This window comes from Centruroides vittatus, unplaced genomic scaffold, assembly GCF_030686945.1.
Source record: "Centruroides vittatus isolate TY-2023 unplaced genomic scaffold, ASM3068694v2 contig_965, whole genome shotgun sequence".
Classification (NCBI taxonomy): Eukaryota; Metazoa; Arthropoda; class Arachnida; order Scorpiones; family Buthidae; genus Centruroides; species Centruroides vittatus.
Window position 1 is genome coordinate 1 of NW_027122641.1, and position 268,498 is coordinate 268,498.

Consider the following 268,498-nt stretch of genomic DNA (forward strand, 5'->3'; position numbering starts at 1 on the left):
AGAATACATTATCTGAAATTATTCTTTCAGTATGTAATGAATATTTTTATATAATAAAATTAAATTTTCTAGTGTTTGATTTTATATATTAATAGATAACTTTGCATAGAATGCTGACTTTGCATTTTATCCAAATTTTACATAATAACATTTATCCATACTTTGAGAAAAGCTTATTTTTCATATTAGGAAAAGAGACTAAATAAAGGAGAAATTTTTCAGAATAATTTTATTTCTCAATATTATACAAAAGATTGCATTACTTAACTCATTATGTTAATAATTTCAAGATAATATTTTATGGAATGGAAAATATAATTAAAACTCTAGAATAAACACTGCACATAGAACACTGTTAAATGTTTTATATTTTCATTAGAAAATAGTAGCTAAATTAAGAAAATTTCTGTATACTTCAAGTTTTCAAACTATCAAAAATTTGAAAACTTGAAATCTAGATCGGACTAGAGCCCTCTATAGGGCTCTAGGTAGGACGGAGTCGTACCTCCTTTTTCTCGGCGAACAGGTCGGTAAGACCCACCCCACTGTCAAGAATGGCTAAATTTTTATGATATCCCGACTCGTCGGGATTGGGTAATTAATTGTCAGGTCGAGTGGAGAAAGTGTGTGGGTTCGTCGATAAGTTTAAGGCGATATTCGAAATAACGGAACCATGATGAAAACAAACAACGGTTTATTCAGACGGATAAACAAATACAGAAAATCTAACGCGTCCAGTTCCTAACCGCGGGAGAGAGAGTTTACAAATTTAGGGGTCATACCTCTTCCTAGGGTATATCGGTTGTAATCGAAGTACTAATCGTCTCGGTTCTCCAGTCGTGGAGGTAAGCAGGAGGATCGGTCGGGGCGGCTCGTCGTCGGCGGGCTTCGGTGACTTAGGGTTTCGGCCCTCGATTCTCGGGACGGATCCTACGGGTCGGGCGCCTTATGCGGACCTTCAGCGACCCCGTTATCAGCCTTTTCCCCCCTTATATAGGCCTACTACAGGTCACGTTATCTTCGATCACCAATCGCGATAGTGGGTGAATCACCCACTATCGCGATTGGTGATCGAATCATCAGCGAATCGCTGATGATTCGATCTCCGTGACTCAGTTTGGATCCGGAGGGAAAGGAAGTGCGTTTCGACGGCGGAAGGCTGCACATCCTTAGAATTTCGACCGTTTCTCCAATTTCTCACGAGGGGATTTGAACAATAAAAAAAAAAAAAAAAAAATTTTGGGCCGGGTTAAACCCGGTCCTTACATTATGCTCATAATCTTTATTTGTAGTTTTACTTATTTTAAGCGGGTAAGCAGAATATTTTATGCATATGTTTACAGCCTTGCATTATTGCAAACTATTCTCAAGATGACTCTTTGTTTTGCATTGTTGTTTGCTTGCTTAACGCCAGAAAAATTTACTTTTGTTCATTTTTGACGTATAATCAAAGACTAGTGGATCCTATCAAACGCCTACTTCGGGTCTGCTCGCGACCTACTTCCTCTAGTCCAAGAATCTGTCACCAGATGCCACTTAGAGATCGCGAATAAGTTAAATCAATTATTATTAAAGTAAATTACTTTTAGAAACGAAATAATATTGTATTAATTTTTGAATAATTAAAGTATGATTGAACATGGTATTGAAAGGCTGTAAAAAATATCAAAATATTTTATGTAAAAAGCAGATTAAAATCGATGAAGTACTTACTAGCGCGACACCAAACACGGAATGAAGGAATCATTCTTGACGTCAATGTGACGTCGAGTTATTTGTGATGTCGGAGTTGTGTTGGATTTTATTCTTAACGGGATAGAATCGATGTTTAGGGCTGTTAACAACTCTTTACTGGATAAAAGTCAAAGAATCGGCCCAATGAGAGACAAAGAAGTAAAAAATGATCATTTGGCCAGAACTATGGCATCGAATGGAGACAACGATTTGTTTCATCAAGAACAGAGAAGGAACGATAGGGAGAAGATCAGGAAAAAATTAGCAGCTATGGATTCTGATAACGAAGACGTCAACATCTCGTACGAAACCAATGGCAAGAAAATGGCCGATGGAGTCAATTTACAGATCTGTTTTGTTAACGACACCTGTGATAAGGAAACAGAAACCACTAAAGTGTTCAGGAATTCACAAAATCTAAAACAGTATCCTGCCATGAGCCGATATGGAATACCCGTCGACACTCAAAACTTTAGTAATCTGTCCGGATGTCGCTCCGCTCAGTCGTATCCCTACTGGCAGAGGCCCTCGATCTTCTTCAATCGGCGCCTGAAGCTGTTAAAGAGCCAGATCGACAATAAAAAGGATAGGAAGACCTTAATGAAGGAAGATATTGTCCTCTATCATTCTAGGCTTCAGTCCGAAGTCAGGATAGCTCTGTCGCAGGCCAAAGATATGGCCCGAATGCAAATATTGGTCGAGAGACAGCAGAGAAGGATCTCGCCTCTCTCCAGCTTGGTCGGCTTCACTTTTCCGGAAGGTTGGTGCAAACTGGACGGAGAGATACTGAATAATATGAACCTTGCTCAGATTCAGGTCATCGTCAACGATCTTCATTCTCAGATAGAAAATCTGAACGACGAGTTAGTGAGACTTCTGTTGGAACGAGATGACCTGCACATGGAACAGGATTCTATGCTGGTCGACATAGAAGATCTGACTCAGCATTTGGGACTCAAAGGAACTAGAGAAAAATGATTATCTGCACACTAAAAATAATCTAACTCGAAAACTATTGTGTGTTCACCTTTGAAAATTTACTTAATATTTGCACAAATACTTTTGTTGTTATTGTTGTTTTTTGATATAAATAATGTGATTTATTGCAAGATATTTTAGATGAGTTATTTTTGATGCATTTAATTCTGCATTTGATAAGCATGAATATATATATAACTATATAACTCGTATACATTGACTTATAATAATTAGAAATTTATTTGCAATTTTTATCAGCCAACAGATTATTTATAAAACTTTGCTCAGATTAAGGGATCACTATATTAAAAAAAGTACATATATATATTGTGGATTATCTATTTAATGGCCAATGACTGTTGTATTTTAAATATTAAAAGAATTCTTCCAATTACTTAAAGAACAAATTAGGCTATATTTTAAATAGCCTGTTTACTTTCAATTTAGAGAATAGATGGTGGTAATTTATTTTTAAAAATTAAAAAAAATTATATATATATATATATATATTAATTTTTGTGAGTAGCAAAAGATTGTGAGTAGTATTTTCTTCGTATTAGATAAACTTTATTGTTTTAAGCCAAATTTAAATTTTATCTCAGAATTTCGAGCAAATGTACGGTGAGCTTCTATATCCACGTAACTGTGTGTTATTTAAAATAAATTAAAAATTGCTGTATCAAAGACATAGGTAAAGAAACGATCCTTAAAATTACGTTTTGTTTAATGTATATCTGGAAAATCTTTACCCGTCGTAATCCTTACGGAGCATGTTTTCTGATACGTCCGAATCTCGTTTCAATTGAAAATATCTGTCCAAAAAAAAGTCTAATCACCAATTAATGTATTTTAATGTTTAATGAGATGTATAAAAGTGCATTAAATATTTCATATTTAAAATTATGGTTGAATCTGTTTATATAAAATAGTGTTGTTTTGTTTATAAATGGTAAACAAGAAAATTAACATAAATCAATGCTAAGTGATTTATTTTAAATTAAAAATTATTCTATTATTATTTAATCATTGTATATCAAATGTTTTCTGTTTTATAAAATATCTGATGAAATAATAATCTCCAGTTACATTAATACAAATTTATGTAAATAAATGTGTATTAATGTATATGATTGAACTGTATAAGTTCTGTCTTCGTGAGAAGCTTCATTGTGAAATAAATAAACAGAAGATTAATACTTACAGGAAAACAACTTTAGAAGATTTTTGTGTGTGTTAATAATAATTTTAGAAATCTTTTAAGTAAAATTAATGCAAATATATTTCTTAGTCATCAGTGATCTTAATGGTATACTAATTTGTAGTTATTTAGGAATGGACTATTATTCAAGCATAACACTGCTCGTTAAGTATTGCATTATTATTATGTATGTTGAAATACTTTGTCCCTCATTCATTAATTTAAGACAAATACAATAAAATTTACATATTCAGATTCAAGTAAATATGGAAAATATATTAAAAGTCAGTTTATAACATTGTCAAATAAAATATTTATTTAATGCCGTCAAAGTATTTAACTACTCTGGAGGAGCTGAAAGTCATAATTCCTACAAAACTTTTACTATGAAATAATTTTTTTTTTTTTTATTAGAGATTGATAACTGTAAGAGGTATTTGATGAGTCTCCTGCATCTATGAAGAACAAATTGGAAGACCAACAAAAGTGGAAAGTACTGTACATGCTTAGGATATAGTTTGAATGTTTGCACACAATGTCACTTCAAAAGCAGTTGTAGAATTAGGAATTCCTTGTACCACTAAAGATCTGGAGTCCAGTCTTAACTACTTAAAATAATGCAGTTATGGTATCCAATTGAAAGAAGTCAACTCTTATAGTACACAAATGTCTTTTATTGTTATTTAGCTGTGGTTTATGGATAGAGTAATGAAACCCTTGGCTAATCTATATATATACTTAATATACAAGTATATGCTCATATATAAAACATTCCTTTGATATCAAAAATAAGTTGAATTAATAAATGTAATAAATGTCAGAATTTATTGTATGGTGTAAATTTGCTTGCTAAATTGTAAATTCAAATCCAAGGTGTAAAAACTCAAAAAATTAATTTTATAAAAAAAAACCCTGCTTTATATAAATTTGTCATAAACTCGTTTATAAAAAATACCTTTGGTAGTATAAAATTTAATATCATGCCAATATTTGATAATTTACACATTTTCTTATAAATACATTAAAGAAAAAAAATAATAATAAATAATATATATATATATTATAATATATACACACGGTAAAACCTGCCTAAATGGAAAAAATTCATAGGTACAATGATTTTCTGTTAAAAAAAACCTGCCAAACTGAAAAACTTATTTCGTACTGCATGGTTTACACAGATTTCAATGTGTGTTTGTGTATATATATAAAATATTTTTTAATAAAGGAAGAAAATGTCTTGCAAAAACATTTTTGTTAAAAATGTGTGTACACGTGTATGTGTATATGATTAATAAGTGTCTGATGTACCCAAGAGTATTTTGATCCCTGCCTGTGAGCACTAAGAGCTATCAAGCCCATTATGGGTTTTGGCTAGTTCCACAACAGGATAGCTGGATGGTGAGGGACAGAGCTCAACATATCCGGGACAGACAGCCCCTCAAAAAATTTCTAGAATTTTTGACTCCATCCTGATTCATTCCCAGGTCCCCCAGTGATGGGATGTCACTTTAACAAATCGGACATATGTACTCAAGACTTGTAAAGACCTTGTCCAAAGAATTTCATGACATTTACACTATATATATAACCTTTATTTCCCTGGAAAAACAGGTTGCATAACTGAGTATCATCCTATATCAATTTTTGATCTTAACACATCTTGACAATAAATAATAGTTCTTATAATGAATTATAATTTTTTTAATAAAAGTTTATAAATATTTGGTGGTTACAATTCACACACATCTACAAAATAATTTAATTGTGTGAAAAGTATATCCATGTAAATTAACAAAATATTTTTTTTTACTTATATGGCAAGTAATAGAGAAACATGCATAATCACAACATAATTTACATTGATTGAAAGTGCATGAGCTAATAAATATCAATCAAAAATAACGATTTTTTCAAAGGAAAAAGTAAGTTTGAAAAAATTTTCTATAATTTGCAATAACAATTATCTATCAGAATGAAAACTGAACCATCACAGTGACAAAGGTAATCATTTTCATTGTTTAATTAATGTGTGCACCGAAACATACTAATTAGACATTTGCTTTTTCATTGGGCTTCAATTTGAAAAAATTGTAGACCTATAAATTTACACTATTATCTGTCTATCGTTCCTTAATCTCAAGAATGGAGTTAGATGAAAGTTGAGACCAGATATGGTAAGCATAGGGGCAGGAGGCCCCGATTAACTATATACGAACTTCCAGTTTGCATTGGAAGTTACATTATTTCAATTCAAAAATTTTCCCCCGAAAGCAGTTAGATAAATGACTGGCACAACTTTGCTACGGGAAAAGTATGACACATTAATAAGTGGCAAGACACTACTAATTTGAGATGGAGAGCATATATTATAAATAAATTAAAAATTTCAGGCTGGCATTGTGACAATTTCACAATAAACAATTTTTCACTTGTAAGAACAATTGAAGTGGAAACTAAATCTTTCAAAACACAAATAGCTTTCATAACTTTTTTCCTTTGAGGAAATCTATTTTTGATTGATGTAAATTATGCATGTTTTACTCCATTACTTGCCATGTTAGTACCTTAACAGTACACTTGTTTCCAAAAATAAAATTATATATATATATAATTTTTTTTAATAAAAATGTTTTATAATCTGCAATAAAAACATTAAAACTATGATTACTTTTGATAATTACAAAAGTAATCATAGATAATTACAATTACAGCTTACTTTATATATTAAAAATTTATATTGAAATATTACATGTACGTGCAAGCAATAAAATTATCTTAATTTTAAGTAGTTTTATTAAATCATTGCAATGTCTTCACATTGGATCATTTTCCCAATTAAAATAATGTATCCTGATCAATGTGCACATGACTAACTTTATTATTAATAATATAGCTTTTTTTTAGACTTAAATGTGACTAGAGTTTGATTAAACTCAAAACTAGTTTACAAATTAGTGTATTTGTCTTTAAATACTTCAAATATTAATAGCTTTAATGATGATACATAGCACCTTTAACATTACTCTAATATTTTTGTAATTTAACTAACAGAGTGCGGCCTAGGATTTATTTCAGAACTTGGTTACAAATTTCTGCTCCTCGCATACCCCATACTCCCATGCCCATTTCATACCAGATTAACTGTAAAGTGTACAATTTTCATTAGTTTTAAAGATTACATACATGTTATAGCTATGTATTTTTCTGTATTAAGTAAAAATTACTCTTATCAACTCATTTTTCCTGAAATATAACAAGAGCTTGAACCCATATTATGCGTAAAAAGTATTATTAAAATATTAAGAATTTATATATAAAATTTTATGGACTAAATACCAGAAAATATATTATCTCGAAGATATATCAGTTTATTTTTATTATATTGATATAAAACTAAATAATTTATGTTTAAGGATAAAAGGAAAAAAATGGTTGAAACAGTCTTTTGGAAAAGATTTTATTTGCAGCAATTAATTCTATTCTTAATTTATACAACTGTAAAATAGGAAAGTTAGTTTATCATTCACATACTTAAAATGTATGTGCAAATGAGACTACACATTCCTGTAAGGTTAAAAATAAAATTAAATAAATCATACATTATTCCAGATTTAAAATTTCATTTTATATTTTAATAATAAGAGAAGATAAATTTTGACAACAAAGGTGATTTTTTTTCCTATTACAACTGTTAATTCACATTTGTGTTTTTTTTTTATTTATTTTTAACACCACTTTGCACACCATTTACTCTTAGTCTCCAAGAAGAAAGTATTGATTATTAATACTTGAATTTTTTTCAATGTAATAAATATATTTTTTTAAATTAACTGCCATCTTCTTGCAATATCAATTTAGTTATGCTGAATTAATTTATAAGTTATTTGTTTCAATTTATAATTTATATGTTTATCTTTCTTAGTGTTGACACCTGTAACCGTGATAAAATTTTTAACATCGGAATTCCACAAACTTTAAGTATTATGCAGATTTGGTAATTTTTTTTTGGATTTGTAAAACGTGGCTGGCAATCTGATTCTTGTCAATGCAACTGTGTTACAATTCAAACGTAGGACTTTTGTAATCCCTGGCTGGTGACACTGTGCATGTTTTCAGTATGTAGAAATTTTTTACACTTATGCTTAATATAAGACTTTTAGAAATAAATACACAAAAAATAAAGTCCCCCTGAACAAAGTCAAATATCTTGCAGGAGAATTATTTTAACTTATGAGTAATGGAACAAAACAAGTTGCACGATTACTGGTGCACATATCTACAACTAGGTACAAGCAAACGTCGCCATCCTTTCTTCTTTTATCACTTTGCGTAGAAAGATATATTGGAAGGGTTGACGTTCAAAAGAATAACACCACCATATTTAAAGTCTTTCATATAACAGTGGTTATACTCTGCAGTTCATTTCTTTTGCAGTCAATATTAATATTATGGAAATACATTAGTTTATGTCCATGTTGACATCTTCTTCACTAGAATGCGATGTTCCGTCATTGTCATCTGGACTAACTAAATCACTTCCAGGAGGCGCACCCAGAGCAGCTGGAATATTCCGGCGAGGTATCACATTTCGCTGTGTGTTATCGGAATCACGGCGCATGTAAAATAAGACGTAAGCTGCTTTCGACTAAAAAAGAAAATAAAAAGCTGCATTAGATAATTTAATTAAAACAAAAATGATTAACTTTTAATATTAAATTTAACAAATAATGCTTTCAATTTGATAAGATTACACATTTCTGAAATTGTTTTTTTTAAATGAAATTAATCAAAATTATTCATAAATCATTTTAAATAAACTAAACTTTGATTAAATTATTAAAAATATAATGAAAAATTTTATGGATAAAAAACTGTAAAACAGCTTAATTCTATATTTTATGAAGTGAATATAAAATTCCTTTTGTATTGAAAAATAAGAAGAAAATGAGAGTAGTTCAGGGTTACTTCATTAATTTCTATACTTGATGAAGAGTCCTAGCTATTTACATATATTTACATTATATAAATGCAATTATGTATATTTTTACTTGAATTCACAATTAAAAATGATTAAAATATTGTGTCCCAGCTCTCACGAACAATGTCCATAAAGAAAATTGTGCAAAAATTTACATAATAGTTCAAAATGAATTCAGTAAATGCAACTTGACTCAAATTTTATGTATAGTCAAAAATATCTTCTTCTTAGAAAAACCTTATCAATTCAATTTAAACAAACCTTGTAGTATAAAATCATATATAAATTAGGCATTTAAAAATAGAAAAGAATAGTAGAAATTGGAATATTACATCTAAAACACAAACCAATAACTTTCCTTTCAAGTAGATTTATTTCTCAAACAGGATATGACCTGGGAGTTGAGATTAACCTAAAAGATGCTGAGTTGATACATACTACCTATATAATACTACACTGTGACAATGCGTGAAGCGCCCCCTATGTTTCGGCACCATGGGACTGAAGGGTCAACATTGCGTTGGTAAAGATTGCAATGACTAATCACCAGGACTGACACCACTGTGTCTTCTAGGTACACACAGAAACCTAAGTGGTCACTAATTTCGATTTTTTCTGCACGAGTGGTCGCTTTGTAGGCATTTGGATCTGATACAAGGGATGGCACAGATTGAGGAAGTGCATCAAACACAATTCTAACAATAACAAATTTCGTTTATTAAGCTAGTTCTATAAAAAGGTTATTAAATTCACATTTAAACCTTAAAGCTTCTTCGTGAGATCTAAGTTGGAGAGATAGAGCTTACATGACATCGTGTGTTGTTATAAATACCTGAGGCTCTGCGTGCGGGTTTCAAGATGGCTGTGGAGGCTTGGAAATGTCTCTTTTGCCTTGGATGGTAGTAGTTAAAGTCTATTGGAGATAATAATCTGTATGTGCATTGAAGGTGTTCTAAGAGAAACACAGGATATTCTTGGAGGAACAAGTGACGACAATAAACCTTTCTGACTGGGCACTAAGTGATACACTCGTGGACTCTCGACAACCTTCTGTTCCTTGAGTTCTCCTTTTTATATTTCCAAGTCACATTGTCTTTTTTCACCAATAGTGAATTTTTAGTTTTAGTTCACAATGACACATTTTGAGTTCCCTGCGAAAGGAAACGACTCTGGGGAAAGAAATGCACTCATCCTCCAGTAATAAAAATGCTGCTTTTCATTTTTTTTCTGAGATTTAAATAAATGTATTTTCAAAGACGAAAGATGAATTTTCTTTCGAACATTGGAATATTACATCTAAAACACAAACCAATACCTTTCCTTTCCAGTAGATTTATTTCTCAAACAGGATATGACCTGGGAGTTGAGATTAACCTAAAAGATGCTGAGTTGATACATACTACCTATAATACTAAACAAATAAGGAATCTTTAAATCACTAAAGAGGGGTAACTGCTTAATAACAAAGAGGCAAAATCTCTCTCTTAAACTTGGAAGTTATTTTATGACACCTTTTAGATTTCTTCCATCCATCATAATTTCATCCCACACTTAAACATTATATAACAAATAAGATAACACATAATCTTTAAATTTATTTATTTTGTATATTTATATACAAATATTTATTCTTAAATAATTCCCTGTCCTGGGTGTGTTACATGATGGATTATTATTTGAATTAGACATATTCTATTGGTATGTGTTCCATTTTTGAATATGCACTAAAATGGACATTCTCTGATTTTAAATACACATGTTCTATTTCAGTACATTCAGTTTTGTTTTTGCATTATAACACACACTCTTCTACACTTTTGTATCCTAAAAAAGGCATATTAGAGGCTAAAAACAGCTGGAAAGAAAAGGTGTTGATTTGTGTTTTAGTAGTAGTGCAATATACAATAAGTAAAGATTGATTAAAGTACTATGAAAATGTAAAAATATAATTTGATTAAAACATTTTGCTTCAAGTCATGTCTTTCTTATTAAAGAATGAAAACAATGCAAAAATTTTTTATTTTCAAAATATGCAAAAATGGAAATACAATAGTTTTCAGCAGTGATCATTTATCTAAAGGAAGTGCACCCAGAGCAGGATTTGTTATAAGAAAATTAAGTTATTTACTTTGAAAACATTAATAATTATATTTTAATAATCATGAAAAATTTTTCAATTTCTAAAAGAAAATAAACTTGTATTATACAGAAATCTATTGTAAAAACAACAAAGTATGTTACAGTTAATCTATTTTACTAACTAACAAAAGACTTCCATCTAATTTCATAAACTTAATGTAGGAAGTTTTTTAAACAAAGAACAAGTAGTGAATGACTTAAAAAGACAATACTAAAATAAAATATCACCTAACATTTTCTAAGCCATAATTCAATGAGCAAAACAAAAGTTGGTAACTTATTGGAAAATTGTGCAATGGCAATTTTATAAAACTGGCAGTTGATGTGTCAATTTCCAAAATTATGCAATTTTTTGCCTATTTTGTGAAATGAGCAATTGCTTTCTGAATGAGATTTTTTAGTTAAACACAATTAACTTTTTTTCCTTCTCTCTGATTAATTTTACACTTTATAATAACCAATGATTTGTTAGCTGAGAAAATTGCAACTCAGAAAAAAGAAAAATTTTTTCCAATTTTTAAAAAGCATCAATAATTTTAACTAATTGGATGATGATGAGAATTCATTATTTATGAAAAGCTTTACCAAATTTTTCCTGAAACTATATAATAAAAAAAAAACAAAAATCCATTAATATGACAGGAAAACATACAATAGCATTGCATAAAATAGTAATTTTGTAATTATTCCATTACAATAGCTATAGGTATTCTTCTAAACAGGTCAAGTAATTCGAACAAGTTGTTCACTTATGTATTTATAAAGAAAAATTTATTATTTTATCAACAGAAAATAAAATATAAAAACTGTATAGTAAAAACCAGAATATCTAAAATTTGTAATTAAACTACAGTAAAATTATAAAATTTTCATCTACTGTTTTAATATAATTTAAAAACATTGCTTGTTTAAAGAAAAAAATACTACAATTATAGAATTAATGTTCAACTTAAAATTTGTTTTTCATACTAATCAAATACACAAAATAAAGAAGTAGGCTAGATATTTATCATTCATATTTGATGTGATTCAAAAAATTTCATTATTGTGGAATGAAATTGAAGGTCCAACCAAAGTGGTTTTAATAAAATTGTTGTTCTGACCAAATTATTTTATTTATTGCATCTGAAATAATACTTTTGTTCCTTACAATTATACCATTATTGTTATTATTTAAATTACAGTTGAAAAAATTATTTTCTAAACATTTAATTTCACTTAACATTCAAAATTATCAATGTGTTAAAATTCTGAATCAACAAATTAACTTCTTTTAAGTGAGCAACTATGACTGACTACACAAACACAAAAAAATTTCATTTCTCAACTGTAAAAATGAAAGTTTATTTTTATTCCATATCTTGAAAATTTAGCTAAGTATAATAATCTATAATAGTATTGGAAAGATTTTATGTAATAACTTATAAATCATTTATTTATTAAATAAATTCTTTAATAAATAAATTATTCCAATAAAAAAAGGTGTTTATGCTGCCTATTATTTGACATAATTTATTATTAATTTAAAAAAATTTTTCAGGAAACTTTTTAGCAATAAGATAATAATTGAAAAATATTTAATTTGATAGTTTTAAAAGCTTGTTTGAATGTTTCAAGAGTATGCAATTGTGACAGATGAATGAATGAAGGTGTTCAATCAAATTTTTTTGATTCTTTCACTGCCACCATTTTATCAAAAGATCTGTTGAAAATCATAAAAATTATTTCCCATAAACTTGCTTCCTCGTTGAGGATAATCCATCTAGTTAGTCGTATGTCACCTGGAACTTTTAGAAGTAATTCACGTATTGGACACCTGACCTTTAAAAGCGAGATCCTGACCTCATGGAAAAAACCCAAGAGGAAAAATAATAAGGGAGAATGATGAAAAATCCAGGCAGTCATCGTCTGGTCATCGTGAAACCAACCCTTGGAAAAACATCCCAGAACTTTTACCTATGCCCAAGTGCTACCTAGAAAACCATGTGCAGTGTTTTACACCGTGGACATTTTGTGGACTGTGTGTGTCTCGGTGGATTATAATTCATGGATACCATTTAAACCCCGCTAGACATCCAATCTCCTAACCAAGGTATTTATCAACTCGTGGGTCATTTGTAAACACACTCTTTCTCTCTCTCCCCCGTGTATTTAGAAATTTTGGTGAGACTGTTAGCTATGCATTGTCTGTATTCTCTGTTATTTTTATTAAATTTATCCTTGTTACTTAACCAGTATCCCGAGCGACTTACTTCCTCGTTTCTCCTTCCTCCACCTCCACCTCCCCAACGGATGTAACCGCTCGCGTGACGTAACAACTCTCCGTCGCAAATTCCAAGTCCTGAAAGACTCGGTGTTGTAACATCCTGACGAGGAGTCAAAGAGACTCCGACCCTCTGGTCACACAATATTTTTACAATAGAATAAATTTTTATGTTGATAAATTAATATAAAATAAAGGTTTTGTATTTTTGAATGTTACTCAATTACCTTAGTTACCTTTTATATCATTCTTTCATTAGCTTTTTAAAATTGTTAATGGAGGGTGAAAAATCGATAATTGATAAATTGATTATAAATTATACAAATTACAGTATGATATATACTCACTATGATGCTGAAAGGGAAGAAAGTATAAAATCATTATACTTTTTTCCCCACTAGAAATTATCAAAATTGCAGTTATTTTGAATCTGTATGTAGTCTTAGTCTGTGCTCTACACTTTAACATGTGTTTCCAATAGGTATTAGTTTAAACTTTTGCTTTTTTTGGTTTGTTTAAGATTACTTTCTGAAGTTGTGTAATATGCATTATATTTATTTTTAGTTATAGTAATGAAACTGGTTACTTTGGTACGGAGGGGCTATTGCTACATCTTAAGCAACCCTCTTGGATATGGTCTTGTTCTGCTAAACTAATTCTAAAATTTAGTAACTGTGTTGCAGTTTTAAGCAATACCAATTTCATGTAAATAAAAGTAACATGCAAACTGATGCATGAGAATAATATAATTACATTATTATTTAATGATTATCTGTAAAAAAGAGATTATATTGAACTTTAATTTGAAAATATATTATATTGCATGTTTAAATTTGCATTAAGAAATTTATTTAATTTCAATTATACACAGGAAATGAAATATTTGATTTATAGAAATTTTTATTTTATTTTCTTTCTCAACATTTAGAAAAGCAAATCTTCACATTTAGTTGTTATAATTTTTTGGGAGGATTTTTATTATTAACTAATATTCAAAAGATACAAAAATTGCTGATAATTATCATATATGGTTTCATAACAGATTTTATTCATCTCAGTTTAAATTATTAATAACAAAGTCAAAAAATTTAATACTTTTTTACACATTTAACATTTTGGTGCTGAAATAAACAATGGAAATGTTTTAAGATAATCATTATTTTTGAATTAGTAACTGCAATGAAAATCTGAAATATCTATTTCAGTTCTGCATTGCAGTAAGTATTAAGCAATACAATTTCGCACAGTTTACAATACAATTTCAATTTTTTTGTTTTTTTTAAAACACTACTCACTAATATTTTATTAACTCAAATAAACATCCACTAAACTAAACCTGATAATATAATACAAATACACCCCCTGCGTCTGCATGATAAGCGGGAATTGCGGGTTCGAGTCCCGCTTCAGGCCGATTCTTTTCTTCCAGTTTACTCTAAATTAATATCTAGAATTATATTTAATTACTGGTTGGTGCAAGAGATTGCACCACTAGTTGTAACCCGTTCTTAACGGTAGTAGGTGTGTATTTATTTCATTAACTGTTTTTAACAGAAACAATAAATCAGAATAAGTAATTTGCACCTTTCTCTATTAAAAAAAAAAACAGTTAAATTATTATCATCTGACCAAAATAAACAGATTTGGAAATTAAAATTTCAAAAATATGATCTTACTAAAAAATTTCATTAAGTTTTGGAAGATCATGTTCAAGGCATTGTGAATTTGTTCATTAAATTAAGATTCCTGTAATTAGACAGTCACCTATGTACCCATGAGTTACAAGAGCATCATTCTAATAAATTTTTAATAATTCTTTCTGTAAAAGTGTTTTTACTTTTAAATTTGTCATTTCAGTAGAATTTAATATTAATCACAATCTAAATATTTATGTGTAGCATGTTTTATACACACAAATCACACATACACAAATTAATATAATCTTAGTTAAATTTTTTAGAAATTAACAAAATTTTCAGTTTTCTCTTGCACAAGCAATGTAAATTAAAAATCTAAGTGTGAAACCCGTATTAGGCCTGTCCAGTGTTAAATTTTAATTATTTCGAAGCCCTCTCGGGAGATAACGATCGCGATCCACGATAACAATCAGGTTCGAAGGATGTACTATCTTCCGCCGTCAAACTCACTTCCCTCCTTCTCAGGATCCGACCTGAGTCACGGAACTCAAGTCATCATCCTCGATCGCGATTGGTGATCGGGGCGGAAGGGACTTAGAGTATAAATAGGGGGGAGATCTCTAAGAACGGGGAGCTGACGTCCGAAGAAGACGAACTGCCCGGCGACACCGTATCCGACTCGAAGGCCAAGTCGAGACGCCGAAGTCACCGCCGACAAGCCAATCCTGCCGCCCACCTGTCGCTCCGCCAGGAAAACGCCCGAGTCCGACAAACATCCTCGATCAAAATCGAGCACCGAGAGGTATGAATCCCCTAACAATTGTGAGCTCTCTCTCTCCCGCGATTAGGGACGGGATGCGTAGCGTTTCTGTAGTAGTTCCTATGTTCCAATAAACCATTATCTGTGTTGTCCTGTTATACGGATATTGCCTTCCTTTATCGACGACTCCACACACACTCCTCCACTCGACCTGACAAGTAACTGACCGATCCCGACAAGTCGGGATATCGCGCAAAATTAGCCATCCTTGACAGTGGGGCGGGTCTTGCCGACCTATTCGCCGAGAACAAGGAGGTCCGACTTCCGTCCTACCTCCCGGCGTTTCCCACATAAGCTGTATGATATTTATATGATGTTAAAGCACATTTATATATATAGTAAAATGATTTTAATTTTAAAAATCATATTAAATTGAAATCATATATGTATAAATGAATTTTTAATAATGTAACCAAAAGATATAAAAATTTATATCCATCTTATTAGAACTGATTTTTTTTTACACAATTATGTGAAAACTTAAAATAATTATAATTTTTAACTGTTTAATATTATCAACAATTTTTAAATTTTGTTTACAATTTTTTTTTTTATAATTTATGTTAAATGTTTATGTGAAGTTTGAAATGCATACTGAAAATATGGATGCAAACTGTAAATAAATAAAAAGTCAATAACCACTGGACTTGTCATTGTGTGTTTAATTTTCTCATTGTTTATATTGGTATAATTTATTAATAAAAACAATAAAAAAATTAAATTATGCATAGCCATTCATTATTGTTTAAAGATAATTGCTTAAATGACATAGTATATATTATAAAAAGTTTTTGCAGTCTTAGTACATTTTGGCAGAAGTAATGAATTATTTTAAATAAATTATAATCTACACATTTATGTAAGTAAAACCATATTCAATACTATCAAATTTCTTTCTTATAACATGCTAGAAAAAATAGTTCAGAAAATTAATGCATATAGCTCCATTAAAACTCAAAATTTATATCCAATAGAAGATACTATAATATGTATTACACTCTAAAACTTTAATTCAACTTGTGAAAAATATTTAATCTGTTATTGATTCAGTTTTATCATTTGTTATTGGGAGTAGCAAGTCTTTGGGCTTTAAATTATACAAGTAAATTTCCATTATGAGATTTTACATATGATTTCTTAAATATCAAACCAGAAATTTTAAATTGCTAATTTTGTAATCTTCCAAATAATAATGTCAATGAATTATAATTATGTTGGGTTTAGTGGGATATACTCAGTTGATACTGGTGGCTGTGTACTATGCCGGACCAGAGTCAAGGCATAGTAACCAAAGCAAAACTAAAATTAAATAAGTGTATCAGTGTCAGTGTCTGCATTCAGAAATTTCCTAACAATATAATCTGTATTTCTGTATTCAATACAGTGGCCTTTTGTAGTGTGATGTATGTATTTCTATTCAATTGTAATGTTTCCAGGCTTTTGTGTAGTGTGTGTGGTATCACACCTGTAGAGGAGAGAACAACAGGTATAATAAGCACCCTATCCATCCACAGATGCTTTATTTCCTGGGCAAGTTCTGTGTACTTGCTAATTTTTTCAGTGCATATGTTTTGTACATTGTGAGTGTTTGGAATGGATATGTCCGTAATGTCTGTGATTTTTCTGTGTTTGTCAATGAGTGTGATGTCTGATCTGTTGTGGTAAATTGTTTTTATCTGTGATTATGGCTCTGTTGTAGTATATTTTGTGCGTGTTGTTTTTCCAATACTGTCTGTGGAATGTATTTGTAGTATGGTGTGTGGATGTCTACTAATTTGTGTTTGTTTGCAAGCTCTTGATGCATTATATTTGCTACTTGATTATGTCTGTACCAAGAGCTTGCAACCAGAAGTGATGTGTTATATAATTTCTGGCATGATGTGACATTTTCTGCATGTGTCATTTGTGAGTGTTGTATCTCTGAGTATGTGTTTTCTGAAGTTTTCAGTACTTATGACCTGATTCTGTATGGCAATCATAAATACTTCTGTCTCTCCGAAAAGGTATTCCCGTGCTAACCAGCTGTTTGACGCAGTTTTGTCAACATTATTATTATTATTGTTATTGGAAAGACTAAATTGAAAGCAATTATATTTAAGTGAATAAATGAGCTAAGAATTACACATACAAAATCAATAAAATTTAAAAAAAAAACTTACCACTGTATTATCTTCAGTTGCTGAAGAGACAGTAGAATCATCAAAATAATACCAAAGGCCATCTTGTTTATTTTTTGCATAAGCAGTATCTAAATATTTATGAAAATTATTTTTAATAAATAATTCTAAACATTTATTTTTAAAAAATAGTCTAACATTAAAATGTCAAATAATGATTTAGAAGTATGAATATTTTAATTTTTATTAGTATTACTAATGAATAATTACTGAAATATTAGAAGTAATTTTAGTGAGTCAATAACTATCTGAAATGTGGCTATAACGTTTACTGAGACTACTGAAAGCTGCTCATATCACAAGACATGACCTGTCCTCATGCTTTGAAACAAGCTTCAACTTAATAGCTCATTCCTATTGTTAGTTTTGGTGATATTAACATGGCCATTTCACTATTTGATATCACAAGCCATTTGCTCTTTGTTTGCAACAAAGAAGAGCAAATGGCTAAGATCCAATTTTTGTCGACCAGGATCCAGGAGAAATTTGGCTTATTTGAGCGAAAATCAATTGAAGACTTTTAGTACAATGTTGAAGTAGTATACTACTGCAAAGCAGTTTATAAATGGATTGGCAAGCTCAAAAATAGTTATACAGGCATCAAGCATGAAAGAAGAATTGGATGCTCATCTATCTACTATTAGTGATCTCAAATTGTCTGTGATATGATTCTTCAGAAAAGGCATTCCTCTTGTAATTTCTCTGCATTTGCCACAAAAGCTTTTTAATTCAAAATAATTCTTAAAAAATTTAAAGACAAATTCGCCCAAAATAAGGATCACCATTTATTACTTTTGCGTTCTAGACTATACATTTCCGGCGACCGACCTTCCTTTCTAGGCTACTAACCAATCGACTAGTCCGATGGTTCTTTTTATTTTTTAAAAATAAAGAGAACCATTGGATGAAGAAATTACGAATTATGAGTATAAATATCGTACCAGGGGGAACCTGCTTAATCTACATTTTCCAGCGCTCATTTCTCTGTGGATAAAAGGCCGAAACACCCCCAAGAAGGTACAGATGGTAACAAGAAAGACGTTTGTATAACACCAGTTCCGATTTTAGAAAATCTTTGTGTTTTTAATTGGAAATTTTTGTGTTTTTTAATGACTTTTTTAACTTTTTGGCAGCTAGTAGCCTAGAAAGGAAGGTCGGTTGCCGGAAATGTATCGTCTAGAACGCAAAAGTAATAAATGGTGATCCCTATTTTGGGAGAATTTGTCTTTAAATTTTTTAAAAATAAAAAAAACCATCGAACGAAGAAATTACGAATCAAAATAATTCATTTACATAATATGCTTTACTTTTGTTTCTGAAGTTTTCAGTACTTATGACCTGATTCTGTATGGCAATCATAAATACTTCTGTCTCCCCGAAAAGGTATTCCCGTGCTAACCAGCTGTTTGACGCAGTTTTGTCAACATTATTATTATTATTGTTATTGGAAAGACTAAATTGAAAGCAATTATATTTAAGTGATGACACCATACCTAAGTAATGACACCATACAGAAATGCATATCAATAAGTTAAAACTAAACAGTTATACAAGAATATTTTGATGGCTCTCAAAAGTAATATATTTCACATACATTATAATTTTTTTAAGAATTTCACACATTCTTCATACATATTGCAATCTTTATCAATTTCTTTGGTGTTACATTCATAATATGGAAGCAGTTTCATAGCAATTGGTCGAATGGCCTAGGAATGTATAGCGAACAAACAAACATCCTCATATAATATGTATGTATGTATGTATGTATATATATACACACATACATTTTTATTAAATATTTAATATGTAAGTAATGTCATTTTATTACTGTAAATATTTAAAATACTTACAATGTCCTCCACCCATTCCACCGTAATGATTGGCTACTGCAATCAGATCATACACAGCAGGATTATGATGGGGATTAATGATATATTTTGCCATATTGAGACCACTGTAATAATAAATTATTATGAAAAATTTATTTAAACATTAAATTTTAATTTTAAAAGAACAAATCTTACCTAACAGGAAATTCTACAAGAGTATCAATTTTATCTCTCCAATAACGGTTATATGAGAAGCGTTTGAGATGAATTATTAATACCTGAGGCAATGACCACAAATCAAACTTTTTTGTAGCTTGTTGATGTTTTTTACATTCGGGGCAATACCATGGATCTTCAGCACCTAATTTTTCGGTTGTTGTAAATAATTCTAAGCATTCACTAAGTTGAATGACCTGCTTCTTTTGTGACCATCTTACATTTAATGATTCATGAATATCATGTTCCTATTAAATAAAAATAATGTGTTTGTATGAAATTAATCAATCATAATTAAGTTAAATTTATTTTTCATCCATTAGACATAACATAATAACTACTTCGATTTCTTTTATAAATGTATTATAAAAATCAGTTTATTTTAAAAGTAAGGAAATAATAATGATTAATGGATTTTATCCAGTCAATGACCTTTAGATCAATATATCAATACACAAAATTAGATTTGAGAAGTGAAGTCATTACAAATTCCAAAGGTGCAGAATATATCTGATTGCACAAGTGAGATTCAGGAGAAATTTGTGTTAGAAAAAAAATCATGGCAGTAACCACAAAAAGTGCAGTAGCATCTTGGTTAAGCCTATAGTCACTAATTGAAAAAACTAACCGAAATGTAGGAAAAGTGCAAGATTCTTGTGAAATTGAAATATTGTTTACTTTGTTTTTGATCAGTTCAGTTACTTGTTACCTCACTGCATAGTTAAATGCAGTAAGGTAACAAGTAACTGCTCATGGATTTGCATGATTTGCAGTATGGATGAGTTGGTCTCAGTTTGATTTTTATGAAAAACTGAAAGAGCACTTTAAAAAAAATGTGAAAAAAAAATCCATTTTTATTTCAAAACTCTTTGACACTATTTAATGGATGAAATTTCATATCAACTTGAATTAAAGTGAAATATTCAACTGTTCCCTCACACAGAAAATTGGCAAAGTAATAAACTGTCTTTACTATTTAGTTAAATAGAAGGTTTATCATTACTTTATAAACATTATTTTCCTTTATTTTTCATATTTTTTGTAGATTTTACTATAAAATAAAAAAACATTAATATCAAAATATATTTTAAAATATAAAAATATGGTCACATTTTCGAAAAAAAAAATTCAGTCCAAAAACTCTAAAAAGTTTATCTTTTTGCAAAAATTTGGTGTATTTCTTACATGATTTTTCAGAAAAAGCTACACACAATGTCATTGTAAATAAATTTTGCATTTTTAATGTCAAAATGTCCATTATTTCATGCTAAAAACAGATCATTCATGGCATTGGTGATGACTTCAATTTTACTTCTATTAATCAACATATTACATCAAATTTGTAATTGTTGAGTCTATCATGTGATGGTGACATGCTTAAATTAAAGCATTCTTCTAATTTAAAAAGTTTTAAATTTATCAATTTAGTGCTGTGTGGCAAATTATATTGTAGGCCTGTTTAATTAGTTGTATGATTTAATTTGAATTTTCTAAACTATATAGTAATAATTTTGTAGTATAACAGTCTCCTCCTCAAATTACTGAACAGAACTTTAACGCAACTTTTTTGAACATTTTTGGCCTTCACCAAGGCCTGCCTCAGGTTTTAAACTAAACTGGCTTCCAAACTGGAATGTTAGAACGATGATGTTCGAATATGTTTGAAAAATTGATTTTAAATTTTCGAATGTCAAATTCATACGGCTGATTGACTTTGCTCAAATCTTAGGTTAAAAAGGTTTTGTTTGTATTTAATTATATACAGTAGAGTCCCATACAAAGCACAAATAAAGCAAGGAACAACCCTCGAATTTTGTCAATCAGGGGTATACATTTTTTTTTTTTTTTTTCCAACTTATAGGCCAAGATTTAATAATCTTGGCCTATAAGTTTCACTTTCATAAATCGTGTGATAATGCAGGTTACGATAACACGATTTCCTATAATGCGTAATGAATTCCCCACGTTGTATGAGACTCTACCGTAGTATTAATCAGTTTGTAAATTGTTTTATTTTGTATGCAATGATTTTTGGGGAAATGTTGGATCCTGAAAATATTCTGCACTCCTGTACAATTCTATGAGAAACCAGTCAAAAACTAATCTATTGCTAACTTGGTTTATATAATCATTTTTATACATAACATTTATAAAAATAGAACAGTAATTTTTGATACTTTTAATTGTTAGGAAAAAAAACAACTAAAGTAATGATTAATACAGTGGTTAATACTACAAATGATAAATATGTTACTGGCAAAATTAAACAAACGAAAAAGATAAAATTTTATAATTTTGTGATAGTCTTACTTTTTGTATTACAGTTATAATACTTTCTCAAAATTTCAGATTTATTCATTCTAAAAAAAAGCAATATATTAAAATTCTTTGTATACTAGCTCAAATGAACAAAATTTGTTTTCAGGCCATCACTATTTTAGCTTTTCATATTATTCCTATTTTATACTATTTTAAAAAAACTATTATACTAAATTATAGAAATAAAAGTAAAATTAAATTTTTTTTTAATATTTTGCATAAAAATAAATCATGCAGCTAGAAAACCAGCATGTCTCAGAAGAAATAATACTTAAAATATTACATGTATCAATAATTTAAAATAAAAGGAAACTGAATAGTCAAAACAAAATTTTTTTTAACTTTCATGATTCAGAATTTTATCATGAGTCTTAAAGATAAGTTTCTATGTCTCGTGATCTACCTGATCTGATCAGACCAATAATCTGTTAAGATAATTTAAGAGAGAAAATAGAAATGTAAATGTAAATACAAGGGCAATCCAAAAAGTAAGTTATATTTTAAAATATAAAAAAACCCAAGTGAAAGGAAACATTTTTTATTATATACATTTGAAAGCAACACTCAAACTATTTTTCAACGTAGTAGCCATTCAAATTAAGGCACTTATCATAATGGTGCATCAGCTTATTAATTCTATCAAAATAGAATTTTGTCGCCAGAGACTTCAACCACACATTCATGTCTGCCTGCAGTTCCGTGTCATCATCAAAGTGCTGGGTTGTGACTCACAACCTCATACGTGTAAATAAATGGTAGTTGCTTGGTGGAAGATCTGGACTGTATGGCAGATGATCAAAGATCTTCCATCCAACAGCTGTCAAGTGTTGGATGGAAGTGGCTGTGTGTGGCGGATGTTGTCAGGAAAACAAAATCTGGGAACTCAATTTTCTCTGATGTTTGTTTGAATCACTCTTCTTAACTTTTTAGTTTCACAATATCTCTTAGAGTTTATTGTTGAACCATGTTCAAGGAAATCCACCAGAAGATTACCCTTCCTGTCCAAGAAAAACAGTTGTCATGATCTTTCTGACTGATGTTTGCAAACATTTACTGGGTTTAGTGGGAGAACTTGTATTCCCCGCTCCATAGACTGGTTTTTCGTCTCACAATTCACTTGTTTTATCCAAGTCTCATCCCCAGTTACGACACAATTGAGAAGTGAGTCACCATGTCTGTGATAGACTTCTAGAAATGTCAACAATGCTGCCATGCGCTGTTTTTTTTGTGGTCATCTGACAAGACTTTTGGTATTCTTCTGTCACAAAACTTATGGTAGCCTAGCTTGTACAACCTCATGCAACAAACTCTGAAATTTGTGGAAACTCAAACGAGAGCTCTGTAATTGCAAAGTGGCAGTTTTCACAAATCTTTCCATTGATTTTCGTCACCAGTTCATCAGTCAAAATGCTTAGTTGGCCACTCTGCTTTTCATTTTGGACATTAGTGCAGCCATTTTTAAATACACTGCACCACTGCCTCACTCTGCCTTCACTCATTATGTCATTTTTGTACACCTCAAAAAGTTGCCAATGAATTTCAATTGGTTTGTGGTTTTTTTTACCAACAACAACTTCACAACTCATGGAATTTTCAATTGCAGCACAAATTTTAAAAATTTACAGTGGACAAAGCAGAAGCAACACAAACCCCACACAAACACAGCTGAACGTATAATGAATGAGGGATTACTCTGACACCAAAACGGAGGCTCTAGCCCAACCCCATGCCTCTAGCGACCAAAATGTAAGTTACTTTCTGGATTGCCCACATATTTAGCAAAAATTTTAATTTAAAATTTTTTCTATCAAAAAATTACAATATAAACAATAAAATGAAATATCGTTTAATTTTAAAGAAATTTGTATATATTATAGAAATGTCGTAAACAAAAACTATTACAGTATTTTTATTATATATTTTTATTTTTTAGTTTCAATGGCAGAATCATTTTTTTATAATGAAAGTAACATCACAAAAGTATAGATCTCAATACATACCTTTGCTTCTTTTTCATCATAAAACTTCTCTTTAGCCTTAGGATGCCAATCAACAGCTATATATGTTTTATCTAAAAATAAAATGAATGAAAAAAAATATGCAAAAATTAATTAATTTCACAAATCTTTAATATATTAAATTTTATCATATAAAATTTAAATAACAAAAATGGGGACAATATGAATTCATTCACCTACATAAAATACTAAGTTATATTGTTATTCTGGGTGCCAACATGATTCTACCAATTTTGTTATACATATTATCAAAATTAGTCCAGTTATAATAGACTTCAAAAATATATAATTTTGAAGTTACATTACTAATTGAATTATGTTTAAACGTGTGAACTGCTTGCAAAACATGTAGATGGCGAAAAGGAACATAAATGTATGCACTGTAATGTAAATATACAAGTAAGGGATTCATTTTTAATGTACCATGGCCTAAACTAAACTATGACTTCCATTTAAATGTGTAATTAATAATTAAAATATAATTTTTACTACATTTCTATTCAATCACTGTGTGCCACTGAAAATCATCCAGTGTGCCATAGGTTGCCTACCCCTGCTATAAACTAATATTGTAAAATCTGCTTTGAAGCAGAGTTGACATTGCAGACAATAATGCTGAATCACAACAAGTCTAGCATAATGATATGGATGAATTATCAAAAACTATTTAAAATCAAAAAAATTTTTCATAGTAAATATGTTGAATTAAACATTCCATACAATTTATGAAAGGAAACATTTTTTTCTGAATGGATAGCTGCTAAACACATCTGTTTCAGAGGTACCTGATTTATAAACATGTAGCGTTAGGTATACAGTGTCAACTTAAAACAGATATCCAGAGGCATCTGGATACCTGTTTTAAGTTGATCTTTCCAAGCATTGGTCAGATTAGATTAAGTTACAGATTGCAGTGGATACAAATATACCTAATGTTTTGTCACCATAACATGCACCCATTCCACTACTATCTGCAACAAGAACAACATGTAGAGGATTCCAACACATCAATTGAGTAACAGGATTTAAATCTACAGCTTGATAAAACCATAATTAGTTCAGTATATTTTATAGATTGACAAGGTTATATTTTTCCCATACAGAGTATATAACCATCACAGTGTCCACCAGTGGATAGCGTGTGCTCTACAATGCAACAACATATACTCATTGCCATAAAAATTAGCACAGCAAGGAGTTCTATCGCTGCAAAATTTGGAATGCAGATAAGTCAAGCAGATATATAAATGATTAGAGTTATATTGTGATGGCTCATTGCATAAAGCCAGCAAAGAACATTAAAGTGTGCCCCCTTGGCCTATAAAAAAAGTGTACAAAGGCATCCTGTCTGTAGTTTAGTTGTTACAGAGGGTCGTTGTATCACTAGAGATGCCTTTATGTCGCAATCAAAGACCATATGAACAACTGAGTTTGAGAGGGAAAGGTTCATTGGGTTAAGAGAAGCCAGATGGTAATCTTGCTGAATAGCCCACCAACTAGGCCAGTGGTTCTTAACCTTCTTATACTCACGGCCCACCAAATATTTCATAACTTTTTGTGACCCCATTTTTTTTAATAATAATTTATATTTGTTAAATTATCTATAATAAATTGATTTTTTTATTATTGCTTTATTTCTTATATAATAAATGTAAATCATAACTTTATTATTTCATTATCTATTTAAATAACATTCAAACTTCACAATTAAACATGAAAACTCATTAATTTTTAACAAAAAATAAATTAAGAAACGTGTCAATAAATCGATTCAAAGTCCATGCTAAAACTAAACTAAAACTAAAACACCCACAACATGTAAAGATTTTGCATATCTTTTGCAAAAATATTTAAATTTTCAAAGCCTACTACTAAGCCTACTATTTTTCCTAATTATTTTTAAAAATTCCAAGCATTAATAGTTTCTTAGAATTGCTTTGGAATAAAAGAAGTAAATACTGTGGTGTAAGTAGCATATTTGCATTTATTTCTTCTGTACTAACAAAGTTGTATGTAGGAAGAAATAAAAATAAATAAATAAAACTAAAGAGGAAAACTTTATCTTTCTTATTTCATTTTTCAATACGATATTTGGTTATACATCGATTTTCTTTTTATTATATTCTGAAGAAAATTTTGCATAATTTGGCGGCCCCCTGGCAAACTTCTTATGGACTGCCAGGGGGCCGTGGCCCCCTGTTAAGAATCACTGAACTAGGCCATTCTGACAACACTGTGTGAAGGTGTTGGGACCAGTGGATGAGAGAGCATATGCATGAACAAGCACAGCCCAAGCTCAGGACACCCTTGGCAGACCACTCCTGGTCCTTCAACAAGAACACACACAGCCAACTGTATCATTGTTCACCATCCAGACGCTGGTGGCATAGACAGGCCCCTTTGTCTGTCCATACCATTTTGAGGTGACTGGGTGAGGAACATTTAGTATTATGGCAGCCATTACATATGCTGCTATTGACAGCCACCAACCCCAACAGTCAGCTCTGTTTGGGGTGCTGTCACTTAAAATGAGATTGGACTGCAATGAAATGGAACTGAATCATCTACAGCAACAAATCCAGATTCAGTTTGGCCACTGATGATGACCATATTCATGTCTAGAGGCCCCATGGTGAACACCTCAATCCTGCCTATGCTTTGGAGTGGTACACTGCCCCCACAACTGGTGTGGTGGTCTGGGGTGCCATCACATACAACAATTGGTCACCTCTAGTAGTGGCAAGACTTGCAACAGCAACTTTCCAACAGGAAAATGCTTGATTCCACAGGACTGCCTCTGCCATACTCCTCTGGCCTGTCCAGTACCCTGATTTGTCACCAATCAAACATGTCTGGAACCACTTGGGAAGTTGGACAGCCTAGGAGTTTGGCTGAACTAGAGGACTGCTTGCAGCAACTGTGAATGGAGATGCTGCAGGACACCATACAGTAGTTGTATGCCCTCATGCCTGCCCATATCATATCATATATTCACATTAGAGGTGGCCCAACAGGATACTAGAACCTCCTTTTATTTGTAAGTTTTCCTGCAATAAATGATTCTTTTGCTTTCATTTTGTAATCACTTACTTATATCACCATTACACTGTGTGAGTGTAATGGTGCTATTTGATTCCAACAACTCTTCCTTAGTGTGCTAATTTTGATGGCAATGAATACATATGACACCAAATGCATTTTACCCTAAATACCTGGTGCAGAATTTGGTATGATTAGCTTCTTGGTCGAGGATTCATTGATGACATTCTGAATAAGGATCAATAACTGAACATCCTAAACAAGATGGTGGATGAATGCCTTGATGAGTTACTTTACCACATATTCAACAGCTTTGGTACCACATGATGGCATGTCAGCTCATTCACTGACAGATGTGGGTCAGTGGAATTACAGAACAGTTTGACAACATGACACTAGACAGAACAACATGGTCCTGTTCCATGGCTATCACACTCCCCAGACTTGATCCCTTGTGAGGACACCTAAAAAGCATCAGTGTATGATGCATATGACAGGCCTGGGAACAGTGATACCAGAAATGCTATGTGCCAGCCATAATGTCTAGCAAGAAACAAAATTGCACACATTACAGATATTGCACCAAAATACTTACAATGTACATAATACATACACTGAAAAAAATTAATAGAACTTGCCCAAGAGATAAAGCATCTATGGAGAATGGATAAAGTATTTATTGTGCCCTGTAGTCCTTTCTTACAAAAATGTCATATCAATTACAAAATTCAAAAAGCATTAAGACTTAATGACAGTACAACCTATTATAGAAAGCAGTCATACTAAACACGTCATATGGCCATAAAATTCTTAAACACACACACACAGTACACATACAAAATAACAGATTTTTCTGTTACTATGCCTTGGTTAAACATAGCACCTAGACAATAGTATAAAGTAAGTAGGATACAATACACAATAACTAAGGTTTAATAAATATTCAAGGAATTATAGTATCAGTCTAACAATTAAAATATGCATTAATATTAACATAGTAACATGATCATTACATTTTTTACATATGAGTGTGGCAGAATTAATTAATAAATTAATATATACTTACTACTAAGTTGCAAAATACTTTCATCATCTTTAATTTTTTCAACTTCAACATTACCATAAGCATTTACACTACTTAAAGTAAAGAGTGGAGGGATATTTCCTTCTGACATGTGAATATTTTCTCGCTCATCAGCATCATCATCTTGTACATCACTGTCATATTCATCTATGTTTGCCATTTCAATTTCTATTTTATAAATTAAAAATATTTATAATGAAAATATTAATTTAGAAAAATTCATTTTACACAGTACAAGAATAAAGAAATAAATGCTCCAGTATTTGTACTATAATGTGATTTATAACTTATATCAACTTTTGTCATTCAGTGAGATAATAAATACTGTCAATTAAAAATACATCATCACTGACTATATTTAACTTTTAACCTGTCATATCAATAATATGAAAAATTTACCCAATTATGTTTTTATATGGATTTGTCTTATACAATTTTGATTTAACATAGTCATGTAAAAAGAGAATTAAATTTTTCCCAAATTTATTTTGATTTAACATGTTTCAATAAATGTGCCTTTTTAAAATTTCCATTTGATTTTAATTCTAAGAAAAAATATATTTACTTTCCTTTCTTGAAAACTGCTCTTTTTAAAGCAAAAATCCTTGGAATTTGCATTTAAGGCTGTTACACATACTCAAGTAAATTTTAAGATTTGTCTGTCTTTTGCAACCTATTTGAATGCATATAGTGATAATCAGTTCTATGACACATCGTGTAGCTACTGTTATTTGGGGTCAGTGAAGGGCTACATGTTATTTAATAAGTGTATCTAAGTTTTTTGGCACTTCAGTTTATTATTTCATATGACAGTATCTTTTTATGCAGATTTCTCAGAAACATATCTACCATACAAAAACAAAATTGGATTTATCTACATACTATATCTAGAATCAATGGAATAATCAATATCTATATAATTACAGATGACAGATTATAACTTTCATATTAAATTATAGCCATAGAAAAAAAATTATGCTAACTATCTGCTATCTGCTAACTAAAATTTGGATATTTTATACATAACAGCAAAAACAATAAATTATTTCTTTCTATATTTAGCCTTTTCTCATCATCAATATAAATTTTAATCAGTAAGACTTGTGAAACTTATAAGATTATTTAAATCATCATTATAATATATTACAAATCTTTTGTAGAAATTAAATTTCTCACCTCCATTTAGCCTATCTGGGTCATTAGGTTCATTCCACCATTCATCATCGGTATCCAATTCTTTCACATACCGACTATAATCAACATACAAACAGTACTGAAGTATTAAAAATTATTTTTTAAAATCAAATATATGATTTAAATACTATTTTAAAGTAATGTTTCCACTAAATTTTAATTTTAAAAAAATATATATGAAATTTATTTTTTTAAATATATTAATACAGGCAACAATTATTTGCATTTTTTGTAAATATTTGCTTTTTTAAGAAACTTAGATGGAATAAAAAAGTCCACATAAAAAAGTTATGGTTAGTAACAGTCAATGTTTTTTGTCACTATCATTTGTACATGAATAAACTATTTCTTCAGTGTGTAGGTATCATGTGAGAGTGTAATTGGTTCCTTCAAGTAAAAATTCTGAATACATCCCTCAATTTGCCGAGAATGCAAAATAAATAAACATTATTTATTTATTAATTATCAGGTATGTTTTTAAAAATCATAATTGAAAGTTACTTAATTTTATGATCTAACTTATCTTGCTTTATAAAATGATGATTAGTATAACTGAATATGATCTTAAATGAAAAATAATTATTTATTAACATAAATGCTTTTAGAATGGAATCCAAAAATGAAATAAATAAATATATATATATATATATATATATATATATATATATTTGTTATGTTTTAGAATTGATGAAATATACAATTTACCATCTGTGAAATCAGGCCATCTTAGCCATTGTCATCTTTTAGATGATATCACAAGAAACTTATCAGTTATCAGACAGAAGTGAAGGTTCCAGTGTAATTGTCATAATTCAACATTAGAAAAAAAATTAAGGAGAAGAGTACAGTGTGTGCTGCAGAAAGTAAAAAACGTTTTTTATATTGATTTATTTTAGTGAAACACTAAATCACATTAAAGTAGTATGTACAACTATTCACAATTTGAAACAAATAATTGTTAGTAGTTGTACATAATATTATAGTATATATACATTACATATTAATTAAAAACTTTTTGTTCAGTTTTAAACTGATAATTCATCTTACAATAAAAAATATATAATTCAAAATCATTTAGATACATAAGATATTACTTTAACTATGCTGTATTTTAAAATTATTTTAAATGATTTATTTTGAACATACATATTCTTTACATACACACAAACTTGGCATTAATGTATGCACTCAGAACCAGAGATTGTCTGCTTAGACAGGTGTCAACTTAAGTCAAATATCTGTTAAAAACTGCTATATATTTTATCCTATCTGATAGTTTTTTAAAATAATTAATGAAAATTTTACTTTGTAAAAAAATGAGTGAAAAGAACAAATAGAAATAGCTGAAGAATCACCTAAATTGAAGAACTATTTTAACCTGATAAGTTATTAACATAATTTGGCACCATTTTGTACTAAATTCAAAAGTTAGAAATCAATGATTAATTAATTCAGAGAAATATATATTGAAAGATCTAGCATGGAATAACATTCAAAATTGCAATTGCTGCAAGCTATACAGACATTAAGCCTAATAAAAGCTTCAAGCATTGATTTAAGAACTTATTTAAAAATTTAAGTTTTTTACAATAAAATTACATTTTAACATAAAATTGTTATATATAATCACATAATATACAAAATTTCAACTTACGACATTTTATTGATAATAGACTGAAACAGAATATTATACGTGCATCCATTACGTGGTACTGGAACTAAAAGTGGCTGTCCAAATAACTGGTGAGATGATGTACTGAAATTATTTGTTCCTGGCCTCAGTCTACTATAAAAGACGTATTATTATTATTATTATTATTATTACAAAAAATGAATTAAACTATATACATTTTGAATAATAAACTATATTTTAGAACTGAAAAAACCCGACTGCTCAATCATTGAAGTATTTTAACTTTCATAAACAGTTTTGAAAATATGCTTAAGTATATTTTTAAAACTTTCAAAAAAACCTCTGAAAAATTACCACTTTAGGCATGCAATTTGTATAATTTTTCTTTATTGTCATATGATCACATATGTTACATTGTGCTCTGATTTGATTTTTAGTGACCTGACATCATAGATGTCTTTCACAATTTCCAAAAAAAAGTAGTCATGATGTCATGGATGTTTGCAAGCTATGTGTAATGTAATGACATGGATGTCTGCCAATTTCTACAACCTTGAACATTTGGAGGTCTATAAAAAAGCCTAGACTGCTATGACCTTCAACAATTTAAATGTTTTTGTGGCTTTATTTTGTGCCCAAAAATGCAGAAAAGTCATTTTCTGGTACTTATGGGAAATACCTCAGCCCTCTTATTTCCAGCTGAACTTATTTCACATTAGCCCACATTATTCAAAATTTGAAGGGCTTCCCAAGAGAGGTCATCAAGAACATTGTTCTGTAAGCAAACCAATATTTCATAAACTAAACAATGTATGATACTGAAGTTTGGCATACATGTAGATAGGACACATTACAGGATTTTTCAGAATCATCATATTTGAGGAACAGCAATTAAATGCAGTGTAGTTATGCATGAAAAATCAGCAGAATATTGTCAAATTATGCATTTATGCTTATTTAAAAAACCTGCATGTGATCACAGATTAATCTATAATTTAAATAAAATAAAATATACTAAATATACTAAAATAAATAAAATACTTGGGGAATCAGTGTCAGTTTAGAAAAATTTCTAATAAATAGAATTGCATTATGTATTCTCATATTAAATATTTTGCAATTCAAAATAGGGTTAAAAGTAGCTTAAGCGACTAAATATTCCAAAAATTTGCCTAAAATTTTTACAGATGGATAGCATATAGCATAAGGATATCATGGAAGCATAAGTAAGTTACAGTGACCTCTCAGTTATACAACTCTAAGAGGACCAATAATAAAAGTCATAAAGTGAAAAAGTTCTACAAAAGAGAGATTGACTAACTTGAATGAAAAATGGTAAAAATATAACTGTAACTCTTTCAGTACTGATTACCACTGTTAAAAGTATTATTTCATTTAAATTCAAAATACAAAGTTAAATCTGGCAACATTGTTACCTACACAGTGCGGCAATTAAATTCCGGGACTGAAGCTATATCTCAGCAACCAGTAGCAACATCTGTTTAAATTTTATGTCATATGAAGTTTGGACATATATGAACATAACCTAAAACTTTTATTTAAATCGGTTGACATTTATCATTGTTTTTGATATTCTGTTTATCAGTTTATTTTGTTACATGTCGGAAAACAATAATGAAACAACGTGCTGTTATTAAATTTCAGGCTAAACTTGGCACAAGTGCCACAGAAACGTTCAAAATAATGCAAAAAGTGTATGGAAGTGAGTGTCTATCACGGTCAAAGACTTTTGAGTGGCACAAGCGATTTTTGGAAGGCAGACAATCACTGGAGGACGACAAACGTGTGGGAAGGCCAATAACAATTCGAACAGCAGATTCGATTCAAAAAGTGCAAGAATTTGTATCCAACGATTGCAATGCGACACTGAGAATGATGGAACAGGCATTAAACATTAACAAAGAGACAATACAACAAATTCTTAAAGAAGATTTGGGCAAAACAAAAGTCTGTGCTAAATTTGTTCCGCACACACTAACCCAAGAGCAAAAATTGATGAGACTAGAACATTCCAGAGAGATTGTACGAGCAGCAAATAACAGCTCAACCTTCCTCAAATCAATTGTTACTGGTGACGAGACCTGGTGTTTTCAATATGACCCACAAACAAAACGTCAAAGTGCCGAATAGAAGTCAAAATCATCACCTCAAGCCAAGAAAACACGAAAAGTTGCATCAAAAATCAAGACGATGTTCATTGTTTTCTTCGATAGCAAAGGCATCATCCACCGTGAGTTCGTCCCACAGGGTCAAACAGTTACTGTTGCTTTCTACTTGGGAGTTTTACAACGATTAATGAGAAGAATTCATCGAATTCGACCACAATATCGCAATTCTGATGACTGGTGTTTTTTACACGATAGTGCACCGAGTCACACATCATTGATTGTTCGTCAATTTTTGGCACGAAATCAAGTCTGTGTGTTGAATCATTCGCCGTATTCCCCCGATTTAGCACCATGTGACTTCTCTTTATTTCCAAAAATGAAAATGAAGTTGAAAGGATGCATTTTTAATGATATTGAAACCATCCAAAGAGAGTCTACGCGCATATTAGAGGCAATACCGAAAATTGAGCTTGAGCAGGCATTTGAATCACTATTGAATCGCTGTAAAAAGTGTATTGAAGCAGGAGGAGAGTATTTTGAATAATTTAATAAAAGGATTTGAATAAAATTGTTTTGTTTCATTTTTATAGATCCAGTCCCGGAATATAATTGCCGCACTGTGTATGTCACCCAGAAATTAATGTGCATATCCAAGTTTTGCTGCAAAAGTGACCTGCTGGGCCAAAGAACAGTACTGTATTTTTCTTTATTAAAATCTCCATAGGACAGAAACTGGAAGTATGTGGATTTTGGAAATTTTGTTGGCCTTCTGAAGGTTACTTTGACATAGAATACATGTCAAAAAAGGTCAATTTGTCAAAATTTGAAAAATATGCATGTAAATAATCATGGCCTGACACAAAATTCATACCAAAGTTATTAGTCAATACATACCTGGCAACAATTTTAGGGAAATGCAACAATAGCCTGGACATAAATAACAATGGTCGCTAAACAGTTATGACCTACCATTTGTTTTATCTAAATGTATAGCCAACCAGTAGCCACTATCTAAAATCAGATATTATGTCCAGTGTGTTAATCCTCTTTGCTTTCTTATCTTCCTGGCCACCTGTTTAACCTATGGCAAACTGATCCCACTCTGTTCTTGTGATTGATAATCATGACAGTAAAGTGAGGAAAAAATATATTAGTCTGAAACATTTGTAGGGGTATAGAACTGAGAGATTTTAGACATTGTCTCCCATAGGCTTCAGTCAGGACCAGTGAAAAACATCTCATAACTGAGAGTTGCTTAAATGAGAGGTGTGTAAGTGAGATGTCACTGTAATTTGATAAAAAATGTCTATGAAAAAAAATAGTTGCAAAAAATTGCCACTACTGAAAGAATTAATAAAATGTTTAATACTAATAAAAGTTTTTACAAATAGTTTTAAAAGAAATTATGTAAACAAATTTTATAACTAGAAAATAATCATATGATTAGTCATATACAAGCCCATTAATGCTGTATTTTTATAAACATTATACTAAATTTACCTTCTCTCTCTCATGTAAACTGGTAAAATAAGTATATTTGAATCATTTCTACCTGCAACAGGAAGCTCATATCTACAAAAATAAACAAATAATAATAAATGTAATTGAGTTTATAATAACAATTTTAATATTAAATTTCTGAATAAACTTTAAATAAAAAAAATGTAGTATGTTAAATTAACATGTTTATTACTATAAAAACTGATTTAATTCAATACTGCTGTATTAGCTCTCTCTCTTGCTCTCTCCACAAATATATATATAATACACATTTGCAAAAAATTTTAATAAAAAAATAAACAAGTTTTATAACAGAAATTAATTTTTTTCTATTCACATTCATACATTAGTGAATCATGATAGCTGTATATCATCATACAGAAAAAAGTGTTTTTGTACATTCTCATCAAACCTTATTTTCAAATTGTAATTTTTTTCTTCCCATATTTGCATTTCATTTACAAAAATTTTAATTTTTCCAACAAAATTTATATTATAAATAGTTTTAAAAATATCAAATGTCCTTGAATATATTAACAGGTTAGTCAGTTGGACTGTCTTAATGTAGTAAATATGTTAATTCTTTGCTTATTATGATCCTAATAGTAATATAATAATTATTAAATAACAAATTTTTGTACAACTTTATAAAATCTTTAAGAGCTTTTAAATTTTGAAAACTAATAATGAAATTTTTATAGTTCTAAAAAAATTATAGGTAAAGGTTCTAAATGTACAGGTAACAAACTGAGTAAAATTTAAATATATTGCTATTAAACTTATTATTAAAGTGAATATCAAAAATACCTACACATAAATTTCATCTCTATCTAGTATGTTACTTAGGTTTTCTTCTGATTGATATATTTTATGAAACCTGCAGTTGTACACATCAGCAACAAGTAACTAGAAAATTAATTAATTCATTAAACTAATCTACTTTATTAATAAAATATTTTAAATGTACTTATTCTAATTTTAATAATAAAAATAAAATTATAACACACAACTCATATAATGAGGTCATAAAGATTAAAATAAATATAAATTTTAAAATATAAATATCGAGTGACAAAAATTTTTCAATTCACATTTTTTTAATCAAATTTTTATAAATATCATAATTTAAAAAGTATAAATCTGATTATTGAAACTATATTTTAATACAGTGTATTTCAATGTTAACAGTTCTTTGAAAAAAATTGGAAAGTTGCTCTTTATGTAGTTACTATCTATTAGGATACACAGAAAACTATGATATTCTCAGCAATATCAAATCTAAAAAAACTATTGTCTTAGGCTTACATATATAGGCAACACAATATTAACTAAGCAATAATATGCAAATTTGCACTTCATAAGACTACATAAGCAGAGGGCTAATATTCTTGCCGGTATACATATGCTTGACAATTGCAAAATTTAGGTTGATTACTATTGCCATATATCCTATAACTTTAATTTGGCATCCTTGAATTATCTTTACAATACTGAAAAACAGTCTTTGAGATATATTTGAAAAAAGTAAAATAAAATTATTTGCAGCAGCAGCAAAAGAATGACTGAAGATCCTAGTTTAAAATTTTTCTTTGCAACCATGAACATCTACAGAGAAGGCAAATGGGGCATTTTCCCTCTCCTGGGATTGAGTAAAATATTCTACAAATCATGATCATACAAACAATTGAGATATACAAATATGCAACCTTACGCCCTCGACTACGAAATTCTTTGATGCAGGTACTCCTCACTTTACGACCGAGTTCCGTTCCAACGACTACGTCGTTAAGTGAATTGGTCAACAAGCGAGGAGCATGCGCCGGGAATATAGAATCGTTATAAAATTATACAAATTATGCAACAAACTTCAAATTTATTCATAAAAAGACATGCATATGTACATATTATCATTTGTCGGAATGAAACTGACTGAAATAGTGGATAGCAATCCTATTATAGTATGCTTAGTGCGCATGTCACCATTCACCACTGACTGACACTCAAGCTGAGAAAGGGGATTCCCCGAATTGCAGGTTGAAGCTCAATTGGTTGTAAGTGTGAGTGGTCGTAAAATGAGGAGTACCTGTACTGTATTCTACAATTCATTCGGTAGTTCAGAAAATAAATTTCATTTTTTATTCACAAAAAAATTTCTTATAATATATAATATTTTATTGAATTATATATTGATCATTTTGGTCCAATGCCATATTTCTAGTAGTGACATGATTCCATGCTCATAAAAGTTCTGATCTTTGCTTACAAAAAAACCGATTCAAGTGATTTTTGACATCTTCATTTGAAGTAAATGTTATACCATTTAAAAAATTTTGTAAAGACTGGAACAAGTAATAATCTGAGGGTGTCAGATCTGGCAAATATGGTGGGTGTGGTAGCACATCCCATCCACACTAACAGCTTCTGATGAGTTACCAAACTTGCGTGAGGTCTGGCATTATGGTGAAACACTACACCTTTTCTGTTGATCAATTCTGGCCTTTTCTGTTTGATGGTATCACTCAATTTGTCCAATTGATGGCAGTATACTTCTGAACCAATTGTGGAATTGTCTGGTAGAAGCTTGAAAAAAGCTTCTACCAGACAATTCCACAATTGGTTAAAACAATTTCCTTAAAATCCCACCAGAGAGCATCACTTTTTTTTTGACAAATATCAACTTTTGAAGTGCTTTGAGCAGGCTCATCTTTTCTACTCCATGATTGCTTGCATTCAACATTGTTATAAACAATCCATTTTTTGTCACCAGTTATGATTCATTTCAAAAATAAATCATTTTCTTGATGTTTGAGAAGCAAATCACAGATGTCAATGCGACAAAGCAAATCTCTTTCTTAAGAACATTTGAAACCCATATATCGAGCTTTGAAACAAAACAGTCGTTTCAAGTGATCATAAACAGTTAAATTCAACAAGTTTAATCTCTTAGCAATTTCTCGTGTTGTTATTTGGCAGTTTGCTTCAGTCAATACTTTTATTTTGTCTTCATCAGCTTCAACTGGCCTTCCAGAACATGATGCATCTTCAATATCAAAATTGCCTGAACAAAATTTTGCAAATCAGTTTTGGCACTATTGTTCTGGCAACATGTCTTCTCCATATGCATCACACAATTTTTTTCTTGCTTGAACAGCATTCTTACCTTTTCGGTAATAAAAATAGCAAAATATGCCAAAAATGCTGCTTTTGATTTTCCATATTTAATGGGACAAAAAAAAAATTGCAAAGAATCAAACAAAATTTTTTACAAGCCTTGAAATGTCAGCTGTCAAAATATATAATGACAATATGATTTAGAATAAAATTGACAGGTAAAAATACAACTAATCCCTCTAGTGTTAAAAAATGATATTACTTGCCGAACAATCCAATATTCATGAAAAAACCCCCCAAAAAAATTGAATAAAAATTTATTGATGTGATTATTTGTTTCCAAGCTTTGCCCCCGGTAAATTATCTGCAGATGCCCATGTTTGCAGCTAGGTACATACATATTCTAAGAGTTTGTTTATTCAGGTGAAATTCTTTGCTTAGTTCTGTTGCTTTAACTGCTTTGAAGAAGATTGTACAATAGAGAGTGATAAGGACTATATTGAAAAGTAGAATGCTATTTCCTAGTATGTCTATGTACTAATAAAGCTTAAAGTTCACAATTTGCCTATCTTAAAAAGTTATAAATCATTAGATAATCATTTTAAAAATAAATGTTAAAACATACATATTAATAATAAATTTACTGGAAATTCTATATCTTAAAGTCTACTTACACTATGTAATAAACTGAATATCTTAAATAGCTTTTATATTTACAAGGTCTGTCTGGAAAGTTTGCAAACTTTTGCAAATAGAAGTTGTTTGCATTTACCTAGACACTAGTCAGTTTTGTTGCCTTCAAAGTAGTCCTCTCCTGAGTCTATGTAGTGAATTCAGCATTTCTGCTATGAAAAAAATGCATCCTGAAACACTTCTTTTGGGATGATGTGCAGCTTTGATAGCAAGTTTTCCTTAATGGTGGCATCAATGGGTTCAAAATGGCAATGTTTGAGAGTGGATTTTAATTTGGGAAGAAAAAAAAGCCTGCTGGGGTGTTGTGTGGATGGAAGCATTGTCACGATGCTGTTCTCTCCAAGTAGTCAGTCTTTTCGTCCTCACTGCTTCATGAAGACATTTCATCACCTCCAGATGGTATTCCTTATTTACTGTCTTCCCTTCTGGAAGAAATCTGGAAATCTGTTGAATGACACCATCAGAACTGAACAAAACAGTGAACAAGACCTCCATATTCAACCAAACTTACCAAGCCTTTCTGAGTCGCAAGAAAGATTTTCCCACCCACTGTGATGACTGACATTTTGTTTCCACCTCATATCCATAGACCCACATCTCATTCTCAGTGATGATGTTTTAACATGAAATTTTTATCAGACTTAGCTTGTCCCAGAACTCTTCATTCAATTGCACTTACAGAAAGAAAATTGCAAAAAGAAATCAATACATGTTTACACAAATGAATATAACATAACAACAAAAGAAGATAGAACAAACTGCTTTCGGCAGATAGTGCAAAAAGCTTGCCAGTAGAGAGCTGTGCAAACTGCATTCAGATTCAATTATTGGTTAGTGTGTAATTTAAAAAGTTCACAAACTTTCCGAATAGACCTTGTATATTTATTTTTTTTAAAAACCCATATCATCACAGATTACACATTCATTTTTTGCTAATATTTATTTGTTATCATAATAATAAAAAAAAAGTTTCTTAATATATAATAAAGTGATTAGTATTTAATTTAAAACACTTAAAATTCAATCATTCAAATATCAGTTTTGGCTTCGAATATAAAACTTACCTTATCAGAACTAACATCCATAGTTTTTCCTATTGCATCACATAAATCTTGTACTATGCCCATTTTTGGTACTGTTAATTTCATCTGAAAAGTTAATTGTTTGTTACATGAAAAAGTACTGTATTAGTCTAAAGAAAACAACACTTACTTGTATTGGCCTCTTTGCATCATCTAAAGGAACATAAGAAACTTCTATTTGTCTTTCTTTTTTAATTGGCAGAGGTAATGAAAGATAACAAAATGGATCAAATGTAACAGATATTTTTGAGCATTCTGGACAGACTAAAGTTGATTTTAATAAACCATGAAAAGTATCTACTATTATGGAATTATTCCTCTTCAAATAATTTTCCCAAGCTTCCTTAGCTACTATCTATTTAAGAAAGGAAAAAAATGTACATATGTATATTTAATATATAACAACAGTATGGACTGTATTCAAATATAAATTTTAAGGAAATAAATTTAAAATTGCATTTTCCATAAAAACTAGCATGGTTATGAATTAAGTTAGATTAAGAAATGTATAAAATATATTGATTACATCACATGCATAATTCCAACAGCATATAGTTATAAACATCCCATTATATCTGATACATTATAATAAAGCTCTACACGAACTGTCATATAATATTGGGCTAAATAGTCCTGTTCCGGGCTGATTCTTTTCTTCTAGTTTATTCTAAAATTATTTAATTTAATACAAGATGGTGCCTTATGCCTCCCTCTAGAGACAAATTAATTAGTAATTCAAAATTATTATTGCCCTTATTTAGCTTGATATTATACTGTAGTTGGTGTAACTTTAGCACACAGTTAATGTTTCAGTTGGATGTTTATAATTAATAAAAGAAATATGTGCATTTTATGTTATTTGATTACTTAAATATCAATTTCAGATTTTTGAAAAAGATTCTAGTTAGAAATTAAAATTATGATTAGTCAATTTAATTTGATTTGGCAAAATTATGTAACCTTTTCATTTAACACATTCAGCATTACTTTTATAAGGAATGTAAATGCAAAAAAATAAATGCACAACAATATGTGATTTTACAAAAGATAAATCTTAAAATACAAACAGCACGTCTTTCCATATTCTAAAATTTATAGGAATTAAATACAGTCAAACCTCAGGTTTCAAACTTAATTCGTTCCTAAAAGTTGTTTGAAAACCAAAACAAATTTTCCCATAAGAAACAGTATAAAATAGATTAATCAATTTCCAACCTCCAAAACAAAACCTTTTTAGCTGTATTTCATGCATTAAAATACCTATAAAGGCAATATAATATAGATAATATAATATTATGTATAATATCTATTCTATGTATATATAATTTAAAAGTAAAATGTTTTGTCATTGCCTACTAAAACCAAAATTAACATTTTACAAAGAAGAGCTACAGAGACTTAACTCTGTCTGCATGAAATATAACCAATCAATCAAGACTAACAACAAGTACTTTATCCACAGTTTCCAAAATATTATGTTTCAATTGATTTATTTCAACTTTAATTTTATTTTTGGTGTAAAGGCCTGTTTTAATTATTATTTTATTATTTTTAAATTTAATTATTATTATCAGCTTTAATTAACTGGCTAACTACTATTAATACAATATACAGTACAACCTCTCTATGGCAACCACCCATGGTTCCTTCAAAAAGTGGTCTTTTAGACAGGTGGTGCTGTAATACCGTATTTCTGTATGTATTTTGTGCACTTTTCAGTCATTTCTACTAAGCAAAACTTGAGGTGAGCAAAAATAAGCAAATTTTTTCAACGACAGAGCTATATTGGCACTGTATTTTATTCTTATCAGATATCAGATCTTACAGGAGTCGTCGTGATTTTATAAGAGATTTAATACCAATATTTTCAAGATTAATACAATACTCACATTTTCTCAATTATGATGCACACTTTCTTTTTTCCGATTTAATTAATTCAACTTGGTTCTTTTCGTTTGCTCCTCAGTTATGTGTATTACATCATTGATATACAAGTGCATTGTATCTCCCCATCACTTTGGTTTTCGTTAGTTTAATTTTATTTTAACTTTAAAAATACTGTATTTTTTTAAATATTTAATATTTTCTTAAGTCCAATAAGGAAAATTATTAATTAATAATAAAACGATTTTATTATTTTTACTCATAATACAATTTCATTACTCCTGCAATTGTCATTGGACTATCACAGAATCGAAAAAAGAAGGTTGCCTGTAAAACTGATTTTTGCATTAATGCCTTTATTGTTTTTTGAATATTTTGTGTGCAAAAAATTACTAGGATATTATTTTTCCAAAAATATCATGGAAATAAGGTAGATTGATACAGAAACTATTTATCGCACATGTACTGTATAATAAATAAATAAAATAAATTTTATCAAACAATGAGATCAGCCAATTAATTATATTGTGTACAATATTTTATGCCCCTAAGAAAATACTGTAGTCTATAGTAAAATAAATTTTGTTTTCCCACAGTTAAACTTCACCGCTAATTGCCATTGTGATAAACCATTTTCACTTTCTCTGATAACTTTAACACGATCTTCTAACAACAGCACTTTGCATTTCTTTCGTTTCTTGGACAATTTCGAACAAACTGAAATTAATTTCCTTTGTTGCTAGACTAATTCGTTAACACCTGCACTGCACCTAATTTCACGAGCGGGAGAAGTGCCTGAGATGGGTTCGAGCAAGCATTTAGACCAGATATATTCGCGGAAGTGGTCGCTTATTATAGTTGTTTTGGACCAAAAACCGATTCCTGTGGTCGTGTTACACAGGTGGTCGTTTAATACTGGTAACTTATACGAAAACTCTATGTATAAACTATTCTGTGCCAGAAATTTTTGCTTGTTTTGACAGGTACCCGTCGAATGCAGGTGGTTGCCTAAGCAGTTTTCACCGTACAGTATATTATACTATATTAATAAATTTTTGTCATTTAATTTAATTTAAGCATATCTAAACACAAATTCTTAAAAGCCATTTATATTACGTGAATGTCAATTAATGAAGTTTTTATTAATTAATTTGATTTAAATTCAATTGTGAAATGTACCAAAAAATGAAAATAGCATTTTTTCTTCATGTGCATTGAAATGTAATTTAAATAGCAATATCATCGATGATTCTTATCATGAGGTGATGTGATCTTGGTTCCTTTAACATATGAATCAGTAGTCCTGTCATTGATTGATCGGGCTGTCAATTTTCTTTAACATATGTTTAGTTTAATTATGGCAATGCAACACATGAGTGATCTTCCAAGAGGGAATGCCTCCTGGGAGGTCTTTTATGGAAAAATGGCCCCTATTCAGATGTTACTAATGTGAAGAAAACCTGGAAAACTCCACATGGCCAGTCCGTTGGCAAGGCACGAACCCACAACCAACTACCAGTGTTCAATAGTTTTATCCACTTGGCCACTGTTGGGTCTTTAATGTAGGAAGTGTAGAAAGTTGACCATTGGTGGCCAGTTCTGCTGAGTAGCTTATTTGGCAACAGAGTTATCATATAGCAACCAGAGGCAAAAATGAGTTCAAAATTTTGTTTGTAAACCAAACTGTTTGAAAAGGGAGGCATTTGAAACCTGATGTGACTGTACTTAAACATGTTTAGATTAAGTTAGAAAATTTACAATAATATTTGAATTTAAATGCATGTTATATGACTTTTTTGCTATTAACAACTTAAAAATCTTATAAATTATTTTATTTATTAACAGAAATTTAATTTTTTGATCTTTATTTGATTTCGTTTTTACAATACATAAATATTGAGTAAATAAAATAATAACTTTTTAATTAATGAGTTGCAAAAGAAATTATATTAATTAATAAAACATGGATTTTTCATTTCACAAATAATTATGAGAGGGTGAATGAATCTAAAATAATTTTTATTCTTATATACAATCTAAAATTTCATACAAAATAAGCAGAAAAACTTAAATATTTTTTTTCATAAAGGATGTTCTGTTAACTATTAAAATATCAGATTGTTATTAAAATTATAATACCTCATCAGGTCTTCCATCAGCATCTCTTAATTCTATGTATGGTTTTTTTTTCACTCTATTCAAATCTTCATGTAATCCATCCAGAAGAAATGCCATTAATTCTTGACAGTCTTGTTGCTGATAGCCAGAAAACTGAGGTGCAAATCTTCCAACAATAGTCTATTAAAAACTTTTATTATTCTATATAATTTAATATTATTTTTAAATAATTGATTTAAAATGTTTTTATGAATAACATTTAATTAAGAGAAATACATTTTTTTAAATTTTGAGTTATCAAATATTGAAACTGCATTTAATTTCATCTCATTTATATATTAGTAAATTTCTTAACAAAATAGATTTATTTTAGTATATTCATATTACTCATAAATAAAATATATAAGAAGAAAAACATATATTGTAAATTAAAAGTTAGTTGACTAATGTAAATTTCAAGAAAAGAGGCTTAGAACACAAAAAATACCTAATAATTTGATCACAAACTGTATCAAGCTATTAATGTTTTCCAAATGGTAATACAAAACAGAATACAAAAAAATGTTGTAGAGTAAAGCAAAAATTACATAAATTTGGTTATTGTCACCAAGCAATATCTTAAAGTGGTAGTCATCTGTAAACTTGGTGTGGACAGTATGATCTGGTAATGCTTTATTAGAGATTGGTTAATAACAGTGACAACTTGTGGCTATCTAATATAGGACACTGCATAAAAACCCAACCTATGTACTGTACAGCTTGATATTTCTATATTTCTAATTCTTCTATGTGATCACATTGTTTATGACAGCACTGCCATTTCAATTATTTTATTGTATCGAGATGTAGCAGCTAAATTAGTGGGACTGTTTTCTGAATGGGAGATGGCACTGCTGTTTAGTGCTGTCACAGTAGGTCACACAGCAAGCAACTGCTCTAATAAAATCATTTTTATTTTATAGTTTTAATCAGTACTGGTTTTGATTAAAAAAAACAACCTTAATTTTAACCATATATAATCATTTATATGAGTACTATGTGATAAAAATCAACATATTATTTTGTATTGTTCATTGCTTTTTGTCCCTTAATTACATTAAATTTTTGTGATAACCAAACCAGTTATTTAAATTTTAGGGCTTATCACACCAGTGAATATGATATTCATAAAAAGTTTATTTAGTTTATTTTATATCTTAGTTCACAAAAGAATAAAGAAACTTTACAATGATTGAATATAAAATGTACACAATACACTCAAAATGCATTTCAGATTCTTTTGGAGTTCCTCCTCAATTGTTTTTATAAAGATAAAGTAAAATATACATAAAATTTACATTAAAAGGTTTAAATAACCACAAAGACATCACAATTAAAGAAACTCATATGGGCTGTATAATAGATTCCATCTTTTCCCTCTATTTTTCTTAATCCAGCTGTGGACAGCAATATACACAATTAACAATAATCAATAATAAACTACATTTAACATAAAGCAATAAAGGCAATGGGTGTAATACTCATAATTCAGAACCCTGAAGGATTGATGTAAAATTACATCAAAAAACAACTCTGGTATACATCTTTACAATCAGTTACTGGAGAAATAGCCGTACTTACATAATGGCTATTTCTCCAGTAATTGATTTGCGTACGAAATATGCTTATTCTTTGATTAAGATCTTCATTCACAAATAATCACATATAATTTAAGCCAAAGGACAAATCCTTTGATTTAAATTATATATGATTATTTGTGTAAAATTTGGGTTAAATTTATCATCCTTTCCTCTTTATTCTAATGTCAGTTATCTCAGTTAACCATGTTGAACTTTCCACCATTAAAACAATATGTGATTCTATGTTGACTGAGAAATGAACTGTCATTGGCCAATAGAAATGCATCTTGACAGCAACCGCCACAAAAGATAAAATTCATCCAACTTTTGCGGCATGAGAAAAGCAGCAGAAAATTGACTTCTGTGACAAAAAAGTGAAGTCATTCTGCCACTTTTGCTGTGTGCATCTACCCTTATGTTATTATTCATTATTATAAAAAGTCAGAATGCTTAATTTTGGAGTAGGGCAGTTTTTAGTTTTTAAACTTTTGAATGGCAATAATGAGTAAAATTTTAAGTCAGACTTCCATTCAAGATATGACAGATGACCACATCTCTCTCTCTCTTGCCACCCTCTTGACCTTTAACCACCAAACTTTAACAGCATCAATGCCGATATATAGAAATAACCTTGCCAAGTTTTAAAATAGATATACTGTAATGTAAAGTAGATACTGATATACAAACACAAAACTTTGTAAGGTTTATATATATGTTACCATCAAAACCCGTTTTTAGTTAGAACGCGTTTTAACTAGTTGAAACTAGTTTATACTGGATGTCTTTGTTAAAACCCGTTTTGTCTAGTTAAAACTAGTTTTAACTCAAATTCATTTTTGACTAGCAGTGAATTCTAGTTTTAACTATATAAAACGGGTTTTGTCTAGTTAATTTACTGCTATACATGCTTTGATTTTAGATAAAACTAATTTTAACTTTTAACATTAGTTAAAACTAATTTTAGCTACATAAATATGTTTGGAGGAAATAAAGTTATGTATAGTGATTCGGGGAAGATGCGTAACATTTCGCTTATGAAGGAAATTATAACGATAATTTGGGTTTTGGAGGCCTCTAACGAAAATATCATATTCTTGAGTATGTTTTTCAAATAAAACTTTGGAGTATATGAAAAATAATTGTATATTGTGTTTGCAATGACAACTTTTTCACTGTCTGGCATTTTAGGCATCTCACCCCAAGTATCTGGGCGAGATGCCAAATGCCATTAGGGTAAGATACAAATATAATTGCATGAAATTAATTTTCGAATATCTTAAACCAATTTTAATTTATTGCATATGTAGTACAAAGTACTTCATAGTAAGTATAACAGCGCAGTATAAGTATTGTTAAGTTTCCATCCATTCTAACGTGCTCTATAGCTAGCTGAACGCTTTTTTCAGTGCAAAAACCTTTTTGAGAAGTCCTTATATAATTTCTATGCATATCCTGCAATAAAACGAGAAAACAAATTTATTAAAAATAGGCATGTTACCCCAAGAAAAATGTGGCACCTTTCCCATTAGATGGGGTAAGATGCCTAGTGGAGTCACGTGTTCTAGCATGTCCGATCGGAATCGGTGGTAGCTGACAATGGAAACTTTAGAACCTTAACTACATCACACATTAATTGTTTTTCGTAATTTTTAATAAATTCTATTTTAAACAGTAACTTCTCACTAAAAATTCTATTTTAACTTTTAGTTTTAAAATGATTCTAGAAACATTTCACAACAAAAACTTCGTTCTTCTCTTGCTTTTATTCTTCTCAGATGTAGAAAATGAGGTAACGGTAGCCAACTACAGCTTTCCACACTCAATATTGGCCCAACGATTCATCATACAAATACATGACAATATCTGACATCACCATTTGAAAATATCAAAAAGTAGGCATCTTCCCCCGCTTACCATCTTACCCCAAATCACTCTATATGTTGCAGTCAAAACCAGTTGTTAGTTAGAACGGGTTTTAACTAGTTGAAACTAGTTTATACTGGATGTCTTTGTTATAACTAGAATTTACTGCTAGTCAAAAACAAATTTGAGTTAAAACTAGTTTTAACTAGTTAAAACGCATTCTAACTAAAAACAGGTTTTGACTGTAACATATACAGGGTGTCCCATAAGTCTGTAAATAGTTTAAAAATTCATAAAACTTGAAAAGAATTGATATACTTGAATGTGGTTTGCGTAAATGTTATTCTCATGAAAGAGGATTTTTTTGGATAGAGAAAAAGAAAATAGTTCAAATTTTTGTCAACAAGGGACACTGAATGCAAGAAAACCACTGGAATTGTACAAATCTGAGTCTTATAAAATGCAGGGTGTACGATTAACAGCCTATTTCTGAATTTTCCTGTTACTGGCACTGACATACAATTTTCATTATGATGAAGTTGATGTTGGTGGATAAAGCATTATTGGTGAAGTTGTTTTATCTCAGCCATGAATTGCCAGCTGAAACTTTATGAAGGTTTAGGACACAGAAAAGAATGAAGAAAGGTTCAGGTCCAATCATTCCTGCCAGATTGGTTTCCCTAGTATGACATTTCAAAGAAACGAAAAGTTTGTGTAATCGCCCACACAGTGGTGCACCACGTTTATCAGAGGTCTATCATCATATGAAAACTGTATGTCAGCGCCAGTAACAGGAAAATTCAGAAATGAGCTATTAATCGTACACCCTACATTTTATAAGACTCAGATTTGAATTCCAGTGATTTTCTTGCATTCAGCACCCCCTATCAACAAAAATTTGAACTATTTTCTTTTTCTGTACCGAAAAAAAACCTCCCTTTGAGAGAATAACTTTTATGCAAATCACATTCAAATATACCAATTCTTTCAACTTTTATGAATTTTTAAACTGTTTACAGACTTATGGGACACCTTGTATATAAAACACATGATTCTATGTTGATTGAAAACATATTATTATATATTTTTAAAATATAATAATAATAATTTTTGTCTTGTTTTAGTTGTTATGACTTGACTGGTCCGACAGAGTACACAGCAACTGGTTGACAACTAAGTATAACTCAGTAAACTCAACATAATAATATTTTGAGCTCATGGAGTATCACAACATTGAGAAATGGAGAAAAAAAAACCCTGGTTTCTTTCCCCATTTCTCAATGTTGATTTCAGAGGCATAGCTACCATGGAGCAGTTAGAGAAAACTGCTCCTGGCGCGCAAATCACGAGGGTGCCAATTAGAAAAGATGAAATAAAAACTTGTAAAAACATTTGTAAAACAATTTTTTGGATTTAATAATTAATCAATTAACTATTAGATTTGAATCTGTTTGACACTTATGTACACTTTTTAAGTGCTTATCGCCTGCATAATTTGTCTCGTCATCTGATAAAAATATTCTGAAATGATCAGAATTGTTACAATCTGCATATCCTTCCGACATTTGCCTAGTTTTGGATTTCAACTGCTTCAATTTAAAATGTGTTTTTATAGTCAGGTAAAAGAAATTACTTCTATAAGTGAAGTTGCTGAACTATTTTTATTTCACACCGCAGCCTGAAATAGGTTCTCTGACATTATTGCAGCATGACTCATTTTTTTAACTTTATGGGCAATGATGACAGCAGAACGAAATTTTTCAAAACTAAATGGGGATGCAAATGTTGATACTCCAAAATTTAATAACCCTACATTACATTCGATAAGAAACAGGAAAGAGTGATAAGATGGCATCAGAAAACATTTGGTAAATTTATATAAAAACATAATTTTGCAAAAATTTGTAGGTAGCAAGCTTTAAATATAACAACTTATAATCAGAATTTCTAAAATGGTGAAATTATATACTGATATTTTCTTTGCAAAATGAGACAACCTATTAATATAGTGGTAGACTATAAATAAGATCAATTTTATTATTATTATTAAATTCTCATACTAGAAATCATAAATACAATAATAAAAAGAATTATGTAAAAAATAAAAAATAGTTACTAAATTTGAAGTAGAAAAAAGCACAGCTAAGCAGCTAAGAAGCAGAATGTGAGATAAATGGTAGATATAATATGATTGAATACAATACATATAGTAAAAATCATCATAATTTTACAATCACTAACTTTGAAAAAACAGCTCATATATAACATAATAATAAACTTTGCAATCAAACTTAATTAGATAAATGAATTTTGTCTAACACAAAACCTTAGTAAAATAATTACTCAAAAATTTTGCATAACACATTTATCATAAGTTTTCACTTAACAATTAATTGCTTACCTTGAAATTACGTGGAAGAATGTAAGTATAGCGTCCTGACCACATAGTTTTAATCAGATCTCCATATGATTTGGCAATTTCTCCATGCATTCCTAAAGGATTTTCAGTATTCATTTCCTTCCAGTAATAATCTTGAAGAAAGTAGTCAGTAAGTGGTGGAGTGTTGCTCATACACTGCAGCAGATTAGTAGATCAATTTTATCAAATGAATTTTGTATATAAATAGTCAATTATTCAACTTTAGTTAATGCATTTATTTTGTAAATATTCAAGAAAACATCAATGCAGAATCAGAAAAATGTATGATTTGTAATTTTAAAAAAAAGCTTATCTATTTTTATTTAAAATATTTTTCTAACTCAGAATATAATGTTTCAAATTTACATTTTTGTTATTCAATTTTTTTTAAAATTCTTATTTACATCTTTTTTTTTTTTAAATTTCACAAAAATTAAATTTTACCTGATGGAATTTAATATATGATAAAAAGAAGTTTCATATCATAACAAGTATTTATTTTAAAACACAGTACATTAAAAAAACCAAATATGTTTGGTTTAAAAGATGATAGTATTAAAAATAATATAAGAAAGTTTTGTTAGTTTTTGTAATACAAATAAATAAATTAATGTAAAAATGAAATGTTTATATTACAATTCAAATTTCAGTATCTGAAATATAAATTGCAAATAAACATATCTTCATGTTTACAGTTTATTCCAACTGATAGAGGAAAAACTGCTAACAAATAGCATCATGTACTGTACAAGATAATTCAGATGAAGCATATCCCCAGGTATTTCATACCCAAAAGAATGTAATGTTTCTGACTTATCAAAATTTCATACTAATTTAATTTTTATTTTAAAAAATATTCCAAATTGTTTGTGTATAGAATTATTATAAAATGCAACGTGGATGAGAACACGAGACTGGGTTAGCATATGGAAGAGAATTGGGTAGCGTTCCTAATATAATATCAATTATCATATTTTAAAACATTTGAGATTTTAAAACTACTGTGTTAGGAAAAATTAGAAATTTGAAAGAACAATCTGTAAAACTCTAATAATCCAGCATTAATGACATTTTTTCCAAATACAGGTATCTCTTATATAACATGATAGTTATGTTCTGAAAAAGTGCCATGTTATACAAATCCATGCTTTATGAAACAAAGAACTAACGCAAAATATGGGGTTATGTTCCAGAAGTAAGCAAATTATACTATTCTCTTTTGTTATGAAGAGAAAAGAGAAATATGTTTATTAAAGCAATCAATTATTTCCAATCAATAACTAATTTACAATCACAATTAAAAGTACTATATTATGCATTAATATTAATTTTAGTTAAACGAGGGCATTTTTGTTTTACAAATTATTGTTTCATATTGTTGTTATCTCAGTGCTTTTGTTGATCTTCATCAGAAGTATCAGCAACATTTTCATATTTTTTATTTTTATCATAAAAATATGTTAATAGAAAATTTGTTCTAGCAGGTTGTGTTTGTTCAGTCAAGTACCAAATGACTTTTTTCCAGAATTTGCATTTGAATACCAAATTATTCAAGTACCTAAATACCACTGTATTCATTCATCATTTTTACGAATCAAATAATCATTCATTAAAAAGTCTAGTAACTTACTTAAAAACGTTTAATTTTCATATTTAGTAAAGTTTATTTAATGTACAAAAAGAAAACATGACAGTCTTATGGACTAAATTCTGAAAATACAATGACTCCTGGTTGATAGTAAAGTTAGGACAAAGAAGAAAATTGCACTATCACTTTTCATTAAAGTAAACCTGATGAAAAGCACAAAATAATTTGAAAATTTCAATATTCTAAAATCCATAGGCAAATTTGAGACAACTTGAATGCTTACATAAATAAAAACAATATCAAATAACAGAGTTTGCATTTAAAAATTGTAAAATTTTGTACAGAGAATTTCCAAAACTGTGTTAGAGTGAAACTGGAAACTATGTTGTATGAGGGATACCTGTATTTTAATACTTTCCTAACTCCCTCATAATTAAACCCACATTCTCAAATTGAGGGAAAGTGTTAATAAATTAGCCTGAAAATAAAAATAAAGTACAAAAAGCAAATAATTTTAATTTAAATGGTGGTATTTATTATCATTTTTCACTGTAATGATGATTTTGATTGTGTAACAAAAAAGTTAAATTTCCAACTAAGATTATTTCCAATTTATTAAGTGATAAATTCAATAAATTATTCTTCTGTAACAAATTACAAGATTTATTAATAAATAACAAATTAAGGAAACTGCTTTTTGTCTCTTAAAGTGATACTAATCTAAAACTGTAAAAGTATAATATGATAAATTATTGTTATATAATAAAATGTCTCAAATTTTTAATAATTGAGCAAGTCTAAAAAAGATAACTAAAAATTTTAGTCTGCAAAAAGTAATCCTTTAGAAATTGAAAACAGTAATTAATTACAAAGATAATCAATTAAAACAACTAAATAGATTAAATTATAAAAAATGTTTACTCATTATTTTGCTCATTTATGATCTCTTAACTTGTGCACACACAACCTTTAAAATGCATACAGCTACTTGGATAATAGCTGTGCACCTGATACCTGGGTTTACCCAAGTATAATAATGGGTTTACAATGGGGGTTTTACTGTATAATTATAGCAGCACGAATTGCTACTATAATTATACAGTAAAACCCCCATTAATGAACACACACAAATAGCAGACACCTTTACCTAATGGACATTTTTTATAATCCCAAGATCCATTTATTATATTGGGTTGTTCAGAAAGTAATTTCGTTTTTTCCATAGAAAAATAAATGCAATATTCTTATAATAAATAAATATTTTATTGAATTATATATTGACCATTTTGGTCAAATACCTGTTGTCATTGTTTCTGGTAGTAGCATGATTTCACATTCATAAAAGTTTTGATCGTTGATTACAAAAAACTGATCTAAGTGATTTTTGACATTGTCATTTCAAGTAAATGTCTTACAGTTAAAAAAAATTTGTATAGACCAGAACAAGTAATAATCTGTGTGCGCCCAATCTGGCGAATATGGTTGGTGTGATAACACATCCCATCTAAGCTATAACATTTACTGACGAGTTACCAAACTTGTGTGAAATTTGGCATTATCATGGTAAAACACTACACTTTGTTTGTTGATCAATTCTGGCCTTTTCTGTTTGACGATATTACTCAATTTGTTTACTCGATGGCAGTACACTTTCGAATCAATTGTTAAATTGTCTGGTAAAAGCTCAAAAACAAATTTCTTTAAAATTCCACCATAGAGAGCATCTCTCTTTAATAACATGTGGAACCCATATATTGAGCTTTGAAACGAAATCAATTCGTTTTAAGTAATAATAAACGGTTCAATTTAACAGATTTAATCTCTTAGTGATTTCACGTGTTGTTATATGGCAGATTGCTTCGATCAGTACCTTTATTTTGTTTTCATTGGCTTCAAATGACCATCCAGAATGTGGTGTATCTTCTACATTAAAATTGCCAGAACACAATTTTGTAAACCAGTTTTGGCACTGTCTTTCTCTCAACACATCTCCAAACATGTACCACAATTTTTTCTTGTTTGAACAGCATTTTGATTTTTTAGTTACAAAAAAAAATATGCCGAAAATGATGCTTTCGATTTTCCATATTTGATGGGTCATATAATAATGGGTTCCATATGGGTCATATGGTTGAAAAAAAAAAAAAAAAAAAAAAACAATTGTACAGGATCAAGCAAAATTTTTTACAAATAAGCCTTAAAATGTCAGCTGTCAAAGTATATAATGAAAATGTGGTTTAAAATGAAATTGGATGGTAAAAATACATCTAATTCCTCTAGTAATAAAAAAAAACGAAATTACTCTCCGAACAACCCAATATTTACCTCTAAATAGTGGACACTGTCATCTATAGCCAACCTTATGAAAACACAATGTCTTGCCTTTAACATTCTGAAACAATTAATTATGTACAAAATATTTTAAAACAAAAACAAAGAATCAATTCAAATACTCTTTCAGAGAATGAATTTTGATTAAAGGAGAGGAGATTGTAAAAAGCTAAATAATACCCTATCTGTTAGCTAAATTAGATTAGTTTTCTCTGTCAATCACCACTTATTGACATATATATTAATGCTATTAAACTTCTGTGCTATTGTTGGAATTCAGTTTATGGTACCAAGAAACAATAAACTTTTCCTGTTTACAGTCTATTTCTACACAGGTTGCATTACAAAGGTGATTTGCCAACCACTTTAAAGTATGGGAAGATATTTGGTATTCTTGCATTTATGCATATTCTTAATAGTTTTGTAGTGGTTTAGATGTAATTTTTAATATATCATTTATTGAAAAAAAGCAAAAATGTGTGAAAAATTACATCTACTAGATAACTACAAAGCATACAAATCACTATAGACATTTTTATTAGTTGCTTAGATCATAAATGACATTATAAATGCAAGAATTCAGATTACATTTCCCATCCCTTGAAGTGGCTAGCAAATTGCATTTAACTCAACATTCAAACTCTCACTGCCTAAACTGATCTTCATCTACCCTTCTGTTCATTTTCATTATTTCTGCTCACATCATTTTTGATGAATTAATAATTAATCAATGTTTATGTTTTGTTGTAATTTTTATGTTTTATTTAAAGTATCCTGTCCAATCTTTTTACAATTTAGAATTCAATTAAAATGAGATTTTTAAAGTTGAAAAGATGAATATATTGTATATATATTTTAATTATATATCCTACTTATACTTTTTAATATATTCACATTATTAATGAAAATTTGATGTTTTTGTAATCTATTATATTCTTCATTATGATCATATTAAAATATAGTATAGCTATGAGTATGTATCATCTAATAATGAACAACTCTACATAGCAGACAAACTTCTTGGTCCTGATATTGTCCACTATTCAGAAGTTATACTGTATTATTATAATTATAATTTAAAAATCATATCTGTGATTTGTACATTTTAAACAAATTTAAGTTTCATTCATAAAGAATTAAGTTATATTAGCAGCAATACTTAAAAATTCACATTCACACAATTTTAAATTTTAATTTTTTTAAAATCTTAAAAAATTTCATTATAGAAAGATATTTACCTGAAGTGCAGAATTCATGAAGCATGTATTACCAAGGTTGCTAAGACCACATAGTCCTGATTGAACTGTTGTAGCACTACCATTATGATATTCATAATTATAACTAGATCCTCCATAGCCTCCACCCATAGAAACATAACTACGTGTTGTCCTATTAAAAAAAAAAAAAATCAGATTACCTTTTTTTTAATATCAATTAAATATACCGTTAATATTATTCTTTATAAAAATGATAATTTAAAACACTACACAAATTTCACCAAAGCTTTAATTTTAAATTTTTTAATTATTTCTTTAATTCATAAATTAATTAAAGCAAAGATAAAATTGGAAAATATTTTAATTAGTTCAAATCCATGCTTGAGCTAATTTTATCTTAGCATCAAGAGTATCAAGCAAATGCTGGATGCTCAGATTAATTTTATCCAGTCTGGAGAAAGTGTAATGATGATACTAAAATATATTAAATTTAATTTTATGAGTAGATAATAACTTGTAATATATATGGATATGTAATGTGTACCAGTATATCCAGTGATGATAAAAAAATTCTTATTTACAGTTCAAATACTAAATGTAAATAAATACAGTAACTTCCCATAAAAATTAAGATAAGCAAACAGCAAACTAATTAGAATGGATACTTTCTTTTAATTAGATAAATTAAAAAGTGGAAACAGATTAACAAAAGTTCTACTTTTTAGCACACGATAAAAATACAGGTATCCCTCATATAATGTGGTAGTTACGTTCTGAAAAAGTGCAGTGTTATGCAATTCCATGCTATACAAAACAGGGTTACCTTCCAGAAGTTAACAAAACTATATTATTTTTCATTACAAAGAAAAATATGTTTATTAAAGCAATCAATAATTTATTTCCAATCAATAACTAACTAACAATCACAATTAAAAATAATGTATTACATGTTAATATTCATTTTAGTTAAATGAGGACGTTTACCTTTTTACAAAGTATTGTCGTCATCTGAGCTTTTTTGTTGATCATGATCAAAAATATCAGCAATGTCTTCAGTTTTTTTATTTTTACCATAAAAAATTGTGTGTATGTGACAAAATAAAAATATGTTATTAATTGAAAATTTGTTTTAGTGGATTGTATTTGTTCAATCAAGGAACAAGCAATTTTTCCCCCCAGAATTTGTGTTCAAATACCAAATTGTTCAAGTACTGAGATACTGTCATATTTTATTTGTCATTTTTACGAATGATTACTTACCTATGATTAAAAAAGTTAATAACACTTACTTTAAAAATGTTTAAATACTTTACTAAATATGAATATAAATCTATAAAAACAAAACACAGTGACAGTCTTAAAAGCTAAAATATGAAAGCAATGACATTGCCACCTGGTTGATAGGAAAGCTAGGACAAGGGGGGAAAAAATTATACCATCAGTTTTCATTAAACCTGATGAAAGGCACAAAGCAATTTGAAAATTTCAATATTCTAAAATCTGTGAGCAAATTTGAGACAACATGCATGATTACTTGAATAAACAAATATTGAATAAAGGAGATTGCACTTAAAAGTTGTGAAATTTTGTACAGAGGATTCCCCAAATTCAATTAATTTACTATGAAAATGATTTTGTTTTTCATATAAAAGTTGTATTCAAGATCCTAATCTATGACTCTTACATTATCTCTTACATTATCTAATAATTACTAATAATCTCTTACATTATTCAATGTTTTAACCAACTGTGTTACAATGATAATTGCTCTATCATTGTAAATGTCATTAAGTTTAAATAAATAATAAATTAAGTAGTCTAAATTAATTTCTTTTAGATTGATCACACAAAGCATTCTTCTTTAGTATAATATGGAAACAATAAAGCTGAATTACTGACTATGACTTCTTATTCAAAGACAAATCACTACATTTGGATTTGCCACATTGTAATTCATGCCTTGTAAGAAAAGCCTCCCTCTATTTGAATCTCATAACAACCAGCCCCACTGAGTCCTGAATGGAGATAGTATGGAATACTAAATGCTGGTCTATGCAGCTTAACTTCAGTAATCTGACAAAAACTAGCCAAAAGATTTTTAGAGATAGAGAGAATAATATCTTGTTTAATATATTATTATAAGCTTAACAAATTCATTTATAAATTTGGTTTACTCATTGAAACAGTTGGAATTTGGCATACTGTGGCTAGAACAACATATAGACAGAATTGACACTGCTTTTGATATAAAAATATAGATAGCCTTAATTTTTAATTTTTGTAAAAATAAATTGACATATTGGTGCTTTTACAGTACTTCCAAACAAAGTGATTTTTATTCACTTTAATTAATCTACTCTTGTTCCTATAGTGTTTAAATAAGAAAACATTTTGATCGTGACAAACATTTCACAGACTGCAATGAAAATATACATTAGATGATTATAAAAATGTAAACAATTTATTTTCTTAAAATTCTTGTCTTGTAGAATAGGTTATTTTAAATCACAATATTTTTCCTTAAAATATAAAAATTACAGTATATATAAGTGAGTGTAAAAAATAAAGTGGACTTTTAATATAACATTTATTATATTAATAGCACAAGAATTTACAAAAAAACACTTCAAAATAAGCATTTTCTGCAGCTACACAGTTTTGCCAACATTTGTATACTTATTGAAAGTCTTACAGCCTAGTCTGAATAACCTTGAGTGCATTTTCAGTGAACCTTTGATAAAGCTTTCATTTCAGTGAAGACATTGAGAAAGTTTACAGGAATAAGGTCAAGTAAGTAAAAAGGCTATAAAGAATAAGTTTCTGATGTTTTGTCAGATGATAACTAACTAGGAGAGCACAATGCACCACACAATAGTTATAATGGAAAACCCAGCTTTTTGCTTGTAGAGATGAGATTGTTTTCATCTTACTACATCACAGAAATTACTTAAAATGCCAATATAGAACTCTTTGTTAACAGGTTACTTTTGGGAATAAACTCAAAGCTAGGTCTTTCACATAAAAAAACTGCCGCAACAATTGCAATCAAGGAGTAATGCAAAATATATCAGTAAAAACATCCAAACATTCGAAAAAGTGCATAGCAGCATAAAGCACTTAATTTGAACGAAATCTTTTGTAAATATTTCTGCTATTAACATAATAAAACTTGAAAATTTTATTATCTCTTAAAGGTTCAATTTACTTTTGACCACCACATATATAAATACTTACATTGTACTTGTTTGATTACTGTAAGGTCTACTGTCACCTAATACTTGTGTAGATGAGTTATAGTTCACAGAACTGGTACTGTTAAATTATAAAACATAACTGTATAAGAATTTTGTATCAAAACTATTATACATTATTATTAATTATGTGTTAGCTTAAAAATATTTTGCATAGTATAGCCTAGCTTTTTTGTTTGAATTAAGTCTATTCTAAAATTATGCCATAATAATTTTTATAACAATTTAATATTTATCAAAAACTCTATAAAAATATCAGAGACTAAAATATTAATTTTTAGTTATTAAATCAATAATCAGGCATTTTATTAAGTGATAAAAAAAAATCAGAACTGTAAGTCAAGTATTTTAAATTTTCTTAAAACAAAATTAAATAATCAATAATTTTCCATTCAGTAGAAAAGTATAATTTTAATTACTACTTAGCATTTAAAAGTATACAATCAAAAATCATCTACCAATACTTAAAAGCTTATAAAATTTTACATTAAATTTAAAAATAAATGCTCTCCATTATGAACAATATATATTTTGTATAAGCCATAGCAAAATATATAAATTATAGTTTGTTGCAGAGGAAAAAGAAATCAGTGTAACTATTATCATTTGACAAAACATTGATTATTGCATAATAAACTTTTAACAATGTTAATTATGTTAATGTTAATAATGTACATTAAAAATATAATTAAATTTTCTGAATAAAAAAAATCAAAGGGGAAAAAATGGATAAGATTCTTTAAGACACTGATATAGAAGATATTATTACTAATCAGAACTATTAATCTATTTTCAAATATTTAAATCTATAAACAAATTGTAAATAAAAACACAGTGGATCTGTTTCTGAATACTTCTTGGTTTCAACCAGTATTGTAGATTTTGTATGCCAGACTATTCTGAACACCTCATATCAAATGGCTTTTTTATATCATTATTGATATTAGTGAATATGCCCATAATCTGAACATGCCTTATAAAAACTGTATCAAGTGCACTCTTCTACAAATACATGGCAATCAACAGGAGAGGGAGAGGTGGAACAAGAAAAAGTGTATGAATGTGTGTTTCTTGTATAATAGTCATTAGTGGCACACTCAGAATTTAGTCTGAGGAGAGCCAAGTTCAATGGTTAAAAAATTTCAAATGCAAATTCAATAAAATTCTCACCTTATGTGACTGCTAATTCATAGATAGTATAGAAATAGAAAACATGACATAATATAAATAAAAAATTAATTTTAAATTAGGAAAAGATTTTTGGAAAACTTCCTAGTATTTGGAAAATTCTCTTTTTCTTTGGAGAGTGCCAGGACCCTTTGGCCCCCTCTGGGTGTGCCACTGGTCATCATGCATGACCAACTACACTACACCTGAATATCGAGAAATGGTTCCATACAAAGAATTAAATTTAGAGATAAAGTTAAGATCATATAAAGACAAATCAAAAAAAGACAAGTTCCTCTGTAGCAGGGATCAGCTACCCGTGGCATGCAGGACAATTTTCAATGGCACTCTAATTGAATACAAATGTAGTAAAAGTTATATTTTAATTATTAATTACACATTTAAATGGAAGCCATAGTTCAGTGTAGGCCATGGTACGTTAAACATTAATCTCTTGCTTGTTTATTTATATAACAGTGCAAGCATTTACACTCCATGTTGCCATATACATGTTGTGCAAGCACTTGAATTATGTTCTTACATGTGAGTAAGAACATAATTCAATTAACCATGTAACTTCAAAATTATATATTTTTGAGGTCCATTATAACCAGACTAATTTTGATAATATGTATAACAAAATTAGTAGAATCATGTCAGCACCTAAAGTAACACTATAACTTAGGTTTGGCACAACACTGCTGAAAGGTTGCTGACCCCTGCCCTATTGTATGGTCTAGCTGCTGAGCAGGCTCATGCCAGATTCTCAACAGCAAGGGATTGTACCAATACCACCTAAAAAAGAAAGCCTGCCGGATAAAGTAAAATGTCACACTGATGTCACAAACTGGAGATGAAAACAAATTGTATCAGTCTGCATACTGTAGTGTTTCTTTGTTCCTTTTTGAAGTACAAAATTAACATGTTTCAACACATTCATATTTACTTATTAAGAATTTTTATAAACCAAATTACTATAATCAGAACAACAATGGCTTATAAAAATGTAAGAAAATTATATAATTTTTCTAACTTTTAGTTTAATCATCATTTAAAAAGTTTTATTTTGAATAATGTATATTATACAGTGCTATCTTGTACTTCAGTCGACTAACTTCAAATGCTTCAGAGTTTGAACAATGCTTCAAGGTTCGAAATGCACATGCAGTGAAAAAAAATGTGCTCTAAGCATAAACAAAATCTTTTGTGTCTAAATCATCTCTCTCTCTCATTGTGCTTGTATGTTTTCAGTGCTTTACTTTTTTTTTGCTTTATTTTTGGTGTGCTTAGTTCTATACTGTAATGGGTGTTATTCATTGATTTTTAACAATTTCTTCCTTCAATTTTTCAAGGTCACTAGCTTTTTGTATCCTTTAGTTCAAAATTCCCCAAATGGAACTTTTTAAAACCACATTTGGCATGTTCAAAGTTTAGGAGCATTTTCCCACACACATTACAATTTTTTTACTATTTGTACAGCATTATATACTTTTTGAAACTCATGAAGCATAATATGCCTGACATGCTTTTTTATCCAAAGACATTATAACTTCATTTTATTCAAATAAAATGTGAAGTAAACAGTTTAAAAATAAAATCTCACCTTATCTATATGTCAAATTTCACAACTGTTATAATTAAATCATACCTCTATGTTAAAATGCAGAAGTCAGTGGTGTGCAGCCAATAAATGCAGTTTTCATTTTATTATACAGTATTTAAGTATTTTATTTATGGTTTTCATGTTTTAATTTATTATTAGGGCATTTAACTGTGTTATTTTTACCTTAAATTATGCTGTTTCAAGTTTACCAAAATGGGTATTGTTTAGGGTCTGGGAATGGATTAATTCGTTTTCCATTATTTCTAATGAGAAAAATTGATTCAAACTTCAAACAACCTCCTAGAATGAATTAAATTTGAAGTATGAGGCACTACTGTACTTTTGTTTTATGCACTTAAGTCAATAGAGATAAAATATTTTAAAATTATATGATTATTAAAAGTATTATTATTTAACATTTAAAAAGTAATTATGTTCACTTAGTTATTAAAAGCATTTATATAAGTGGCAGGGGTCACACTGCCTGTCACAAAATTCATAATTTGCAAAAATTATGACTGAAGTGGTGAATATCCACAGAGCATTCTGGGGAAGTCACTTGGTGAGAAAGAGTATCATAAAACCTTCATCAATCTTGATCTGATACAATTTTTCTGTTTATAAACAAAAATAAAGATGCAGTTTTTATGACTAAGTTTCTCAAGCATTTTTTTAAAAATATTGTTAGTTATCCTTTCATTTCTGGTTAGTACCAAAAGTCACAGTAAGAAAACCTGGCAAATAATTTTCTATTTTGGCAAATGGATTGGATATTGCTATATAAAAGCTAGGGTGACCTGAGTTTATCAAGTTATGGAATTACAAAATGATTTTTTATTGGCGATTTTTGTTTTTTAATATGTAAGTATCCTAAAAAGCTAGAAAAGTCCCAAACCCTAAGTACAAACTTTTATTCCCTAACCAAATTTAAAAAAGAAATTCATAAATTTAGGATGAAAATGTCTAACTGATTTCTATATATTTGACATTGGCCACTCAAAATTATTATATTGATTATGAATTATTTGATTTGTTTAATTAAAAATTCAAATGCTAACATTAATTAAAATGGAACTTTTAACACTTTTGAAAATTGTTCAGTTGAAATAATATAGGTAATAATAATGGTAGAAAGTTCAAAGTGAATGTTTTGTCTTCAAAATAAATAAAATTTGGCACTCTACTTGAACATACTTTACCTAGTCCTCTATGTGTTACTCTGTGCTTTAACTTATAAAAAAAGTTAACACACAATAACTTGTTTTCAATGCTTGGTTTACATAAAGTGAAATAAAAATTTTGCTGCAATTCAAGTATCAAAAACTTTTTCATAAGTTAAAAGAAACACTAATACATTAAAGACTTATTTATGTGTCAGATACATATGAAATCTGAAGATTTCATATGTATCTGACACACAAATCAATTTTACATTTTACCTTATCTAGCACTAACTATTCAAATTAAAATTTTTATCTTAAATAATATAATTATTTATTCTTGTAAAATTACAGATGATTCTTAAAATTTCTGTATCTACAACTGTTCTCACACACACAATTTTTTTTATTTTTAATTATTAAAGGCAAAAAAATTGTTTGTTTTTAAGAATTTATTTAACAATAAAACAGATTTATTTTTCTGTTTTTGAACATGTTTACAGTTTCTCTGAAAATGTATACTTCTGAAATATTTCCAAACTTTCAAATGTCAAGTATGAATATTTTGAATTAAATAACTAAATCTATATAAAAGTTTTTTGACATGTTTTAAAGTTTTTTGATTCAGTTTATCATTAATTAATTTTCATGAATACATTTAATTTTTTCTGACTCCTTACACCCTCACACACATTTATTCCATTAAAGAAATAAAAGTTTAGTAAAAAGGCATACTTCTATTTAAAACAAATTTATTTTTTCAATACATTAAGAAATTTAAAATAATAAGTAATATGAGAATTTGATATCAACCCTAAAGCTTTGTTTATAATTTATAGAAAATGCCATACAAATGTTCACTTCCAGCTTGTTCTGAAAATTACACTAAAGAAATACAAATTATAAACTTCAGATTTTCCAAAGATGGAATTAAAAAATAAATGGATTCTAGCAGTTCCAAAGGAAAACTTTACCCTAGAATTCTTTGCAACAATAAATATTTTACAATTGTAATTGCAACTTAGCAGTTTGTATTATCATGTTAATAACACTAGAAATTAAAATGTTATTTAGTATTGTTGTGGAGGACAACATTCCTCTTCTCTTGTTTTGTGTTCTCCATCATAGTTCTCAGAGTGTCTCATAGTATGTGGCTGCAGTGATGGTCATGAAATGCAACAGAACTCCTCTATAAGTTCAAATGGAAAGTGTTTGATCAAATGCAGTATAACCCAGACTTTAGCACCAAGTGATTTCTAACTGTTCACTCATGAGTGGTTAGGAGTGTAGTGGCTCCAAACTAACGAGGAGTTGAAGGCCACCGTAAAGGGTTGGCTAAGTGACCAGGTGGTAACAATCTTTATTGAGGATATAGAAAACCTGTTGCCATGGTATGAAATGCCTAAATCAAAATGGCAATTATATAGAAAAGTAGATGAAAAGTGTACCTAACTTTTGTAAATAAAACAGTTTTAAACTTCACTGTTTGTTTTTCCCCTGCATATTGAAGAATAAAATGTAAATTTTAAAAATATGTATATCTTTAATGAAATTGTATTATTCACTGGTTTTGTCTTTTATAAAATTCAGGTGTTTTTAAAGAATCTGTGCTGGGACAAAATTTAGATATAAGTTATGTGAAGAAAATAAATTTGTCTTCAGTAATAAAATATGAAAATTTTTAAAATTATGTTTAAAGTTATGATGTAATATTTTGCAGAAAAAGTAACTATTATTGTTAAATAGTGGAAAAAAATGTTCAATCTTATTTTGTATGTTTCTTAAACAAAAAATTTATGAAAATATTATAAAATATTTTCATAAATTTTTTGTTATAAAAACTATTAAAATTTTAATATTTATTTTATCATCTCCTTGTAAAGTGCTTCTAATCATCAGAAAAGTTTTATTTTGCTTAATTAAAATTATTTTTGTTTATATCTAATATTTTAGAATATTGACTGCCAATTATGAATTATCTCATAGTAAGCAATCAAATAACAGGCACCATGTATGACAGGGTTGTCCAACCTTTCTTCCTAATGGACCAAATTAGGAATTTAGGTATATTCAGTGGGCCACAAAGGTACTGTACCTTATATAAATATATGCTTTTAAAAAGTTCAAAATGTGAATATCAAATTTTAATAACAAATATATATAATTACAAAAACTACTGTATTATTGACAGTAAAAAAAATTTATACTCACACAAAATAAAAATACATAAATTCAATGCAATTTTTGACATTGCCTTCCCTTTATAATATTTTCAATATCTGCTTTTATGGTACTAGTCTTAATTCTAAAAATGTTAATTAAATGGGAATCTATTTCTCAGCAGTTTAATCTATTTCTAATCTCAATCTATTTCTTTCAGCAGTTTAATTCTTTTCATGCATGAAAACCATCAATTCACAACAATATGTACTATCCCCACATGCATAACTGTTCTCTAGATAAAACAGTTTTCTTACACCAATTTCATCATTATGACATCAAAGGGATCAAAGGGTATCCAGTGTAATGAGAATAATTTTTACAACATACTTTACCAAGATAAATGAAAATATACCTAAAAAGTTTAGGGTGCGGCCTACGGATTGGACATTCCTGATCTATGAGATAACTGATATAATGTTGTCTGTCGTGTTTTGCCAGATACGACTATTCCCATAGTAAGTAGTTATTATAACTGATTAGTGGGCATCAGAAATGAGAACAACATATCTGTTGGGCATTATAGAACAAACTATACAAAGTTTAAAATGTAATACAAGTTTTCTGTTTTGATTGTCAGATACAAGTATTTTTGTAGTAAATATACTGTCAAAGTGGCTACTTTGTGCATGGAATATGAATGACAAATTAATTTGGTGTCATAAAAGAAACTTTTTATTGAAAATTATTATTAATAGAATTTTATTATTACTGCAGTATTATTTGAAATTAAAGATCATTTACAATTCAATTCATTTAAAATAATAAGATTCACCTTTTTACTTGTCTTGGCCAGGTACCATCGTCATTTCTTTGTTCAATTATGATCACCTAAAACAAAATTTATTTGATTTTTTAAAAAATTGTTATATGTAAAATAAAATTTTAATAAAATCAAAGTGTTAGGCATTTATTTTAATTTTTACATATATATACTCATAGTCTTGCATATTTATACACAGTAAATGCAAAACAGCTTTAGTTACAGAAATTCCTTTGGGAAAATATCTCATATTAAACTTTCAATATATATTTTTGATTTTTAATACTCATTATATTCTATGTTTACCAGAATTTCAGGTTATGTAAACCAATTAACAATTATTGCATGTCTGCTATTTCATCAGCATTTAAGTTATGACTTTAAAAAACAATGTAACACGAATTTTTTTAAAAGATTGTAAACATCCGCTGATAGAAAAACTATTGAGTAGTTTTGGATCAGATGTCACCCTGATCGTCAGCAGTCAGATGGGAAAGTTGACACATAGGTGTCAGAAAATGCGCTGTCATCGTCAACATGGACAATCACGTGACCCCTTTCCCACGACAATTGAATAAAAGCACAAGCCCCTAGAAGTTAAGGGCGATCCAAAGGAAGTTATACTTGTCAGTGATACATTCGTCTCCTGCTCAGCGAAAGGAGAAAACTCCAGTAGAAGACAGATCACGGCTTCAAACTTCCATACAGCTTGCCATATTGACTAGGACTACCGATTCCTACAAACCTATCAAAGCATACCATCCATTTCCTCATAGAGGTATTTTCATTAGTGAATTGTGAACTCTCTCTCCCCAGCAACAGAAATAGGCTTAGCTAAGAGCTGCCCTTTTGTATATATTTAGTATTTAATCACATTTAACCAAGTTTAGCCTTGTAGACCTCCTGTATGTTAACTTTAGATGTTAATAGATGCTTTGTTTATTTGTTAAACCTGTCTCCTGTCTATTCAAGGACACCTACCAACTTGCCCAATCCTCTTGCCACTCGATAAAAAGCCGTTCGAAATGACAACGTGAGAGAGTTTTATGACTTGACGTGCAAGTGGCAATTAGGGTATTGACCCTGTGCCCTCATATTCTCACATATCAAATACATCTTCAAGATTCTAGACATCATCAATTATTTTTCTAGACTTCCACAAATCAAGCATATTTGAAAAAAATTGAAATTTTTGGCTTTGCAAAGTAAGAAGTATGAAATTTAATTATAATATTGTCACAGCATTAAATAAGTATAACATAATTATCTCTGAATGATCACTTTAAATTCATGGCTCTTCTGTTTTCTATGAAGTAGATGAACAGACAGTTATAAATTATCAGTTAACCTCTACATGCAAGTTTGATGAACTCAATCAAGACATAATATTATATACTACCTGTGGAAAAAAGTTTGGAATCACTAGTCACATTTTCTGATATTAACAAGTCTCTCATGTCATTACTGCAATTTTGTGTATGTTTTATTTTGTCACAGGAATCAACTGATAACAAAACTATGTTGCAATATGCAAACACTAAACAAACAAATAGCAATTAAGTGCAAAATCAAAAATTTACTTACAACAAAAATAGCAAACTCATTTTAGAAAAAGGTTTGAAATCATACAAGGCTGTGGAAATAAGAATAGAATCTTCTGTTAAGGTTTAGCAGAAGATTCTAATCATAATATAATAAATGAGCAAAACTTATACAATTTATCTAACATCTAATGCAAAACTGTTTTATGTGCTATCATTGGTTCCTTATATTAGCACTTGAAATGGCTCCAATGGCTGAACTGTCTGATGAAATGAAAAATCATATCATTGCATTGTTGAAGAATGGATATTCTCAATGTTGTGTTTACAGCCCACTTTAAGTGAGACATGGAAGAAATATACAACAATGAAAACTAAAAACTTGATTCAAAAGTGAGTGTCCACAGTTAACCTTGAAGAAATTGAATGATGCTTCATCTAAGATCAGCAAAACGTAAGTGACAGAAATTACATCCATTCCATGTTAAGTGACAGAAATTACATCCTATCAGAAAATTAAGATAAAGCAAAGGTTAACCAAAATGCACCAACAAAAATAACTGTTATGGACTAAAGAATGAAAATTACTGATCTTTAGAAAAATGGAGTTGTGTCATCTTCAGCAATGAGCCAAAGAGCATCATCACCTATGAAGATGATGGTTGTTCATTCATGTGGTGAAGGAAAGGTAAGGAGAATCAAGACAAGTATTTGGAGTGCAAAGCTACATTGCATCAGTCTGTCATTATATAGCCATATATCACAGAACAAGGACCTGGAAAACTGTGTTCTTAATGTCACTGTGAATATAGAAGTCTATACAGAGATGCTAGAAGAATTCCTTAACCCAACAATTATTGAAGACTTGTTAAGAGGTGAGCACATCATCTTCCAAGATGAGAGTTAGTTGCAGAAGTCTTCATTTGAAGAAATTTGGAAAGAATGGAGAGGTCACACAAAAGATTAGATTTAAATTTAATAGAAAATGTATAGTGTTTACTGAGTGCATTGTGAATTCTTAGCATCCATCAAACAAGGAAAGCTAAAAAACATTATTAATTATGCCTGAAATAATAGTGCAGAAACCTGTAAAAAACTCTTCTTTTAGGCATTGATTCCACAACTGCAATTAAAGCCAAAGGAGGCCATGCAAATTATAAATACTGATTTCATGTTCGTGATTCCATACTTATTTCCATCGCCTTGTATGATTCCAAAATTTTTTCCAAGATGAGTTTGTTATTTTTGTCTAAAGAAAAGTTTATTTTTGCATTTCATTGCTATTTATTTGTTTGGAATCTGCATATTGAAACATAGTTTTGTTATCAGTTGATTTCTGTAATAAAGCATACACAAACTTACAGTAATGACATGAGAGAAAGAGTCATTAACTCTAGAAAATAGTGGTGATTCCAAAAATTTTTTCCATGGATAGCATTTACATATAAAATGTAACAAAATAAGCTGATCATTATGATTCATATAGTTAACAAGATTTAAATTTTAAAATTCTTTAACAATTTCTGATCATCACACAAACACTGGCATTGTTTTAAAAATACTCTCAAATCAAATTTTATTAACTAAAAAATATTATTCCAAGCATTATGTTTCATTTATTATTACTGTGGTGGGGAAAAACAATGTGATATTATAACTTTATCCATTTATTTGTAAATTAAAAAAAATTACAATTTCAACTAAAAATTGAAAAATATCAAAAGAAGCAAATATAATTAATATATTTTCTTTACTTAATTTTATTTAAAAGTTTTTAAGTTTTTATTTATGAATTGCTATTGGTATCTTAATACTAAAAACAAAGGAAATGTAAAAACTTTGTAATCTACTTAAATGCATTGTAATTAATAAAAAGAATGAATTAATTAAAACATTTCCTTAAATTTTTAAACAAAAATTTAAATACCTGTCCTTGATAAAGTCCAGCATCTTGTACAGTACTTTCTTTGTTATTTAAATGTTCATAGGTATTTACACTGTATTTGTTCCATAATCTTGTTTCTTTGTCTGCTGGTATCTTAAATATTTTCCTCATTTCTTGTTCAATATGTTCTATAAAAAATTTCAAAAGTTATGTAACATTATATCCAAATATCACATACAAAGTTATATTTTAAAATCAAATTTAACATTTTAAATTAATGTATTTGTAGTGTATAAGATGTGCTTCTTCCTAAAAATATGTTTCAAAACCAGAATAAGCCAAAGATTGAAATTTCAGTTAGAATTTTGATTGGGCAGAATTTGTTATTTTTATGTTTTTACTCTTATATAAGATTTCAAGTGAAATTTGTTATAAATTTGAAATATAGATAACCTTAACTAATTAAAGACAACAACGAATACACTTCTTATAGTGAAATAGAACACTTAAGTATCTAATTTCATTTTAAACAACTTGCACACAGTATTTCCAGATCCAGATACCACTCCCAAATTACACAGACTTCAATGGAAACTTTCCCTAATTTCTTTTCTTAATTGAATAATTCTCCCAATGCATAAGAGTGCAAACTTTCTCAAACAGTGGCACCACTTAAAACAGTAATCTATCTATTCTTCAAGCAAACAACACTCAACAGCTTGAATTTGCATAGTTTCATAATGACAGTTTTCAAGATACACATCTAACAGTTTTTCAAGTGCAATAGTATTAGTGATATTCTAGTTTAAGAATTCTATTACAGAGATTATTTATTACATTGTCATTTTTAAATCATTGTTATAGCATTCCCTCCTTGTTGGCATTATTTTTTTTCAGCTGGCAGCAGCCAAAAATCTTGTGCTGCTGCTCTGTTGCCATTTTACTTTGCATATGCAATGATGCCAAGTTTGAAAGCAATAGTAAAGCAAACTAAACATTGCTTTACTATTGCTTTCAAACTTGGCATCATTGCATATGCAAAGTAAAATGGCAACAGAGCAGCAGCACAAGATTTTTGGCTGCTGCCAGCTGAAAAAAAATAATGCCGACAAGGAGGAAATGCTATAACAATGATTTAAAAATGACAATGTAATAAATAATCTCTGTAAAGGAATTGTATGATGATCAGAACATGAAGATTTGAAAATGACGTACAGTCAAACCTGTTTTTATGCGGGGGATAGGGACCGCATTAAAAAAAATCTCACGAAACTTCACGAATGGCTGTAAATAATAGTTTTCGCAACACAATTAAAAAAATAATTTTTTTATGCGGTCAACAGGGACCGCATAAAAAAAGTCTCACATAGAAAATAACTCAAAACCGTACGAAATAGAATTTATTGACAACAGATGTCAGCACTTGACTGCATCGTCTGGTCTATAGTCTGTTTTACATATTTTTGTCCAGGTGGTGTTTTGTTGACTTAAGAAGTAAATTATTTCCTTTTTCGCATATTCATGCAATAATATTACTATAATAAGTGCATTTATGCTATAATAAGTTTATTTAGCTATAATAAGTCAACGTAAGACATGACGAATCGCACGAGACTAGTCGCCAACTATACCGCACAAATAAAAAATCGCACAAAAAAAACCCGCACAATGATTTAAAAATGACAATGTAATAAATAATCTCTGTAAAGGAATTGTATGATGATCAGAACATGAAGATTTGAAAATGACGTATATTAAAGAACAAAATTTGGTATTTCACTATCCACAAAAGTGATTGATCACCAGTCAAAATAAATGGCAACAAAGGTATTGTTAAATTTACTGATTCAGCATCTTGGCATTATAGGTTAATAAAAAGAAATAACCTATGTATGTGCACAAAAAAGTATCACAAAAGATAAATAAACAAAGCTTACTGGAATTATTTATCTGATAAATAACAACCTTCTTTTATGTTCCAGCAATATTCTATTTCGTAAAAAACGTTTTCAACTGCCTTCAGCAGCCATCTTCAGTTAACCAGTACAAAAGAACATAGAATTCTAAAATACGCACGTGGAGTTCTAAACGTATGAAAATTAAATGAAATTTGAATGCGCTCATGCCGATCGTCGATAACGCGCATACACACTAAAAACGGCGTTTTTTTAATGTTCTGTCTATTTAACACATTGCTAGTCATTTTTGGTTATGAAAGAAAGATTTCCAAGCTATCGCCAAAGTGTCCGCATCTCTATGGTTAATGCAGTTTGTGGTTAAATGGGCCCTGTATATTTCCATTTTCTCAATATGTTTAACAGCTTGTTTTGATCTTGTGGCTCTCACGATCGAGGCTTTATCCCAAAATACCGTTATTCCTTGCTCTTTCACAAATGCTGCCAGTACCGTAGTGTCGACATTCTTGCTCACTGATTGCTTGTGCTCATATATTCTCTGCTTTAGGCTCCTTATCGTAGCGCCGACATACACCAGATCAGTGTTAAAACGATTATCTCTAATTGGGATGGAATATACCCCCGTTCTGTCGATGTGCTTTTCTTTTCTCTTATCATTCCTCAAGATACTACACACCGTCGGGTTACGCCTGTATATTACTCGCAAGTTCCTATGCTTCGATACCTTCTTAACCACCTTACTTAGAAACGGTATAAAATCCAGAACTACGTTTTTTCTTTGCCTCGTTTGGGGTTGTTGTTGGTCCTGTTTACGTTTATGACTTCTCATAATCAGGTCGTCGATTATTTTCTTCTGGTACCCATGTTGCAGCGCTACGTTTCTTAAGTATTCTAACTCATTGTAAGTGTCACAGACATCTGTGCAATGTGTGTGCGCACATTTTATCAAGGATCGAAACGCTGCCAATTTAAACTGCGGAGGGTCTATGGAATTGCTGGGTATAAAAAACGGCTAGTAAACAGGTTTTCGATATATGCTTGTCTTGATTTCCCCTTCTTTACATGTTATCGTTAAATCCAGGAAGTTAACGTTAACTCCACTTTCTTGATCCAATTGCAAGGTCAATCCATAGGGGTTGTTGTTGATTCTGTTGATGGATTGACCTTGCAATTGGATCAATAACCTTACAATAAAGGTTGCATGAATGGAAGAGGAATGAAATTCTGAACAGAAGAAGTATGGTTTAGGTATTCTGCAGAATGTCAAACCACCTTTACTATTATGGGATCAGTTTCATTGTCATAGAACTGAGGCTATTAAGAATAAACTTAGTTGAAAACTCAGTTGGCAGTAATTCCAAGAGATTTAACTAGCCAGCTATAACTTTTAAACATCTCTATTAGTAAGCCATTTCAACAATTCATAAAGAAGTGGAATAACTGAATGCAGTCTTCAGATTTTAAAGTAATAGCAACTAGAAAAAGAAAAACTTACGATTTCATAAGTGTATGAATAAGCAAACCTGGGATGCAATAAAACCAGAGATTATTATTAACTTATACCATTTAAAAAGTGTGATATTAGTAATGTTAATGCTCTTGACGGAACTGAAACGGATTTATTGTGCGAAGAAAGTGATGATTCAGATTCAAATATAGAACAGATTTTAGAAAATAATTTGTCTAGAGGATAAAGATTAAAGTATTGTTGTAATCATACTTTTTCCTTGATACATAACTGTTTTACACAAGAAAAATTCTCTAAATTTGTTTTCAATCTATATATATATATTACATATAAATTATTATTAATGACATGAAATTTAATTTTGAATAATGGAGGATCTTTTAGAAAAAATTTCGGTACCTTTGGGTTAAGAGGACACCAGTCGGAAATTTCAATTTTTCCGAATAATGCAAATTTTAATTTTTCAAATTTAAAACAATTGTTAAATCAAACAATAAATTAACAATTTACAAAAGGGTTAGTTTTAATATGTAACAAATTTTAAAAACTGCTTACTTCTTACAATTACAGATAACAGCTAATGTTAGCTATAGTGCCAAAATGGCGGCTCGTCTCTGATTTCAGCAAACAGAAGAAACAGTGGGGACACACGTTCTAACCTAACCTAACCTATTCTAATAAATTACCATAATTATTATCAACCAAATTATTAGAATAGGTTAAATTAGGTTAGGTTAGAACGTGCATCCCCACTGTTTCTTCTGTTTGATGGAATCGGAGATGTGATATCAATAATCATCTTTCTTGCTGTTTTTTAATTTTTACAACTTAAATAGTAATTTTTCTTCTTTTTAGAGTTAAATTTATTAGTCTATTGTTATTTAGATAATTTCATTCAAAAACGTGATTTTGATCGCAATTTCCAACTGGCGTCCTCTTAACCCATAAGTACCAAAAATTCTTCTGAAAATAGCTGCATTTTATATTCCAGGAAATGAAACAATTTGAATTCACAGAATCCAAAACAGCCACAACTTGAGAATTTATTTAAATAAATAATTTGCAAGATGTGATTGTTTTGGATTCTTTCCATTCAAATTAATTAAATGTTAGTACTTCACTGTTCAGAGTACATGGCAGCAGGGCTTTCTATACTATGATATATGTTATGTGAAAATTTGGTAAAATCTTCCATTGGTCTGTTTTATAATATACTGATAGTCAAGATTTCGTAGAGTTATAATAAACAGGCTTTATTGGACACATGAGAAGCAATTACATATTAAAAAGGTATCATAAAATATATATGAATAAACAGTGCAGACGGGGCCATTGAAAGTGGAAAGCTGGAAATTTTTTCCTGGACCCAGAGAAAATTAGGAGGCCAGTGTGGTTCCTACTACTATAAAATTAATGTTATTTTTACTAACAGAAAATAAAATCTTTCAGACTGCCTTTTATTAATAAAGAAACATTCTATGCATTTCATTTGTTTAGAAAAAGAAGGGGCCTGCTAAGAGGAAAAACTACTCCAAGCCCCATATAAGTTTCTAATGACCCTGAGCACAAATCACACATGTCCTCATCTCAAGTGGACAAGCCAAGAAATAATTGGCAACCAGGTTTCAGATATCACACCACTTTAAAACAGTACCATGCTTACAGTATTTGTTTTTATACTGTATGTCCTATTAGAGAGTATTTAGAAATTTTCAAGTAAAGATGTTCCATCTTTTTCAGCTAGGCCTTCTACCATATTTCTAGGAAGAAGTGAAAGTAATGTAACTAGTATACTATATTTACTGATTGTTTGATAGAACAATAAAATTGATATAAAAATGGGAATCAACATGTAAGTAGAGTAAAATTGTGTGATAATGAATTTTAACATTTCTAAGTGTTCTACAAGTTTCATAGAGTTCCTAAGACATGAAAAAGTGAAGACAATCAATTATTATTAGCACCCCCTGAATAATCTAGTTATTTCAAATAAGGGAGTAGTCGTGATAAGGAACATGACATAGCAATCCCAAGGTTGCTCTCTTAAGTGGGCTCAACTGTATTAATTAAAATTATTATACAGTCTATTTATCTACAAAATTAAAATTTACATTTAAAATCAATGACTTACCTATAGTGTCAACTTTACTAAACTTTTTAGTAACACAGTTATCAGTATCATTGTTTTGGCATAATTTAAATTCAACTAAATATACTTCAACCTAAGAAATAAAAACAAAAATATCATCAATACAAGTTCTTAAATATTTTTATTTTTAAACAATTAAAAATTTCAATTACAAAAAATCTCTCTCTCTCTCTCTATATATATATATATATATATATATATATATATATAGAAATAAATTTTAAAAGCTGAAAGGAGAAAAATAAAATCAAGACACTAAAAAGAAATCCTTTTTTAAATTACTTAATATTTTCCAGTTTTATGAATTTATTTTCCATTATTATTTGTTAAAAAACAAACATAAATTAAAATATAAAATAATAAATTAAATTAATTTTTTTAGTTAAAATAAAATACTTCTTAAATTATGTATAACATCTCATTTATGAATTTTTGAAACCAAAAATGTTTTTTCTCAAAAACATTGAAAATTCTTTTGTCATTTTCTTAATCATCAGTAAAATAAAGATATTTGGTGGGAGAATGAAATAAAAATAAATCATATCCAATAAGTTTATATATATATACACACACACACACAGTTTCTCAACGAGATCCTAGTTGTTTTTTTAACCCGGAAAATTCTTCTCATCCCAGAAAATACTGCAAATTTCTTAAAAATTCACTTTTTTCTTATTTTGTGTTAAAGTTGAGGAAATTTTGCAAATAGAAAGTATAATTAACTCATAAACTGTCAGAATACATTTATATTTATTCATTTTAAACGTACTTATTAGTTTTTTTAACTTTTCCTTGTTACGGCATGTCAATAATCAATATTTAGCTTATTTGTGGCAGGACTCTGAAAATTCTTTACTTGTCAGAACCTGGAATAATTGTGCTTATGCTGTCTTAATTTTTAACCATGCCCAGTAGCTTCAGTAACTGCATAATGCCAGGTTGTGCAAATTGGACAAGGATACAAATGAGTATGAAGTCTGCAAGTATGAAGTTTTTCTTCATAAACCTGATTATTAAAGCCAAATGAATTGACGAATTATCGGGCTATAAGATTGATGCCGCTATTAAAGGAGCAGAGGTAGACAAATCAAGAATACTAGAGAGCAAAAGAAGTATTACAATCTTGAAAATGAAGTAGAAATCTTCCAGGATACAGGTAAAAAAACACATAACATCTGTCTTCTCTTAAATGCATTAAAGACAATCCCACCTGCATGAATTGAATCAGAAAGGGCATTCTTGGTAGCAGGCTTTTCACTAATTAAATGAGAATCAGATCAAGTGATTGGAGTATTGACCATCTTTGCTTTTTAAAATCTTAATACAAAATATTACTGTAAATTTTTATATGTTTTATTTAAAAAACAAAAATTACCTTTTAGTTAGAAGTTTGATCTAAGTTCGTTTGTTTTTAATTTTCAACTCAATTTAAAGCATTTTTTTTTTTTGTTATTGTTGTTGTTGTATGCAGTTTCCAGCAAACTTTAATAAATTTTTTCTATTTGTGAAAATTTCTATGTAATTCAAAGGTAATTTTTAATATATATCTTACACAGCATTATTAATATGATTTTGGAGGTTGCAGGACATTAAATTACTTTAAAAAATGAAAAATAATTATATCATTTGATTTCAAGATATTCTGTATATCTTAAAAATAATTAATTCTATCCCAGGATTTCCTGGGATACAGTTCACTTTTATCCCAGAATCCCAGAACAAGCAAAAGGCCGGGAAATGAGAAACCCTAATATATACACATTATTAACAAACAAAAAAACTATTCTATTAAGAAATAAGAATAATACAAACTAATTAAATAATGTTACATGATTTTCAATGTCATATTTTATTTTAAAATTTCTCTTAAAGTTTTTAAATACTTAGTTATTCTTCTTTATGTGCAAATTACTTTCAACTATAAATAATTTTCTTTGCTTGAAAAATATCAGTTTTTAATATACATCTTAGAGGTCCATTAAGAATTAATAAAAAATATTGTAAAAAATGAACATTTTTTCTTATAATAAAACATACAGATCAATACAACTAAATTTTTTGTTTATCAAAGTATATTTAGTGCAATGATGGTTGATTAATGAGTGCTAATGTACTTATTAATCAAAAAATCATCAATAAATAATAAGTAAATTAAAAAATAATTTTATATATAATTATGTTACTGATGGTTATTTGGTTATTCTAGAGAATTTAACTGAAAGCTCATATAACATCATGTAATTCTGTAAAAAAATTTTCCTTATATAAAATAATAAAGTCAATTATGTTCTCCTTTTGAGGCCCATTGCTAATTTCTGAAAACAAATAAAATACGACAAACATTGAAAATGTTTAAATTTTTAGGACCTTTTAATTAAAAAAGTATTGAATAAATTTAGCTGTATACATATATCTACACACACAAATTTTTAAACAAAATAAAATACTAATTTAATAGAAGTTTCAACATTTATAAATTATAAATATTTTTACTACATTAATTATTACTACAGAGAATGATTTTTGTTCAGTAATTTTCTTATTTCATACTTTAAAATAATTTTTCTTGTAATATTTAAAAATTTATTTTTATGCAAATAAAAAAAAATAAAATATTAATAAAAAAAAGTAAACGTTTATCATTACTAATACATTATTACCTTGCAGTGTTTTACAAACATCCCATATTCAACTACTTTCCTTGCAATAGGTTCTTGTCCATCACAGATACCATACCAAGAAACTAGTAATTCCCAAGCTTCTTTAGGTACTAAGATATAATCTAATTCATCAATTAAGTGATCTTTAATTTCTGGTGAATTCTCTTCTGTTAAAAATGTATATTTTAAAATTAATTTTCAATAGAAATAAAATTTAAAATATAACTAAATATGAATATAGCATATCATATCAAATATGTAGTTATTTGTTAGATATTATATAAATATAAAATATCACATATATATGCAACACAGAGACATAGTATATATGAGAATCATTATGGACTTCATGGCAACTATTTTTTTTCCTGTGAAGAATTCAACAATATTATAATTCTCTAGAATTATGATGTTGATAATATAATATACATTTGAAAGCTTATTGAATGTGCTTCTGAATGTCTACATGGGGCATATGCAATGGTTGCTCATTATCATGCAATCAGTCAGTCAGTCAGTCAGTATGTTGCTGATGCTATTCAAAGATGAAAATGAATAAATTGGAACATGCTCCATATTCACCAGACCTCATGCAACTTTAATTTGATTCCCAAAATAAAGAAGCTTTTGTGTGGCAAACACTTTGCAAACAAAAAGAACATCTGAATGTGTTTTGCTGAGAGGTAGCATACATTAGTGACTCAGATGCAGCCAGTTGTGTTTACCACTTTCTCCACGTTGATAATCTACTGTGAACAATCTCGGAAACTATCTTGAATGATTTGTATTGTGCATTACTGTGTTCAGTTTTGTTTATTGTGTACAATGTATATCCTTATTAAACAATTATTAAATCCAAATAAGTGTTTTTCAGTTTCTCCCAACCAGACTAATAGAGCAATGATGTTCAGAAGCACATCTAACAGCCTTTCAAATATATATTTGTATTAATTAACTGTTGTAAATAATTTTCATGTTTGTTAATTATAGATAAATTTAATAAACTATAAAACATATTTCTTGGAAATAATTATGTTTTATTATTAAAATTAATGTCCTAGTCTTAGTTTTGATCTAGCAAATTCAAATTTTATTCATTTATGAGTTACATTCCCAATATTAATGACAACATTGCATTAAACAGTAAAATTAACTTCAGAGAACTAGTTTGCAATTCATAAAAATACATTTGTTGAGTAAGAAATTTTTACTTCTTTTATAGAAAATTCTAATTATAAAAATTGTGTATATGATTGTAAATGACAATTCATCAACATTAAATTATTTAGTCGCATACTGATTATCTATAATCAGAAATCATGATCATTATCTATATAAAGATATTATGTATACATATCTTAAACAATAACTGTCAGATGGCAATAAAGTGGCCATCTTTTATTATTACTACTAGTTATGCAACTTATAATCATATAATCTAACAATAATACTATCATATTTCAATGAGGAAAAAATAATATAATATGCATTATTACAGAATTGGTATAGAAATAATAGTAATGGAAACTAGCCTTTTACAGAAGACTTCATCATTTTCACTTCTACACAAAAATATTAGAATTTGTTAAAAACACAGATATAGATCCAAGTAATTTATTCACAAAATTTTATTATATCTCAATAATCAATTCAACACTTGAATCTAAACAATTTTTTAAATAGTGATAACAATTTCAATAGAGCTACAGATCAAACAAAAAAAAATTGTTGATCATCAACAAAACAAAAATGTATGATCTAACATGTCATTTTTATTCTGTTACTCAAATCTTTCAAATTTGATTTTACCATTGTTATTAATGATAAATGCTCTCTATGTTTAAAAACATTAGATTTTTAAATTATGTGAAAAATTTTAGAACTAAACTGATTTTTGAAACAAGTCAAAAAGTTTCACGTTTAATTTACTTATTGTATTGTTCACATCCCTGAATAGGTTGTTTGCATTCTAATAAAAAGGTATCTGCTAGAAGAAGTGTTTCAGTTGTGAGATAATTATTATTTACAATTCCAGCTTCTGGAATGTTTTAATTTATTTTAAAAAATCTACAATGGCATTTCTTTTCAAACAAAGCAATAACATTTCCATATACAATTTTTATTTATTTCATGCTGATGCAATTCATCTAACATTAACAAACAACATACTTGTGTGCTCATTATGAAGTATCGCAATATCTGTAAAATAACACAATTAACAATTGCCAACATAACTGTATAAAAAATAATCTTAAATTGATTGAAACTGAACATAAATCCTAGTCTGTGAAATAATAAAAAATGAGCAAATATTTATTGTGATATCGTCACAATGATGGGCTGAATTTTTAATCATATTTTCAATTTATTTAATTTAAAATATATGCTCTCCTTCTCAAATTAGTAGTCTCTTACCCCTGTATATCACACTTTTCCTAATAACAATAATCATGCCAGTCATTTATGTAACTCTGTTTTGGAAAAAAATTTCTGAACTGAAATAATGTCACTTCCATTCCAAAGCAGAAGTTCATATATAGTTAATCAGTGCCTCCTGCCTCTAAGCTTTCCATATCTGGTTTTCACTTTCATCTATCTAGCATTGTTTGGGATTAAGAAAGGACAGACAAACAGACGACAGTGGGAATTTATAGGTCTACAATTTTTTCAAAGTGCAGCCCAACCATCAGTCTAGAATTTTAGTAGTAACTAGATTTTATATAGAACTTCAGAAAACAAATAAGTTGTTTAAAGATATTTTTATTTAATAAATTTTTTTAAAAATCCAGCAACAGGTTGCATAACTTTCCCAGCTATTTGAGATCTTATTTAGAAAATACAGTCAAGTCCGCATAAGTCGACACCCCAAGGGGAAGTGAAAATGTGTCAAGTTATCCGATATGATGACTAAAGTAAAGTTGAAAAAAACTGCAATACTACAATTAGGAAAATACAGCAGTGAAATGTACAGTACCTCTCTGATCATCTATCACTGGCACTAAAGTTGGTTTCTACTCCAAGTACCCTAGCAATTTCCATTGCCTTTTGTTTCAGTTCATCGAATCTTCCTGTTTTCGGTCTGGGAACAGGAAGATTCGATGAACGAATTTGCTTTAGCCAATATACAAGAGCATCTTTGACATTTTTGTACAGCAACTTTTCTGGCATTTTCAAGACATCTGCAACAAAAATCCAAGAAAAAGTTTATTGATTTCCTCCTTTTTCATCAAGATTCCCACCAATGTTGTTTTTGGAAGGGTTTTTTGTTTTGCAAATTCGGCTTGCGGAGTTTTCTTACATTCAAATTCAGACACAAGTTCGTATTTTTCATTCAGCGTAAGTGTTGTTAGTTTTTGGACACTCATTTTTAACAGAAATGTAAAACACATGCTACAAATAACACTTGACATGAGAAAATGCAAAATCGGATTCTGCTGTGATGTTGATATAGATTGTATATTTTCTTTTTGTTTATCTGTTTTTATTTTATATATAAAAATACATAAAATGTTTAGGCATACAGTATAAATATTAATAAATAAGTTGACTCCCCTCCTGAAAAAAAAATGAGTTCATACCACACTGTATGGTGTGAACTCATTTTTTTCAGGAGGGGAGTCAACTTATCAGACATCTAAATGAGTATGGGACAACAAAAGTATGTCAATTTATCCAGTGGTGATGAGTTAAATGGCGTCAAGTAAACCAGAATTTTTTAACATTAATGCCCATGTAAGTCATCTGGGACCACAGAAAACTGACTACTTAACCAATGGTGTCGAGTTATACTTATGCGGACTCAACCGTATATTGTAATTATAATTATAAGTTAATAAAACTGGGTGTGGCATCATCTGTTATGAGATTTTGTTATAAAAACTTTTTATATTTTTAGTTACTATAAAATGGCAAAAAGCTTAATTTTGACAATAGAGATGAGTTTTATAAAAATGAATAAATGCTAATAATGAGTAAAATCATTAAGTCTGACCTACTAAAGATACACATGACCACACTTATCTCCCCTTCCCCTCAACCTTTAACCACCAAAATTTAATAACACCAATGACCCTCATATACAAGCTGACTTGCCAAATTTTGTTACTTAATTTTTATCCCATCCTGAGACATTAAATGAAATAGATGCCAACACAGAATTTTTTGTCATTTTTTTTTTACTTTTTTGGATTCAGGAAGTTTCAAAACATGGAGATTTGCAAAAAACTGTGGATCGAATTTGACACTATTCCAATACTTTCCCTTGTTACATATATATAACAGCCAGAAAAGTAAAAAAACAGTGAGAAAATATCTGTAAAGCCAATGATAAATTTTTATTATTTTTATTTTGTAAATTAAACCACATACAACATTTTTTCAAATTATAATGTAACAACAAGTATTGATTTTGTTTTGATTAAAATGATTCTTTGCTATTAGAAAAAAATCAATAATTTGCTTAATTTTGAAAAAAATTAATTATTTTAACAAGTTACAGACTTATCAATAGCATACTGGTAAGAACTGCTATAAACACTGTCTTTTGATGTAAACTCTCTTCTGATGTTAATTTAACAGCAATTTTTACCATTAACGTTTTTAATTAAACCAGTTTACTCTCTCCCAATTATTATATAAATTTATTAAAAAGAAAAAAGTTAAAATTGTATGCAGTTTATAAATTCCTATACATATTTTTTGTTTTATGTTCAACAGATGGGGGAAAGTTTCCCATTAAGTGACAAACAGATTGACAGTTGGGACAAAGTTTCAAGTTATTTTGTTTTTCTACAAAATTTTTGATCAGAAATGTAATTACAATTAATTGTAATTTGTATAGTATTTAAAAAGATCATCATCATAAAAAAATATCAATAAATTAAAATAAATTCTTTCTAAAAACTGAAAACAATTACACAAACTAAGTATCAATCTTAAAGCTATAAAAATGTTTATGCAAATGCAATAAAAGTTGTCTGTAAAGAGTATTAATGATACTATAATATGTCATATACAGAGCTATCTTTAAAAAATATCAGGATAAATAAATTTCATTTATAAAGTACAAAGTTATTAATTTTTATTTATTTACAACATAAAAACTAATATTTTAATATTAATACTAACCTCTAAATAGGGAACTATTATCTATTGGTCCAGGATGAATTGTATTTTCTCCTATATTACTTGTATCCCAGCTATCATAACCTACGTACTTTCTCCATTGTTTGAACCATTTGTTATCAACTAAATACCTAAATATAGAAATTAGTTTGAAAATGAATACAACTTGTAACTAAACTAAATTTAATTATAATTGTAAACAAATTATTTTAAAATAAAGTATCTTAATTTCAAAATTTACTTTAAATAAATAAAATTATAATCAAACTTTAAATGTTTCAGTGTTTTGCATAAGCACAATTCAACAATAAATAAAAAATAAAAGAATGAAAATAATTTTTGGAAAATGATTTGTTTTTAAGAAAGAATTAACCTTTGCATTTGAGTAACTGACAAAATATTAACTGATAAACTGAAATTAGTTTCATTGCAAGAATATTAATTAAAGAAAATAGTTTAATAGCAGAATAAAGCAATTTAACAGGTTATTTTTACATCAAATTTGGACAAAGCAAATATTTGATATACATTTCCATGTGATAAAAAAATTATTTGTATTAATATTTGTAATAAACAATTCTATAAATTTAAATAATAATAATCAATAACTTGCCTCCAAAATAAAGCATCTGTGGAGAATGGATAAAGGTACTTATTGTGCTAGTACAGTAGAGCGTCGCTAAGTGGAGCGTCGCTAAGTGGAATGGCCGGAAAGTGGAACGATTTTCAGTCGGACTGTGTCGTGCTGAATCGAATGTTTTTGATACTAAATTTACTTCTAAAGTATAATTTTCATGTTTTTTATATTCTTTAATATATTTATTTTGTTTGTACAAAATGCAGAAATAATTTTTAACGATACGATAGCCTCGATGATTATTATAAAAATTTTCGTTAGGCTTAAAATCGACGAAAATTCAACACGAAGCGACACGCAACGGAGAAAAATTCAACAGGAAGCGATACGCAACGGAGAAAAATTTGAACATCGAACAGGTTAATGTATTTTTTCGTACAAAGTCGGAAACTGGAACAAATCATTAACTGGAAGGACCCCAGTCCCCAATTGGTTCCACTTATCGACGCTCTACTGTAATCCTTTCTTGCACAGATGTCATACCATATATATTAACAAAAGTCTTGAAACATTAGGACTTTACAAAAGCACATACATCATACTACAGAAGGCTGTCATACTAAACATGCTTAAGAATTTCCTGTGTGACAAATACATACATGAACAGCATATAAACAAAACATTTTTTTTTCTATAGTTATGCTCTGACTTTGATCCAGCTTTGACTAGGCACCAGTATATAAGTCATGTAGAAAACATACAGCAAAACACAATAATAATAATGAATTATTCTATTGATTTTAATAAATCAATAGAATAATTCATTATTATTATATATAAATATATAAATAAATAACCTATATATAAATAACCTGATAAATTTGATGATAATTATTAACAATCTTTTTCATATCTCTAAGTAATATTTACTATATTTATTTAAAGTAGCATTAAACATTATAATTTATTCCTGATTTTTTCAGTTTTTAGGACTTGCTATTCAAAATTCAGAAAAGCTTTCTGTCAGAATTATGTAAACTGAATACCTAAATATTAAATTTAATAAACTAGAATGTACAAATTATTACAACTACTTAAGAGTCAAACATGGATTATGCAATACATCATCAGTCTGTTAAAAACAATATAAGTTTAGGTTTGCATTTCAATAAACTAAAAATAGATGTAAAGAAAAATTTTGCCTCAATTAGAGAGTGTCGACAGTGTGGGTAGCCATGTGTGGGCTACCCACATGGCTACCCACACTGTCGACACTCTCCAAAAACTTCATTTTGAAGCATTAGAGCAGAGTATCAGAGTATTCTCCCTATAGTCCTGATCTCACCCCATTAGACTATCAACTGTTTTATCCCCTAAAAGAAGTGCTACAGGGGCAAAGATTAGCATCGGATGACGACATTAAGACAGTGGTGCATTCATGGTTCGCAGATCAGCTGAAAACATTTTTTTTAAATGGAAAGAATATGAAAACTGTTGGACAGATGGACAAAATGTATTGAAAAGCAGGGCGATTATGACGAGAAATGATATATTTGACTTGCTGAAGGTTGATTACAATAAATTCTACAGCCAAAGTGTGGATAAACTTCGACTTACCCTTGTACAATTATGTCATCGAATTCAGACAATCCTAGTCTAGCTTGTTATTGAATTAGTGACAAGCAAATTACTTAGCTTATTAATCAATAAATAAACTATCTTGCAGATGCTCATATCAAGAGAGAATTAACAATGGATTGGAAATTGGTTTTAAAAAAATTGATATGAAAACAATTTTCAACATGGTTTTACAATGTCTCCATAACATTCCCTGTCAAATACTTGACTGTTTAATTATCTATATAAAGCTTAATTGTTATCATAAAACCATACCTAGGTCATCCACAGATTAAACATTTGTAATATTGGTATCATATGTAAACTTGGAAAGTTGAGGTGCTCAGCTTTTCATTATTTGCACAGGGGACTTTTAAAGTATCACAGGATGATTTTTTATTAAATTTACAAACAGTTGGAGGTAAATTATTTTTCCCCTTTTTTACCATTGAGCAATTTTTGATACCTCTTCTCTTTTATTGTACTTAAATTGGGTATTTTATGTATTTTTCCGTAGAAATCTAAAATCAAATTTTTAAGTAATTATTTTTTTATATGTATTTTGATATTTAAATACTTTTCTCTGATATAAAATAATAAAAACAATTCCAACACAAAAGGTGAGGAAGAATTGTGAGCTGCCAGAATTGTGGCAGCTTACCAGTTTAAAAACTGCCAAACATACCAAAGTCAAAACTGAAATAGTTAGTAAATAATTTTGAAGACAAAAGGAATTACAAGTGACAACAGTATTTTGAGATTTAATAGTATTGTGATGTTACTGTAAATTTGGATAAAAAGGATCTCTATTTACAGGTAAAGCAGCAGATTAAATATGCAAAATATATTTCCAACAGGGAAAGAAACAAGAAAAAGTATTTTTTTTTGGCATCATTAAATTGTGCAAAAAAACAATGCAAGCAAGAAGAATGAGTTTTCATGTGAACTGGCTACAACTTTAATATGGTCAGAGATTGTTCATAACAAGATAAATGATCCTGCCTTAAAAAAACTTTTCTAGAAAACTGTAACAAGCACTCAATTCCTGACAAAAGTACAGTAAGGAAAAGCTATGTGCAGCCTGTACCTGAAGCAACTTTCAAAAAAATAAAAAAAATAGTAGGAAAACAACAACCCAGGTTCTTTTTTAATATTTTGGATAAAATAATGAATATGCTAAAAAGATATGTGCCAAACATTCCCACTGGTTACTTAATAGCATAAATTGTACTGATTCTGCTGTTAAGATTTTATACATTAGAAAAGACAAATTCCAAAATTGTTATGCAGAACTTCAATGATACATATGCAAAATTGTGGAACTTTGCTATTCTGTATGAAAAGTTTGATTACTAATAACAGACCAGGCACCGTACATGCTAAGTGCATGTTCACATATTATGATGATGTATCCATAGCACTTGTCTTGGACATTGTCTTAACAGATTATACAAAGCAATTATTCTTGGGCTAACAATTTCATTTCAGAAATGAAAAAGGCTTTGATTAAATGTCTTGTATATACAGGGTGCATAGGAAAATCCCTTTAACCGGAAAATTCTTGCGAACGGAGAGAGCTACAGCTATGCAAGTGAGGTAACGGTATAGTAAAGTGACTATGCCCGACCTAATGCAAACGACAGCAGCACCCCTAGTGGCGAAATTTGGAAGATAGGCAGTGCAAATCAAAAACGAAAACAGATAGAACAAACTTCCCAATTAGAAAGTTTTAGAGCATCAATTAAATCAATTAGTACAAAACGACATGTGATTCACACGGATAAGATAAATTGTCGCCTGTATACCCAAAAGTGTCCGAAAGCGATGCACGCCATTTTGTGTGACGTTTGAAAGGAATAGTCATAGATGTGAAGAAATACGCACAATTTATTGCATAAAATACGTACTTATGTCAATACAGTTTGATAACATCACACAAAAAACAATGGAAAGGCAAACTGTCACACAGTGATAACAAGTTAATGTTGAGTATGTTAAAAATTTGTTATCACTGTGTGACAGTTTGCCTTTCCATTGGTTTTTGTGTGATGTTATCAAACTGTATTGACATAAGTACGTATTTTATGCAATAAATTGTGCGTATTTCTTCACATCTATGACTATTCCTTTCAAACGTCACACAAAATGGCGTGCATCACTTTCGGACACTTTTGGGTATACAGGCGACAATTTATCTTATCCGTGTGAATCACATGTCGTTTTGTACTAATTGATTTAATTGATGCTCTAAAACTTTCTAATTGGGAAGTTTGCTCTATCTGTTTTCGTTTTTGATTTGCACTGCCTATCTTCCAAATTTCGCCACTAGGGGTGCTGCTGTCGTTTGCATTAGGTCGGGCATAGTCACTTTACTATACCGTTACCTCACTTGCATAGCTGTAGCTCTCTCCGTTCGCAAGAATTTTCCAGTTAAAGGGACTTTCCTATGCACCCTGTATATAATTTGTTAAGATATATAATTATATAGGTGCTTAACTTTTAAACAGTTTCATTTGTTAGTTTGAAAGATATTCTTAATTGTTCTTCACATATTTAAGTTTTTTCCTCTGTTTAAAAAGTAAAAACATTTCATCATACTAAAAATCTTACTTTTTTATTATTGAAAAAAAAAATCCAAATTTATTATATCCTGAACCATCATTGTAAAATCTATACTCATTGTTTTTAAATGTTGGTATTGATATTTTTTTAGAAGAGTTTCTCAGTATAACTGTTATATATGTAATAACTAATCTGTATAGATACATAACTTTTACAATAATGTTTCAATAAATTTTGTTTGTTTTTTGTCATTTATAGACATAAAAAATTATTTTTAATATTTCAGTCAGTTATTTGAAATAATTAATTTAATACTTAATTAAGTAATAAATAAGAAAAGATTATATTAAATAATAAAAATCTTTTATATACTTTATAAGCAAGTTACACAATATTTTATTTATATTTTTCTCACAAATCATCTAATCATGTTTTTACCATTGATTTTTTGTCACCTTGTTTTGCAGAACTGATATTTTAACACAAATTTCATATTTCAACATCAATTTTGTTTGTCGTCATATTTTTGTTGAGAAAAAGCACTACTTATTTCATTTAACATCAATCATTTCAATCATTTTATTTTAATCACTGTTAATATAAGGTACTTTGTTTTATTACAAAGTATCTTATATTAACAAAATTTGAATGCTATAATAATTAATACGGTAAATACCCGCTAACTCAAATTCAGGGCTTAAAGCAGTCATGGCAATAAAAAAAAGTGAGAAAAGAGAGTTCAGACTGAAAAAAAGCTAAAAAAGCTAATAGTGTTAAAATGAACGAAAACAGGCGTTATTAAAAAAACACACAAACACACACATATTTTGTATCAATAACGTTGCATATGATATTAGATTGATTATTAAGTGGACTGATAAGATTAAATATAAAAATAGTTAGGCTAAGTTTATACTCCAGAAAATTGACCAGTAAGACTGCATTAAGCTAGAACAGGCCCGCATTAAGTTTTCATGTGCCCCGTACAGAATTCCCACCGTTACACAGCAGAGCAAATGGAATAGTAACATAACTACCAGAATGTGTTTCCATATAACATGCCAAATTTCAAATGCCATTTATTTCAAGGTACATTTTTTGATTTCTTCATAAAAAAAATGTAATTAAAGAAGAAAAAAAACAACTTCTGGCAGAATCAGGGGATTGCATGTTCATTATATAGCAGGGGTGGGCAAGCAAAAGTGGGAGCCGAAATGTAGGTTTTGCAAAATGCATGGGAGCCGCGGTTCTGTACTTTTCTATTCTGTACTGCAGTTCTTTACCTGGATTTTATTATATAATATAGAACAAGTATTGAATTTTTTTAATAAACATATTTTCACAAAATTGTGGAAATAAAACTGTAAAAATAATAATAAAAAGCAGAAATTAACACTTTCAGCAAGAGCCACATAAAATTCAAAAAGAGCCGCATGCGGCTCTCGGAGTCTCATTTGCCCATGTCTGTTATATAGCAATACCACTAGTAATTGTGACCCAATCATTTATTTGGTAATTTTATCAATATTTTTTAAATGATTAAAAATAAAATTACAGCATTCATTACTGGTAATACTAGTCTCCAAATCTATTCCCCTGAATACAATAAAACAATTTGTTAGTCATTCGACCCACAACTGACAGAGAAGAGAGTTTATGAAAACAATGTAATTAAACATTTAGCAGTTTGTTGTCCTTCACAGTGGGGAACCAGCAGAGTCTATTACTTTCACAGGAGAAAATATACAAAGCTTTCTACTACCCTCAAGTTGAAAAATAATACAATCCCATGAAATTTAACAAATCTGACATTAATAAGTAAAATGATGAAATTATTTACAGAGAGTTGATATTTGATAAGTTTCGTTTTTTGCTCTTATAGATCAAATTACAGAAATTATAAATAAAAATCTCATTTTTAAAAAATTAAAATCATAAAATTTCGCTTACAAAAGATCGAGATGGAACGCACGCTTTTCATTTTTATAATCACTTTGTTTTATTAGACACAGATATTATTCCTATATAGATTTATTAATTATAATAAACATACATTATGTATAAAATTACATTAAAATAACACTGTAATTAATGTCTGAAATGAAAAAGTAATTGAATCGAGTCTAGCCTCCATATTAATTAACGTGTTGTTATGGGGGCCTAGTAGAAGCTGTAATTTTCTGGGGAGGGGCACCAAGTTAACTGCGTGGGGGCCGGGCTGTAATTTTCTGGGGAGGGGCACCAGGTTAACTGGGGGGGTGTACCCACCCATGCCCTTTCCTGGCTACGCCCATGTTAATGCGCCACAGTAATTAATTGATTACGTTGCATCAAATTAAATAATTTATAAAAATTGAAATAATAAATACGTTTATAAAATAATTGGCTATATCTGTTCGCAATGATAACGTAAAACACACTGTACTTATGGTTTAGCATTTCCGATATTTAATTTATTTTTGAATTTTAAAATATAAGAAAAACAATTTTTTAAATAAAGTTGTACACATCTATATCTGCAACTTTAGAGAATACAAAGATATAAGAATCCATCAAAAAAGTTAATTAATAATAATTAAAATCAAGAAAAAATATGTTTCTTTCGAGGTAAGGAAACTTGTAAAAAGTCAGGTACGCGATCACATGATGCCCGTCTCCCCACTTTGCGTAACCAAATGGTCGAAGTTGAAATAAAACCCCAGCAGAAGTAAAAACAAACATCGGCGCATGTATAGGACAATAAACTTGAACGGGAGCGAAGATGAGACACGACACCATGTAATTTATGCTAATTACTTTCTAATATTAAAATATTAAAATCTTCAATAAATTATAATTAAATTAATTTTTTGACTGAGTTCGACTAGAAGCATATCGAAAAGCTAGATTAAAGTGAAAATAGCGGTTTTTCGACGCTAAATATTTACAAATTAATTTTTTAATTTGGTGCCAGATTGATTGCAGCTGTTCGAATGCGCACGTGCATGAAGAGTTTTATAGTTTGTCGAAATGGAAAATGAAGGACACAATTAGAATGCAGAAAACCATGGTGCATGCCAAATATATAAGCACCCACTTAAAACCAAACTTTTGTCTTTGTCTAAAGATTGTCTCTACAGAAGTTATTAATATTTAAGATATTAGTTTAAAATCTTGTATTTCCTGGCACGAGATTCACTCGATCTTTAATTTTACAGAGTGCTAGAAAGATACAAGCTTTGAAACGAGTGTCCTACAACGTTTTCTTTAATAATAACAGTAGAAATCAAATTTATTATCGAACAACAATTATTTTTTCGGTTTTTCTACGGTAGTCAAAAACGAGTAAATGTCATCATTTAAGCTAAAGAATAGCAGGCAGTTGGGAAGAAGTTTGCTTAGCAACTTACTTCAGAAAGTATTGGGTTCTATACGATTTTCCGTTGCTAAAACATGAGTTTCTACTGTTAGTATTAAATAAAATCTATTTCTTTCTTTTGTCCACTGCACTTAAATAAATACAAATGCTAAAAATAATGCTGTATAAAAATCACTCTTAACGCCAAACTAGAAGTGTACTTATGTCTTAATGCAGCGTGATTATATCGAAGCGCCGCGGAGATCGGTATTTCACAAGGATACAAGCAAGGAGAACCCACGTGCAAATTCCTACAGCATGTGCAGAGTATCAAGCTTTGGGAAGCTCCTCGTTTTGTTAGTCTATATAAATGTAGTACACTACATGTGTATACGACAGTGCCTTATCATGTCGCGCACGGTCCATAAGGCATACGGGGATGTGCCGGTCACTATTTCGCTCCTGAGCACATTTACGAAAAAAAAAATTCACATGGGAAGTGAAAAAAGCTAAAAAAGTGAGTTTTTCTCAGAGAAAGCTAAAAAAGAGAGGAGCTATGAAAAAAAGCTAAAAAAGAGAGTCACTTTAAGCCCTGGAAATTAATAAGGGTGAAAGTTGTCTGAGTTTATGAAAGTGTAGGTTAGTGTGATATTTTCTCTCACAATATGGAAAATGAGAATATGGATACAATACAGTAATTTCTTATGATCAGCTCTGTACAGAAGTTTAATTGAGGTGAGATTATACTGCTGAATTTATTATTATAGGAAATGAATTCAAACAAATTAATGACAGCACAATATACAACAATGTGCAGTCTTTAGTAACTTACCAACTACAGTAATATAATGCACAGTATTGCAAAGACTTCCAGATATGAAAAGTACTTGTTAATTATAATTTTTCTGTTGTCAAGAAATTTTTAAATTACTGTTTCACTTAATTCAGACAAATTTTTTTGAAGTCTAAGTTAGCAGGGTTTACTGTACTATTTTCTTTAATATTTGATGGGTGATCGGTTAATGAACATAATCCATTCCAAGACTGTGTTCTCTATCCGAATTGTTCGTTAACCAATTATCAATTTACCTTGGATTTTTATGGGAATTTGATTAATCCGTTCTGGAGACCCCCAAAAATAAAAAATTATATACTTTCTTACTACATTTATTTATATGTAATAATAAGAATACATGTATACACAGTCTTGCATTTTTATCAGTCATGTTTTTTCTGTTTGTGGATGTTAAAGAATCTTTCCAATGTCTATTGCTTTTCTCGCTTCTTCAGGATTTTTCAGAAGTAATTAATAGCATTGTCGTTGAAGAAATCCCTAACCTCAATCTGGTTTGGATACCATTCTAAAACCGTTGTTCTGACATCCTCCACTTCTTCAAAAGATCTTTAGTAACAGATGTCGGCATTAATCCTCTTTTTCAGAAGAAAACATATCCCGCCGAGTTTCTTGGTGTTCTCGGCATTCTTCTGTTGTCAAATCAGTTTCAGATTCCATTACGAGCTCTTTGATGTTCTTTATTTCTCAAATGAGATTTTTGTTACTCCTTTAGCTGCTTGAATCTTCTTGATTATACTGTATCTTTCTTAGATAAGATTGAACTGCGGCCTACTGTAAACCTGTTCAAGCCATACTGCCCAGCAACACCAGACATCTTCTGCCCACTCTCTACCTTTGGTATTATACCCTCACTTTTTGAAAATAAAAACTGATGCAAAACTTAACGAGTGCCTGCCCAACAGTCACGTGAATACTATAGAAGAATTGTTTCTATCAGAAAAATAAAAGGCTGGAATTACAAGGGAGAGTTTCAAAGTTTGGAGGAATACTATCCGATCAGTATATACCAGGTTGAGTGTCGATGTGCCTCAACGTCTCCCATGCTCCGAAAAGTTTCGAATTGTTGCCTGAAGACAAGGGAAGACCAATTAGTATTCACCATTTTATGTCACTTCTTGTGTTTGTTCTGTGAGGTGTTCATTATCAGAATATATGTTCGTTGTCCGTACATAAAAATCTTTCACAAAAGTGTTGGTTATCCAATTTGTTCGTAGTCCGATGTCCGATGTCATTAACTGATCACCCACTGTATTCAAGATCCAACATCTGATCCATTATTGAAAAATTTAGTTGAAAATTTTTATTTATCTAGAATTTTTAGCTTAATGTGAAGCAATTGATTTTCAGAACATCTAAAACAGCATTTTAAAAGTATAATAAATCATAAATGTTCACTTAATGTTAAAATTAAATTGTAATTGTTTGTTAATATCTTCATAAAAATAATTTTATTATTTCTGCAATTGTTCATCTATCTTTAAACACTACTCTATGTAATAATAATAAGCATGTTGTTAATAATAATATTTATGCAAGCATTCAAATTTATAAAGTAAAATTTACCTTGTAAGTAATAATTATTCTACAATAGCATCATTCTTAAAAAATTTTAAAGTAAGTTTTCAATAATATATTCATTTAAGTATCAAGATAATCTGCAAGTTATCTGTATTTAAAAGGCAATTTGAAAGTGAATGCAAATTATGCAATAAAGTGAAATTTTTACAAATTTTAAATTGTAATTACAAATTATAAACCAAATGACAGCCTTAATTAAATCAGGCTATTTTATGCTAGTACCAACCTCTATTACCAAATTACTTAATTCCTAATTATTAATTGTAGCATAAAATAGCCCAATTAATTAAAGCTGTTGTTTGGTTTATTATTAATATTCCTGGGCTTTGGGATGCTTGTGTATGTTTGTGTATATACATAATTACAAATTATGAATGTACATGAAATTTTATAAATTAAGATTAATTTATAAAATCAAATGCAGAAATAGCAATGTTTATATTAGAGAAATAGGTAGGAAACTAGAAAATTGAGCAGAACATATTAGGCTGCATTTATGCAGATGCAAGAAATGCAAGAGAGGAGAGGGAAAAACGAAGCAAATCAAGGTCATGCACCTACAGGAGTATTCTCCTTTTTTTCTCTCTAATTGTGTTCATGCAAAAGCAAGAAAGAAAAATTCAATAAATTTTACAACGTGTCCATCATTGCCATTTTATTATTGTTGTTATATGGAAGCAAGGCTGCCAAACTACTGGAAATGCACCAACTCAGGATAAAAGGAAAAATACGAAAGTTCAATAGATTGAACTTTTGATGATGAGGACAACAAGTGCATTTCTCACATGTAATGCACGAGATGCCATCTCCCTCGTCTGCATAAACTGCATCACAAGTGTGAATTCTGATCCCAAAAATTCTCTTTAACTTGTTTTCTCTCTTTTCACATCTGCATAAACACAGCCTTAGAAATTTAATATACTGTATATAAATACTATAATTTTCCACTTATAGAACAACCTTTTTAAACCAATGTAAGTATGAAAAATGTAATTCCTTTAAAGATTATATTTAATTTATAAATTAATGAGAATAATTAGAAATTAAGTTATGCAAATAATGGAGTAATAATAGATCCAATGTGGATAAATAATAAAATAAGATAATCACTCCACAAAGGGAAGCACAGACATCAATAGTTTAGTAATAGTTTGAACTGGCTGGGTATGAAGAACAAAATGGAATATTTTAAAGAATTCTTTAGGAATAATTTAAATTTTATAAAACTTCAAAAAATAAAAAATAAAAGAAATAAATAACCTAAGTATCATTCTGAAATTTCAGATAAAATACTGTAAAATTTAAAAAGGAAAGAAATATCAATGTAGGACTATGTACAGAAGTTAATACAATTTGAATTCTTTCCAAGAAAATGTTTTAGATTAACGGATTTTAAAAATAAAATATTCATAATTTTTTTATAATGTGTTTTGCTTTTACAGAGGATTTATTGTTAAAAACCTGTATCTTTTTCATCAATACTGATCAAGAGGACAAAAATACAAATTCCCAAAATCTATTTTATATATATTGAGAAAGTAAAAATATTCCATAAAAATTGCTTTCATATTAAAAACTATGTTTGAATTAGTCTGTAGATTGGTATCCTTGAATACAGCTCTGAAATTTTAATTAGTATCTATAGAATAATTTTTATGAAAAAAATCTATCACGTTTAATTTGTTTCAGTTTCCCTCTTTTTAAACCTTAGTGAATTTAATCATATATAAGAAGAATTTTTACATTAAAATAAAAATAATTATTATTGTAGTCAAACCTCAGGTTTCAAATGATTCAGTTTATGAACAAAATTTTGAATGCCATATTTGCCCAGTTGCCATACAATACCTTGGTTGCCAAACAAGCTACTCGGCTCTTGCCGAGTAGCTTGTTTGGCAACCAAGATAGACAGTCAACTCCATACATTTCTTGCATTAAAGAAAGTCAATGGCCCAACCAATCAATGAAGGAAGTACTGATTCAGAAGTTAGTGGCACCAAGATCACCTTGTGTCATTAGACATAATATGAACTATCAATGACATTGTTATTCAAATTTAGATTTCAATGTGCATATAATTATGATATTACTTCTTAATATAGAATCGGCTTTGGAACATACTACAACTGTTTTTCAGTAAGCATCACAGTTAAGTTTAAATCAATTAATAAAAACTGCATTAATTGAAATTTGGATAATATAAATCAGTGTTCTTCAACCTTTTCAGACCTACGAACCAACAAATATAGGAATAATATTTTGCTGACTGATAGAAGGCTCAAGATATATTTTCTTAGGCTTAAACTGCTTAGACTTAAACACATGACTGTCGTAATGTTATTTAAACAATTGCAATAATAAAAACAAATAAAAACTGTTTATATTAATTACAAGTTTAAAATCTTATTATTTTGTTATTACGAAACTTTTCGCAGACCAGCACCAATCCGTAGACCCAAGGTTGAACAACACTGATATAGATGACATCCACAAATCCGTGTTTAAAGGTGCTTAACTCTAATTAAATAACAATAATTTATTAATACAATATTATATTAATAAATTTTTGTTATATATTAAATACTAGGTAGCCAGTTAATTAAAACTAAAAGTAATAAAATAATAATTAAAACTCTGGTTTTTACACCAAAACTGAAATCAAAATCAAAATTAATTAATTAATTAATTGAAATTAAAATCAAATCAACTGAAACAATATTTTGAAAAGTGTGGATAAAGTACACACTTTATCCACACTTTATTGATCTTTATTGATTTGGTTATACGAGGGCTATTTTTTAAATAAGGTCCGTTTGTGAATGAAAGTGAAAATAATGCGCAATCACGGCAGTATGCATACGATTCTGCTCCGAGCAAGCTTGGCGCGCGTTTTGACGCCATTTGCAGCTATATCGTCTGTCTGTATGCTGAGCTGTAGAAGTTTAAAATGTTTAAGAAAATTGAGTCTCCCGCCGACTGTGAGATACAATCTGTTATTCGATTCTTGAATTCAAGAAACTTGGCAGCAGTGGAAATTCACCGTCAGATTTGTGAAGTTTACGTGATAATGCTATGAGTGACAGTAAAGTTCAAAAATGGGTAAGAATGTTCAAAGATGGGCGAGTTAATGTGCATGATGAACCACGCCCTGACCGACCTTCTCTGATTTCCGAAGATTTGATTCGTGATGTGGATAACAAAATTCGAGAGGACCGACAATTCATGATTTCAACGTTATCAATTGAATTTCCACAGATTTCAAGATCAGTTTTGTATACCATTGTTTCGGAGAAACTGAATTATCAAAAATTGTTTTCTCAGTGCGTTCCAAGACTGCTTTCTGATGATCACAAAACAAAAAGATTAAACAGTGCTTTATCGTTTTGACTCTATACGATCATCCACACAGTCCAGACCTTGCACCCAGTGATTTTCACTTGTTTCGATACTTAAAGGAGTTCCTTGGTGGTCAACATTTCAACGACGAAGAAGTAGGTGGATTGGGCTTCTTGACAGGCGGCAGATTTCTTTGAAGTTGGAGTTCAAAAAATTGTTGAGCGGTATGACAAATGTTTAAACAAAATGGAAATTATGTAGAAAAGTAGATAAAAGTATGTAGAATATGGAAAAAAATATATTTTAACGATATTTACAGTATTTTTCTTCTTATTAAAAAACAGACCTTATTTAAAAAATAGCCTTCGTATTTCATCCAGGCAGAGTGGAGTCTCTATAGCATTTTTTTGTAAAGTGTTAAGTTAGTTCCAGTTTTGGTTGGTAGTGACAGAACATTTTGTTTTTAATATATATATAAAATGGATATAGATAATATTATATTATATATATAATTATATTGTACTTTGAAATGAAGCTAAAAAGTTAAAAAAAAAAAAAAGCTTTGTTTTAAGGGTCAGGAACAGATTTATTTTATATAGTCTCTTATGAGAAAATGTTTCAGTTTGAGAACAAATCAGTTTTTAAACAACTTTTAGGAATGAATTAAGTTCAAAAACCAAGATTCGACTGTAGTTACATTCAAACCTCAGGTTTTTGTTATATGATCAAGTTTGTCTTTTATCATTTTGTCTTGCAAGAGACAAAATGATAAAAAGGTAAATCATTTTGTAATATGTTATTGTTTTAAACTTTCTTTTATGAATTACAGTACAATGATGCCCAATACTTCATACTTCATTCCAGGAGGCTGCCCAACTCTAAATTGCTCAAAGTCCAAATCAAAAACTTGAAATTGCTTCTTGTGATGCCAAAAACTTACTAATACTAATACTGTCTATTATTTTTTATTTGAAATATTATTACAAGTACTTTCAACAAATGAAGATGACAATCTGTAATTTGTCAAAAGCACTTATATTATTATTTCAAGTAAAAAATAATAATGCCGATAAACAGTATTAGTCCAAATCAATTTTTCCCATTAGAAATAATAGAAAGTGAATTAATGCATTCCCAGAACCTAAATAATACCATTTAAATGAACTTAAAACAGCAAATACATATAATTTAAGGCAAAATAACAATTAAATACCCTAATAATAAATTAAAACATGAAGACAATAGATATGTAAATACAGGTACTCCTCACTTTACGACTGAGTTCCATTCCGACGACTACATTGTTAAGTGAATTGGTCGATAAGCGAGGAGCTTGCGCCGGGAATATAGGATCGTTGTAAAATTATGCAAATTATGCAACAAACTTCAAATTTATTCATAAAAAGATTATTATAGTACGCTATTAGCCTATTATAATACTATAAGACAATTATAGTACGTGCAAGCCTATTATAGTATGCTTAGTGCGCATGTCACCATTCGCCACTGAGCGAACTCAAGCTGAGAACGGGGATTCCCCGAATTGCAGGTCGAAACTCGATTGGTTGTAAGTGCGAGCAGTCGTTAAGCAGATAGGTCGTAAAGTGAGGAGTACCTGTACTGTATAATAAAATAAAAAAATTGCATTTATTTATTGAGGACTTCAGCATCTTATACATGGCTACCAGATCCACCACACACATACCACTTTCATGTTTTGAGATTAGTTTCTTTTTCAACTCAATCATTGATATTACAACCTTCTTCTTAGACTTTGTTGCTTCCACACACTTCTCCAATGCCATGGTTCATAAGTAAAAATGATATTGAGTTGAACACAGTATTTGCATATTTTTAACTGGCTATCCTTACTTAATAGATGTGTGATTCAATTATAACAGTTGTGAAATTTAACACATTATTGCTAATGTGAGATTATATTCTTTGTTTAGAAGCTTATTTTAAAAACTTTTACTTCACATTGTGTTTGAATAAAATCAAGTTGAAATGTCTTCAGATAAAAAGGATATCAGGCATTTTATACTTTACAAGTTTCAGAAAGTATATAGCATCATACAAATACAGTAGTGAACCGAAAATCGGAATCAATTGGGGACTGGGGTTGTTCAGATTAGGGATTTGTTCCGATTACGGTTTATGTACGAAAAAATATATTAACCTGTCCGATGTTCAAATTTTTGTCCGTTGCGTGTCGCTTCATGTTGAATTTTCGTCGATTTTAAGCCTAATGAAAATTTTTATAATAATAATCGAGGCTATCGTATCGTTAAAAATTATTTCTGCATTTTGTACAAACAAAATAAATATATTGAAGAATATAAAAACATGAAAATTATACTTTAGAAGTAAATTTAGTATCAAAAACATTCGATTCAGCACGACACAGTCCAACTGAAAATCGTTCCGATTACCAGCGATTCCGATTACCAGGGTTCCGATTTACGAGTCTCTACTGTAGTATAAAAAGTTTTTTATGTGAATGGGAAGATACTCCTAAACTTCAAACATGAAATGTGATTTAAAAAGTTCTGTTTGGGATATTTTGAACTACAAAAAACAAAATATAAAAAAATAATGAAATAATGATAATATAAGAATGAATTTAATATTTTGATCTTGTTATGTTTAACTGTGAATAAAAATATGACAAACTTATTGAACCTCAGCACAAGGGATATTAGATGATGATTTCTAAAAGTAGGCAGAGGGGCTGTTGGACAGAACAAAAAAAAAAACATCCCCTTAACCATACTGTAATTTCAACCCTAAGATATTCTGAAAGATACTTATCAAATCTTTAGCAAACAAATAATGATTTTAATTTTTAAAATCTTTCCTGATAATATCAGTAAATTACACAAAGTAAATACAGAACAAATGTCAGATTGGGAATGAATGGAATGATTAAACTGAAAAGGGATTATTTTGAAAAGGTTTGAAATCCAAAATCTGAAAAGTATTGTAAATACAAAAGGAAGAGATAACCAATGATAAAACATTTCTTGATCAAGTGTTGTTCTTTTTCTCTAAAAATTCTACAATAAACAAAAATTTCAAGCCTCAAGATTAAAATCAAGTAGGAAGTGATAAGTTATCTGAAAACGACAACTTTTAAATGATCTTAGCACAATTTATTTGATGTCAAAGAACAAATTCTTGACATTAGGCTGGAATATTACTCACAATAAAATAAATAAATTCCATAATTGTAACACAATATCACTGTAAACAACAGGGATAAATTTGTGGAGATTCTTCTCATCATTCATCTTCACCAAAGTTTTTGATGAAGTGCTACAACAGCTAAAAACAGATGTTGGTACATTGCCATTAAGCACAACTGAATATGAAAGGATTTTTCATAAAATGAATTTCTCACAGAATTGCAAAATTAGTTACTTGTTGAAAATGTTAATACATGCATGTTAATAGCATTAAATAGGCCAGAACTTAAAAAATGGAATATAATATCAAATGCAAAAGCATGGATAGATCAACAAATCATTTGACAACTGACTAGAACAGGGGTGGCCAATATACGGCCCATGATTAATTTTTCAAAATTAGCTACTTAACTTCCAATAATTGGTGGAATAGATTCACGATACTTCATGTTTTAAAAAAATTCCATTGTAGAGATTTACAACTTTTACATTCGTCTGTTATAAATTTACACTATTTGAAGAACGAAAGACGACTCACTGAACAACCCACACTCACTGAAACTCATCCACCATTCCGCCATGTCACTGTTTATGCTGACATATGACGCACAGCATCGCCTGCCAGTCCACCTTTTTTTTCTTCTTTTTTTTTGCTCGTACGTTTCTTCACATTTTAAAATGACATTGCACATGCGTCAGGAACTTCTGTTATTTAACACGATTTAATTTTAATATTTTTTCTGGCCCATGAAAGAATTTTTCTTTCCAATCTGGCCCGGAGGCAAAAACTTGGCCACCCCTGGACTAGAAGTTTGGTCTATCAAAAAACAATTAATACATATAAAATTAATATTATTTACTTCAGCATTACACTCAAACGTGTTTTTGTGTGGTCTTTTTTTTTGTGCGATTTGTTTTGTGCAATTTTTTTTGTGCGGTATACCAATTTGATTGAAATTCATATACTGCACAAAAACAGGTTTGAGTGTATTAGATAATTTTCTGGTTTTGTAAACTGTTCTTAAAAATATTGAAATAACACAAAAAATCACATATACTTTAACGATTTTTATTTTAAACTGATCATATTACAAGTGTCCAAAAAAAGTAGAACCTCCTTTGCCTGAAAATAATTTCAATATTGTCTCATCTATATACTAACTTTTTAAAACATTTCTGATGTTTCATTTTAGTCTTTCCAAAATACAACTACTAGTTATCTTCTGAACATTTAATTCTAAAAAAAAAAAATAATAAGAGAAAAGATGAAAAGTATCATTTTTAAACAAATATAGAAGACGGATAATTAAAAGTAACCTGGCAACCCTCGCGGTTGAATTTATAATGCTGTTACTTGAGGGTGAATGCCGCACTCACCCTACATATTTTTGTATTCTTAGTGATTTGTCATGAGAAATTTTAGCAAACAAAAATCATTATTTGTTCGCTAAAGATTTGAGTCAGTAAGTTTTGTTATGAATAATACACATTTTAGATGTTTATTTTACTATACTCCAGTTAAAATACATTAAAAGTAATTTTGATATAGAAACAAAAAATTGATATCTAATCCGTTTGATCAGATCGATAAAAAACAAAAATACGATATCTGAAATTATTGTTAAACTTCAATAGAAATTATAATTAAAGTTCTGAATTTTACAATGCAATTTTAAAAATCTAGACTAATGTTTAGTCTAGATTTTTAAAATTGCATTGTAAAATTCAGAACTTTAATTATAATTTCTATTGAAGTTTAACAATTAAAGTTCTGAATTTTACAATGCAATTTTAAAAATCTAGACTAAACAAGTCTAGATTTTTAAAATTGCATTGTTTGCAGATTGTTATTATATGGTATCTGCAGATCAGTGCACTCTTGGATGTTTTCCCATTCTTCTTTTTTGGGCAATATGCACACTTCTCTTGATACTGATGTTGCCTGTGGAGGATCTGGTTTCTTTCTCAACACTTCCAGAATTTTCATACAGAGATCCTCACTCTCATTGTCTGCAAGGAAGGTGCCTACATTTTCTTTCTCAGACTCATCATCAAGCCATTTCAGAAACATTTCATCACATTTTATGATAGTACATATATACAATATCTCTTTGCAATTAGAATCATACTACTACAAATGCAAAAACAAAAAAAAAAAACACAAGATTACTCATGGGTGAGACTTGTGCTAACTTGTCCAACACAACTGAAATAAAGGTGGCACTGAAAGTATTAGCGATAACTATTACTTCCAATTCCGTTATCATCTCAAAGGAGATACTTGAGTAGAAAGACAGACAAAGTTTGGCCACAAAACTTCCAAGAAACCTGACTTACAAGCATTTTAAAACGAAAGGTGATCACAGAGCTCACCCTCAAGCAATGGCAGGTTAAAATTTTTTATTACTACTTTAGAAATATAGAGAAAATGTAACAAATTAAAAAACAACATCAACATGGATAAAGCAAGTCTAAGAAGGCTTGATATACATTATAAGAGATTGAAAATGTCATTCCATTGTTATCTGTTTAATGAAATTCAAATGAATCTCTGATAAAAGCTTTTAGTAATATAGAGACAATTATCTAAAATATAAATAGCAATGCTCCATAAATTCCACTGCTTCAAAATTTTTAAAATTCATTCATCAATACCTACAATTAAAAAGTAAAAATTATACGAATCAAGTACTAAAATCATCAAATAAGCTATTTAAAAAAAAATTGTTTATTAGAAAAGAAGAAAGTATTTTGTTCATCTCTTCTATTTATAACTCACTTCTTGTAATTAAAACATTTAAGAAATAAATAAAATTTTATTTTTATTCAAATTAACACTTAACTTCTATCAATCTCAGCATATTTAAAATGTTTGATATTGATTTTAAAATTTAAAAAAAAATTTATTAAATTCCTATCTTTGTTACATAGCTAAATTTAAGTGTAACAAAATCATTTGAAAATCTAACAAATAATGCTGATCTAATAACATTTATTACAACATTTCAGTATATTATAACAGTAGATAAACATTTCATAATTAAATAACAGCTACAGTTTAGCCTAATATTACACCAATCTTTAATTAACTGAAAACATATGAAAAACCATTGCAATTGTACAATTGAAATGTGAGAAATGATGAAAAATCCTGAATATTCAACTGTCTTCAAGATATGTACATAATATACATTGAAATAAATTTAGGAATTAATCGAGAGAAATTTATAATGATAATTTTATGTATTTAGTACAGAAAAAAATAGTTCATTCATCATTTCAACAAAATCTGAAATAACAAATCACAATAATTCTCTCATTAGAGGATATTTCCTTCAAAATACAATTAAAGGATAAAATATTAAACTTAAAAACAGCAACAATCATTTAAAGTAGTTTATTTACTTCAATCGATTGAAAATCATGCTTCCAAATGACGTCACCATATTCGAGATATTAAAGAATTATTATTTTGATTTTATATTTTAAATAATATCTTTTAATAAATTCGTTATTTTAATAATAATGTACAGATGTATTTTAAATTTCATTTATTACTAGCAGTCATTATATATATATACATCTTAGCATCTACTGTACTTTACTTCTTATTAATAACCGGCTTAGGCTTAAAATCTAGGCTTAGCATGTATCAATTAACATGTTTTAATTTATTGAAATTTAGATGTTTTTAACTATTTATTATGAATAATTAACCATTTATAACATACCACGTATCTGCTTTTCTCAATGGCTTTTTTATAAGCGTACATATTTCATTTTTTTGAGTTTCCAAATCGGGAGGATTCCTGACGCCTTCCGCCATGTTTGTCTTCTACAATTCTTTTTCTTTTTTTTATTTATTTATGTGTGTAACACGTAACGTTACGAATTACGTTGAAAGTGACGTCAGATGTGAGATTTCCTTATACGTAAATTAAGTGAATGAAATTAGGAACGATTTCTTAATATATTTTATTTTATAAGAAAATTTTAAAATACGTAACATTAATAATAATTGTTTATATGAAAAAATTATTTTTTTTCGTTTTTAGAAAAATTTTTATAATTATATTCGAAATTATCAATTTTTTTTATTACATGTGAATTTATTCTATTATGTATTTATCGTATACACATAAATGCGTAACGTTTTAATTGTGTATATAATTGTTACGTCATACTTTAGTAACCTGAGTTTTGCAGTGCCAACAAATCTTCAATGTCATTCGGATTAAGAGCCAAGTTCTATTTCTATCGCTTTTTCGAACGATTAAATAAATGCTATCTACCAATCAGTGTTTAAGAAATGCCTTCAACGGAGTTTTAATGCACTCTTTTAAATTATTGTAGAATATAATTAAATTTTTAATTGTTTTATTAAAAACAGTACAATAGTTTTCACAAACTTAATATTTGAATGCACTATAACTTTACTTATTTTTAATACTTATTATGAAATAAGTATAAGTTGCTACATGAAATAAATTACTTATTTTGAAATAAATTGCTATGGAATATAACCAATTTTCACAAATTTCATTAAAACAGTACAATTCTTTGCACAGAATTAATATATTTATCTTATTGTATGTATAATTTTTTAAAGATTTATTATTAAATATAATAATAACTAAAAAATATAATAATTTTAAAAATTATTTCGTTAAAAGCAATGTCAATTTTTTCATAGGGTTTAATATTCAGATTTAAATGTAGGCATACAGCAACTAAGTAACTATTTTTTATAGGTTTATTGTGAAGAAAACTACTGTAGAATATATCCAATTTTTGATTGTTTTATTAAAATAAAAAGTATTTAATAAAAATTTTTCATTGATTTAATATTCACATTTTAATGTACAATCACTTCAATCTTTCATAAGTTTATTGTAAAATAAAGAAAATATACAGGTTAATATATAATTTATATATCTGTTATTTTAAATTAAGAATTTTTTAAGTAATAATTTATTTTTAAAATATATATTTTTTCAATTTAATAAAAGAGAGTAGTTGTTTTAAATAATAAGATAACGTTAATGATGTTCTACAATATACAGTATTTTTAAACTAATGATAATATTTTAAAAGGCCTTTAGGCCATTTCTTTAAAATGTAAATAAAAACTTTCATATATGTTGTAAAAATAATACTAATAGTAGTTGTACCTAATAATGATGTTCTGTATTATATATTGTTATAATTTAATATATAAATTATATATATATATATATTAAATTATTTGTATAGCTATATATTTTATATATACAGAAATAATTTTAATTATAAGATTATAATAGATTTTTTAAAATTTTTTTCTTTTATAAGTTTTGATTGGAATCATTCAAATCTTTTCGTCCAAACTTCATGTGTGAAAATATCTGGGTCTTTGAATCTATCTTGTTAATTAAAAGTGTTCTGGATGGGTAAAAGTGCCAACATAAGCTGTTTTTTCTTCTTTTAAATCGCTGACGTACAGAATTGTGTATGGACACTACATCATTGTTTTCTCATGTTAACCTTAAAAAAGCTTAAATCAGAATATAAGATTATTCAGCTTATTCAAGAATATTTATAATCTACTGTAGAAGCAAATATTTTCAACGCTTACGATATCGTTAAGAATTAATAAATTTTACATAAACAAGAAAAAAAAATTCCATTAATACAGAAAAGAATTTTATTTACAGTATATGTGTCTGTAATGATTAATTTTCGCCTACGTTGTGTAACAAAATTAATCACTGCTAATGATAAATTAGTATTATAGCTTATGCGATCCGTGAATTATATTTCTTTGCTATCATTAGAGATCAAGAATCTACTTATGACCGGGTTTGAGAAAGAAGGATTTGACAAAGAGTAAATATACATTTCTCTCCAAATAAGACGAAAAAGACTAAGAAAAAAAATTACATTTTTATACATTAAAAGTAGTTTAATGCATAAAACTATTTAAAGACTGATTAAAGTTTGTTACTTTTCAATCTAAACAGCTTTAAGAATGATTTTGTTAATTGAATTGAATAGTCAATGTCTGAATTTATATTCTCAATTTTATTTTACTTGTATATAGTACACAATACATAAGAATTTTGTTGTAAAAACCCCATTTTCTTAATTAAATAAAATTAGCTTGATCAATAAAAAGTCGGCTAATCTCTGTAGAAGTAAAAAGCGACAATTCTGATTCGAAATCCGAATACCGATCTAAAGTATAAATAAAACAAAAAACAAATATCAAACATTTTAAAAATATTTTCTTATCAACTTATGCCAAAATAAATTAACTACAATTCAAAATCGAAACAAAAAATAAAAAAAACACTGAATAAGAAGAACATAAACTTCTAGACCGGTGTTTCTCAACGTGGGGCGCACGCCCCATTGGGGACAATTTGAATATTTTGGAAGGCAATGCGCAAATAATTAATGTTTGTTACATTTTTTTTTTTTGTTAAAAAAATCGCGTTTGTCGAAAATATTTTTCGATATGGCAACGCTGAGTTGCTGAGAAAAAGATGCCAACACTAGTGCAAATGTCAACAAGACGTGTTGAGTAGAGTCGATAGATATACTGGTCCTTGCGCTGCCAATAGCTGTAATACTACTATTCTGGCTTAATAAATACTTCTGTCACTTCGAACGGTTCGATCGCGCGTAGTCCGAAGTTTGGCTGGAGCGTAGGGAGACTCAGTTGTAAACATTCGAAATTCTTTTAATATATGAAATTTTGTCGTTTTTAAATCAGATATTTCTTTTCTCTTTTTTAAAGGAATGCTTATAAATACTATTGTAATCATGTTTTCAACTTTATTTATTCTTAAACGTCGTTAATATTTATATTTTTATTAACTGTCACTTTCACGATTTTAGATTTTAAATTCATTAGACTGTTTGTTGCTTACAATTTGTGTTCATTTTTAAATATTTTTGGGAGTTTTTGTGAAGGACAAGAAAACGTAATCAAAAAAATTTATACTTAAACCTGAATATACATTATTATGGGATGTCTTCGGGATTTCCGATAACGCTCTGAATCAGGAAGAAAAGGAAATGATGAGAATTATATACATTTAATTATGGAAATGTATAGAAATGTTAAATTGTGAGGTTAGCCGATTGGGTAGAAAGATGTCACGACAATCGAGCAGTCAAACGTTCGTGTGGGAGTGGAAAGACCCACTACGACAGGTTTTCCATCTTAAAACCGTTTAATAAAAATAGAAGTTTCTTACAACTTTCTTCTAAACTTGCAAAAAAATCAACTCTGGGAGCGAATAAAAAGTTTTTTCTCTTCTTTTGGTTGAGTGTTCAACGTTCGGTCTGAAGTTCTCTCGGTCCCTCGACGACGTCTACGTTTCGGTAGACGGCCCCTGGGCGTGCGGCACAGTTTCGAATCGAAGATTCGGGAGAAGGGTGAATCTGATAGAAACACGATATCTCTAGGAGCGATGGTTAGTTCGGGCGTCGACTAGTTGGTCGTTGTTGGCCCACACGGTGGCGAATTCTGATGGTGAGCACCATCAACCGGAAAACAAGAACCAAGAACGTCCTTGAAACGCGCCGTTTTATTAGTTTTTCCGCCAAAGTCGCCTCCCCATTGGTCTCATCGTTACCTGGTGACAATTCGAAACCCGGTGGAGGACGCGGGAGAGGTCAACGCAGAGCCGTAACTAGGGTATGGCCAATGTGGCCCCCGCCATAGACGCCAATTTAATAAAGGCACCAGCAAGAAGGTTTCGGAATAATAAGTATTCGAAATTAATAACACAAAAAAACTTTTATATTTATATTTATATAGTATTTATGATCTGTAATTTCTACGAACATATATTTCAAAAATAAACCGCCATTTTTATTGTTATTGAAATATATAAATTCTTTCTTTCTTTATCCTCGCGTTTTTCTATGTTTATATGGGGTCGGCGTTTCCTTCTCTAATGCGTTTCTTCCATTTTTCCCTATCGAGGGCTTCTCTCTTCAGTCCCCTCTGGTTCAAGTCTTCTTTCCAACGCATCTTTGGTCTTCTTCTTTTATTAACAATAAAATTGTTAATAAAAGGAAAGAGGAAAAGAAAATATTTCAATTTGTTAACAATTATAACAAATTGAAATATATAAATATGTATATGATATTTTATCAACAATAGTTTACTTCCGAGAACCTCTTTGCAGTAAATACGACCGCACGTATTTATCTATATTGTTACGATAGGTTCGGTGTTTACATTGCATGTGCATTGCACTATTAATGACCAAGACCAAAAGGCCAAGTATCGTATTTAAGTCCAAAATCCAAAACGAATTTATTTCTTTACTAGCATCTAAAGTTCGAAACAAAATTATAAATAATATAAAGAGAGCAAAATATTTTAGCATAATAATTGATAGTACTTCTAATATATCTCATAAAGAACAAGTATGCCAGATTATCAGATATGTCAAAATTGAAAATGAAATGGTAACTATCGAAGAGAGATTTGTTGATTTTGTACTATCAAAATGTAAAACAGGACAAAGACTTGCAATTGAAGTTTTACATAAGTTAAAAAATGATGGTTTAGATTTTAAAAACATAAGAGGACAAGGATACGATAACGGAGCAAACATGGCTGGAATATATTGATATAATGGCATGCAAGCGCATATAGCACGATTAAACGATCTTGCCAAATTTGTTCCTTGTGCCGTGCATTCGCCTAATTTCATTGGAGTGCACGCAGTAAACATTATCATGGAGATGGTTTCATTTTTTTGGATAATCCAGAAATTGTTTAATTTTTTGCTTCTTCTAACCGAAGATGGGAAAAATTACAACATTACTAAAGACACTTAAAGGACATAGCGACACGAGATGGTGCTCTAAATCACGTTCAGTAGATGGAAATTGTATAGATTAATCCCCATGGAATTTCGGGACTTTTAGTATATATCTGAACTCAGGGAGCCGAGACGAGTTCAACGGTACCCTCGTAGAATGCATTGTTAAAGGCAAGAAATCGTAAATATGACAACTTTCTTATTTTTCGTCTCCGGTCCAAAAGTAGGGTATCGTTGAACTCGTCTCGGTTCCCTGAGTTTAGATATATACTCAAAGTCCCGAAATTCCATGGGGAGTTCTATACAACAGCCGCAAGTCATTTAAAATATCAAATTAACGAAGTTATTCGCATTTTTCACCGGATGTTCGCCCTCTGGTGTTTAAAAGCAAAACTATTCTATCTGGGTCGTTTGATTCATTCTTGTGTATCAGGTAGTCGGTTATATTTATGAGCTTCTCTGAATTCTGAAAGAGTGGATTAGACTGTTAAAGAAATATCGGAATATTGTTCATTTGGAGATGGTGTCGCTACAGCTAGAATTATTATTGGACATATTGAATCATACAATTTTATTTTTATGTTAATTATGTGGGAAAATATTTTAGCCAAAATAAATGTTGTAAATAACCAGTTACAGAATAAATCACAAGACATTTTTCGCTCTCTTGAATTATTAAATGGACTAGTATCTTTTTTCAACATTTTAAAAATAATCGGTATGATATTATTATGTTGGAATGCAAACAAAAATGTAAAGAGTTGGGAATTGATTCAATACCTAAGATGAAGCGAAAACGCAAAAGAAAACCGTTACCTGGAGAAACAGAAGGAACTATACTTTCAAGTCAGAATGAATTAAAACATTTGTTTTATGAAGTTGTTGACAATATTATATCCCAACTAGGTGACCGATTTAAAAATATGCGTTCAATATCATAGATTTTTAATTTTTTAAATGGGAAAAATTTGGTTACCATGCCATTAGTAGATTTTTAAAAGCTGCAGCCGACTGTTGAATTGTATATAGTGCAATTGGATGCTTTCAAAGTCAAGCAAAAATAATATTTAAAAATTTGATATCTTTACACCATTTACATATATTACAGGGAATGGTCAAGTGGAATCTCTGTGAGTCTTATCCAGTGGTGATATTCGAAATATTTAACAAAGGGTTCGGCTAGAAATAAATACAATATCTTTTCTTGCAATATATCCAGGGCCGGATTTACCAATCCAGGGGCCCTGGGCACAAATTCGGTGGGGTCCCCCCTTTAAGAGTAGGCAAATTTGATGATTTAAAAAATTTACACAAAATACTGTACTTTCAATTAGATTTGAACTAGGAAGTTGTAAATTTCATTTAAAAATAAGGTTATTGTAAACATACATATATTTTATTGTGTAAAACTAATTATTTTAATTTAACTGAAAAATACCTATGTGAAATTTTTTCCCGAAATTTTCCGATGTTTCCTAGGTTATTTTCCGGGTTTGGTTTTCTCTGCCTGTTGCCCTCATGATTAAGCCACACTAGGCTGTCGCGGTAATAGAAAAAAAATTATGTTTAAACATAATTTTTTTTTTAGTTTTGTGGGGGCCCCTATTTTGTGGGGGCCCCTATTTTGTGAGGGCCCTGGGCACAGGCCCCAAATTCGGCCGGATGGCCGAGACAATCAACAAAGACAATCTGCAAAAACCCAAAGTTATTTGTATGGTCATAATATTGATTTAATCAACAAAATTAATCCTTGGAACTTTGTTAATAACAATATACACGTTATTTAATATCTAGGTCTATTGTAATACCTACATTCATTTTGTATTGAATAAAAAAGCAAAAATGTATTTTGTTACTTGTGAAGCATTAGTATTATTCTTTTTAAACTTTAGTTTTGTATAAGAAACATATTTATAACAAAAAAAAAAAAAATTTCTTCTTTACTCGGGAAATATCACGGAAAAACATTTATTTTTTATTGTTTCATGTTTATTTGCCTATTTTTTTATTTTTCATATTTTTTTCATGTTTATTTGCCTGAAGAGTAGCCATGAGGTAAAGTAACGATTTAATTGCTTATAGAATACTTTTTCTCTAATTAGTTTTCTCCTAGGAGTGAATTGCGGCGTGTTATGTAGAATAAGTTTACAGGCGTAATTAAATTAATTAATTTGATTTTGAATAGCACCATATTAACAATCGTACAAGTTTATTAACCGTTGTTTGAGTTTTGCGGCGCATTCGTTTCTCTAAGATTGCGTTTCTGACATAAACAGCAACATGTTACAGAGCGGTAGTGAATCAAGTTTCTCGATGGTGACGTCATGTGCACAACGATTAAAAGAGAAACCTACTGCGCACGCAAAATGAGCACCCCCTGGGTGTACTAGACCAGACTAGACGTTCGCGGTGCCACAGTTTATAACTTCGTTAAATTTCTTCTGATTTTAATTTGTAAGTAAAATTTTATTATTTTTATTAATCATGAATTGCAAAAAGGCAAATGAAAAGCAACAGAAAACTAAAAAAAAAAAAAATGACTAGAATCACAATGGAACTGAAAAAAAAGATTGTTGAGAAATATGAAGGTGGTATGGGTGTTCGAGATTTAACTGTTGCATACCGTATTCCGAGAACGACGATATCGACAATCGTGAAAAATGAAGACATTATTAAATCTGCTAACGTTGCGAGAAGAGTTTAATCACTTTCTAAACAGATTATTAATATTAGGGAGAGTTTGATTCGATTTGATTTTGATTTAATGATTTAAATAATATAATACAATATACTGTAATAACTTTAAAAATGTATAATAAAATTTATTTTTTTATTAATGTGCTCAAACAGTGTTTAAATTATTTCACACCCCATTAATATATCATATCAAGAGGGTTTTTTTTACATGAGAACGGATTAATTATTTTTACATTACTTCTTATGGGAAAGGTTGGTTTGGTATACGTCCTATTCGGTATAAGTCCAAACATCAGGAACGGATTAACGTCGTATACCGAGGTTCCACTGTAATTATTATTTTTGTTTTGTTACCAGTAACATACCAATAAAGGGTTAAATATTTATTTAATTTTGACATTTAAAAGTGATATTATTAACTTCATAACATTGTTGATAAGCAGCAGTATATATGTTGGAGTCATTTGCCTGTGTAACTAACAAGTGAGTGAAATCCATGATAGTCAAAAAAAAGGTTATTTATAAAGATATATTTTAAATTATTTACCGTATATATAGTTGAAAAATATATTGAATGTCATTAGATAATTTTTTTTAGAATAGCATTTTTTTTTTTAATAAAAATTAAAAAGAAGCCATTTTTATTCTTGGCCATAGGCGTCCAAAATCCTAGTTACGGCTCTGATAATTAGTGATGATATGGAGGCTAAAAGAACGACATGTTAATGATATTTTAAACCTATATAAATAAAGGACAAGTGTAGTAGGCCATCAATAAATTTTCATTCATATTCTACTTTTGATAATGCAGAATCTTATATAAATTACCAAACTATGTAGAGCCAATGTGAGTGTCATAAGAAACGCAATTTCTCATGTCAAAAATACAAAACTATTTTATCCCAAATACTATTTCTTACTATACTAAATTAAGTAAAATTGTATAGCACACTTTATGTAGTGTTAAAGTTAATAAATTATTAAAAAAAAAAAAAAAAACAGTTTGATCTTTATCTGGATTAAATTTCTATGGCTATTTAAATGTATCAGAGGATAAGCTATGGTTTTCCTAATTATGTTGTCATACATATGTAATAAAACAAAAGAGTAAAAAGTAAATTTATTTACTTATTTTACTATTACCTATTTATTAGCGAGGTTAAGACCGAAGTTTTAAACGCGAAAACGTGTACGTCGGACGCTCAGCGCCGCTTTCCTGTAAGCATAGAAGTTTGACAATAGTGTTTGGAAAGTCAGTGGAATCATGCTCGACATTCCAAACGCCATTGTCAAACTTCTAGGCTTACAGGAAAGCGGCGCTGAACGTCCGACGTACACGTTTTCGCGTTTAAAACTTCGGCCTCAACCTCGCTATTAAACAGATATATTACATAAGGACATTATGTACGAAACTTTCATTCACAATATGTAGCAATATAACAGTTTTTAACATTATAAAAGAGTTTCTTGTCTTGAAAATTGTTGAAACTATCTCAACAATTGTATTTGATTTATAAAAGAAATTAATAAGATAATGATTTTAAATTACAGATGAAGATGTAGATAAATCGAAAATAGTTATATATTCGATTTAATTTCTCCAGGTTTTAAATAGAGATCCGTTTAAAACTGTTAAAATTAATATTTCAAATACTATAGTAGAGATAACAGAGACTTGTCACAATTCTACTGGTAGCATTAAAATGACAGAAGATTGCATTTCGATAATAGAAATGTCATTTTTATGTTACCAGTAGCAGTGTGATAAATCTTTGTTATTTCTACTATAGTATTTGAAATATTAATTTTAACAGTTTTAAACGGATCTCTATTTAAAACCTGGATAAATTAAATCGAATATATAACTATTTTCGATTTATCTACATCTTCATCTGTAATTTAAAATCATTATCTTATTAATTTCTTTTATAAATCAAATACAATTTTTCTTTCTTTATACATGATATAAAATTAAAAATGTAATTACGAATAGGAGTTTTTGACAGAACAGTAGAAAAAGTTATAAAAGTGCTTGTAAACGGGAAAACTACCTACTAACCAAATACAGATAACCCCGTATAACACGGTGCTTTTATATCACAGATTCACTTTAACAGGGTTCGAGAATTGGGTAAAACCCTCGTAATTTCAAATTAGATACAATTGTATACAACCCTGGTACAACATTTCATGTTTTTAAGTGCGAAGGTTACCTCATTGGACAATTTTCATTCGAGCGCGTACATACTATCAGATTTTCCTGCATAATTTTCGTGAACTATTAGTACTTTAAGTACAGTATGTAAATTTTCTTTTCCCGCCTTCTGTCGATACACTTGTCTTGTCTGTTGGGTTCATCTAGAGCAGTGTTCCCAACCGTTCGTAAATAAATGTCGCTACATTGTAAAACAAAAGTCGCTGATTTCGCCACAGATATTTTGAAAAGTCGCTACTTTGTCACTACTCAAAAAACAACAAATTTCCAAATCGTAGGAAGGCTTTTTTACAAAACAAATTTATTGATACAATACAAGAAAAGTTGTACACATAATAGTTGTGTTAAAAACAATTAACAATAAATAACTGAATTGTCAACAACATGAACAATAATATAATTATAACTAGCGGGTGGGCCCGGCGTCGCTCGGGCAAAAGTAACGATACCGAAGATTAAGAATATTACCTTACCCGTTTTCACAGAATGCAAGCATTGGGTCCCTTTGTTTCCAGACTAATTAAAGAATTTTTAGATGGGTCTAAAAATATGTTCGATTTCCCACAAAAACGAAAAAAACTGCACTTGCGTCTTGCACATCGCTTTCTCTTAACAATTCCATTGTTACGTAACACTTCCATTGTTGATGGAAGTGTTAAGCCTTAATCCAGTCTTTCTCCCCCGTGGGGAAGAATTTTGAAAAATCGCTTCTTAGTGTGCATTCTCGTGACGTACCCTAACTGTGTACCAAATTTCAACTTTCAACTCCTAACCGTTTCGGCTCTGCGCTGATTTTTATTATCATTAACTCGTATCGATTATATATATAGATACTGTACAATACATATATAACAAAAATAGAAAAACGAAAAAAATAATAGGTTTTAAAATATACCTCAATCCGTATCGCACCACGACTGTTTGTCAGCCTGTTATTTTATTTTATAACGTCTAATTATTAAAACTTATTATTAAAATTAATTTAATTTTTTGTATTCATTTTAATGTCAATTTTCATAATTTCAGTAATTGATTTTAAATTGCATATTTTATTGACATTAAAAATGTTTTTATTCAAAAAATCTAAATTTTTATTAGAAAAAAAATGGTTTGCAATTGAAAGATATTTAAACGCTTCACTTATTCATTTTTGTAAAACTTTAGACATTTCAAAATAAATAATTCCTTGTCAATATTACTAAAATCATTTATCAGTGCTCTTGTGGTTACCCCAACATTAATTTTTTCGATAGCAATAGATTATGTAGATTATATACATTAGAAGTTTTAATATCATCATCATAAGCCGACAATACTTTTGTTTCGATAGAATTAGAAGCTAATAATTTAATAAAACGAACACTTTCTATGTAAAGATAAAATATTAAAGACGAGTGAAAATGTGTGGAAAGACCCCGTCCGTCGTCTCTGTCAAGACCGATCAATTGTTATGGAAATAGAGATTCGTCGGAAAATCATTGGCACTAATTGTGATATTCGGCTTAACAATGTTCAAAAATACGTAAAATTAGAAACATCGTAGTCTGTACTTACCGATAAAATCGACGCGAACGAAACAAAACTGAGAAAAAACACTCGAAACGAGAAAATTTTGACCGCACGAACTAAAAATCCAACCGTTCGCATTAACAATCAACGACCGCTCGCAACAATAAAACTCTGACAATTTGTAAGTACACAGAGTTTTATTGTTGCGTTGCCACGAAAGTTAATATTAAGAGTTTGGCCAAATTGCGTGATTTTCCCTGCATATACTCGTACATTGATGTTAACGTCAATATGTACGCAAAAACCTAATATTCTCGTATAAAGATGAATAGAAATTTCGATCTTATCATGTCCCTTACAACCGGAAAAACAATAAACTTCAAGTATAGAAACCCCAATTTTGTCTATCTTTGTAATTTAGTTATGACGTTTTAAACAATTTACGCTTTGGTGCGAACACTGGTATGGCTCAGCTACTCACTATTTTTCAGCATTTTGTATTTATTTTTACTTTTTCTGTACTAAGCTACAATAAAATAAGGAGACGTTCACGTAGAAAATAGAAATGAAAGGCCAAATGAACGCCAGACGTTAACAAAAATAGTTGTGTTCATTAAACGGTGTAGGCCAACTCACTGAGTCACGTAAGGGTTTTACCTGGTAAAAATCACGACTGTGGCTGAAAAACTTTTTTGAAAATTTTGGGGATTCAGTTGTTTGCAAACTTTTTCGACAGTCGACCCCTTTAAGATTCTTTAAGCTACGTAATTAGAATAGGACAAGCAAGCGAACAAGACGCTTATTGGGCGGCAATAAGAAAATTCCGTTTGTCTTTTCCATTGGATTCAAAACATGGTTAGGCGGCCGGATGGCCAAGCGGTAAAGATGGCAGCCTACCGCTCTGGGGGACCCGGGATCGAATCCGAACGGGTCGAATAATCCCCAGGAATTTTTCGGGGGGTGGTCCCGTTCGGATATGTCGGGCCCCGTCCCTCACCACCCGGTCGCCCCATTGTGGGCCTGGCCGAACCCATAATGGGCCTACTAAAAGAGGCCCTCTTAGTGCCCACAGGGCGGAAAGAGTTAAAAAAAAAAAAAAAAAAAAAAAAACATGGTTAGGCGCCTTAACATATTTGCGAGATCGCTGATTCGCGGCCGGATGAGTGAGTTTTTCTTCAAATTAATGCCAATTTTACGTAAAGTAATTGCTAATTTCACGGGCTTATATATTTTGTATTAAAAATAAGCATTTTGTCTTCCTTGAAAACACAATTGTTATCTGCTAAAAAGATCAGACTACAGTCAAACCAGTTTTTATGCGGGGGATAGGGACCGCATAAAAGAAAATGCATAAAAAAAATCGCGCGAAACTTCACGAGTGGCTATAAAAAATAGTTTTCGCAACACAATTTAAAAAATATTTTTTTATGCGGTGAATAGGGACCGCATAAAAAAAGTCTCACGTAGAAAATAACTCGAAACCGTACGAAATAACTAGGAATTGCTTTTTTAACTCCTTGGGCCTTTTTCTGCAACACCTAATGGGGGAAATATCCTCTAAGAATTTTAATTTTTATATTAATTAATTATTTCCACTTAAATACGAATCTAACATTAAAAAGTTAAAAATAATCGTTAAATAATGATTTTATTTGATAAATATAGCTGCAGGAAGTGTTATTTCATTTAACAAAGCGTGAAATTTCACACCTGCAGTCTAAAGCTGGAGGGGAGCTAACTTACCGCATCTGTTCAAATATAACATAATATTTATGGTTTTTATGCTATTAAAATAAGAGGGGACCGAAATAAACGTATGAGAAAAAAATTTTACTGAATAAAAAATGAAAAAACCTGCTGATGTCATAGAAAACAACCAATAGAGTTTTTAAAAATTTTACAGGAGTCAATTATGTTCGAATTTGATTGAAATTTTCATATACCGCACAAAACAAATCGCACAGAAAAAGACCGCACAAAAACAGGTTTGACTGTATTTATATCGGAAGAAGGCATTAAACTCATTGGATATAGGTAATATAAATTTAAAAAATAATAAAGCTTTAACAAGTGGATTCTGATTTGAATAAAAATAAACTGGCATGGTTTGTTTTTTCGTCAAATTCTGTGACTCGAAAAACTTCAGCAACACATCCCTATGTAATGATGAAGATCTGTTTTCTTCTCTCCATCCCCCGGCGACAAAAACATAGAATGAAGAAATAGAGTCATCGTTTGTTCTCGAACCCACCCTCTGGCGTTGTGTCGTCTCCACATTGTTGTTGTCCCTACTTAGTGAGTTATTAGTATATAAATCTTGTCTCTAGTTTCCTGAGACAACTTAAAGAAATTTGAGTTCGACTACAGTCAAATTGGATTCCTCTAAGATAAAATTATGACGGTGTATAATTACACTTTCAGAGATTTCTTTACAATTGCAAATATCTATAAATATTACTTTTTTGTATTTGTTTTGTAAAAATCTCGATTAAATGTGTTTTTAATCTATTATACGTAGTACACACGGCTGATATGTGTTCTTTTGAAACTTCGTCGTCCTATAAAATAACTGTAATTAATCTCAAATTTTGCAAACCAGTTACTATTTTAGACTTTGATGTTGAAAAGAGTTTGCAAGGATAGCAGTAAACACTTTTGCTTCTTTTTGAAAATATCAGCCAATCTCTCTTTTCCATAATTTTATTTGATTTCTTTCGGTAAAAATGATCATAAGAAAGTGCTTTATAATACACTTCATCTCTGTCTTTATACACTGATTTGAAATTCTGTATATTCCTAATACTTTTTGGTATGATTTTAAGAATGTGATCAATAATAGCATCTGTTAATTTTGTTAACCATAAAGCTATATCATATATTAATTCGAAGTCTATATCGAAGCGTCTTTCTGGACTATCTATACCTTCTGCGTTTTCGCAATCCCTTTTTTCAGTAGCATTTTAAAGACCTCGGGAGGTCCTTTGGGGCCCTAAGCGGCCTCCGCTGAGGCATATATCACAAATGCTACCACAAAAAACGCAAAAAAATGATGACACAGAATTTCTGTACCCCTTTTATAACCTCGGGACTAAGATTTTATTCGGAAGTTAGCATTTAAAAAAAAATTCCCGGGCAGATTTATTTCTGTTACAAAATGTTACCTTTACAGATTTCTAACTTTGCACATTGTAGAAAATCTAAAAATACAGTTTTGTATATCGTAATAATATTAGTCGTTGCCAGAGAGCGCTATAAAATAGAGAAAAATCTGTTAATTTAAATTTCTCAAAAAATAAATAAATGAAATTTCAAAAGGCGCTACTTTTGGCTGATTTGTCTGCGGTCGCCGTTACGTTGCAACGTTCTTCTAAAGTCCTGGTCACACTATGCGTTTTCCAGCCGCGCGGACGACTGCAACCGCGACGGCTGTTCATGTTAACTAGTAATCCCCCTCGAAAACCGGCGCGACTGCAACCGCAACTAGAAACAAAAAGTTTGTTCTACTCGCGCCGATTGCAAACGCGCATCCAATCAGCAAACGCCTTTGAGCCACGTCATACGGTGACATTGAAAATAGTTCGTCCTCACGGTGGATACAGAATTTATACTTTTACAGAATCGAGATTGATTGAGCTTATTCGGGCTCACGAATACCTGTGGGATTTTAATTGTTCGTTTTATCGAAGATTTTATCTTTTTGTGTATTCTCGCCAGCTATATCAAAATAATTGCCCTTTATTTTAATTTTATTCATTCCAGAAAAGGAACTGCTTACCATTTTAGTAAGAAAAGTGGCTAAAATTCCGTAAATACTATGAAGTAGAACGTAAAATGTCGGTAAACTCACGGAAGTAGTCAAAAACAAGCTACTGTAATTTTATTGGTTTTTTGTAGGGTCACGTGTTTCCGAGTTGCAACGACGAACAATGTGTGACCAAATAGCTTATACGACGTCATATAAACTATTTGGTGTGACCACGAGAAGACGCCCGCGACTCGCGCTTGTTGCAGTTGCAGTCGCCTGCGCGGCTGGAAATCGCAGTGTGACCAGGACTTAAAAGTCGCTATTGTGGCGACAAGTCGCCACGGTTGGGAACACTGATCTGGAGATTTCAGCCACCTAGGCTATTTTCTCTGAATTCTGTCGAGTGGTCCTTCTCGAAACTTGTTTCAGTGTTGCCAGATCTCGACCTCTCGTAGACCAGGCGAGATTTTTCTCGTTTGTCAAATTGGAATTACCAAACTAAAACATCAATTATCTCCATATCAGATGTAAATTAATACCTGTGATAAAGCCTAAAAATCCTAGGGCACTTTAGTTATTAAGATTTTAAAAAATCTTAATAACAATGAATTAAAAATTGTTCTATTATTATTTTACGATAATAGTACAGTATAGAATCGTTCTTATATATATATATATATTATCCGAGCATGAATGAGCTCGATGATGGTCGTTTTCTCAATTTAGAGCAGCGTTCCCAAAGTGGTTCCTACGGACCCCCAGGTATCTTTGGTACCACTTTGGGGACGCGTGGACAACGTCAGGGGGTCCGCGAAAAGTTTAATATAAAATAATTGTGACCCATTTTCATTATTAGGAAAGACCCAGTGGCGTTCTTTCTCTAGGAACATCTGCACCGCCAAATGAATAAGGAAGAGAAAAGCTACAGCTTTCATGGAGATCTTTGCACTTTTCAACTGCTTATATTTCGGTAACCCCTTTATAGAAAATCCTGAAATTTTGCACGCTACTAAAGAAAACAAGTATCTTTCGAACGAGATATTCACATTTACTACAGACGTTTAAAAGACGGAGAAATCGGCTATTTTGCTTTTTGTATATGTAGTCAGTCAGTGAATTTTCCACTTGGCGCTGTGTGACTGCGATACTGCAGAACGGCCTTTTTGCTTCGGAATTGACTAATTCGGCGCTATAAAAGCGAAGAAGCAGTTTTGTTGGTGAATTTCCGATATTTTCCAATTCATTGCAAAACTATCGTACTCATTTTAATTACTTTATCGCCCGTTTCTATATTAAAAATATTCACGTTATTGTAAACCTAAACGATGACAGGAATGGAAATAAATATTGATAAAAGTAGAAACGTTTTAATGAATCTAAAAGTGTGCAATTTTAATATTTTGATAAACATCCAATTTTAAAAATTAAATTTCATATTAACATTTATTAAATATGAAATTTTATATACACTTCAGACAATTCGATTTACAAATTTAATTGTTGAAGTAAATGTAATTCTGGTTCGGACCTATACTGACTACAATGCCGGCCGTCGAACAAATAGCACTAGCACTGTACAGGTACTGTACATATGCATAGTCAAACTTCTATATTATGAATTTCTCTATTAAACAATTTTTTCGTACTAGGTTAGCACCTGACAAACTGCTTGGAGTTTTCTTCACATGTCTAACATCGAAGTAGAGCAAGTTTCCCATAGAAAGTCTCCCAAGTTGCACCAACCTTTGCAATCACTCTGTGCCTGTATTCAGAAACAGTCTGAAAAAAGTCAGACTTAAATGTCACAAGATCGTGGACACTAATTCAAAAATGCATCTTAACATTCTTTGCCTAAAGTCTGATTTCATTTAGGATAGTTTATGTTAAGCTACCTACTACCCATGTTTTAATATCATGGTAAAGTACCGGTACATACAGCTGGTATTTATTTACTATTTTATTATTATTTCCTGTAAGCAATAAGAGGGTCTTTAATCAAGTTCATCATGGTTTTGACTAGATCCACAACAGGACAATGGATGGTGAGGGACAGGGGCTCAACATGTCTAGAATCGACAACCCCCAAAAAATTCCTGGGGTTTTTTTGGGGTCAAACAAATGGGAACAAGTAGTCTTTTTCAACTTGTTTGAATTTGTTCCTATGTCTCCTAGAGTGGTAGCTGATATCTTAACTACCTTGGCTATCTGGCTGTCAGTATTTCAACATTATGATCAATCGAATAATTAAAAATTTTTGCATATTTAATTTTCATTTGCTTATAACTAATTAATATTAATAGAGTTTGACAATAAATTATGAAGCTTGTAATAGTTTCTCTAAATATAATAAAAATCATCAATAATATAAAACTTTTGGGCAGATAGCTGGAAGGTTAAGGTGCACAGATGCCAGAGTTTGTGGAAGATCCAGGTTCAAGTCTAGGCAAATTCAGAAATTCTTGATTTAATGTTGTTCCTCATCACTAGATGCTCCATTGTGTACCAGGATAAGCAAGATAAAGGTTTATCTTAATGTTTGCAGAACTAGGCTTACCATAATATTTTTCTCAAACTGGGATAATTTTGAGAAAATACTCACAACAGAAAATAAATCCTACTAGGATAAGTACCTATGATTGAAAAGGCTATATAAAAAGTTGTTAACAAAAAACAAGGAGTTAAAAGCAATTTTTAGTAACTCAACTGAATATATTTTATTATTAAGAACTTATTAATATTTATCACAAGAGTGTACTTTCTTTAAAAATTCTTTGTCACTTAAATCGGTACCTCTAAAATATGACAATATATTTAAGGAAGTTCCTATTATTACTAGGTTTGCCTTATGTTTTGCACATTTCAAGTGATTTTTAATGTCCAAACACCCACCACAAGTTACTGAAAATTCTAAAAAGCACAGTTCATATTTCACTTCATCAATACTATCATAGACTTTTTCAAAAATGGATAATCCCCTTTCAATTATCAGTAAACACATGGTGTTTTGGAATTTTGGAGATTACATTAATTTAATGTACAATACAAAATAATTGCATATGCCAACTAGCAATTTGAACTTGACTAACAAGTAAGACAGGACATGCCCAAAAATGACGTGGCCAGTGTAAGTGTTGTTAACTCTAATTGAAACAAAATATCTAAAAAATGAAATAAAAATATCCAGATCTCATAGGCTACATGCTATTATAAATTCTGTAAAAAAATACCTGGATGAAAAAATAAAACATCTAAATTCATTAGGCCATATGCTATAAATTGTGGAGGAAAACATCTAGACAACATACTTTAAAAGTACAGTATTTACATCTAGATACAAAATATTTAGATTGGCAACAGTGAGTGTAACAGAAGAGATTATTTAGTTACCAAATTGCCATTTTACCCAAGGCTACACTATTTTTACTTCTTGTATATTCGGCACTTTTAAAATTTAACCCAATAACCGGGACAAAATGACAAACTGACCGGGACTACATCATCAAACCAGAACAATCCCAGTCAAAATGGGATGTCTGGTAAGCCTACGCAGAACAGAGAATGTTTAGAAAGCCTAATTTCAAAATTTGCATTTGTTTGTGTACACAAATCTTAATTATAATTCATTGTAATATATAAATACAGGGTAGTTGTAAACTATTGAGTGCATTTCAGAAAAGAACACATACATAGTGATCTCTGTTTTATTTCAGATGTTAGAGCAGCTGTAAAAGTTTGTGCTGATCTTGACTGAATGTAGTTCGGCATTGTGGAAAATTAGGAAACATTCTTTTCCAAGCATACAGTGACAAGCACTACATACCTTGATGTGTTGTACGGTTATGCATGCAATACCACAAATTGAATATTGACAACAGAATGAATGTCTACTTCTGGCAAGGTGGAGCACCTCTACACTGGGATTTAATTGTTTGAGACTACCTACAGGAAGAATTTCCTAAATGGTGAATTGGCTGCAGAAGACCAATTTCCTGGCCACCTTGATTCCCCAACATTATTACACTAGATTTCCTTATTTGGAGGTTTGTCAAAGACAGGGTGTATGCACATTGAAGAACAGAAAAGATGAATTGGTGAAGTCAGTGGAGGAATAACTGATGAAATGCTCTGTAACACATGGTGCAAAATTGAATGCCACCAAGACATTTTATGTTCTACATATGGAGCTCATATGGAATATATTTAAAGTGTAAAATATTTTATTTAATGGTCTATTAAATAAAACAATACACATGTTAATACTTTACTGTGTTCTTTTTTTTTATTCCCTGAAATGTGCTCAATAATTTATAACTACCCTGTATAATTTCAATTCTAATTTTTTCATTAGTTATTATTATTAGTTTGAAATCTTCAATTATTCAAATTATAAATCCGAAGGTGGTTTCACAATAAATAAATGGCATTCTGTATATAATTTCTATGAAAAAAAATTTAAAGTATTAACTTTGAATATTTAGTATGTTAATTTTAATTAAATATTTTAATATTGTATAATTAACTTGGAAAATTAATATCATACAAATTTTTTACTAGAAGATATTTTAATATTTTAAATATATAACAAAATTGTACAGCTCTACTTTTATATCAAAAATTACAATATTTGAAGATGACAGAAAACATTTGATATTTTTACATTCCAATTTTCATTTAGAAATTATAAATATTCAGTATTAAAAAAATTCATTAAGGAAAAGCTTACTAATCAATCTGATTACATACAGTAATATTTCATTTAACAATGATTCTTTGTTTCACACCAACCATAAAGGAATCCCCTATTTAATTTTTACATAAAAATTAAAAATATTCAAGAAGCCATCATTTTCATTTCATATCCCATAGCTTTCAAATACATTTGTTTTACAAAATTAATTATTTTGCTAATGGATTTTTTGTCTTATAAATTCAATTATAAATGTGTGTACATAAAAGAGAGTTTATTGTACAATATGCATTCTACTGACATGTTATGCATATTATTTACAACCTACACTTTCACATCATCATATTGTATTGCTCTATTTTCACTAACATCTAAATTATTAAAGCATTATGACAATATCAGATAACATATTAAAATTTGTTAATTGCTATTATGATGGATTTATATAAATAAATTACACAGAATAAAATGGATTATATATACTGAAATATCATTTTAATGATCACTAAATGTAAAAAAATTTTGGAATTTGTTTTATCATCTCTCTTTATATAAACAGGTATAACAAATGCCAGTTTACTATATAAAAATTTACCCTCCTACAAAAATAGTAGTGCAATGAAATTCACAAGGATAAAATTATTGATTTCATTGCCACCATTTATTACTTTTATCATTTTTCTTCTCAAAGGACCAATTAGTTTTTTCAGACACTATATATTGTTATAACTACACTGTCACTTTTTCTTTATATTTTCAATTCAAAATTGATATTAGCATTTCTTTAATAATTATTTTCAAATAAAAATAATAATCGTATGTAAAATAATACTGATAATAATAATAATAATTCATCACTGATTAGTTTTAAACAAAAAATTGTCGCAATGCCTATAAATTTATTTTTCTCTAAATATGTAGTGTAAATGACAATTTAATTTAACAAAAAAATCACCATAACAAGTTTAGTTTCATTACATGAACTGTATGAAATTATTGTACTTGTTGCATTATCATTGAAATGATACATTTACATAAATGCATTACAAGAAAACAACCATCTAAGTTCTTGAACACTTGTAAAATCACATATTTCACTTTAGAAAATTAATAGAACTGAAAATAACGAATTCATAATGAATTTCATAAAATTAAAAATATGGATTTATAATCTTCTGAAAGTGATCATCACAAGAAACAAGATTCAAACATAGAAGTTCATACTTAGTTCAAAACATTTCTGACAATAAAACAATCATTATTAACTTGTTTTAGAATAAAGAATATAATACTCTCATACTAAAACTAGGTAATAATGAACAATATAATTAAAAAATATAGACTGTTGGTGTGAATCTGTTTCTTATTGTAGTTGAATTATTAAATTATTTCCTAGTTTAAGTGACTTCTGAACTGTTATAACAACAGAGTCAAAATCTTGAACATTCTCAATAATAACAAAAAAAGTCTTTTTAGATGCCTTCAAGAATGAATTTCTAGTATGAAATGATTTATAATTATTTAAATAATTGAAATATCATAATAGAGTACAGTAGTGAATAGAACAGTAATTTAATCAATAGGATGCATATTACAAAATTATAAAAAATATTCATTACTGTTTAAATTTTTCTTTAAAATAATTACTTCTTAAAATCCTGATTTGATTTTACAGTTGTTTGACTATATAGAAATATAGATGCAATGACCAGTGCAGCACCAACAACAAACTTTAAGGTTAGTTGAAAATTAAACGCATATACAGATACTATACATGAGAGAACAATAGCAAGAGATGTTGCAAATCCTTTCAGTATGTTATCAGCATATTTTACAACTACAGCCACAATTAAACCTCCAAGTGCTTGTAGCAAAATCACAATCCAAATAAGAGTGTTGTATCCAAAGAAAAATCCTTTTTCTTGGAGATTAGAAAAATCACTAACAAGGAGTGTTATAAGTCCAAAAGGAATGGCAAGTGTGCTCAATTGGACATTTCTCATCCAAACAGAAATATCACTACCCTTCAAAATCTTCTCAAAATAAACACCGGCAAATCCAGATAAACAACAAGCTATAAAAATGGCTGTAAATCCAACAAATGGATACTGTATTCTTCCTGCAGAATTAATTTGAGGTGCAGATATTTGGGCCAACTGTACAAGAGCAACACCTAAGAACAAAAACAACAAAGCAATCCATTGTACTGGTGAGAGTCTCTTATGTAGCATAGCAACAGAGAATAAAGCTGTTGTCAAAATTTTTAATTGATACGTAACCTGAAATATAAAATATATTTATTATATAAAAGTAATCAATATATATAATTACATAAATAAATAAACATTTATATAACTTCTTATTTTAAATACCAATACTATGTAAGAAAAGTTTCTAAATTATAACACCTAGTAGTGAATATAAATACAAATCCAAAAAGTTTCTAAATTCTTTGAATAATAAGTTACAATAATCCAAACATACAAACTTCCTACAGCAAACTGCTTGCAGAGCAAACAGTATTTATTGTTTAAAAAATTCATTAAATGAAAAACGTTCCAAATGCAGGTTATTGTAATGAGGTTTTATTTTTCACAAAAACATTCTTTGTTATTAATATGTTAATTAAAATAAATATAAGTACTAATACTTGCATTTTATACAGGGTTTCTACTTGAACTTTTGTTTTAAATTCCACAAATTTCCCTGACCAACTTTGTACAAATACTCTGACTCTCATGTCCCTTATAGTACAGCACATTGACAAAATAAAACAGCACTTGACGTTCTATACACATATGCTATTACTTCTTTGACTTTTTAGTTATTTTATTCTAATTTAATTTAGTTACATAATTTTTATAATTGCTGAATTATTAAAATTAAAAATAAAATGTTTTATTAAATTAAAATAATTTATTCTGTTATTAATTCACAACCATATATATACATGGCTTTGAAAAAAGAAAAAAAAAACCATTATTTATTACTCATTAACCTTTCAGCAGTGGGAGAGTCAGGTATGGTTCTATCCCTTAGTAGTGGAGAATATACCCGAAAAATTTTTAAAGTATTTTTTCACACAATTTTTCTCATTTCCGTTTTAGAAAAAGTATTTGTAAACAGTTATGTCTAGTAAAGAAAAGTCTTTTTTTATTGTTACATAATTCATTTTTTATGTGAATTTTTTTTTGCGGTAGTTTTTGGCTAGATTCTGGTGATACCCCCAAAAGAATTTAACGTATATATACGTCCCTCACCACTGCCACACGATCGCCCTCGACGTATATATACGTCCCTCACTGCTGAGTGGTTAACATATCCTGTATAATACATGTACAAAAAGTATATATTCAAGAAATTTGTTGAGAGAGAAATTTAATAAACTGGAAAAAAAATCAGAAATTGTTTTGTTATGCAATCAAAATCATTAAAATTAAAAATGATAATTTTAATTTAAATGGTATTATTTATCAATTTTAACACTTTGTCATCATTTTTTAAAATCAGTTTAACATCTGCCCTCAAACTGAGAGTGTAAATGGTAATTGTGAGAGATTTGGAGAGAGTTAAAATATTTTTTTTAAATTTTAATCAAGGTTAGATTTTTAAGAGTATTATAGATTTTTCTAATTCATAATACTGCACAATTAATACATCAGTTTTAAAATTTACAAATAACGATTATTTCCGTATGTTATATTTGGGAATTACTTTGATCCCATGGTGTTTTGCAATGTTCTCCTCTCTGTTGCATTTTATAATTCTTCCCATAAACAATCAATATTAGTTTTTAAAATGTCTCAATATGAAACAAAATGTTAAAAAATATACAAAGCGATCACAATTTATGAAGTCTAACTTTGTGTGATTTTAAAATACAATCTTTAATAAATAAATCTTATTACATATAAGACTTATTATTCTATCTAAAAATGTAAAAAGTAACTCATTTGATATGGTTTGCAAAGTTTAAAGAACTGCTTACAAACTTGGTCTTTAGGTAGAGTAAAAAAAAAAAAAAAAAAAATGATGAATAGCACTTGTGCATTCTTTATACTTCTATTATACACCCCACACATTAAGTCAACATTTCACTGTAATAGTTTTAATATTCTTATTATCAGCAATGTATCTTTATTTAAATTGTAAAAGAAAAGCTTAATACAATATTTGAAAAACTAGAAGAACCAAATACCTTTTAAGTACAAACTACCCCAATGGCATACATTAACTTAGTGTTTCTCAAACTTCACCTTCTGGTAGACCTGTTTAATAAATTTTAATGTACCACTTGCCTAGTTTGCAGTCAATATATTTGCCTAGACCCACAGGGATCTGTGGACAACATGTTGAGAAATCTGCTATCAAAATTATCTCAACCACCTGGACATGAAAATTTCTACTATTCAGCACTACATACAGTACAAAAATTTTCAGTATTTTCAGACAATGCTTTCAATGATGCCAGATAAGGAAAGCAGTTAAGTATCTCAGAATAGATAGACTGATGGGAGAACACAATGCAACACCTGGAAATCTGGTAAGAAGGGATGCTTCCTAGGAAGACATTCTACAAGAAACTGACTCTATTTAGGTGTTGGAGTTTCCCATAAATATGTGGCCAGCCCATTAGTGGGATGAAAACCTGTGACCAACTACCAGTGTTTTATCCACTAACCCATTGATGGGCTAAGCACATAAGGTAGCTAGTATTAATTACCAGGGCTCAGACCCAGCATGCATTATTTTAAAATTTCAAGTACAGTAGAGAGTCGTTAATCGGAAACAATTGGGGACTGGGGTTGTTCAGATTAGTGATTTGTTCGGATATACGAAAAAATATATTAACCTGTCCGATGTTCAAATTTTTCTCCGTTGTGTGTTGCTTCGTGTTGAATTTTCGTCGATTTTAAGCCTAACGAAAATTTTTATAATAATAATCGAGGCTATCGTATCGTTAAAAATTTTTTCTTCATTTTGGACAAACAAAATAAATATATTGAAGAATATAAAAAGATAAAAATTATACTTTAGAAGTAAATCTAGTATCAAAAACGTTCGATTCAGCACGACACAGTCCGACTGAAAATCGTTCCGATTACCGGGGTTCAGATTAACGACTCTCTACTGTAATTTCAAAAAATAATGCTTTAATAAAATTATTTAAATTGTAAATGTATGTAATTTTTCCTATTAACTTTAGTTAAAATAATTTAACTTAAATAATGTAAGGAGTGTTTTAGAAGTTGGACAAAATAGCCATGGAGTAAAAATAATTTCAATAATATGAAAACTTTCCTTTTTACAATATTTTTTGGTGTTCATTACTTGATGTTCATCCTTAACTGAAATTTTTGGGCCTTATAAATATTCATTCTGTAGTAATAGTCATAAAAAATTTTTGCAGTTTTGAATGTCAAAAAGTCTGTTAATTACTGCCTGTGCTAAAAACAGAAATAATCATTTATGGCACTGAATTCAATTTTATTTCTATTAATCAACATATTTACTTAAGTTTATAATTGTATATGCTATCCTATAATGATGAAAACATGTGCTTAAATTAAAACATTCTTTTAATCTAAAATATTTTTAGGTTAACTTATTACTTTAATGTTGCATGGAAAATTGTATGGTAGGCCTATTTAATTATATGTATAATTTAATTTGAATTTTCCAAACAATGTAATAATGATTATTAATTGATTCATAAATTATGGTTTAATTTTGTGTACAATAATTTTTGGGGAAACTTTGGATCCTGAAAATATTCTGCACCTGGTTTTGTAAGTTGCATTGCATCACACTACTTCTTGCTACCTGTAGGTGGTTACACTTGGTCAACCACATTGTGAACAAAAAATCAACAAGGAAGCCAAGGAAACAAATTTCCTGACTTTTTCCAAACACTATTGAAAATCTCTGACTTTCCAGGTGTATAGGGACCCTGTTTATATGAAAAACTCCAACAAAAGATCACATTTTTTTCTCACTAAAAAATACCACATAATTTCAATTATAAGTACTCGTGTATTAATGTTAAAAAATAATCAGTAACCTTCATCTTGTATTTCTTTTTATCAAATTATTTTACTGTCAATAAATGATTTTAAATTTATTTAAATAATTACATATGGAACCAAGCCTAACATGTAGTAATAAAATGGTATAGCACAAGTAAAAATCACACACACATATATAGATATCCCTCTTATAATAGTTACATTCTGAAAAAGAGCCATGCTGTATGAAACAAAGAACTAATGCAAAACATAGGGTTACATTCCAGAAGTTAGCAAAGGTATACTATTCTCTTGTTTCTAAGAGAAATATGTTTATTAAAGCAATCAATAATTAATCAACAATCACAATTAAAAGTACTGTATTACATGTTAATATTAATTTTAGTTAAATGAGAGCATTTTCTTTTTACAAAGTATTGTCATCATGTCACCTTTTTATTGATTGTCATCAGAAGTAGCAGCAATATTTTCATATTTTTTATTTTTATCATAAAAAATTTTTTATGACAAAATAAAAATATGTCGTTAATCAAAAATTTGTTCTAGCAGATTGCATTTGTTCAGTCAAGTACCAAGTGACTTTTCTCAGAATTAGTGTTCAAATACTGAATTGTTCAAGTACCAAGATACCACTGTATTTCATTTGTCATTTTTATGAATGAAGTAATCATTCTTAGGTAAGTAACACCTATGGTTAAAAAAAGTTTAATAACACTTCACCTAAAAATGTTTAAATAAACTTTACTAAATATGAAGATTTAGTCTATAAAAAGAAAACACAGTGACACTCTTAAGGACTAAAGTCTGAAAGCAACAATGACACCTGGTTGATAGGAAAATTAGAATAAAGAAGAAAAAATTGCACTATCAGTTTTCATTAAAGTAAATCTGACGAAAAGCACAAAATAATTTGAAAATTTTAATATTATAAAATCCATGGGCAAATTTAAGGCATTTGTGCTTAATTGAATGAAAAAAAATCAAATAACAAAGTTTACACTTAAAATTTGTGAAATTTTGTATGAAAGATATCCCCAATTTTTGAACCATGTTAGAGTGGAACCTAGTTGTAGAAGTACCATGTTGCATGAGGGATACCTGCTGTAATATATAAAGAATGTAACTATTTCTAACTATCCTTAAATACAATGTTTTGACTCTTTATGAAAATAGTTTTCAAGTATTTTATTGTACTGAAAAAAAAAGCCATCCAACAAGTGTTAGTTGTGAAAAAATGAGTCACTAGAGAGGTTGCGGCTGAAGTTCAAATGTTAAACTTGTATGGCAAGCAGAAGTACACGTTCACAACAATATCCTATAAGTCAGTGCACGACATCATGGGATATTGTTGAAAAATGGCAGAAACATTTAACAATGACAAATGTTACAACAAAGGTAAATAAACAAATTAAACTATTTTCAAGTATTTACAGGATGTTTAATAACACTAAATAATTATTTTTAATTAGCATCGTGTCTCCTACCATACAAAAGGACTATCTCATACTTTTGTTGAGAGAAGTAGTGGCTTATGTAAATCTAAAAGCAACTCAGGAAATTATTTTTAAAAAATTTACAAACCTATTACACTGATGATGGTAGATGTGGAAGAACAAACCTGCTTCTACAGAATTATGATAAGCTATTATGAAGACAAATATATGTGAATTCTATAGGCACTTCACATCACTTGCAAAAAAATTGAATAATTAAATAATTTCTGGATTAAAATTGCCTGTTTCTTTACAATGTTATTCATAAATGCTTAAATAATCATTATTTTAATAAAATACATTATCATTTTAACCCCAAACCCAAAAAGAATGAAGAAGTTGAAATCGATCTTCTACTCGCCATGCTAGATGTAATGAACGCCATTATCAACCTTCTAGAATTGCCAGATGGCAGTGCTTGAGCATCCAACATTCCCAGTTTGGGCTGAAAACGATAGCTACAACCTCTCTACTATTTTAAATACTTTAAATATTTATCAATATAAAAATAAGTTTTTTTTAATTCCTCAAGCTTTCAAAAGTTTACTATATAAAAAATAAATTTCATTAAATAAGAATATTATAAATATATAAAATGTAAAAAACTGCAGAAAAATTCATTGTAAAGAGAAATTCATAATACAGAACTTCATATTGTAAAGTTCAACTGCACTGAAAATATAATAAAACTTGTTATTGAGAGCTGAATTAAGTATAAATTGTTGATTCAATATTTACTCAAACATACTAATCATTTTCAATAAGTGTATCAAACTATAAACTTTTGTATATTTAAATGATGGCAATATAAAGATTATTACCAACTGTTAATTGACAATCACATCTCAAGTGGTAGATAATTTCATAATCTCCCAATAGTTAACATCTCAAGTGTCATTGGACAGACAAATTTTCTATATTATACATATCCAGTTAAAACAGCTCTTCCATAAATTACTTTTAATTTATGGAGTCAATATTTAAAATATCCAAGAATCTATTCTTGCATTGCTATGTCTTTATTCAAATAATTTGATTTATAAAAAAATATGTAATTTTAATTACAGTTTCAAAAATTCTTTTTTTTATACTGAAGAGCAAGTAAAAAAATTTTATGCATTAATTATAAATTCAACTGTTTAAATTTCAGTATTTCTTAAAGTTGATTCAATTATCTTCCAAAAATTAGGAATCAAACAGTAAATATTCCTGTGCATAAATGTAAATATTTTTGTCAATATTTGAAACTATAACACATACTAAACAAACTGGAAAATCTAATACAATTATAAAGTACAAGCAGATATTGGAAGATAATGTAAAATAAATGTTATCACAAAAAGTAAGATAGCTATGATTCTCCGATATCTAAAATCCACCTCTCAAACATTAAACATGAAATTTTGACTCAAAATAGGATTTAATTATCCACTGATTGTACTAAACATACACAGTTTACTTATACAATTTATAATAAGAAATGCTTACTGGAACTATATCCGAATAAACTCTATTTCACGCCTTAATTTGTCCAGCTGGACAAATTAAGGCGTGAAATAGAGTTTATACAATTTATTCGGGGAAAAAAAAACAAAATTGTGTTTTTGTATTGTTGACGTGCATTTTAAGTTAACTTCTTAAAAGACTATTTAGGAAAGTCCAAAAAAATAATTTTGTAAAGAACAAAAGACAATCAGATGTATTCAATCATTCTGTCATCTTTCATAAATATCATCTAATCAAACAATTCAAAAATAGAAACTATTGCTTTCTACATATATCTGAAATATTTTGTATTACATATTCATTTACAAAATCTGATTATCTACCTATAGTTTAAAGTGAGAAAACAAAAAAATTTAATAATTACTGTTATTTATTATAAATTAAAATAATATTGTTAATATTACCTGGCATGTTGCAGCATCAAGATGTGTGGCACCAACATAAATTAAGTTATTTTGAAGTGTATAAACAAGAGAAGGAATTGCTACCTGAAATAATTTGAAAAATTTTAATAAAAATACAAATTCTTTATTATATCTAATTCTTCTAATGTTAATTAATAGTTGTCACTTTATTTTCCACTTATAATTTCATGAAGAAAATCAAAATTATTCTAGATGTTCATCATCTAATATGAATATATTTTGAATCTGAAATGAAAATCTTATCAAGATCTAGACAGAAGTTTTAATTTTGAGTACCTATGGATCTATATAGAATTTTTTAAACAAACATACAAGTTCTTTTTCCTTACAGAAAAGTTCAATATGGCATATTTACAGATTTACTGATAATAATATCACTAAAAAAAAAACAATTCAATTTCTATAATTTAAACTTAAATATGTTGAATTGTCTTGTTCTGTATTTGACCTTTTATATTAAATATAATCTGATAGACATTGAATAATAAAAGCAAAAATACTTATTATGATTTATTTGTATAAACTGAGTTACAGTAATAGTATCATCAATAAATCTGTAAATATATCATATGTATATAAACAAAGATATATCTTGACTTATGATCCCTGAACATACAAATATTTGAAATTATGATGGTTGTCCTATAAAGCATTCATAGTAGTCATATCAGCAAACGTAAGGCACATATGGTTGAAACAAACAAAGCAAATAGACTGCCAATCATATAATCTCATAATACCCATAACTTTACATTCTCTATAAGGCATTTCATAACAATTATAATAAATGGCTTTATTAAATATAATACACATTCTGCTTTTGTCAATACTAATATTGATTACTGTTTATACCTTAGCATATATAACATACATTAATTTTTGACTTGCAGAAAAAATTTCTGGTGTGAGTGAAGAAGCATGTAAAGTAGAAAATTTTATAAAAATGTAGAATTTTCTGACTTCTATTTTATTTATTTTTGACCTTTAATAAAATTTTGCTCAAAAAACTTCTAGTAATAATTTATTTTGAATAGATAACACTAGTCTGTGACATAGTCACTACAATGAATAAATGTACAGTACAACTTTAGCATTCCAAACTGTTGCTCCTAAAGTCATTCTGCTTCTTTATATAAGTTTGGGGATAATAAAAAATTTATCAAGATTCTAAATAAAGGAGGAAACTCCTTAAAAATGTTTATCAACCATTTCCAGCTCTTCCACAAGTTAAAGAATATATTCCTAAGACTTGATATCAAGAAACTTGTGGTGGTGATGATGATGCTGCTGCTATATTTGAAAATGCAATGAATGCAACAGAAAAGGCAGCAAGCTTTTAAACATGTTGTTACAAAGATTCTTGATAACAAGAAAAATCCAAATTATAGAAATATTGTCAACAAAATGCTAGATGCATTCAGGAATCTCAGCTACAATATGAGTTTGAAATGCGAGATCCTGGAGAGGTAAGAGGGTTTCGTACCTCCCTTTCCAACGACTCACTTGTCAAGGATGGCTGTTACGTTGATGGCGTGTTACACGTCACGCGATTGGAGGAAAAAAAAGAATGGGGTCGACGATAAAACGAAGCTGACAGTCAAGAAACACACCATTTTATAACAAAACAAGATTTATTAAAATCGAAACAAACAAAACTACACTTCTACCCTCATATACAAAAAGGGGTCTGGAGAGAGAGTTTACAAATATTTGTTCATACCTCTATAAATTCCGTAACAGACAGAGTCCGGTGAATGGAGTCGGAGTCTGGATACTGGCACTTAAAACTTTAGAAACTTTTTGCGTTCGGTCGATGGCACAATGCATGTCGTACTCAAGAGACGATTGGAGAGCCCTTTAGGGGGGAAGAAAGCGTCTTTTATAGGTTTTTGATGAGAAAACCGGTCACGTGATCGACAACAGATTGCGATTAGGGCGATAGGTGTTCCCGGGATTCAAAACAAATGACGAGCTCAGACGCTAACTGTAAATTATCGTGCAAGTTGATCTACTGGCTGCGAGGGAATAATGTCTTATTGACAGATAGGGGACGATAGTTACCAGTCAAGGAACAACATTTTTTTTTGGTTATGGAATTTTGTTGATTAAGCAGTTGAATATCAGGAGTGAAATAATTTAGAAATGTAGGGATTTAACTTCCAGATTTCACAGAAATGCTACTTCTTATATAATCTCATTTGAATTATTTTCTAAAACTCGTGATTCCTGAGCAAAGAACAAGAGGAAAGAAATATTCTATCAACACAGAAAGAAAACTGAGAAAAAAAATATCAAGAAAGATGGAGCATCAACTTACATGGAGCATGCTTACTGATTACTTTTGGCTACTTAAGTGAGAGACAAGGTAATCATAGAAAAAAAAATTTCTTCTACAAAAAACAATAATTACACTGTTCTTAATGATTTCTCAAAACTGTTACTGTAATGATACAATATTTTCTGTTAAATCTATATAGTCTGAATTTAGTTTATATCGAGTGAAAATACAGTGGAACCTCACTTAATGAGCATAATTTGTTCCAGAACCATTACATGTTCCATTACTCGTTAAGTGAAACAATTTTTTCCCATAGAAATTAATGTAAAATGTGATAATGCATTCCATGCTGAAAAAATACTCAAATACTGTATTTACTTGTGTATAAGACAAGTTTTTATTAATTTTTCACTGCTTCAAAAACCTAGGTCGTCCTATTTGCGCGAGCAAAGAATCCTTTGTGTTTTTGCAATAATTTTCATGAATCATGTGTAGTTCATACTGCCATTATAGCAGAGTGCTATCAAGGTCAAAGTGAATGCCATTTTTAAAGAGATGATCTGAAAATAGCTGGTCACTTAGCAATGATTATAAATATAGTTATTTCATATATGTTAAATTGGTATTTTTAATGAATATTTGTACATTCTGAATCATTAAAAATAAACTTTTTCCTGTCATGTGCATTATAATCTTTTGGTTTTGCTACATGGGTATCAGGTGCATGGAAAAGCAATCTTCAAAAGCTGATAGCAGTCATTCAGGAAATACTGCATTTTAAATTCACTCAACAGATCAGAGGACAATGCTTTGTGGAGTAAGAGTGAAAAAGAGGAGAACTGTAACAAAACCAGAGGGCAAGTCCGAGTAGACAAAAGGTGATAGCGTCAAGAAAACATGGTTGTTTGCTTTAATACTTGTATTTGATGATAATTTATTTGTGATTAAACGAAACAAAATTAGAATTGTATTAATAAATCTAATTTTCTTTATTCTGATCTTTAAAGTCATGCCTTGTCCTATATGCAAAATTGTCTTAGACGTGAGTAAAAACAGTATTTTATGTATAACATTTATTCAAAGAAAATTATACAATATACATTGTTAAGGAGCGTGAATCATCATCATCGTTTCTTCTAGCATGGAATGAACCAACCTGGAATGCAAATTCGATTTGCAGAAAAAAAAAAATTACAGATAATAGCATGATGGAGCATGTACACAATCCCCTTTCCTCGTCACTCGTTATGTGAAACTTTGCTCATTAAGAGAGTCATTTTCAAAGAAATTTGATTTGTTCATTATGCGAAACACTCGTTGTGCGAGGTTTAACATTTCCTGGTATTATAATTTGGATCCAGTCAATTTTATTGTTTTGCAAGAAATTCTTACACAATAGGAAAAAAACTATATACATTGCACATGCTAAATACAAAAAGGAAAAGGAAAAAAAAAAAATTGTTTGATTTAAACAACAATTATAAAATTTAAATTTACATATTAGTGTAATCTTATTGTTTACAGTTCCTGTTATTAAATCAAGATAAAATTTAAGTGACATCATATATAACATTACGTACCTTAACTGTGTCCATTGGTTGTTTAATCACTGTCCTGTAAATTGACACAATGGCTTTAGAAAAACTTCCTTCATCTATCCATACTAAAGCAAGACAAGTGATCAATTTTATAACTTCAGCCATGACAACCGCAGTGCTTGCCATAAAAAGATCTTTTTGAGTTCTGGCCATTCTCATTGTTAAATTTAAAGCAGCATTTTGTACTGTCAATGTAACAAGTGAAGTATATTTTAAAAGCTGTTGAGTACCTAAAAAAGTAAGTAATATAATCTGTAAATATCTTTATATAATTAATATAAGCTTTTTAAAGAACAATTTATACTTTAAAATTTATTCCATATATTATATATAAATAAACAAATGATTATATATATATATTTTACATATATAAAAGAGAAACATTTTTTCAACACTTCCAGTATTTTTCTTCCTCTGTTACTTCTCGTCAAGGTACTATTATACAAGTGATTGGTATATATACAATTGAATAGAAAACAAATAACAATTTGAAATTCAATAAATAATATCCAGCAAGATGAAAAATATAGTAAGTGGATGAAGGCATAACACCTATAACAAACATGCACCAAAACAAGTGAAAACTGTTTGTAAAGATATGAAGATTACATTACAGTATAAAGTAACAAAGATGGAAAAATATGAAGATGGCATAATTTCTATATTATGAACCATTACTAAATAAAAAGTATTCCTTAAAGACTTTTGAATTTTTCTGGATGATTTAGAATATTCTAGAAGAAAAGAATCAGCCCAGAATGGAACTCAAACAATTCCCACTTGCCATGCCAATAACCAGTTACAATACCAATGCCTCCAGACTGATCTTCCTTTCCACACATATTTAACTATGATTATGCTATTATTATATTTTGTTTATAAATTATTAAATTTAGTAAGAGATAGCACCTAATGCCTACCTTTAATGACAAATTATTTAGAAATTAATTAAAAATAATAGTAGAGAAGTAGCCCAATTTAATCTAGAAGTCATTTGACATATTACTAATATATGTATACAGGTATACCTCGCCTTACGTTGGTAATTGGTTCCAGGAGAGGCGACATAAGTCGAATTTATTTGTGTAGTTACGACGTAAGTCAAAACTACGGTGGAAAGTGCCAATAATGAGTACTTAAAGACTGCTAAATAAGACGACAACACAGAAACACAGATGTTTTCATGTTTCGTTCTCTAGGATTTATGATGATTATATTAACATTTACTGAAAATGTACATATTTTAATATGATTTTATGTGCTTTTAATGCTTTTCTAATGATATTACGACTTCAATATTTGTGGCGGACAGATGTAAAATTGAATAAAATGACTTAAACTTGATTTTTATTTTTCCATATACTTTTTTGACAAACTATGTATAATCGAGAATGACATAACTTGAAACGATGTAACTCGAGGTATACCTTACCTGTATTGGGTTTCAGAATGTATATAATATATATATATATATATTCAGCTAGTCATTGTACAATTCCAACATGATATATATATATATATATATATATATATATCATGCTGGAATTGTACAATGGCCAGCTGAATGCCATAAGTGGGAGAATATAGGACGAGAACACTGAAAGCCTTCTCACTTGTTAGGTAAGTAACCAAGGATGGCTATATCATAATTGAATATTTAATGGATAATGTATATTTAATGCATAATTCATATATACTAAATTCATATATAGAAATATATTTAATGCATAATTCTAGTTTATAGTTTATTGGGTCTAGCGACGTTATTAACGATTGCTCTTAATATATTTCTATATATTAAGAGCAATCAGTTTTAAAATATGAATTCTAATTTTCTAGCATTTATCCTAAGCATTGATATTCTACTTTTTATTAAAAAATTATATCATTTTATTCAAATTTGTATCATTTATTTATGAGGACATATTCAATATACTGTACAATAAAACAGAATGTTTATTGTAATCATGGATACTGTTACCAGCTGCTAATGTTATTAAAATTAGCATATCTCAAAACAAAATTCAAAAATACACTAAATGTATTTTTGAATTTACAAGTCTTGTAAATTCCATTTGTTAGAAAGTAATATAATCACCTATAAAATCAAAATTTGTAAATTATAAACAGTAATATAATCAATTTAATAGGAAATTTTATTTTTAAAATTTTGGATTAAAACATTGATAATTTTTATCTAAACATGAAAAAAATAATAAATATTGATTTTTAAATATATTTTGATATTTAATTTCAAACACACTTTAAACAACCTTTAAGTCCAACAACAAAAATTTTTTAATAAAAAACTTTTGACAAATGTTTTCAACCTTGACCAATATTTATATTTATAAATAACGTCGCTAGACCCAATAAACTATAAACTAGAATTATGCAATAAAAATTTCATAATTTATTTAGTTTTTAGCCGTATCTAGCCCGATAGAATTCAGCATTTGTTTGGAGTCTATTTATAGTTAATTTAAAATAATTAATATGCATTTAAGAAATAAGATGTCATAAAATATAGTACTTTTATTACCTGTTTTCAAATGTTCAACAAGTGTTGCATCAGTTTTTGAATCCATCATCAACACAGTTGTTTCTTTATATGAATTTGTCATTTTTAATCACAAATAATACTGTATGCATAAAATCTGATGCCTGAAATTTAAGAAAACAATTTGTTTAGTCATTTCTAATTAATCTTAAAGACTTAAAGATGCAATTTTAATTAATTTTCTACTTAATTAATACTTTATTAAATATATATATATATATTTGAAACATATATATATATATATATATGTTTCAAAGTATAATAAATAAAATATATAATTAAAATCTTAAAAAAGGTTATTTAATTAATGATTTGTATTATAATATGTAAAATGCTCATCATATTATACACAGTATGTAGGAAGATAATTCACAGTATATAGAATAATTATTCCATTTTTTATAATAGTAAAAGTTCTTTATTTGGCACCCAATAAACTGGAATGTTTAGTGATCAGCTGTTTGTGAAAGGTAGCCTGATAATCCAGAATTGTCCTTTAGCAATCCAGCCTAAAAACACTCCATTAATCAGAAGTTATTTGAACATATGATGTTCTGAAAACCCAGTATGTAAAAAAAGGAGAGCGCTACAGGCAATTAAATAGAACAAAAATGTTTAAATGGATCCAAAAATAAACTTTGTCAACACTTCATTTTGTGAAGGCAAAATACAGCAACAACCTAATCCTGGAAGATAAAGCAGTTCCATCAATGTCATCTGAAGAATAGTTATGAAAACCTCAAACTCTTATTTAGTGTAATTCAGGGGTGAAGAATATTTCCAGGACCCAAATTTTCGCAGAAATTATTGCACACAAAACAATTTATGAACCAATTAATAATTTTTACCATATAGTTTGAAAGATTCAAATTAAATCACACAAATAATTAAATAGGTGTAATGTATAATTTGTTGTACAACATTAAACTGATAAATTAACACAAAATTTTTTTAAATTAAAAGAACACTTTAAGCACATGCCAACATCCTAGGATTACATATATAATTATAAACTTGTAATATTTTGATGTAATATGTTAATTAATAAAAATGGAATTGACGTTGATGTCACAAATGACCTATTTTTAGATGGGACACTAATCAACAAACTTTTTGAAGTCCAAAACCCCACAAAATTTGATTGTAATGATGTATAATTTTTTCTGAAAAATTATTTAAGAAAGGCACTAATTTTTTGCAAAGATAAACTTTTTTAGTCTATCTTTTCCATTATAATGTCACAGTGTCAACAGTCAAGTACTGCTGCTATGTCTACAATTTTCTCAAATTGCAGCCAAAAGGTCATCCCAAAAAAATTCCGCAAAATTTCTGTCAGTTGATAAAAAACCCCAATGTGGAAACGCTGGGTGGCATTGCAAGAAACTGTCTCTGATTCTCAATGTCACTTCCTACTTTTCTTCCCAAACTTGCCAGTATTATATTTTTATTGCAACTTTAATAAAAATATCGCAGAGTGACAATTTTGGCCCTATGCAGTGAAACCCCTGACTATCATCAGAACAACTATAAAAATATAATGTAAATAATATATAAAATTTCAATTATTTTGTATATTTTAATGATAATAAATAACTTTAAGTAAGGGTCATTGTAAACATTTTACAATATCTCATGAAAATCAATCAGTAGTACAAAATACAAAAAAAAAAAAAAAAAAAATTTTTTAACTCATCCATTATCTATTAAAATTACATTGAATATTATCATTACAATATTCAGTTTAGTTATAAAATAAAAATTATTTCACAACAACAACAACAACTAATAATAATAATAATAAGGATGTTTCTATCCTTATTTTTATTGTTACTGAAAGTAATGTTTAAAACAAAAAAAATTAAATACCTTCTAAAACCGATAACCGGTGCGAACTATTTTTCTAAATGGCGAACGTTTTCACTGCCCCTCCTGGGCTCTTCCTCAGGCCAATTCTGGATTTGATAATCGAACAGCATAAATAAATGGAACGTGTTCCGTAATTTAAACGATCGAGTACGTTGGGCAACCGCGTGCCGTTCCAAATATTTAAATTTCCTTTTATTCCGTTTGGGAAAACGATGTGCGCCTCCTATGATAAATACGCGTGACGTCAACTGATTTACGACCTTTCATCCAATAAAAACTGCCAAGCAGTGGAGAGTTTCCTTTCTTCTTTGAAATTAATACATGTTGTTGTGCGATCGGCTTTATAAATTTCAATCTCCTCCAGAGTTCTCAGATGTTCTTGATGTTGGGTGGTGCGGATCACCTTTGCCTCGTTAAAATTCGGTGTTATATCCGGGTTTGCTGCATACGTTGACAATGCCGTTGTGTATTTATGGCGGGTAATGTCGGATTTATGCTCCTTTATTCTAGTGCATAGTGGGCGTTTAGTGGACCCTATGTACAGTAATTGTTTCTGCCATCTGTCGTCCTGTAGAGGGATACTGTACACTCCCGGAAGCCTATACGGGTTAGGTGCGTCTTTTCCGTTTCTCAATAGGCTGTATATGGAAGGGTTTCTCCGATAAGCGATTTTAATTCCCCTTTTTTTCGCAATTGTGTTGTATATTGTTTTAAGGTGCGGGTTGTATGTCATCGGGGTCCTTTCTGTGTTTTCTTCTCTGGTAACTTTTTTCACTACGCTTTCTTGGTTTGTTATACTGCTTGTATGGAGGTGCCGGTTATATAACTTTTTTACGATGTTAGTGTAACCGTGCTCTCTTGCTATTCTATTAATAAACGTTAATTCCTGTTGTAGAGCATCGTTTGTGGAAGAGTGCGTGTAGGCTCTTTCTATTAAAGCCCTAAAGGCAGCCATTTTATAGGAGTAGGGGTCACAGGAATCGAAGGGGATGTACGATGGTATGGTTGTAGGTTTTCTGTAGACCCTCGTTTGTAGTATCCTTTTTTCGATCCTTATTTCTATATCCAAGAAGTGGATTATTTCAGGACTGTGTTGCTCCATTTCCAGTTGTAGGCCATAGGGGTTGTCGTTCATGGCCGTTTTAAACTGCTTTAGGTCCGGCATCGATTTCCAGAGGATAATGATGTCATCTATGTATCTTCCGTATAAAATTATGTTTGAGAGAAACGGTGACAGTGTTTTGGCTTCCAATGCTCTAATTACCATTTCACATAGGTCCCCGGATAGCGGACTCCCCATGGGTACACCCCTCTCCTGTGCATAAGCCTTTCCTTTGAATTGGAATACTGAACTATAACACGCCAAATGGGCTAACTCTAAAACTTGATGGTGCAGGCTGTCATCATTTACTTTCTCCATGAGGAAATCTCTCAGTGCACAAAAACAAGGTTCTATTCTAATTGAGGGGTATAACGATCTAAAGTCCCATACTGTGGCATAACCGGGTGTGTCTATGCCTTTAAGTTTTTGTATCAACTCTTTCGGACTTGAGATATTGAACTGATAGCCATTCAGATGTGTGGATAACATATTATGCACTGATTTCTCCAGTTTAATAGTAGGAGCTCTTCCTTTGTCCACTATAGGTCTTAGCTCATGGCCTTGCTTATGCGTTTTAGCAAAAGCGAAAAGTTTAGGTACGTCCGGAGCGTCCGTAATGATGTTTCTCATACTCAGCTTCTTTGCGAGTTTGGTGTTGGCGAACCGCTTAACTCTCGCTTGCATTTTATCTACCCAGTTTGCTTCCATCTCTGTGCATTGCGTTGCGGAGAGGTATTCATTTAATTCTCTCTCATACGTATCCCGCTTCATTAAAACCATTATTTTGGCTTTATCTGCCCTTGTTACGACTATATCGTTAGATTTTATCCATTTGGAGGCTTGGCTTAGTTTATGTTTAAGCTGCATGATCTCCTTTGACTGTTTAGCTCTATTAATTCTTAAAGCAGATAGCCATCTGTAATATTCTTTTTGGTTGTGAGAAAGACCTCTTAAAAGGTTTTCTAGGTCTGGGATACAAGATTTAACCGTTTCATTTGGGGAAGGTGGTGGTACAAATGCTGGGCCAAGTTTTAGTATCTGCACTGCAGGTACGGTGGGGTCTGATCTCTTCATAATATTAGATGTAATAAAGACAGAAATTTTTCCAGTTCAATGAGAGTGACCGAAAAGTTGTAAATTTTGGAAATTTCCATGAACACTTGGTCCTAAAACAAATTAGTTAGAAAACGAACAACAAACAATCTGTTAAGTTTAACATATTTAGATTTTTACAGCTATGGTGAAAAACGTTTAAAATCTACAACAACCCCGTCGCGTCCTTTGATATATACTAGTGATGCGACAAAAGAGGCATTTGACATTGACTGGTATCGGCACCCTCGGGATTTGGCACGCACACGCCTACCTGGACCGTCTCTGATTCCATTCATTAGCCACTTGTACGGAGCTATTTCACTAAGTGGATTGTTTTAAGATTTAAAAAGTAAAGAATATTTTGTTAAATATCTACATACAATCATGGAACACCGGGGATGTAAACCACACGGCAATCAACCTGAGGATGAGACACGAATCCCTGTCACATATAATCCGTACATGGCGTCGTTATATAAGAAGATTACCCACAAGCGCCGTATTAAGATCACATACAGAAGATGTCCCACCATCTTGGACATCCTCCGTAACGGGAAGGATTTCCCCGACCCCAACAGACTTCCGGGCGTTTACTCCATACCTCTTAAGGATCACAGGTTTGACAGAAACTTTGTTTATATCGGCTCAACCAAGAGATCCTTGGGAATCAGAATACGTGAGCACAATGCGGATATTCTCCATGGGAGAAATTCTACAGCTCTCTCAACTTACGCGACCGATCCGGACATCGAAGCGGCCCTCAACCAAGCCAGGCTTATCATCACATCGCCTCACCCTGAACACCTGAGGTGGTTGGAGGCTATCTCCATTTACAAACACAGCCGCGCCACCACCTGCATAAACTATAAAGAAGAATTAAATTTGTCCACCGCATGGCAGACCCTGATCGACACGAACCTTTAATCGCCATCTACTCGCACCGTATGCGCATGTCCGATCAACCAGCTGCATCGTAAAGCATTCGATTTCGATTTAAAAATAATTCGTTCCATTATTCGATCTGCGTTCCAAGTTTTTTGACCGTCTGAAGAAGAACTGCCAAGTTCGAAAGCGTTAACAACGATTTTTTCGTTTTGTGTCCAACACCGGCAAGAGGTTCTCGAAAGTGTGGAATACTTTGTTATTTATATGTACATTTCTTCACAAAGTTATATTTAATTATAAGTTTCTTTAAAAGTATATTCATACAATTGAAGAATTTTTTGTACTAGGTATGTATATTCGTCACACATTTTGTTTTATCAAGTAAGCTTTTTTTATAATTTTAATTTTAGCCCTTATATCGTGGCTAGTGATTCAGAAATTTATTTTTAAAAAGTTTTGGCTCGAGACCATATAATGAAAAAGAAAACATTATTAAAAGAGAAAGACCAATGCCTAAATTAAATATAAATACGTCGACAAAAAAATTTCGACATTTCGACAATAAAATTTATGACGAATGACGATTCTTTCGTAAAATTGAAGCAATTTGGAAATCGAAGCGGAATAAAATTTAACATTGGTAGACAACATAAAATAAATATTGAAAATTATAACAAGATAATTATGATTAATAGATATATCTAAATTAACAGATATTATATGTTTTTTCTCAAAGCAAGAATTGGTATTTAGAGGGCATAGGAATTTATTGAATCTAATAACAGAGGTAATTATATTGAACTTTCTTATTTATTAAGTACGTCAGATAATCTATTAAAAGTACATTTAAAGAAGTATACGGTTTTTACTGGCTTATCGAACTAACGAATATGAACGGGCCCCGACGCGCAATTAATTGATTGCCCCTGTAAGTCGGCTTCTTACAGAAACACAGCTTCCCTATCATCAAATGTCACGGCACGCCACTGCTCATCAGGGAATAGACAGGGTACAGAGAATAATTCCAAATGACAACCAAGTTTCCAGACCTGATGTTCTTAGATTTTTTTCTCTGGAATCATTTAAATTTGATTTATATTGTAGCTGTACGCTATATATTTTTGTTGTAAATATAAAGTTAAGTTTAGTTTAGTATCCTTTTCCTATTCTTTGTCTCACTTCCTTCTAGAACTTTCTTGCTTTGTCTTTCTTAGTCATTGTCCTTGGGTGGGATTACCAATTCCAAGAAAATCGTACGACGACAAAGGGCGAGGCAAGGCCCTGGGGCCAATGAACAAGGGGGAGAAGACAATTTTGTTGGAACTCTCAACGAGAATGGATGGAGAGAAAGAAGGCTCCAGATAACTAGTACAGCAATCTGAGACCACGAGGTTTCGAGAGAGAGAGAGAGAATTAGGCTCGAATTTTGGAGAATAAGGACAGGATTACAGAATCCCCCGATCCAATTAAAGACAATTGAAGGCTACATGGGGGCCAAAGAAGTTAGTGAAAGAAATATAAGGAGCGTCGACAGAGAACACAAGGAGCAACGGTCCAAGAAAAACATAAAACTGGTATCTCACCCAAGTCCTCTAACACCAGGAAAGTCCCGGGCATTTTTACCTTTTTTTTTCCTTCTATTTTCCATCTCCTCTTCTTTCCTTAGTTATAATTAGTATAAGAATTAGTTTGTAAGTTTCGGCCCGCGTATAGTTGTTGCACTCATTGTTCTTTTGTTTGTTAGGTTAGATTGTGACGTGTGTGGGTATAGAGATCACTTATAATTGTTGGGATCCAAAGAACCTGTTTAGTGCAACAATAAATTACTTTGTTACGAAAATTACAATCTAGTTATTTATTTGTACTATCCCGCTCGCTGGACCTTGTACTTGTCGCCCTAAACTTCACAATATAGTACAGTACATACAGTATATAGTCCAATATACTATTAATAAAAAAAAAAATCTGTGCTGCTTGTCAAATGTCATACCTGTTATTTTCAAACACAATGCTGCAAATTGTGTTGTATATCATTTTATAAGTGCAGCAATGCAGAAGGGACATAAATTTGGACATTTGTTTCCATAATAATTTTGCCATTAGGTCAGATTTATCTTATAAATGGTATACACTAGTGCTAAACAGTAAAAATTTTTATATAAAAATACATGAGATAATCCAGGTAATGCAATGTTTCTCAATTTTGGTTCTTGGGCCCCTGTGGACCTGCAAATGTGTTAGAGTCCTCAACTTCTCAGAAGGAATATATCTTGGAATAAAAACTTCTTTTAACATTTACCATTATTAAAAAAACACTCACTAGAATTTAAATAAAAAAATATAAAATCATAATTTGAGAAACTTAGTTTATGAGTGTTAATTAACAGTTTAATTTATAAACAAATGTTTTAGACATACAGAAACTATTCTCATCAGATAATTCAAGAAAAACAAAAATATTTAAAACAAACTTTAACTTTTGTTTTGCAAGCATGTTTAAAAATATATACACTTGCAAAACAAAAGATTAATGACTGTTTACGTAAAATTGAGAAGGAATTATAAATCAAATAAAAAATAAGATAATAAAATTATAAATAAATATTAACATGAGGAAAACCTATTTTAGGCATGATGTAATTGGACTGCAATTTGAAAAACTTGTAGACCTATAAATTCCCATCTGTTGTCCATTCGTCTTTCCTTAATCTCAAGAACGGCATTAGATAGATGAAAGATGAGACCAGATATGGAAACCTTAGGAGCAAGAGGCCCTGATTAACCATATATGAACTTTAGATGCAAGCCACATTATTTCAATTCAAAAATTTTCCCGAAAGGTGTAAGATTGATGACAGGCACAATTCTATTGTTAAAGGAAAAGTATGATCTACAGAAGCAACACTACTAATTTGAGACGAAGAGCATATATTTTATATTAAATAAATTAAAAATATGATTAAAAATTGCACAGCATTGTGAATGTCACAATAAATAATTGCTTGTTTTTAACTAATAGTATCCTACTACAACTGCGAGCAAGGCATATATTTATGTATAGAATTTTTATGTGGATATATATCCAGAGCTATAATTATTGCCCCCTGCATTGTGGGCAATAATTATAGTGATTACTCCCATAACACAGGGAGCAATAATATTTGGAGCCCACAACTGAAAGACATTTTTTAATTAACAATAAAACATATATAAGATTTATCTACTGATCTGCCATTTATGCAATAACATTACATGATTACACTCTGCTTTGTTAACCCTTGTACTAGTGTTAGCTAAATTAAATTTCTGTGTGGAAGCAAGTGTATTGATTAACAAATGACTGTACCCATGGATGGAAGCTATATGTTTGACATTTTCAAGTTCATTGTTGGTATCAGATGTCTCAGAGCAATGTGAGTAAGCCCTTGTAACTAAGGCTCAGAATGCAGCTGCCTTAAAAGGCCAAGGATCCATTGAGTTAGGGTTGATTTACACACAACAGTGACGTGTCGGCACAGTGCAGTAAGCATCAATAAATATCATACATAGCCAATTAGAATTTCAAGTACAACACTTGTATGATTGACAGAATACAGATCACGTGTCGTAGATGAAACTCTGATTGGCTATGTGTGATATTTATCGATGTTTATGCACCAAACGGTCACTGTGCCGGCACGTCACTGTTGTGTGTAAATTGACCCTTAGCAGGTATAAAGAGTGGAATGTATGTAGGTTTGCAGTAAATCATTGTGATTATATTTCTATTTGCCATTCAAACCTTGATGTCCAAGTAATTAATCTCTGTGTAACTTTCCTGATCTAATTCAAATGTTAGTCCATAGCTGTTTTTAATTTTTGAAATATCTCAAATATGTTCTTCAAAGAATACAGGCATTTCAAATTATATTCTATACTTTACTTCAGACTCAATTCTACTTTATATTTCATTAAATTTACTTTCAGAATTAAAAATATTAATCATGTTAAGTAATGCAATTAATCAAAACCTCAATATATGCTGACAACTTTTTAAATCATCTTACAAAAACTTATAGTAGTACTGAAAACATAACTTCAGATAATAAAATAAACTGTCAACAAAATACACATTTTATATGTAATAATATGTAAAGTCTAATGATAATTTGTTTTATTAATAATAGTTAAATAGTACTTTAAAAGTCAAATTATTTTTTTAAATCAGTTTAATTTGGTTTCCAGAATATCTAATTTTGAAAATCTAGAATAATGTTTAAAAAATTGTTGTCCAGAATTTCTGAACTAAATCACTGTTTCAAATATATATTAAATAAAATAAAAATAAAAGTGAAAAATATGATACCAGTTCACTAGAAAACAGAGTTCAAACAACTAATGATAAAAATACACATTTATAATCACTTATAGCATATAATAAATTATGGTAGTAATATTACTAAAGAGTAATGAGTAAAATGAAATAGCTTATCTGATTAGTCTAGAAAAAAACATAAAACTTTATTAAACAATAAAGAACACCACTATTATCAAAAAACCAGCAAAAACAAATGTGTTCCATGTTTATCTTATATATACATGTTGATGTTTCATTTATTAAAGAAACTAAATATATTAAATACATTAGTTCTATCATCTCTAGGATTTATCATCAGTACTTATTATATGAAAATTCTCAACGATTTAAAAGTGCTATACAATAATTCTTTATTCACTGAAATCCTCTTGTAAAGGTCGCTTTTAGCGTCCTGAGTCAAAAAGCCACACGACAGAGATAATTAGTCCCACCTGGCGCTGGGGCCATAAACGGCCGGAAGGATCAAAGGAGTAGCGTCTCCGCTTAAGGGTCATGTGTTGACCACGTGCCGGCCGGCTTGAGGAAAAAAAATGTAAATAAATCATGGACGCAAATGTAAGCTACGTCGGCGGGAAATAGGGCGGACATCTTTGGAAGCTCTAAAAAAAAAAAAAAAAAAAAAGGAAGGAACTGATTGGTCGCAGGGCATCGCAGCAGGATCCCTTAAATTGGAAGGGTGGCGGAGAAACGTGGAGAAAGGGCGAGAGACCGGATACGTGGTGATCTCTGACACTAGGTAAGCCTTTGAGGTGTATAGAGAGAGCGTTCTCCTCTGAGAAAGTCCTCCGGAAAAAGGTTTAGTGCAGAGACGGACGGCCACGCGGTTGAGCCATCTCCGGAAAAGCGACTTGAGTTCCCCGGACCGACAAGCCGACGTGCGGCATCACAGCTTTGTTACATTAGCGTATGTAATGTTGTTGAACATTGTACAGACCTTGTAAATATTTGTAGTGTAAATAAACTGTATATAGCTACTTGTTGAGTGTGGAGGTGTAGCTTTCCTCGAACCATCTAACGGACATTCTCGAGTCGTAAAGAACAACTCGAGACGGAACATTCGTAAAGATCTCGTGATGAATAAGAAGGATCTTCACTCCTCTAATTTAGTTAAAAAATTAAAATGGAATTAGCTAAAATATTTTAGCCAAGTTTTATAATCATTTCATTCATTAGATTGTTAGAAATTTAGTGATTAGAGTATGTACTTAAACTATCAAATATAGTTATCTTTCATTATACAATAACTTGGTTGATAAACTAGATTAAATTTCAAAAATGTTTAGATAATGTATTCATTTAATATATTAAATTTATTAAAATTATAAATACAAAATGATTTCAGTAAAAATCAACATTCAATATATTTCATAAAACTAAAAATAAAATAATAAAAGTAATTGTTATTTTGTTTAAAGTTTATTATAAATTATTTGAAAACCTTTATAAACTTTATTACAAACCTTTGATTAAAATAAAAACTATAGTTATGATATTTACATAGCTGATCAATACCTACATGTGGAATTATATAATTATGTTGACTTATACATTAATATGCAATATAAATGCATAAATAAGTAACTTTCAACTTTTCTCTCAATAATTTCCAAATAAAATAACAGATATATTTAAACATTTTCTAATTAAATAAGAACATCAGATAAGACTATTGATGATTAAAAAAATAAATGAGATTCATAACATTAAATCTTACCAGTTCCTATATTTTTGCCATACAATAATTATGATGAGACTATAAATATACTCTTAAATAAACATATAATCCTACTCCAAATTGACTTTATTTCTTCCTGTTAAAATAAATAAACCTAAGTTTACATTTTGTTTATTTGTGTATATGTTACTGTGAAAGACCGAAATTAGAGAATGCAGATATTCTCTGGTGAATGTCAACACACATAAAATACGTCGGTGAAAGACCAAATATTTGGTTATATTATTATACATTTGAACAATTGCCGGTGTATGTCTCGACAAGCACAGATAAGCTTTGGTGGAGGTTGAAACGACACCCAAGAAGCTGATGTCGACAGAGAGGCGACAGTCTGTCACATCTGTCACCAAATTCTTTGTGGGTAGCAAGAGGTGGGACAAGATCGTACCTGTTTTCCCGGCAATGGTTTGGTGGAAACTGCCCACTTTGTCACTGGATGGCATTTTTTTTCTTTTGATCCCAAGAGGTGGAGATCAGTTTGTCAGCTTTATACCCGTAATCAGTTCATAATTTGTAAAGAAAAGTTACTTTCCATAGATGAGATTTCTTCTCAAGAAATATCACTGAGAGAAGCAGCTGCAGCTAATTCAAAAAGTGGTGGCAAGGCTATACATGTTGTCATTGAAAAAAGAAGTGTTCCACGAATAAATGCAGTTGTAAAAGCAAGGGACTCTTGTGCAATTCAAACTGCCATAACAGTTTAAGTTGTTGCAAGAAATAAGATTGTATAATGTTAATCACATAATTTATGTGTAAGTCTAGTAAGTCTATTATTGTATTATTTTCTTTAATGATTTAGAATGTACTGTTTATTTTATGTTCAACAGTTTACTTACATGTGTTGTTTCTTAAGCTTTCTCCTATTTTGACACATTAAAAAGTTGCACTTTTGTCTTAACGTAATAAAAATATTTTTATTCAACATTCACCATCAGTGCATGCTGAATGTCGACATTTGCTGGTGTAAGTGAGAAATAATGATATTTAGCAAATATTTCATACATACATGAAATGACTGTGTGAATGCTGACATTCACCAAAGAATGTCGACATTCGTCAGATAATGGTCATTCATAGTAACATATATACAGTAGATATAAATATATTAGTGACATGCAGAAAAATTTCTGATTTCAATTATAACCAACAGAAATGGTAAGATATTGGCATATGCTGCCTATGCATAAAGTTGTGAACTCACTTATTTGTATCATGAGGTATTTTTACTCAAAACCTCACAAGCACAATGGCCCCAAAATAAAATGAAAACATCACACACATCAGACCTATACTGTAGTCCATGAAGTGTTGCACTCTGAATGGACTACAGCACCTGTGAGCAGTGTTATCATTTCAGTTCAACTGTATTCAATTCATTTTTATGAAAATCACTACATCAGTACCACTTTTAGAAAAAGAAAACTATTATCAATATAAAATGTAAAAATTGTAATTATGTAAAACTTTTATCATTGAAACTATGTAGTTTTATCCTTTTCTGTAATTCTGTAAAGTTGTGTCACCAAAGTTAATTAATAAACTGGAACTTTTCTATTAATGCTTGAAAGTGCATCATACTTTATTGTATTATTTTTTATATTTATTCTTAATATTAATTTTTATTTTAATATTAAGTTTCTACTTTATTTTACAATTTTGAATTAATCCATGTCAGTTAATTTAGAATGTAAATTTTTAAAAACCAAATCCATAATCCTTGTAGAATTTCTCCATTTTTCAAATGTTTGATAGATGGAATGGCTTTTTTACTTGAAGAAGGCCTCTAAATGCAGACAAAATATTGTGCATATCAGTGCTATGTCATATTTTAGTGGTCCTAGTGGTCAGTAGACCACAGTAAAAAACAAGAAGTGGAGAAATAAGTATATTTTATGTAATTCAAGAAGTTTGAATTGATACAATTTTAGTAGTACTTCGATGATATTGGTCTTTTTGCTTATTTTGGTATATTTAATGTGTGGCTATTTTCAGCAAAATTATCTAAATTAAATAGCTGTATAAATTTTATAATGCAAGAGGTTTATAGATTAAATTTTGTTACTTATTAAATGGATAAATGAAAATAAGTTTAGAATAAAATACAGGAAATTCCTTGTTAACTTGAACTTAGATAATTCAAAATCCTGTTAGTTCGTAACTGCACTTTTTAATTGGCCGGGGATATAGAGATTGGTGTGTTAAGGAATTCAGTTAGTTCGAAATACAGCTACTTTAAAATTCTGAATAAAAATTCTGTCTGAACTGTGATACATGTATGTTATCTCATTTGTTTAGATCAAAGTGTTTCCATGCTGTAAGAAAACAGACTAAGAACAACTCTAATCTGGTCACTATGACTTTGTTTCTACAGTAACACATTTTCGGGTTTACAGTAACCCATGGACTATCTTTTTTCCCTCTTATTTCATAAAATATGGCTGGTTTTCAGGATTACAACATTAGGCTATGAGTAGCAGTTTGAGATATTTGTAGGACTCTAGGCTACTACATTTGGGTGACTTACTTTTTGGATCACTTTAAAAATAATTTGATCTACATTTTGAGGAATTCTGCTTTACTTTTTATAAAACCTATCTGGCAACCTGTAAGTTCTCACTGGACAAGTACTGTTTACATGCAATTTATATTATTAATTAACAAAAGTAACATTCTATATACAGTGTCATATTCTGTTTGCTTAATAAATTACATCAGTTACATAACATTTGGCATATTGTACAGAAATATGTACAGTAAATCTTGGATAATCCAAAGTAGCAATTATTTCATCCTTTGAATTTTCAACTAACAAGAATTTCCTATAAACATTTTTATTTGAACATTTTACATGATACTGACAGCTGTTTTCATTTATTTATATCAATTTTATTTTTTAAATAGTATTAAAAATGTATAAAGTGGTTTTAAAAATTTTAAATTTCCCACTTTTTAGTATGTTTTCTCTAAATTCAGTACAATTTTAAGTTTTAGTATACTTTCAAATTTACCCGCAGAAACACTGCTTATGAAATACTGTACACTTCCTCCACCTATTGGCTGAGACAGAATTGAACACTGCCTACTTCTCACTCTATTTTCTTGAAAGAATACAGTATTTATAAGATTGTGTATATCAACTTTATGGGAGTTAAAGGCAGTGCCTACTTTATCCTTGTTTGAAAGAACCATGAAAATGTAAAAATTTTTAACCTCAGTAGGCACAGAATACAAAATGCATGTATATTAGCAAGAAATTGAGTTAAATTAGCATTTCTGCTATAAAATAATACTTTTATCAATATTCCTTTTCCAATTCAGTTTTATAAAATCCAAATTTGCAAACAGTACACTAAACTAGACATACGTATCAAAATCCAGGAAAACATTAATCATTTTGTACTTGATTGCTTACTGTTCTCTCAATTTGTTCTCTGAAAGTTGTGTACTGTATTGTCAAGCAACTTAATAGGGAAGGTATCGGTAACCCCTATGGCCTTACTGTCAAACTGGAGCAGAAGGGTAACACAAATGCACATTTCCTAGATGTCAACTTTCGCCTTGACGCAGACAGAGTGCAAACCAGCATACATTACAAACCTTGCTACATACCAATATTTATTCCGTCAAACTCTGCAGACCCTTTTCCTTACAAGATCTGTGCATTCTGTGCACTAACTAGAAGGGCGTACATGCACACACCATACTAGATGAGAGGATACTGTGGCAGAATTAAAGCACATTGAAAACACAGCAGTAAAGCACAGTTATGGTTGAAGCATGATACATATTGTACAGGTATGCCAACCTACTAACGGCATGCCACAAACACATAGCACACAGGTAAAGCCCAACGACACTCATAATAATAGTAGCAACCAATCACGCGCAGTGGTGCAATACAACCAACACCTAAGTTCCATTTATAAAGAAATTGCTACCCATAAATGCACAAAGATTGCATATAACAGATCTAACACAGTATATGGGCTGTTGTGCAATGACAAAGACAGGACAGAGGAAAGTCAAGCACCAGATGTCTATATGGTTCCTCTCAGAGACCACCGATTCTAGCGAGATCTAGTATACATTGGGTCCACAAAGTGCTCACTAAGCAAAAGAATACAAAAACATGGATATGGATATGGATCGCCAACCAAAGGCATACCACCGTCCTAGCAGCCTATGCCACAGACCCCAAAATACAAGCTGACCAAATAGGGCCAAATTGGTAAAAATGTCAGATCAGGTTCAACACCTTCGCAACCTGGAAGCATTGGAAGTATATAAAGCCGGCCTGGCTGGCAACTGTATTAATGTGAAAGATGCCACCAATATTTCGTATACATGGAGGTGGTACTATGAGAAAAAAGTGTGATCAACACTAGAACATTGCTAACATTTCTATACCAGAAAATACATTGTATTATTTATTGGGGGATGTAACAATATTTTTATCACTTCAGTAGCATGTACAGCAAAAATTAGTTTCCAATTTTTAAATAATTTGGAATTTAAAATAACTTTAAACATGTTCGAATTTCAGTTTCGAATTTTATACTGGTCAATAGCCTGACGAAGACCAAGTTTTTGGTCAAAAATGTTAGTTTTTATCTAAAGCTGTTTGTACTGGGACACAAAAAAAGGTTTTTAATGTGTTGATTTATCCTTCCCAGGGATTGTGCGAGAAGTTGTTTTACTCAATCTGATTCTTATTTTAATCATGAAAAGTCCTGCTACCGAGAGTGCCCTTTCCAATTCAATTGATGTGAGTGGAATCGTGTTTAATGCATTTAAGAGAAGACAAATGTTGTGTGTTTTTTCACCTGTGATCTGGAAGATTATTAGTTTGTTCTTGAGATTGTAGTACTACTTTTGCTCCCTAGTATTCTTGATTTGTCTACTTTGGCTGCTTTAATAGAAACATCAAGCTTATAGTCCAATAATTTGGCAATTTGTTTGGCTTTAATAATTAGGTTTATGAAGAAAAACTTTATACTTGCAGACTTCATACTCATTTGTATCCTTGTCCAATTTGCACAACCTGGCATTACGCAGTTACTGAAGCTACTGGGCATAGTTAAAAATTAAGACAGCATAAGCACAATTATTCCTGATATTACAGGTTCTGACAAGTAAAGAATTTTCAGAGTCCTGCCACAAATAAGCTAAATATTGATTATTGACCATTTGTGACATGCCATAATGAAGAAAAATTTAAAAAACTAATAAGTAGGTTTAAAATTAATAAATACAAATGTATTCTGACAGTTTATGAGTTAATTATACTTTCTATTTGCAAAATTTTCACAACCTTAACACAAAATAAGAAAAAAGTGAACTTTTAAGAAATTTGCGGTATTTCCTGGGACGAGAAGAATTTCCCGGGTTAAAAAAACAACCGGGATCCCAGGATAATGTTTGAGAAGCCCTAGTTGCCACACATTGCAATCATGCCGGCTGCTAAATCTCACTTAACAATATCAAAGTTCTTAAAAAAGAAAAACATATTAAAAGAAAATTTTTTGAACACAGAAATTATCAAAATAAACAAAGTTCACAGAATGAATTTAAACCCTGGCATTGTCATCAGCAAGATTTGGCAGCCATTACTACCAATATAGAAGATAATTTTAAGATGAACTTCCTTCACCTCTTCATTTTAATTCACTGTATTGTAATAAACATCAGACATTCGATAAACATACAGTGAATGCTCTTACACCTTAATTTTAGCCAGTTTTAATACATTTTAACAAAATTATATTTATTTTTACAGGTGTACTGTACCCTTTTATTAACTTTACATTTTATTAGATTCTTTTATTTATTTATTTTTTATTTTTAATGTATTTCAGTTTTCTTTATGATTTTATATGATTTAACAAAAATAATTTTATTTCTATAGGTATACTATCTTATTATTTTAAATATGAAATATAACTCACTGTGTACGGCATTATCAAATACTTTTCTTTCGAGCGCTTTCGACAAATGTATTTCTGTCGTCTGACGATGACAGAAATACATTCGTTGAAAGTGCTCGAAAGAAAAGAAAAGTATTTGATAACGCCGTACACAATGAGTTATATTTCGTATTTATAGTAAACTTGGCGTGAACATCATACTAGACTTTACTTATTATTTTACTAATATTTTACTACATTTATTTATTTACTTCTTTCTTAATATTAACTTTTTATATTTTTTTCAGTTCTACTTATATTACCCATAGTTTTAATAATTTAGTTATTCCAGCTGTCACTATGATATTAGGTAATTATATTTATTGAGAAAACTTTTGTACACGTATGTTAAATATATTTTAATACATTCTGTAAATTTTTATATAATTTTTTACCAATATATTTAACAAAATAGGACTGAAGAGGAGCATTAAACCTGAAATGCACATCCTTTTAAATTATAGAAAATAAACCTATTTTTTCCACTCAAAAAGAGTTCCTGTGTGATTTGTTTTCAACAGCAACCTTGTGCTAATTCCAAAGGGAATACAACCTTAAGCTCTTTAATTAATCAAAAAATAAATATTTTCAAAGGCTTTTAGTAATCACTAGGTAGCTTGATAGTCCAATTAATGTTAACTCACTCAAAATTAAAATTTTAAAAATTTTTAAAAAGCAGGCAAATTTTAAAACAAAAATTAATGAAATTACTAAAAAAATTTAAATAAATTTAAATTTGATTATCTTTTGTGGGAAACAATGCTAAAACAATTTCAATAATTATGTTGCAATAGAAAAAAAGAGTTGTAATTAATTTTAAAAATTAAGGGTTCAAAAATGCAGGCAAAATTAAGTAAATAATAATAAATTAATTATTAAAAATAATTATAAAAACTAAAAATAATTAAAACCCTGGCCTTTACACCGAAACCAAATTAAAAAATAAAATCAAAACACACAGAAAAATTATTCAAAATAATATAAACTAAATCCATATATCTGTATTATAACCAAAGTTTATTATTCAAAAATTAAACTTAAGAATAGTTGCTACTGGTGCAAGCAAATAGCCATCTCTTCAACTCCAAGTCTAAGTCAAAAGTGAAGTCTTTTTGTCTCCTATTCCTACACTTCCTTCCCTTGTTAACCCTTTCTACTAATTAATGCAAAGTCCACAGAGGAAGTTAATGAGCGGCCCTTTTAAAGAAAAAAATTGTAAACCCCACTTGCAACCTGATATGACCTATTTACACACTGCTTCTTCGTATAGTGCTGGTTTCAGTTTTAGTGGGAATGGGGAACATTTTGCTTTTAATATGAAGCAAAATGTTAATTTTTTTATATACAAATTTTCAGGTTTATATCTGTTTACGACACTAGAATAAAATTTAGAACAGAATCTACAAATCTGAACTATGTAGAACATTTATCTGATTGGTTGTTGCTGCACTCATGGTATTGGCTGTTTACATATCAACAATACTCTTATATTTGAAGTAACATAAGAGCTTTGTTGACATTGTGTCAGTTTCTCTATAATTTACAGCCCATGCATTTTTGCTGGCTTTATATATTTCCATTTTTTCCAAGTACTTTAGATGAGCTCTTTCTCAGGTGTGATCTATTAGTTGTCCATTATTGAGTTGAGCCTGGCTGAACCTGATTGTAAGTTGCAAATGTTGCCAATGCTGTGGTTAAAAGGCCTTCATGACTCTCTTGATATTCCTTTATTTTGTATGTTTAAGGAATGTCATGGCCCATGTAATTTGTAAATTCTGTTTTAAATTTTATTCTAAGTTGTTAATAGACATAAACCTGAAGATAATTGCTAAAAGCAGTTGAAAATGTTAGTTTTTGATTAAAGAGTTTAATGTTTTGCTGGATTTTAGGTTATTTGCTGACTCTTAATCCAAATTTGTCTGTTGCTTCTGATGTAACTGCATTACTATTATTATTAGATTAATAAAACTACCTGTTGCCTACAAAAACTTAAAAATTAGTTCATAGACTCCATAACGCCAATTGCATATCAGTAAAATTACTGTATTCCTTAAATTTCTACATGTTCATCTACGAATTTTGTTTTGAAAAAACACAACTCAAGACAAATTTATGTTAACAAAACTAATTTTATTCACATACATTTATTCAGTATTTATTGCATATTAAAGTAATTTATATATCACTGTCCTCCATGATAAACCTGAGAAACACCTGTTCATTTTCTGTTTGGCTCTTATGAATCAACACTGGGTTTGATGCTCACAATTTCCCACATACAATGCTTCTCAGTGCTGTTTGAAGCATTAGAAATGCAACATTTCTCGAAAGAATGCTGCAAAACTTTTTCTGGGTTTTACATCCAAATATGTACAATGTTACTGTAGTAGACTAACATAACTGAGCTAAGTTGACTTCTTAAGTGCTTGATATTGTAAACATTGGATAAAATCATTAAAATGATGCAATGGAATTAATGACAGAGAAATAAAGTACAGTAGTTGGCACTAGAGATCATTAATGAATTGGAACTGTCAACTAAATAAGGGAACAAAAAATTTTCCATCCTGATTTTTCTAATGAAATTCGATTTCAAAAGATAAAAAATGAAGAGTGATAAATACAGTATTTACATGTTAAATGTCAGCCAGAATATCATCATGAGAAGTGTCACATTAATGTCCATATCCTTACTTTTAATATTTATGATTTGTTATCATAAAATATATATATATAAGTGTATATATACAAAACTTTAAGATAAATACAAAAATACAATCACAGAAAGATAAAATTTTCTACAAAAAACAAAATTCAATCTTAAGCCATTTAAGAAATGTCAAATCAGAGATGTTTCTTTAAACAAAATTATGAAAAAACGCGTAATGCAAGAATAATATACAATTACCACCCTATCTTTTAGCTCATTCAATAGGATCAACATTATATGATTCACATTATTTTTCCCCATTACATTATTTGATTAGAATCAAAATGACAAATGCTTTAGCTCTTCATTTAACTATTAATAATTTCCATACTCCCAATAAAATCATTTAAATATTCGGTAATTATAAAAGAAACAAAGGTAATTTGTAGATAATGAAGTATTCGTGGAATTACATTTACTTTAATACTTTTAATTTAACAAAAAAACAATGCAAAATGATTACGCAATTACCTCCCGAATTCGAGTTTAAAAATTAAAAAGATATATTAAATATAACTTACGTAATCACCAAAAACCTTTCAGAATATACTAATTCATAACGTTGTATCATTTATTACACTTCCACTAAATTTCATTTTTGATTACCTGCCTAGACACGTGGACACCATTTCCAAGAATCATGTGCCATCTGGCGATAAAATAATTTTAAAATTATTTATTATTTATTATTATTATAATGAGAAATGTTTATACCATAATAAATTTTAGAATATTTCTTATCGAACAATTTTATTTTAAAATGAAAAATTATATTTTAGTAAACTTTAATTTTATTTATTTATTTTAAGTTTAAGGTTATTTATCGGCAGGTGGCGCTTGATAAATAGTTGCGTGAGCACATGTGCTTGTTTAATAAGCCGGTTAAATTTTGTTTATAAAAGTTTAATTCCTGTTTTTAAAATTAATTGTTATTATTGAATACATATGCAAATGTCTTATTGCCGTCAGTACGGTTAGTAATATTTATACATATATAAGTGATTATTAAGAAAAAAATAATTTTTATATTATCATTAAATATAAATCTTATTTTCAGACCTTGCATCAAAAGTTTAAGATTTAAATAGTTAGAAGCTTGAAATAAATGTATTAAATAGAACATATTTTTCATGTTCGACATTGAATGAAATACAATATATTTTAATAAATTGTTTATGAATTTAATCATATTTAACAATATAATTAAAATTTTTATAGAATAATGTTCATTTAAAAAATCAATTGGTAAAGTGGCTAAAAGAAGAAAATTTAAAAAATTATATATACAGTGGGTGATCGGTTAACAAACGGTTCAGACTACAAACAAATTGGATAACCAACACTTTTGTGAAAAATTTTTATATTCGGATAACAAACACCTCACAGAACAAACACAAGAAGAAGCGACATAAAATAATGAATACCAATTGGTCATCCCTTGTCTGCGGGCAACAATTCAAAACTTTTCGGAGCATGGGAGACGTCGACATTGACGATCAACCCAGTATATACTGATCAGTTAGTATTCCTCCAAACTTTGAAACTCTCCCTTGCAATTCCAACGTTTTATTTTTCTGACAGAAACAATTCTTTTATAGTATTCGTGCGACTGTCAGGCAGGCAATCTTTAAGTTTTGCATCAGTTTTTATTTTTGAAAGGTGAGAGTATAATAGCAAAGGTAGAGAGTAGGCAGAAGATGTCTGATGTTGCTGGGCAGTATGGCTTGAACAGGTCTACAGTAGGCTGCAGTTCAATCTTATCTAAGAAAGAAAGATACTGTATAATCAAGAAGATTCAAGCAGCTAAAGGAGTAACAAAAATCACATCTGAGAAATAAAGAACATTGAAGAGCTCATAATGGAATCTGAAATTGATCTGATGACAGAAGAACACCAAGAAACTTGGCAAGATATGTTTTCTTCTGAAAAAAAGGATTAATGCCGACATCTGCTATTAAAGATCTTTTGAAGAATCCCACTTCTTCAAAAGATGATGTCAGAACAACGGTTTTAGAATAGCATCCAAACCAGGTGGAGGTTAATAGGTTTAGGGATCTCTACAATTACAATGCTATTAATTACTTCTGAAAAATTCTGAAGAAGAGAGAAAAGCAATCCACATTAGACAGATACTTTAACCCTCACAAACAGAAAAAAACATGACTGATAAAAATGCAAGTCTGGTATATATGTATTTTTATTATTACATATAAATAAATGTAGAAGGAAAGTATATAATTTTTTATTTGTAGGGGTCTCCAGAATGGAGTAATCAAATTCCCATAGAAATCTATGGTAAACGTAAACCAATAATTGGTTAACGAACAATTCGGATAGCAAGCAAAGTCTTGGAATGGATTATGTTCTTTAACCAATCACCCACTGTATATTTCATTCGTTTATATTTAACTTACATATTCACTTTAAAAATTTACAAGGAAGTTGTGATATGTAAAAGGGCTTGCAAAAATAATAATAATTATCCTTTGATTGATGACACTATTAAAATTAATTATGTCTTTGTCATAATTAATACAACTATATATTTTTTCTAATTACAATTAATTTCCACTAATGCCACCTCTAACTGTTGATCATTTTTTCAGAACATTTCAAATAAGAATGCATTCAAAATAACAGTAATAAACAGATCACCTTGTGACTCCAACAGTAGATTTAAATCTACTGTTGGAGTCACAAGATGTTCTGTTTATTACTGTTTTTTATTCTGTGGTTAGATCTTACTTACTTATTTAAAATAACTTCCAAACAACAGTTACTCCCAACAATGACACTAAAAATCTTACTTTTTAATCTCTGAACAACAGTTACTGCTTTCAAAATTACATGCAGAAAGTAATAATATACTGTATAAAATTAGTCATTATTGATAAGATGTCTACTTTGGCTACTGGATTTTATGTGGCTAATAAATCTAGCTGTAAATGTAAAAAATAAATTTTTTTAAGAAACATCAAGGCTAACTGTTTGACTTTGTAGACATTTACAAAAGTTCTTCTTGAACATTCAGAGAATATCTTAAAACACTGATGTAAATTGACCTCTTATTATATTTATTACTTATGTTATTTCTAAAGAAGGAAAAGTATTCTTTGTTGGCAGAAATGATTAAAAAATTTCAACACCAAGGACCATGCTTTAGATGTTTTTAAGAAAATTTGAAAAAATTTTATAATTTTCATCACCAACAGAATACACATCTCATTTTTACATATTTTAACATAGATTGTAGTCTAAATAACAGCAAATGTAAAAGCTGGAACTGTACAACAGTGAAACTAACATCTACAGTAGAGCGTCGAAAATGGCGTCAATTGGGGACTGGGGTCATTCCAATTAGTCATTTGTTCCAATTTCCGACTTTGTACGAAAAAATATATTAACCTGTCCGATGTTCAAATTTTTCTCCGTTGCGTATCGCTTCCTGTTGAATTTTTCTCCGTTGCGTGTCGCTTCGTGTTGAATTTTCGTCGATTTTAAGCCTAACGAAAATTTTTATAATAATCATCGAGGCTATCGTATCGTTAAAAATTATTTCTGCATTTTGTACAAACAAAATAAATATATTGAAGAATATAAAAAACATGAAAATTATACTTTAGAAGTAAATCTAGTATCAAAAACGTTCGATTCAGCACGACACAGTCTGACTGAAAATCGTTCCAATTTCCGGCCATTTCAATTACCGACGTTCCAATTAATGACGCTCTACTGTATATGCAATTTTCTTCAAATGACTGAAATGCCCTAACGTTTTCAGCCACAATTTAGAGGCCCTCCTCAGGAAATAAATAAAAAAATAAATCAGTTCTATCATTCAGTGGAGAATACTAGTATTCTCTGTCAAATGATAGAACTGTTTTTGGTTTATTTCCTGAGGAGGACCTCTAAATTGTTGGTTCAATGACTTCATTTTTGAGATATAAGGTCATAGCATGAGCATGTGCGACAAAGTAATATTGCACTAATCATGAGATGTTCCATGGTCACTAGCACATTTTCTATGAATTTATAGAAGGCATTTTGCTATTTTCCATTAATTGTGATGAGGAATCCAAAAATGTAATGACTTTATTGCTAACAGGAAAAGTAAGACTTTTCCTGTTAGCAATAAAGTTGTGTTGGTCATATATATAACTCCATTTGAGGAAAAATTCTGAATGAAAGTAATGTTACTTCCGTTCCAAATTGGAAGTTCATTTATAGTTAATCTGGGCCTCCTGCTTTAAGCTTTCCACATCTGGTCTGACTTACATCTATCTAACTCCTTTCTCGAGATTAAGGAAGGGCAGATAAATAGGTGACAGTAGGAATTTATAGGTCTACAATTTTTTCAAGTTGCAGCCCCATAATTTTTCCATAAATGCAACATTTACACACTCCCACATAGTTTATACAATCTGTTGCCAAAATTTTAAAAAATTTATCATCACATAAAAGCAATTATTCTTGCATTTTTACAAAACTTTTTTTATTTAAAGAAGTCATATCAAGTCCTTCAGACATTACGATTAGCAACTTTGATCCTGTGGGGCCATCACAACCCATCCAACACGGAGCACTTTTCAAATATTAACAATAGACTGGTAATAATTAGTATTTGTTGACCATCCTCTCTTCCAGGAAGAAGTCAATGACTACTTTTGGTCTAATTAACTTCTACTCCCTTCTGCAACAGTTCCTTCTTTCTATCAAACCAGCAATATGGTGGCATTCGAATAGGAAAATTACATAATACAAGGTTGTCAGCACAATATATGATTTATGTGAGGATGCCAAGTTTAAATATTTGGTCTGTTTTTCCAAAATTTGATTGTTGACAGATTACCATTTGATATTTGGCTGTGAATGGTACAGTTTCTTAGAGTTAACATTAGAAAATATTACAATATATGAAAAATTTAAGATATATTTTCAATTCCTGTCTACTTGACCATTGAATTTGTGCCATTTCGTACTATCCAAGTATTGCAATAAATGTGACAATGAAATAAAAAGAGTTTGGTTATTTAAGTTTAAGAAACTGTACCATAACAAACATTAAAATGAAAACCTAATGGTTTTCATTTTAATGTTCGTTATATTATAGTATTTGATTTATATTTACAAAGGATATCTTATGTAAGGGTTTATCACCGAATGACCCATCTAATGCATTTTAAAAATTCTTTATTCCTCTACTGTACACAAATTAATGAATTTTTAAAATGTGATGTTAGAGTGGACACTCAAAGTGATAAACTCTTATGTAATATACCTTTTGTAAATATAAATCAAATACTATAATAAGGTTAGATGTACGAAATAACCTTAATGTTTGTTTTTATTTTTTGTCCAGGAAACGCCAGGTTCACCTGCTAGTAGTCATATAAACTGTAATATAATTAATATGAAACAATTCATTTTTTCATAATTAAAGATTAACTGAAATTGGACATATTATTAATTAGTATTATCTTTTTATCTACAGATCTTAAAATTGATGTTTGCTTTATTTTTTCATACTGTTGAAGATGACAAAGAACTGTGAACTTTCTACATAATTCAACATTTATAGCATCACATTCTAACTCACAAAATAATTTCTACTTTTTCATAAATAGTGAGACATTTTCTTTTGATTTACTAAGATTTTGATTTGGCTTCTTTTATTAACTTCAATCACACAGGGATACATTAATTAAATACTGTATGTAGACATTATTATTGTATTTGGAAATGCATTTTGGGTCCTGTTAACCCATCTTCAGCCCTTTTTTACAGATAGTATCATAAAAGTATAAGAACTGCTATGTTTTACCTAAAGAAAAAAAAAGAAATATATCTTTAAACTGAAAATGTGATTAGAATATTTCTAAGAGAGCCTATCCAGAAAAAATTGTATAAAGATACCAATTTTGATAGACAACAGCAAATATCAGCTAAAAACGGATATGTGTTTACATTATTACCAGAGTCAAAGAATTAATTGTTTAATTAATAACAGCAATGCTTGCACAGTGTTTTGTGTTCTGAAAACTCTAAGTTTAATTTTATTACATCTTAGATGCTTTCTATATATTGATTCCTGCAGAACTCCTATACCAACTTGTATTTTTAAAAATATTTAAAATAATCCAACGACGAGTTGCTTAACTTTCTTGGAAACATTTAAAATTTTGGTGGTACCATCTGTTGTCATATTTAATTTAAAAACTTTTTATATTTTTAACTATTATAAAATAGCAAAAAGCTTAATTTTGAGAGTAGGGATGAGTTTTATAAAAAATTGTAAATGCTAATAACGAATAAAATTGCCATTAAGTCTTGACCCTACTGGAAATACACATGATCTCCATGATCTCCCCACCCCCTCGACCTTTAACCACCAAAATTTAATAGCATCAATCCCAAATTTCAGAAATTTTCGACAAAAAGCACAGGAGTTATTAAACTTCAGATAGGATGAACAAAATTGTACCTCCCCCCCATACACACCTAGATCCATATATACAGAAATTACCACTGATTTTTTTTTTTCATTTCTCATGTTTCAAATTGTCCTAAGTCCAAAAATTAAAAATCTGGGGGGAGGTATTTTTTGCTGGATTGCCATACTTTGTTATAACAGCCGGGAAAGTAAAAGTACAAATCATAAGTTAAAAATTATGAAATTTTTTTCGTGTAAAAATAATCAACTTCTTGAATTAAAGACTAAGTTTATTACATAGAGTGGGATTGGAAAAAGATGTCTCAACGACTTTTATAATTTTTGGACATGTGATTTTTACTTAGATTTCTTAAAAAATCTTTTCTTATTTATTTATGGAATGGTAGTACAGTACTATAATATTGTAAATTTAATATTTACTTTTTTGAATTACTATTTTAAACTCTTTTTAATTAATCTAATTTAATCCAAAAATATAAAGGGAGGTGTAAAAAAATCTTTCTTTATATTTGTGATATTAAATGAATACAGTGAAACCTCTATCGTTTTTGGTAGGACTTGGGGGGAAAAACAAGTGACACAGGAAATTTATGAGGTCAATGTTTTTATTGTGTATTTCATATGAAACATGTATTTACCAGTGATATGCCTATATGATGATTTTCTGTAATACTAAACAATACGGCACTTACGCACAGATGTGCATTTATTCTACATTTTAAAAAAATTGTTAATACTGTAATTTGTTCTGTTTTATTTTGGTAAGAATTTCTAATGTATTGATATATCAGAGGCAGCTGATCAGAAAAATTTGAGTGTGTAAAAATGCAACTAGTTATACGGTAAACAACAACAATATAATGTGTATTCACCATCATTAATAAATCTGAAGATGTCTATGTCAGAATAGAAGATTATATGGAAAAGCATGTTGTAATTTTTCTGGTAACTAGTTGAAAATAAATTTTTGTATGTCACAATCTTCATTTGATGCATATAATTTATAGTGGAAACCATCTTAACCATTTTCAGCTCTCTGAACCTCACTGCACTAGTGCTGAAGTTGCTAACATAAAGCAGGTATAGCTTAACTCTCTTTTAACAAAGCAGCTTTAAGTGGTTTTACTAGAAAAAGCATTCAATATGTACAATAAAATAAAATACATTTAATTTCTGTATAAATAATCATAAGAATTATCCAGGAAAAGACAGTAATCTGTCTTTTGGTATGATTACAATATCATAGGATAATAAAATATAGTACTATACTATTAGATAAATACAGTATATTAAGAAGGGCTGTTAGGGGAATTGGTTTAGTTTCTTATACAAATGTTAGAGTTTAACTTCTAAATATGATGTGCTTTAATTTAGTGCCCTATATTGTGGGTAGAATGATTTATGCAGGATAATGTTTTTCTTTCGGTTGAAATATAGAACGAACATTGTGGAAAAATGAATGATGCAGGAATGAAGACTATGTGAAAAATTAGCATTATATATACATATATGTATGTAGGGTAGATGTACCAGTTTTGGCCAGTGTAGTACCAGTTCTGGCCAGAAAACAAATTTAACTTAAAAATATAATCACAAATGAAACAAACTTTTATTGTTAACTGTGTGAACAGTTAACAATAAAAGTTTGTTTCATTGGACAGATTTGAATATGTGGTGATTATATTTTTAAGTTAAATTTGTTTTCTGGCCAGAACTAGTACACTGGCCAAAACTGGTACATCTACCCTATGTATATATAATGCTAATTTTATATATATACATATATATATAGGCCCTTATTTGGGACTGGGAAAAAACTGATAAATGCAGGAAAATGGGAATGATAGATTGCGGTTTCACTGTATATACTTTTCAATAATGCTTGCTTTGTTGTTATACTGAAACATTTTGCTTTGTTATGAAGTAGAATATTAATGTTGGAAACAGAAGATTTTCAATATCCTAGTTCTGATATTTTTCTAAATATCCTAGTGTTAAATATAATATTTAATAATATAATCTTTAATTAAATTCAAAATTATTGTTAAAGGTAAAGATCAAGTTATATTTGTGACTAAAGAAGATCATGAGACACCCAGCACTGTAACTTTACCAATCAGTTTAGATGATGAGCAAAGAGGTATTTTTTAGAATAAAATAATTTAAATGCAGTTTTTGTAAGAATGTTTAAAAAAATATTTTACTTGTTACTTATATTTTAAAATGTTTAAATATTTCATCAGGTTTGATACTTCCGAATGGTGAGATAAACTGGAGTTGTCCATGCCTTGGAGGAATGGCAACAGGTCCCTGTGGAGTAGAGTTTCGGGAAGCCTTCTCCTGTTTTCATTATAGCAAAGCTGAACCTAAAGGAAGTGACTGCTTTGAAAAATTTGGTGAAATGCAAAGTTGTATGTCACAGTATCCAACCGTATATCCACAATCAAATAATAAGGAAGAGGACGAAGATGACGACGACTTCGAAGTGTCCGAAAATAATAATCAAGACAATGTAGTATCTAATGATGATAAGTTATCGAGTTTAGAACAGAAATCAGACAGTACTCAGTGATTTGGAGTTATAGTATTTTTTCATGAGAAATTATATTGTTTTTGAAAAGATATATTAAGTAAAACATGTGGTTATAGATATTTAAAATAATAATATTTTATGGATAAAATTTAAAAATTAATTCATCTATATATATCAAAGTAATTTCTAATATATATAAAGATGAAAATTATTAATCATAAAAGAATCAATTTTTTAACATCCAACATAGAATACTTATTTATATATTATCTTAAAATGTATTATAGACAAAAAGTTTCAAATAGAAAAAATTAATTGAATTTTACAATGAAATGCATTGTAATTTCATCATTAAAGTGTGTATGATGTTCCCACTGTTAGAAAAATTTCCATTTTTATGTATAAAATTTTACAGAATTAAATAATTTTTTTTTCTAAATTCTTTACAAAGAATGATTTTAAATTAAATGAATGCTTATATTAAAAAAAATATTTTGCATCTAAGTATACTTCTGTGCTTTTATGTTTATCTAATGCAAATGGACCATTTCAATAAAACAGCAGAATCTCTATGTTTTCAGAAGGGTTCTTCAAAATCGAGTTATTAACTACAAGGACTCAGAAATTGGTCTTTTCCAAGATTGGGAAAAATAATCTAAAAAAGTTTAAGAAGAGAATTCATAAGTTGAAAATGTGAATATTTTCTTTTAACTATTTGAAGTCAAAATTTTTATGTTTTTACATTATCCATTATTTTTATTCTTATTATCACATTGCTTCATTTATCATATTTTGTCACCACACAATTTTTTTGTTTTTGCTCTTTCTATCTTGTGGGCACTAAGAGGGTATGTTATCCATACTCATCATGTGTTTGGCCAAGCCCACAATGGGGACCACCAGTGGTGAGGGATGGAGTTTGACATATTTGGGACATTGTCTGCGACAAATTCCAGATTTGATCTCAGGTCCTCCAAAACAATAGGCCAATGCCTTAATAACTTTGGCATCTGGCCAGTAAAATTATTCTGTTATGGACATTAACATAGCAGATAAATTTTTTGATACTCAAGTGTTTAAAGAATAGCATGTTTTGATATGCATATACTAGTTGTTCCCAGCAAAATATTTGTTATAAAGAATTGTTAAATTACAAATAAAGAAGCAAATAAATTTATTTATATAGAATAAAATTTATTAATGTAAGACTTATAAAATTTCTTTATGTAGAATATTTGTGTCTACACACCTTCACAGTTAGGATTCATTTCTGCATTTAATTGAACATAGTTTTTCGTTTTTTTCTTATGTAACTGTAAGAATTCTCAGCTTAGATGCTATTTTATTCAAAACAAATGACTTCAGTCTTCCTGACCAAACTTTAATATACAATACACTTTGTTAATTGCATAACATTATTTCATTGATTTCAGATTATTTTAACTTGAGAAATTATTTTCTGAAGCATTTTTATACTAGATGGGTGTAAGTTCAATAACCAGAATGGCAAGGAGGAGTGTCATTAAAGCAAAAAGAGTAAAATTAGACATATTTTTGTTTCTAATTATTCTAAATGAAACAGTAAAATAGATACAATAGGCTTAATCTACATCAAATAAGCCTCAAAATGATGTATAAAATGTAAATGTAATTCACCAAGTTTGATATATATTGTCGTAGTGTCCTCCCAGTTATTCAAGGTAAATCCACTCAATTCAACTCAAGCATTTGCAAGAAAAGTGAGTTTAACATTTTCTGTTTCTTATTATCCATATAACATGATACAACAGTAGCATAGCCAGGTGAATAAGATGTCTGACTTCTATACTTTATGTTGCAAGTTTGACTCTCACTTTTTTAAGTGTTTCTCTAATGTGCATTAAAATGGATTACTGCACACAAAGTATTTTTCTAATTTTAATGAAGAAAATTAGTATTTAGCTATTTAACTAGGGATGGGGGAGTTGGCAGAAAAATGTGATTCCTGACTGTAACATTTTGACAAAAATATAACATTTAAGAAGAATGTTACTATTTAGGATTTTTTTAAAATTCAAATTGTTTATGAACTGAAAAACAATTTTTAGTTTTTTTGAAATCTGGAATATATCTTCAAGTTTAATCTCAAACCCAATATTTAATGTTATAATTAGACTTTAACTATTTATAACTTATTTGTCAGTTAATAAAATAAAACATAATTACTCATTAGAAAAGTTTTAGCATTAGAATTGTATTTTACATACTTTGACCTTGTAAACATCAAAACAATGGCATTAATTTTTTTTTTGTTTTTTCAGATGTCAACACGATGTAAGGAGTTTTCTGACTCCAAACTCCAAATCTCTGATTATAACATTTATTTGCTATGCACTTTAAACAATGTATTCACAACTCGCACAATCAGTCCAGTAGTATGAAATCCAGACACTGTTTTTGGCCTACTCCAAAGGCCTTCAGGAACAACAGAGTTCTAAAATAAAATGCTTGAACCATGGAATATGTAGTATGTTCCTTGGAACCAAACATAGATATAAACTAAAAATATAACGCATTGTGACTTAGTCACCATTAATTATATTTTTAGTTTTACCATTATACATAATAATAACTGAAGAGGGGCATATGGCCCAAAATGCATATCCTTTGTAAAAAAAATAGAAAATAAAAAGTCTAGCAATAAGTTGCATAACTTTCCCGGCTTTTATGAGATTTTATTTTAAAAATAATGGTTAATGTTACCCTAGGTATATTAAATGCTAGCAACAAGTAAATTCTTCTTTAAGTCTGATCCCTCTTGAGATATGACATGTGACCACCCTCTCTCTCTTCATCCCCTTGACTTTTCACAATCAAAATTTAATAGCATCAATGCCACTTATATACAAAGTACCGTGCCAAATTTTATTTCTTTATTCACCCTGTCCTGAAAGATTAAGCAAAATAGATGCCAACACACAGTCAATTTTTTTGCTGTTTTTATTTTTTTGGATTCAGGGCTCTCAAAACGGAGATTTGCAAAAAACTCTGAGAGTCAAATTTGACGTGATTCCATTACCTTCCCTTATGTATACATAACAGTCGGGAAAGTGGAATCCACTTTTTCCGTCAAGAATGTTCCTGTGTGGTAAGTTCTCAATAGCAATTTTATGCTTGGTTCCAAGGAATATCCAACCAATTGAGAAAACAGCAAGCAATCAAGTACCATGGAATATATACTTCAAACATCAATTGTATTGAAGTTGAAATTTAAAACTGATTATATCATCACAAGACTGAACAATTATTAAATGCTGCCTTACAAGGAAGTAAAGCCTGTTATGATGCTTTTCTTCCTTGTAGTTGATACAGATGCTCTTCATATCAACCTTAAAAATCTGTGGGGCTTTTAGATTCCCAATCTTCTCTGATTACATGATCGTTCTTAATGGAGTGGGGCTTGTTGAAACATAGGAACTACATTGTCCTTTGACACTTACACCAAGAGGGTAGTAGTGGTTTTTCTGTGTTCAATCATATGTGTGCTTCTTATTTCAATAATGACTTTTGCTCAAGCCAAACTAAGTCCCTATTGCATCTGTTGTCTTGCAGGAGAATCAAATATATCCCTGAGGTCTTCCCATTCCTCAGCATAGAGAAACTAGTGAGGAAGGTGTCTTTGCACAATCTGGTTGCTCTTGAGATTGGCTATCTGCTTGTATAAAGTGGATAAGCACTGATCACACCACATTACTAACTGGTCCTCATCCTTTATCCCCATGTATCCTGAGTCTTTCTGTGATATGAGACCTAATGTAATCAGCACTGCTAATGAGACACTTAGCATGCACCTATGGATTTTCCATCTTCTGAATACTGACTAGTTCAGCTTCTGTATTCTCTCTAGAAATGCAATGTATAGGCCCAGTCTAATATAATGGCAGTCTTCAGAGGACTCTGCAGACTGTCATTATAATACAGAGGGTCTTGGGAGCTGGCCAGGAAGTAAATTGGATAGAAATCAGGCTTATGGTAGACTGTAATTTGGAAACTATCCACACTGAAATTGATTAAGAGATCTAGGAAATGCACCTTCCTGTCACTCATCTGGTTAACTTGTAATGTGAGCTTGTATAGTTTGTCATTTGTGAACCTTACAAAACAAAGCCTTGAGAAGTGGTTTTCTCTTTTGTAAAGGCTGATGTTTGGGAGGAAAGTTGAAAAGACCTTCTGCTTAATGAGGGGTATTACAAACTCACACAGATACCCAAAACAGGACTCCTCTGGATAATTCCATTGTTGTAAAAAGATGTTGAAATTGAACTGAAAAAAAGATGGTGCTTCTCTTGTTACTCAGCTCTAAAACCTGCCGTAGAGAAGCACAATTGTCAGCTATCTAGAGAAGGGTTGCGGAGTCGGTAAAAAAAACACTCTACTCAGACCCCTGATAATTTTAGTAGGCTGACTCTGACTCCGGCAAAATAAATAAAGTCATTTTATGGGAGGCAGAGGCGCTCATAGGGGGTTACCCTAATCTGAACCATAAGAGGAGTCATAGGCATTTACCCAAATACTTTTATAGTTAGTATTTTTAACATTTAACTTACATTAATATTTATTTGTATAAAAAAATTCATTTTTAACAAATATTTAATAAGAGGAAAAAGAGGAAGCGATAAAATTCTACATCTACATATCTTTATTCCACATAAACGTTGCGAAAAGTTCACTGAGTTCAGCGTTATATCCACGTTTGCTTGTCGCAAGTACTTTCGACAAGCAAACGTGGATATAACGCTGAACTCAGTGAACTTTTCGCAACGTTTATACGGTCTTTGGTGTGAATATTGTCGTACCGACATTTAAGAGATGGAAACTGCGAAAAACCTCTTTTACAACTTGCTGAAACTTTATTCCACAGCTTTCGCACTTCAATTTCACTTTTCCAGAAAAGTTAGTCCAACTAAAAAGTGTGCAATCTAGCTACTTCAGCAGCTCTTTGTTCAGAAAAAAAAATATATACACTCTGATCAATTAGTCTGGCTCATTCAGAAAAACAGTACTTATTTAGAACAGGGATAATAAAAGAATGAATCAAAAATATTCAAATTCAATTGGGTCAAAATAATTTAACTACTAAACACAAATACTACAAAGAAAACTATTGATACATATTTAATAAATTAAATTGTTGCATTTAAAATAAATGAATTATAACAAAATACAAAAATGTTTTAAAAAATTATTAAATATAAAATAAATTTTCTTTCATTCAATAAAAAAAAACTAAATTAAATTTAAAATGTCAGAGTCTTCACATTTTTTCCCAACTCTGACTCCACAGCCCTGATCTAGAGTAAGAAATTCCTCAGAGCATACAAACATGCTTATAACCTCATTGACAGAGACAGATTAAAATTCAAGTTCATGTACCCATTCGGACAGTGCTTTAACAGATGGACCAGATCTTGTCAATTATCAATTGTGAAATCACATTCTGTAATCTTGGGGAGATCAGATTGTGGATCCCAGTTTTCAACTTTCGAGTGGGGAACCTGGCCTTATCCACCACCAGTCTAAGATGATGTCCACTCTTATATGTTTTGGTGAATGCAAACATTAGGGGACATCATTGCCCTGATGTATCCAAGCTGTTTGTGTGCTCTCCAAGATTTATGACGTTTGTAGACCTTATGCAGGAAATAATAGGATATTTATACATTAAAGATCTTTTCATTTAAGAATTATGCATAACAGATTGAAAACTTCTATTAACCAAGTTCCCAGTCTTACCAACTGTTCCACATTGTTGAATATTCAAAATCTGTATTGAACTTTAGAGAGAATAAATCCAGTATGTGTTTCAAGAAAGTCTTGTTTAGAATAAGCTATTTAAGCTTTTTATCATAATAAGTTCTAACATTTGCTACAAAATATTTTATTTACTTATATATATACAGGGTGGGCCAGCGAAAACGAAACGGCAGAGTGTTCGTGTTCGTCCAAGCAAAGCGCTCGGACAGGTCGATCTTTTGCTCGAGGGGACATCTTTTGCAATAAAGTTTTTGCGATTCTGAATACAACAGACAACAAAAAATTTTAAAAACTCATTTATTTTGTATTAACTAAACAAACATTTATTTCGAAAAAAATGTTGTTTAGTTAATATTCAGAATCGCAAAAACTTTATTGCAAAAGATGTCCCCTCGAGAGTAAAATAGACCTGTCCGAGCGCTTTGCTTGGACGAACACGAACACTCTGCCGTTTCGTTTTCGCTGGCCCACCCTGTATATATATATATATATATAGCCAAAAGTATGTGTTATAAGTGTATAACTATCAATTCAAAGGAAGAAACATTAGATTTCAATAAAAATTTCATTAATTTTAAAGTATAATGTGTATTGATATTATCTAAAGGTTTATTTTTTTTTAATTATTTTACAGAAGTTATCATCCCCAGCCAAAAGCAATTCAGAAATCAACTAATTAGCATGCATTACCTCTGATAAATATGATTTGATTTTTGTGAGGAATATAAAAATTACATATACTGTTTATTTTTTTCAACTATAACTTCTCTAAACAAATGTATCAGTTATCTGGTTGGTTCTGTATTTTTCAAATTGAAGACCTAAACATTCTACTATCGTACACCTATCAGTTATTTCTTAATTAATCTTAAGAACAGTTAGCTAGAATGAAAATTGAGAACAGATATGGAAAGCTTAGGGACTTGAGGCCCCAATTAACTATATATGAACTTCCAGTTTATACTGAAAGTCATGTGATTCGATTCAAAATTTTCTCGAATACGGAGTTAAATAGGTGATTGGCATGACTTAATTATTATCGAGCGAAGTATAATGTACAAAGGCAAGACACCATTAAAGCTTTCCATATTTGGTCTGAGTTTAGGGGACAAAGATTCCAATCAATGGAATTTCAGACTAGGCTGAAAGTCATATGATTTCTTTTTAAATTAAAAAAATTATTAAAAATTGCAATCAAGCATTGTGTTGTCACAACAAATAAATGCTTGTTATACTTAATATTCGTTGCTTGCTTGTTACCATTCTGTTTACAGTTACAGTCAAACCTGTTTCTATGTGGTCTTTTTTTGTGCGAATTTTTTTGTAGGATTTTTTATTTGTGCGGTATAGTTGGCGACTAGTCTCGTGCGATTTGTCATGTCTCACGTTGACTTATTATAGCTAAATAAACTTATTATAGTAATATTATTGCATGAATATGCGAAAAATGAAATAATTTATTTTTTAAGTCAACAAAACACCACCTGGACAAAAATGTGTAAAACAGACGATAGACGAGACGATGCAGTCAAGTGCTGACATCTGTTGTCAATAAATTCTATTTCGTATGGTTTTGAGTTATTTTCTATGCGAGACTTTTTTTATGCGGTCCCTATTGACCACATAAAAAAATATTTTTTTAATTGTGTTGCGAAAACTATTTTTTATAGCCACTCGTGAAGTTTCGTGCAATTTTTTTATGCAGTCCCTATCCACCGCATAAAAACAGGTTTGACTGTATATAAATGACCATAATCAAACTGCTATTTACAGAATATAACAAACATATGAAATGAAAACTCTATGAATAGAGTCAGAGTTTTATTTTATCAATATTTTAATGCTTTAGTTTACTCTGAATAAAATATAGCCTAGAGCAGGGATGACAAACCTGTTTGAGTCCACATGCCATATAATAAGCATATTTTATCTTTAAAACTGTTTGTGCATGTTGAAGCTTTAGACTGAATGATGATGATTAAAGAAATTAAATGAATGTGCTTTAATTAGAATAAATGTAAAGAAGCTAATTGAAAAGGATGACCAAGTGATAAACTGAAATGATTGAAAAAGCTGATAACATAACATACACACAATTTTGATTGTTTTATGTGCTAGATGATTTCTTCAGATGTACCATAGGTTTCTACCCCCTAGAGAATATATGCAATAGATTACCATTATTTTGTAAAATATTGTATTAGAAACAATGTGGAACTTTCACAAAAGTTATAATTCTAGTATTTTAGAATCAATAAAGTAGTATAAATAATAGTTTAAGAATCAATACAAATAGTTTCTAACTTTGTTAATTACTTTGAAAGTATTTAAAGTTGGGTATTTAAGAAATTAAAATAATAGACATCATTTTACATATCATTACTTATTTTTAGTAAATAAATTACACCGTACTTCATATTAGCAACTTCTACATCCTTACAAATCAAAATTGGTATTTATTCCTGTGCCAACTTCAACTCAGATCTTTACAACAGGATCTATTCAAAATTTATATTTTTAAATACATTTTTCTAAGGTATTTTTTATAAAATTTGAAATTTTTGTACCCCAAATACATTACTTTCCAACAATAGATAATGACACAGTATTACATAAAGCAATTGGCATTTCTTATAAAAAATTAATTTTCTTTGAAATGGCTTGTGCACGTGTTTAAATAGTAATATATATTTTAAAATTAAGGTTTATTCTTTAGATACTATTTGATTATCAAATGCATTTGGTTTGAATATGAAAAGATTAATGTTTTTCATTTTCATACCATAGCATTTATAAAATAATACATAATTTTTTGTGGAATAAATTTTCATAAATTTTAAACTGCATTAAATGTTTTTGAGTGGGTATTTTCTACAGATGCAGTTCAGAAAAAAAAATTATTTGAAAAATTGTTTTTCTTGATATACATTAGCTAATGTACACATATTTGCTGGTTTCTTGTATGCAATTATGCATCTATATCACCAAAGGATTCTGAGCAGTTCTTTCAAATTATTCTGTCTAATTTTGTAAAAAAAAATGTTATTCAATGTAAATTTACTTTGAATAAGTTACTTTCCAACAACTTTTATTAAACTGTAAAACAAATGAGTAATGCAAAATCTTAAAGTGAATAAGGCTTTTATTACAGTAAGGCCTGCTTTGGCAATACTTACCTCAATCAGTTAAAAGCAGCATTAAAAATGAAAAAGAAATGATATTCATATATAAAGCTAATAATTTTGATCTTTGTTTTAATTTTGATTCTTAATTTTAAGAATCTAAAACATTGAAATCAGTAATCGTATATAAATAAGATAATTACTGTATTAAATATTGTAACTCATACATTCTGATAATCAAATAGGTCAGACTGATGGGGAGCTATATCCTAAATGCATATCAGACAGAAAGATTGCTAATCAGGGCAGTGAAGTCAGAGTCATGGAATTTTGGTGTTTTAGTTGGAGTCATCAAAAATCTGCCAATTTCAACACTGTGTGTGAGGGCATGATTTAGTTTAACCACTTTGAAGCTTAATAACTCTTGTGTTAAACTATCCAACTCCGATTCAAAAACCACAGAAGTTATTATGCTTCAAAATTGAGGGCAAACAAAATTGTGCCCCCCACATATTCTAACATCTATACATAGAAAAAATATACTGAATCTTTTGCATATCTCAACATTTCAAGGTGTCCAGAGTCCAAAGGGGGGGTCATTTTTGACCAATCACTACACTTTCCCTGTTATATATAAGCCAGGAAAATAAAAAATTATTGAATACATATTTATATATTGACTATGTCATTACTTAGAGGAGTCTTTTAGCTTTGGAATAAAAAGTTTCTACCTTCTATCTTTATTAGAACTCTATCGAAGCTTTTATTCTTAGGTCATGTCACATGTGATGACATCAGAATTCAGGCCTATTTTGGTAATAAGTTCACCCCTGATCACACTCAGAGTCAGATGGTAAAGCAAAGTCAGTCTGTAGATTTTTAAATGACTCCACAGCCCTGTTGGTAATAAAATACTTCTGAAACAGTAACAACATTAGTCCTTGTATGATTAGTTCCAACAGCAAAATCACAATTAGTGAACAGCTATTTATCATTGAAAACATTAATTCAGGAACATTAAGCTGATGTAATACCTAGTGTTAATATTTTAGTAGAGAATTTGAAAAAGTATTTTTTTTTTTTTTTTTTTTTGGCAGGTCATGTCATATCTCAAAAATAAAGTGGATTTTGAAAAACTTTTATAGAGGATTTTAGGCTTACTTTTAACCCTAAAATCGGTCTCTAAACTATTGGCACCTGGTTGTTATATCTGTATATATTTTCTATAATTATTTTTTAATATATACAGCAAGCTCTCACTTAAATCATTTCATTATAATGTCATTGAGGAAAGATGACAAAATTTCTAATTTACAATTATTATTGTTGAAATTCATTTTTTTATAAACATTAATTCTAAGAGGTGGGAAATAAATAGCGGAAATTCAATTATATCTTGTTTATAACTATCATGTTTACAGTTAATAGTTTTCTATCATTTAGCTTATTGTAAAACTAATTTTTTTGTGTCATTTTACTTAATGCCATAGTTTCCAAGAACCTATTGATGACATTAAGTGAGAACTTGCTGTTATGTGTTTGTATACCCTTTGTTTTTTAAAGAAGATTTTTAATAATCTCCTCCCAAAAATATTTATTACAGAATTTAATATTTGGTTCACATTAAGGTGTCAATATTTGACTTCAACTTTCAGACTTTCAGCTTTCTTAATGTTTTTGCCATAACTTTTATGTTGATCCATGTTATTTATAACTTTGTTTGTTCTAAGAACATATTATTGAGATGATTTATGTTATTAATTAAAATAAAAAGTATTATGTAAATTACATTACATACTTATATTAATAATAATAAATTACATCACTGTAAAATATAAGTATTGTTTTCCATCAAAAAACCTTTTGTTTTATATACACTTGTTCCCATTCTATTTTTTAAGCCAGCTTAATCAACATAATGTGAATGAAATCATCTTAATTTGCTTACAAGCTTAAGTCAGTTTTTGATGTCAAAGGTTTTAATTCATATTAGATAAAGCATCAATTAAAAAGTATTATTTGAAATTGGTAATTAAATTATAAATTAAATTAATTTGATTATTATTATTTGAAAGTAAGCAAAAATTTTTTGTTATTTAAACTGTAATGTTGAATGTAAATGCTCAATGACTATGCACCACAATAAGTCACTTTACTTAAGTGTAAACAGGGTTTTAAATATCATTATTTCTTTACTAATATTATAGCATTCAAATCAACCTACTTCCAATATATAATAATGTAACTCATATCATATAAGCTAATGAGGTCTCCCAAATAAGGCTTATAGCTAGTATGTTCATATGTTTTATTCATTGATTTACTTCCAGTAAAATAAATCTATCTACAGTATATAACTTATACTTAGTCCTATACTATAGTTTTATTTTTATGAAAGTAGTTCTAGAATAGTTAAGTGAGTCATCATAAATCAAGCTCTATATTTCCCATAGACTATATTTTAAACTAAGACACATGGAAACATTTTGAAATATTATACCAAGAAAAGAATGCACTTAAATATAACATTTCATAATAGAATATTTATACTAGTCATAAAGTGTGTCTAGTATAAAGTATAGTGTATATATTAAATATTTGATTATTATTACTAAATTTAAGAGATGTCTTTGTATCTTGTAAGTCATAAAATACAGTACATATCAACTTCTAGAATATATAATTACAGAAGATTAACATACAAAAATTATTTTGTTTAAAACTTTTTGCAATTTACAGGAGTCTAAAGTATTAGTTAGAAGAGAAGATTTCTTCTTCTATAAGTAAATAAATTAAAATAAAACTAATTATTTGATTTTATTTCCAAAACAAAACTGTTTAGGATTGTTACAACTGTAATTTATCCATGATTTACTATATTCATTTTATGAATAATATGTTCAAACTGTTAACACTAACATTCTGTGTTAAAACAAACTGTCATATTTCATCCAATATATTATTTTAAACTTGATGTACTTTGTTTTTTGAAGTGAGATTAAATATATCAAAAGATACAAAACCGGTTTTTGGGTTGTATTTAAATAAATGGAAACTATTGCACAAAATAAAATACAGTATATTATCATATAATAACAGCTAAACAACACTAAATGTCATTTTTTGTTTTTGGATGATGCTGCAGCTTGAGCCGCTTTCTTGGCACGTACCATTTCCACTAAATCCTGTAAACAAATTGATTTTCAATAAATTTATATAACATCTTTAAACATAAATTATGTTCTGTACCTTGTATCTCTTCATACATTCTTTCTTAGTTCGTCCAGGTATGCATAGCGCAATTTTATCCCAGCGATCAGGAGTTGAAGTCGTATACGTTTTAAGGGCTTGTTCTAATAATTTCTGTTCTTCAGCAGTCCATGGAGCAGAATTAATTTCATTTGTTTCTGCTTGATCTGAAGTTTTAAAAATTACTTAAATCAATCATTTTCAAGTAAAATTATTTTTTAAATATTATTTGAAAATCTTTAATCTAATATTTAAAAAAATGATAATATGCAACAAAAGCTGGCATTAATATAGGTTACTCCATTTTAAACATTCAAAAAAGTAATTCAAATACTTATACACCATATTAGCAATAATTGATTCTTTATTCAATAAAAAACATTCAAACAACTACTTGAAAATATTAAGAAATCCAAAAAATTTGTTTATGTTTTTATAAACAAAGTTTTTGGATTTCATTTACATTAAAATTTATCAGCAAAAATTGGAAGTTATTAGTAATTTTCTAAATTTTATATAGTAGTTTTTAAAAAATATATTAATATATAATAATAGTTTTCATGCTTACTTTCAAATCTTTCACTTAAAGTTGAATCATCTTTTAAGGCAACAGAACTACATTTTTGAGATTTACCCATTTTTTCATATGCTTTTTTATTTACTTCTTCCTTCAAACCAGCATCTGAAATTTATTTACATTAATATACATTCATCAAACTAAAATTATCTTCTAATTAACCAGATGTTTGCAGGTCAAAAAAATTGGGAGGGTTATGTACAGGACAAAACATTTTTAATCATACTTTCACTAATAGTAAAGTCATTTTTCACATTATATACCAAGAGTGGCAAACTGTGGCATGTGAGGAGAAATCATCTGGCATGTAACATATAAGATTTTGATTTATCATCTGTCTTTTTCAACCATCCTTTTGGTGTATCATCTGATTAGCCTTTTTTTCAATCTGGTTTTAATTATGTTATATACTGTTATATACTGTTGGAATATACTGTTATAATATGTTATATACTGTTGGAAATATAAAGAAAGTGTTTCTAAGAAAAATTACAAACTTTACAATTATTTAACACTATTTAAAATTATCAAAATTTATATGATGCTTTTTCCTAATAATTCTTTCCATCTTATTCATTAATACCACAAGACAACTGCATTCTCCAGATCTATTATGGGTTCAGCCAGGTTCACAATGGACATTAAACGATGATGAACACAGCCTAACATATGAGACAAACCACCTTCAAAAATTCCTGATCTGCATTCAAACTCAGTTTCTTCAGAGCAGTAGACTGATGCCATTACTGCCTTGTCCATCCAGCTTCCTTATGTGAAGCTACCAAGTAATAAACAACTTTCCTAGTAAGTAGTAGATTTGGTGATACTGTGAGAACTATCCATACTTGTTATTATGTAACACATTGCAAGAAACATTTATATCTTAAAATATTCATCTATTATATATTTAAAGGATAACATTTGAATCTGTGACATAATAGGTTGGTTGGAACCATGCAGACTGCCAGTCTTGTTTTGCATCCCACCATTGATTTTTAGTTGCACTATGTTTCTGGTTCACTCTGTAATAAATAACAAGCAATTATGTATTGTGACATTGTCACAATACATAATTGTTTATTTTAATAAATTTTAATAAATAATTGTTTGTTTGCTGCAATTTTTAATCATATTTTTAATTTATTTAATTTAAAATTTATGCTCTCCACCTCAAATTAGTACTGTAGTGTCATGCTCCTGTACATCATACTTTACTGTTAGCAACAAAGTCATGCTGGTCATCTAACTTATTTCAGGAAAAAATTTTTGAATTGAGATAATGTGACTTCTGGTTTGCATCAGAAATTTATATATAGTTAATTGGGGCATTCTGCCCCTTAGCTTTCCATATCTGGTCTTGAATTCAATTCTTGAGATTAAAGAAAGAAAGAAAAACAGACAACAGATGAACAAGTGGGAATTTATGTCCGATCAGAAACTAATTCCACTTAAACATTATGAAAGCTTTGTTGTAGAATTTATGTATTATGCATAAGTGGTAAAATAATTTGTAAACACAAAAATTTAGTAAATTCATATTTATGATCAGATTGACTTAGATTATCAGCTATTCTAATAAAAAGTTGTTATATGTTTGTAAATTAAATATTACCTAACTTTTGTAAATCTTTAGCTTTTGCTAATACTTCTTTTGCAGTCCTTTTTGTATCAGAACAACTATGCTGACATATAAAAGCTGCAACAACTTCCCATCTTAAAAAATAATTAAAATAAATAATTAAAACATTTTTTAAAAATTAAGGAAAATATTTTCATCAATATAACTTTCACTCTTATATGAATATTTGTACCTATTTATTGTTCCAGCAGGAAACAGATTTACAGCTTTAACTAATAGTTGTAGATCGTCATGACTCCAATGTTTTTGATTATTGTTATCTCCAACACCTGTTGAAGATTTCTGTGAGGCAGCTGTAAGTTGTTCTTTTTCTTTTTCCAATTGCTCATTTAAAATTTTAACCTAAGAAATGAATAAAATTTAACTTTAAATATTTCAATAATTTATTTTAAAAAGTCTAGCAATGAGTTGCATAACTTTCCCAGCTTTTATGAGATTTTATTTTAAAAATAACATTTATATTATTAATCAAAATAAATAACTAAAATTGTATGTAATGCCATCTGTTATGAGATTTTGTTGTATAGATACATAACCAAACCAGTTATAAAAACTTTAATCTATTTTTAATTATTATAAAATAGCAAAAGACTTAATTTTAAGAATAGAGATGAGTTTTATAAAACACTGTAAATGCTAACAAGTAAATCTTGATTAAGTCTTTTGCTATGCCCTCACGAGATATGACACGTGTCCACCCTCTATCTCTTTATCCCCTTGACCTTTCACAACAAAAATTTAATAGCATCAATGCCCCTTATATATAAGCTACCATGCCAAATTTTGTTTCTTTATCTTCACCCTTTCTTGAGATATTAAACAAAATAGACACAACACAAACACCCATGGAATTTTTTTTGTTTTGCTATTTTTTTTACTTTTTTGGGTTCAGAGGATCTCAAAACACAGAGATTTGCAAAAAACTTTGAGGGTCAAATTTTACATGATTCCAATACTTTTCCTTGTTATGTATACATAACAGCCAGAAAAGAAAAAGTAAATTTCAGATATAGTTTCCATATTAATTGAAAATGTTAAATTTGTTCACTCCATTTTTATGAGAAATTAACTTTATTATACTCTCTAATCATGAAAATAAAAAATTAACATACAAAGAACTGAAAACATTTTTTTCATTTTTGATTCTTACTATCCTGTGGGCCTAAGAGGGCATTTTATCCATGCTCATCTTAGGTTTGGCCAGGCCCACAATAGGGGTAGCCAGGAGAGGCAAGGTCTAACATATCTGGAGAGAATGTGTCTGAAAAATTTCTGGGATTATTGCCTGCTTGGATATGATCCCAAGTCTCCCAGAATGTAAGTTGACAGCTTAGCTGCCTTAGCCATCTGGCCATTGAACAGAAAACAAATTTAAATTAAACTGGTATTTATTCACTCTAAAGATAAATGCCTTCTAATTTGTATATTCATTAAACATACTCGGTAAAACTTTTCTTAAAAGGATTATTTTGGATTGTCAGGCCTATAATAACCCATTAGTGAATTACTAATAGATTCTTATATTCCCTTTAAATAACTCCTAATTATCATATTAAAACATTCTTGTTTGCTGCTAAATATTTACTAAAGATGGTTTTGTATCTTCAATATTGAAAGATAATGTTGAAGAGTTTAGGGTATTCGAAGTAGTCACAATTCAACTTTCTTCTCTCCAATAATTCAAAAGCGTGTATTTTCTTTTTAATTATTCAAGTTTCAAAAATATAGTTTAAATAATAAATTTATGAGATATGTTTTAAATACAATGTATTACTTCAATATAAACATCAAGTTTCAAGTACAGTATATACAGAGTATCTGAAAAGTTACTATAAGAACTGGACCTAAATAGAAAAAATTTACTTAATTTTGCTAAAATTTTAACTCACAACCATGATAGGAAGTGATTCCATTTTCCCACAGATTTGCTTCCTTGTCCAGAAATGACACATCTGAATGTGTCACTTTTGACTGTATCAAGAACATAACATAAATAAACCAAAAATTGTTATTGGTTTAACCATCCAACATTGCCTAAAGAGGGCATTGAAATTAAAGGTGAGGATCCAAATAGAAGAAAAATTGATGATGACAGGAGAGTTCATCTGTCCTCGAGTGTTCACACAAGATTTGGATAAACCGCCTATCAACACCATCATCGCTGCCGATAGCCAGTGACCTGAATCCTACCCACCACAGATACCATTCTCCTATGGGACAAGTCTGACTGTGCAAGTGTACAAAACTCCTCAAGGAACCTACAACTTCAGATATTTAACAACTCATGACCATGTGTAAATTCACTCTCTCATGGTAAGAGACCAGCTAAGATAGACCAATTGACTTTAGAGTATAATTCTCCTATACTATAGTATTAGAGAAAATGGAAGAATGGAAATCTTCAACAATATCAGTTCAGTTAATTGTCATTATCACTGGCAATATAACATATATCCAAAATCTCAAAAGAATAATTTGATAACAAACAACGGTTTAAACATATTTCAGAGAGAAATGTTTTTCAAGTCTCTTAGAATCAGATTCAGATCCTAATCCTACCTTTTTATTATCTTTTAGCGAGATGAAAACTTAATAGTCAATTCTGTTCTTAAGAACAAACAAAATTGATTTGACAAACTTTCAGAATTACAATCTGAAACTAAAATGCTTCAAAAATTATTAATTACATTCATCACTTCTACATTTAAGATATTTTGTTAGTTTTTGTAAAGAATCAAATATTTAAAGTATTCTCTAATAAAACAGAATAAAGTTCTGATGAATTCTCTAGTAAGATAGAATAAAGTTAAAGCAGATGATAAGGTTGAAGAAATATCCATCAACTATTCAAATAAAGAAAAAATGCTGACTTATAAAAGAAAGTTATTAAATTTTTAGTGAGGTTGAGGCCAAAGTTTTAAATGCAAAAATGTGAACGTCGGACGTTCAGCACCACTTTCCTATAAGACTAGAAGTTTGACAATGGCGTTTGGAATGTCGAGCTTGATTCCACTGATTATCCAAACACCATTGTCAAACTTCTAGGCTTACAGGAAAGTGGCACTGAACATCTGACATACACGTTTTCACGTTTAAAACTTTGACCTCAACCTCGCTAATATTTCAATTTCCATACATAATGCGTTATTATTTTGAAGAAAAAAATAAAAATTACCAACCTCAGATAAGAAAATCTCTCTTCTTCCATTTGTTTCTGCTTGTAACTTCTCATTTAATGACTGTAATCTATAAATAATTATTGAAAGTTAAAGTAATAAATTATTATACAAATAATTTAACACAGTACATCTAAACTACAATTCACACAGTATTCAAACTGCACAATTTCAATTTAACGCAGTTGGAAAGACTTGACAAAAATGTCATTTTACATGATAGTTTCAATTTATCACAGTCTGTAACAATCAACTCCACAGAAATGAACTAAATTAGAGTACAGTAAAACTTCAATTAACTGAATGAAAAACTGATTAATTGGAACCTGAGACCATCCAGATAATTCAATTTTACTGAAAATAGTCTTTTTTTTTTTTTTTTTATATTGAAACACACTGTTATGTAGATATACATATTATTGTGTGCAAATAAAATATTAAATGTGAAAATGAATATAGTTTATTTTCAGCACGAAGAAAAACTTACCTTTCATGCATTTACAGCACATATATATTTACGTGCCTATTTATATTTTTAACAAAGTCTGAGTGTAATCCAGATAATTAGCATATGAGTAATTGGAGTTTTACAGTACATTTATTTTAATATAGCATTTTAAAATATTCTTCTATTATATTTTCATAGATAAAATTAATGTTTAGATTTATGCAAATTATTATGAATTTACAACCATGACATTGCAATTTTCAAGTTATATTCAGAGTACAAAATTCTCATTTTTTACTACGTCAGGACTTTATTCATACCACACGCATTGATTAGCACAATATCAAAAAATTAATAAAAAATTGAATAGAACTACAAGCTTAAAACAATTTTATTAGGACAAAGCTATAAGGTCTTCAGTAAACTAAGAAGAATAAAACCTTAGACCAAAAAAGTCACTAATGGAAGTGATATAAGATTTTTCAGGTTAAAAAAGTAATAATAAGTAAATAATAGAAGAAAAACTGTTTCTTTCTTAACAAATAAAGAGAATAGAAAATAAAATTTTACTTTTATTCATTTTATAATGATTAGTAGAAAACAGAACCTTGGAACTTATCCCTGCATTTCCCATATGTTAGTCTCAATTTTACATAAAACTAATCTACTGTATAAATTGAGGATACACACTATTATGCTTAGAGAATTGAGCTAAATATCACATAATATAATATTTTTAACTTTTTCTGCAAGAAATTCCCTGCTATTATGCTAGATATAATTTTTCAACATTTCTATTCTTTTTTTTGTGAATCCTCTCTTTTATCTACATTTAAATCTTGTTAACTAAGTGGGAGGAAAAGATCTTAAAGTACAACTACTATAAAAATTCAAGAATTATGGGTAGAAAACAGGTTGGCGAGCTGATTTGGTGGAAATGATATCAGAGGTAAAGGAAAAGAAATCAGTACATGATAGATAGCACACATGAAAATTCCAAAGTTTTAAGTTTTACATTTAAAAAAATTATAAAATACCAACTTTATTGAACAATTAGAATATAATGTTTTTAAATGTAGATCCTTAAAAGCAGCAGCACAGTTCAAAGCAGAGCTTCAAAAAATGTTTAGCTCTGTACCATGAGATATACAAAACTCTATCAAGTAAAAGCAAACAATCTACTAATTACTGACTTTTTAAAGCAAACAGAAGATACATGAAATATAGATGCTGCAGAAGAAAATTCATAAGATAGAGATATTTTGCAACCACATAAATGTTCTTGTTTGATTGTGCTTAAAGATAAAGATAAAATTTTTAAAAAATTTACCTGACATACGTATGTCATAAATTTTAAGAGTTTTGGTTAGTAATTACTATTTTTTTAAAACAAAATTTAAGTTTCCAAAAGTTACATAAAAATAAAATGGCATGTATTTGTTTGGAATAAGAACCCCCCTAATTTAGTTTAATCATTGACATGAGATAGTCCAATATTCTATCAACTTAGTTTCTGACTCTACTGTTTCCTATTCACATTTGGTATGTCTTTGTATGTATTTTCCTTTTAACATAAGTTTTTAAAAATAACAAACGAAAAAGTTTAGGAAAAAAATTATAATTTTCCTCTAATAAGAACTAATAACAATATGGAAATTTAAACTATATCATTATGCTTCAAAGAAATCATTAATTAAATCATAGAATCATTAGATCAAAACTCTAGATCAATACAATCATGATTAATTCATTTTGCTTTGCATTCAATTCTATATTCCACAAACAATAATAATATTCTATGTCCATTACTAGTGTTTATAAGAGATTTTTAAAATACTTATTAAAAAAATATTATAGCAGTATTAATACTGAAAGAATTTTTTTTGTTATTATTGCTAAGTCTCAATATTTTTCAACAAAACTGCTTTATTGTGTTAATTTGTAATTATAACATACAAGCATTTTCTATATTAAATCTGGGCTAAATAATAAAACATTTTAAAAGAATACCAAACATAGCAATATGGTCTGATTTTTATCACCCATGTAAAGTCTATTATAAGTTAAAATAAAGATTATATAATTAGTAAATTTAATTTATGACTTAACGCCAATACTTAAAACTAATAGCTTAACAACACTGCTAACTGGGAAGGGCTTAACACATAAGCCCTTCGATTTAGTCCAATATTTAAATCCAAGAAAATTCTGCTTTATTCTTACAATAAAGGAAACTTTCCTTGGCAATAAACAAACATAAATAACAAACTTATTATGGCAGAATGTTTTAAAATTTTGTTATAATATATAAGTACAAAGAAATTATTATAATGTACAATATATTAAGTAATTTATATCTCATTCTCATTGACCTGTTAATCTAGAAATATTTAGAATACAAATTTTTGTCTTAAATCCAGTAAATTCTATACTGTATATACTATTTACTTACAAAATATATATATTACAATTAATTAATATAAATTACTTGATACAGATAATTATATTTAAGAATAAAACTAATTGCTCAATTTATCAAAAAAAAAATACCTTTCCAATGACAACAGTTTGCATAATTTATCAACTTCCTGTAAATGATCAACTTTTTCACTATCATTTTCAGCAAAATAACCAGATGATTCACATAACTGATGTAAATTCTTCCTTTCTTTTTTAATCATCTTTTTATGAGCTTCTTTTTCTTTTTTTTCCTTCTCCCTCTATAATTTAATATTTTCAATTATGTATACTTTTATTCATTCTTTAATTTCATTCAAATAGTTATTTTAATTCAGCACATTAAAATACTTGCATGGAATATAATTGCATACTATTATCAGTTTATCATCAGATCATGAAAACAATATTTATTATATTAATAATGATGTTTATAGTAATATACTATAACTTAACTACCAGTATTATGCTCAAAGCAAGCATAAGGATGCATATATTTTGGCAAGGAAAAAATACTGTATTTACTCACATATAAGATGAGGTTTTTATCTGTTTTTTACTGCTTCAAAAACCTAGGTCATCCTATACATGCGAGTGAAGAATTCATTTCACTTTTGTATAATTTTTCTAAACTGTGTATTCGCATTTTTTCCAGATTCTCACCTTTTGGTGTTTAAAAACAAAAGTATTTTATCTGGTTTGTTTGAATCGTTCTTGTGTATTGTCAGGAGTAAAGATGAATAGCAATAGGAAAAGCAAAGCTTTTGAATTGAATTCCAAAATTACACAAGAGCCCAATATAAGTTTTAATTCATTCCCACGTGAAAACAGATGATTATATGGAAATCAGAATTTGAAGAAACTCATAAGTGTAATCGAAGAAGAGTGAATTCAACTGTTAAGTATTGGCAAAAAAAGGTTCCCAATTGTCCGGCTTTACGTGAACAAATTATGTTGTAGATTTTACAATATTTTTCCTTAAGTTTAAAATGCCAGTAATTTTTGTGAGACAATATGTGCATTTACGTGCATTTGATATTTTATTTGTAATTAAACAAAATAAAATTAGAAGTTTTTTAATAAATCTAATTTTCTTTATTTTGATCTTTAAAGTCACACCTTGTCCTATATGCGAGATCATCTTATATTCGAGTAAATACAGTATATCAAAAAATATCAATTTGATATATCATCACAAAAATATTAATATCATCATTACATTGCTTGGCATTGATATTTTCCTTTTTTTACTTTACATCTGCATAATAGTATCATGAGACTATTTTTTTTAATCAAGATTTCTGTTTAGTTTGTCTTTGCTTTATTTCCTAAACTCTAAAATATACATTTTTTTTCACATTTTAACTCTGAAATTAGATTTTATCAATGATGTCAAAAGACAACTGCAGATGAGCAAGTTTTGATACATTTCTTGTATTAACAATGTATTAGACTGAAATAACAGGATGAAATATTTACAAAGTTTGCTCATGTATAGGTAATGACAATTTATTATTCCATCATAATCTACACATGAGCAACCTTGTAAATAGTTATTGCATCCCATTATTTCAGTTATGTACATTGTTAATACCACAGATGTTGAATTTAATTAAAATTTGGATTCTACTTGCTAACTAAAGTATCTTCAAAAAGATTTCATTTTAATATTCCATTACAATGTAAACATATGTATTTACGTTCAAAAAAACAAACAAATATTGCTGTGGACATAAATAAAACATATTCATTTATTTTAGCATTTCAATCAAAATAGAACTTGTAAAATAAAAATTGAAATGAATGATATTTATTAATTAAGGCTATGCTGATGTTTGTTTTTATTTTACATAAATTCGTATAAATTATATACTGTAAATATAAAAAAGACATCAGGACAAAAATATACAATATTAACAATAAAAAGTCTTATTTAATTACAATTCATTGCTGATTCATCAGAATCAAGAGTGATTTGTGATTAATTAAGAATAAAATTTTCATTACAACATAATAAAAATTCAATTATAGTAAAATCCACTTATTGTAATCACTCTGGAAGTCACCTATACCAATGATGATAATCAACCAGTAACATTAACAACCAAGTGAAGAAAATAAGACTGCAATCAATGGAAATTTTGGTTTCATTAACTCTGATATTAAAAGGATATCAAAATTTTAAGAAAATGTATATAACTTAAAGATGTTTTAATTATTGAGGAGAGTTTTTATCAACAGCTTCAATCTAGATTAAATACATTCAGATAAGTATTTTTGGCATCAAGAGTAAATCTGCAGACACAAAATAAGGTTCTGAATGACTTTTTGTTGACTGCAATTCAAACACAATTATTTCAGAAACTTTTCTGACCATTACATTTTATTCAGGAGACATATTTTCTTTATTTTGTGTGTAGTATCTAGTTTTAGTTAAGTTTTCAACTGAAAAATAAGAATCATCATCATAAATTGAATTTTCTGGAAGCTTTGCAGCCACGGTTTTTAGTCTTTCCATTTGCTGATACTATTGTTTATCCATTGATTTTGGAGCATCAACTTGATGATAATACTTTACACATTGGCTGATTTCATAATTTTTCTAACAAAAAAAAAAAAGAAACTTAATACTTCCAAATAATTTTGTGCTAGATTTCATCCATCTATCAGCTGTTTTTAAAATCACAACAATTTTTTGAGGCATCTATTCAACAATTCTACCACATCAGGGAGTTTTGTCTGTTGCTTAGCCACTCTCTTTAGTCTTTTTTACCATATTATAAACAGTTTGATGACAATTCCAAAATGTTTCATAACACTGTAAATCCAGTTTACTGAAGCACTTGGATTAATGTTATAAACCTGAGCTTTTATATTTTGATATTATTCTTTGTTGAATTTGCACATTACAAACATAGCAAAACCTACAAACATAAATTTTCTTATGCAAATGAGCAAATGCATGTTGTCTTTCTTACCAATTTTCTAGTGGTTATGTCTAGATATTCCAGTGCTATAACTTCATTTAAAACTTCACACAGAGAAATTTTAGTACAACTCCTTTATTATTATTATTATGTTGGGTTTAGTGGGTTATACTCGGTTGACACCAGTGGCTGTGTACTATGCCAGACCAGAGTCAAGGCATAGCAACCAAAACAAAACTAAAATTAAATAAGTGTGTTAGTGTGTGTGTCAGTATTCAGAAATTTCCTAACAATATGGCATGTATTCAATAGAGTGGCCTTCTGTAGTGTGATGTATGTATTTCTATTCAATTGTAATGTTCCAAGGCTTTTGTGTAGTGTCTGTGGTATCACACCTGTAGAGGAGAGAACAACAGGTACAATAAGCAACCAAGCCATCCATAGATGGCTTTTTTCCTGGGCAAGTTCTGTGTACTTGCTAATTTTTTCAGTGCATGCGTTTTGTATATTGTGAGTGTTTGGAATGAATATGTCTGTAATGTATGTGATTTTATTGTGTTTATCAATGAGTGTGATGTCTGGTCTGTTGTGATAATTTGTTTTATCTGTGATTATGGCTCTGTCGTAGTACATTTTGTGCATGTTGTTTTCCAATACTGTCTGTGGAATGTATCTGTAGTATGGTTCATGGATGTCTACTAATTTGTGTTTCTTTGCAAGCTCTTGATGTATTTTGTACTTGATTATGTCTGTGTAAATAATCTGTCTATGCCAAGAGCTTGCAACCAAAAGTGATATGTTGTATAGTTTCTGGCATGATGTGACATTTTTTGCATGACTGTGTCATTTGTGAGTGTTATATCCTTGAGTATGTGTTTTCTGTAGTTTTTAGTACTTATGACCTGATCCTGTATGGCGATCATGAATCCTTCTGTCTCCCCAAAGAGGCATCCCCGAGCAAACCAGCTGTTTGATGCAGCTTTGTCAATAAAATCCTGGGTCAGGTCGTAAGGATTCCTGCCATGGAGTGCCTTTTGAGCCCGCAATTGCTTAACGGTGTCTATGCTTTTTATATGTTGTGTCGTGTCCATATGATGTGAGTATAAGTTTAATGGTGTGTTATTCGAGTCTGCTAGAGTTACTGCTTTATGTAACTGTGATGTTTCTTGTTTTTGTAGAAAAACTCTCGCAGTGACTGTATTTGTTTGTAGTGAAGGTTAACTATGTCTATCAGGCCATGTCCACTATCTTTATGTGTAAGGATTAATTTAGACTTGATAAACACTAATGTTGTGTGTTTTTTCTTCAAAGACACTTGGCAAGTTTTCTATCAGATATCTTTATTCATTCTCATTGATACAGTACTGCTTCTGTACACGTTTCGGGCCTTGCCCCTCCTCAGTCAACTGTTGATTATCTTTTTTTAAAAAAATGTAAAATCTTGTTAACTGTATACATTACGGTTGTAAGAAGTTCATCAACTATAAAAAGTGCATTATAACTTTAAAAGTTCGCTGTAAGACATAAAAATATATTGCAAATATAAAAGATTTTTAAAACTGTTTCCGCCCCCCTTTTTCCTTCCACCCCTTTTTTGACGTTTACGTTGGTACAGTTAGTGTTGCCACGTATGGTGTTTGCCGCCTTGTGGTTGTTTACCAAAGCTTTTTTGCAGGCTCATTTTTTCAAAGAAATTGTTTTTTCCCAAAATATTTTGATTTATAATATATTAAGCCAGTTGTCGTTTATTTTAAGGCTTAGGTTTTTATTTATATTGTCTTTACTTTTTATAATTTCTATGGTTTCTTTAAACTTCCGGTTGTACGTTAATTTTTCTTTATGCAGTATTTTGACGTTATCTTTGTCTATGTTGCAGTTATTTAGAGTACAATGTTCGTAAAATGCAGAATTTATTCTATTGTATTTTAAGTCAGCTATATGTTCTTTCAGTCTAATTTTTACTTTTCTTTTTGTTTCTCCTATGTAATATTTTTTATTTTTGCAGGTACACGGAATTTTATATACTGCACTTTGAGCTTCGGTCGGTGTTTGTTGGTTTTTTAACAAGTTCGAGGTTAACAGCTTGCTTTCCATTTTTTGATATGTTGGTGCTAATTTGTAGTTTATTCTTTTTATTTCTGTATTGATTTGTTCATATAAGCCTTTGATATAAGGAATTTTAATATATTTTGTTTTAGTTACTTGTTTATTTTGGTTAAGCATTTGTAAGGATTAATCTTTCTCTGGCAGATTTAGAATGATGATGTTTATGGTTAGTAAGTGTTCTTGTTTTCCTTTGAAGTTGCTCAAGATCTGTGTGAGTCCAATGTATAACTCCAAAAGAATATGCCAGTACTGGGATGACATACGTGTTTATTGCTTTAATTGTGTGTTTTGCATTTAACTCTGTTCTAAGAATAGTATTTAACCTACTTTGGTATTCTTTAATTAATCCTTTGCTTTATTTGTGTATGTTCTGTTAGTTTGGCCTGTTGGAATCCTAAATACTTGTAGAACTCGCCCTCTTCCATGGATTCAATAACGTCTCCATTTCCAAGTGCAAAATCTTCTTTCTTCAGGATTCCTTTTTCTATGTGAAGTGTTTTGCATTTATCTAGGCCAAACTCCATTTGTATGTCCTTGGTGTATGAATGTGTGATTTGTAGGAGTTGATGAAGTTGTTTTTGTGTGGATGCATAAAGTTTTATGTCATCCATGTACTAAACTGTGTTGTTTTTTCATGTCTGATATTGTAACCATATTGCATGTTGTTTAACATGTCAGATAATGGGTTCAGGGCTAAGCAGACCCAGAGAGAACTCAAGGAATCTCCTTGAAAAATTCCTCGCCTAATAAAAATTTGGTTTGTTTGTATGGAAGTGTTACTAACCCTGAGATGTAGTGTTGTTCTCCAGTGCTGCATAGTGTTTTGAAAGAATGCAATGAGTGATGGATGTATTTTGTACATGTGTAGAATATGTAGCAGCCAACTGTGTGGAACACTGTCGAATGCTTTTCTGTAGTCGATATATGACATGTATATGTTTCTGTGTTGTTTGTGTGCTTGCCGTAGAATGACTGAATCTATGAGTAACTATTCTTTGCATCCCCTGTGACTTTTACGGCAACTTTTTGTTGTTCCGTAAAAATGTTGATTTCTTCAACATGTTTGTGCATTTTGTTTACGTTACAGGATGTCAATAATTTGTAGAGTGTTGGAAGACATGTAATTGGTCTGTATTGTGTGGGGTCTGTGGTATTGTTGTTTTTAGGTTTCATGTAGGTGATGCCCTGAGTAAGAAAATTTGGCATGTCTTGTGGATTGATGATGATGTGTGTTAGGTGTTTAGCTAGTTCCTGGTGCAGTGATGTAAATTTTTTGTACTAGAAATTTATTATTATTATTATTAATTAACAATAATTCATTCAATTTTGTTTGCCTGCTGCTTTTGCAATACTATCTTTTTAACAATAGCTGCATATAATTAAAACAACAAATAGCTGCAAAATCCTTCAAGTAAATAACAAAATAATAAACATTTAACATATAAAGCACTAATTAAGACAAATAATGATAAATGTCATATGATGAAGCAAATGGTATGAAAATCAGTAGCAAAATGGCAACCATGTATATTGTTCTTTCAAATGTGGGAAAATGTGAAAATTTGCAGAAGTCAAATCTAGGATGATGATGACCTTACTGTTTGCAAGTAATGTTTGCAGTAAACCCATAGTCCAGTGTGCTGTATGTAACCTGGTTTTGTAAAATTACTTTTCAATCATGCGGTATACAACTGATTTTAAAATACTGAGAAAATGCAAACACAGTAAACTGTAAATGTATGATAAAAGTAACAAGATTGTAAAGCATTACTATAAAGATGATAAAAGACTTTAAAATTACAAAGTTATTTAAAATGTCAACAGATGAGAATGAAAATCTATTTGATTAAAATCATTTCTGATAATATCTGAAAATTTGAGACCAGAATGATTAACTGTTGTTCAAAAATAGAATTAAAGTCTAAATAGTCAATTGTTGAAATTTTTTAGAAGCCAAAAAACTGCCTGAAAGATCATATCTTGTGATAAAGCCATAAAATCAATGCTATAAATGTCTAAGTAATGCATTTTACTGGACTATGTACAGTGTTTTCCTTAAGTAAAAGCACTATAGAGCTCAAATGTGAGAAATTTATGAGTCATGCCCTTCTGCAAAAACACTGTCAATATATTTAATAGATAAAACACAATTACATAATCAACACATAGACCCATCATCACCCAACAAGTGATAATTGTCTCCTGTTTGCAATCATGTCAGGACAACTTCCTGCTGCATAGTCCTGAGACAACTTGACTTCCATTCTAATCTCTGGCTTAATCTTAATGATAATGATATTAATTTGAGCATTCCAAAAAAATCTGTTACAGCACAATTACAATAAGTGGATTGCACTGTACAAAGAAGAATGTTCTTAAAATTTACCAATGCTCGAGCTTCTTCCTCCTCCTTTTGTTTTACTAGTCTCTCTGCTTCTAGAGCTTCTTGCTTTTTCTATAAATATATTATTATATTAAACCAAATATACATTGTCATTCATTTTATAATAAAATTTTTGGTTCCATAATGTGTTTTCCTTAATCTTACCTTCTAAATATAGGAAAACTTTTTAATATATAATTATAAACATTCATTGTGTCTATTTTACATAAATTTACTGGATTGTGTTCTTAATAAGATTTCAAAAATTAATAAATTGAGATTTTAATTTTAGAAAATATTATCATATTATTATTTACATATAATAGTAATAATAAAATTGAAAATAATACTAATGTATCTTTTCAGACAACTGAGTGCAAATCAAAAAATTTGAATATAACTAATAAATCAACTTACAAATTGCAAACAGTTTACAATGAATATTTTTGTATAAAATATCATTTTAATTATATTTATGATAATAAAATAATATTTTTATTTATAATAATATATTACATGAAGAAGACTAAGTATAATTAACAATGCTTTCCAACATTATTATTTTGAACATTTTAAATACAGTATAACCTCTGAATAGCAGACACCATCAAGAGCAAGAAGTTTGTTTGCTATTCAGAGGTACCGATATATGCCAGCAGCCATATTGTATTTTAACCTGGTCATTATAAAGTGAAGAATACAATGGATTACGAAAACATCAAATTTGCATTAGGAATGTGAAAATACCAAAAAGAATACATAGCATATATATATTTAAAATATATACAGAGTGTTTCAAAACTATATGTCAGAAATGTAAAGGCAGGTAGAGGGGACATAAATAAGCAGATTTTGTATAAGAATGTGGGTGCAGAAATGCAGCATTGAAGTGATAGCATGTAAGGCAGTATCAACAACAGGTAAGTGAAAAGACAACTAAAGACAAAGGAAAGAAGCAATTTATTTATCAAGTAGTTTATAATAGCTGCTCAAAAGAGCGACCACCAACAGCAATACAAGATTCACAGTAGCAGCACCGTGGATTGGCATACATTAGTAAAAACATCAGGCATGTCATGCACATTTCCAGCAGCAACAGACAATTAAGCAATCTTCTTCAAATGTTATGGGACTATTGTACACCATGCTCTTAATGTGACCCCAAAAAAAGAAATCCAAGCACAGTAAAATCTGGGAAGCATGGTGGCCAAGGAACAAGTCTGCCCCGTCCTATCCAATGCTGGCTGTAGACAGCATTCAGGTGATTCCTAATGTTTCTGCTGAAGTGAGCAGCCACTCCATTTCCTTGTGCAGCCCCATACACGAAATGCATGTCGGCAAGCTCTGCATTGGTGTAACGATGCATGTTGCTCAAAATCCATGTGGGGAATGACGATTCAAGCCAGCAAAGTGCTTTCATCCGCCGAACTCAACAGCACCCTCTCGCAGCATTTTCGCACCCACATTCCTACACAAAATCTGCTTATTTAAGGCCCTCTACCTGCCTTTACATTTCTGACATATAGTTTTGAAACACCCTGTATACTGTACATTGTTTATCTTTTCAGCTGTAAAAATCACATTTTAATTTAATTCTAAATAACAAACAGATTGTATAGAATATTTCAATTAAATGGAACATAAAAATTATGACAAAATGTAAATGTTGATTAATTAATTCATCAAAAACAACCAGAGTGGAAGTAACCAACAAAAAAACAAAAAAAAAAAAAAAAATGAAACTGTTATTATGAACAGAAGGGTGGATGGAAGTTGGTTTAGGCAACGAGAGTTCAAATGTTAAGTTACACAGATGATTTGCTAGACATTTCAAGAGGTAACAAATGTATTCGGTATTCTTACATTTATAACATTATTTATGACCTAAGTGAGTAATAAAAATTGATATAGTGATTTGTTTACTTTGTAGTTACCAAATAGGTGTAATGTTTTGCTTTTTTTGCTTTTTTTCAATAAATAATTTATTAAAAATCCAGCAACAAGTTTCTTAACTTTTCCATCAACATTTGTAGTGCCATCCGTTATAATATTTTATTATTAAAAACTTTATATTTTTAATTATTACAAAATGGCAAAAAGCTTAATTTTGAGAGTATGGATAGGTTTTATAAAAAATTGTAAATGCTATTAATGAGTAAAATTGTCATTAAGTCTTACCCTATTGAAGATACACACAACTTGCCCATCTCTCCACCCCTCGGCCTTTAATCATCAAAATTTAATAGTGTCAATTCCCCTAATAAACAACATCCCTGCCAAACTTCAGAAATTTTTGACAAAAAGCACAGGAGTTATTATTAAGCTTCAAAGATGGTGAACAAAATTTTGCCCCCCCACATAGACTAATCTCCATACATACAGAAATTACCCCCAAATTTTATTATTATTTCTCAACATTTCAAGGTTCCAAGTTCAAAAATGTATATAACAGCCAAGAAAATAAAAATTACTTTACTACAAAGCTGTTGAGATCATAATTATATCATAAATGCAAGAAAACTATCTTCCTACACTTTAAAGTGATTGGCAAATTGCCTTTGTAACACAATCTTTGAACTTTCACCAAATAAACACTGTTGTCTTAACCTTAAAACTGTTTCATTTTCATTACTATTGTGCTATAGTTCTTGTTAAATGAATAAATAACTTCAGAAAAGTTTATGGTTTCTTGGTACCATAAGCTTATTAACAAGTCTGTTCCCTAATTTTGACCCTAGGGATATAGAAAACAGGTATATTTCAAGTGCAAAACAATAGAAAATTATACAGTTCTTTGCTTCATTGTTATTTATTTTTATTTATTTATTTATTTTATTAGTACAATGTAAATATCTATTTTGTACTGGCAAATGAACAACAAAAACAAACTTATTACATATGACACAAATTGGCAAAGAACTGTTGACATAACATACAGCTAAAACAAAACAGATTCTATTAAAAGGGTTAATATTTAATGTCTGCTCTCTTTGTATAACAATTTTAAAATGTAAATTATGCATTTTCTCCAATAACTCAATAAATCCAGACGAGTTGTTAATATTAATAATAATAATCAGCGCAGAGCCCAAACGGTTAGGAGTTGAAAGTTGAAATTTGGTACACAGGGTACCAAATTTAAGTACCAAAGTGTTAAGTAACAATGACAGTGTTAAGTAACAATGAAAGTGTCAACAATGGAAATGTTAAATAACAATGGAGAACAAGAGAAAGCGACATGCAAGATTTACGGGCGCTGGAGGAAAAAAAAAAAAAAAGAGTAATATGTTAAAACATATTCGATTTTCAAATTTAAACAGATTAGTTCGGTTTTTCTTGACCTTTCTTCTTTAAAACATTCAATGAAAATCGAACGATATAATCAGAACTCGTCGTGAAAATTGAACAATATTAGAACATTCAATTTTCAAATTTGACCTTTCTTTAGAAATATTTAGTTTATTGATGAAAATACTCTTTTTTTTTTGTGACTATAACGTAATAATCTTAATCTTTGCTATAGTTACTTTTGCCCGAGCATCGCCAGGCCTACCTGCTAGTAATTCAATAATTAAGAAGACTGATCTTATTTTACTATTTAAAAATACTGATTAAAATAAACTGTTCAATTTTTAACTCTTATCAGCTTATTTTATTTTTTAACTTACCTTTTCTTCTTCTATTATTTTAGCTCTCTGAGCTTCTTGTTTAGCTCGTTTCTGAGCAAGTTTTCTTTGCTTTTCTTCTTCTTTAAATTTTACAATTCTTGGATCACAACTATAAGCATTATCTGAAGTAATAATTCATTAAATAAAATTTTATGCAGTTATGTTTTAATTTTGGAATAATAAAGAGTAAACATAAAAATTAATATTTAATTCTTAAATATATGTGCATTGATTAAGATCTAGATAATTAAATATTATTTTAGTTATTAATTTCATTAAAATTTAATCAAATTATCATCAAAAACATTCACAGAAGCTGGAAATGAGATAACTAATAATTTGTGTACTGCTTCAATACTTCTTCCAGCAATTATTTTTTGAAGAAACTCATACACCTGAACAGGCCAATGAAGAGGATGAAAATGTTTGTTTTTTAAGAAAATAATTGCTGGAAGAAATATCGAAATGCTAGATAAATTATTAAAATTAACATTTTAGATTAACAGTTATAATTGCATTTTGTTAAGAATAATTTTATTTTATTTACAGAAATTTGCATATGGAATTTTGTTAATTTTGCACATTATTATTTACATCCTGTTATAATACATTATAAAAATTTCAAGTATAAGAATACAGTAAATTGTCATATATTACCGAATAAATGTAATGGCATTTGTCTCTTTCAGCCGCCCTCAGATGCACCATTTATTTTTCTCAGATTTTTGCAGTTAGCAAAATACAATATGAAAATTTTTTCATATGGTATTTTGCTGGGAACTACAGGTTTTGTTTTGTAACCAAACAATAACATAGTTAGTACAATTAAATATGTATTTACAATTACTATATAGCTAAAACAAAGTTTTTATTTTTTTTAACAGTAAAAAATTTTGATACAATACTATTAGTGTACTATATATTAAATTTCAATGCAGTCATAAGAATTTGTCCATCCATCCATTTGTCTATTATTGAAATAGGCCAGAGATAACAAACCTTTCAACATATTTGATACAAATAATTTCAACTAAAATGGCAGATGGTATTTTACACATTAAAAATATGCAGAAAAAAGTAAGTCCTCTCATCTCTGTCATGTCCAATCACCAGGAAGAATCAGTTTTCTTTACAGTGACGACTTTTTATTAGAGGTCATGAAAACATTCTAAACTATTTTGCATATTTTTGCAGAGGTGTAGCTCTAATAAAAGGCTTTCTCTGTAAAGAAAGACTTTATTCCCAGTGGTTGGACACAACAGAGTTGTGAAGACACATTTAATTTCTTGATTGTGAAAAAATGTATCAAATATTAAAAATATGTGGAAAAAATTAAATATGTCTTCACATTTCTGTGATGTCCAACCACTGGAAACAAAGTCTTCCTTTACAGAGATAACCTTTTATTAGAGACACCACCTCTGCAAAAATATGGTAAACAGTTTAAAATGTTCACATAACCTCTAATAAAAATTTATTGCTGTAAAGAAGACTACTTCTTCTTGGTGATTGGACAAGACAGAGAAGAGACATACTTGGTTTCTTCCACATATTTTTAATGTGTAAATAGTATTAAACTTTTATAAATTAAAAACAAATTATAAAACATAAATTTTAATTAAAATAAACTGTTTTAATTTTGGTCTCTGTTAATTGCAGATAATTAAGAAAGACATGATAAACATCACTAGTCTCACTATTGGAAGAAGAAACCTTTTTACTTATTGAATGGCAAAAAGCTTAATTTAGAGAGTATTAATGAGTTTTATAAAAATTTGTAAATGTTAATAACTAGTAAAGTCTACATTAAGTCCAATCTATCCTGAGATATGACACCTCTTTCTCCTCACCCTTCAACTTTTAACAACCAAAACTTAACAACGTCAATGCCCCTCATATACAAGCTATTATTCCAAATTTCATTTCTTAATCTTTACCCCATCCTAAGATATTAAATGAAATAGACACCAACACACATGCAATTTTTTGGGGGATTCAGGAGGTCTCAAATGTGGCGATTTGGAAAAAACTTGGAGGGTCAAATTTAACATGATTTCAATACTTTCCCCCTTGTTATGTATACATAACAACCAGAAAAGTAATAATGTAACAGGAAAATCCAAATAATGAAGAAAGTCATAATAAAAAGTAAAACATTCAGACATGAGTTCTGAGTGTCTACCTCTAATTAACATTACTTATGATTTAAAAACTCACCTACTAACTGACGTATACGAGCCATTTCTTCTTTCTTTCTCCTTTGTCTTGCTATTTTATTTTGTTTTTCTATCCATCTTCTTTCTTCACGACTATAAAAATATATTAAAAACAAAAACTCTGAATCTGAAAAACTAGTCTTTTTTTTAATTGATTAATTTTATTTTGAAAATTGACTAGTAAAATTTTAATTAACCCTACTTTTCTCCTCTTTCTTTTTCTTCTTCATCTAAATATGAAAATTCTCTCCAAGAATCAAAATCATACCTAGAAATATATAATGAAGCATTTACAATATGAACATAAATGACTAACAGATAATGAAAGTGTTTGGTTTGCAAGACAAAATATCAAATTTAATCCTTTTTGCTTTCTATTACAAATAATATATTATAATAAAGTTTTACAAGTTATAAAGCAAAGTTCAAATATTTAATGATTTTTATCTTTATATTTTGTTTGACAACCAATATCACTCAAACACTAGTCACACAAATATAATTCATTGCCTTTACGAGATATCATTCTACATAAACATATTTGACTCAAAATTTGGAAAAAAAATTCTATATGATCAATATTTTTCTCTGATATCTTTTGCTATATTATTTGCAAAATATAATATTCTCCCCAGGCCCTTTTGAGTAGGTGCTTTGCTAATTTTAATGACCATCAGCTAGTCCAGGATGGCAAACCTTTTTGAGTCTGCATGCCATATTGTAAGCATACTTAGCTTTAAAGATGTTAATGCATGCCAAAGTCTTAGACTTTGAATGATGATATTTAAAAAAATTAAACGAATATGCTTTAATTCGAATAAATGTAAAAAATCTGATTGAAAAAAGGATGATTAAAAAGGACAGAAATCATATGATACATTACGTACCAGATGATTTCTCTTACATGCCACTTGGGCACGCATGCCATAGGTTCGCCACCCCTGAGCTAGTCAATCTAGTGAAATGATCAAAATAATTTAAATACATAATATTTAAATTATTAATATACACTGTAATTTACAATTTATAAAAATTCTCATCTGTAAAAAATATAATATTTCCTCAGTATGATATTTTGGTTTGTTTGAACTTGGATGACTACCTATATTTCCATGAATCTTTGTTAATTAATTAAAATATTAAATGTTGGTCTGAAGTTCAATATATCTAAATACTACTGCAGTATTGTATTATGGTACATAAAATAACTGATTAAAATGATGATTTGGTTGAAGTACATCTTTATTTCTAGCAATCAAAATATTTTACAGTATAAAAATTATAAAATATTTCTTATCTTTTAAAGTGAAACATATTAAGTAAGCATAGTATAATATAATGCAAGCTGTAATAATTTTAATTTTTTGACATTATCTACATTATAATAGCTCTATTTATTAAATAATGTATACTGTAATTTCATAAGAAATGATCACTGAGATTTTTCAGTTTCAAATACTTGGACTCATTGAGTCACTTCACTTTTACTTGGATTTGATATTCAATCTAAAATTCAATGAGTCAAAAATCAACTTTGTATTTTTCAAACTTTGAGTAAAATATTATGCTAATTATAGTAAATTTTCTAAATAGTTAGTCTATTTACTTCTGTTTAAGATATTTGTTTCATTCAATAGTGGTTAATTTTGTGTGCATTTAAAATATCACAAAAAGGTATTGTTGCAAACAACAACAATTTGTTAATCATAATTAAAGGGGTGTTTTCGAAAGATGAAATTAATTTTAATTAGTAATATATGCTAAATGTATAAAATCTCTATAGGTCTAAATAAAAATAACTAAATGCAGACAAAAATATTTTATTTGAACTTTGTTAAAAATATATAGACTTTTCTTAAGCATAATGTAGATATCAAAGTTCAATAAATGAAAACCAATGTAAACATAAACTTGGACTCATAAATCTACTTCACTCAGATTCATCAAGTCTCAAAATATCAACTTTTGCTAAGATTACTTTAAGTAACCATATAAAATTTATTTCTTTTGCAACTAAAAACAATCTCATTTTTTATGTGCAGTTTTAAGAATTTGGTATTTATTTATAAAATTTTCAACTACTGTATATTCCTGAATTCATTCTGAAGTCAATTATGTATTAGAAAAAATATATACAGTCAAACCTGTTTTTGTGCGGTCTTTTTCTGTGTGATTTTTATTTGTGCGATTTCTTTTTTGTGCGGTATATGAAAATTTCAATCAAATTGGAACATAATTGACTCCTGTAAAATTTTTAAAAACTTTATTGGTTGTTTTCTATGACATCAGCAGGTTTTTTCATTTTTTATTCAGTAAAATTTTTTTCTCATATGTTTATTTTGGTCCCCTCTTATTTTAATAGCATAAAAACCATAAATATTATGTTATATTTGAACAGATGTGGTAAGTTAGCTCCCCTCCAGCTTTAGACTGCAGGTGTGAAATTTCACACCTTGTTAAATGAAATAACACTTCCTGCAGCTATATTTATCAAATAAAATCATTATTTAACGATTATTTTTAACTTTTTAATGTTAGATTCCTATTTAAGTGGAAATAATTAATTAATATAAAAATTAAAATTCTTAGAGGATTTTTTTCTCCATTAGGTGTTGCAGAAAAAGGCCCAAGGAGTTAAAAAAGCAATTCCTAGTTATTTCGTACGGTTTCGAGTTATTTTCTACGTGAGACTTTTTTTATGCGGTCCCTATTCACCGCATAAAAAAATATTTTTTTAATTGTGTTGCGAAAACTATTTTTTATAGCCACTCGTGAAGTTTTGCGCGATTTTTTTTAATGCATTTTCTTTTATGCGGTCCCTATCCCCCGCATAAAAACAGGTTTGACTGTATATTTATTATTCATGTATGTACTGAAGTGGGTATGAAACATTAATATGTCACACAGGTAAGAGAAAGTTGGATTTCTTGGAGACCACTTTTCCATGATATGTCATTTCCTGATCAACCTCTGTCAGATTACACCTGATACTTCCAAATTGGAAGATTGTTAGGGAACAATATTTCAGATGGTCTACACTAGGAATGTGTTGCATTGAAGGATAACATTCAATGTGTGATAGAAGAAATTTCACTTAATGCATGGTACCATGATGGAAGACATCATTCAGGAAATAAAGCTATGCTGGAAACATAATGAAGCCCTTAGAGCATGTAGTTTTCCAACAATAAATTAAATATTACTTACATTTTAGTAAGGTGTATGATACATTGCTCTCTGGTGCTTCAAGTTACCTCTTCTTGGGTCACCCTGTACATCACATTTTATATATTTTGTATCCATTTATTTATTAACAACAAATAACCTTAAACAAACATTTTTTTTTTACCAAAATAACAGTTTAATTTTTTGAAAACCAATGCTGCATTTGTCTATTATACAAAAACATCACCTTCAACAACAACTAAACAAAAAGAAAAACTTAAATGACAATGTAGATGTTTTCTTTCATATAAGAGAAACATAAATGTGATAATTATTGTAATTTATTAAATTTCTAAGTTGCTTGTTTTGGACACCAGGGGTCATAAAAAAAGTGGAAACAGTGTTTTTGTTTAAAATGACAAATCATTAAAACATTAATCATATTTATTAAAAACCTACTGCTGTATATTCTATAACAAGTAATAAAATTAAGTTTAAAACTAAATTATTATTATTACTGTAATGTATAAAAACAATATTTACCAGAATTTATAAAACCTATCAACTGCATCAAAATCTGCATCTTCTCCACCTAAAAGTGGAACAGGCTTTTTTGTAGACCACCTAACAAATAAAATGTAATTATTACACAATTTTTTTTATTAGTTATAATAGTTATATAACAAATAATTATCTTAAAGAATCATCATTCATTTCTCTTGAATATTTTTGTATTTGCTTGTTCTATCTGAAAGTAATTTCAATATTCAATAAGTAGAGTACAATGTCATAAAATTTTCCAAAAACTAATAAAAATTAACATTTGTAATGCACTCTTGGTGTGTTCAACTAGAAAAAATGAATATACTAGTATAGCATTTCTCAAACTTTTTGCTAACAAGACCAAATATATTTGTAATGATTCCACGACCTAAATATTTATAACATAAAATTTTTTCAAAAACTGGAGTCACTGTAGGCCTACCTATATAATGAAATAAAATTATGCATTATCAATAATTACTTCTATATGCAAAATGTAACATGGAGTATATTTCTATTAAGAGTGTGATTCATGCCAATTTCCATTCATAACAAATAACTTATTTCAATTTCAGTTTTTATTACTGAAATTTAATTATTAGAAAATGTAAAACTGATAACTGTAAATAAAACAGACTGTTTCAAAATTATTCAGGAATCCATTTCACTTTGAAAAATATTAAAGTTTTTTTATAAATGTAATCAACTCTTTTTTAAAATATACTTTTCAGATCGTTAGATGATTTTGTCAATTTCATTTTGTATTTATACACAAAAAATTCTTTAAAAACTATTTATTGATCCACTTGTGCCAAAATTCATTTATTTATTTTTTATAATTTATAAAACCTAAAAGTTTGAATAAACAAGGATATATTTTCAAAACCATTGGAACTTAAATGGATTTATGACTTCAATCTTATGTGACATTCTGGGGAGCAATTAAATTAATTAGAGTAAAAAAAATTAACTGAGAAAAGGTCAAGTGATGACCAAGTGGAAAACCCACACACATCCTATTTCTCGCAATTTCTTGATAGATAAAACATCAAATATCCCTCCAGATCAACAATTACTACTCAGGTGGTAACCTAAGTCCTGACCTTAGTCAATATAGACAATTAGTCATGATGAGAACTGTCAAAAAACAAAATTTATGAAGTAATTCGAGCCACAATGATGGATAGAAAGCGGCAATAAATTCATTGATACAGCCGATTTTTGACGGTTCATATCCACAACACCCAGACCTAAATCAAATTTAGAACACATTACATCATGAGTTGCATCAGCAGTCAGTTCTCATGCAAACTGCATATAAAAAGGGATCACACCCGATCATTCGGGCAGACAATGGTGGACATTGGTGGAACGCCACACCTTCACCAGCATAGAACTCTTCTGCCAAAAGCGTTGAGAAGCTCCCGCCAACCAACTTCCATCTTCCCCATAAAATCTGACGATACTACCTCTCCGTGAAGATACACAATTGGCCAACGATTGAACAGGATCAGAAGACAATGATACTTTATCAGAGGTATTTTAGCTAAATGGTTGTAAACTCTCTCCACATCAAGATTAGGGGCTAGATTAGCAGACAAGCATATTGCAAGTTGTATAAGTAATCTTTGTCACTTGGGTTATATCTTTGTATCTTTTAATCGCATATAATCACCATGTTTAGCCCTAACTTCATAACCTTATGTAACCTTTTAGATATACAGGGTGTTCTGAAATTCCTGTTACAAACTTCTAGGACTTGTAGAGGGGAGTGAGTGCATAATATTTTGATTAGAAACCCATGTCCAAAAATGTACCATTTGTGTTCTATGATAGTTTCAATTCAGATGTTTAACTCTTCCACTTCTGCAGAGGCAAAGAGAAAAGTCTCAGAGTTGCTTGTCCTGGTATGCAATAGGGTAAACAGGATGACGTGCAGAAATTAAATTTCCTAGTAATTGCACTGCATCACGGCTAATTCAAATTCCTCAAGCAAAAGTGGAAGAGTTAAACATCCGAATTGAAACTGTCATAGAACAGAAACAATGTGTTTCCAGACATGGGTTTCTAATCAAAATATTATGTATTCACTCCCCTCTACAAGTCCTAGAAGTTTGTAATGGGAATTTCAGAACACCCTGTATATTAAACTGTTGTTGTGTTTATTTTAAACCTGTCAACCTGTCTTATTCAAGTGAAGGACACCTACCGACTTACCCATCTCCCTCCCATTCAATTGTTTAACAAGCCCTCCTACTCATACATAATGTGTTAATAATTGGGAGTTAGGATGTGATTTAAATTATTTTAAACTTTATCCTAACTGGTGTCAGCATCTTGACGGGACAAAGATCTTGTGATCTTTGGCCTTTACAACAATAAATGCCATCCCCTGACATGACGCCGGTAAGAAGGGTCCAAGCTCACTGCTCTGCCCCCTCAGTTCACACTTAAATAAAATATCTATTTTGATTTTATTCAAAATAGAAAAAAGAAATCAATTTCATTTACACACATTCTATAATCTTAATTTTATTACTAAATACAATAATAATGAGCAATTATTTATTGTGACTATGCTAGGCTGCAATTTTTCATCACAATGCACTTTAGTAGTGTCTTGCCCAACATCATACTTTTCCTATTAACAATGAAGTCAACTAACAAAACAAAAAATAATGCAACACTCTCCCAAAGTTTCATAAATATCAATGCCAAATAGAATACTTCACTTCTAAATATCATTGTAGACTGCAGCATGTTTGGTGCACTCTAAAATAACTTCTGAAAACAACCACAGTTAACAATAATTACCATTAATGGAATGTTAAATTCTAAGTATAAGACTATCATATACCATTTATTTTTTATCATGTTAAAACATATGTAGCTTACAAACTACATTAATCTACTTAAAAATATTTATACATTATAAAACAAATTCTTATCTCTACATATCATCAATAAAATAAATTTTACTGATATTTATAAAGCAAAAATAACTACTCTAAATAATCAATCATTAATTTATATTTAATAAATTTATAATTTAAACATTACCTGGCATTCCTTTCAAAAACAGGAGAAAATACACTAAAAAAATTCTCTTTGGAATTTGCATTTACAGATGGTATATCATTATCAAATTCTGGATCAACACTATCATAAGATTGTCGTTTCTGTACAGTTCCAAGAATTTCATAAGCTAAAAAGATTATATTAATTTAAAACTTATTTTTACAGCATATTTCTGAAAAACTATATTTTTATAGTTTTTCAGAAATAGGAATCATTAAAATTAAATTCACATACAAAAAAGAATAGATTGACAAATTACCATAATATAATTTTCTAAATTTATGAATATCATCACACAATACTCCATTATTAACTCCAAATAACATGTCTTAGGTAAAAGAAATAAAGTTTAAGGCACTTTCCAAATGCGTGTACAAGATCATACATCAGAATGCCCATGTTATTCACATAATGAACAAGACAATACAGTGGGTGATTGGTTAATGAACATAATCCGTTTCAAGACTTTGTTCGCTATCCAAATTGTTTGTTAACAGATTATTGATTTATCATAGGTTTTTTTGATTAATTCGTTCTGGAGACCCCAAAAAATAAAAAGTATATACTTTCTTACTATGTTTATTTATATGTAATAATAAAACTACATACATAAAGAGTCTTGCATTTTTATCAGTCATGTTTTTTCCATTTGTGAGGCTTAACATATCAGTCTAATGTTGATTACTTTTCTCTCTTCTTCAGGATTTTTCAAAAGTAATTAATAGGTTTATAATTGTAGAGATCCCTAAGCCTATTAACCTCAACCTGGTTTGGATGCTATTCTAAAACCATTGTTCTGACATACTCCCACTTCTTCAAAACACCTTTAATAGCAGATATCGGCATTAATCCTCTTTTTCAGAAGAAAACATATCTCACCAAGTTTCTTGGTGTTCTTCATTCAAGCGTTCTTGGCATTCTTCTGTTGTCAGATCAGTTACAGGTTCCATTATGAGCTCTTCAATGTTCTTTATTTCTCAGATGTAATTTTTGTTACTCCTTAAGCTGCTTGAGTCTTCTTGATTATACAGTACGTTTCTTAGATAAGATTGAACTGTGGCCTACTGTAGACCTGTTCAAGCCATACTGCCCAGAAACATCAGACATCTGCCAACTCTCTATCTTTGCTATTATACTCTTACCTTTCAAAAATAAAAACTGAAACAAAACTTAACAAGTGCCCACTTGACAGTCTCGTGAATACTATAAAAGAATTGTTTCTGTCAGAAAAATGAATTACAAGGGAGAGTTTCAATGTTCGGAGAAATACTATCTGATCAATATATACAGGGTTGAGTGTCAATGTCGAGGTCTCCCACACTCCAAAAAGTTTCAAATTGTTGCCTGCAGACAAGGAAAGACCAATTGGTATTCATTATTTTATGTTGCTTCTTCTTGTGTTTGTTCTGTGAGGTGTTCGTTATCCGAACATAAAAATCTTTCGCAAAAGTGTTCGTTATCCAATTTGTTTGTAGTACGAACTGTTCATTAACCGATCACCCACTGTATATGAAAAAAATACACAAGTGGCTTAATTGTCTTTAACAATAATTCTTAGACAATTACTATTATTTTGTTGTAATTTGTATCTTTTGTGTTTTCCTTCATGATTCCTTCTGTTTGAAGTGTTTTCATTTAAATGTTCCTGTGCAAGGTATAGGCTAGAAAGTAATTTAACCTATAATTAGCATTTATAACTGGAAAAGTTATCTAAAAATGTAAGCTACAGTATATGTGAACTTTATTTGCATACTCTTTCTTGTATGGTCCATCTTTGAGAAACTTTTTTTGCCCATCTTATCCAAAACAGTGCTTAAAAGATGAAACAGCTAGATTCAAAATGCCACAGTCACTAGGCTACCAAACTCAGTGTAGCATGTGGAAAGACAAAGATATATGTATGCCTCATAAATAGTTACAACTATGCATTGGAGTTAATAATGCACTTAGTACCTTCTATACTTTTTATAATTCAACAATAAAATAGACAACTTGTCTTTTTCTGTTAATTCTGAGTTAGAATAGAATAAAATGCTCTATGAATGTGCAAGAAATTAAAGTTTCTAATATAGAAGGTCCTAATAACAGTGTACCTACTATATATACTACCATTTGGTATATTGTTTTCCAGATACATGAAGAGGCCCATGGACAACATGGGCCTGGACATCCATGGATCAGAATATATCAGGATGTCCATATTACAGTATACAGTTTATCAAACAACTAGAATCATAAAGAATTTTAATTTCTTGAAATGTTTGCACATTTATATTTAATAAATTATAAAGATTTTGAATTCTTATACTCAAAGTATCAACTAATAATGATAATTCTTGTTCAACACTAATAAAATTGTTATAGATGAGCTCTGACCTCTATCTGTAGCAGTTCGAACCAGAAAATTTATCTATTTCAGAAAACACATAATTTTGTAATCTAAATAATATTTATGATACATATTGCTTATATAACAAATTTATTACATATGTAATTTTATTTATTTATAGTTATTTAAAATTATACTTATTATGTATATAATGAAATTAACTAATTATTAATATCATTCTCTATCAGGCTGAATGTTCAATCAAAGTACAATAGCCCCTTGTCATATTGAACCTTGTTATGTCATGGATTTGGATATATCATGTTTTTTTTTGGTCCCCCAAATTTTAAAAGCCCTCGAGTCAATGAATTTTAAATTACCAATTGCCATTGAATTTTCTTCTTGCAACAAAATACAATATTTTATTTCTACCATTGTCCTTGAAACTACAACTACAGGTGAAACAATGAATTCATCAAAATCTAAATAAGCAAAACAGGTCCACAGACCAATTATCATTTGTTTCCTTTTGATATTAAAAGTTGTTTATTTTGTGGTTTTAAGTACAATCTCCAATATTTACAAGTTTCTGTGAATTTGAAATTTTACACCTTTATGTGAATTAATGCAATACAGTAAATTCAGATAAGAGTATGAAATTTCCAATTCACTGCATAATGTGTAAGGAAAAGATTTCTTTATTTTTGAACAGAAAGTTCTAACATTTTTATACAGTAGTAACTTTATTTTGCTTTTTAAAGAACTTTTACTTTTTGTAATTTTACAAGTTTTGATGTTCTATTATATGTTCAATATTTATTTTTTAAATTTTCAATTACTGTATTTATAATTTTTATTGAAAAATATAAATTACACAAATTTTTAATAAGTGATTTATTATGAAACCAAAACTGATATTTTGTTTTTATATCAACATTATTTGTCTTTAAATGTCATTGTTAAAGAAACAATAATGCTAAATGGATGTTTGTGGTATCAATGTTTATGTAAATGTTAATTAATATAATACAATCATAAATAAAATTCAGCATTGGCAAACTAAGCTTATTTTATATCAGAAACACTTGCTGATGAAAAAATCGAATATAGAGATTCCATAGCATGTATAATCTGTTTAGTAAATACCCAGAATTTTTAGTACTCATTTATATCATCACGCTGCTGAATATATCACACTTTTTTTTTGTCTCCCGACAAACATGATATAACAAGCAGTTATTGTATACTAACTACATTAGCAATTTATTGAGAACATTCCAAAGAAAACTAGCAATGATTATTGTGTTTAAACACAATAAACACTGCTAGGGAGAACTAATCTATTTTCTCTGCAGTTTTATGTAACATAATTTAAATATAAATATTAGTGATGTAACAAATAGTATATTCGATCTCAGCCGAATACCGAATATTCGGCCAGAAGCGTTGCCGAATGGCCGAATATTCAGCCAAACTATTCGGCTTCATTAACGCACGTACGAAAATTGCGCGCGCAATCCACATTATGGCAAAGATCGCGCACCGTGCTCTCTATTGGCCCGCTGTCACTACGATTTTTTCTTCCTGTAGGTCTAAATTATTTAAATTAATTAATTAAATTATAATTATTAAAGTTAATATGAGACGGAGCCTAACATCTACCTCTAGTGCCAAATTGGTTTATAATTTATGTAATAGCCGTAAATAGCCTGCTATGATTCGGCAGTTGTTGGTATTTAGATGTAAGTTATAACTTATAAGTTATTTTATTTGCAATCGATCATTTTAACTTTTTAATTAAACACTAAAATTTTGTTTTTACTACGTATTTGTAGACTGAATAGTACCCTAAGGATATACTTTTGTGGTGACATAATATGGTCTAGTTTCTCTCCAGTTGTGGAACAGTTCAAATATATCGTATAAATATTAAAATATACGCGAATACGAATATAACATAATTAACTATACATTAACATTAATGCCCGATACATTCTAACCTACACGCCATCAATGCCATAAGATATCGGCTAGATAAAGGTTATAATATTATTTAATTATGAAATAATTTAATACTAGAGTTAGATGCTATTTCTTATTAACTTTAATAATTATAGTTTAATGTTCAGCATTAATAAAAGTTACCAAAAATGATTAATTTACTGTGTTTTTGTTATTTCTTACTCCTGTTTTTAGGTATTCGGTATTCGGCCGAATAGTGATTTAAATATTCGTATTCGGCCGAATAGTGAAAAATAGGCCGAATAGGCCGAATACCGGGTAGTAACCGAATATTCGTTACATCACTAATAAATATACCATATATTTCCACAGATAAGACTATAGTTGAATCATAAAAAAAGGCCCCCAAAATCCGGGGTCGTCTTATAGGATAGATATAAAAAAATTAAATTGAAATTTATATAAATTAAAACCATTATTAAAAAAAAACAGACAAACCATAATTATTTACTAGTAGAGAGTAGGGCATGTCCACAAAGTAGAATAACCCATACGATGTTTCTGTGAATAGTCAAGGTCATTACCTGAATGCCCTAAATCAGTGCAAATGTTTGCAACAATAGAAAGGCAAAAAATAAAATATGTTTATTCGAAAAATTACAAATAGGACATAATTCCGTATACACTATACAGTATTTATTATCCAGATGATGATCGCTGATCTAAACTAATTCATAGGCCATTGATAGTTTGGGGGTCGTCTTTATAGGAGAGATATATGCTAAAACTATAAAACTTTGCTGAAAATTTATACCTGGTCTTATCCGTGGAAATATACGGCAATTAATTTTTAATAAATTATTTTTAAAATTTTCATTAGCCCTGTTTCTATTTTAAAGTATGATATTAAATTCCAAATCAAATTTTAAAAATATAATACCTTTAGTTATACAAGAAAAATAATCATGATCTAGATCTTGAACATCTTCACCTCTGTTTCTTCTTTTGTCAGGATGATGCCTGAGAACTTTTTTACGATCTAAAATCAAGAAATAAAAGAAAACTGTTTACCTATTTTATATTAATTTGTAAATACTAATGGAATCATAATTATCTGGACACGATTGAAGTTACAATATGTAAGTTCGTGCAATTTAAATAATAAAATTAGTTCAATTTCATGAATATAACTTTTAAAATGAAAAATGATAGAACTGATTTACTATGTTTAATATACTATTCATATTAATATAGGATATGCTATTGTTTTATAAAAATAATTAAGTTTAGAAAGCTGTATCTCTGTTGAAAATGCATTATTATTATTATTATGTTGGGTTTAGTGGGTTATACTCAGTTGACACCAGTGGCTGTGTACTATGCCAGACCAGAGTCAAGGCATAGCAACCAAAACAAAACTAAAATTAAATAAGTGTGTCAGTATCAGTATTCAGAAATTTCCTAACAACTATGGCATGTATTCAATAGAGTGGCCTTCTGTAGTGTGATGTATGTATTTCTATTCAATTGTAATGTTCGAAGGCTTTTGTGTAGTGTCTGTGGTATCACACCTGTACAGGAGAGAACAACAGGTACAATAAGCACCCTATCCATCCTCCGCAGATACCTTATTTCCTGGGCAAGTTCTGTGTACTTTGCTAATTTTTTCAGTGCATGCATTTTGTATATTGTGAGTGTTTGGAATGGATATGTCTGTAATGTATGTGATTTTATTATGTTTGTCAACGAGTGTGATGTCTGGTCTGTCCTGGTAAATTGTTTTATCTGTGATTATGGCTCTGTCGTAGTACATTTTGTGCATGTTGTTTTCCAATACTGTCTGTGGAATGTATTTGTAGTATGGTTCATGGATGTCTACTAATTTGTGTTTCTTTGCAAGCTCTTGATACATTATATTTGCTACTTGATTATGTCTATGTAAATAATCTGTGCCAAGAGCTTGCAACCAGAAGTAATGTGTTATATAGTTTCTTGCATGATGTGACATTTTTTGCATTTGTTATTTGTGGGTGTTGTATCTTTGATTTTGTGTTTTCTTAATTTTTAGTAAGACCTTCTGTCTCTTCAAAGAGGCATCTCCAAGCTAACCAACTGTTTGATGCTGTTTTTTCAACAAAATCCTGGTCAGGTCATAAGGATGCCTGCCATAGAGTGCCTTTTGAGCCCACAATTGCTTAATGGTGTCTATGTTTTTTGTATGTTGTGTCGTGTCTGTATGATGTGAGTGTAAGTTTAATGGTGCATAATTACTAAAATAAGAATCAGATTGAATGATTGGAGTATTGACCATCTTTGCTTTTTAAAATCTTATAACAATTTACAATAATATTTTGTATTGTGTTTTATTTAAATAATGAAAATTACCTTGTAACTTAGAAGTTTGATCTACCGTATTTTACGGACTATAAGACGCACTTTTTTCTTCGAAAAAATTACCTCCAAAATTCAGGTGCGTCTTATAGTCCGTAGCGTCTTATAGTCCGTAAAATACAGTAAGTTCATTTTTTTTTTTAAATTTTTAACTCAATTCAAAGCATTTTTTTTGTTGTTGTTGTTGTTGTATGCAGTTTCCAGCAAACTTTAATACATTTTTCTATTTGTGAAAATTTCTACATAATTCAAAGGTAATTTTTAATATATGTCCTACACAGCATTATTAAAATGATTTTGAAGGTTGCAGAACGTATTAACACGTTGACTGCCAACTATAAGATGACTAGTATTTTACGTTACTGCCTAGGATGCCACCTACGAGTTATATCATAGTTTGTTTCCTTGCCATATTTGCAGCTACAATGTAATTCATAGTATATCAGCGTAAATATGAATAGATAGCCTCGGGCAAGAACAGAAAATCAAGTTTGGCTTACATGAACAGAACATTTATTAATAAATTAACAGAAAATATAATCATAAAAAGTTCATTCAAAATTCAAAAGCAAAACAATATTTTTATTGTTTGTGATAATTTTTGAAACAATTTTCTATGCAAAGGGCTGGCTTCTCTGGACAGATTGGACAGAAATAATGCATTTTTCAGCATTTTTTAGCTTTGGTACAAATTTGACATGGCTTTGTTGGAGGCTGTTTTTATTCAGTAGGTAGGATACTCTGTAAATAGTGAAGCTCTTGCAATCTAATTTTTTTTTTTAAAACTGGTTGAATCTCTTCTCCAATCAATGCTTTGATAAATGCTTCTCTAAACTTTATAAGTTTTATCTTAGAATAAGTTGCTTTTTGAAAGAGTCTGTGCACATTGTATGTATGTATGTATATATATATATATATATATACATAATATGCAATGCAACCTTTTTGGACCATCTAATAGTCTTTCTTACAGCTGTACAGTATGATAGCATTTGATCTGATCGGTCAATGCCAAACATTCCATGATTGTAATCTCGAATTATATTCTGTTTCATTGAACATTCTAGTCAGTGGTCTTTTCTTATTCATATTGGGGTATTTATAATTTGATTATAAAAATAAGTAAAAAATAACACACTCAAAAAAGACATAAATGTGATGTGCTCAACTCTATATCTGATTTATTACTAATGAATTTAGACACACATCTCTGATTGGCTGTAGCAAAGTGACAGGACAAATCGCATCTGTGCACGAATTAACTCATAGTTTGGCTTTAGCGAAGAGCTTTCTGTTACATAAGCCAACTATGAGATAATTCGTAAAATCTTTTTTTTTTTTTTTTTTTAAACACATTCTATATGCTTTTTGATTATTACAATGTACTCTGATTAGACTTTTTAATATAATATAATTAAATTAAGTTGGTGTTTTACACTGGAATCCTGAAAAGTCACATGGCTGTCAACATGTTAAATTACTTTAAAAAATGAAAAATAATTATATTTGATTTCAAGATATTTTGTATATCTTAAAAATAATTAATTCTATCCTAGGAAACAGTTCACTTTTATCCCGGAATCCTGGGACAAGCAAAAGACCGGGAAATGAGAAACCCTAATTTGAAGTGATATTAAACCAACAGCATAGCTAATCTTTAAGCTATCATTAAATTATACAGGATTTATCCACATAAAAGCAATTCAGTTTATATTTAAGCTTTTAGCTGATATAAAAGATGCTTTCCTCTTTTAGACTTCTATCCTTTTTCCTCTGCTAATGCTGTAGATTCTCTTTTTCCTTCCACCACTTTTGTGTTCTCTCAGTCTAACTTCCAATAACCTTCAAGTCAGACAGTCCTATATAAAATTTTTCATTTTTTTCTTTATCCTTGCAGACTTTGGCTTTTCCTCTTTGCTTCCTCTTCTCTTTATCATTCCTTAATAGTCAAACAGGTTAAATTTCTCTTAAAGACAATCTTTATGTTGGTAAGATGAGACTCAAGTATTTATAGAAACCTGCTTTCCAACCCAGTATATAGTGAAATTCTCTTCAGTGGTAATCATCTTTCTGTGATCCCTGTTCACAATATTTTCCAAAAGTCTATAAAAACAAGAACTGCTAATTTACAATTTCTCATTAAGTAATGCAAATCATCATGTATTTAAACTGTCATGTCTTAAATGTTCTTATCCATTGATGGTTTTTGAAACTATTGGATTTTTGTGGATCTATTCGAATCTTTTTTTTCCCTGCTTCTGAAGATGAGCTATTATCTCAAAAGTACTAAACCATTTTTGAACTTTTTTTCCTATACTCCTAAAGAAAGCAGTATAGAATCATTTTTACTTTTATTTTTATTATTAATTTTACATATTTTTATTGAAATTTGATATATTATTTTAAATAAAATATCAAATTTCAATCTGTCATTATTCCTTTCAAGCTGCTACCAGCTACAGACAGTTTGGGTATTTTTATAGCCTAAAGGATCCTGTTGAGATTGAGAGGTATCAGTCAGATTTATAGATCCAAAATCACCAAATCATCCTCTCTGAAATGTAAACAAACCCCTCCACCTATATGGAAAGAATAATTGCTTTGAAATTTTCTTTCTACTAATAATAGCTGTGAAATTCTTTCTATATCTTCTTTCTAAAAGTGTTTACTTTTTGACTGTTCAATTATTTTACTCTAATATTATTTATAAAATTTAAATTCAAGACTTTTGTAATGTAGCGTTATTGATCTAATAATTGTTTATATCAATGTAAAAACTTAAAATAGCATAACAATGACACAATTAAGGGACATATGAAAGGTACATACCTATTTTATAAGAAAAATGAGCAGTTATTTATTGTGACATCATCACAATGCCAAGCTGCAATTTTTAATCATATTTTAAATTTAAAATATATGCTATCCACCTCAAATTAGTACTGTAGTGTCTTGTCCCTGTTCATCATGCTTTTCCATTAGCAATGGAGTCATGCCATCATGCCAGTCATCTATCTAGCTCCTATTGGAAAATTTTTGAATTGAAATAACATGACTTCTGGTTTGCATCAGAAGTTCATATACAGTTAATCGAGATCTTTTGTCCCTAAGCTTGCCATATCTGCTCTTGAATTTCATTTCTCTAACACCATTCTTCAGATTAGAAAGACTCTTCTGGATGACAGTAAGAATTTATAGGTTCTAAAATTTTTTTCCAAATTGCAGCTCAATAATGAACATTGTATCTGATGCTTGGCCCTGGCAAGCAATGGCACCATATCTTTTTTTTTTTTTTATCTAAATAAGCTTAAATAAATTAGATGAGAAAATTAAGTCTGATTCTTTAAACATGAAAACATATCTTTTATAATCAACTAATGAACATTTTAACAGTGTTTCTAATGAACTGTTTTCAGAAGTATAATTTTTTGTTATTGACCATATTGCAACACACACTATTTGCTTCTAATCACAATCAAAGAAAAGTAACAATTTATAATTTGAAATAATGATGTACACAGTTTTCAAACATTTAAAAAGAATTCTTTATAAATTACAAGAATAATGTCAAACAATGCCAAATTACAAGGGTTACCGTATTATTTAACTTTTGTAATTTGGCATTAATTTGAACATCAACATCAACACCAGGGATGTAACTCAACGCTTTGTCTGGAACCTGTTACCAGCACGTTCTGTGAATCATAAAGTTTATCACTAATGTTTTTGAACTGTTGAATAGTTCTTCTTCAGGTGAAATATACCAAATAACTAATGGAACACAAAATTAGAATGTGAATATTCAAATTAAATCGAATGTACTCCCGATGAAAGTTGTTACGAAGGGCATGCGCATTTCATACATAGATAATGGCCATTAAAGGTTGATGTCCATAAGGGACTACCAGGCATACGGACACCAACCTTTAATGGCCATTATCTACGTATGAAATGCGCATGCCCTTTGTAACAACTTTCATCAGGCATACATTCAATTTAATTTGAATATTCACATTCTAATTTTGTGTTCCATTAGTTATTTGGTATATTCACCCGAAGAAGAACTATTCAACAGTTTGAAAACATTAGTGATAAACTTTATTATTCACAGAATGCACTGGTAACAGGTTCCAGACAAGGTGTTGAGGCATTAATTTGATATAGATGAATGTAAAAGTAAAAATAGATGACAAAACAGAATGTAATGTGTTTTAGACATTGTCTTCTTTAATTCCAAAATAATACAAGAATTAACTATTTCACAATGATAAAATTTTATAATAATAAATTTTTTTAATTTCAAATGAATCTGTAATGATTTTGTTAGTTATAAATTAATTAAGCCTATTAACTAATAATACAACTACAACACACGTAAATTATACAAAAAAAATGTGTTATATAAAATTTATAAAATATTCGGCAACAACAATAATGAAGATAATAAACTATACTTAATTAGGTATTCAAGAGAAAGTAAATGATGTCTACATTTTCTAATATTCTAAATTTTTAAAACACATTTTAATTTTAAATAAAATATATAATTTTTTTTAAATTTTTAATAGGTAAGTTAATTTATTCATATTATTTAAAAACAGCTAATATATAACATTATTGATTTCACTTAAAAGTCTAAGTTTAATCATTTCAATTTTATTAATTATAATAATAATTTTTTGTAAATAAGTATTTGTAATAACTTACATGCTTTTTTCAAATCTTCTTCTGATGCCTTGAAACGTTTATGTCTTAAGCCTAATACAGCATAATGATCTTGATTCTATAAAAAAATAAATTATTCAAATTTCTTAAATACAATTTTTAAAAAATTATATAAACATCAGTTCATTTTAATAAACTAATTATATGAATATAAATCAAACAATTCATTTTAATTATTATGCTCATTGACAAAGTAAATTACACACACAGATAAAATTGTCCAATTATTGCAAAAGTTAAAATACAGTTATGTCAAAGACAGGAATTAAATTCAATTAATTCGTTCTAGACACTCCAAAATTCATACCAAAAACATATTTTAGGAAAAGAAATAAAGTGTTTAATACTAAAAACAATAAGAAGTTAATATAAAATGAATAAAAAAAGACTAATGTAAAGAATAAATGAACATTTAACAAGGCATTTCCCATGATGGAGCTAAAAGGAAAAAAAAGCAATGGAATTGGGCGTATTAAAAATCTCAGCATCAATCCAGTGAGATGCTGCTGGAAGTGACGCAACTGCTGGTGTTTTCTAGAAAACAGAAATGCTGACTGCCAAGAATGTCAGGAAGCCCACTAGTGGCCAAGCAGTTTTTGTCCCTTAACGCTGGAAGTATGGTCATGGATTCGCGCCTTGATCAGATGGGCTGGCCACATGGAGTTTTCCAAGTTTTCTCCACCTCTGTAACGCCTGAAGAGGAGCCAGATTCCCTTAAAGACCACCTGGAAAGCATTATTTCCCACTGCGTGCATATGGCCATTCCATCTACAGGCCAGCTAATCAAATGCATTCGTCCATAATTTTCATTCTCTTGGAGTAAATAGCTTATATGAGCTGAACACGCCATATTAACCATTGTAAGAAAGAACTTTGAGAGAGAGAGAGAGAGAGAGAGAGAGAGAGAGAGAGAAAATGACAAACGATGTGGACTTGCACGTTACATTAAATTTATTTTCAAACTTATTTAATGAGAACAGCTCAATGAGAGATGAATATTTCAAAAAGAGAAATAGGGATAAAGATTTTTTAAATTTCCATAGGAGTTCTAAATAATTAAATCAATCCTGAAACTGCACTTTAACAACTAAAAAGAATTGTGTGATGTCTTATGTAACTATACTAGTATAATTAAAATATTCTATTAATGTAATAATCGAATTTTAATTTATTAAAATTATTAATTAGAAAAAAGTTTTCAGAGTTGCAGAATTATTAAACCTTAAAATAAGACATTTCATCAAATAAAAAATCTAGAAACAAAATGCATAACACATATATATTCACAATATGGAAGAAACAATAAAAGTCTTCATATCTTCTAGTCCTTTCTCACAACCTCAGGAATAAAACAGTTTTTATGAGTTGAGTTTACCTTTTCTTTGAGACTTCTCGTCTGCCTCGTTATGTAATGCAAAACTTTTCCAGTGAAAACATGATGTAATAGAACAAATTTAAAATTAGTTTGCGATGCCATCTGTTACAAGATTTTGTTAAAAAAACAACTTTTATATTATTAATAATTACAAAAACTGCAAATAATTTAATTTTGAGGGAAAAGATGAGTTTTATATAAAATTATAAATGCTAATAACAATAATTCACTCCCAACAACCTTTGAAAAAAACCAGTAATAGTTAATTGAAAACAAACAATTGCTAATAACAAGTAAAATCTTCACGAAGTCTGACTCTAGAGTTATGGCACGTGATCCCTTTCCATCTTCCCACTCCTCAATTTATAACCAGCAAAATTTAATAGCATCAATGCCCTTATTAACAAGCTTACAACAGTAAATTTTGTTTCTTAATCATTACCCCATCCTAAGATAGTAAATGAAATAGACTCCAACACACACAAACTTTTTTTGCTTTTGCCATTTTTGGATTCAGATCTCAAAACATGGAGATTTGAAAAAAACTCAGAAAATCAAATTTGACACAATTCCAATATTTTCCCGTTTATGTACATGTACTATACAGTACTGTACTGTACTGTACATAACAAGCTGAAAAAGTAAAACACTGTTTTTATTTATAAAATTTTAAATAATGTGACTTCTGGTCAAAACTGGAAGTTTGTATATAGTTAATCATGGTTTCCTGTCCCTAAGCTTTCCATATCTGGTCTTGACTTTTGTCTAACTAACTCTATTCTCAAGATTAAGGAAGGACAGACAGCCAGACAGACAGACACCGTGGAAATTCATAGATCTGCAATTTGAAAATTGCAGTCCAATAAATACAATAAATACTGTAAACTTTAATAGAAAATAAAATATCTAAAATGTAGTATGTATAGCAAATGTAGATTTTAATTATTTTCTTATTACTGATATACAGAAAGAAACTCTCATTGTAAAGAAAGATAACAGTTGTGATTTCAAGTATACTTTGTTTTGAAAATCAAAATTTTATAAATAACTAATTAAATACTTTATTAATAACAGACATCAAACAGATATGTGCAAGGAAATAATAGCTAACTAGAGAGAAAATATGCATTTTAAAATAGTAACTACAGCTATTATTCAAATAAAACCAATAATTGTTTTTTTGCAGCAATAGGCAGTACAATACGTCACATTAGGGATAGTTTAATGAGATCTGCTATTATTGAAGGGTACAACTGGCCTTGCAATCTGCACCAACTCATTCACACACGTACAATCTTCCATCATCTACTCACATTTGTATCCTTTAGTGGGGCTCTTGAGAGCACTCACTCCAGGGGCACGAATGGCAATTAGCTTTTCCTTGCTTTGTTTCAACTGTCAGCATTTAGCTGCCTTTAAATTTTGTATTTTAATTCTTTTTTCTGTCTAAATTCAGTTAGTCCTAGTTGTAAGTTAGATTAGGGACTCTTAGCTTGGTTTCCAATTAAGATATGATAGGTTAGGTTAAATTAGATTAGGGTTTGTTAGCTTTAGTCCTCTGGTTAGGTTTGTCTTAGGTTATGGTAGGTTAGTTTAGTTAGTAAGTTTATACTTAAAAATAAAATAATATAAAATAAAAAATAAATAAATAAATAAAATTGGGGTCTTGCCCATTTGTCTCTGTCGGTTCGTTTGTTTCGTCTAATTTGTCATTGTGTTCATTTCCTTTTCGCGCTGTCTGTCTAGCTGTTAAGTAGTATTAAGATTCACAGTTATGTTCAGTTTTATTCGTATCGAATCTTTGAAAGTAAATCTTTGAAAGTATTAATAGATATAAGTCTTCCTACTAACAGCTACTTGGCACTAACTTCTACACTTAGATATTCGTGGCGGCATTCAATTATCGATGTTCGCTACACTCTGGTTTTCTTTTAGACCCTTTGGGGGACTGTGGCCTTGCAGAATAAAAACTGCACGCCAACATCAAACATAGAGGGTACTGTAGCCATATGTACATCATTCAGAGGGATCCTACCTTTCTCTATTGTCTATCTCCTCTCCCTCCTTTCCCCCCCTTTCCCTCTTTTCTGCTGGCTAAACACTTCGTGTACGGCCAATGTCTTTGTTGTATGTATGCGATTATATCTACTTTTCAATCTATTTAATAGTAATTCTGTAATACTAAATAAATAATAGTAATAGTTCTTTGAATGTTTTTACCTTCCAGTCTTTTGGATCTAAATTTCGTAAATAACTTATATCTTCAACTTCATCTTCACCACTGACGTCATCTTCATCTGAACTACTACTTTCTACTGAATGGAAGGAATTTGAATAATGATTTCGTCTTCTGGAACAAATGATTTCAAACCATTTTCCAACTGGTTCAACTTTAACTTTAGTAAAAGCTATAAAAATAAATCATTTTGATTTTAGAAAATATTAAATTCATCAAAAATTTAAAATAATTGAAGTTTAATGTAAAATATCATAAATATAAGTATTAAATTTTCTTCCTGCATGATAGCAATGTCATATCAAAATTAATCAGGCTATTATTACACTATAATTAATAATTAGAAACTAAGTAATTTGGTACTAGAGGTAGATGTTAAGCACCATCTCTAATCTAAATTAATAGTTATAATTATAATAATTTAATAAATAATTTAGCACATTCTAGAAGAAAAGAATGAGCCTGGAGCGGGACTTGAACCCACAACCTCTGCTTACTATGTGGTATGCTTGCCAGTCACACCATCCAGATCCTGAGCAAGTTTTTGCTTTCAGATGTATTTAAATTTAGATATAACCATTCACAGTTACTTACTTGGGGTCTGGATGGTGTAACTGGCAAGTACACCACACAGTAAACGGAGGTCATGGATTCAAGTCCTGCTCCAGGCTAGTTCTTTTCTTCCAGAATGTTCTAAATTATTTGTTAAATTATCATAATTATTAATTTAGATAAGAAATGGTATTTAACATCTATCTCTAGTACCAAATTACTTAATTTCTAATTATTAATTATGTGAAGTCCCAAAAACTGGTTAACATTAATTATTTATATTAGAAAATTGTTAAAACGAATGTAGAAAATCGTCCATTGTTAAAAGGGACAAAAGCCGATCAAAGATCGTATTAGACGCGTTAGTCATTTGAAACCACGAGGCATGAAAAAAAGGAGAAAGATGTCGAAAGGCAAAAAGAGCCTAATGTAAAATAAAACGCAATAATTGTAATGAGTAATGATTGTAGACGAATGTCCTCCAGTGTAGATGGACCTTTGACAAGTCGCTCGTATACGAAATTTAGATCATTAAAATTAGGAAAAAGGGAAAAGTTAATTATGAAAAGGAACATCACATCGAAGCATTAAATTTCAAAAATCTCTCAGACTAGACAACAATGGGGAAAATATGAGCGCAAGTTTCAAAGTTCCATCAATTCTTTCCAACCTGAGTAAACGGAGGGTGTTCAAGTAGATTTGTCAAGGTGGTTCTTTCTCGTGACTCGAACAGGGGTCGTTTTTCGCTTGGAAACAAGCGAGGGACCAATCAAGAAGAGAGAAAGGAAGGACGTGGAAACAATCAACATGAACAATACGAAAAAGAGAGATTGAAGTAATCGCCGAATTGGAAGGACAAGAGACTTTTTCCGAGAGGTTTCAAGGGAGACAAGAGGTGTTCCAAGGTGGCCATCGAAAGGTCCGCCGACGCCAACCGACGAGTCGCTGCACCTGCCGCTGCCCCGGGGCCTTCTATCGAGCGACGATAGGAAACACATCGGCACAAAAACGTTCGAACGTTCACCTTTGTAACGATCTGTGCATAGTGTGGAGTTGTTTTATATTTAAATAAACGGGTTTCTTTGTGAGACACTTATTGTCTGTGTCATCCTCCCTCACACCCACACGCAAACGACCCTAGATCATCCTGTCGCGGGATTAACAACTCCCCCCTAAAGGTCAGCGAACTTACAATTATAGCATACACGATTAATTATGGCAAGAGTTTGAATTAGTATCAATGCATCAAGTTTTTGGGATGTTGATATATATACATAACATCCATTGTTGTAACTAATCATTACAATCAAAATTAAATTTTATAGGATTTAAAATTAATCTTAAATTAATAGTTTAGATTAGGGGTCAGCAACCTTTTAGTTACTAAGGGTGCAATAAAAATTTTAAAAACCATTGAGGGTGTATAGTTAAAGTTTGAAAACAATCATGATGTAATAAAGAAACAAAATAATTATGTTTTGAAATATGTATATTTATACAAAATAAAGATTATACATGCATTCAATAACTAAAAAATAAAAATTAAAAGTATGTACAGATCATAACACAAAACCAAATTAAGCAAGATTACAAGTATATATATTTGAACTTGAGTGATTATGGTTCTAGAGGGCACATCTGAAAAATGTCACAGGTGCCGCATTGCCAACCCTGTTGATCTGTTTAAGTTGATATTAATTTTCCAAATTATGACAAAAACAATGAAAATCATTTAGAAACAATATGAAGGTAATTATTTTTAAAATCTTTAACATAAACTGTCTTTAATTTCAAATTTTTTAAGATAAAAATTTAAATAAGTATATGCAACTTCAACATAAAATAGACTCAAATATAAGACAAAAAATTAATTTTTCAAAATATGCATGCTAAAATGTGAAAATTTGAAGCTAATTTCAGCCTTGTTTTAAATGTGGAGGTATTTACAAATCTAATAACTAGTAATTGTTTAGACATCTCTTTTCCATTTCAGTACTGTTTGTGTAATGGATCTATTCATAATCCCAATAAATATCAATTTGCTTTTTGTTATTCTTATTTATTATGGCTGAACTAGAGATGAACTAGTTTTCTGTATCATTTCTAATTACTTGAAAGATTATTAAAAAATCAATCCATTGTACAAAATAAAGTCTGTTTCATTATCAAATAGTGTTCTTGTGTGATAAGTTCTACATAGAAATTTTGCTCACTCCCAAAGAACAATCAAGTATTCTATACAAGTGTTTATAACATGTTGTTTTTAACTTATTTTTGTATAAGAATCCTAAAGAATCTAATAAATTATGTAGCAGCTATAGAGAGAAAATCTTGGAAGAAAGTAAAACAAACAGCTTATAAAATTAAGCTGTTTGTTTTACTAACTTTCCTCCAAGCAACTTTCCACAGCATCACTTTTCAGGTTTGTTCTCTGAGGTGTTTGTTGTCTGAACATACAAAGCTTTCGTGAAAGTATTCATTGTTCAATTCGTTCACAGTCCAAACTGTTTGTTAACCGATCACCCACTGTATTTGAAAACAAGTAGATTAACATGTTGATAATTATAGAGACTGAAAGTTTACAATTAATTAAAGTACAATCCACTGAAACATTGGCTGTGTTCAGCAGAGTCAACAGTTGAAACTGAACAAAAGTGTTTCAATTGATAGCTATTACATAGTTACATCTGCTGAATGATGAGTGATCTATGTGTTGAGTAGGAAGCAGCCATCATTGGTCAATTGCAGCTAACAATAGATAGCTTAATGAAAGAAGATACTAAATGTGATGTCAAAATACCAAACATGTTCTGAAACAGCACTACTGTAGAGGGCATTCAGCAGAAAGATTCTCAACAGCACCAGAACTGTCGAGTCTGCTGAACGCAGCCATTGTCACAATAGAGAATCCAGTTCTTGGCGGGGATAATATTTTTAAAAATATTTTTATATTTTGTATATAATAGACACTGTTGCAATTTACCATGTTATCTACTTTAACCCATTGTAATCTCTTACTTTTGTTACTAATTTGTATTTCATTCATTTTATTATGTAACATACTGTAAATCTAACCAGCTGTGCTCTGCAGTGATGGTATTGTACTACATACAACCGAATAAAAATATTGAATTATTGAATTGAATTGCTAGAGATGATATCATTTTGTTTTAATGCATAGCAAACAAAAATGTTATGGCAGGACTTCTTGTCAATAGGTCTACCATCAGGAACAAACTCATAATGCATCAGATTTTTCATATCAAAAAATATTGAATGATTGTAACTCAAGAAAATAATACAGCAGAGGCTTTTGAATGATTGTTAACCTAAAAAAATTATTATAAGATATTAACTTAATAAAAGTTATACAGTCAAATCTCAGTTTACAAACTTAATTTGTTCCTAAAAGTTGTTTGGAAACAGATTTGTTCTCAAACTGAAACAAATTTTTCCATAAGAAACAATATAAAATGGATTAATCCATTCCCAACCTCCAAAACAAAACTATTTTTTACATTTTCATCTATTTCATGCATAAAAATGGCTACAAATGCAATATATTATTATATATAATATAATACTTATATTTCTTTATCTCCATTATGTGTGTGTGTGTGTGTGTGTGTGTATATATATATATTAAAAGCAAAATGTTCTGTCACCACCAACCAAAACCAAAACCATGACTTCACAAAAAGTGCAGTTGAGACTGGACTTTGAATGATATATAACTGAATCAATCAAGACAAACAAGTACTTTATCCACACTTTCCTAAATATTATGTTTCAATTGCTTTGATTTAAATTTAAATTAATTTATTAATTTTGACTTTATTTTTAATTTTAGTTTCTGTTTCAGTTTTGGTGTAAAAACCAAAGTTTTAATTATTATTTTTAGTTTTAATTAACTGACTACCTAGTATTATTAATATAATTATTATTATTATATTAATAAATTTTTGTTATTTAATTTGAGTTAAGCACCTTTAAATATGAATTATTGGATGCCATTTATATTACACAAATATCGATTAACACTTTTTATTAACTAATTTGATTTAAATTGAATTGTGAAATGTACCAAAAACCAGTAGTAGTATCTTACCTGCATGCACTTGAAATCTAATTTGAATAATGTCATTGATGATTTGTGTTGTGACGTGAGGCAAATCTCTGCACCACTACTGAACCAATAGACCTGTTGTTGGTTGTCAAGCCAATGACTTTCTTTAACATAAGAATATAGGAAGTCCATCAGTATAGACCAGTGATGCACAAACTATTTTCACTTCTGACCTCGCATTTTGTGTAAAATTTTGTCAGGACCCCTGGATAGACAGTAGATTTTTTTTATCTTCAATGTAGTTAAAGTGAAATTCTTTTTGGGATTTGCACTTATGTTTCTGCCTTATTAGAGGTCTGAATAAAACACAATTTTATGAAACAATGGTTTTATTTATGCATATGGGTACAAATATTTATTTAATGAAAAATACTTTTAAAAAACCTTTTTAAAACAGGATCTTTTAAAAAGAAAAACACTAACTACAAACAGTGTTTTAGAATACCACTAAGGGTATAGTGCCCATTAAACGAGAGTCCTATAACCAAAAGTTGCATGAGTATATTACGAGCACAGAATGTATTATTGCACCGGACAAATTGTTAAAAACTTTACAGCATAGGGTTAAGAAATTTGCCTTGACTCCCTTACCACATCTTTTAAATATGGAGTTTGTCTTTATAAGGGCACCAAGAACACCAAGAATCTTTGTGTTTGGCAAAACACACAAACCAGGCTTTCAATTACAACCAGTCGTAAAGAAATGTAGTGCACCCACTTTCAACCTAAAAAAACAACTGGTCAAGTTTGTACAAGATAAAATACAAGATTATCCCTTTTGCATTAAGAGTTCATTAGTTGGTGCAGAAACTGGAGAGGACTACACTTAAAGCCAGGGAGTGCATGATGGTAACGGACTATAAAGCCTTATACCCTTCAATAAAACTTTCACTATGCTTCTGTGCCTTGAGGGTCTTCTTGTTTGCTAACATCAAGAATGCATTCAAATACCACAAACACGTTTTGGAATTAACCAACTTAATCTGCCACTCTTCTTTCTTTGAATTTGAAGGGAAAACATACCTACAAGGAAGGGGTGTCCCGATGGGAAGCCCCATGTCCGCTGTACTCTGTGAATTGGTGCTGCGTAACCTAGAAAGCAATATCTTACCTTTGTTCCGGAATGATATTGTAATATACACCAGGTATGTGGATGACATATTTATCCTGTGGAATAATGACCGCAATATCCACCACTTTATAAGCGTAGTCAACAACAACCCTTATGGATTGACTTTACATTAGATCAAGAAAGTGAATTTAAAGTTAATTTCATGGACATAACGATCGCTTGCAGGAAAGGAGAAATCCAGATGAGTATTTACTGTAAACCTATTAGCCTATTATCATCCTGAAGAACTCCATAGACCCTGAACATTTCAAATTAGCAGCCTTTTGAGCATGGACAAAATGCGTTTACACCCATTGCACTAATATTTATGACACTTATGAAGAGTTAGAGTACATACGGAACATAGCGACACAGCATGGTTACCGGAGAAAGGTTATCGAAGGGCTAATTACGAGAATGCAAAAACATAGCAGGCAACCTCGCGAGAATGAACAACAGAAAAACGTGGTACTGAACTATGTTCCGTTTCTAAATAAAACTGTTAAGAGGTTAGCCAGGAATAGGAATCTGCATGTAATTTATAGACGCAAACCAATGATTTACTGTCTGTTAAGAAATGATAAGAGAAAGGAGAAGCCTAATGAAGTGACGAGAGTATATTCAATACCAATAAAGGACCATTGTTTTAACTCCAACCTTGTGTATGTTGGCGCCACTTTACATAACTTGAAACAAAGAATAAATGAACATAGACAGTAGGTAAACAGGAATGTTGACATTATGGTTCTGGCAGCCTTTGCTAAACAACAGAGTATCTCAGTGTACTGGGATAAAGCTGCTATCATAAAGGTTACAAGATCTAGACAGGCAATTAAGCATATAGAAAAAATGGAGATGCATAAAGCACAATTAACATCACAGTGCATCAATCACAGAGATGCGGATAGTCTGTCATCTGCTGGAAATCCTTTTTTGAATAACGTAAAGCAAGCAGATGCTTCTTCACTGACAAAGCTGTTCTTTATTTTATTTTTATTTTGTTACCTATTTTGAATTGTTTATTAATTTGTTTCATTTTTTACCTTTATATTCATTGTACGTTTGCATGACGCACAAGGCATATTACTGTTAAAGCATGCAACCGCAGTTGATTTTTGTTTTTATATTTCGTAAATTCGAATTCTTAGTTCTTTTTCATTTTTACGATTAACTGAGGAAGACTGATCAAGTCAGTCAAAAACATTCTTAAACAATTAAATATTGTGCTGGAACAGTGAAAGGTGTTGTTTTATTTTAGTTAGAATACCACTCTAATTTTTTTTTGTTTTTTATTTTATAGTTTTCATATTTTAAAATTGCAAATCAATTAAGCACTAACAATTCAGAAAATAAATTTCAGAGAGCCATATCATGTGAAGAGTGGCTTCTGGATCAAGATGCCTTTTGAGTTTTTTTTTTTTTTAGTTTATACAAGATGACCTGTAACCTAACAGTACTAAGAATGTCCAGCAAATAAAAATCTTACCTATGTACATATACAGTATATTTGGCTGTACTATAGATTACTCCCTATGGAATTTCGGGACTTTCCAGTATATATTTGAACTTGGGACCGAGACGAGTTCAATGGTACCCTACTTTTGGACTGGAGACAAAAATAAGAAAGTCGTCATACTTTTTTAATGCTATCATGCAGATAGCACCGTAGTTCTAGTACCACCATCTTGCGGTGAAGTCTGCAAACCATGACATCGGACTACGGTCATCTCCCGGAGGGATAGGTCAGGTTTGTTGGACAAGCCGCATCAGCAGCTGAGGGGCCATAGGCCCCAAGGTCAAGGAGTGCAAAAAGGACTTTACTCCAACTGCAGACGATCAGTGTGCTCATGGATCAACATCTGTCTTCTGTTGAAGGTATAATATGGTCCGACTTGCCGACTGCCTGTTAAACACACGATAGGCTTAGCGGAGAGAGCGACACAACTCCCGATCATCAGCAACGATCGCTGAACAAAAGTATAACTTTATTTATTTTTTGTCTCCAGTCGAAAAGTAGGGTATCATTGAACTCGTCTCGGTCCCTGAGTTCAGATATACAGTGGTGCCTCGTATAACGTACGCCTCGAATAACGGACACTGCGAACAACGGACTTTCTGTTTGGCCGTTACGTGACTCAAGCAACGGACTTTTTCGGCATAATTGGTGACTGCTCCATGGGTGCGTTCTTTAATAGCGGTCGCTCTGCGTCTCCGCTACTAGAGGAGTGCGCTGCTGTTTGTAGTCATTTAGGAACGACGGTGAAAGAAAGAAAGATGGCGGTGCCCGCACTATCGATAGTATCGTGATGGAGGAATTTTATATTCTAAAATATGAGCTTTAAAGGCAAAGAAGGGTCCAATTGGTAAAATTTAACCATAAAATAGATTATTTGTTTGAAAAGAGCATTCAAAATAGCCTCGAAAAAAACTTGTAAAGACACTTACATCCCCGCGTGCGCTAAACTCGCGCTTTCACAATTTCTAAATTTCTCATTCATAAAACCACATAATGGATCCGGAAACGAAACTATCTGAGCCATGGAGGACGCCATGTTGCTTTCCACCGAAAACTACTGCTACAAGTGGCCGTTTTTTGCCGTTCGACGCATGCACTCCCACCAGAATTTAGGAACACGTTTCCGCAGGAATTTTTAAAACGAATGTCGCTCGCGCAGAGTTACGCGGAGGAATAAAAGAACGCACCCCACGTTCATTTTTTTAATGATACAGTAACACTTATTTTTTATGCTGCCGGAACGAATTAATGTTTTAACATGTATTTTTATGGGAAAATGCGTTTCGTATAACGGACGTTTCACTTAACGGACGAGCACCTGGAACGGATTAAGTACGTTATATGAGGCACCACTGTATACTCAAAATCCCGAAATTCTATAGAGAGTAATCTATAGTATATCCATATATTTCTAATTTTTCTGCCTTGAAAGCACTAAAAAGTTCATTTTTTCATGCTCATTATGAATTTGGTCAAGCTCACAATAGTTACAATTTAGTGGATAATGAAGCTTGACATATTAGGTCAGAATGTTATGAAAAATTTTTAGCTTTGACTCAGATTGAAGTCAGATCTATCACGGTTCATCTATCAATGGCAAACTGACATTGTTCTGAGACATCCAATTATCTACATATATTGTATTGTATCAAAATGCCCTTCGTTGACTTTTTTCTTTAAAAATATATTGTGAAAAGATATGTGTGTGTGTCTTATACTTCAATTTAGCACCAATTCTATAAGCAATCGGAATAAACGATATAACCATTTTTGAATTTCCCTCTTTCTTAATACCTGTATATCATTTTATCATCGATTTAAATATTATACAAACAAAACAAATTTGATCTTATCAATTTTGCTATAATAATATCTTAGTAATATAAGCTTTATTACTTCATTTAGTTTAAAATAAAAAAATTAATTTGTTCAAATATGAAATTGAGTGCTTTAATAGACGACACGTGCTACAAAGTAATAAAGCAAACTTAAATAAAATAACTAACAGCTTGATAATAATCATTTGTTACACTAAAATATACCTGATAATGAAGAATAAACTTCCGAAGTTTCGTTATCGTCAAAATTAGACAACATAATATCCTAATTCACAAATCATTCCTATCCGAACTTCGTTCTTCCAATTACGGATTCTAGCGCCCTCTTACCTAAAGAAAATTTTGATGCATAAAAAAAAAAATATATCTTATAAAATTTATTTTAAAAATAAATACTTAAAAACTATGGTTTATTAAGAACATGTTGCAAATTTGATAGCCTTGGAAGACAGTAACCTACTGCATGTAATAAACGGCCGTTGAACACAGTGTTCATCGACTACAGGTTCAACGTGAGAAGGGGGCCGCATGACGCAGTATGGCTCTGGTCGGTTATTTATTTTAAGAACCTTTAGTACCTTGCAGGACTTTTTTTTTTTTTTTTTTTTTTTGATACATGTAGCAATATGGTCCGACAAGGAGATATACAGAAAGCGTATGCTATCCTGCTTTAAGATTTGCTCACAGATGTCACAACTGCTGGTTACCTGCTAATGGTATGGGAAGAAACGGGGTTTTGTAGAGAGGCTTCCATTTATCTGTGAATGATGGAAAAAGATACAGTTGCAGCTGTTTGTACTTGTCTCATTATCAGACGATCATTTACGATCATTTTTCTTAGTAGTCTGTCTAGGACTGGGGCATCCAAAGTCTGCCCACCGTGTATATATGTCCTGATAATCACTCCCTTAATACAGTAGTTCTCAATCTTTTTGAAATCGGGGAACACTAAACTTTTACATTGTTTTTCGTGGAACACTTACAATACATCAGCTTTAAAACAGGGGTGGCAAACTTTTTTGAAATTAAGCGCACTCGGTTTAGTAGATGACGATATTGGCGTTTGCTAATTACATTCCTACACAAAAATTATTTTACATTGTATTGATTTTTCTTTTGCAACAATTTTTAATTGTATATTCATTTTTCCGCGAAAGTGGCTTCACGGAGCACCCGTATTCCGCGGATCACGGATTGAGAAGCACTGCCCTAATATTTTGCAATCAGATCAAAACGTCCCAGATAGGAGCAATTTGGCGAAATGGCTATCTCCTTTCTTCAGCCCAATGTATATTCTCTCTCAAACTTTGTCAGTTTTGAGTAATATCTTTGACTGCGTCGTACTGGCATTTGAAGACCTCCAAACATTAGATATACTAAAAATTCTGAGCACCGCCAGCGCCTGAGAAACTTATCATGAGATACTGGGTAGATATGTTAAGGCGCTCTGGTAGCATTCTCTGGCGTACATTAGGACCACGATTATAATCATATACGTAAATGATTATAATCATTTACGTACACGGCCATAGAGAGATAGTGTGGACCCCGGCGACCTAGCGGCCAAGGTGGCAGCCTACCGCTGTGAGAGTCCCGGGATCGTATCCGAACGGTTCGAAAAATCCCCAGGAATTTTTCGGGGGTTGTCCGTCCGGATATATCGGGCAACGTCCCTCACCACTCGGCCGCCCATTATGGGTCTAGCCGAACCCATAATAGGCTTGCTAAAAGCCCTCTTAGTGCCCACAGGGCGGAAACAGTTTAAAAAAAACACAAGTATGAGGTCCGGGTATTGCGGTTCTTTTTGTCTTTTTAGCCATTTTATAACAAATGAAATACGTAGAATGTTTCTTTGTCAATAAAAAGTCTTTTAAAGATTTTATTTTCTGTTTGTAAAAAATAACATTGATTTTATAGCTGTAGGAACCATATGGGACCTAACTTTCCTCCGGGTCTAGAGAAAATTCCCCAGCTTCACTCCCTTTTTTTTTTTTTAACTCTTTCCGCCCTTGCGGGCACTAAGAGGGCCTCTTTTAGTAGGCCCATTATGGGTTCGGCCAGGCCCACAATGGGGCGACCGGGTGGTGAGGGACGGGGCCCGACATATCCGAACGGACCACCCCCCGAAAAATTCCTGGGGATTTTTCGACCCGTTCGGATTCGATCCCGGGTCCCCCAGAGCGGTAGGCTGCCACCTTAACCGCTCGGCCATCCGGCCACTAGCTTCACTCCCTTGTCATCCCTGTTCACATATCTGTTGAGACAATTGTATACAGAGTTTTACATTAATCGGAGAATTCTGTGTACGTAAATTTTGACATTAAGTGTATATTTCATTTAAATAAATTGTCTTTATTCTGAATTAATGACGACCGGATGGCCGAGCGGTTGAGGTCAGCTGTCACTGATAGATCGATCGACTGATTTTTTTTATCATACATGATAATATATATGATTAAAAAAACCCCAAGGCGAAAAGGATAAGAAATCGGAGAAAACTTAATATTCCATAATTTTTTATAATTTTATATAATTCAAATATTAACAAGTTAAAAAAATTACTACGTATATTTTATTTACTTTAACTGTATTAATCTCGACCATATCACGACAGGAACACTTAGGTTTTATCTCACTAGAGGGCTTTCACTCTCGTGTGTGTTTTATGCACGTGCCGTTATGTATTGATATAGTTATGCGTGAAATATTCAGAAATATCGAAGCATTTGTTAGTATACTGTAAAAGAAGTACGTAAGTATTTCGCTTATTACATTTATGTAAGGATCATGCACTGTATATGTATTTTAGTATGATTTTATGTAACATTTGTCTCCTTAAATTATACGTATTCATTTATCGGTATTCCCATTTATCTGTAGAATGGCAAGTGGCTCATCGATGTCGAATTATGCTAAAAGAATGGCATATTTAAGTGCTCGTATATTTGGTGAAGTGGCTCGTCCTACTAATTCGAAATCCATGAAAGTCGTAAAGTTGTACAGTGAACGGCCTGTAGACCTTAGAGAAGAGATTATCAATTGGTATCCACCTCATCCTCAGATTCGAATTTTAATGTGGCGTTTGAGAGATTATGGCTTATTCAGGTATGATAGATAGACATAGGCCTATATGATAAACATTTCCAGAACAAAATTTTTGAGTATGGGTGAATACCCATATAAAATGTGCTATAAACAAAAAACTCATCAAACAAAAACAAACCAATCTTGTGTTGGTCACAGAGTAGCACATTGGTAGGTAGACATGTACAAAGCATGATTGAGCAACATTGGAGAGAGGTCATGTAACTATCCAGAAACATCACTTGCCTCGGTCATGTAGCATCTCTGATGCATTTTCTGAAAACTTATTCTTCTCTTGGAAGAATTTGTTCTTTTGCATTGTACTTTGGAAGCATTATGTGATAAAGTCTGCAAGTACAGTTTGATAAACATTGCTTTAGTTATATTTCCAGTAATATTGTAACATTCTACAATAAAATCCACCCAGCTGATTGCATTGCAGAGACAGAGTTTACGTTAAATGATGTTTAACAGCTGAACGGCATCTAGATGTCAGCTGGCTGAACTGTAGTTTAAAATGCGTTGCAAAGACGACCATTGTCTATTTCTGAATGCCGTCTAAACAAACCTCGGAAAAACGTTGGCTATTACTTTCTTTGCTGTTACTCTCCTCTCTCAGGAGTCATTTAACCAATCAGGTCATTCATTTATGATGTCAGAAAAATGGCAATGAACAATGTGTTCAGATCGTGCCAGAATTTTTCTGAAGAAGAAAAAAGTGACCTCATGGAAATTATAAAAAAAATTATCCTGCAGTTGAGGAGAAAGGTTACAACAATTCTATTCTGGGGATGAAAAAACCATATGGGAGATGATACAGAATGAAATTTCTTTGTTGTTTCCTTGTTGGTCTGCTTGCAGCAAAACCTTATTTTTATTTGTTAAACAAGACCTCATTCTTATAAATGTCTCTATCACTATACAAAAAACTTTCTAAATTTATTTAATAGTAATTTGATAGATACCTGCATACAGTAGAGACATAAACTCTGATAAGATCACCAGCTACCCTCTGGAAGCTTCCAGTGGCATAAAATCGTAATGCCATCAACAACTGTTGTTCAGTAGAGTTAATGGCAATCCTTTCCGTCCAGATGCTTAATTTCATTGCCAATACAATTTAAAATACGAACAAATCCAGGTTTAGAAAATCTATAGCAAATTTGAAATTTGTCTTTGGAATAGATTTCTAAAGGATTATTCCAATCTTGTAACCCTCTCTCTTTTTGTAATTGTCGAGATGAATAATTTTTTTGATTTGTCCCATTTACAATATTAAATGAACAATATCCATTATAACACAAACTTTGCAACCAACAAATGAATATGGTGACTTCTGTTTAAGTAAAACAGTGTGTAAACCTTCTATCAAGGGAGTCTAGAAAGTAGGTCAAGTAACTAGTTTCTAATTGCAGTCTGAACTGTGGCAAGCAAGAAATGCCATCTCTCCAATGAAATTTTTCTGAACTATGGTCTAGACGAGGCGTGTCAAACTCAAACTGCTTAAGTGCCAATTTTTTGTCTCGAGTATGACAGCGGGCCAGATGTTTTTAGCTTTTGTAGCCAAGAGTTTTCTAAAAGTAGCCCAAAAGTAGCTGACTCAACAATGATTTTAATAACCCAAGATTTCACAATAAAATAAAAAAAACACCATTTGTAGTTTTCCAGCAATAACTTTAATCACAGAACAAACATTTTCAGCCAATTTACAGGCCTGAAGCAGGTTGTAAAATAATTTGGAAATAAGAATCGCAAGACTCAAAATACAAGCATAAACTGTAATTTCCTAATATGTGGAAAACACTCATTTTATGTGCAAAATAGTGAGAATTATGCAATAAATGACCTTGCCAAAACAGACTTTAATTCGAAATTCAAAAGATGAAATAGAGAAAACATAATGTAAACAAGAAATTAAACACAAAAATAAATGAAATAAATAAATATCTGTAAGTAATATAAATAAATAAAAAAAATAATAATAAACAAAATTGTTGAACTCAAACGTAACATACTTAAACGTACAAAATATCACATTTTCTTTGGTATCAAGATAATAAAAAAATAAACAATGGCATTATTGAATTGATGTCGCGGGCTGCAACTAATTGTCTGGCGGGCCGTATCTTTGACATGCCTAGTCTAGACGATCCCTAAATCGTCATTGGTGTCTAAACATTGTCTCTGCAATCAGCTGACTGAGTTAAGATTTGACAACAGTGATTAATTTTTCAGGCTAATATAGCAAATTTTTAAAAGACTAAATAAAATAATAAATGTAAATGATATAATTAGCATTAAAAAATACAAAAAAAAGCACTTTCATTTTGTTGCCAAGATAGGGTTTCCATTTGTCCCAGTTTTTGATAAAATGTCTTGGTGTCTCGATTTTTTCCCAAATTTTCCACTTTTTACAGGAAATGCGCAATCATTTATTGTGACATCATCACAATGTTCGGTTGCAATTTTTAATTTATTTAATTTAAAATATGTGCTGTCTACTTCAGTTTAGTACTATAGTGTTTTTCCCTATACATCATACTTTTCCATTAGCAATGTAATCATACTGGTCATCTATCTAACTCCTTTCAGGGGAAAAGCTTTAAATTGAAATAAGGTGACTTCCAGTTTGCATTGGAAGTTCATATATAGTTAATTGGGGCCTCATGCCCCTAAGCTTTCCATATCTGGTCTTGACTTTCATGTATCTAATGCTGTTCTCAAGATTAAAGAAGGACGGACGAATGATCTTCAATCCGATGAATTATATCTGTTTTTTGTGTTAAATCTAAAGCTTTTCATTTTCTTTTATGATCCATAGCTTTGCTTTACACAACAAATCCAAGATGTGGTTTGGTTTATTTGGTTACAGCAACATGATGTGGGTGATCTGCTGAGTGGAAATGACTCCTGGGAGACTTTTATAGGAAACTAGCCCCTATTTAGATGTTACAAATGTAAAAAAACCTGGAGAAATCCACTTGGCAAGACCATTGGCAGAGCACAAATCTATGATCAACTACCAGCATTCAGTGGTTTTAACCACTAAGGCATTGGTGGCCTACAACAAATCCAAGACTTATCACTTGTAGAGAAAACTAAACCAAAACTGAACAAACTGGTCAATCAGAAAATGAAACAAAAACTAAACATAATGTATAATTCTATGAAAGAAATTTATTAAAAATAAACTTTATATTATTTCTATATTTATTTTTTGCAAATAAACTAAATAAAATGACAACTATGATGAAATAAATAAAATGATGACTGCAACAGAATAAAACAGTGACTTAAAAGTCTGTAATAACAGAAGTGTAGTTATCTGCTGAAAAATGGTCCTTAGTAGTGGGAGTCTGTTACAGTGAATGAGTTTTCTTATAATTTTCCTATACTTTTGGCTGAACTGATCAGCTATCCATAATGATGCAAGGTCTGTTATATTGGGATCTGTAGTAATGAGCTTTTACTGTATGTATGTGTATGTATGTATAAGTGCTAATTATTTTTTTAAAAACACTAAATGATTTTAACTATTAATTCTAGTGTTTTATTTTTATATTTTGGAGAGTTTCTGAACTATGCTAATTATACAAATATACATCAAACGAAACCCAATAACATAAGCAAATACACCAACAACTGTCATAAATGATTGGGTTAAATTTTGGATAACTGATTACAGAAATAAATTTGGTACTAGAGCTAGGCATTAGGTGCCAACTCTTGTTAAAACTAGTAATTATAATATTTTAATTAATTTAGATTAAACTGGAAGAAAAGAATTGGCTCAAAGCAGGATTCGGACCTGCAACTCCTGCTTACCATGCGGACGTGTTGCCAGTTGCACTACTCGTACCTTCAGTCTGATCTCCTCTTCCACATATATAAGCCTAAGACATAACCATCGATGGCTATTACAGTGCCAACTGGGGATGCCAGCGCACCCACAGCTTGCAACATCCACACAAGGCAGCTGAGTCGGCCATTGCAATCCCAGCAAGATATAGATATACAAATATACATCAAATGAAACCTGATAACATAAGCAAATACACCAACAACTGCCATAAATGATCGGGTTAAATTTTGGATAACTGATTACAGAAATAAATTTGGTACTAGAGCTGTAATCAGTTATCCAAAATTTAACCCAATCATTTACGGCAGTTGTTGGTGTATTTGTGTATGCTAACTATATAGTCTATTACTATTAACGCGTTGCTTTTTGTAAATAAAACTATGTTTATTAAAGTGAGTAAATGTCATACTTCTTTAATCCTTTGAGTCACAACTCTAGCTTTATTTAGTATTCCTTCCTCATTCATACATTTCCAAGTATTTGAAAATATTTCCTTTCCACTCAAAAATAAAATATGTATAAAGGTTTATGGCTTTGTGAAACTTCTTTTTGAGTTTATGCCATTGAAATAAAAAAATAATAAAAATTTGTCAGTTTTGTTTACACGTTTATGGACTGCATTGGAACTTGCCTTGGGCCACATGCAGGTCGTGGGTTGGACACCCCTGCTCTAAGACCTCTCTGATGTACTGCTGACTGTTCACAGTGCCTTGCAATTCATAGAAGACTAGAGCATGAATGAAACATAATAGCATCCTAACACTTTCAGCAGAATTGCTATAATTTGTGTAATGCACCCTCCCAGTTGTCATTCCTCACAGTACTTGCAAACAAAGATTCAGCTATCATTATTCTAGATATCTAGACTTGTTGGGAAAAATGTTTTTGATATATTTCATAAGCCTGTCTTGAAATATTTGTTCATTACCTGTCTTTTTTGTGCTGGTGTAGCTACAGGTACTCCAGCTATGATCCCTCACAAAGATGAGTAAAACCGTCTACTGTCCACTGTCTCCAAGTATGCATAATTGTACTTGCATTTTTTTCAATACATGAAGTACAATGAACTGCCTTTTCTCAACTGAGTAATTCTTCCTCTTAAAAGTCCATCAACTGTTCTTAATCAATGTTTTCTTGTTTTACAATGAGGCATGTTTACATACTAACAAAGTAAAATTGAATTCATTGATAGGATGTTCAGGATTTGCTTTTTTTTTTTTTGCTCTCTTTTATATCTTCTGAGTCACATTGCAATCTTTATTGGGGTGCATCCTATTTGCATATCAAGCTGAATTTTCAATCATTTTCATTTCCTATGATAAATAACCCATCTGCCAATTTTCTGGTTGAGCCAATCCAATAACTTCTTATTGGTGTTGCAATTTCAATGCACAATAGTATATGTTGGAACTTATTCCTCACCACCTGGCAGATTCAACTAGGTCAACAATGGATCACTTTGTTGACCCAGTTGAACCCAAGATAAGTATGAAAAAAAGGGTGTCTTACTTCTTGCAGAGAAGAAAGAGTTGAAATAACAATAAATATTCATGGTTTTTAACTGTACATATGCATTTTGTCATGAATTATGTTAATCTTTTGATATATATTTTTAATTAACAACATATATTTGAGAAATATAATTTATTTTTAAAATAAGAGATTATATGAAGGATAATAAAATGACTTAATCAAATTTTTGTTTTTAATTGCTAAATTTTAATAATTTTATCTTGAGGAAACCGTGTTTTATGTTTTCTTTCTTGTGAAGACACAATGCATTGACAGTTGATTTAAAACACTGGGCAAATTTTTATCCTATATTTGGTTGGTTTATTCCCCAACCGAATAAAGGATGAAAATTTGCCCAGTGTTTTAAATCAATTGTCACTGCATTGTGTCTTCGCAAGAAAAAAAAAATTTAATAATTTTGTTTTAATTTTATAAATCTTAGAAAAATATAAACTAATACCGTAATCATTTTATGATTTTTAGAGATGAACATCAAGATTTTAAAGATGAAATGAAGAGATTAAGAGAGCTCCGAGGAAAAGGAAAACCAAAGCGGGGAGAAGGAAAAAGAGCAAAATTATCAAAAAGTTCAGAATCATAGACATGTTTGTAACATATTGAATTAATTATAAAACACGATTCTTAAAATTGATATTTGCATTTTAGAATAAAATATTAAAACTTATTTCATTTTCTAGTAAAAATATAATTGTCTGTAAAAAGACTGTTGTCAAACACTCAAAATTACTAATAAATAATTAAAAAATAATGAAAATTTTTCTGTGATCTATCCTTTCTTTAATTTAGAATAGTCTCAGTTTAATGAACTGGGGAAGGTGGCAGTTTATTCAGGTATCAGTTGAAGAAGGAATATGAAGGTAAATGTAAAAATGGTCAAAACATTTGTGACTTTTGGAAAAAGGAATGAAAACTTATTGACATTTATGTTATAGGAAGTACTATTAATGAGTAAATTTCCAACAATTTTAAAAATTAAAAAATTAAGAAATTATAATTTCACAATAAGTAAACTTTTGATTCAGTTTTATAATATGTAAAATAAATTTAATAGATTATTTCTTGAAACAATTTCTAGTAATGTGGTTATCATTCTTGCATACGATTAGTATGCAAGAATGATAACCATAAAACATGTTAATTCCTATTAACATGTTTTATGGTTATTATGGAATTAACATTGTAATGTTTTATATAATATGAATTCATTTACAAAGTTCAGTAAGATGTTTTTTTCTAACTTTTTACAACTAATTTGTGAAGAATTTCTGATACTGGGCTTCTTATGGGTATCTCTGTTCTGTTTGTATAAATGCCCTTCAAATATGAAGAATAATATAGAAGATTGTCATTTCTGTGATTTCAGATTGGTATTTATGTGTGTAAAGAATGTAAGACACTAAAATTTCTGAGAGTGCTCATATACAGATCCAGTTTAATAGAAGGGGGGTACATGCTTTCATAACCTAGAGCCGTGGTTCTCAATCTGTGGTCAGCAGAACATGGGTGCATCATGAAGCTACTTCAAGTGTTCCATGAAAAAACAAATATACAATTAAGAATTATTGAAAAGAAAAATCAATACAATGTAAAATAATTTTTGTATGGAAATATAATTAGCAAATGCCAATGTAGATGATGATCTACTAGACCAACTTCAAAAAGGTTTGCTATCCCTGCTTTAAAGCTGATGTATTGTGAGTGATCCGGGGAAAAAAATGTGAAAGTTTAGTGTTCCCTGACTTCAAAAAGATTGAGAACCATAGACCTACAGTAGTGATGATTTCCTCCACACTTTAAACTTGAGGTTTTTTCAATCAAGTTTACTGAGTTTGTTGTGGAAAAATTATAAGACAGCATAGTACTTTCATAAGCTTGATATTTTCAGTCTGGAATAAATGATTAAATAGCTTTTTTTCAAAACAATTTTTTTTCTTGTTTTTATTTTGATTCTTGGATGCCTTTTTTACTGTGGTTTCCTGTGAAAAATTTTTGAATATTTCTACTATTGAAATAGATATATTCACGGAGATAAAATTGTAAACTTCAATTGAGGAACTGATAATGAAAATCTCTATCTCAGCCGTAACTTTAACATTTTTCTACAGTAACACACTTAATCTGAAATTGAAAATGAGTGAAATTAAGCACAAACTATAGATGATGAAACTTTTTAGTGTTTCCGAGTAACTGCACTTTCATCGTGATAGTTTGTGACTCATCGTCCTGTGAAATGAGTAAATATTAACAGTGAAAGAGTGTTGAGTTTCTCCTGATCCACAGTGTTTTCCTGCCAAAAATTTCTTTAAAGGCCAAATAAATGAAAATCGGCAGGAGGGGCTAAATTTGGACTATATGGAGGATGTTGCGAGACCTCCCAATTCCGCTGTGCTAACCACAGTTTGGGTTGATTTGATGTGTGGAGTATAGTCCAGATTTATCCTCCATTGGATTTTCATTTATTTGGATCTTTAAAGAACTTTTTGGCGAGGAAACACTTTGCAGATCAGGAGGAATTGGAAGACACCGGTCTGGACAACTTCAAGCAACTTGACAAGCAACAGTACTGTGAAGGGATGTTCAATGCTGTGTCATGCTGGGATAAATGTCTCAACGTTTACAGCGCTTATGTCGAGAAATAAACAAAAGTATGTAGTTTTTGTGGAGTGTATTAAATATTTTCTTTAATTATAAATGTTAGTGTAATGTTGGTCTGTATCTTTAATATCAGACTCCCCTCAAACATTAAAATGTTAGTATTTTAGTGGATTTTAAAAAATAGAAAAGTTAGTTGTTTTTATTAAATTTAAATCTTATTAATTGTTTTATTTTAAAAAACTTTTTAAATTAACCCAACTGAAAACTGTCAAATAATAATATAAGAGTCATCAGATACTTATTATTGTTGTAGTTTATTACTTTTTTAATGATTAATAGCTAACAGCTGTAAGTAGGACTCAGCCAATATATATGGGTTTGTGACCTTTCAAAATTTCAAAACTATTGGTATAGATCACAGCACATGAATGCATTTAATTCATGTGCTACGTGCATTTTTATAAAATATATATTTTCTAATAAATCATTTTTGCTTAACGCTTTACTATTTGTGTTATTCAAAGAAAACTTGTTTGTCTCATGAACTTTTATTATGATATTGATTACGATATTGCTTTGTTTATAATCCCTGACAAAAATTATGAAATCATTTCATCATTTACAGTGTTTTTATTAAGAATAATTTGAACAATAAACATAATGTTATGTAAATTAATACAAAAACTTTTAAAAAAAACATCACATAGAGGAAAAAATTAGGAAATAGTCTTATAAGAAGTGTTTAGCATATTTAAAACATCACTTACTATATTGTTCAGTATACAAATAATATGTCTGATTATAAAGTGAATGTTTGTATGTAGCCACTCAAATGATTTATTTTTCTGTTAATGCAACAAAATTCATGGCACCTAGATGGGAATCATCTATTGAAAGAATGGGAAGGAATGTAGAACTCCTTAAGGAAGACAATTCCACAACAGCTGTCGCAAAAGATGTGGGACGTTCACTCCACTGTGTCTGAAATTTGGTGCAAGTATTAACAAATCAGGAATGTTGTAAAAGGAAAACATATTAGTCAACCACAAAAGACATCAAAATTCAGAATATGAAACTAAAAGCAATATATTAAAAAGCTTCTTGCCTATATTATTTAATTACAAAAACATAGGACTAATAAACAGGCTTATTATGCTCCCAGTATATTTAATTAACATCTCCAAAATGCATTTCAACCTTACTGGACCTTTTCAATTGGATAACATACACGATTGTTTCTTGTATGTTAAAAGGAGCCAGTAAGGCTGAAATGCATTTTGAAGAAGTTAATAAAGTCATAATTACATTGGGAGTATAATAAGACTGTTCATTATTCCTAAGTAATTATATTTTTCTAAATAAAAGCAATATGTTTTGGAAATAGAGAATGTATACAACAAAAGAGGTGAATAGGAATTAAAAAGAAGCAGCAGGTATTAGTATCTGTAACAGAACAGTGAGAAATCATTTGAAATAAATGGGATTTTCATATAAAAGAGGAAAAAGAAAGCCATCACTGACACCAAAACATAGGAAAGCAAGGTTACAGTAAGACAAAGCGAAGGAAATCGTGAACTGTAAATGATTGGATGAAAGTGATATTTAATGATGAGTCAAGATTTTGTATTAGTCATGGAGATGATGCTGAAACTTGTTTGGCACCATTCTGATATAGCTTATAAGGATGGCTACCTAAAGAAAACGACAAAATTTCCTATCTTGGTTGTTATTTAGGGTTGCATGTTTATATCCAGGTATATATAGTTTCCATTTTGGAAAACTATTTTGTCCCTTCCATCGAAAATATGTTTGGTTGCAGTGATGTCATTTTCAAAGATGACAATGCATCTTGTCCTAGGGATCAATTCATCAAAAATTTTCTTCGTCAACAGTACGTCAACACAACCATTGTAACCCGAATATTTTACATTTGTAATTATTGCAAATATAAAATATTCAGGATGCAATTATTAACAATTAATAAATATATAGAAAATACATAAAATATGATTTTTAAAAAAAATCTCTTTTAACATTAGAACAAGCTGGCACATTTCCTTAAAATTAATTTAAGCATTATCTGAAACAGTTTTTATGGACAGTTCTGAAGATCAAAAAATAAATAAATGAATCGGCATACATCAAAATGTACTTATATTTGTGTTGTCGACCGCCATAAACGATCGTGTAACAACTACTGAGTGGACACTCCCTGTGATTATGGAAAAAAATTAATAATTGAAAGGTCTAATAAACTGTATTTTCCATGACAAGAATAAAACAAACTTTATTTTCATATATAAATTTTGCTTTTCATGTTTATTTTCATACATATCGTAATAAAATAAGCCAGCAACAAGTTCCTTAATCTCTATAAACGTATGCAAATGCCATCTAGGATCAACTGGATCGCAATAAAACTGATCTTAGAGGAGGGTAGGATCAATGCTCTAACTAGGGCGGTGCCCAGGCACAGGGCGCAGACCCTGGGTGGGGGCACAGAAATGACCAAGTTTTGGGTCATAGTTACAGAAGCTCGCACCGGGCGCATAAAAGGCTAGTTACGGCGCTGTGTAGGATCAAATAGTTTACGAAAACTGGCGACGAGCTTCCGTTTGCTATCAAACTGTTCGAGGAGATAACTACACTCCATTTGTGCTGGCGTGTATAAGGAGACGTTTTTGGGTATTAACATAAAGTTTTGAACTTTTTATATCTCGCAATAATTAGAATGTCCGGAAGAGGTGTTATTTGCGCTATGTATGGCTGTTTTATTTACAAGATACAAAGTGATCGCAAGTCGTTTTACAGATTCTGTAAAAACATGAGATGGGCATTTAGCAAATTAATCCATACCGAATGTAAAAATGTATTATCAATTTTTAATAATGATTATATGGGAAATTTTCACATAGAAATGAAAAAATATGATGACAATTGCAGAATGCTGTATCCAAACGAGTGTGTGAAAAAGTTATCTTCAGAAATATTTCAGAACAATTTTAATATATTTTTGTTACAGAGCACACGTGAAATTAAAACAAAATTAATTAATCATTTCTTAAAGAATGCAAATATTAAAGGTGTTTGTGACAATTGTATTAAATTATTAGCAGATAAATATTTCAAAGTCCTTATTACACCATATACGACAAAAAATGATGATTCATCTGGAAGTTTTCTGAGAAAAAATGCTAAATTAAAGATTTCACATACATAATAATTGTATTATCCATGACCTGTATGATCGAACTGTTCACATAATGCATTTTGATGATATATTTGTGTTCAATTGTGTTTATTGTAAAAATGTTTTATTTTAAAAAATTGTTTCAATTTAATAAAATTAAATTAAAACCTGGAATTTTAATTTTAAAAATCTGACTCTTATTGCATTTGATTTGTTTTATCGGTATTATTCCTTCCTTTAAATCTATCCACGTTTCCTACTAAATACAATTATAATTCATGTTTTAAGATAATAAAATAAAGACAAAAAGATGCAAAAATGCAACAAAAGAAATATTTTATCAAGTTTTGTTAAGACTGCATAGTCTGCGGTGTTAGTATTTTACTCGATCGTCAGATGGCACTAGTTCGCGCTGTTGGTAGGATAGTTTGAATCGGATCAAAAAAATTAAAGATGGCGGTTAAAATCAAGTTTATAGTTGAGAGCAAAGAAATGTGTTTTACTGTCAAATTAAAAGATATTTAAACTTATAAATAGTAAGTAAAAACATCATTATTAAAATATCCGATAATATTTGTCTCTTAAACTGAGATGAGAAACTAATTTTGTGAGATTCTACAGCAAGAATGCATGGCGTGCACCCTTCCATTTTGCCGTTTTATGCGCAATTTTATTCACGGAGTAAATACGATTCTCTCCTACTTGTATACTTTCTGCCAATTAAAATATATGACAGAAGCGATCTATATCACATGACAAAGACTGATCTTGCAACTTCCTTTCGTTACCTGAAGTTAATGATATAGCGTATCTACTTCGCGATATATTATTGTCGGTGATTAAGTAAATATAATATTTTTTTTTTCTTGTTTTTTTAAATTATGTCCATTTTTGTATGAATTATATTTACTATTTTTTAAACTTTTCTGCCAATAGATGGTGCTACACGTAAAACGAGCAAATGAATGTAGTCGGAAATTAATTCATATATGGCAATTAAATGAATATATTATGGTGGAATGAACAACATTAAGTTAGGAGAATGTGAGCGTAACTGCCGAGTTTCGTAGAAATTGGTCGAATGGTCTAGGAGTGTTTAGCAAACAAACAAAACCATTTTCATTTATAGATTTAGATTTATAAAAATATACATATATTATTTACAAAAATCAAATGATTAAAACAATTTTTTGAGGTCACTGTAGGAATTATGTACAGATTATAATTTATACCCGTTAATTTATATCACAGTAAAGTCGAGGTACTCTTCCTTGAGCGATAAAATACTTCTTCAACTCTCGCCAACTGGAAAAAAGATGAGAGAAATATTTTAAGACATTAAAATTCGTCACGAACAATTTTCACAAAGAGTTAAGAAAATATATAAAATGATTATTATAATAATCATTTATATTTTAGATAGATATTTTAGAATGAACGGCGATTGTATTGTTTTTTCTCTTCGGGAAATTATATTTATGAATGTTTATCCTTATTTTACTTAGAAAATATATTAATACCGACTCGTAATAATTTTAAATAAACGTTAATATCGGCTGAATAAATTATTAATTACCTGTTTGCACATTAAGACATACCGTCCTCGTATGTCTCAACATATTTCCGCTCTGAGAGAAACCTCTGTTGCATTTAGTGCATTTATACGGTTTCTCTCGCGTATGAGTCCTTTCATGTTTCTTTAATGTCGAAGGATCAGAAAAACTTCTATTGCACCTAGTACATATATGAGGCTTCACTTTTAAATGAATCTTTCTGTGATTGTCTAATGCCGATTTTTGTACAAAGTTTTTCTGGCATGTTAAACAACGATACCTGCCACTACTCTTAATTTTTTCCCTCCTTAGATGACTGTTGAGTTTTTTCGCATCTTTAAACGCTTTCTTGCAGCAGTGACAGGATATCTGATACATATCTGGAAAAAGTTTTTAAACCATGAATTTAAAAAAATATTTAAAATAATTATTGTATTTTCTTGTTTATACCAAATTCACAAACACACACAAGCGATAGATGGCTTTTATATTATTAATATTTGTAAATTAATCTGTTTTGCGATAGGAACAACAAATAAAGTTTTATAGACAAAGATTTAAAAAAATAAATAAAATAGGTAACATTTAACATATGTAAATAAACTAAGTATTAACACCAATTAATTGATTAAAATTTGTAGCTAGGTAACACATGTAAGAGAGTGGAATCAAAGGAAATTATTATAGGTCTACGTAATTAATATAGCGATAGCAACGAAGATGCTCATTAAGTTTAAAAATATGTAATTAGCTATATTTAGAAATATGCTGAAGTAGTCTAAAGGAAAATATGATTTTAATTTTAATTGCATTTAATATATAAGCATAATTTTTGTGTATAATTTCACACAAGTCTCTTGTAATTAGAAATTCGAAGAATAAAAATGATAAGTTCATTTTAAAGTTTTAACAGGAAATGAACTTCGGGATTATAAATAAACGAATCTGTTTGTTGTAATCATCGCACACTAATTATTTTATGAGAGAAAAATCTCAAAAAATATTATCCGATAACTTCTACAGAAAAGTATTTGTTTTGATAAAACGAATTATCCATAACAAAGCAATATTTGAATCATTCATTTGTCGTATAAAGCAAACTATGACCTAACTGTTCAATTAGTGACAATCTTGACATAACTTACGTTTCTACAAAATATATAAAATTTTAACTATAAAGTTTACAACATATAAGTTATTAAAAGTATAGTTTCACCAAAATCAAACGTGAAGTGAGGAGACATAAAAATAAGTAAATTTCTAATATTGACATCATTCGGCGTCAGAAAATTCAACTCGTCCTCGCATTCTTACGTTTTGCCTCGCAAACTGTAATGATATACAGTATTAACGTAAAAACACGTAAACAGATAATAAAAATATCTTCTTTACTCGCCATGTCCAATCACCAGGAACAAACTATTCGCCACAGCAGCGACGACCTTTCTTTAGAGGCTACGCCTCTGCCAAATTATGTAAAACAGTCTAAAATGTCCACAGGTGACAATCCCTTCACAATTAAAAATATAAGATTTCTTTGTGAAGGGAGAGATTTCTTATATTTTTAATTGTGAAGGGGTTGTCACCTGTGGACATTTTAGACTGTTTTACATAATTTGGCAGAGGCGTAGCCTCTAAAGAAAGGTCGTCTCTGCTGTGGAGAATAGTTTGTTCCTGGTGATTGGACATGGTGAGTAAAGAAGATATTTTTATTATCTGTTTACGTGTTTTTACGTTAATACTGTATTTCCGCCAGCCCTATTTCACAAAAAAATGTAATGATATACAGTTTGCATACAAGTTTGATTCATATAACTACAAAGGTTATCTTACATAAGGGTTTATCACACCGAGTGATCAATCTAACACATTTTAAAAATTCTTTAAATTCTATAGTACAAGAATTAAGAATTTTTAAAATGTGTTAGATTGCTCACTTGGTGTGATAAACCCTTACGATAACCTTTGTAAATATAAATCAAATGCTATAATAAAACAAACTAAAACGAAACCATATAAAGAGTTTGGTTATTTCAGCCTATCATTGTCACGTTTATCGCGATACTCGAATGGCACAAATTCAATGGCCGAGTAGACAGGAATTGAAAATATATCTTAAATTTTCCAGATATAATATTTTCTACTGTTAACTCTAAGAAATTACTATTCACAGCTGAATATAAAACGGTAATCTGCCAACAATCAAATTTCGCAAAGTACGGACCAAATATTTAAACTCGGCATCCTCCAAACCACTTAATCATATTTTATGCTGCCCTGTAACCTTATATTACATAATTTTCCTATTTGAATACCACCATACTGGTCCGATAGAAAGAAGGAACTGTTGCAGAAGGGGGTCGAAGAAATTCGACCAAAAGTAGTCGTTGACCTCCTCCAGGAAGAGATGATAGTCAACGACTACTAATTAATTAATAGCTGTCTACTATAAATATTTAAAAAGTGATTCGTATTAGACAGGTTGTGATGGCCCCGCATGTGATCGAAATTGCTAACCTTAACGTCCGAGACTTCGTATTAAACTTGTTTAAATAAAAAGAAATCTTGTAAAATGCTAGAATAATTGCTTTTATGTGATAAAAAAAAGTGTTTAAATTTTGGCAACGTATTGTATAAACTACGTGGAAAGTATATTCTCCTAAATATTGCGTTTATAGAAGAATTATTGGGCTACAATTTGAAGAAAAAAATTTGTAGACCTATAAATTCCGACTGTTGTCCGTCTGACTGTTTTTTTGTCTGTCCTTCCTTAACCTCGAGAAAGGAGTTAGATAAATGAAAGTCGAGACCAGATGTGGAAGCTTGGAGGGATATTACTTATGTAACACTTAATGTAAAAACAACAAACATTCTAAAATATATAAATTCAATAATAACAAACATTCTATCCCAGATATATACACTATATATATATTATATTATATTTAAATAGTTAAGAACCATCTTCTAATGCAATGAAATATTTTAACGTTTTCAGACATGGCTAAATTTTATAGCCCAGATTAACTATATACGAACTTCCGGTTTGGAACGGAGTTAGATACATAATCGGCACGACTCTATCGCTAACGGGAAAAGTATGATGTACAGGGGCAAAACACTACTACACGCAGGCAAGTGTTATGCCTGTCCAATGGCGCATCTATTTCTTGATATATTATTGTCGGAGTAATTCAGTGAATATAATATGTATATTTTAAAAATTATATCCTTTTTTTTGTAAGAGTTGTATTTATTCTGTTATTTTTTTGCTAATAGGTGGGACGCTACGTGTAAAGCCAGCAATCAAATAGAAGAGAAATTAATAGATATATAGAAATCAAATCGATAATTTGGAGTGGGATGTACGACATTATCTATGTTGGAAGTATTTGAACGTAACTGCCGAGTTTCGTAGCAATTGGCCGAACGGCCTAGAAACGGTTTTATCGCTGATGCAGATTTTGAAATGTAAATGATATAAGGCTGAAATAAAGATAATATCAATGAATTTCGTTTTCTCAAAATAATTTCAGAGTACAATCGATGATATATATATAGACCTATATGTTACGACTAAGCACGTAAATGGGATAAAGCTAGGGTCATTGGCTAATGCTAGATTTATCGAATCCGCTCGGTTAAAGCAAGTAACAGTATATTCATTTAAACTTGATGCGTATGAAGCGGCTACTACATTATCAAAGTTGTTCTAGACTCATTACAATTGATGTAAACTGCTGGACAATTAACATCTTTCCAACGTAAATTGCCAATGGCATCAAGACGCCTCACAATCTCATTGAAAAGTAAATTTCGCAGACAGTTGATATTTTATATTCGTACAAACATTATACCAAACGAACTTAAAAACTAATATACTTTGATCTAATATATTTATTTGATTAAATAAAGGAATTTGAAATATTATACATTTTAGTCTAAAGATAAAATTCAAAAAAAGCTTGTATTTTAAAATTTAAATTTGAGAACTAATTATTTTAAATACGAATGATAGAAAATTTCAGTTTCTAATTTTTTCGTATTAATTCCGTAGCTTTGAGATTATTAATAATTTGAAATAAGAAATGTATTTAGCACATTCTTCCTGCTTTGACTAAATTATAATTTCATTTATTTACTTTGTTTTATTATTATTTAACGTATATCAAACAAATGACTTACCTTGCACAGTAATATTTTCTTTGGATTCTTCCTCTGTACAGTAATCGCGATAACGTTTCTTGATTGGCAAGGAGTGATACGGTAAAATATTTTGAATGGTATTTTTATTAATATTTTCAGCCTCGGATGATGCGAGCGTCGTATCCATGAATGATTCCTCTCTGGACGAAGTTAGATCCAGAGGTTGTTCCTGGACTGCCTTTTTCACCGATTCGATAGACTGCTCTAACATACTTCGAATTGGCAATTGATAGGTTATCAAGGGCCGAGGTGACAAGTAATTAAAATTACGCCTGAAAGTTAGTATTCGTATAAAAAGTTGTTGTATAAAATAATTATTTATGTATTCTATTTTTGATGATAATTATCTATAACTAAAAGTAATTTTATTGTGTTATATAAATACAATTTTTATGCGTAATATGTATGTATTCATATAACTTAAACCTAGTTAATATATAATCATTCAGTTTAGCTTACGTGAAAACAAAAACGAAATTAACAAGCAAAATATTTGTTAATTTCATTATAGACAAATGGAATCTCTAATCTATTAGATTTGTTTTTAAATTATTTCTTTTGTTTCTATAAAATTATTACTAATTCGAAAATTCAATTTTCGCCTTTATTTCAAGAAAGTAAGGAAATGATCTTGTCGAATTCTCTCTAATTCGAAAATTATTTAAAATTATTTCTGATAAGCTTCAAGATTATGAAATTATTATAGCAAATACATAATTTAAGTACGTTAACTCTGTTTTTTTCTGGATAAATAATAATAATTTTTCAAATAATGATTCATTGTCAATCTTCAAATTCATACTAAAGATAAGATGATACTAGAACTCGAAATTTTAATATAAAGAAATCTATATTAGAAAGCAGATACGGTTATTCGTTAAATATAAAATTCTGGAACAGAATGGCTTACGTCTGATCACATATAACAAAAGTTTTGTCTAAAGTAAAAAACGAAAGCACGTGCTTTGTTAAATTATCTGACACGTGACAGAGACTTTAGTTTCTATTTCTATAGAGCAGATGGTTTGTTCATTTCGGTTCATTAATTTTTAGGTATTCAAAATATCAAATATTCGATACCGGGCATACTTATACATTAGTTTACGTTTAGCCTATATTATTAGACAAATGTTTTCCACGGTATTAACTATAATAACGCAAAAAAAATTTTCAGTTATTTTAACGTACAAATCAAATGACATTATTTTCATACAAAAGTAGGAATATATACCATGAATTTTGAAACCCTTCACTTGCTGGAATCAGTGTACATAACCGTGGAATTGGCACTGTGGTAACAAGATAAAAACCGCCTTGCGCATACATAATTTTATATTCTACAGAAAGAAAAATATTATGTCGATCAGTTTTTAACGTAAATAAAAATATTTATTAAATTCTATTACTATAGTTTATAAAAAAAAATCTTCGAAATAAATCGAAATTCTGTTCAATACTTTGAATATAAAGTAAACTTCGCTGGCAATTTTTATTTAGACTCAAGACAAGTTTCTAGTTAGAAAAGAAGTATTTTTCTTCAATTTGTTCTAAAATAAAGCATTCCCTTAGCTTGTTATATTATTTTAATTATAAACAATACAATTTTCTAAAAGATATTTACGATTATTTTATTATGTTAAAAAAATAAACCTTAAGCACCCCCCATATTTTAGTGCAATAAAGTAAGACAATGGTTACTACTCTATTAATGTTATTAAATTTAATATTAATATTCTTATTACCTTTTATCAAAAGTACATTTTAAATATAGAATTTGTAATTTGTTATAACTAAATACTTGCTTTTAATTAAGTTATAAGTATACTTATAATAATAAATGCATTCAAACATACCTGAGTACTTCGTTGCAAGGAACTCTCTTGAGAAAAATGAGAAATAATCCTACTGAAGTGTCAGCCTATTTTAAATACTATCGCTGAAGTCACGTGAACTTGACCCATTGTACCTACTCAATCAACATTTTTGTGACTAATGTTGATTCGTTGCTTAATTAAGCCTTTCAAAGAATCGACCGTTAACACACAGGCTTACACTTATTTAAAAATAATTGAATTTGGACATTAACTGCTCGATTGCCTTCTGTTCTATTAAAGAATTTGTGTTAATAACAGAGAGACAATATAATGTTGCATATTTTCAATTTTCCAAAGTTATCCGTTATTACTTAGATTGTTTATTCTTTAAAAATTTTAAAATAACGAAGTATTCATCAAATATTTATGATTTTTATTTTTATGCCTATTTACATCAGAAAACATTATTACTTGATTGATGTATTTGATTTTTGAATTTGTATAAAACTTAAATATTTAACTTAATTATTTCCTCTTATAAAAGAAATTTAAAAAAATAAATTAGAGAGGGACTTATACATGTCGAGTTCGTGGGTATAATAATGCCTGAATTATTCTAGAAATACATAGTTTTAAATTTCGTAATTTTAATTTTGTACGTAACAAAATATTGTTCATTTAATATATTTGATCAGCCAAAATTTTTATTCGCTTTGTGAAAGCCATAAATGTTACTAGACATATTAATGATTCCATCTTAATTTTATTATTTATGTAACATATAATCGTCATTGTTATATTATTTCATACTTTTAGATATTTCACTGTTTCGAGTGAGATATTCAACTACAAATAAGACATGGACAATTCACTCATAGTACTAAATATTACGTGTTGCTTCTTTATTCTTGAATTTTCATGTTTATTGCACGTTTTGAATTGAGCAGCTTTAGCCTGTATGACTATATTAACCATCGTTCCAAAGAATTAGGCTATACCAACTAGCCAATATGCAACACCCTTTTCTTTCCTTTTTTATACATAAATTAAAAAAATTGCATAAAGTTTTGCTTTATGAAGTAAAATTATAAAAGTATCGAAAAAACAACATAAGACATTTTTTCAGGAACAATATTCTTTTAAGATGTGTTAACAAAAAAGCTATTTGTGTAGGCTTCGAATAATAAAAACAATACTTAAGTTGTTTTTTACTATGATCTTTTGATACCTGTTTAAGTCATGATGAATCAAGAAATTTAAGCTAACTTTCCAAATTTATTTTTCAGACGTAAATGAAAGGCCAAGTTTGCTTAAATTCTGATATTCAAACAGAATATCTGCTTTCACCTACACACTATTAAGGATATTATTTTCGAAAAATATGGATTTATCTAAAATTCCTTTGCGAAAATGTAATTTAAGTATTGTAGCAAACGAACGAACTATAAGCCTCTAGCAAAAATAATTAATAAATTAATATAAAATCGATTTAATAAAAAGCAGAAATGTAATACCGTGTTATATACTATAGATGTTGATTATCAGTCGTATAACTTATGCCGAATAATCGATAAAATATTGGATTCAGTTATTGCAATTTAGGCATAATACTATAAATTAGTTGGATTCGAATTGCTTGTAGTTGATTTTAACCAAATTTCGGTAATCTATCTTTCAATAACCGATGCATTCGTATACGCAAATTGTTATTTTCTTTATCCATTTGTTACTGTAAATCACACGATGACAGAGAAAGATGACTTGCGTAATTAGCTAGCTTAAGGCTATTATTGTCTACATACTTTCTTTTGAACATATCAAGACTTGTATGTATAAAAGTATTTTGTTTTTCACAAATAAAAGAAGTGTGAAGAGAACGTACTGTATGTTAAGTTTATATGAAATATCACAATAAATTATTTTTGTACAAGCATTATTTGATATCAAACATTAATATGCATTTCGATTTTCAAACCATTTAAGTGGAAAAATGTTAAATTTTTCGTTTTAGACAAACACAAAAAAACAGATAATTCTTATTGATCTTCAACTTTTACTTTATAACTAATTAATGGTCTAAATAATTTAAGCGCGGAAACAAAGTAGATTGATAGTTATATTTATACAAAATAAACGTTAAATACAATCGAACATTACTTCTATGGATACTATGGATACTTCTATGGAAATTATTGAAATTAGGAAGGATTTCCGAAAATTAGAAAATTTAGTTATTTGTCTTATATTGATATATCTCCAACTACTTTGCATTAATTCTTCAATAAACAAAAACACAATCGATTAATTTAGCCCCACTTGATAATGTGTTAAAGGTTAATCCTTCGAAAGGCTTGACTAAAGCGTGAATCGACATGACTCAGAACTGGCTGCCTTGTTAGAACAATAATTTGAATCACATGACATTAGTGATCTCATTTTGGTCGGACCAATATTAAGAATTCATAGTCCTTTTTCCCCTATTTCCTTCATATTTTAATTTTGTTTTTATATTGGTCACGTAGATCTTGTTTATAAATAGGACTTATTATACTGGTGTAGTTTCTAACTAGCAAAGAGAGGAAGTCTTTAATTATTACGCCTTTGTGTTTTTCTATCTTAATTTAAATTTAATTTGTATACTAGTACTTTTCATATATTAACAGGACTTATTATACTGGAAAATATGGATGCAGATATTTAGTTTTACAGATCAAAAATAATGTTCTTTATTTAGTTCACAGGTAAACTAAATAAAGAACATTATTTTTGATTTGTAAGACTAAATATCTGCATCCATATTTTCCAGTATAATAAGTCCTGTTAATATATAAAAGATACTAGTATATAAATTAAATTTAAATTAAGAGGAAGTCTTTCTTTGCTAGGTTTATTTAGACAATATAAAAACAAAATTAAGAATTCTTTTTACCTGTTACAACTGCGTTTATCAACGAAGTATTTGCATTGCTCTAATGCAAATTCTGTATTTTGAAAGTATCAACCACTTGCCCATCGAAAACAAAAAAAAAAAAAAAAACGAAGTCATTCTTTGGTAAACTTTGAAATCGTGTGTGGCACCATCTGTTTTAAAATAAAATCTCATATTATTATTTATTATAAATGACAAAAAGCTTAATTCTGAGTGTAGGGATGAGTTTTATTTTAAAAAAAATTGTAAATGCTAATAATCAGTAAAAATTTCGTTAAGTTCGATTCCATTCCAGATCTTGAAAGTGATCCCTGTGCTCCTGATGTTTAGCTGCCAAAATTTAATATCAATCCCCAATAGAGAAACCTCCTTGCAAATTTCAAAAATTTTTTACAGATGGCACAAGAGTTATTTAGCCTCGAAGTGAGTGAAAAATCTCGTGCCTCCCTCTCACACAAACATCCATAGTCCATACATACAGAAAGAAAACCCAATTTTTTCATTTCTCGATGTTTTATTGGCCCGAGTCGAAAGGTGTAAAAATTTTAGGGAATTTAAATTAAACTAGTTAAGTAACGCTTTATCAGCGTGTAGTCTGAACGAAGCTACTTTCTAGATCAGTGGTTCTTAATCTTTTTCTACTCGCGGCTAACTAAATATTTCATACTTTTTTGTGATCCCCATTTTTTCAATAATAATTTATATTTGTTTAATTATCTATAATAAATTGATTTTTTTTATTATTACTTTATTTTTTATATAATAAATGTAAATCATAACTTTATTATTTCATTATCTATTTAAATAACATTCAAACTTCACAATTAAACACGAAAACTCATTAATTTTTATCAAAAAATAAGAAACATGTCGATAAATCGATCCAAAGTCGATGCTAAAACTAAACTAAAACACCCACAACTTGTGGTAAAGATTTTGCATATCTTTTGCAAAAATATTTAAATTTTTAAAGTCTACTACTAAGCCAACTATTTTTCTAATTATTTTTAAAATTCCAAGCATTAATAGTTTCTTAAACTGCTTTGGAATAAAAGAAGTAAATACTGAGGTGTAAGTAGCATATTTGCATTTATTTCTTCTGTACTAACAAAGTTGTATGTAGGAAGAAATAAGAAATAAATAAATAGGAAAACTTTATCTTCCTTATTTCATTTTTAAATACGATATTCAGTTATACATAAATTTTCTTTTTATTATATTCTGAAGGAAATTTTGCATAATTTGGCGGCCCCCGGCAAACTTCTTATGGACGCCAGGGGACCGCGGCCCCCTGTTAAGACTGTTCTAGATTATGAGGGAATAAAGAAACAAAGAATCATTCGTTCTCAACAATATATTTGATTTCTAATGGATCATTTAAAGGTACATATATAAGGTCAGAATAAGCCATTAATTAATTGCTATGCCAACGTCTCATGAAATTCTATCACTATGGTCCTTGGACTTACAGATTGACTCGTAGCGATTTTTATTGTAACTCTTTAAAAATACTGAGTCAGTTATTTTTTTCACTCGACTCAATGTAACATAGGTAAGACCGATAGCTGTCTCTTTTTTCCCTATATCTATTTTGATTTTTGGAAGAGTTAATCCCTGTGATTTATGTATAGTCATCGAGTATGCTAAGGTAAGGGGAAACTGTCTACGAGATCGCAATATACTGCCATAACACGCTCTTCGAACGATGGCAGTATATTGCGATCTTGGAAACAGATTACCATAGATGAAAGGTCCCCGATAGCTATAGAATTCCACTAAAATAAACAGAGGAAGAGCTGGAGGGCGAGCATTAGGAGCATATATAATGTAGCGTGTAGTTCCTAGTGAACCATTGACGAAACTTTCTTGCACCCATAAGTTGACTCTCAGCATGATTCTGGCATTAACTGACAGATTCAAATACTTGGGGAGACCAAGAGCTGAGTCATCTTTGGACGAAGGCGGGCAATATCTGGAGTGTTTTCAGATGCTATATAACCAAGAGGGCATCCAGTTGACTGCAAGTAGTTTTCGTTGCTTGGTTTAACTTGCTCGTTTGTTGGATATAGCTCTACTGCCGTTTGGAACTGATCAAGTTCATCTCTGGATAAATAGGCTCGATTTCTTGTCGTCAGAATGTTCAGATCTGTATCAGAGAAATCACCCGAAGCTAGATGTTGTAAGATATCTGTGAAGGAACTATCTGCGCTATTTTGTCTATGAGAATTACTAAGTTCAATGAAGTTCTCAAAAGAATCAAATGCGAATGTTGGACATTACATTGTAAAAAACACTCGAGTAGAGAGGAGTATCTTTAATAGGAGGAAGCTGATGAAAATCACCAATCGGCTCATCTTTCTCGGGGTTTATCTCCCTCAGTCTTCTCTCGATCATGTAAAGCATTCTTGCACCAACCATTGACATTTCATCGATGATGACGAATTTGAGCGACTTCATCTCAATCTGGAATTTCTGCGCAGCTTCCCCATTTATAGATCGAAATTTCGTACTAACGATAGGAAGACGAAGGAGAGAATGGATCGTAAAGCCATCAATATTGATCGCTGCTGCTCCACGTTTTAAAAAGAAAACTTTTTAAACTTATTATTCTATAAAGATTCTTTATATTTGTTGTTGTGTATCTAGTTAGCAATAACATTTACCTTTCAAAATTATCGTTTTAATGCTTGTCATATTTTCCGACCACTAGATGACGCTTCTACACGTGCGTGCAGGAAACGACTAACAATTGACTTCGTGCATTACTTGTCAACATTATAACTCTAGAATGAGTTGTCCGATCTTGATGAAATTTTCTAAGACGATTCATCATCACTCAAGAATGAACTGAGTAAAACGTCAACTCTCAAAAATGAGCCATACTGAAGAAAAACGCGATCTTCGTTTTGACCACTATCTCCAGTTCTACAAAAATGAATCATTTTTGAGAGTTGAAATTTTAATCAGGTTATTCTTGAGTGGTGATGAGTCGTCTTAGAAAATTTTATGAACATTGGTCAACTCATTCTAGAGTTACAATGTTGTCAAGGAATGCATAAAGTCAAGTATTAGTGATTACTTCGTTCCGACAATTAGGACCACATAGTCTCTATCAGCAGGCTCCTCGATATAATGGGCAATGGTCACAAATAAATCATGTTTTTTACGCAGTTTCGGAAATGTATTATGGGACGTATTCAATTTTACAATTAAAATACATGAAAGGAAGAAAAAACGTCTTTAAACATGAGGTTAATTATCTACATATATAATCGAGACGAGTTGATAATAATAATAATAATCAGCGCAGAGCCCAAACGGTTAGGAGTTGAAAGTTAAAATTTGGTACACAGTTAGGGTACGTCACGAGAACGCACACTAAGAAGGAATTTTTCAAAATTCTTCCCCACGGGAAAGAGAAATAGGAATAAGCATTAACACTTCCATCAACAATGAAAGTGTTACGTAACAATGAAAGTGTTAAGTAACAATGGAATTGTTAAGAGAAAGCGACGTGCAAGACGCAGATGCAGTTTTTTTTTCGTTCTTGCAGGAAATCGAACATATTTTTAGACCCATCTAGAAATTCTTTAATTCTGTCTGGAAACAGGGGATCCCAATTCTTGCATTCTGTGAAAACGAGTAAGGTTGACTATAATGTAATAATCTTAATCTTCACTATCGTTAATTTTGCCCGAGCACGGCCGGGCCCACCCGCTAGTATCAAGTATTTGTAATTATTTGTAACAAATGTGATAAATTAAGTGTTATATTATTTGTCTATGCTTTCGATTGTTTTGACTAAAAATGGCTGCCAAAGTGAATTATAAAGTTATAGTATTTCTCTTATATCGACCTGTATTTAAATAGATTTGTTAACATATTCAAATTAATATCGAATTTACTTCTAATTACAATTTTTTAATTTAAAAAAAATTGTCTTAAATTGTCTCGTTTATATTACTTTACAACTTAGCAATTAGTTTCTTTGTTCAAAGGTTTCCAATCACCCTCATACAAATGCATTGAAGTCATTAACAGAATTCGTACAAAAGCGATTCCAAGAGGTTTCGTTTGATCTAAGTCTTCGCAGGATAATTAGTTTCGAGTGAAGCGAGTGACAACACGAATATGTTGAAAATAACACGTGTTACGAACCTATTTACTGTGACCCTTCTCTAGAAATTCGTGTCACGTCACGCAAAACATTGCTTTTGACAAATTTAGCATTTAGGAAAAAGTTTTTGTGTAGATGCATCATTCTATACATCCAGAAAAAACGATGTAAAAATATATATAATTAAGAGCATGCAATTTCACTGCTTATCAAATAACTTTACTTTTTTATTGTGTATTCGATAATCGCAATAAATTTGTACAATTTGTTTCATATTAATCAAAAATAAAAGGGAAAAGCAACTAAATAATAATTTTACTAAAGGGAGTAAAAACAAAAAATATTTTAGCGTTCTGCCATAATATGCTTTATTCAAGAGAATTTACTCATGCACAGCATCTTCTTAAAACAAACGCCAAATACAACTCTCAATGACGATCCTTTGCTAACGAAACAGCAAAGACGTTTATAAACTGCCAATAAACACAAGTTGTGGTGTGAATGAGTTAAGAGTTGTGTTATTTCTTTTTGCGCAATAAAACTTTACAATTTGTGTTACGTATATCTGTATTTATAATTATTAAATTTATCATGAGATGGCGGTTTAACTGCCGACTTTTAAGAGCCTATGTATATATATATAGAGAGAGTAAGCCAATGACACTTTACAGCCATTTTTAGTCTAAACAATCAAAATTGCTTCAGCGTAGACTCCGTAATTCTATTTAACTAATCATAGTGTAAGAAAAAGTTTCAAATATTTCTACGAATGTTTATCGTAAATTAATTTATTTTAATTTATTTAGAATTTTCTAAATTTTAATTTTTGGACAACGTTAACAAGATAATCCACTTTAATCATCGAAATCGAAAAAATATTTGAATGTCGTGAGTGGCATGAAAAAACTAGTTAGATTAATCTTTAACCTATTCGATATTGCATATAACCGTAGTAATAAAAACTAATTTTCGTGAAATTTTTTACCGTCAAAAATGTCAATAGTGACCGATAGATTACGATTTGCGTGATCTTTCAAAACTTCAGCAATTAGGGAATAAATTAAAAGTTAATTTGCAAATCAGATTTCTTTTCCAAATTTCACTTAAAAACCTGTACAATATATTAGTTATTTTGTTTCTGTTAACATTTTTCTGGTAGACGAGATATGTTTTCTTTTATTTCGCTAAGACTTTTAATTATAATTTTCGTTTTTTATTCTCATAAATCTAACATTGATATCTGATATATTTCTTACTTTTTCAAGAGTATCAAAGTTACAAAAATAGAAAGCAATATCAGACAATTCATCCGTCGTAGATACTGGCTAAAATTAATAATAAGTCCAGTGACAGTGGAGAAAAAGATGAAGACTTTTTATTAGGAATAAAATTTTTCTTTCTATGATGGAAAAAATAGCTTAGTTAATTTTCCTTGAAACTATAAACATTTTATTATATTTAAACACAAACTCAGAGTTTCATTTAAAAATTATGTAAATATGGACATGTTTTTTAAAAAGTTTTTTGCAGAAAATATACATTTTAAATTTATTTTATAGTGTTGCTTTTACATCAGCTTTTTTCGTTTTTATAAATAGAAAAATGGCTTGGAAGAAATATGAAATTAACTCTGTTTCAATTTCTTGCACGATATTTTTTTTCCAGGAAGAATTTAGAAGTGATTTTCGGGACTGATTGCTAAACACAGTCATTTTATTTCATTTCATTTAATATCTGAAGATACTCATTTGTATGTAAATAACTTTAATATATCTATATCTCAGCGTTATAAAAGTATGTGATTATAATTTCTACCGCATTAACCACGAAAGTTAAATTATATATTCTTGCTTAATGGAGCATATGTTCATTTAACTTTCTGTGAACAAGACCTCTGTCGTTCTTTGTTAGGATGTTTCCACTACATTAAACTTTCACAGTGAATTTACAGTCGAAAATTATAAAATGGAACACATTTCACTTGTATTTTGTAGAACTGTTTGCTAAGTCATTGAAAACTTTTTGTGTCAAGTCAGAACATCATGCTACTATAAAATACTACGGAGGTTGATTAAGCAATTGAAAAAAGTTAATAGTTTAAAACTATTTATTGTTTGCCTGTTATCTTCGTTGTTTACACATCATCTACGAAAAAGCTCACAATTTCTATTCTTTTACTTTCCTGGCTATTATTTGAGATTATTGAAATTAAATTATCAGACTGTAGACAACCAAACTTGTTTGTAGTCATATATCGGCTTAAATGTCTTATAAATAGGTACATTCTGTATAAGTTTAAGAACTGTACCGGCTGCTTTTTAATATCATTTTTACGTAGAGTAAAACCTCTCTGTATAGAACTGCGTTAACTCGAAGCTGTGTACACGTCCCGGGCGCTTTGTAAAAGGTTTTCCGAGTAATACATCTACTTTAGTCGAATTTATCTACACGTTTAACTCGAACTTTTTTCCGTGTACCCTGACAGGTCCGCGATCTTCATTCTCTCTTATATCGGCGTTCTAATTCAGAATTGATTACGCAAAAGCTTTATGAATTGTATAAAATTTTGTAATTATTCTGTGAACAAACTGTCGAGAAACGGTCTGATAAGGGGAAATTTACCGGCAAGGAAATATTTGAAAAAATCTAATATTAAACTCGGGAGTTTTTACCTCTTGAACTTCCACTTAACGAGGTTTTACCGTATAAATCTATGTCTGTTAATGATTTTTTGGCATTGTTATATTAGAAGACAAAGTATAAGAACGAGATTTGTGCCAAAAACACATTTACAACAGATACATATTGACCGATTTTCTCCGTTTAATAAATAATTCCAGCAACGAGTTACTTAACTTTCCGGCATCTGTTATTTTATTTAAAATAGCTTTTTATATTTTTATCATAACTATTATAAAATAACAAAAAGCTTAATTTTGAGGGTGAAAATAAGTTTTATTTAAAAAATTATAATCGTTAATAACGAGTAAAATTGTCATTAAGTCTGACTTTAATGTATAAACGTGGGGTGCGCATTAAAATCAGGAAAAAATCGACATAATTCAGACTCTTTCGCGCCGTATGCTATTCTGCTCGTCAATCCACGTATATTACGATATTAATAGAGATGGTATACATGACCTTAACTCTCGCGGAAAACGAAGACAAAAAACACAGTTTCTTAAAGAGATACCACGAACGGGAGGCGAAGATAACCTTTCCCCAAATCTTGTGCAATAAGATCGAGTTAACGTTTTCGCTATGAATTGCGAATATTCTGGTTTATTATTATTTTTTATGTAGGATGAGGCCGTTAGGAGTTTTAATTGAATTATATTTTATTGACAGTGTTTGTGTATTTGTTTTATTAAACAAAAGAAATGCACGAATGTTTCCAATAAATAGAATTCATTTAGTTATAAGTTACTGACTTTTTCATTGCGACTAGTTGCTATGCCATTGCATCCAACTAGGTTAAATACGGTAAGTTTAGAATAGTTTAATTATTCAGGAGTAATTATAAATATTTTTATAGTGTTAAGACAAATGAAACTCGACAAGTGGGTAGTTAAGCGTTGAGTTGCTTTCATTCTAACTTACTCGTTAGTGAAACTTATTCAGTCACCCTTTCGTGGTAAGTTCTGTATTGTCATTTATTGAGTCTTAATGACGAAGGACCAGCGAAGAGCTGTGTTTCCATTGATTTTTTTTATTATAAGAAGGGAACGACGATAGAATAAACTAGAAATAGATGGGAAAAGTATATTCTGGAAGCTGAATGAGAAAATTAATTTTATTTGAAAACCTGCTGATTTGGTGTTTTATCATCATATCAAACAAAATAACAACGAGCAAAATTTCGAAAAACAGATTCGAAAAAAACAGTATATATTTTTTGCTAAATCACTATCTCATCCTTTGGAGTGTGTGTTAGTTGGTGGAGTATATAGTTAAGGCATCTACCAGAGCCTGATCTGTTACTTTTGACCGATTATAGATTAGACTTATTATTCAAGCACGTAAAGTATACAAGAAACAAAACTCGTCCGCGGATGTGAAGATTTTCCATGCTACAGTAAACGTGTAAAAATTCTGCAACTAAAAAACAGAACCATTCAATGTATTCACCTGTTTTTACAGCACTTGCACGTAAACCGCACAGATGGCTCTACATTTCAGTTTATACAGTAACTAGCTGACCCGGCCACGCGTTGTTGTGGCTCAAAATGTATCTATTATAAATGTGTAACACTTCCCCCGTGGGGGAAATTTCAAAAAATCCCTTTTTCAGTGTATATTCTGTTGACGTCACCTATTAAAACGCAATTACAAATGCAAAAAACCGCATGTAAAATAGTATAAATAGAAGCCGAGTTCTTCACGGTAAGCCTTAATCCTGTCCCTTTCCCCGCTGGGGAATATCGAAAAATCCCTTTTTAGTGTATATTCTGTTGACGTCACCTATTAAAACGCAATTAAAAACGCAAAAAACCGCATGTAAAATAGTATAAATAGAAGCAGAGTTCTTCACGGTAAGCCTTAATCCCGTCCATCTCCCCCCGTAGGGGGAATTTCGACATGTATATTATATAAAAACACGTGCATATTCAAATGCAACGTTGTTTCAAAATTTCAAAGGAATTGGTAGGAACAAACAAACGTTGTATTTTATTTATATAGATAGGTAGAAAATGATCTGCTTAGGTCCATTCTCACAGAAAAGCATAATGCCTCACAGAAAAGCAAACTTAGGTCGTCGGAAGTTAGCGCCATCTGTTGGACATAAAAGCCTTAATCCATATATAAATATATTTTTGAAAGGGGGAAATGGTGATCTTCACATATGCCAGAAACCTTCGCGGGAATGTATTAAACAACTTCCCAAAGTTTCATGGCAATCGGATAAATGGTGTGGTAATGCATGAAGGACAAACACACACACACACACACACACACACACACACACACACACACACACACACAGACATACATTCGTTTTTATATACATAGATTATAACTTTGCTATAAATCGCCTTTAATGTTGTCTAAGTGTTAATTCCCCTGTGTAAATCGTTATGTTGATTTTTCAATCTACTTTATTTAGCTTTATGGCAAAATATAATTTATTAATGTCAACGTTTCCTTTGCCCCTATTTATAGGGAAGGAATTCTGTTTGTAAAGTCCATTTATTATTTATTACATAATTTGATGCTAAGGATAAAGTTATGCAATATTCAATAAAACAAAAAAGGCAGGCACAGAAGTGGATCGGTGATGATTTGAACTGCTTTTCACTTAGTGCCTTAACTAAGTAGGTGCAAACAGGTGCATGGGCGCAGGGCACAAAAAAAAGACACACTGAAATAAAATATAAAAATTATAAGTATTATATTTTTATTTTGAAATTTTAAATTTTTCATCCATGGGATCTCACAACAGCAAAATTTAAAACTTTAGTTAAAAATTAACCGATCCTTTTGGTTGTATTTGTTCTTTATTTTTATTTTTTCCCTAAAAAAGAAACCAAAAATATCTTGCACAGGACACGAAAAGTTAGTTACGGCACTGCTTTTTACCTATCAAATCAAGACAATCGACGAGATATTTCCTCGTCGATTAAATGCAGATAAATATCAAGATCTACTAAAACTATTTCCTTTTTCTGAGATGAAACGATAAACAAAAAGTTCATTTTCCAGCAGGATAAAGTAGGAACACATTAACCTGTACATTCGGCATCATTACAATAGTCTGGCTTGTCCAGAATAATACTGATGTTTTTCAATGGCTTCAATAGATCTGACCTAAACCTTAGGTTTTTTATAGAATGACTTAATAAGGATATATAATAATGGACGGGATAACATTTAATTGTCAAAGTAATTTTAAGTTTCGAAAAAAGTGTTTATTAAAAGAAATAATTTGAATTTGAAAAATTTATATTAATTTATACACGATATTGTTTTTTTTTCTTTTGCATAAATAAATTTTTTGAGAAGCCAAGCCGTGAACAGGTGATGCACCACTGGCCGTGACAAAGTATGGTGTCTGTAAACAAACTCCTGTAAATTTGAGCAATTATCTTTGAGATTTGTATATAATCATGACGTAAGATACTCTAACACGAAATTGTAGTCGCTTAAAACTTCTAAACGGTAAGTTTGTTGAGATATTGGAAATACTCGGGATAAAACATATCTTTCCTCTTTGCACAACCAGTAATAATTGTAACTTCTATAACATTAGACAGAAGGTTTTTAACGCAAACAGGTGTACCGTTGCTTAAAAATATGAGCACTTAAATTCCTCAGTTACAAGACTGTTCCTTTCACTCAGTCGCATCAATTATTTCACAGTTGAATCTCTGCTCAAATATGCAGTCACTACTTTGGATAAAATGCTTTGTGCTGTTCTTACTTTTACAGAAACCTTTTTTCGAAGAGAGTCATCCAATTATAATCGATATCAAGACTTGCTGCGTCTGTATAATTTTCTTCATCCGAGCGATTTAATGTGTCGTCGTCATCACAGGGAATATACGTTTCACTTGTTGGCTCTTCACTTAGGCTTGTTCTAGAATGCGAGTTATCTCGTACATTTCTGTTTTGATTTCAATTGAACATTGCACTTAGCTTTCTTTTTAGCACGAACTTGAACTTTGAGTTGTCTTTTCACCGGAGTGTCCTTGAGAATTTTGGACGATTACTAAAAAAGAAAATCACAATGCCTGTAGATTAGTGAAAAATCTTACAAATACGAGCATTTATTTATTGTGATATCGTCACAATGCCCGGCTACAATTTTTAATATATATTTTAAATTTATTTAATTTAAAATATGAGCTTTCTACCTTCAAATTAGTAATGCCTTACCCCGTACCTACTACTTTTCCTGTAAGTAACACAGTTATGCCTTCATTTAATTTTTTGATTTAATTTTGAATTAAAATAACGTGACTTCCAGTTTGTATCAGAAGTTCTTAATATTGGCAATCCGACCTCCTGCCCCTAAGCTTTCCATATCTGGTCTTGGATTTCATCTATCTAATTCCGTTTTCGAGATTAAGACAAAACGGACAGACGAACAACAGTGGGAATTTATAGCGCAATTTGAGAAAATTGTAAATTGACCATTTTTGGTCTAGCTTTTAGCAAGGACCTCTTGCCGTACACCTCTTTGTTTCACAAACTTATTCCTAACGTAGTGTTTAGTGGTTTCATCCACTCGGTGACTGGTAGGCCTGCCACACGTTTGGAAACCCTGCTCAGTCCATATACAATTGTACAGGGTTTGCAACTTTAAAAGAGATGGAAACGATAAATGCTTAATCAGGCTGTCGAATCTGGTCTGACTCGAATATGTTGTAGGAATAGTGTCGAAGGCAGAATGCATTTCTGTTATACTAAAAAGAAAATTATACTCCTCGGATGTAAAAGGTCGGAAGAGTATCTGCACCCGTTCAGCTCTGCATTCGTAATTTTGAGATGCTTCGTATAATTGGAACTGCTTGGCACTTAACGTTTCGCCCAACACTTCAGCAATGTTATATGTATTATTTACTATGTTTCAGCATAGACTGAGGATAGGCGGATCATTGATGGAAGATTTTATCGTGTAAACATATTTATGCCAAGAGTCCTTACGATTCTGGCGATAGACCCTTCTTGCCACTGCTTTTGCTCGTTTAAAAGCGATCAGATTAAAAATTAATAAATGCGAACTATAATGGATTGCAGGAAAGTATGGTCAGTTGAAAAGCGAACCCAAGTCTTTAGTTATGTTACTCCACGCGTTACCAAAAAATGACTTAATTCTGTTTTCGATGGGCAAGTCGTTGGTATTTTCTAATGTAGAATTTGCATTGTAACAAATCT

The 268,498-nt window shown here is 29.8% G+C and overlaps 7 protein-coding genes across 10 annotated transcripts; 3 read left to right on the forward strand and 4 right to left on the reverse strand.

The window, feature by feature from the left end:
- The first annotated feature begins 1,731 nt into the window (after window positions 1-1,731).
- On the forward strand, window positions 1,732-3,615 carry LOC136985415 (schwannomin-interacting protein 1-like). The gene has a single exon (XM_067282690.1). The coding sequence runs from the start codon at window positions 1,825-1,827 to the stop codon at window positions 2,710-2,712; it is 888 nt and encodes a 295-aa protein (XP_067138791.1). The 5' UTR covers window positions 1,732-1,824; the 3' UTR covers window positions 2,713-3,615.
- A 3,730-nt stretch (window positions 3,616-7,345) lies between these two features.
- On the reverse strand, window positions 7,346-102,648 carry LOC136985416 (ubiquitin carboxyl-terminal hydrolase 15-like). 2 transcript variants are annotated; one of them, XM_067282691.1, is made up of 23 exons: window positions 102,503-102,648; window positions 81,727-81,854; window positions 78,132-78,161; window positions 76,600-76,766; window positions 73,922-74,012; window positions 68,449-68,594; window positions 64,993-65,048; window positions 58,051-58,128; window positions 54,838-54,988; window positions 49,663-49,836; window positions 43,801-43,959; window positions 39,908-40,132; window positions 39,760-39,843; window positions 35,703-35,797; window positions 34,892-34,963; window positions 31,284-31,415; window positions 29,612-29,685; window positions 28,418-28,603; window positions 24,295-24,365; window positions 19,955-20,223; window positions 19,781-19,884; window positions 17,910-17,998; window positions 7,346-8,558 (listed from the first exon to the last, which is right to left on the reverse strand). In XM_067282691.1, the coding sequence occupies exons 1-23, from the start codon at window positions 102,595-102,597 to the stop codon at window positions 8,373-8,375; spliced, it is 2,862 nt and encodes a 953-aa protein (XP_067138792.1). In that variant the 5' UTR covers window positions 102,598-102,648; the 3' UTR covers window positions 7,346-8,372. The 2 variants fall into 2 exon arrangements, with proteins under 2 accessions (XP_067138792.1, XP_067138793.1); XM_067282692.1 differs by lacking the exon at window positions 78,132-78,161.
- A 19,657-nt stretch (window positions 102,649-122,305) lies between these two features.
- Window positions 122,306-158,684, reverse strand: Ugalt (UDP-galactose transporter). 2 transcript variants are annotated; one of them, XM_067282694.1, is made up of 5 exons: window positions 158,570-158,684; window positions 138,318-138,439; window positions 135,758-136,005; window positions 131,879-131,962; window positions 122,306-124,728 (listed from the first exon to the last, which is right to left on the reverse strand). In XM_067282694.1, exons 2-5 carry the CDS (start codon window positions 138,397-138,399, stop codon window positions 124,093-124,095), a joined length of 1,050 nt encoding a protein of 349 aa, XP_067138795.1. In that variant the 5' UTR covers window positions 138,400-138,439; window positions 158,570-158,684; the 3' UTR covers window positions 122,306-124,092. The 2 variants fall into 2 exon arrangements, with proteins under 2 accessions (XP_067138795.1, XP_067138796.1); XM_067282695.1 differs by lacking the exons at window positions 138,318-138,439; window positions 158,570-158,684 and adding an exon at window positions 136,804-136,937.
- Window positions 140,455-142,377, reverse strand: LOC136985420 (uncharacterized). The gene has a single exon (XM_067282697.1). It carries the CDS (start codon window positions 142,375-142,377, stop codon window positions 140,455-140,457), a length of 1,923 nt encoding a protein of 640 aa, XP_067138798.1.
- Window positions 158,685-158,886: 202 nt separating the features above from the next.
- Window positions 158,887-167,457, forward strand: LOC136985414 (mitochondrial intermembrane space import and assembly protein 40-B). The gene is made up of 3 exons (XM_067282689.1): window positions 158,887-159,021; window positions 166,550-166,639; window positions 166,743-167,457. Exons 1-3 carry the CDS (start codon window positions 158,994-158,996, stop codon window positions 167,069-167,071), a joined length of 447 nt encoding a protein of 148 aa, XP_067138790.1. The 5' UTR covers window positions 158,887-158,993; the 3' UTR covers window positions 167,072-167,457.
- Window positions 167,458-178,745: 11,288 nt separating this feature from the next.
- Window positions 178,746-232,073, reverse strand: LOC136985418 (dnaJ homolog subfamily C member 2). The gene is made up of 17 exons (XM_067282693.1): window positions 231,945-232,073; window positions 222,582-222,769; window positions 218,969-219,044; window positions 212,811-212,909; window positions 207,562-207,706; window positions 204,502-204,582; window positions 200,996-201,061; window positions 200,795-200,886; window positions 198,578-198,699; window positions 194,913-194,981; window positions 187,587-187,756; window positions 184,592-184,658; window positions 181,585-181,754; window positions 181,386-181,486; window positions 179,765-179,878; window positions 179,197-179,363; window positions 178,746-179,132 (listed from the first exon to the last, which is right to left on the reverse strand). The coding sequence occupies exons 1-17, from the start codon at window positions 231,997-231,999 to the stop codon at window positions 179,064-179,066; spliced, it is 1,851 nt and encodes a 616-aa protein (XP_067138794.1). The 5' UTR covers window positions 232,000-232,073; the 3' UTR covers window positions 178,746-179,063.
- A 2,273-nt stretch (window positions 232,074-234,346) lies between these two features.
- Window positions 234,347-240,973, forward strand: mRpS33 (mitochondrial ribosomal protein S33). 2 transcript variants are annotated; one of them, XM_067282698.1, is made up of 3 exons: window positions 234,347-234,492; window positions 234,621-234,845; window positions 240,682-240,973. In XM_067282698.1, the coding sequence occupies exons 2-3, from the start codon at window positions 234,622-234,624 to the stop codon at window positions 240,797-240,799; spliced, it is 342 nt and encodes a 113-aa protein (XP_067138799.1). In that variant the 5' UTR covers window positions 234,347-234,492; window position 234,621; the 3' UTR covers window positions 240,800-240,973. The 2 variants fall into 2 exon arrangements, with proteins under 2 accessions (XP_067138799.1, XP_067138800.1); XM_067282699.1 differs by having other exon boundaries at window positions 234,379-234,488.
- The last annotated feature ends 27,525 nt before the right edge of the window (window positions 240,974-268,498 follow it).

Excerpts from the sequence above, each read along its gene's own strand:
- LOC136985420 (XM_067282697.1), bottom strand. The coding sequence starts at position 142,377 with ATGAAGAGATCAGACCCCACCGTACCTGCAGTGCAGATACTAAAACTT.
- LOC136985418 (XM_067282693.1), bottom strand. The coding sequence starts at position 231,999 with ATGTTGTCTAATTTTGACGATAACGAAACTTCGGAAGTTTATTCTTCA. Across the intron at positions 194,982-198,577 it reads AAATAATAGAAGAAGAAAAG|AAAAAGCAAGAAGCTCTAGA; the intron begins GTAAGTTAAAAA and ends ATATATTTATAG. Across the intron at positions 179,364-179,764 it reads TTTAAGTGAAAGATTTGAAA|ATCAAGCAGAAACAAATGAA; the intron begins GTAAGCATGAAA and ends TTAAAACTTCAG.
- LOC136985414 (XM_067282689.1), top strand. The coding sequence starts at position 158,994 with ATGCAAATGTCTTATTGCCGTCAGTACG. Across the intron at positions 159,022-166,549 it reads GTCTTATTGCCGTCAGTACG|GTAAAGATCAAGTTATATTT; the intron begins GTTAGTAATATT and ends TTATTGTTAAAG. Across the intron at positions 166,640-166,742 it reads TTTAGATGATGAGCAAAGAG|GTTTGATACTTCCGAATGGT; the intron begins GTATTTTTTAGA and ends ATATTTCATCAG.
- Ugalt (XM_067282694.1), bottom strand. The coding sequence starts at position 138,399 with ATGACAAATTCATATAAAGAAACAACTGTGTTGATGATGGATTCAAAA. Across the intron at positions 131,963-135,757 it reads AACCAATGGACACAGTTAAG|GTAGCAATTCCTTCTCTTGT; the intron begins GTACGTAATGTT and ends AAATTATTTCAG. Across the intron at positions 124,729-131,878 it reads TTGATGCTGCAACATGCCAG|GTTACGTATCAATTAAAAAT; the intron begins GTAATATTAACA and ends TTTATATTTCAG.
- LOC136985415 (XM_067282690.1), top strand. The coding sequence starts at position 1,825 with ATGTTTAGGGCTGTTAACAACTCTTTACTGGATAAAAGTCAAAGAATC.
- LOC136985416 (XM_067282691.1), bottom strand. The coding sequence starts at position 102,597 with ATGGCGGAAGGCGTCAGGAATCCTCCCGATTTGGAAACTCAAAAAAAT. Across the intron at positions 76,767-78,131 it reads GATGAAGTCTTCTGTAAAAG|AAGAGAATTCACCAGAAATT; the intron begins GCTAGTTTCCAT and ends CATTTTTAACAG. Across the intron at positions 65,049-68,448 it reads CTGGACTTTATCAAGGACAG|GTGATCATAATTGAACAAAG; the intron begins GTATTTAAATTT and ends ATTTTGTTTTAG.
- mRpS33 (XM_067282698.1), top strand. The coding sequence starts at position 234,622 with ATGGCAAGTGGCTCATCGATGTCGAATTATGCTAAAAGAATGGCATAT. Across the intron at positions 234,846-240,681 it reads AGAGATTATGGCTTATTCAG|AGATGAACATCAAGATTTTA; the intron begins GTATGATAGATA and ends TATGATTTTTAG.